The 243,793-nt window shown below is 37.9% G+C and overlaps 9 protein-coding genes and 1 long non-coding RNA gene across 14 annotated transcripts; 6 read left to right on the top strand and 4 right to left on the bottom strand.

Annotated features, from left to right (window-relative positions):
• Positions 1–235: 235 nt before the first annotated feature.
• Positions 236–54,261, top strand: stt3b (STT3 oligosaccharyltransferase complex catalytic subunit B). The gene is made up of 16 exons (XM_022673723.2): positions 236–729; positions 27,200–27,308; positions 32,225–32,512; positions 35,470–35,535; positions 37,058–37,157; positions 43,421–43,519; positions 44,459–44,605; positions 45,060–45,108; positions 47,118–47,272; positions 47,844–48,055; positions 49,253–49,440; positions 49,573–49,744; positions 50,771–50,944; positions 51,124–51,237; positions 51,328–51,534; positions 52,377–54,261. The coding sequence occupies exons 1-16, from the start codon at positions 467–469 to the stop codon at positions 52,455–52,457; spliced, it is 2,424 nt and encodes an 807-aa protein (XP_022529444.1). The 5' UTR covers positions 236–466; the 3' UTR covers positions 52,458–54,261.
• A 1,959-nt stretch (positions 54,262–56,220) lies between these two features.
• On the top strand, positions 56,221–65,574 carry LOC125802414 (uncharacterized). Its single transcript, XR_007439544.1, has 3 exons — positions 56,221–56,419; positions 57,328–57,472; positions 65,505–65,574. It is a non-coding gene; the product is annotated as an uncharacterized LOC125802414 (long non-coding RNA).
• On the bottom strand, positions 63,871–141,249 carry osbpl10b (oxysterol binding protein-like 10b). 2 transcript variants are annotated; one of them, XM_007251821.4, is made up of 12 exons: positions 140,848–141,249; positions 136,783–136,958; positions 134,603–134,682; positions 131,106–131,339; positions 112,744–112,963; positions 103,446–103,591; positions 80,638–80,784; positions 77,056–77,527; positions 71,570–71,756; positions 70,411–70,593; positions 66,812–66,965; positions 63,871–65,842 (listed from the first exon to the last, which is right to left on the bottom strand). In XM_007251821.4, the coding sequence occupies exons 1-12, from the start codon at positions 141,075–141,077 to the stop codon at positions 65,795–65,797; spliced, it is 2,277 nt and encodes a 758-aa protein (XP_007251883.3). In that variant the 5' UTR covers positions 141,078–141,249; the 3' UTR covers positions 63,871–65,794. The 2 variants fall into 2 exon arrangements, with proteins under 2 accessions (XP_007251883.3, XP_007251884.3); XM_007251822.4 differs by lacking the exon at positions 131,106–131,339 and having other exon boundaries at positions 140,848–141,248.
• A 3,914-nt stretch (positions 141,250–145,163) lies between these two features.
• Positions 145,164–153,467, top strand: gpd1l (glycerol-3-phosphate dehydrogenase 1 like). The gene is made up of 8 exons (XM_007251829.4): positions 145,164–145,342; positions 145,766–145,943; positions 146,157–146,297; positions 147,977–148,115; positions 149,185–149,297; positions 149,583–149,819; positions 149,920–150,026; positions 151,461–153,467. Exons 1-8 carry the CDS (start codon positions 145,299–145,301, stop codon positions 151,555–151,557), a joined length of 1,056 nt encoding a protein of 351 aa, XP_007251891.2. The 5' UTR covers positions 145,164–145,298; the 3' UTR covers positions 151,558–153,467.
• A 639-nt stretch (positions 153,468–154,106) lies between these two features.
• On the bottom strand, positions 154,107–157,186 carry kiaa1143 (KIAA1143 ortholog). The gene is made up of 3 exons (XM_015606460.3): positions 156,971–157,186; positions 155,328–155,469; positions 154,107–154,880 (listed from the first exon to the last, which is right to left on the bottom strand). Exons 1-3 carry the CDS (start codon positions 157,076–157,078, stop codon positions 154,678–154,680), a joined length of 453 nt encoding a protein of 150 aa, XP_015461946.2. The 5' UTR covers positions 157,079–157,186; the 3' UTR covers positions 154,107–154,677.
• An 878-nt stretch (positions 157,187–158,064) lies between these two features.
• On the top strand, positions 158,065–160,474 carry tmem42a (transmembrane protein 42a). The gene is made up of 3 exons (XM_007251827.4): positions 158,065–158,420; positions 159,504–159,650; positions 159,825–160,474. The coding sequence occupies exons 1-3, from the start codon at positions 158,238–158,240 to the stop codon at positions 159,963–159,965; spliced, it is 471 nt and encodes a 156-aa protein (XP_007251889.1). The 5' UTR covers positions 158,065–158,237; the 3' UTR covers positions 159,966–160,474.
• Positions 160,475–162,213: 1,739 nt separating this feature from the next.
• On the bottom strand, positions 162,214–177,856 carry zdhhc3a (zinc finger DHHC-type palmitoyltransferase 3a). 2 transcript variants are annotated; one of them, XM_007251824.4, is made up of 7 exons: positions 177,663–177,856; positions 174,429–174,748; positions 173,429–173,553; positions 172,127–172,223; positions 171,527–171,608; positions 170,013–170,143; positions 162,214–162,750 (listed from the first exon to the last, which is right to left on the bottom strand). In XM_007251824.4, the coding sequence occupies exons 2-7, from the start codon at positions 174,726–174,728 to the stop codon at positions 162,541–162,543; spliced, it is 945 nt and encodes a 314-aa protein (XP_007251886.2). In that variant the 5' UTR covers positions 174,729–174,748; positions 177,663–177,856; the 3' UTR covers positions 162,214–162,540. The 2 variants fall into 2 exon arrangements, with proteins under 2 accessions (XP_007251886.2, XP_007251887.2); XM_007251825.4 differs by lacking the exon at positions 162,214–162,750 and adding an exon at positions 165,023–166,051 and having other exon boundaries at positions 177,663–177,855.
• A 2,228-nt stretch (positions 177,857–180,084) lies between these two features.
• Positions 180,085–192,564, top strand: ebag9 (estrogen receptor binding site associated antigen 9). 2 transcript variants are annotated; one of them, XM_015606469.3, is made up of 7 exons: positions 180,085–180,375; positions 180,961–181,054; positions 183,804–183,882; positions 185,296–185,454; positions 185,560–185,667; positions 188,327–188,418; positions 190,234–192,564. In XM_015606469.3, the coding sequence occupies exons 2-7, from the start codon at positions 180,972–180,974 to the stop codon at positions 190,349–190,351; spliced, it is 639 nt and encodes a 212-aa protein (XP_015461955.1). In that variant the 5' UTR covers positions 180,085–180,375; positions 180,961–180,971; the 3' UTR covers positions 190,352–192,564. The 2 variants fall into 2 exon arrangements, with proteins under 2 accessions (XP_015461955.1, XP_022529446.1); XM_022673725.2 differs by having other exon boundaries at positions 180,085–180,471.
• Positions 192,565–211,295: 18,731 nt separating this feature from the next.
• Positions 211,296–224,462, bottom strand: sybu (syntabulin (syntaxin-interacting)). 2 transcript variants are annotated; one of them, XM_022673727.2, is made up of 8 exons: positions 224,238–224,462; positions 218,175–218,219; positions 217,839–218,019; positions 217,428–217,628; positions 215,879–215,981; positions 214,771–214,914; positions 213,587–213,742; positions 211,296–213,076 (listed from the first exon to the last, which is right to left on the bottom strand). In XM_022673727.2, the coding sequence occupies exons 2-8, from the start codon at positions 218,196–218,198 to the stop codon at positions 211,894–211,896; spliced, it is 1,992 nt and encodes a 663-aa protein (XP_022529448.1). In that variant the 5' UTR covers positions 218,199–218,219; positions 224,238–224,462; the 3' UTR covers positions 211,296–211,893. The 2 variants fall into 2 exon arrangements, with proteins under 2 accessions (XP_022529448.1, XP_022529449.1); XM_022673728.2 differs by lacking the exons at positions 217,428–217,628; positions 217,839–218,019; positions 218,175–218,219; positions 224,238–224,462 and adding an exon at positions 216,255–216,632.
• A 4,094-nt stretch (positions 224,463–228,556) lies between these two features.
• Positions 228,557–235,010, top strand: gdf6a (growth differentiation factor 6a). The gene is made up of 2 exons (XM_007251830.4): positions 228,557–229,171; positions 232,531–235,010. The coding sequence occupies exons 1-2, from the start codon at positions 228,823–228,825 to the stop codon at positions 233,400–233,402; spliced, it is 1,221 nt and encodes a 406-aa protein (XP_007251892.2). The 5' UTR covers positions 228,557–228,822; the 3' UTR covers positions 233,403–235,010.
• Positions 235,011–243,793: the final 8,783 nt, after the last annotated feature.

Raw genomic sequence — 243,793 nt, 5'->3', positions numbered from 1 at the left:
TATTTTTTTCTGAAATTCTGAGGGTGAGTCAGAAATATAAAAAATATAAAACTGCTAAAATGGATGAAAACACTTTTTTTTACTATGCTACAAAAAAAGACAACTTTATATGACCTGATATAGGTAACACTGAGCCTAAACTACGGCAAATTGACTTTAGAAGTCGTTGGACGTCGGTTGGGCTTCGATGAATCAGTCCGTCCGACTGGTTGAAAAGAACCGGTTCACAATTCATTCATCGCTAGCAGGAACTGGTGGATCTCGTGCGCGCCGAGTACTACAAGCCGGCTAGCATGCCGCTCAGAGCCGGACCCGATTTCCAATAATTCCCCGCAGAAAGCCGCGGTGTGTGCAGGAGCAGGGCCCAGCTGCAGAGAGGAAGACGCCGAAGCGAGCAGGGGAGTGCGCGAGCCGGAGCGGAGCGTGTGGCCGCGGGAGAGCCTTCCTGAGCGACCGACTCCAGAACATGGCGGAGCAGCACGCCACCTCCGAGTGCAGGCACAAAGCGAGCCCGGGCGCTGGGGGCTCCGTCTCGGGCAACGGGCGACCCAACACCGCGGCTGCGTGTGGCGGCGGGGGCGGAGGCCTGTCCGGCGGGTTGACGCAGCCGGCGGGCTGGCAGTCTCTCCTGTCCTTCACCATCCTGTTTCTGGCCTGGCTGGCGGGCTTCAGCTCCAGGCTCTTCGCTGTGATCCGATTCGAGAGCATCATCCACGAGTTTGACCCCTGGTGAGTAAAAGCGGCGCTAGCTGAGGCTAACACAGCTAGCTTAACCAGCTAACAGCGCTGCAGCCGGTCTCTGGAGGAGGAAAATAAAGGGGGATAGGGAGCTGTTGTAACTGGAGTAGAGGGAGACATAGCGGAGAAATGAAGCCTAGTTAATCATATAGCCTAGATAAACTAATAATTTAACTAGCAGTGGTGAAGAGCAGAGAAGCGTTTCTCTCTGAACTCTGGAAGGAAGGTGGAGGAGGATGATCTGGTCTTCCTTCATTCTTGCGAGGAGACTGACTGTGTTGTAGCATTAGAGGAATTATCTACAGGCGAAATTTATAAGTCATATTTCGGGTGAAGATCACCAGGAGAAAAAGTGGGGACATGATGTTTATAGGTAACCTAGCCTAACTAAGCTAAGGCAAGCTAGCTGGATCTGTGTGAGACCTTTGTGGCCTGTGTGCGTTGATGCATTATTGTCTCATAATTAACCTCCTCCCTGAAATACATTACCGTAATATACTAAGTTCAACCTAGCTAGCTGTATTTGTTTGTAATTTAATCGACTATGTAGTAGTCTATATTGCATACAATATTTAGGCTGACCCTCATTTTGTAATGTAGCCCAGTGTATTGAAAATTAAAATATAAATTAAGACAGAAAAACAACCGAGGAAAATAAAGGTAAAAAAATACATTAAACGTAGTTAGCTAAAATGACCAGATGAATAATGTAATAAGATAAAATAATAATAAAAAAAAATAGGTCAAAAGATGTAACAAACAAACAAGTAATAAAAAGCTGTGAATCTTAAACAAGTAAAAGTATGAGCAGTCATGATTATAAAAATGAAGCTATTGTTAATAATAATGAAAATAATAAACAATTAAAATTAAGTCAACAGTATTTACAGAAATAAGTAAAATAACAATACTTATAAAATTGCTAAACACACAAAAAAAAGATTATTAAATAAATGAGTTGGTTGATAAAGTAAATAAAATGTATTCTTGCATTATGGGATTGAGAAATAATAAAATTGTATTAATTCTATATGTTTTTGCTTTTACAATGTTTCCTATTACCATAACTCTATCATGTTTCTGTCAATGTTCAGTGTGTTTAGCTCTGTTGCTGTATATAGCTTAAGGTTGTGCTAGTTTTCTCTGCAGCTGCAGGACTGTTCAGTCCAGTTTACTCTTTGATTGAGTTTTAAATTAGCTAAATTGCATTGACAGAATGCGCTTAATCTATATATCCAGCAGTTCATTTCCTTGGTAAATTAGTAATGGGGGTTGCTTCACACCCAACCAGGAAGTGGTCTTAAAGAAGTGTGGTGATGTCATTGATGTCACTTCACCCTTATGGCTTTGCTCTGCTTTACATTGACTAGGGTAATGTTACATTAAAAAAAACACACACAGCTCATCTTTCAGTAGCTATTGTCCAGTTCTGGGTGTAATTGAGACTAATCGGTAATGGAGAGATTATGTATCCAGAACAAGAATACTGCATTACTGAGGATGATCCAGTATCATAAAAAAGATTCTGTAATGTTGTTATACATTCTTTCAATGAACAAAATTGAATGAAAAGTGAAACCTGAATATGTGTTAGACTTCTAATATTTGTCTATTTTCCTGGCTATCCAGACCATTCTAAGAGGATTTTAAAAAAATATATCTGAATTTGATGTGGGTTTGGGGCTGGATTCATCAAAGAGTTGTAAGAAATTTTGTTTGTTTTTCTTTAAACTTTAGTAAAATCATGATTCAAAATAGTTTTCATTTCACTACAACCAAACAGCAAACTGCTTTCTTTAATGCAAACTCACACACATTGTTTAATTCACACACCTCACACATAATTGAATTACCTGGATTAATGTGTAATTTTACTAGATTTGATTGGGAAATTGTTCTTAATGTACAGGTATTTTCTATGTAAGGATAATGGTGGCTTTTTATGCCAGCGTTATCTTTTTATCTTGTTATTCCAACCATAATTAGTTTCATATGTCTTGAAATTGTGTTAAATGTTTACCTTGATGTGTTTTTTTCTGCATTTCCCTATTTGAGCTGAGTAATGGACAAAAAAAAATCTAGAATGTTTATAATAAGCCTTGAAATGCTGCTGCATTAAAGGCTCTATTTCAAACAATGTAAACAATGCTACACAGAAGGTTGAGCTTTCAGGTGACAGATTATAAAGGACAAATTAATTAGCTGATAAAGAATGGGAAATATGACAAATAAACGTAACTGAATGTCATTACTAGACAGAACAAGCATAGCATAAGAGAGCACTGAGAGCACAAAATAAAACAGGAGATGGCTGTTTTAATATGATGGGGGGAGGGTGGGTAAAAGATGAGTTTTACTCCTGTGTAAGTTACCGTGGGGCAAGTGTCGGTGTCACTTTATTAGGCCACATCATGCTTTTGCATCTGAACCAGCCTCTGTTTCTGTCTGGTCACAGTGGGCCATACGGCCATGCCTAACTAAACGCCCACATGCAAATCGTGTGACTCTGTGTGTGTTTCTCTGTACAGGCAGTTTAGTGTTGTTATCACTCAGAGCAGAGCATCCTGCATCAAACTCATCACGTTATCTGTGATGAAAGCATTAGAATACCAGTGCTTAAATCAGGCTTAGTTGATTTGCCAGTGGATTTTTCAGTTTTGGACAGCAGAAAGAAATGCTCTGGAACTTTCATGCTCATTTAGCAGTCCTGGAATTTCAGCTTAAGTTTTCTAATCAAGTCAAATTGTGGCATTTTATTTGCGTCAGCTGTTATAATAAGGTCACAGAAATGCTTTGTAAGCAAATACCTTTTGTAGATTAAATTTTTTTTCTTAATTGACTCTTCTCGCAGTTGTAAATGTGTGACTTGTTTAAACAGAAAAGTCCATAGGTACTGTGCTTTAGATGTGCAGTAGTAAACAGACTCCTGTTGAGGTCTCAGTCCCTAAAACAAAACCTGATTTTCTGTGAGACAACCTCTGTTGACTTATTAATAAGAATTATAGCATTGTCCCAGTTTTTGCTAAATTCCCAGATTTGGGAGTTTGTAATCCGTTCTGCATGCCTCTGCAGGACAGCTGTTGGTTGCTTCATCCTCTTATCTGTGTGTGTTTTTTTTTTTTTTTTTTTTTTGGTCCTTTTTAAATGAAAGCTTTGCTGGCATGGTATGACCAATGAGGCATGATTTGGTTAATAGACCTGCCATGTATGTGATTGTATGCTAATTTTCTCATAAAATTAGTTAACTGGAATTTGCTGCAGGTTAGGTGTAAGGGGTGTTTTGAACTAACTAATATCAGCATCGGCCTGATCAGAAAGATACAAATATATAATCCAATGTGACCCATTATTATCATGTAATTACTTAACCCCTAGACCCCTAGCCTACATGCTAGTATTCTAGGCTTCATAATTTGCAGACATGATGCACTTTTCATGAGAAACAGAAGTTTTTTTTTCTTATATAGCTATAGCAATGCCATCAGCCTGTCAAATTACAATAAGTAATGTATCTACTTGTTTCTTTAGAGAAGTTGAAAATTAGCCTCACAGTGTGATAAGGACGAAAAGAAGCGGTGGCTGACTTCACATGTATCGGAGGAAGCATGTGTTAGTCTTCACCCTCCTGGTGTGTTGAGGTATCACTAGTGATAGGGGGAGTCCTAATGAATGGTTGGGTAATTGGCTGTGTAAATTGGGGAGAAAATGGGAAAAATTAGAAATAAAATTATAAAAAAAAAGCTGAGTAATTGTAAAAATGGTGTATTCAGTAAAAAAAAATTAAGTAAGTAATGTATACATACTAAGCTAGCGTGGAAGAGAGCAGTTAGGGAAAGCACATGTATGCCAGGATCAGGTTCATTTTTTTTTACTCTGCTCGCATACATTAAATGAAATAAAACATTAAAGCTCACCTTCCGTCGTTTTTTCTTTCATTTTAAAATGTCTAGTTGTGGTCTCTAGTATGAATGAATGACGTGAGCCGTTTTTGTAAAAAAAAAAGTGCTCAGGTGTCTCTGTATAGCTCTTTTTTAATGGACTGTTTTAGGGGTGTGTCCAAAATGACCGGATTCCAGCTTTGCTCATGAATATTCATACATGCAAACAGCATGCAAATATCTCTCCTCTGATTGGCTAGGAGCACTGCGACGCCCCTCCACCGCTCTGCCGCTCACTGCCTCCCACCTCCTAACTGATGAGCGGTGATGTTGCGTCGCTTCAGCTCCGCCTCTGGGAGTTTCTCGAGCCAAGGTGGGCTGGTCTGTGAGTTTCTGCCTACGTAGGCAGAAAGATAATTCAAAATTCACCCGTTTTTCGGAGGGGGGAGGGGGGATTTCTTTGCTTAGCTCCTGCAGACAATGGGGGCTGCAAAACAGTTTAATGTGCAGGTGTACACATTCAACTCGGAGAGACCTACTGTATTCCACAAAAAACAAGAAAAATCGGATTTTCGCGGAAGGTGACCTTTAAGCATCACTTATCATACTTGGAATCAGATTGCTACCTCTTCACAACTTAGCTGATTTTGATCTGAAGGATACAATAGTATCCAATAGTAATGAGGTAAAAATAGTAATGAGGTAAAAAAAACATTAGCATTTGTTTTTACAAAAATATTAACTGCCTTTCTCTCTGTGAAGTTCACTTGAGATCTGCTGTGGCTTTCTGTGGTCTATATATCACTTTAAATTATTGTAGACTTTATCAAAGGTGAGGCATGTTTATTAATACAGCACCTCTCATACACAACAGTCATTCAAAGTGCTTTCAAAATGCTGTGTGGAGTGCAATTGAGCACTGCCCGGGGAGTTTTCTAATTTTGCAAATTATATGTAGCAGAAACACTGTATTGTGCTGGTTTGTTAAATAGGGCTGCAACTAATGGTTATTATGATAGTAATCTCATCTGACAATTTTTTTTCCCCCCGATTGATCAATAATCATGCCCTCTGGGCACGGCTTCTATTCCAAAGCATATTTCGCCTTTCCTGCTGAACGTTGCACAGCTGTGAATGTCACCCTGTTGTCCAGTCTCTGCTCTAACATAGACGTTCTCATACATTATAAAAATGACTTATGAAACATGAGTGTAAAAATTAGCTTGACAGTTTAATCAAATGTATTTACAACAATCAGTGTATGTACTACAGTAAAAATAAAAAAATAAACAATTCAAATAACAGTGCACATAGTGATTTAAAAGAAGACAACCATAAGTCAATAATGACATTTCAATTCAACAAATTCTGATTATGTTGACTAATCACTGCAGTTCAAAAACAGTAATTGTAATTAAAAAAAAAAAAAAAAAAAATATATATATATATATATATATATATATATATATAATATATATATATATATATATATATATATATATATATATATATATATATATATATATATATATATATATATTCAATTAATGTAAACCTGTGAACATCTGTGGGGCCCTTTTCCTGTTATTTTATGCCTATAGACGTGATGTACATCAGTAATGGATGGCTCTTTATATTCTCATGTGTTTAATTCAGTTTGGTGTTCATAAGCTCTTTCATGTTCCTGTCAGTTTTACTTGCATTTTTCTTGCTAATCTGTCTAATCAGAAATAGTCTGAGGGAGAGAGACTGGTCTTTTCATACTCGTCTGTTTGAATATCACATCAACCTCTCAGATCAAATAGAAAGATCTTAGCAGTTAATGTAGTGAAATGGATTTAGCTCAAAACATCAGTCATATTTGATCTGTAAAGCCCTTTTTGGCAATAGTTTAACTTGATTAGGTGGGGTAATGCATTTTGACTACAGGATGTCTAAGATCTTTGACCGATTTGTATGGAATATAAAAACACTGCATAAATAACTGGAATGGGTGTGGCTACTCAATTTACACACTGCTATTACCTTAAGAAAAGTGAGGATAACTAAGCTTGTAATCCATTTGTATTAGTAATGAACTTTTAGTTTGGGGGGAAAAAGCAGCTACTTGTTCATAACATAGCAAAGTGCATATAGACTTTTTCTTTTTTTCTCTGGTTTTCATTTTGTAATATAGCAATATTTTTGAAAGCAGGTTGTTTCCTATTTGTTTTGCTATGTTTTGTATTTGCATTTAATACTTATTGTGCTGTTTATAGATAGATATTGTATATATTTGTTGTTAGATTACTGTTTGTGTATTATTGTTTAATTTTGTCACACTTATTTTATACAAATCTTGGTCAAGTAACAGTTACAGTTAATTATACTAAATAAAACTATATTCTGTTGCAGGTGTATATTTGAAATTCATTGTATTGTCATATTGCCAATTATTGCATCATATTATCGCAAAGAAAATCCCAACCCTAGAGCCGAGCTGTTTAATTTGCAGTGAAACTGAAGTGACTTTATACTAATGAAAAGCTACCTCTCCTGCAAGGTATGACTGGATATTTACCTGCATATTGAATCTCACGGGAATAATATAACCAGACGATTTTTTTACAGTTGGTTTGGCAGAAGGTAAAAAGGCTTCATAATCTTTGCTGATGTAGGAGCACACCATCCATAAAAATGACTGACGAGGCATTTTTGGGCAGGACTAAAATCACTGCAAAACTTGCTAATAATTATGTTATACCTTATTCCTGGGTTCTCCTAATCCTCTCCAAATAGAGCTTAAGACTTGTATGTTAATGTTCTGCAGAAAATAAAAGAACTGTTACAGGCAGCCTCACGGTAAATCGCAGGTTAACTGTGGTAGTCATTTTCTGAAAAATTTAGTTGACCCATTTTTTTTAATGGGTTAAGTGAGTAAAAGCCGCCTGAAGAAGTCTGCTGTCACTTATTCCGGCATTTTCCCTTGTCTCAGCGTATCTGTCGTCAGAGATGCTCATTACCGCAGGTCTGTGTAGTTGGTGAACAGGGTGAGGAGGTGAGTTAGAGCAGGGCCGCACCAGTTAATGAGTTGAAGAAGTGATTGTAAACAAGAGACAGCCCATAAATACTTTAAATGGCCTTCGGTACTTACTGTGACTTGGAGGTAATTCATGTTTAACGATCTTTCTTTATTAGAATTATTATTGTTATTGATTGGGCAACATTAATGTTATCTGATTTAAATTATTCAAAGTAAGCATAGTAACTGCGTACTGTCATAGCAACTGCAAAGCAAACACACGGTATCCTTTAATATATAGCAACCATTTAGCCACTTAATAACAAACACATTAACACATTAACCACTTGGAATAGCACCAACTAACCAGTATACAATAGGGGTGTATGATATGGAGTTACACAGTATCAATATTTAGTTTGGTTTACAGTAGTTAGGTTTTTCGGTACTTGGCTTGGCTGCACTAATTTTTTCCAGACTAAGAATTAGTTTGGTGTTTGTTAATTATGGATCTCTACCTCGCTCTACCTCCACAAAACACATTATCTAATGTATGTAGAGCAGTATTGCCAATAGAATTTAGAGACTCTGGAGCAGATAAAATAAACCTGTTCACACTATGCCTCATGACCAGTGTAGGCTAGAGCATTGGACTGTGGAGCAGTAGAACAGTGTTCAATTGGTTATCTTCCAATATTCTGGACTCAATAATGCTCTTAATCAAGTGCTCTTTATCAGGACTTAACAGTAATGGTGTAAAATCTATTAGAAATCATTTTCTGGATATTACAGACAGTCAGTCAGAAACAGGAAATGGATAAACTCTTGATTTCATAATACAGTGAATGAGCAAGTGTCCCAGTTCTGATGTCCATATTAAAAAGTTTCAGATTAAACCTTTATCAGTTAGAATCGCTCCATGTCTTATGAATACTATAGTAAGATGTTAGTGCACCAGTCACCAGCTCTGATTTTACAGCCATTTCCTTTTGGGTTAGCTGAGTTTTAAGTTCACAGAAGGCAGTGTGTTAACCGACCGTGTTATCTTGGTAAATATGATTATAGTTGATAAACTTCTTGTTATTTTCCTGTGCGATTTGATTTTTATGAATGTGTGTGAATACTGTAGAACTAGTGTGCTAGTATACAGCTTTTGAATGAATGCACTCATACAGTAAGCATTTTAAACCAATGTTTATGGCCGAAACACCGCATAAGTAATTTATTGAAATGTGTCTGTAAACTTCTTTACAGTTTCTTAAAATGCTGTTGAAAGGGTTCTGTAAATTATTTCTTTAGAAGTTTATTTTTCCATCTGTGTGAGTTATATAAATTTTTTATTTATATCGGCAAAGAATAATTTTTAAAAACTCATCCAGTAAGACCCGGTCATGTGTGGTCTGATCACGTGTTCGCTGGGGCAGCAGTGCTTGTAGTAATGACTGTGTTGTTCTTCAGGGTTGTGGATGTTTGTGTGTTTCAGCTGGAGGCTTCACTGATGTAAAAGCACATCGTGAGGGATGATCTGAGGGCTTGAGTGCTTTCAGAGCACCACTTTTTTTGGCTCTCAGGTTTCCTCCAGTACACTGCCTCGAGCCTCCTCTGTCCTTCCTCTCCTGCTTTCTGTGACTCTTCCTGTTGCTTTGCTTTTCTACTCATCATTCCTCTCGTTCTCTCTCACTTACACTCTCCCCCCTCACACTTTTACTCTCTCTCTCTCTCTCTCTCTCTCTGTCCCTCTTTCAGTCTCTATTTCTCTCTCTTTTCATCTATGCTTATATCCTTCTGTCTTTTTGTCCTTCTTCCTCTTTTTGTGTCTCTTCCCCTCTTTCTATCTTTGTTTCTTTTCTTCTTTTTCTAGCTCTTTCATTCTGTGTTGCATCTCTCTCTCTCTGTTTCTTACCCTTTCTGTTTCTTTGTCCCTATTTTAGTCTCTATTCCTGTCTTTTTTTGTGTCTTTTCCCTGCTTTCTGTCTCAGTCCATCTCTGTTACTCTATATGTCACTCTCTTTCTAGGTCTTCCCATCTGTCTTACCTCTCTCTCTCTGTCTCTCTCTCTCTCTCTCTCTCTCTCTGTCTCTCTCTTTCTCTAGTATCTCTCTGTCTTTCTTATTTTCTTTGTGCATCTCCCTTTTTCTCTCTGTGTCTGTCTCTGTTTCTCTCTGTCTCTCTCCACACACTCTTGCACGTTCTCTTGGTGTCTTGTTTTTTTTTTCACTTTTCCTCTTAATTTTTACATTTCTCTCTGCTTCTATGTCCCTATTTGTCCGTCTTTCTGTCTCTCTTCTTTTGTCTTCCTCTGAACTGTCTCTTGAGCTGTAACTCCTTTCTCAGAATGACTCCCTGCTTTTATGTGCAGATACTAAACTGCTGTTTGGACAGGATTAGTTTTGCATGGGGATATAGTTTAATGTCATTTTACAGCTGCCCGTCTGGAATGTTTATGACCTATTCGCTCAGAATAACTAATGTTGGTATAAATTACAGATGAGGGTAGGTCTCTGAGATGATGGGCAAGTAAAGGCCTCTGGATACTTTCTGGGAAACAAAGTTTGTGAGCCTTGTACAAAGCTGAGAGCATGTTTTTGAGATTCTGTGAGATTTTTGTTTGGTCTGTTGTGTACACTGCAGAGAAAGTTCACTGCAATTATGACTACTGGAAAATGACTCACAATTGTTGCTGTGGCAGCACGTGTGTTTTTTTTTTTTTGTTTTGTTTTTTTTGTTTGTTTTAAATGCAAACATTCTGCTCCACTTTTTATGAAGTGCTTCTCAGTGTTGTCCATGCTTAGGCCTGACATGATATTTTTATTTACTTCGTCTGACCTCAATACTGTTCTTTGTTTTTTTTTTAATAGGAAAAGCCTTTTAATGTGAACGACACAGTATGTAAACTGTTTAAATATCCCCCCAAAAACTAATCAATAAACTATTATTTTTATTATTTTTAAACATTTCATATCTTCTGATTCCAGAATGTTAAAATTATCTTTAAATGACTTATATAATTAATGTAATACTTTCTAGGACAGTATAAAAAACACATTTATTGTAACAGGACTGTCTTTGTTTTGTGGCTTGCCTCGTTCTAACCGACCAATCTCAGGCTTTACCCCAGGCCAGCCGTTAGAATCTTAAAAATATTTTTTATAAAAATGCTCACAAGTTGACAAAAAAAAATACTAAAATAGAATATTTAAATATTAATTCATCAATTTGAATTAGGACAATGTTATTTTGCTGACATTCATATGAGAAAAAATACAGAAACAGAAAACACTAAAATGTATCCTCTCTGTGATCAGTTGAGATCTGATTTTAATTTTCTGTGTAAAAAAAAATTAATATATACTTAATTTTCACCTGTACTTCCTGAAGGTGACTGTTTCCTATCAAGGTGGTGCAGCTTCAGTAGACTGTAAACAATTGCAGACAGTGTTATGTAGAGGTGCACAAGTACAATCCTATCATTTACTTACACAATTATACAATTTTAACATTTTATATACACATTAAATACTGGTCAGCACCAGGTTTAAGAATACACATCCTTTATCCATGTGCCTTTTGGTATTGACGCTAGGAATAAAATGCATAATCATATTCACTGACTGCTGGCTTGAAACAGTCAGTTAATGAGCTTTCTTGCCTAAGGCTTCATCCATCATGCATTGGCTTTGTTTATTGTGATTGTAGAGGATTCATCCTAGCACATCTGACACTGAGAAAATGTGTTAAATGGCATGGAAGAAGTAGAATGGGATAAGATTTTTGCCATAACGCTTTGCCCTACATTGTATTTGATACTGATTTAAGTCAGTGAAATCATTCCTCTGGAAAATGAGCTGTTGAATGCATGGGTTCCATTCCTTAAGGTAGCAGTCAAATGTTAAGTGATGCGAGGTGTTGAATCAGCTGTGAGGAAACTTCTGCTGAAAGATAGAATGTGAATGTTACCGGATATGGGGTCAGGGTTCAGACCAGTATCACTTCTGTTTGAAAGCCACTTGAGAGGACTATGGACTTATGGCACATAAGGGAACTGTGTGCATGCTAATAAGTCTGTGCCAATTACAGCAGTTCCTCACTGTTCATAACTGTGTATAAAATGAATATGGTAAATGTTTAAACCAGGGTTCAGGATAAGATGGAAACGCTTTTTTATTGTGTGCTGATGCGTGGTAGAGGTTAAGGTCAGGAATTACTTGATGGAAAAAAGTTTTCTTTCAGGGACTTGCTGAAATTTCTTAAGAGGTTGAGTGGTACCTTACCTCAAGGCAAGTCATTTCTGTGCCTTAATGTTCTTACCTTAAAAGTAAAATCCTCTGAAAATACATTTTATATTCATTTTCTGTAAACAAAAAAAAAAGGCCAATAGCAGTATCCCCACTCTCAATAGTGCAATAGTGTAATGGATTAGGTTTTAACATCATCATGCTTAACGTGTCAGAGAAATCCAAATGACCAAACCCTGAAATACTGTGCAATAATTTACCTGGACTTCAGGATGAGGTTCTGCTCTACAACAGTTCAAATCTCAAACATTAAATTGCTATAGACTAGGGATGCACCGATGTGGAATATCGACCAATATCTGTGCTGTTGTCTACTGTACTTTTAGACCTTACATAGAGACTAGACACCCAGTATACCTTTAGAACTGTAAAACTAAAGTATAAAGTTTTATTTAATGCATCATGGCCAGTGTTGGCCAGTTGTAGTTGTGCAGCCAGCTTGGTTTGGACTTCCAGCATTCAATATATATGTCAGCAAGTATCGGTTTGAAATAATGGCCATATCTGTGTATACCGATATAATTCTGATATCATCATGCATCCTTACTGCGTGTAATAGGTGTTGTTCATGTCCAGAGATTTGCTGCAAAGACCTATGTGTTGCTAGGGGTGGTTATTGTGAGTTATAGTAGAGCTGCAGTGATCTGTATTCCTCTCAAGCAACGGAAATTTGTATTTGCTGAATTATAGAGGGAGAGAGTCTAAACTCCCAGCGCTACTCAGGCGTAAATTACAATGCTCCTTGAGGTGAGGCAAGGAAATTGGCTAAATCTTGTGGTACTAATAGCATGCCTCTTTCTTTTTTTCAGTTAATCAAACAATGAATGGACTGCTGAATAATTGCTGGCACTAATTGCTAAATTTACTGGTAAAGGTGCTTTTACATCTTCCATTCTTTTAAAGTGGCAATCTAGTTATTGCTCTTTCAGTCTGCGTCAATCAGACTGTGGCCCTTCAAAAACGGACACATTTAAATGCTGAAAATGTCCTTTTAAACATTTTAAATTGACCTTTTCTTCAACCATCTTTCAGGATAGTCAAAAGGAACATAAAAACATTTCAGTTTGTTTTAGCTGTAAGTAGTAGTTTTTAAACACACAGGACTTTCTAACAGCATTCATATATAGCAACATCTTTATTTTTAAGAACAACCAGCGAAAATATGGTTTTCTGCTTTTATACTGATGTCTTTCTTTTTTACAACACTTCTCTGGAGCACATTACACTGATAATCATGTAATTAGACTCAACGTTACATAGTTCACCCACTCTTGATTGTTTAATAGATTGTACCTCTATTTTTTGTACTGTTTTGCTGTATGCTGTAAATGTAAAATGCCTCCATTTGGCCCTCATTTATTGATGTGTACTGTGTGCTTTACTTGCATCTTGAGTATGTGTGATTTCACTGGATTTTATGGGAATAAAAATAATGTATAAAACGTTTTTTGACAGACATACAAGAGCATAACTAGATTTTATTTTTTAAAGGTGACAACAGTTGACGACATCTATATGCAGTTTAAAAAAAAACTTGTCCCTCATGATTTTAACCCTTTAAAACCTGACCTCTACAAGACATCTAAAAATATAGAAGGTACATGGCAGAAACATGTTAGCAGCAGATTATGTCCAGAAAGTTGTGAAGTGAAGCCTCTATAGATTGTGTTCAATGGCCTTTTCAGTACCCCTGGCAGCTACTGTTGCTAAAGATAAGTTATTTTCATATATTGCAAATAAAGGTGTAAATTTTAAACTTAAAATTTAAAACTTTCCTGTTTGCCATAAACATGAGATTTAGTTAAGTTTAGCACAAGGTAAAATGCATTACTGGCTGTGTGTTTTAGCAAAGCACAGATTGTGGGTGTAGCTGTAATAATGCCCATTTCTAGTATAAAGGCTGGGCAGCTTTTTGTGTAGAAATTTCTTCTCGTTAGGAAAGGTCTGAAAATCATGGATCAATCATTAACCTAAACTGTTGTTTGCTGTTGGTCAGAGTAACATTCACCCGAAACCAGAATAAATGTAGGTTAACTTTTATCCACTGTTTTCTTGGTTCCACACATTACCCTACCCAGCCCGACTGGGGTGATGTGAAGCATATCTGTTTTGTTCTTCTCAATATTTGTTGAGTCTCAGTGTTTTCCTGATGGTGACAGCGAGCTTTTAAACTCTCCCTAAAGACCTGTTTCTTGAAGGATCTTGTAATCTGTCTGCAAACAGCGTTACTGAAGTTTAATGAATGCTAATGTTTTTCGCTCCAATTAAATAAGCTTTGTTTACTCTGTCTGGCACACAACAAGTGACTGATGTCTTTTTTGTGTACAGAAATGCTATATGGGTGTAATTATGAAGCATTCCTGTCGTCACTGCTCATCGTTCAAAGCACATCCCACCTCCTTCTGCCAATTATGAGGCTTCAAAGTTATTCCAAGAGCAGTGCTTTGATGTGCTCTTGCCAGGGGACAAGCTCCTTGTCCTCATCTGGATAATCTTCTAGATTGTTTCTCAAGGTTAATCACTTCTTTTATGTTGGATTAAATCTCTAGGAAATTAACGCCAAGGACATGAGCCGTTACACGCCTCATTACTGCACCCTTTTTTTATTTTCCATAAAGAGATCAAAGATGCTTTATTATTCTAAAAAACACTTGATCAGGTTTGGATCACTTTGATCAGTCTAGGCATATTTCATCTTATCAGTGTTAAGATCATTGAATAATGTATCACTAATTAAGACTAGAGTAAAAAAAAATGAAGACCAAAAACTTATCTGCAAAATAGTAAATGCATATCACTCATGCCATACTTAAGATCTAAATTTTTGACCTAGCTTAAAAAATCTGGTATTTGTTGTAAACAATTTTGACAAAACCACATGCACTTTTTGTGTTGCTGAAGCTGTTGAACATCAATAGCTTTACATTGCTATATAGAATGCCAGCAGGGAGATCCAATAAAAACAAAAGCTTCACTTATCACACTTGTATCAGTTTTCTATGGAAGCCCATTCCTGCCACCTAAAAAAATTAATAATTCAGCACATTTTTATTACTGTTTTGAAGTCATTATTTTGAGATACTATCTCATTGTTTTGAGATACTATCTCATTGTTTTGAGATACTATCTCATTGTTTTGAGATACTAGCTCATTGTTTTGAGATACTAGCTCATTGTTTTGAGATACTATCTCATTGTTTTGAGATAGCTTTTTGTGTTTGCTTTTGGGGGGAACTAAAAAAAAAACTAAACTTTTTTTCCTCCAGTGAAGCTACCATACTGTGGTGTCTAGATAACCACAAGGTTAGTGGGTGAAGAGATAAGAGTAGAGAGGGGCAAGGAAGAGAGCAGTGACTGTGGGGAGTGAACTGACTCTGCCTTCTTATTCTAGTGGTGACACATATATAACATACAACATAGTCAGAGCCACAGCCGCACTCTTTAACACACTAAAATAGAAGTCCAGTGTATTATTAAATAAATATCCTCTCTCCAAGGTCCGGAGGCTTATTTTGATATTGTGTGATTTCTCTAAAAGCATCAATATTTCATGATTTGTGAATCCACGTCTGAAGAAGTCCTCAATAATAGTATCCATTTTGCACTTTGTCTCACCTGCTTCTGCCTCTGTACAGTCTAATAGTGTCTCAAAATATTGAGATAATATCGTGAAATAATGACTTAATATCTCAACATTTTGAGAGAGTATCTCAAACAATTGAGATAGTATCTCAAAATAATGACTTACTGTCTCAAAATAATGACTAAGTATGTCAAAATATTGAGATAGCAGTTTACTTAATAATAATAAAGTGCTGGATTTTTTTGGGGGTGGCAGGAATGGGCTTCCATTGTTTTCTACTTTTTCAAAAATGTTTTTTTTTTGTTTGTTTTCTTTTGTTTTGTTTTTTTAAATAAAAGCCCCTCTGCATTGTTTTTAATTCCGATTTCTTTTATACAACTCTCTGCTTTTTGTGAAGAGCAACCATTCTTTTTCTCACTTCCCCAGAGAGTTCTTCAGTGGCCAGTATGAGAGAATTGTACCCAAAACACAAAATTGAACAGCCCTGCTCAACATACACACACACATGACACCAGAGAGGGACAACACAATTGGGCAGAATTTGGACACTGTTTATTGTGAGGTGTACTCACTTGTGTTTCAGGCTGTTTAGAAGTTTAAAAACTTCTTGTTGAGCTGTTTTTAGAAGACAGAAATATGTACCGCTATATAAGCTGTACAATGTGTGCGTTACATTGTCATATTGTGAGCATTGTGCTATGGGGGGAGGGAGGCAGATGAGGGCTGACTACATGTAGATGTTCACCACTATCACATTGTTGACTGGACAAGGTCACACCTGTCCAACAGGTGTCCAACTGGTGTCCACACCTGTCAAACATTGTGTCCTGGATGGTCCGATCATAGATGATTTCTAAAATGCATAGACATTCAGGCCTAATGTCTTTAATTGTGTCTCCTGTGACCCCTGAACTTCTTACAATTAGGGGTGATTTGGGTAAGAGTCTTAAAGTAAGAGTCCTCAACTCAAATAAAGATAAAGCCTCTAGGTTTTCTGGTGCACCAGCCAAGAGTATCACCATTTTCGATTAGCTTGTTATTGTAGCTTGTTGCTCAGCTAACCCATGTGGGTGATGGGTGGGTGTTATGGATGTTCCAGCAGGAGAATTAATGCAGTTAAGGTGGGTGGTGCTTTGCTGTCAATGAAACATCAAGACACTTTTAGAATTTTCACTACAGTAATAATCTGCTGAAATGTGTGTCTGACACCCTCAAAAAGTGGTTTAAGTAATCTGATTGTAATGTGTTGTAGTGATGAATTGTATCCCTTTTAATTCCTGTATGTTTGTGCGGTACACTTATGATGGGATCTTCCAAGTATTAACTTTAACAGAATTGCCAGTGTAGAGCCTCTCAATGAGTATTCAGGCCACCTTTCTCTAACCCATTCCAGTACTGGAAGCCTTGAGGTAATACCACAGAAAATCCTGCTGAAATTGGAAAACGTACCCGTGCTCATGTTTTGTGGTTGGAAACTTGTAAGCTGCCTTTGTTCTTTTTGCTGCATGAAGGGCAGCGAAGTTCACCTCAGTGTAAACCTTTGATATTGTATTTTTTTATTAGAAGTCCAGAGTTTCTTGCAGAAAATCAGTTAGTCAAAGTAAACTTTGTGACCAATGGGGAGGGCTTATGGGTGTTGGAGGGTCAATATAATGTTCTGACCGTTAGCTAAATTCTAAAATAGGAGACGTTATAAATAATCATTATTTTTTTCCATTCAGTATAGTGAAGAAGAAATGAGTGTTTATCCAAATTTCCAATTACCTAGTTTGTCATTATAGCCTTTCGCAAAAAGTTTAAGTATAATCTTCTCTCAATTTTCAGATTTGTCCATTTTTGTACATTGCAACACAACCCGTTGGTATAATCCAACCTGCAAAATGCAAAAATGTAAGAATCAGAAAATAAGAAAATATTATTTTTTTTTCATTTATCCTGAAATTCCAATTGTGAGAGGAGAAAAGAGGAACAAACTAAAATTGGAAAATGGATGAACACTTATTTTCTATTTTTAATCAGTTTTTGAATCCAAATTTCTATTTTAGCCTTTAATGGTCAAAACATTTAATTAATAAATGTTACACTGGAGGTGGTGTTTCTTGCCAGATAATTGATAATTGTGGTGCAGTTACATTTAAAGCAACATCTGCTGCTATTTGGCCTTTTCCTGATATGGGTAGGGTGGTGTAGTCAAGGCAGAGGGGGCATATGTTGTCAAGGTGGCCGCACTAACTATAAACCATAGAAGTCCCTGAACTCTGTCTTGTCCTGCGTTGGATTCCCCTCACAGTGGGAAAATGGAATTAGTGCTAACCATACGCCTTAAGAAGGATATACTAACCTGTTTTTCTGGACAAGCTGAAAAATTTGGCACCGGCAACAGGGTGCCTCCCCCCACATACAGACACCCACAAGTTAACGAGAGGCAAGGGAACTAAAAATCTAAACACATCTAGTAAATATTTTACTGTAGTAAATGTTTGTTTTTGTTTGACAAGCTGTTACATCATTAAAATAAACCCCCCAAAAAACAGATCAGAATTTCATAAATTTAGGTCAGGCTTAGTTACATCATCTTACAGTCTTGCACTTGCACTGACTTTGCTGTTGGTGTCCCAGTTTTGCCTGTATGCTGAATATGAGGGAATATTAAGATGCTCTTTAGCAAAGGCAGTCTTGCATCCACTGCCAAGCGGTGCAAAAGCGGAGCCATTCACCATTTATGACCTATCTACATGCAGAGGATTGAATATTCTTCAGTGCAGCTGCTACTGCCATTTGTTAAATATAAAAAAGTGTAGGCTCGTCATAATAGTGGAGCTTTGATTTTATTTTTGGTAGGTATAGTATCACAGTATGTTTTTACAGATGAATATATAAACTAGATTTTGGACAAAATATCTATCTATCTATATTGTAGTAGGTTTTGTTAGTCAAACATTATTGATGCGTTTCGTCAAGTATTTAAATTTTTCTTCAAACATGGGCACTAAACTCATAAAACTCGCCCACCAGTTTGACTTACTAAAGTAACTACTTTATTTCTCCGTTTGGTGACGCTAATCAAATTAATTGTGGAAACAGTGAAGCATATTTTCATTAGCACAGATGCTGTAAATATGGCACACCCCTAGTGACCATTCGCACTAGTGCAGTTCCCATTCAGCTTGCTGATCCTGGTAGGGCTGAACGATTTTGGAAAATAATCTAATTGCAATTTTTTATCTATAAATTGCGATTGCGATTTAAAATGCGATTTTTTTTTTGTCTTCTCAAGTATTTTTCAACAACAGAAGCAATAAATCAGATTTATTTAAAGCACAGATAACAATAAAGCAAAAAAATCTATGCTTTTCCTTTTCACCATTTGTTTTTTTTATAGAAAAATAAATACATAAATATCTTTTCCTTTTCACCATTTTTTTTTTTATTAGGAAAAACAATAGATTGTTAACTTTAACTTACTGCTCTCCAGCTAGTAACATCATGAAAAATTAAAGTGCAAAAAACATAAAGAGAATCTGCTTTAACCAACTCGTTATTTTCTGTATTTGAAGATGCAGCACTGGTCGTTGGCATTTTAGCCTTGCAAATACCACACGAGGCTTTGTGGTGTTTTTTTAAATGCTGAAAAGGTTTGTAGTGTTACCTCGCGTCGTAGCAACAGTAGCAAGGCACGTTTAGCACAGTACCTGACGTTGAGCAGCAGCATCTTTTTTAAAGCCAAAGTAATTCTACACAACTGATGTGTTCCTTCGAGCCTGAAGCCATTGTGCAACAAGGGCGTTTTCACACCTGTAGTTTGTTTCTAATGAGTTCGTTTACTTGGAGCGTTTTCTCGCTCTGTTCGGTCTGGTTTCCCACAGGCATAAATGTAAACGCACCAAAATGCGCATCAATAAACCACGCGAGCAGCCTGTGTCCTCTGATTGGTCAGAGCTGTCTGACACGGGAGTACATTAAATATAAATATACGAAAAAAGTAAATACAGCGAGAAGATTTTGTGTTCCAGCGCAAATATCTGTGCTTCAACACTGAACGCTGAAACACTGCACTTTCAAACACAGTGTGGCTCGCTCCCAAGTCACGTGACCAGTCAAATCGCAGCCAGTGCGGTTAGAGAGTCGCGAGATTATCGCAAATGCAATTAATCGTTCAGCCCTAGACCCTGGTATAGAACCCACAACCCTGTTATCAATAACTCAATGCTCAGACTTTTTAATAACACTGAATCACATTTATTGCAATATTAAACAATACTTTATATTAAAAAATATTAAAAAATTACTCCAGAAGTACGTGTTCCATCATGATGTGATATGTAGTCTACTATTAGTCTAATATTAGAGTAAAACAAATATTGAGCAGATATATTCTACCTTTGGTTGGAATGTCATGGAACATGAGTGAAATTTTTCAGTTTGCATCAAGCAATTTGTTACATGACCTGTAAAATTTCACATGCTCACATTTTCATTATTCTTATTAAAGCTTTCTCATTTTCAGTAATTTAATTAATTAATTTAATTGTTTTCTCTTTTTTTTCATCTCTCTCCTAAAAACAAAAAACAAAAAAAGACAAGCCAATTTTTATTTTATAGCCTTGGGGAACTCATTCATGTTTTAATTCCAATTAGGTAATCTTTGCTCTTGTAGCCAAATAATATACATGTATGAAAAATACCCTCCTGAATAGTGCTATAATAATATTTTTAAATATTTCTTGCTGTATAATATAAATGTTTCTTCTCTTTCATTTGCTCTTGTGCTCCCACTCTCTTATGTGCTTTTGCCAAAAATTTGGCATGTGAATCCTAGCTTGAGTAAAAGCTAACCCAGCTGCTTATTCCATCCGTTTGTCTTTTTGCATCCATTTGCTTGCCACCGCTTGTCATACCAGCAATCTGTGTGTACTCCCTAAGTGCACACTCAGCAATAATGTTTAAAGCTTATCCTTTTTTTCCCTTTCTTTTAAAAGTACCTTCAGTGTTAAAGAGCCTGTTCACTCATTTCTCTCTGCTTCACTTGTGCTCCTGTATCAACTTCAGTGTAATTGTCAGTCATACAGGCTCATTAGAGTACTGGAGCCATGCCCAGAGTATCAGAGAAGACTAATCAGCAGGTTTTAAGCAGTACTTTATTGTGATCGTCTTTTATATCGTAACTGCTCTTAGATCTGCAGTAATATCATACAAGTAAATGTGTGTAATATGTTATGCTATGTTCGAAAGAATTGAATTGCCATTCTACACCTAAATGTGGCTCTGTTTGCTTAAGTCTGAATCCGTTAACAGCTTTGTAAACTTAAAACTTTGTCCTCTTGATTTGGTTTGTTTTGTATTTTTCACACAGGGCAAAATCCAAGTTCACCAAAATGTGTCATGACAACCAGTAACAAGAAAGTAAATACAGGAATAATGTTCTGTGTGCTGGACTTGTTCATATTTCTGTGTAACCAAACATGCAACTGCAGCAGAGATGGCATTTCTTCATTGCTATAATACCTCTCGGGGTAATAATTCAGATTTCCACCTGGCAACAGGAGCTGTTTAGCACACGCTTGCTGAAAACACCTGGTAGTTGCAATGTATGAGCATCAATTTTCACGCAACTCTAGTAAAGCGTTTTGCCCAATTTATTGTATGAACCTTCTGATTTATAAAAATATTTTAAGCTTGTAGTTACTGCTAAACTGTAAAAAATATGTAAGCCTACCTTTTCTTATCTAAATTTTAACGGTTCTGCTTTTGTGCTGTTCATTTTGAGGAAGATAGCTTTCACATGAAAACATGGACAGTGCCAGTAGGCAAATAAAACGGTTGCATGCAAATCTGAATATGATGCAAATGAATCCATGGAAATGTGCCTGAATATTTCCTGTACAGATGATAGAGAAGAAAACCTAGAGAGCATCCTCTGATAGAACTGGGAATTTTTTTTCTCCCTCCTCTCAGATTTTTCTAAAAACTCTAAAGTAACTGTGAAGCCAAATTTTTTTTCAGTTTTTCTCTTCATAAATCACTGATCAGTCCAAATAAGTTTCATGTCTAAAACTTGCTTTTAGTTTGGCACTGGAGGTAAAATGCTTATTTTAGGGACATATCTATGCCCAGTAATTAGCACTTTCCAAACTTTAAAGCATCATATTTGCCTCAAATTGTGCCAAGTTGTCAGTCAATCTCAGATTCTCTTATTCTGACAGACATACTATTCTGTACAGAGAATTATCTTAAATGCCTCCAAAACATCAGTAATTGCTATCTTATTTTTTTTGTCAGTAGGTTGTAGGTTTTTGCATGAATGACTATATCATATTCCACAGTTTAAAGGGTTATTATAGATTATGAATAAAAATGAGAATTGGAGAAAATTTCTTCCAGGTATTTTAAACATTGTCAGAATTGTCTTGGCTTTACTCTGGGTGCTGTTGGCATTCTGTAATTTGATAATCTGTTTAACTGTGTCTTAAGCAGCTGAGTGTGCTGCCATAAGTACTTTGATAATGCTTGTACTGTACAGGGAGTAATCTTCATTCTTGGCTTTTGTAGTGGACTGATTATTTTCCAGTTTTATGATTTGTCTTCAGAACATAAATCAAACTGATTTAAGGAATTAAACAGCACTGTGGTAAAATCTGCTTAAGACCTGGCACTAAAAAAGTGTTACGGTAATGTTCCTTTTGTTGCTATTTTACTTTCTCAACAAATAACCCAGCTTAGAAAGCAGAGGTCAGTTTGGGGACACAAGAATTTGCAAGTTGTACAAGTCACGACGACAACGTCAGTTTTGCACAGCCGCTATTGCTCTATTGAACTAAATGGGTTGGCCTCTCCATAGACAAGCCACCTTTAGGATCATGGTTTCTTAACCGCCAGGATTAGGTAGTTCTTTCAGCAATTACTTCAAATTAGTATTAGAATCAATTGAATGAAATGTAATTTTTAAACTGACACAATGTGTTCCTGAGTTTCTCAGTTTACTCTGTGTTTTGAGTTCTCTTCAGTGTTGCTTCCATGTGACAGGCTGAACTAGATGAAGCTGGAAGGTCACGTTTCTTTGTACATGTGGAAGTGTAATTTTGTTGTGGTGGTCCTGCTGGTGGACCATTAGTTACACTCCTGAGTTTGGGGTGGAGGGTGAATAAGAGTCTCCGCTGTTTTTATGAAAGTGTTTTATTTTTTCATTGGTAGTTTTGATGCTCTCTCTAGTTCCAATAAAGTTTACCAGTGTGAGTATGACCAACCTTGTTACTCTGCTCCTCTGACTCTACAGTACCGTTGCATGTATAGTCACATGATTCTGCTTCATCCAGTCTGTGTACAGTAAAAAATATCTTGTATCAAAGAAGAAATCCTTGTCTGTTATTTATTAAAATAATCCTTGACTATTCATTATCAAGGCAAAATGTTTTATTAACCATGATAGAGATATGAGGTCCTGTCACCCTGCAGAACTCATTTTAATGTAGAAAATTTAAGCTGAATCTTATTGATCTTGTTTTTAATAAGCCAGCCCATCTCATTCCGCAGTCTTTCCACTCAGTATTCCCTGCTGCCTCACTCTGGATCTCATATATGTATAACTTATTGGTATATGATGAGACGTCATCCAATTTTAATAAACACCCTCAATTTTTGTAGAATTGTGCCATTAACAGCCTAGACTGTCGCCTGAAGTCTGAAGCCCCCCTCCTGCTCTTGCTCCAGCTGTGACCATTCCAGCTTTTATTATTGACCACAAACAGTATTTTGAGTATGTAACCCACACAGCCAGTATTACGTTTAGTGAGTCAACCTCAGATCCTGTTCACTAAAGGTTCAGAAACTAGCATGTTCCTATTTTCCATGGACACCCACGAGGTACAACTTCTCTAAAAGAAGCAGGCGTTCACTCCTGTGGTCCGGTCTTAATTTAAGCTCTGCAGTCTACCTGTGTCCACTCTGCACTCTGCCTTAATAAGTGCTTCTCTAGGTTGATACTGCTGGGTGGGACCTTTTATCAACTGCCTCTATGTATATTCACGCAGTGTGAAATAGGGTTTTATGAGAACCAGAACGGTGTTAAGAGCGGTGAGGAAGCAGTGATCGGAGACTCAGGCTGAGAGGTTAATCTGCTGAAGTGAGATTTCCAGCTCACCACTCCTACAAATTGTGGGATGGGTAGTCACAAGCAAAGGGTCTCGGAAGTAGCATATGGCAGCAGAAATCTGGGTGTGTATAAATGTGTGTGTGTGTGTGTGTGTGTGTGTGTGTGTGTGCTGAACGCCCGTGAATTCCAGTCCTCCTGTTACTCCCACTCACTGTGCTCTCAGAAGGCAGCGGGTTGCCAGATCACCACCTGAATGCTGCCATTTTCTCCTGGCTGTGAAAGGGTTGTGCTATTCGATTGGGTGGTCATTAATCTGATGGCCGGCTGCCTGCAAAAACTGGCCAGACATGGAGAATGCTCCTCACTTGTTCACTTGTTGTTACCATGACAACTACCAAGACATCTTTTCGTCATGGAGGATATCATGAAAAATGTATTCAGTATCTTATTTTTGTAATAATAATAATAAGTGTTGCAGTAGTATCTCATGATCTAGGCCTGTAGTTTTGTATTTATCTGGTCTTGGGTCTCTGCTGGGTTATGTTCAGCTCTTTCCATGTTATTCCTTTATTGGTGTCAATATCGATACTGTACCTACTTTAACCACATTTGGTTTACTCCTAATGTTTGGCCAAGTATATTTTGGAAATGTGCATTGTGCTTTTATGTGGACCGGTTTTTGAATTGGCTCCAATAGAAAACTGCCTTTTTGAATATCATTGCTGTCAGACAAAAACCTTGTATTTCCATTAGAGGTGGGCAATGTGGCCTTAAATATCACAATATTTCATGGTATTTTACAGTAATAATATACTTAACTATATGAATAAATACAAAATAAATTATGAACAATCCAATAGAAATGATCTATACTGACTTAACTTTAAATTGACTTACATTGAAAATGAAGCAGTTTTTCCATCTTCTGTCAATTTTTCTGAATTCAAATATGAGATTAAGATCACCAGTGATGGCTAAAACACAGATTAGTTTCAGTTCAGAAGATATCTATCAGAAGATATATATTGTTACATCACAGAGTACAGGTGAATGGAAAAAAACTTAGGTGTAGGTTCCCACTAGTATGTCAAGAGCACTATTTACAACATAGAGTAGGATAAGTAAAATAAAATTGAAAATGAGTGATTATCTTTAACAATATTCACAATAACTTACACTGATAACTTACATTATAGACATTGCAAAACTGGATCATGTCTGTGACCCACTGACATTACTACCCTTTTGCATTCTTCTTCTGTGATGCTTTTTCATTTCAGGCTGCAGTGGGTTTTGGATCATTATCTTACTGAATAATGAAGGATCTCCCAATCAGTTTGGTTTCATCTTTCTTTAAATTCACAGACAAGTATTTCTGTACTTCTGTACTTCTGTGTTCATTTTGCATTAATAAAGATTAATGAGCCCATCCCAGAATAAGCCATGCAAGCTTAAGCCATGACAGTACCTCCACTGTGTATCACAGATGAGCTGGTATAAGTGAGATCATGAGCAGATCCGTTCTTTCCCCAAACTGTAGCCTTGCCATCACATTAGTAAATGTTAATCTTGGTCTCATGAGTCCATAATCAGTTCATAGGCTTTGCTCTGTGCTTCTTGGAAAATTCGAGACTGTCTGTCCTATTCTTCTTTGCTGATTAGTGGTTTCATCTTCTGGTAAACCACAGTACTTTTGTTTATGACAAAACAATGTCATGAACATGGCAGGTTATCAGGCCCAAGTCGGTACTGTTTATATAAATTATCTTGCATGGGTTGATAGACTTATCAGAGTGAATAAATATAAAAATAACTTATCTGCTTTAATGTGGGGAGAAAAAATATTTACTTTTTAAATCTGCTGGTTAGCAGGAACTATCAGAGGCACGCTAAGAGTGTGGCAGCACTGAACTGTCCCTACCAATCAGATTCCACTCTAGCCTTTTTCCACAGAGAGGATGTAGAAGATTCCTACATCTGCAGAATTACAAGGTGGCTAGAGATCAGTTGACATGTGGAGGTGGTGTAGAGTCTGGAGGCCAAATAGGGAATCTGTGTGAATAAGTGGAGACAGCAGACTTTTCAAATCGCTTGCTGTATGGAAAGATTTGAGACTGCGATGGTCATGTCTGAGGAGAGTGGGCAGCTCAGGCTGTTTGATGGTTTAGCTGATCTATCAGAATAAGTGGTTGACCATCATGCCCGTCATGCTTGTCCACCTGTATGACCACCTTTAGAATACTACACTCCTAAAAATAAAGATGTTACAGGGTTATAGAGTGATGCTGTAGAAGATCTGTTTTTGTTCTTGTAATAAAGACTCTTATAAATATGCTATCTATGGAATCAAAGGGGTTATTTAATGGTTTTGCATAAAGAATGTCCTATTTCATGTTGGGGCTGCACAATATTGATTTTTTTTATGTTTTTGTTCTTTGATATATATATATATATTCCAACATTTAAAAATACAGTAATTTTTTCACCAACAGTCAGTCCGACTAATGGTACTCTCTGTTTACGAAAAAAAGAAGTTGCAGAAAAATAAATTATACTTAGCAAATATTTATTTTACCTCAGATATGTCATGGAAAATGAGAGCACTTTTGCATGTTGCATGCATATTCACGTGACTCCAATTTGAAGGTGTTAGCAACATGGCACAATCAAACAATGAGAGAACTGTGCTATGTCTGGCATTTATTAAAACCATCATTTATTCATTGCAATCAAGGTTAAATGATTAATTAAGTATGATAATAGTTTGAGGTCACATCATCTAGCACTGCACTAAAAGACCAGCTAATCCATTAACGTAAAGGAAATGATCCATTGCACTGCACAGTTAATTTTTTAATTATTTAATGGACACCTTTTCCACCACCTTTACCATTATAGGCCAGCTTAGGCCATCTGAAACCAGCTCTTAACAAATGCTGCTCTGAACAATTTTGGCCTAAGCTCTCATTGTAGGTTTTTTTGGTTATAAGGTGTTGAAAATGTATTCTTTTGAAAAATTGACTAAACACTCCAGCTCTTCATTGGATTTGCCATCAGTTATTACCTTAATCCTGTTTTTCCCTTATGCCTGGCAGAGAACCACAGCAGACATCAGGCTGATCAGCAGACGTAGGCTTAGGTAGCTGCCTGTCTTCATTTGTCAAACTTAGAAGCCAAATTCTGTGAAGGGGAGTGGTGAGGCTGGGTTCCAGCTCCTATCGAAACTGTGTAATGATTCATTGTTTTGCGTTTTCAAAGAATTTGTGATTTTTCAGTTCTTTGAAAGCCTCCTTTTGTGGCTCTGAATGGAAGTGGTCCAAGTCGACCAGATAAACACATGCGGAGAGGAGGAGAGCTTGGCAAAAGGGATTCCTGTCCTGATTATTGTGTCCCAATTACAGAAGATGCAAATGTCCCAACACTCAGCTAGAGACTGTCCCAGACTATTGTTTTCAGCTCTTGTGGAAACTGATTGCTCCTTGTTCTGAATGAATTGCAGATAAGTAAATGTCAATTAATTGTTATAACCTTAGTCAGAATGATCTGTCTAATGATGGCGTGTCTTCTTTTTTTTTTCTCCCTCCTTTCCCATCTCTCTCCTCTCTCTCAACTCAGGTTCAACTACAGATCAACTCACCACCTCAGTACTAATGGATTTTATGAATTCCTCAACTGGTTTGATGAGAGGGCATGGTACCCACTTGGCAGGATTGTGGGTGGCACGGTAAGAATGCAAACATGAAATTCAGATTCTCCTGATTTCATGCTGTGCTGAACTCTGTCTGCTGTTTTTTTTCCTCGCTCTTTCTCTGTAGCTGTCTCTTTGTTCATCTGTCTTTTTTTAGTCGTCATGTGTACGAGACCCTTCACACCTGGCTCTCCTGACTCTCAGGAAGTTGAAAGTCGTTACCATGCTGTGGCAGGGTGCTTTCGTATTTATGTCAACTAGAAGGATATGCTGAAAAGATGTTCAGGTCATAAAGAAATTATGAAGAGATGTTGGTGAAGAGGTGAAAAATTATTGAACTAGATCTTCATTGCTGTTGTGTTGCTGCTACAGTTTGGGCTTAAGGTCCGGTAGCAGGACTCTTGATAAAAGCCCTGAATTAGTTTGCATATTTAAAAAAAATAAACTAGTAAAACAACAAAAATGTGAGCATAGCTTGCAGTTCTCCCCTTGATTTTGCTTTCAGTAATTTATTGCATTCTTTTTTTTTTTAAGCCTGGTAAAAAAAAAAAATAATGAAATGTAATAAAATAACAGAACTTTGCGATGCTGTGCTGATAAAGACCTAAGCCTGGGTTACACTACACCATTTAGCCCCGATTCTTGCCCTGGTTTTCAGTCTGGCTGCTTGTGCTCTTTGGCTCTCAGATTTTTCATCAGTCAGTGTCAACAGTTGGAGAAATAATAATTAAGTAGTGTGTGAGGGTTTTGTCCTGCTGTTTGCGTTTCAGACCAGTCTGAGCAAATAAAATATTCGATTTTTTTTTTAACCTGACATGTAGTCTTGTATAGTGTGGGACCCATTCTGAATGGGTCATGTCAACATCCAATGAAACCTGAGAAGACTTCATTTTTTATTATAGAAATCTTTTCATTTTAAATTTTACAATCCATCTTAAATAAAGCAGCAGCTTCAGTCTGGTGCCAGTTCATGTTCCCATACTGCAGCTGCCTTGCAGTCTGTACTGACCCTCTTTTCACACCTATGACTTCACTCAAATTCTTTTCTCACTCTTTTTGTTTGTGATCAGCACAAATAGTGGTGTAACTTTTGATGGCAGCAAGCTGCTGCTGTTCCTTGTTTACTCAGCTTGTCTTGGGTAAAGTGAGGCATGAGTTTTAGGGGTTGTTCTTCCCTGTTCTTCAGATACCTCTAATTCAGTGAAACAAAGCAGGGCTAAATAGAAACATTTGAGCACTTTTTTCACAAAAAACAGCTCACATGGTATTCATTCATACTAGAGACCACAACTAGACATTTTAAAATGAATGAAAAACGATGGAATGAAACCTTTAAACAATAATAATAACTGCTTACCTAATGTATTAATAGAAACAAGTATTGTAGTCTGTTGTTGGATCCCACTGTTCTTACTGGATAAAAAGCTAACTTTTATATACTTAACTCTACTCTAATTCCATAAATATGGTTGTGTTTTTATATCAGATTTTCTAAAATTTGGTTGAAACAATTGCAGTGTGTATCGCCCTGTTTACAGTATCACAATATATTGTGATGTATTGCGATGTTCTTCTCAATACACAGCCCTACCATCCAAGGCTTTAGGTAGCTGCTACGTGTCTGCACGTGAGTTCCATAAACATTGCATTGATTTTTCCACCCAACTGCCTCTTGTGCCGCTGTTCGTGCCTGCATACACAACCCATTTAGCGGAATAAGCTTCTGTTTATGCCCGCCTGTGACCTGGCAGCCATCAAAGCTCAAGAATGGCTGCCTGCTTCAGCCCACTCTCTGCCCATCCAGCCAGAAACTTCACGGCTGCATTAGAGAGGATGAAGGATCAGCTGTAGTTTGCAGACACAACAGAGAAAATGCTGCCCTTAGAACTCTTTCAGAAGGCATATTTAGGGCTCCCTCTGTACGGCTAAGTCTTTGACTTGACACGCTCCCCTCCCCCTCCCTTTTGGGTTGCTGTGTTCACATCCAGAGCATGACGTTAGTGTAGCACGGCTAAGCTAACGAGCTGGCCCTCTCTGCTATGGCAGGCTTTGATAGCACTCCGCAGTGAGCTTTTTCACTGCTTGACAGCTCGTGTGGGAGCTGTAGGGGGCTGGAGCAGACAGAGCCAAGCATCTGCTGCTGTGGACAGTTAGAGCAGACGTTATTTGGCTATTCATTTGCAGCAGGGCCTGCAGGCTGCAAGACTGAGGATAAAGAAGAGGGCTGTAGGAGCAGATAAGGAATGCGTCGTCCTCGTGCTTTCTCTCAGTCTGTTGTTCTTGCTTTGTCTGTGCTACGACTCTGCAGTAAAGTCACTCTTGCAAAGGCTGTTTCATTTATTTTGTCAGTCATACCAAACCTTTATAACTTTCAATAAAATTCAGTGTAAAAAGATTTTATTCCGTCATATTACTATATTTGTTATATTATTATTATATTATTATTCTTGTTTAATGTAGCAGGGTGGTCTGTACTTCTTTTTTAAGGATATATGGGTTGGACACGTCTTTTACATTACTGCACACTGTATTTTGCTTAAATTATTTATTTCAAAGTCACTACTTAAACAAGCTCTTGAAATATGGTGGAAACTGAGCTTTAAATATATATATATATATATATATATATATATATATATATATATATATATATATATATATATATATATATATATATATATATAATATATATATTTTTTAAGCTTAATTTACCTATACCCCATTCTGACCAACAGTTAAGTCTTACAAATGTGTGATGTATAGAATTCCATACAATATGGATTTAGTGCAAAAAAATTGCATTTTCTTAGCATGCATCTGTAGTTCTGTGGTGCTTTCTCTGCTGAACATGTGCTGTATCATTAATGATCTGGAATCAATGATCCAGAAATCTGCAGACTTGAGGAATTGTAATTGGATTTTTTTCATATGAAAATCCACGTTGGAATGCATTCTAATGAATTAATCTTAATATATTAAGGCTTTATAGTTCTCTACTTGTGATTGCCTCGGCTTCCTTCAGTGACCAAAGCATATAATAATTTATAGTTTCCACAAACTATAGTGGGACCTAAGTGGACTAGAAAACTAGAAATTTACTGCAACTTTTTATTCAGTATGTATTTATTTATATTTGCTTGGCTAATTTTGATCATTTTACGGAGAATTTGTTACAACTTCTACTAGATGCTTTTACCTTGTATCTGCTGCATGTGAGCTCATGTTATGTAACGTGTTGTGTTATTAGATTATAGGTTTCTAAATGGAAACAGTTACTTAAAAGCACTTGAATACAGCTTAAACATCCTTGCAGCTGAAAATCAAGAGTTCTAATGCCAGGAAATTGTTGCTTTGAAAATGATTATGCTTATAAATTAACACTTTTGTACTTAACAAGATTAAAATGTATTTTTTTCCCCCCTTTCTCTCTCAAAAACACTGCTGCAGCTCAGCCAATCAGGTCCCCTTTCCTGTCCTGCCTTTAAACCCATACATCACCTAGTGACCCTCCCAAACTACTACTCCCATTTTTTAGCTTTTTTTTTTATTTGATCTGAGGGTGGATTCAGCCAAAATCAGGGGGGTTAGTGTCCTTTTAAAACAATAATCTGAACCGCCTAAAAACTGTTTTGGAAAGCAAATCAAATTTTGGACACTTGATTTGCTGTGTGGTTGTAGCTTTATGCTTATGTTGTTTCCTAGTGGTTAAAAATTTCTTATGGCTGGTCGAAGCAGAAAAGCGTTGGATTGCTTGCTTTCTACCCTGCCTGAGCCATAATAAAGCCCGTCTCTGCATGCTCGTCATCGACCCCTTAATATTTTTACTCTTCAAATGTACTGAGAGGGAGGGACACCCTCTGGTATTGAAAGTGGATTTACTCTTAGATAAGTGTCTTAAAGTAGGCAATCATCTTCAAACTCCACACAGCATGAAACACACAGCCATCAATATGACCTCACACAGTGTGTGTGTGTTTTTTTCTTTTTTTAGGCTGTTTTGTTAAAGGATTGAATCTGATTCATGCCCTGGTTTTCCCCTTTGATATCTGAGCCAGCATTTTCTGTGTATATTGGTCCAATAGTGAGACTCACCAGAGTTAATATGCCAAATGTAGCATACAGTCTTTTTGGCTATTCATTTAGTAACAGTAATCATTATAATACATGGACAAAACCTCAGAACTTTTTTGCTGACCTATATATTGCCCACTGTACTTAGTTAGCATAAGAAGACTGTTAACATGAATGAGTGAGTATGTTGACTTCCAAAAAAAGGACTGCAACTAATGTTTTTTTTTTTATTAATTGATTATTATTTGTTTAAAAAGAAAAACAGAAATATTTGATTTCCATCATTATATTTAATAAACCAAACTGTCCTTGTTCTAATGTTGTAATTGTATAAGGAACATGCAAGCTACCATTATTAAAATAAGTTACATTAGTAATTAACTTATCATTATTTAATAACACAACAACAGTGTATGAGAATCACAGCTAAGTGTATATTTACATTACAAACACTTCCAATCCAACATCAGAGTCAGAAAATAGCTTTCTTGTTTGCTGAATGTGAGAGATATAAATTTACTAAGAATTAGACATCTTGTTTAACTACTCTAGCAGGCATTAGAAACACTGAGTGAAAGAATAAATAGAGTTATCGTACTACAAATGTACTGTGAATCTCCTTCACTCATGGCTCCAACAGCTCATCCAGCTTAATGATGCTTTACTGACACAGCTTTGGTTGGCTTACTGCCCCACATTAGGGGGTAGCAGTTGTACTTATGTGTATAATAACGTTGCCTACAGTTTTAATAATCACATTTAATTGATTATATGTTGCAGCCCTTTTTTTTTTTTTTTTTTTTTTTTTTAAGTAATGCTCATATTGTACTACATGGTTTCTCATAATCGTCATAATCTTCTTTCATCTCTTTCCATCTCAGGTGTATCCTGGACTGATGGTGACAGCAGGTTTAATCCACTACCTGTTGAACCTGCTCCATGTGACCGTGCACATCCGCGATGTGTGTGTGTTCCTGGCTCCCATCTTCAGTGGCCTCACTGCCATCTCTACATTCCTGCTGACGCGGGAGTTGTGGAATCAGGGGGCTGGACTGCTTGCAGCGTGCTTCATCGCTATAGTGCCCGGTTACATCTCTCGCTCTGTCGCCGGCTCCTTTGACAATGAGGGCATCGCTATCTTTGCCCTGCAGTTCACCTACTACCTCTGGGTAAGCTGGAGTAAAAGCATTTCTGCACGCACACTTACTCTAGCTCCTCCTTTAGTCTGACTGGTATACCCTTCTCTCACTTTGATCGGTTCTTTACAGAGCCTTTAAGCTCTTAATAGATTGGATAATAACATGTTTTTGTTCAAAAGCATGTTTGACCTAAGTGTGTGTGATTAAGCTCTCGATTACCAGAGCAGTAAGGGGTCCCTCATCACCCCTGATGTTTTCTCAACGCTCCATCTCTGGGCCGTATTGCACGAAATGATGAATACAGTCTCACAATGGAGGTGTTTCTGTTCAGGCTTAGAAATGCTGAACGCTTTGCTAGCCTACATTTCAGTACTGTGCAGTATTGTCTGGATAAATGGAACTGTGGCTGTGCAATAAGCTTTTCTATAGAGGTGTCTGCTGCCATTTAGCTGCTGTTATATAAACGTTTGTAAGATGTAGAAAAATTGGACTGAATCCATCTGGATTAGCATTTCAGTGAAACACAATATGCTGTTTTGTAGCAGCTCACCAATGCAGCAAAATGAACAACATGCAGATAGATACTGGATGTTAGCACTGCTTTTCAGTATCACTCAAGCCTCTTTTTTTTATTTTAATTTAATGACAGGACTAAAATGACCTGAAAACCAGGGGGTTCAGCCAAAAACAATAGATAATTCAGCCTGTAATTTTCTCCGAGGACGTCTGAGAAAATTACGTACATGGTCGTTCCGGACGGGAATAAAATCAGAGAGGTCGCCCATTAAAGACAAAATTACCCCAGGACCCCCTAAGAAACTAATCCTGTCCGAATAGGGTGTTAGTATGTGTTGCGCTAGTATGAGTGGATCATACACAGTTATTAAACACCAACGTGTCACACCTATGCTGGTAATAACCAACACAAAGTGTTCAGAAACAGAGCTTCTGACTCTGACTTTATTCTGTCTACAAGGTGGCCTAGCTAGGTACGAGCGTCGAATGGAGTGGACAGTAAGTGAGTACAATGTTTTAAAAAACTCCAGCAGCACTGCTGTCTGATACACTTATACCAGCACAACACACACAAACACTCTACCACCATGGTAGTGTTCCTGCAGTGCTGAGAATGACCCAACACACAAGCCTACCAATACTTCTCTGTCCTGATTCTTGAAGACAGAGAGACAGACCACAGTCTGTGATTAAAGTACAACAAGGTACTCTTACATGACTAGTGAAGCTGATAAATGGACAGTAAATGTAGAAACTATAAAGTTTAGTGTTAATGTTATAGATGAATGTTGTATCTAAGGGACATTGTGCTGAGAGACAAAGAGAAGTCTAATCACAACAAGTAATCTCCTAATCCCACAGTAAAATGTTATTGTAACTAAATAGAACCGGCATCAGCTCCTGAGACTAATGCCTTGGTTACATGCATTATCTCGCCTCATTGACCCTGTGTACTCTGGATACAGTGGATGCTCTTTTAAAGCTAGGAAGAAAAGACAACTATTTTACTGGTGTTTGGGTTAATGAGCCATTCAGTTTCAGGCTTAAATAAGCTGTCGCCTTTGTCTCATAATTGCTGCTCTCTCAGGTCACGCTCTCACACAGCTTTTGATATGTGGTTTAATTTGACAAAAGTGACAAAAATAAATGGATTTGTGTTTGTGGTTTGATGTGGTTGTTTTTTGGTGATGGGGAATCAATGCGAGTGTGGACATTTAATCAAACATTAAAGATTTGTAAGCAAAAAAAGTTTTGTGGCACAAGTTTTCATCGAAGGCAGCATAAAAAACAGTTTATAGTTGGGTTGTGCAGATCTACAGTATGTGTGAGCTGACTGTTTTCCCTGCATTTAGTTTAAAATGGCTAAATTAATAGCTGCAAGCTATGAATGAGCTAAGTCCAGTTAAAGTTATTTTGGCACATTGCCATCTGTGGTCTCTTAATTATTAACCATAATAGCGCTTTTACAAATTTGCTTCAAATGTAAAGTGTATTATTATTATTATTATTATTATTATTATTATTATTATTATTATTATTATTATTATTATTATTATACTTTTTGCTATTTGGTTTGTCATGTTGACTCAATTAATATAAATTACTCAAAGTATTTATAAGGCCATTTATAAATATATGTTAGAATTGACTATTATTGACTATATATTGACCTTGTTTAAAAAAAAAAACATGCCAGCAGCATTTTACAAATATATTTGCATTAAAAAGGTTTCTGTATAAAGAAAAAGTTAAAAATAACCAATTCTATCTCCTTAAAACATAAGTTAATTAAATAAGCTTTAAAAGCATTCAATTGAATTACATTTAATTTGATTATATATTATGAGGTCCTGGAAATGCATATTACACATTTTTTTTCTACTTCTCTCTCAAATTAGAAAACCATTAGAGCCTGGTTGACAAATTTCCTTTTAAAATGCTTCCTTTTTTCTCTTCACTGGTAATTATATATTTTTTTTAAAGGATCTGCAAAATGTTTTACGTTTAAGAGGGTTTTGTTGTTTGACTTTAAAAAAAAAAGGATTAAATAATCTGTGTTGCTCATTAAAAAAATACATAATTTTACAGTGACTGATAATGCATAGTGGCGTCCCTCCTTATTTTTTTTCCTAATGATTAACTGTCTTACTATAATCAGTGTATTTGAAAACCTCTCTACAGTACTCCAGATACTCTGCCTTAGCACACAAAGTACTGCTTTTACACATCCACTTTATTTTAATACTGAGCTGTTAATTAGCTTTAATGTAACTAATAGAGGTTTGTTGGGAGCAGAGAAAATACTAAAAGTGCGAAACGTGTGAACCACGTGTGTTAAGTTGGTTAGGAAATCACTTGTGACTTGTGAGTCCTGTAAACAAAACACAGGCTTGTCTCTGACACAATTATCTAACATCCCAGCTGTGCTCATAATTGTTTTGTTGTAGTTAAGATGCTCCTCTCTCTTTCAGGTGAAGTCTGTTAAGACTGGCTCAGTCTTCTGGACCATTGGCTGCTGCCTGTCCTACTTCTATATGGTGAGTGTTAAGCTTCAATATTCTCACTGAGTTTTTTTACGTTCATTAATTTAGCATCCGACCGCTTTGTCGGTTGGCAGTGCATTTCATTACACTATCGGGAGAGAGGAAATAAGGAGAGAGAAGGGGAGATGGTTCCTGCTCCAGAAATGATGGTGTGTGCGCGTGTACTCCAGTCTGCACAAGTATGCGTTTGGGGATTTTGAGCATTGCATGATTGTGAGTTGGGTATTGTAGCTCATAATTGTCTCATTGCCCAGGTGGTGGCTGTGCGTGTGTTCTCCCTCTCTCATCTCATTAAGAAAATATGTAAAGTAAATAAATGAGCAAACAGCGCCATCCATCACGTAGGACTCAGGAGGGCCACACAGACCAGTGGCATTAATGAACATGAGCCTTTTGAGCCCTAAGAGCCTTCCCTTTGGAGACAGGCAGTGCTCATTAATAACAGTGTCCTGCTGTCCTAAAAGTGCTGCTTTTGTCTCCAACTTTTCATACACGTTCTGACAGAAAAACAATATGCACCTTCATGTCTTGAATGGGCTTTGACATTTATTCAGTCTGGAGAACCATCAGCCAGGCAGGAGTCCAGGAGCTGGTTTTGCTCTAGTCTGAATCAGCTAATAAGTTTGTAGACTTGTTGTGTTTTCTCTTTGGACAGCATTCTCTCTGCTTGGTCAGACCTAAATACAGAAAGAAGGTCCTGTGTTCAAACAAACAGCAAAGGTGCCGTTTGTTTGTAGCTGTAGTATTTATCTGGGCTTTGTGTTTTGTGTTTGATCCGTTGTCCTGTCACCAAATGTCACTATCTGTAAAACTGCTTTAACAACATCAGTTGTATGAAATGCTTTAAAAATAAATGTCATTGATTGGTTGACTGATGTACCAGGTTATTTCAAATTGGCTATGCTGTTTGATCTGTTCAAGCTGTTTAAGCACCTTATCTCAAACTTGTGGAGAGCACCTGATGGGTAAGACCAGACTGAAACCCCCTTTTCTTTTCTGTATCAGAGTGTGATTTACTGTATTCACACCCACCCCATTTTTATTTCTATTAAAATAAATACATAAATAAAAATAAATAGTTATTTAAACAACACCATAAAACAAACTTCTGGGGTGGCTTCGGGACGGTTTATGTGTGCTCGAGTGCTCTAGACAGATGTGGGTGTTTTTATACTTCTGCATTTGTGTGTCTGCTGTGTTATGCAGTTTAAACCGTGAAGGCAGGAATCACAGCTACTGTTGTCCACATCACATAGTTGCATTTTTTGGGGAATGTGCGCATCAGGTCACAGTGTAGGTTTGAGACAGAAGTATAAATTAAAGCCATTAGGAGGTTAAGACCATAACAGTTCTTGACGAAGGGTCATGTTCTCTCTGGGAGTATAGATGTGTACTCTATTCCTTAAAGTTGGAGCTTTAAGGAATAGAGAACCTAAGTGGTATTTAAATGCTATTTTGAACTGGCTGGTTAGATTGAGGTCTTTGTGCTGATGTTTATTGCTCGTGTGTTGTTTAGGTGTCTGCATGGGGAGGCTATGTCTTCATCATCAACCTGATCCCCCTACATGTGTTTGCGCTGCTCCTCATGCAGCGCTACAGCAGAAGGCTTTATATTGGTGAGTCAACGCCCTCCATCCACACAGGCACACACTACTACAGCCTACACACACCTCACAACAACACTTGTTTTAGTCTTCTGTTGTCTCTTCTTTTCTTTCTCTTAATGACAATACCTGCTTTGTTTCCCTCACACAAACACATTCACACAAGCCTACCTGTGAATACGGAGTGCTGGGCTTGGTGTTGTTCTCCGTGAGTTCTCTGCAGCGTTTTGTGTTTTACCAGGGGCTGCCCAGCAGGGACAGCCACATTTAGCAGAGATGGCACTCTTTAATGGCAAATTTATTCCTCCTACTCCTCTTTGCCTCTCACAACCAATCAGATAAACTCTGGCTGATCTGAGGCCTACTACAGCTTTCATGTGGAAAACAAAGCTCCGTAATCCACATCCTTACTGAGTCTTTACCCGCAAAATGCATACTAACTGCTTCAATTAGGGCTAGTTCTAGCGTGAATCACAATGCTGCATGGGCGTTAATGTTATCTTCTCAACAGGGGGGGTACATAAGCATTTCTGAAGCACAGACCTTCATTTTCAGTGCGTTTCTTTTTTTTTCTTTGATTTTTTGATGTATTGCATGGACTTGAGGTAAGTGAATAATTGAAGGTTGTGTGCATGCGTGTGGGCCCTGCAGCAGTTCTCTGATGGAGGAGCAGGACCCCAATGCTCCACACTGCTAATTCGGTTAAGACTTTTATTAGCCCTCTCCTCAGGGCTTCTTGGAGTAGTGGCCCAGCTGCTGCAGCAGGAAATGGGCCCTGTGATGGATGCTGGGCATTAGCTCTATCCAAAACTGCTCCAAAGCGCCAGGTCTTACAGCCCAGGTGCTGGTATGGTTCCCAGTGGAGCATCAGTCACGCATTCACACTGTTTGGCTTGCGGATTAATTGAACTGATTAGCATATCCGCTTAGATCACACAACTACTGATATGCTCTTTAATCTAAAGATGATAACTAACTGTAACTGATTTTGTCTAGAAACTTGAATGTTTTTTTGTTTTTTTAAAGAAGATTAACCCCTTTTACACAAGTTTACACCATTTACACCGGTTCCTGGGCTTTTAATGAAACGTCTGTGATAGAGATGGGACCAATCCGATACAATATCGGTATCGGGGCCGATATTGACGTAATCCGACGAATCGGATATCGGGCGGGCGCTGCCGATCCACTTACCGATCCATATTCCAGTCCAAAGCTTGAGCTGAACAATAAATCCGCCATAACGTTAACACAAAACGCATCCCTGATCAGGATTCCAGTTGAACAGTTTACCCTGAACCCACAGCAGCTTCAGTCTGCGGCTGACTGAGTAACTTTAGCTGTTTATCTACAAAAAAAGTCCATTATCTGGACTTTGGAAACGCTGTACAGCAGAACGGTACACGTAAGGTCAGCGTCTGAGAGGTAAACAGATTAACACCAGCAGTCTGTTAGCCTAGCTAGCATTGAACTGACAGCAGCTGCATTCCGGTGTTGTAAAGGTATGAACTACAGACTGGAGTAAACTACACTGCTCAAAAAAATAAAGGGAACACTCAAATAACACAATATAACTCCAAGTAAATCAAACTTCTGTGAAATTAAATTGTCCACTTAGGAAGCAACACTGATTGACAATCAATTTCACCTGCTGTTGTGCAAATGGAATAGACAACAGGTGGAAATTATTGGCAATTAGCAAGACACACTCAATAAAGGAGTGGTTCTGCAGGTGGGGACCACAGACCACTTCTCAGAACCTATGCTGTCTGGCTGATGTTTTGGTCAGTTTGGAATGTGGGTGGTGCTTTCACACTCGTGGTAGCATGAGACGGACTCTACAACCCACACAAGTGGCTCAGGTAGTGCAGCTCATCCAGGATGGCACATCAATGCGAGCTGTGGCAAGAAGGTTTGCTGTGTCTGTCAGAGTAGTGTCCAGAGGCTGGAGGCGCTACCAGGAGACAGGCCAGTACACCAGGAGACGTGGAGGAGGCCGTAGGAGGGCAACAACCCAGCAGCAGGACCGCTACCTCCGCCTTTGTGCAAGAAGGAACAGGAGGAGCACTGCCAGAGCCCTGCAAAATGACCTCCAGCAGGCCACAAATGTGCATGTGTCTGCACAAACGGTTAGAAACCGACTCCATGAGGATGGTATGAGGGCCCGACATCCACAGATGGGGGTTGTGCTCACAGCCCAACACCGTGCAGGACGCTTGGCATTTGCCAGAGAACACCAGGATTGGCAAATTCGCCACTGGCGCCTTGTGCTCTTCACAGATGAAAGCAGGTTCACACTGAGCACATGACAGACGTGACAGAGTCTGGAGACGCCGTGGAGAGCGGGCTGCTGCCTGCAACATCCTTCAGCATGACCGGTTTGGCAGTGGGTCAGTAATGGTGTGGGGTGGCATTTCTTTGGAGGGCCGCACAGCCCTCCATGTGCTCACCAGAGGTAGCCTGACTGCCATTAGGTACCGAGATGAGATCCTCAGACCCCTTGTGAGACCATATGCTGGTGCGGTTGGCCCTGGGTTCCTCCTAATGCAGGACAATGCTAGACCTCATGTGGCTGGAGTGTGTCAGCAGTTCCTGCAAGATGAAGGCATTGAGGCTATGGACTGGCCCGCCCGTTCCCCCAGACCTGAATCCGATTGAGCACATCTGGGACATCATGTCTCGCTCCATCCATCAACGTCACGTTGGATGCTTTAGTCCAGGCCTGGGAGGAGATCCCTCAGGAGACCATCCGCCACCTCATCAGGAGCATGCCCAGGCGTTGTAGGGAGGTCATACAGGCACGTGGAGGCCACACACAATACTGAGCCTCATTTTGACTTGTTTTAAGGACATTACATTAAAGTTGGATCAGCCTGTAGTGTGTTTTTTCACTTTAATTTTGTGTTTGGCTCCAAATCCAGGCCTCCATTGGTTAATAAATTTGATTTCCATTGATGATTTTTGTGTGATTTTGTTGTCAGCACATTCAACTTTGTACAGAACAAAGTATTCAATGAGAATATTTCATACATTCAGATCTAGGATGTATTATTTGAGTGTTCCCTTTATTTTTTTGAGCAGTGTATATTCATAATCCACATATCCTATAAAACCACAGCATCTACAAACACACCCATCTGTTATTAAAAAACAGTCATTAATTTAGTTTGGAAATACAGTTAGCATTGCCACTTAGCCGTTAGCCATCTCCATTAAGATCTGCAGTCTGTTAGCCTAGCTAGCAAAATCATTCCGGCATTGTGAATGTAATAAATAACTATCTTAAGTGAACTACAGCCATAATCCACATCTAATATCAAACCACAGATCCTACCAACCCTAACCAGCACTAAGAAATCAATCTGTTATTAAAAAACAGTTATTAATTTAGCTCGAAAATACAGTTAGCATCGCCAGTTAGCCGTTAGCTATTGCAGCTAATCCTCTACGCTACCTGTCAAAATAAAAGTCTCCTGCACAACCGTTGCAAAAAATGCCCTGAATTTAATATTTAACGTATTTAATATTTTACTTTTTTTTTTATATTTAATAAAAATTCAAACATTTTATTAGAAAGGAAACTATTGTGTAATTGCATATGAAGTGTGTCAAATAAATGACTTTTGAATGCATTTACTTTAAATGCACCTGTGGATACTCTTAAAAGGGCTGTGTGGTCTGTTTCAGCCTCATTATTTAACCTTAACCATAGTACTATTAATAAACTAAAAGTATCGGTATTTGTATCGGTATCGGCAATCTTATATCAGTTTTATATCGGTATCGGATCGGAGCTGAAAAAAGTGTATCGTCCCATCACTAGTCTGTGATGTGTTCGGGTCAAAATACCTCAAAAAGTTAGTCACTAAACACAATATAGCATTTGCTACATTGTGAACTAACTAGGGGATGACACATACTTTTTGCCATCTGTGTGTTTTTGTATTACCCTGCTGCATCTGACAGAAAACAGCAGCTTCATCTTTGTCTGTAATAACAAGGGATGCACAGAATATGTTGTAATTTAATTAATTATTTGGCTGAAATCTGGTGTTAATTGGTGTTAAGCCCAATAATTAAAAATACAACCATTTATACAGAACAAATATTACATTTTTTGTTTGTAATTGCTTTTCCTTGGAAAAGCAATACAAAACCATTTTTAGGCCATTAAATTTATGCAAAGTAGCAAAATTAGCTGCAATGGTCATTGCACAGCATGTGGTACGCATTGGAAATTCTGATGTACTTCATCTGTACACATTTTGAAATGCATTTGGGGCGTTCAATAGTAAAGGGAGTGAAATGCAATGTTGAGATTTTAATTACACTACAGAATGGCTGAAATACTATAATGTACTACTTCTGTAATGGGGAGTGGTTCCAAACCCAGCTTCTGTTTTTCCTTATCTTCCTCATTCTCTTCCAGCTGCAGTCTGCTATATCCTCTTTCCTCTCCTTACGTTTTAAACTACTCAAATCAGTATTGATTATATTCTCATTTTCTGCTGTCTGCTGTCTTAATTTTTAGCTGGCTGTGGTACAGAGTAGCCAAAAACAGGCTCCTGAAAAACGAACAGTTTCGACCCGCTACTGGTTTTTGGAACTCTTGTTTTTGAGGGTATAATTCTAATGAGTCAGCTTGTGACACAGGGAGCTGAGCCAAATCTGACTCAGACAGCCTGCAAAAAAACTGACTGTGATCTATATTATGATTTGTTTGTGGGTTCATGGCCACTGAAACTCACTAAAAGAGTTTTTTTTTATATAATTTGTCTACTTTAATTATAGTTACAGTGGCAGAAATTCCTAACAAAAAAGTAATAAACTATTTAGTCACAGAGTGTCGATGTTACTGTTGGAAATGGCCACAAATTACTTTGCCTATTGATTTTGAGCTGACTGTGTGAATGCAGTCATTTACAGTGTACAGAGATTGCCATGTTCTACAAAACACTGCTGTAAATGCCAGCATTTCAACCCAAGGGCATTCAGCAGCACCAGTTTTATATTTTATGAAGTTTATTGAATTCATGAATACTGAATCCTAACACTGCTTAATATTCTATACAAATTTGTATTAAATTGCTGGTTCGTATTCAGATTAAAGTCAAATTAATAAAAAAAAAACATGAATTAGTGTAAGCAAGGGCAAAAATGTCCTCTAAAGGCTAAACGCCACCACTAGACATCATCTGTCAATTAATTGTTTTGTTTTTTCATAAAATATATGCAATCAGTGCAAATGAACCTCTGTCTGGCACCAATTTTCTAAAGTTATAGTTTTTCTATAGGATGGCTTCACATCACTGCTAAAGGCATCCATGTGGGTGTCAGTCTGTGGATATGCTGAAACCGAAAAAGCAGGGAATTTTTCTCATCAGTGTAGCAGCTGCTGGGATGAAGGTGGTCTTGTTTAGCTTTAATGGATTCAAATCAAATGCTGACAGCTGGAGCAGCCGAAGCTCCACTCCATCACCCACTGCTCCCTGTCCAATCACCCACCCAGCTCAGCTTCATCATTGTCTACCCCTCTCTTGTACTCTCTGTGCACATGCATACACTTACTTTTGTAATTGGATGCCGATAGGAATCTAAGCGTTGTCTCCACCTTTCTCTAGTAGTAATCTGCCTTTGCTTTTAGACAAACTTACTAGTGTGATCATCTCAAGTCACATTTAAAACCACACTGTTATTTTGGCATGAAATATGATGGCATATTTTGATAATGATGGTTCTTTCACCAAGAGGGACACTATCGAGACGTAACTACCTGGGGGCCTTTTTATAGGGGAAAGCAAGAATCAATGTCTCATCTGGACTTATGTAATCATTATATATCTGCATAAAATATAATTTTTGCAACAGTCTGAGAGAGTTTATTTATTTTTGTTTGTGTCTCACCAAAGCTAATTTGTATCTAGCATGTTTCTTATTTTCCTTTTCTTCATACCTTTACTTTATAACAAAGCAGAATTATGCTTCATTATGCATTGGCCCTCTAAAGTGATCTGGACAAGTCTAAAAAATAACTTTTTCCCGTTCTTCTCCAAGCTTCTCGGCAAATTATTAATATATGCTTAATAATGCAACACCCTACTCATTCTAACAGTGGGATTTGAAAGGGAAGCTCCTTATAAGCTTCCATAAAAACAAAGTTTTAGATGCAGCATAAGACATATCAAAGCATATTTATCTGTAAACTAGGACTAGAGCATATGTGTATGTGTTTTGTAACCTCATACCCTTTTCCCTTTCTCTTTTGTATTTTACAGCGTACAGCACCTTTTATATAGTGGGCTTGGTGTTGTCCATGCAGATCCCATTTGTGGGCTTCCAGCCTATAAGGACAAGTGAACACATGGCTGCAGCAGGTAAGACCTTTTCTCTTAAAAGTTCCTGTTCGAAGGGTTGTGAATTGACAAGGATCTGCCGATAAGATATCACGATACAGGCCTTTTAAATCAGTATATTGCGATACTGTAAGCAAGACGATATATAGCAAAGCACACCGTACGTATAAAAGGTTTACTTTTATCTATCACAGCAGTGGAAATGTTGTTCTGAATGATCCAAAGTCTATCAGCAAATCAATGGATGTAAACCATTTGTTAAAAAAAAAAACAAAAAAAAAAAAACCCACTATTTTTGAGAATCCAGTTCTGTATTGTTCGTCCAAACCACCTAAACTGGTTGTAGCAAATGCAAATGATATGTCCTTCATTCATTAAAATGGTCATTCATTATTAGTTGTCAAAGTATGATATAGATATAGATCTAGATTGAATATAAAATAGTAAACGAAAGACAAAACAGATGTAAGGAATATAAACAAAGAGGGTATAAACCAAGAAGCATATAAAAATACATTAAACACATCTAAAACAAATAGTTATTTGAATGTTCTGTTTTACATATAATAAAGTAAGGATTTCAAATAGTTCCAAAAGTGAACAAGCAATACAATGCATCCTTAAAAAGGAAAGTTTTAAGTAGAAATTCAAAATAATTCAGACTGTTTTTTGTTAGAAACTTTAAAAATATAATTTAGTCCCAATAGTTATAGCTAAATATACTCAATACAAAATAGTGTGTAACTGCATTAATTGATATTATCCTATGGCAAGAAAAACAAAAAATACCATTATTTACCTAATTTATTTTTGGGGGTAGTGCCACAAAAGTTGCCATTTCACACACATTTGGTCAACTTTCAATCACTAAGATCTACAGTCTGCAGAACAGAACAAGCAATAGTTCCTGGTCACATCTGGAGCCGTTGTGCCCATGTGTTGTTGTGCTTCTCTCTGCAGGTGTGTTTGCGCTGCTGCAGGCCTATGCCTTCCTGCAGTACCTCAAGGACCGGCTGACCAAGCAGGAGTTTCAGACCCTCTTCTTCCTCGGAGTGTCTCTGGCTGCTGGGGTGGTTTTCCTCACGGTTATTTATCTGACCTACACAGGTGAGATTTTAGCACACAACCACACATGCGCTGTCTCTGATAAATCCCTCCTATCTTTACACATTCTCCTACACAAAACCCACTCAGTCCTCTCGGCTCGTGCCAGTCATTCTTAACCTACATACACAGAGACTGTTTGATCCTGTCCTCTCAGCATTGCTCTTCCTGCATTTGTATACGTAGTGCTTCTGTTCCTGAACCTCAGCCGCCGTTCATTAATCACGCCGTCCCTGCAACAAGCCTCTGAGATCTCATTAGGGCCGTCCTTTCTTTTCTCTCTGTTGCGTTTACACTGATCGCAGCCTTGTGGTAGAAATTAATTGAAAGAGCGCTGGATATAGGCGAGGTATTAGCCTGCTGGATGGAGGCCAGGCTGCTAAGCTTTGTGGATGCTGCCTAGGAGTTGGTGTGTTCTGTGTGTTGTTTATCTTGCTGTTGTGTTTTGTGTTTTCAGGCTACATTGCGCCTTGGAGTGGCCGGTTTTACTCGCTGTGGGACACAGGGTAAGTGCAGTCGGCAGGGTTCACTGATTCTTCCACGTGTGGCGGAGTGTGAGAGCATTTTTTGACTGCAATATATTTCTTATTTTTGTCAATACATCATAAGTCCAGAAAGAACTGCTAAGAACACTCATTACTGATTTAATGTAATGTGCCCTGTATTGAATATCAGTCCATGACGGATGCTATAGATCATAAACATTTTATATTGCAATAAGGCAACATGGTAATTTATTTTATTTTTTTACATGATTTGTTGCAGATGGCAGTGAGGTTTCTATGCCACTGTGTTGACATACTTGCCATACCATACACAGCAGTGACTAAAACTGGGGGGAAATGTGTTATAGTTGGAATAGCTGTTATTATTATCAAACATTCTGCAGTGTAGGAGAAAGATGGCATTAGAGAAGATGGTCTGTATAGCTGTTGAACCAGTTAAGGCAGAATGAGGGTGAAAATATTTTTGTGCTTGTCCAGCCATGAGAGATGATGAGAAAATGTAGATAGCTTTAATGATTTGGACCATCATCTGGAATGCAAACAATCCATGGTCCATGCTGGGCCAACTAAATTTACATTTCTGTAAAGTTTCATTTCTGGGAAGGCATACAACAGAATGTACATGCATAGATTACACTGATATGCATGCACTGCCTGTAGGCTAATCCGTAGATTCAATAAGAAGGAGAAATTGGCCTTTACACTTTTAATACATAGTAGTGTTGTCAAGACAACACTAAAATTTCATGAACCTGATCTTTGGAGAACCCAATGAATATTGCTTGACCTTTATGCCAGTGTTATTGAGATTCCATCACAGTGGGATAACATATACATACATAAACCTGGAAAAATATTTGCTTGCCTAAAGTCTTGTCCTTTTAGCCCTGGAAATGTTCCAGCTGTCATATATTCATGAATCTGTAACATCCTTATGCAGCAGTCTTTGCAGGGGTGAGGGAGAAATGGGCAGTGCTGTTGAATCCTCACAGTGCAGAATCAGCCTTCTGCACTGCAGTCAGGGGAGAGGGAGAGAAGGTCATGCCAGAAGATAATGTTCAGGATGGCGGTCGCCCGAAGTGAGAACGACATTAGTAGTTCCGCTGGTGTGCTAACCAATGGATGTGATTTGAGCCAGTGAGGGACAGCAGGACTTGTCAGCTGTGGACAGTGCTATAACCCCACCCCCTGCTTTTCTCTCTTAGATACACTGTTCATATTGTCCAAGAAACAGAAACACTGTTGTAATACTTGAGGAGTTTGCCTAGCTCTTTATGCACAGTTTCCTCTGCTCTCTCTAAGGATTTCAAAGTCTCTGCCAAGTGTTTGATACATTAAGGCTGTCTGACGTTGAAGTGCTCACCTCTGTGTAAAGAAAAGGCTTTGTTCTTCAAAGAGCCCTTTTTTATTATGGATTGCATGTATGATTTTGCTGCTTCAGGATTGTGACTGAAGCTTTTTGTGTGATAGTGCAGTGTGCTCTTGTCCTGTAATTAAGATTAAAGGGGGGCAATGATTTTTCAGAGTGTTGGTTAATTTTCCTTCATTTTAGTTCCTTTGAACTTTTATATTGAAAATAGTGAAAAAATAACCTTCTTATATTTCAGTTAAGGAAAAGTGCTGAATATAAAAATCTCTGCCACATAAGAGTTCTTTACAGGTTTAAGACAGAAGCGCAAGACTATCTACTGAAATTCTCTCTCGCAGCTTCTACATGTAAAAATTTTGAATCTCTAATATCCTATTTTGAATATCGCATTAAAACAGTAATTTGATTAATCTAATTATTTAGAATAACCTCCCAGTACAAGTGCAGAATATTTAGTGTATACATTTTAACCTCAAACCTCAAACAAGCAATTGTACAAAAAATACCCATGATCTATCACAGTAATTAGACAGGATACTGCTATTGTCACCGTGTTTAAAAGTGATATTACTGTGTACAGCACAATATGGCTCACACCTAATCCAATCCCATGTTTTCTTCCTGTCTTTGTATGCTTCAGGTACGCCAAGATCCACATTCCCATCATTGCCTCGGTTTCGGAACACCAGCCCACGACCTGGGTCTCTTTCTTCTTTGACCTGCACATCTTGGTGTGCACCTTTCCTGCAGGACTCTGGTTCTGCATCAAGAACATCAATGATGAACGGGTCTTTGGTGAGAGCTCAACGCATCTAGATTAAAAGTCCAGCAGCATGTATGGTGCTGAATCACCTGTGGTTCATTTATGCTGGAAAGATTCAGTGTTGTGACTATTTCAGAAGACAGAGGACACTCAGAAACACAGCAGGCTGTTTATATCGCCTGCAGGGCCCGTATTGATCCAACCTGTTTACCTGTTGAAATTCAGACCCTTCCCTTGCAGTCCATTGCATCAGCAGACAAAGCACAGGGCCGAACATAATAAAAGCACTTCAGCTCTGGCTGTTGTTTTGACCCTAGAGCCAAGTTTGTCCCGACAACAAATAAAAGTCTGTAGTGTGCACTGAGGGAGGCATTTGTCCCAAGTAAAACTATTTTAATTAGGTGTAAATGTGATTTTTAGAGTTTTATCTTGTAATAATTTTGTAGCATCACATTTTATTTTTTAGGAGTGCAATTAAGTGTAAATTCATTACTTTTTAGCTAGTGGGATCAGTGGTCATGCTCAGTGTTAAGCTTGTCACATCTTTTAGGTCTGTGATGTTCTAAACTTCTATTCACTGGTCTGTTGTTTGTTGCCCTCTAGTGGCCCTCTACGCTATCAGTGCGGTGTACTTTGCTGGAGTGATGGTGCGTCTCATGCTGACCTTGACCCCCGTGGTGTGCATGCTGTCTGCCATCGCTTTCTCCAGCGTTTTTGAGCACTATCTGGGCGATGACATGAAGCGGGAGAACCCGCCTGCTGAGGACAGCAGTGATGAGGATGACAAGAGAAACTCAGGAAATCTCTACGACAAGGTAACCTTACACTATCACATCTAGAGCCCAAAAAATCCAGCCCGACTCAATCCGCCCCATACACTGTCATTTGGAGCCTGAGTCCGATTTAAATCAGTCATTTTTTGAGAAATTAGAGCGTTAAAACTAAGCTTTTAAAAAACATTCCCAGGCTTTCTGAATGTGCGAAATCTGTTCAGAATGATGTTAATTAACACTGCAGCACTGAAGAAGACCTATTATTTAAGAAAAAATGTTTATTAAGAACAGATTTCCAAAGATTAAAACATGAACACTGTGTACAATGATCCACAAGTCTAAATGTCGATAAATTCGGCTTCAACAATGATGTCTGAATGATTTTCATTTAGTCTAATATAATTTAACATGGTTTAAGAATGGAAAATAAATTCTAAACAAGCTAATTTTTTTATTGAGCTTATAGTCTATGCCTACGTCACAGACTATTTTCTTGAGGTTTGGATTGGGTCAGGTTTGTGCAGAGAATCTAAGCTCTAGTCACATCTAGCTTCAGACAAATGGGTCTAGGAAAGTGTCAAGGTGGAATTTTCAGGATGATATTGTCATGATTAACAGCACATATTTGTTAATAAACTTTATTTTTATAAATCTAAATTAGGGATTTAAAACTCAAAAGAGGTTAAAACTGTTGTGGCTATCTTATTTTAATGGCCACACTTACATGTAAACATCATAGCACCATAGTACTGGTGCTATGAAAGCTGCAAGTGTTTTAACATTGATCTAAATAATAAGGTTACATAAACATATATGAAACAAGTAATTATATAGGCTAAAGACACCAAGGTACTGGGTGGAAACAGGTGTGGGGTGCTTTAGCTACCAAATCCAGATGCATCTTTAAAATGATTCCTGCATCTTTTTATTTGTTGACCTTTTTATGATGAACAGACTTAAAAATACATACATACAGAATTACCTGAAAAAAAATACGAATAAGGACAGAGCCTTGTGTTTGTACGTAGTTAGTTTTTTCTACTTGACAATAGCAGCTACACAGTCTCATTATTTCTTTTAGGCTGTAATAATTTACATTAGTATTATAATGTATTAGCCAGTATAAAAGTTGATTATATCCTGCACTCCTTTTTCCAAGCCTTCTCTTCTTCGTGAGCGTGTTTTAATTTGTGCTTGTGTGTGAATGTGTGCTTGTGTGTGAATGTGTGCTTGTTGCAGGCAGGGAAAGTGCGTAAGCATGTATCTGAGCAGGACAGACCAGAGGAAGGTCTTGGGCCCAACATTAAGAGTATAGTGACCATGTTGATGCTGATGTTACTGATGATGTTCGCTGTGCACTGCACCTGGGTCACCAGCAACGCTTACTCCAGCCCCAGCGTAGTGCTGGCATCGTATAACCATGACGGGTGAGACTCTCATATAGTCTTATATATCTGCATACACTCTAGAGTCTCAATAATACAAGTGTAAGTTGGAGGATACAGACATGTACACCTGCAACCTCTGCTAAAGAGTTTGTTTTGGTTTATGTTGAGCAGGTCGAGGAACATTCTGGATGATTTCCGGGAGGCGTATTACTGGCTGAGGCAGAACACTGACGAGCACGCACGGGTCATGTCTTGGTGGGATTATGGATATCAGATAGCAGGCATGGCTAACAGAACTACGCTAGTGGACAACAACACCTGGAACAACAGTCACATAGCGCTGGTTAGTAAAACCATGACTGCATTTAATATTTATTGATGCTTGATAGGCAATCATCTTTTAACTTGTAAAGAGGGGGTGAAATGAAAAAATGAATAGCTGAAGACACATGGGCTGTAGATGTGATTTGTATTTTTATTAAAGAGAAAGAAGCATTCAGTAGCCGGACTCTGTAGCAGCACACAGAGAAATACATTTACATTTACATGAGATTTAAATTTAAAAATAGCTTAGGGAAATTTACAGGTTTTTGTATTGGACAAATTTCCACAAACAGAGCTGATGAGACAACACAACAAAAGACCAGTACAGTGTTGAAAGCTGGTAAAGATGCTTGTCACATCTTACATAAGGTATTTTTCCTTAGTGGGAGATGTGCCAAAATGTCAGTTAGGTACAAGAGTTTCAGCTCCGCTGTCTCCCCAGTCATGTCCTCCAGAACCTCAAGTGCAAATTAATATGCAAGCTCAATCACAATTTTGTTAAACTGTCATATTTTATATATGTTTTTGTATTCACCTATGCAATTCTGCTATTGTTAAACATAACACACTAGTTTCCATATTTGTAGACTGAAACAGATGACTTAACACCTTTTATTAACACCGTAATCATAGCATAGTGTTACATCAGACTGTATGCTAAACAATTCTGAAACAAAACTTGCATAAACCCTGCATTTCCAAAATCCCAACATTACACAAAGTAGAAAAAATAGCCCTGAAATGAAGGTAGTTTTAAAGAGTTTTATTCCTCAAGGTTTTTCGCACTGGTACATAAAAGACTTTTGAACAATTAGGAAGATTTTGCTGTTTAATAAGTAACTAATAAATAATATTCCGTGGAGGAAGTTCAAAACAGGTAATTGTTAACCAGTTTAATAATTAGAAAGCTCTTAAATTAAGGAATTGCTGAGTTAGAACATTGCTTTAGCTGTAAACTTGAGCAGGCATGTTGATCTCAGGTATGCTTTAGTAGTGCCATCTTGTGGAGAGATAGGCTCATCACCACAATCTCTTTATGTTGCAGGTGGGCAAGGCCATGTCCTCCAATGAGAGTGCAGCGTATGAGATTATGAAATCCCTGGATGTGGATTATGTTCTCATCATTTTTGGTGGAGTGATTGGGTACTCAGGAGACGACATTAACAAGTTTCTGTGGATGGTGCGCATTGCAGAGGGGGAGCATCCTAAGGACATCCGGGTAGGTTTTTTTAGATTTGCATTGCAGCGTTTCAGCTGTGAGTGGGTTGGTTGTGATGTGATGTGATGAGATGTTCAGCATTATTTATTAATGCACAGAACTATACAGTATGTGCTGGTTTAAACTCTGAATTGACTGAGGTTCCCTGGAGTTTCATATTTGATGTTTGTTTTATCCAGGAGAGTGACTACTTTACCCCTCAGGGAGAGTTTAGAGTAGACAAGGCCGGATCTCCAACTCTACTCAACTGTCTCATGTACAAGATGTCTTATTACCGCTTTGGGGAGATGCAGGTGAGTGTAGCAATATGTACAGTTTTTTCGCTTTATCTAAAATTCTCAGTGGCCTCTTGGTATTAACTTGCTGTGTCTCTTTATTTGCAGCTGGATTTCCGCACTCCACCCGGGTTTGACCGGACGCGGAATGCAGAAATTGGCAACAAGGACATTCGTTTGAAGCACCTGGAGGAGGCATTCACCTCTGAGCACTGGCTGGTGCGCATCTACAGAGTGAAGAAGCAGGAGAACAGGCAAGCTCTGGACCACAAGCTCCGCAACGTTGCAGCCAAACAGAAGTACACCTCAAAAAAGGTGTGCATTCCTGGAATCTGCTCTTTCTTCTTAAAATAACTTAAAATAAGTGTGCCTTCACTCCTTCCATATTTGGTCTGGATTTTTAAAAACACGATCCAGACCACAGGATCAAAATTTGGTCTAACCAGAAGAGAGGGTCTCTGAGTGGATCCGGTTTCTTTGCAGTTTTCGGACCAGTTTTAAGAAGTTAAATGTCTTTGTCACTCATTAAGCAATAGAAGAAGGAAAATGTTTTATGATAGTAATTCCTCTAAAAGCTGTAACTGCTGATTAATTAGTTGTTTTGGGTACATTGCTGGAAAGGCAACTTGATGCACATTCTACAAACCAACAAGTGTTTTTTTTTTTTTTTTTTTAAATAGTTTACTAACTAAACTGCAGGGGTATGGGGGCTCTTGAGGGGTCCAGTGGACTATGGTGCTGCCCTTGTGGTCCGAGGACTGCAGGTTCAGATCCTGGGTCATGCTGCTTACCCTCAGCAGCCAGAGTCTGAGAGAGCACAGTTAACCTTGCGCTTTCTGGATGGGAAGTTGGTGCGCTCTCCCAACACCACTCCTAATGTAATGTTGGTCTGTTAGCTGATGTATCAGAGCTTTGGTTCTGTTCTTTCCCCCTGGTGCACTAGGTACCCAGTAAATTTGGGCAGTAGCTGACTTTACAAGTGTTTGGATCATTGCTAGTGATGGGGAGGCCTTCTAAATTAGAGAGAAAAATGGGTAGATTTAGAACTAAGAATATATATATACTGCAGTGTGAAACCAAAACTAACTGAACACAATTTATGCAAGTGTGATGTTTGTATTGTAACTATTTTTTCTGTGTTCCCTCCAAATCTGCAGACGGCCAAGAGGAAGCGTGGATACGTTAAAAACAAACTAGTGCTGAAAAAGGGCAAGAAACTGAATAAGAAGTCAGTTTAGGTGTCAAACGGAAAAGGTGAAATGGCTAATGAGGCAAAAAAAGACAATGACAACTGCAACCAGTAATCCACCAATCAAAAAGAAGAGTAAACCAGTCGTCTGGCGTCCGACCACCTGAAAGTATTTGATTGGAGGCTTTGATGCTGCGACTGCCACGACGACGCGGAGGCTGAGTGATCTGACTGAGGGTTGGAAGAGAGAGCCTGGACAGGGATCTCTGTTGGTTTTAATCTGAAGATTCTGGACTTTTTTTTGTCTTTTTGTTTTTGTTCTCTTTTTTTTGTTCTTTTTTTGTACTTGAATGTGTTGGTAAGGCAGCAGTTCAGCTGTCCTGTCCTTCGAGTTGGAAACCCTGTTTTTGTGGTACAGTCTAACCTAATTCACCACAACGGTAATATAAAATGAAGTGATGAAGCTGCGCAAACCTTGGAGCAGTAGCACCAAAGAGATCCCTTTTTTGTGTTTTTTTTTTTTTTGTTTTGTTTTGTTTTAATTTCTGTTTTTCAGAGCCTGTTCTAACTTGTTAGTTTTTGATAAAAGAAAATACAGAAAATAATAAAAGCTATGGAGTAAGAGGGCTGTGGAAAGTGGTCTGCAGTACTGAGGGCCAAAATCCCTCCTACCTGTTTCACAGACAGAATGCAGTGAGGTCTTTGTGACTTTGAATGTGTGAATATATCTCAACACAGCAGGCATTGCGAAGGTCTGAGTCATTAGTAATGTGTTTAATTATTATTACTGTGGTGATTTTTTTTTTGTAAAATATACATTTTTTCTGTTCATTTTTTTATTGGTTATAAGAAGCTTATGCAATAATTCTAAAAATGGAAGTTTTTTGTTAGTTTTTTTATTTTTTATAATTTTTCCCCGTCCCATCTCTTGTCCAGTGGTCCTGCTGCTTGGTTTCAGCAGTGCCCCAGGGAAAGTGAATGCTGTATAGATAGACAGATGTTGGATAAAGGATGTTCTTCCCCTCTTTGTCTGCTGTGTTGGGCCTTGTAGGAATCTGTTCTCTCCCTCCCCCTATTTTTTTTTCTAATGACTGTCTCTCTTTGCCTGTCAGGAGCAAGTGAGACTTGTGTTAGTTGTAGGGTTTTATAAAATGCTGCATTACTAGCCTGAATGCACTTTGGCTTAGTTCACCTTCAAGTGGATCCACTACTGAGTAGCATGCGGGTGAAGAGTGCGTATACTTAGTGACGAGTTTTCTGTTCTGTTTTCTTTTTTTTCTTCCTCCTGTTTAGAGTGACAAGTTTGCATCTCTTTCACATCAGGTTAATTTCTCTCTTTGCTTCAGGTGGACGGTCATAGTTTTTGTTTTCATTTATTTTGTTTTCCCTTTCCTCAGTGCACTGCTTTTGCTTCATCTCTTTTTGTGTGATTTGAGAGGGAGGTTCTAGTCATTTTTGAGAAAGATGCTGACTCATCCTAACAGCCATTTGCCTAACATCTATTTCATACTTAATGGACTCTAATGGTATTTATTTATAAGAACAAAAAGGAAGTAGAGAGATAGAGAGGGCAGCATCTTGTCAAGAAATGAAGAAAACATGTCTCTTGTTTAAAATTGGGGTTTCTTCCATGAATTGTAAAAAAAAAAGAAAGTAAGAAAGAAAGGATGCTAATGTCAGAATGAGCAATGCCTTTGTGATTAAAAGAGTAAATGAAAGGTTCTGCCTTATCTCTGCGGACCATGTTTGCACTTTTTTTTGTCATCTGTTTACCTTCTCTGCTTCAATCCAACTCTGGCCATTTAAAGATACACAGAAGTTTCATAATAAAAGGATAAATGTGTTTTAAGTTACACTCTCGTTCCCCATGGCTCTGTGATACAACCTTGACAAAAGGAAGAGTCAGCCGCACACACTGCAGTAAGACGACGAAAATTCTACATTTTGCCAGTTTTTTAATTTACAAGGTCCCCACATGTACTGAAAAACCTGGAAAATTACAGACATGTTTTCTAGACTTAAATGTTTAGCTAGGTAGACAATTTAAGCTGTTAAGCAACTGAAATTGTATATTTCATCTACAGCTGCTCTTGTTGACGGAAATGTGAAGCCGCAACATTGTTTGGACAGATGTATTTTAGTGTCCTCATATGGACGTTACATTTCTGTTTCTCTGCAACATACATATTTTATTTTTATTTTTAGATGTTGGCCCTATGGCCTCATATGGAGACACTGTCTGTTTACACACAATTGATTGAAAACAGGATAGTATGAATTCCAGTCAAACGTTTCTACAGCCAGTCCGGACAAATATGGGCCAGGTAAAAGTTTTATGTTCGAAATTAGTTTATGTACTCACTATTGAAAGCAAACATTTTGGACTAATTGGGTCCTTCTAATTACAAATGGCAAGGATAATATTTAATTGATAAAATAAATGACTGTCCCCATATGAGGACTTAATGCACAAAATCTAGTTTTTATACTTGTTAGGTCCTACTAATCCCAAAGAGCTAAGAGGAAGAAAAAATGAACATCAAACAAAAGTCCGGGTCTCAGGAGGTTAACATAAATTGCTACACAGGTTGTGGCTTATTATACAGGTTTGCTGTTAATGCAGTGGTGTTTTTTTTTTATTTATTTATTTATTTTATCTTTTTTCTGGAGGCACAGCACCCTACCCTGAACAGGGACTTGTTTGTTAGCTTATTATAACTGATCTTAAGGTAGCGCTAGAGATGTCAGACTTGAAACTCTGATTTAAACTGAATCGATTCGTACGAGAAACAAAATTGGGATACACTGATTCAAAGTCGTATCAAAAACGAAAAATCCACGTGACTGATCCAAATTTCCTTACAATCCACCATTTCAAACATTTTGGTGTGTTTTGGTCCACGCCCAATAAAGTGCCAGCTGCTGATCTGAGATCAGAGTAATTTGGCCCTGAAGGTTACTAAATGAGTTTAAAAAAAAAATCTTATCTTTGTTCTTAACACACAATGCATGACAACAATGTTTCACCCTCATACAAAACGTAGAAAAGTAACACAAACGTTTCATTGCTTTATTGTTAATTGCTCATAATTTATCAAACCATGAGCTAGCCTTTGTAGAATGGAAGGATCTGAATAAAGACCTATCTGCTGTTTGGGATCATTTTTAACTTGAAGACAAGAGGGTAAACTGTCTGCCCAACAGATCTGAGTGATGATTCAAACGTCTCACAAGATCAAATCTTTTCCAAATTAACTGGTTCATTTAAGTGGATCTCCCAAAAGACCAATCCTATTTTCACCCCTTGGCCCTTCCCTGTTTTGCGCGCATAGGGCGTCCCGATTGTTGTTAGGCTGGAGGTGCAGGGGATATGTGTATGTCGGATTATGCATGATTATGGCACAAGTGACTAAAAACACCAAAAAATGTAAGTATTTTCCTTGTGAAAAGTGACAATCACTGCATTACCATTGTTTAATGTGTAACGTTACATTGATGTGTAGTTTCCGTTCCACCTTAAATGATGCAACAGACGGGAATATAAACGAAAAAAAAAATAAAATAAAAGTTATTTCAGCTTCCCATCACCGAAAAATAAGAAAATGATTAAATGCTGCACCACCTGCCCCCTTTATAAGGAAACACAATGCTCTAAAGTTAACTAGTTAATCAACAGCTAGGTTACTGAACTTTAGCGCTCCGTTACAATGTTGTGTATCTGTATCAGGTGATGGAATGGTTGTCCCAAATCTTAGAGGGAAGATTTCACCTCTCGAAAACAAAGGGTAGGGGTACAAAAGAGAAACGGGACTGGGCCTGTGTCGCGGTAGGGAATCGTGTCCAAAACACGGCGGTCGCTACCCAGCATGCAGTGCAACGTTAGGAACCGCCCAGGCTCTGTTATCTATGAACAGGTGTGTTGGGTTGGGAACAGGTAAGTTAACTAGCTACGTGGTTGAGTTCAGGAGAGAAACAGGAGCGGGGTTAAGGAACGCTATGTTAAATAAACAGGTAAAAACACAAACACACACTCGTCTTTCACACGTATTAACAATGATAACTCCAGAAAGTAAAAAAAACACCCAGGAATTGCAGCAAGGTCTGTTAGAATAAAACGTAGTGATTGGGGTTTAAGTTACGTTCTGGATTTTTCAACGAGTGAATGCTAACCTAGCATGCTGGTTAGCTAATATAGCTAGCGCCCGTTATTAGCTAGCCTTAACTAGTGTTCACTGGCTAGCGTCAGCTAGCTAACCAAGATAGCCTAGCTGTGGGTTATTTTCTCAAAACTTAAGAACAATGTTTTAGACCATATAAAAGGGGATGCAAAACACTGTGTTTATCACAAATTAACGGGGACATATAACCTAACGGTTAACGTTATATCAAAACATTAGCTAGCTAGCTAACTAGTCGTGTGTAAACTTTCACTGTGTATATTAGCTAACACTAAGTTAACGTTACCTAACCTAAGTTTCTAAGCTGGGTTTCCTTTAGCCAGTTTAACCTACAAAAACAAGCCGTGTTTTTATTACATAAGTTACATTATGGCGTATTATTAAAAGTAAGCCATTTGTGTCCACTAAGTGGCAGCACAATATCAATTTGCCTTGTTTGATGAAGGTTAGTGGCTCAAGCTCTATTATCTGATTAGTTGAATCAGGTGTGTTGGGAGTAGGAAAACAGTAGGGTTCCAGGGTTTAGTTAAGGAGAGCCCCAGGAGCAGGGTTGAAGAACGCTGTGTTAAATGAGCATTTGAACACACTCACCTGCAAGGTATCCATCATTCCAGGAAGCAGTTAAAGTAAGCTTTTGTAAAGTGGAAAAGCCTGTTGAAGTATAAAACCCAGGGGTTGGTTTCTTTATTATGAAATGATGCAGCTAAATATAAAGAAGCTCACAGAACTTTTACTCTGCAGTAATGGAGACAACAACCGAAGCACTAAATCACAGAGCGAGACTGAGAACCTGGTGGAGATTGACCCTGATGAGTAACCACATGCTGTGCGTGGTGATGAAGAGGGACAAACAGTGAGGGGAATCTCATCTGAAGAAGGGCTACAGGTGAGTGAGACACACACACAAACGGCAGGTCACGTTTAGGCTACTCACTGACCCTCTCACAACCTCACAGCTTCTAAAAGCGACTGAGGAAAAGCATCCACACAGCCACTACAACTCTTTATATAGAAGGGAGCTAATGCTCTGCCCTTAACCAAAAGTATGAGGAGGGGGAATGTTTTCCATCTAAGCACTGTTTAAGTATTCATCTTCATCTTATCTTTCGTATTTGCATGGTGGAGTTTGTGGAATGTTTGAAGGTTGATTTTTTAAAAAGTTGGTTGGTATAATAAGTAATCACAGCAGTGTTGCATTGCGTAATTAGTTAATACACTAGTTTTAAGAGTGTGTGTCAGGGTTATTATCTAAGCTAACAAAATTGTAGCATGATTTTAAAACTATAAAATGTGTTAATCAGGTTATTTTTTACACAAAATAGACCTAACAGGGTGTTGCATGTGATGGGATCTAGAGAAAAAAACGCCACATTGTGAAATTTGACCATTTTGAGACCTTGATACCACCTGAAACCCTATTTCAAGCTTTTTTTTTTTCAATTCTGTTTCTATTCTTGTTTGTATCAAATGTAATTAAAAGTTTTCATTTTAACATCATTTGGGTTTTTAAATGTAGTATATTGATGTTTAAAACATAGAATCACAGTAATCAATGAATAATCAATCACTTTTTTTAACATGTTGATCATATTTTGGTTAAATATTTCAGATATGACAGACAAGATGTTACAAACCCAATTTTGGATGAAACCCAATGAAAACCCAAATATTGGCTATTGGTTTTCCTAGACCCCATTACATGTGAGTTGGTGGGCCTATTTGGGGAGGGGTCCAGTGCTGTTTTTGGTCCCAATCAGTCGCTAAATGTGGGTCATTTTCTCCTAATTAAATAAAAATGTTTGTTACACAATTTAAAAAGGTGATGTAAATCACTCGTTTATCACAACTGAACTGGGAAATATACTGGGAAATTGTGTAAGCTTTCACTGTATCTTAGCTACTAAAACTGGATTTCCTTTAGCTATTTTAACCTACAGAAACAAACCGCCTTTAAGCTAAGGAGACATTTTATAGTGTTCAGTGAACTGTCATACCCTCTTAATATTATTTCTCTACTAATTGTCAGTAATTTCGGCACTTAGAAAACACTCTCTCACACTCACAGATGCTGAAAAAAGAAAGTTGTACAGCTCAATAAACATAATTTGATTAAGTCTAATAAATTATAAAAAATTATGCACCCCAGACACAACTATCTATCTGTAAAACAGTGTACACGTTTCAAAGGATTATCAAAATGGATACATTATCTATAGTAATATTATTTATTAGGTGTGTTTTAATTAATAATACTGTAAACATTTGAATGCATGGGAGGGAAATGTAGACCAGAGTTTGAATTCCTTTAATATATGAAAGTTAACACCACTACATTGATAAAGATCTCATTGTTATGTATTCAAGGTATGTGTTTCCAATTATATTACTGTAGTGTTTTAGGGTAAAGGGATACTAAACAAAAAAAAAGGCCTATTTGGTTTTGCATATTCCAAATTGAACAATTTTGAACAGTTGAATTAAACAGACCATACTGTTAATAACATAAGTATCAGGTAATTTTACTGTAGCTTTTTGACGTAATGGGAGGTCAAACTTAGTGTCTATTTGGTTTAGCCTAAACCAGGTTTGAGTCTTATAATACCAGCAAATCAAACTGTTTTTAAATATCACAATTCAATTTGTGAAGAACACATTCCATTCTATTAATGATAAGTGCTATTACTGTAGCATTTTTAAATAATTGGATGCCAAACTTAGGAAAAGTGTCTATTCGGTTTAGCATAATACAGATTTTTGAGTCCTACAAAACAAAAATATTATGGGGTTATCAAAAATCTTAAACACTTGCTATAATATTAATTTTACAAGTTTTAAGTAATGGTTTTATATAGACCAGATCCTACAAAGCATGGAAATCAAAGGTTTATTAAATTATCAAAAAGTTTCATATTATATTTCTGTAGCATTTTGGAGCAACATGACAAACATCTATTTGGCTGTCTATAGACCAGAATTTAGAAGTCTACAAAACAAAAAATAAAAGGGTTATCAAATCATACTACTGTAATGTTTTAGAAAACGTTCTATATTATTCATGATGTAAGCTTCAAGTGATAATACTGCAGAAACATTGAGTAATGGGACAGCAAATCTAGAGTACGTTTAAAGAAGCAAGTTAAACTGGTTTCAGATCATATCACTGAAGTTATTGGATTGCAATTTTTTTGTGTGCAAATCGTACTTTCAATCTTAGGAAAAGTACAATATTAAAATAGTTTTGAAATATAATGGAATAAAATTAATTGTCTTTTTAAACCCAAAAGGACTTAAATTCTCTTTCATGACATTTTTTTTCCAGAAAATAGCTTTCTTGTTTGTAGTCATGTATTTAGTAGTATTCATAAGCTTATTAATCTGCAGCGTTTCACTGGATGATGCTGTTTATAGATTTAAAAAAAAATACAGAAAATGTACAGTTAAATTGGTTGTTCACTTTTTTAATAACATGAGTAATAAATAATCATAGGTGTTTTAGTGAAATATTTTTTTTTATGACTCTAACATGTAATCTTTGCAGAACCCCTTGAAAACAAACTCATAAGATGTCTAGAGAAACTGATGTTTAGGATGTTTGCGAGGTGATCTGATAAAATTGGTTTATCGAATTAAATTCTGCAGTATTATCACTTAACTTATATCATGAATACTATACATGACTAAAACATTACAGTAGTTTGTTTTGATAACCCTTTAATTATCTTGTTTTATAGACCTCTAAATTTTAGTATATAGACAACCAAATAAACATTTGTAATAGGTGCTTTCCTATTACTCCAAAATGCCACAGCAATATAATTGGAAACTTATAGCATTAATACTTAAAGAAATTTGAGAATATTATCAGAAATAGTATCATGCATGTTGTCATTTAATAATCCTTTGATTTACATGCTTTGTAGGACTCTGGTCTATATAAAATTAATTTGCCATCCCATTACACTAAATTCTTATTGTAACATAAACCTTGCATAATAAATACTATAGCAGGTGTTCTTAAATACTTTTTGTGGGATCGTTTGATAACCCATCAATAATCTTCTTTTTTTTAGGACTCTAAATTCTGATTTATGCAAAACCGAATGGACATTTTTCATATGCTTGGCTGCCTATTATTTCAAAATGAACCTGAACCTTATAGTATTAAGTAATAGTATTACTTTTGAAAGTATTCTACCTAGTATAAAACCCTTTAATTTTCTTGTTGTTAGAGGCCTCCAAATCCAGTCTATAAACGACTGAATAGAGATTTTTACTAAGTTTGTCATCCTGTTACTCCAAAACACACAGTATCAGTAAGATCACTTGATACTTCATGTCATTAATAGAATGGAAAGGATTTAATTGTTTCATTTGATAAGTTTTGATTTGCAGATTTTATAGGACTCCAAATTCTGGTTTATGCAAAACCAAATGGGCCTTTTACTAAATCTGGCATTCCATTTCTCCTAAATGCTACAGTAATATCACTTATAACACATACATTAAATATCTGAGAATAAGATCTTTACGAATTTCGTGGTGTGATACGATAACACTTTGATTTTCATGTTTATAGATCAGTTTGGAGTACTTTTATACAACCAACTACATTTTTCTCCCATGACTTCTAATTTTTACAGTATTATTACTTGAAGCATACCTAATACATACTATTACCATAGTGAATGTGTTCAAGACTACAAGTAAGAATCCTTAGATTTTTAATTTAATTTTATAGGAGTCAAAATGCTGGACTATATACTTTTTTTTGCTGTCCCAGTGCTCCAATATTCCTACAGTAATATAATTTAAAATTGAACTTGGTTAATAATATGGTAAGTGTTTTTCAAGACACCAGTGGTTTCATTTGATAATCCTTTGAATATCTACTTTATTAATGCTTAAATTTTGGTCTATAACAATCTTTAAACCAGTTTTATTTTTAATAAGACAAAGGTGTGCATTTCCAAAATTATACATTGTTCTACAGATAGGTAGTTGTCTTTATGGCGTATATTTGTGGATCCTTTGTTGCTTATGTTTATTAAGCTGTAAACCTTGTTTCTTTTTCGTTCAGTCTCTGCATGAGGATCTTCTCCCCCAGCTCCACTGTGCTGTAAAACACAGTTTAGACATGCACACAATTTAGGTGTAGATAGCGTGACCAAGTGTTCTCTAAGTGCAGATGCGCCAATGGCAGCAGTTTAAAATTGTACTGTCCATCTCTATTAATCCTTTAAATCCAACATTTATAAAACTAATAGCTAAATAAGCTTACTTGGATGCTTTTGAAACACTTCTATGTACAAAAGTAATGAACGTTTATTTCTAAACCGACTAGGAACCCCTGATTAAGGTGAATAGCATCTATATAAATAGTACAAAGTGTTTCTGACAGAAATTATAGTGTTGTTAAAGTGAGCTACTTGTGTCCACTAGGTGGCAGCACAGTATCCAGTTGGCTTATGAGACTGTGGCTCTGTCTGAAATGCAGACTTGATGTCTTGCTGCCCACACTAATCTCAGAATGCAGTGTAATAATGCGGTCTCTGTGTCTGAATTAAGGGAACTATACACCATGACACTGCCAGTCTATGAATAGTTCACTGTTAGACATGCTAGAGTGTTTAGCTGTGTCATTATTGGCTGTTGAAACTTTTGCCCAGTATCTTACTAAACTTTGGTTCAGACATGACTGTTTGCCCGCTTTCCTGCCTCAGAATCCTATCAAAATAGGCAACATTTCTTGCGTTTCAGACACAGCCATATTATTTTAGGTTTGTAAGTGAAGAATTGTCCAGCTAAAACTACACCCTCTTCATTTTTGTGAAAGCCACAGACACTGATTAGCCTGCTGGATAACCCATGGGAAAGGAAGTCATAGTTATTTAACCTTCAACCAGATATATGTGGCAGTACAGTAGAAAATGTCCAATATGTATTTTACACATTTATCTTTATTTGAAATTTAACATGTACTGTAGTGTGGGAGGATCTTCTCCCGGCTTGTTTACAGTGAAATTTACATGTTGCATAGTTTCTTAACTTGTGGACAAAGTGTTTGGTCTAAGCTCCTGATGCTGTACATCACTTCTCAGAATGCAGACCGTACAACATCCATATACCACCTCTAAACATTAATAGATCCAAAATACAGTAATCTATAGAATGTGCCCTAACTTTATACTCCTTATCCAAACATGCGTGCAAAAGTGCTTGGTCATTCACGCAAGGCCTGTCACACAACACAACACAATATATGAGCCGTATGGCTCCTCTGTCTGCTGGACCAACTCTAAAAAATCTTCACAATCTATACAGAGAATAACACAAACGGTGGTTGGTGGTAAAGTGTCAGGAATCCTAAGATTCAGTCCTCATCTAAGACACTACTTAAACATTCAGTCTCAGATCTATTAAGCAGGTTAGTAAGGTTCAGCTAGCGGTAGCAGTCAGTCCCTGGAGTTTAATGTCTCTTGAGATGTGGAGTTCCCAGACTAAAACTAAAGCTAACCAGGTGTGTTGAATCACTGATGTGTGCATTGTTCTTTAAAAACATTTGAGCTAGTTTAACCACAGTAGACACAGTTGGCAGAAACATGATTTATGATTCTTTTTTGTGACTTTAACTGGTCAGTTCACCCTTTTATAGTTATATACTGCAAATACCAAAATTCTGTTACATCAAATCTGTCCCTCTGTTGTAGATTCTATGTTCAGGACCCATCAAGAATGGGTAAATACAATTATTATATATATATATATATATATATATTTTTTTTTTTTTTTTTACAAAAAATATGTAAATAATGTGTTTGTACTAACAGCTAAACTGATATGATATTTGTCAAGAGACTAGTATTGTGTAGTATCCCATAACTTGCCATATCCCACAAGAAACACTGTACTAACCTGAACTCTATGAATTCATTCCCCTTGCCATAATCACACTGGTCAGTGTTCCAACCTGTACATATGTAGGTGTTCCCAAGCCATCCCATGAGCTAATACTTCATGATCAATTTACATACTGCTATCCCACAACATGTGGCATGTTGTGTAACACAGAAATACAGCTAGTTGTTGGTTTCAGGAAACCTGTTCAAATCAATTTCATTCCTTACTTTCTTTTGATTCGGAACTCATGTTAAAGAAACTATGTATCCTTGTAGCATAAGACTAAACAGCCATGTATTACTTGAGAGACTTGACTTATATACACAGTGGCAAGCTAAAGGCTCAGACTCCAAAAAGCTGAAGAAAAAAAAGTGTAATAAAAAGTGTAAAAAGGTTTGCACAGGTTTTCATATCCCAAGAGATTTGCGCTCTCACAAGTAAGTTTTACCATTGTCTTAGACCTTAATTAGCTTGTTATGGTACTTGTTCTATAGCACTTTTGCCTCATTGCTTCCTCTTAATCTGTCTGTGTGATTGCTTGTGTTGCATTATACGTTTCAGCCGAGTTTAACCTATTGCAAATAAGTATTGTCACAGTGTTTGGTCTAACCAATTAGAGTAGCCTGCAACATCACACACAGAGAACAAATGCCTTTCAAACAAGAAGGAGTATCTAGACACTGTAGAATCTGGATTTACAGAACTATAGATTACAGTTTTGATTAAAAAATCTTAAGAACTAAAACTTCGTACCATTAAAACTGTCGCTTGATTGCAAACATTGTTGGGACAGGCCAGTTAATGCAAATTTTAATGTCTTCTAAATACTCAGACCTCTTTAACCTGGTCCCAACATTTAGCAGTCATGGGCTTCTCTAAGCAGTTGCACTTACAATAATTGATGCTTACAAAGCAGGAGAACAATATAGGAGTTTTCAGGTAGCAGTTTGCTTAGTTTGTAATGTAATTAGGAATTGCACTCAACGTGAAAAGTTGAGGTCAGGTTAAGGTCTGCAAAACCAAAAAAAGGTTTAGAGAGAACCGCTAATAGGATTATTAGAAAATAGAAAGGCCATTCAAAACCCCACTTGAATGTAAAAGACCTTTAGGTTGATTTAGCACCTAAAGCAAATAATTTACAAGAAAAAAATATATGTGGACAGATGAAGTTAGAATAGAATGTTTTTGTTGGGGGGAAAAAGGTTCAGAATTTCATGATGTTTTAACATATCAAACTGTTAAGCACAAGGGTGTGTTGCATCCAGTGGAACAGGGAATATTCTACTGGCAGCGAAAATGCTGAAATAAAATAAAAGGTGGGGAAACAAGTAATAACTTTTTAAACAATAATCATCTTTTAACCTTATGCCTTTTAGATTTCAGGTCATCTTTTACTTCCTTAGCTAGCCCAGACTTTTGCATGCCACTGTATATAAAACAGTTACCAGTGTTGTAAATGTACAAACATTTGTTAAAAAAAAAAAAAAAAAAGAGGATTCATAATTCTTTTTCCATGGCTGAATGGAGAGAGTTTAGTAAGGAATGTGATCTTAAAGATTTAAATCACGAAATACCAAAATTGTATATTGAGGTACTTTAGGAGCTACACAATCACATTTCTCTCTCTCTCTCTCTCTCTCTCTCGTATCTCTTCATGTAACAATCTGTTTTACCTTTAATATACAGAAAAAAACTTGAAATACAGGAATTAAAATTAAAGATGTCCAGCTGTAAGCTTAGGTTAAAACTTTTAGTTGCTATCTTGGGTGCTAGCAGCTAATTTAGGTAGGTGTATGTAAGTAGTTTGCACCTGAAAGCCCAGAACAAACTGCTACTTGGTGTAGTAGCTGGTCTAATCTGTGTACTCTGCTGCCATTAGCCTTCCAGGGTATCCACTTTGCTACAGCTTTGGCAAACCAAACCCTAATCTACTAGGAAGCACACGTGTATAAGAAAACATAAAATCAGAAATAAAATAACCAAATAAAGAAGTTGTCCATTGTAATGTCTGGCATCCACAGTTGAATATCTCCAGCAGCGGGACGGAAGAACATCCTGGAGCACCATACAGGACGGCAGGTCTTTTGGTAGGGCTGGGTTGGGTAAGTCCACTCGGATTTCATGAATATTTTTTTTATTTTTTATTTTTTTTATTTTTGGCACCTTTAACTCTCTTCTAGAAATGGTCAGCCTTTGCCCCACTGCAGTCCGGCTCCATTTGTCCCATTGGCTGGCCAGTGCTCCTTCCTGTGGCTCCACCTCCTTGTGGGCTGGCCTCTGTGATGGACAGGTAGACTACAGTTCACATTGCTCAGCAGTTTGTCTTCCACAGAGGATTGTGGTACACCCAGCCTTCTCCCTGCAACAACCCACACACACACAGTTTTTGTAAAATGAATTATTCATATACTGTTTGCCAGAGAAAAGAGCAAATTCATTTAGTTGATTTATCCGAAATATTATGATCTCTGTCCTTAATAAGCATGAAATGTGGTAGCAGTGGAGGCCTGGGAATTTGTTCTGAGATGAGTACTGTTAAACTAATAGCCATACAAATGCTCCACTGAGAGGGAATAAATAATGAATGCACTCCTTATCTTTTAGGTAGGATCTTGTTATTGATTTTGTCCCAATAGAAATGTTGCTAATCATAAACAGCAACTGGAACTGTTGTCACATTGTCTTATGTTTGGGTATTATTAAAGGTTTATAATCTGATCATAAATGGGCACAGGAAACATTGCTAGTTGTAGATTGGGCTGGATGATATGGTAAAAATGTGCGTCACAATATAGTTTTCTAATTTGTCAATACAATATAGTTCTCATATTGTTATGAACTGTATAAAATATACAGAAAAAGAATGACAACAGCTATCTGTACCTACAAACACCGAAAACGTGAATCTGCCAATTAATGTATTTTAGTAAGTAACAAACTATGTATATAATGTATATGTATAGTGAGTTTCTGTCCAACGCTGAGTATTGGATTGTCTCATGGTTTGTATTAAATTGTAGGATTTTGTCATTCTCCTATATCTAAATGTGATTGAGAGAGTAGAGTATATAGAAAGGAATGGGATGGCCCCTGTATATAACCCCCTGTATTATATTACTTGCTCTGCTCCCTCCACCTTAATTCTCAGTAATATTACTGCTCTGTCTAACATGAAAAGTAGGTATGAGAGAAAAGAGCAAGAAATCTGATGGAACTGCCACTGTCTTGACAATCTTTTCACCCCCAGGCCTCCAGGCTATATTTTGAAGAGAAGATGAAGTGAGGGGATTTAGCAAGACAGATTTTGAACGGCACCATGATGTCTCACCTCTTTGATGAAGTACTTGGGTTTCCAGGGAGTACTCGTAGCTGCTCTTTGCTTCCCCTCGCTGCGCTGTCTTTCCTCCAGCTGATGCTTGTGCTCTGTAGCTGTGTCAATGTCTCCCGTCTTCAGCGCCGCAGTCACGTGCTGCCACAGCCGCCTGCCAGTCATAACCGCAAAAAAAAAAGATGTGGCATTTTTCACCTTAATCAACGTTTACTGTGTGGCTTGTGAGAACTTTAATGTTATTTTTTATAAAGCAAGATTCAACATATTGCATTTAAAAGATTATTTTAGATTGTTTAAGCTGCACTTTATCATTGTGGTTGAATAGCTCGTCATGCAGACAAAAACATATCATATACTATAGCTAGTTGAAGCATTTGATTTTGCTCATGAGCATGGTCTTGCTGCTCATGCTAGTTAATTCTGGTCCCTAGCTTGAATATGATGGCTAGTATCATCAAGCTGGTTGACCAAGCTGATCAACCAAGGCACGCTTGTGAAATTTACAGCAGTGTAGTTTTAGTAAACAAAAATTATGCTATTTTAATTATAAATTTACCTCAACATTACTACTATGTTGACCACTTAGTATTCCATTTAATTTATTTGAGTAGAAAAAAATCTTAATGTTCTGTAGGAATTATTCTGTGTACGTACTTATTTAGCAGCAAATTTTGCATCCCTATTACAAAGTAATATGATTAGCCTCCTTTACCTTCTGTAACTCTAATTTAGTCCCTATAGTTTGAAAATTCTGAATGTGTTATACAACTAAATATTTTACACGTTATAATCTAAAAATCTGTGTTGCTCATCCTTATAGTGTACTGCTTTATTAGAGTAGCACATTTTAGAAGGGTACTTAGGGCTAGATCAATACAGAGGGCCTGTGCATTAGGAGCAACTCCACTCGGCTCACGGCTCTTTGTTTTGCTATGGCAGGGATTGCATGTGTCAGAGGGAAATGGAAAAGCAGACCTTTCTGAACTGAGCTCTCTCTGCACAAACCAGCTTAGTGCCACAGTATCCTCTTTTGATTGCATTAGGCTGTGATGCTAATGCCAGTCTGATAGCGTTACACTGCTCTGATCTGCTGCTGCTCTACCTATTTGCCCAGCCGTGGGTCTGACTCTCTGTCTGCAAAAAGCAGCATTAGGGTTATTATGCGAGTGCTCCATAGAGACAGAGAGCAGTGGTGAGGGGTAGCCATGTTGCATAAGAGATCCATTGTGGACAGACAGGAGAAGTGTGTTATTTACAATAAAATAAAAGCTTTCCACCAGTGCACGCAGTCACTGTATGGACCACGAGGATAATCCCCATCTCTTCTTTTACCAGTTCCTACACCCCACGTCCTTTCGTTGAGAAGGACTCATCCAAAATTAAGATGAATCCATACATTGCGTTTCTATACTTGACAAACCACACACAATATATTATTGTGCAATATAGCTGAAAAAAGCTGGCCAAACATCCTTCAGGACATGATGGCACCAGAATCTTCCAACTGAATCTTCCAGTGGTCCTCAATAGTTGAGGCCATGAAAGTTTTTTTCAGATTAATCTACAACCCCTGGCAAAAAGTATGGAATCACCAGTCTTGGATGAGCACTCCTTCAGACATTTCATTCTGTAAAACAAACTCTGATCAAAAACATGATACAATAATAAGGTCATTCCAAAGTGCAACTTGTTGGCTTTCAGGAACACTCAAAGAAATGAAGAAAAAACATTGTGGAAGTCAGTGAATGTTTTTATTGACCAACCACAGGGACAAAAATATGGAATCACTCAATTCTGAGGAAAAAAGTATGGAATCACTTCACTTCCATCAGTAGAAAATAAGGACACACCCAGTCAATTTCCTTTCCCTAAATGGACACCTGCCTCAGATTAGATCTGCTCGTTAGTCTGCAGTTAAAAACACCTGCAGTCATGACACCTTGGAGGGCTGCTGGACGAATTAGAGTGGCAAGAACCATGGCTCCAACAAGAGAAATGTCTCTTGAAACAAAAGAGAGGATTGTGAAACTTCTTGAAGAAGGTAACTCTTCACGCATGGTTGCTAAAGATGTGGGCTGTTCACAGTCAGCTGTATCCAAGATATGGACCAAATACAAACAGCATGGAATGGTTGTTAAAGCCAAGCGTACTGGTAGACCGAGAAAGACATCAAAGCGTCAAGACAAGCAACTTAAGGCCATTTGTCTTGAAAACCGAAAAGTACAACTAAACAGATGAAGCATAAATGGGAAGAAGCTGGAGCCAATGTATGTGACCGAACCGTAAGAAATCGCCTAAAGGAAATGGGATTTCAATACAGGAAAGCTAAAAGAAAACCATCATTGACACCTAAACATAAAAGAACAAGACTGCAGTGGGCTAAGGAGAGGCAATCATGGACTGTGGATGACTGGATGAAAGTTATCTTCAGTGATGAGTCAAGAATCTGCATTGGACAAGGTGATGATGCTGGAACTTTTGTTTGGTGCCGTTCCAGTGAGATTTATGAAGAGGCCTGCCTGAAGAAAACAACCAAATTTCCACAGTGCTTGATGATATGGGGCTGCATGTCAGGCAAAGGCACTGGGGAGATGACGTGGAGATGATGTGGTTAATTCTTCTATCAATGCATAAGTTTACATTGACATTTTGGACAGTTTTCTCATCCCTTCAATTGAACAGATGTTTGGAGATAATGAAATAATTTTCCAAGATGACAATGCATCGTGCCATAGGGCAAAAACAGTGAAGGCATTCCTTGGAGAAAGACACATTCAGTCGATGTCATGGCCTGCAAATAGTCCAGATCTCAACCCAATTGAAAACCTGTGGTGGAAATTGAAAAAAATGGTCCACAAGAAGGCTCCGACCTGCAAAGCTGATCTGGCAACTGCTATCAAAGAGAGTTGGCACCAAATTGATGCAGAATACTGTTTGTCACTCATCAAGTCCATGCCTCAGAGACTGAAAGCCGTTATAAAAGCCAAAGGTGGTGCAACTAAATACTAGTGATGTATTTTGAATCATTTGTTTTTCATGATTCCATACTTTTATCCTCAGAATTGAGTGATTCCATATTTTTTTCCCTGTGGTTGGTCAATAAAAGTAACATTCACTGACTTCCACAATGTTTTTTCTTCATTTCTTTGAGTGTTCCTGAAAGCCAACAAGTTGCACTTTGGAATGACCTTATTATTGTATCATGTTTTTGATCAGAACTTGTTTTACAGAATGAAATGTCTGAAGGAGTGCTCATCCAAGACTGGTGATTCCATACTTTTTCCCAGGGGTTGTATTTTCAGATTTCAGTGTTTTAGAATGGCACTGTTTTATTGAATCTGAAATGATTGCTAAAATCTAACTAAATGTTTGTGCACTAGTAGAAAATGCATTATTGTGCAAAAAGTTACTCATAGCTTTGGTGTCTTTTAAAAATGAGTGCAATATGCCTGTGACAAACGAGCACAAAGATGCACCCACAAAACAAATTTACAAACCAACTGTCATGGCAAACAATACTATACCTTGTTAAATTTATATTTAAATATTGTTTAACAATCTAAAAGCATTATATATTGTAATCTATATTAGCTTACCGTGACTCGTACTGGCTCTGCTTTTCTAGCGGGCGGATCTTCTTCTTAATGACTGGCAGCTTTGATGTGTCAATCACTTTGGATTCTCCACTACTGTAGGTGAATTCCAGGGTACCATTCCACTCCCCCTGGGCCTTGCACACAATGGTGTTAGTGGGGTTGTGCTTAACCTCGGCTGTCACCCTGCCACAGACAAACACAGTGTAACAAAAAGTTAAGCGAGAGGCAAAAAACATACAAAAGGTTAAGTTTACTGAGATTTCTCTTTCTGAAATTGTGTTGCACTTACCTGCGCTTTTCAAAGGACATTAATTGGTTACTCAATATATTAATGGAAACTATATATATTTAAGAAATTTTTTATTTACCAGAAACAAACATTATGATTCATCACAATATTCTGTGAGTATTTAAATGCATTGAGGTACTAAGTTTAACTGAGAGCTTGAAACCCAGTGAGAGAGAGCGAGTAAGAACGGGCGAGAGAGTGAGTTGGTGAGAGTGTGGGTGAGACACAGCAGATGAGAGAGACAGAGTGAGAAAAAGTGAGTGACAGAAGTTAAGAAAAGCGTGGGTGAGTGAGAGAGACGAGAATATAAGTGGGTCAGAGAGAGACCGTGAGTGGGAAAGCAGGTGAGAGAGAGACAGGAGAGTGGGGTGAGAGTGAGAGCAGGTGAACAAGAGACAGAGTAAGAGTAAGGGGGGGTGAGAGAGAAACAACGAGTGGGAGCAAGTGTGAGAGACATGGAGAGAGGACAAGAGAGAGTGGGTGAAAGTGAAAGAGAGGGTGGGTGAGTGGGAATGAAACTTTGGACGACATGGTAAAAAACTTCATTAAACGATATGCATACTTCAGAACATTGACTATCATTTACTGAAATAGTTTCTGGGACAATATATATCTTCCTGGAAATTTTATCGTGAAAGGCCTAACTAGGAGGTCAGAATACGTATGTCTGCATTTTTTTTTAACACATTCTATGATTAGGGCATGTAGTTTGTCATATTGGCCAATAGAAGCCTCTACTACTTGGCAAAACTTCAGCAAATCTCACAGAAAACATGCCTTGGTTGATTGTCTATATTTAGGGTAAAAAATGCTATTTTAACAAAGCATTGCATTAAGGACATTGCAATCCATCAGCACAACAACACTCACCTGTGTACTTTTCCTCCATAGAAAGGTTTGGTGTGGAAGGTGACTGTAGCTGAGTAACCGCTCTTGGCACAGCAGATGGAGACTTTCCCCCCCAGCTCCACCCAAGGCACGGTAAGGATGGAGCGGGCATAGGCACAGGGCAGTGTGAACACATATTGCTCATCATGCTCCAACAAGTGCAGCACCCCTGGCAAACACAAATTTACATACATTTATTTATTTTATTTCTTATTGATTGATGTGTGATGCAGTAACTAATGGAAGAGACTGGTTTTAAAAAATAAATACATTTTCAATGTTGTGGGCATTCAGTTTTTTTTTTTTTACAGATATGGATTAAGTTGAAATAAAAACAAATTCAAATGCAACTCCATTTGAGAGCTTTCAGATTTACACAGCTGTGTCAAAATATTACCACCTTTTTGTGCCTAGACTTACACCTTTTTGGGTCTCCACTGAGCATTTAGGAGCACATCTTGTCTTTATAAATCACAGACTGTAGCCTGTTTGACATGCTGCTGCTGTATTAGTGTGTTGCGCTGGTTCTAGTAGATCAGACACAGCAGTGCTGCTGTAGTTTTTAAACATTCTGTAATTGATGGTCTGAAAATAAGCCAATAATCCACTGAAAATGTCCAGCCAACAGCATCTTGTGGGTAGCATTCTGTGTCCACTGATAATGGACTAGAGGATGATCAACACAAACTAGGCAGCAACAGAAGAGTTTCTGTCTCTGATTTTACATCTAAAAAGTGGACCAACTGGTATGAGTTATGTGGGCTGGTAAGAATATTTCAAACTAAAACTGTCAAATTGTATTAGCATACTGTTCCCCTTCGCAAATCCTGACAGTTTGCAAGTTTTTACTTTATAATTTTTGTAGTTTAGACTAAAGCTGCTCAATGCAAAAAGTTATATTGCTGTAAAAATACTGTTTTAGAATTGCAATACTAATGATGAATGCAGCAATATGATTTTTTAAAATTATGTTTTAAATATACAGCATTACCAATGAGTTTTCTGAAAAAAGAGGATCTTTAACATTTTTTTTTAACAACCTAAATAATACAGGCTTATTACGTAGTAATATTATGGCAGGGTTAACGTTCTGACCTAATTGTGCAGTCCTACTTAATCCTGCTTTGGTCAGTAGTCTGCAGCAGTTTACATCATGCAAAACTGCTTACTGATAATACAAAATTCTCTCTGATTATATGTATTTAAACCGGATATGACTGCTGCTCCTCTTTTTGGTGTAATACTGAGGTGAATGCAGATGTCAAGTGGACTGTGGGCAGCTGTGCATATCCAAGCTGGCCTGGCTCTCTCTCCAGCTTACATAACAGACAGCTGTCTTGTGGCAGTATCTGCTTTGGGCATTGGGCCAGGTCTGACAGCAGCACATCTGTTTCCCCAGGACAGGAGTGCTGGAGGGGGGAACTGCACGCTTCCCTGCCCCCACACCTCTGCTCCACAGGGCTCTAGTGTCCTGCAGCTAGCACAGGCACCCTGGCACAGCCGTAAGAGACTGCCTGCTGTGGTCAGCACTTCTCTACTGACACCAGCAAAGAGTATACAGACCAGACGAAGATGGCTGCTTGTGTGTGCCTTAGAAAAAATCAATTTTAAGCCAAAATGTCAGAAAATTATGAGAAACGAAATTTTTACTGACTTAATGATGCACAGTTTTGACATTTTTTTAATAGACCACAACGATTTGTAAAAGATACATTTAGAACAGTGATGCATCAATAACTGTATCGTTATCCAGCCAAAACCATGCAAATGTATTCATACTCGCCAACAAGGCCCCAGTAACAACATCTGATACCAAACAGACAACTTCATCGCTTAAGCCAGAATGATATAACCCTATATTCAGTCCTAGATCTATAACAGGAGAGATGGCAAGAACATGCAAGTAGAATAGAGAACACAACTGTGTAAACACCAGCAGCTCAGCAAACCCTAATTGAAGAACTACTCTGTGAGAAGCTGCGGAGCTCCGGTGGCGCATATCTACCCTATCTAAGATCGGCATCAGTTTAATGGTGTTTATGGAACCCTAGGGCTGAACCCAAAGAGTTCATACGTCCCACACAATGTCCACAGGAATAAAAATAAATAAATAAATAAAATAAATAAAAACACTGGTAAAGTAAGTGAAACCCGCGTCCTAAAAGTCTCATCCGATTAGCTGACGTGAGCCTGATGTCACATGATAATGCTAACTGGAAAAGGAAAAAAATATATAAAGATTAAAATTTGTAATATTTGGCCAGTGATCAGAACATACAGCATTGTTATGCTGTTATGTGATACAATGACATTGTGAAGTGACTAAAACTTATATATTTTAGTCAAAAGACTAAGACTAAATCCAAGTTACTTGTTAAAGTTAACAGTGATATAATGGGACTGTCAAAGCAACATTTAAAATAAAGTACTTTACACTAACAGCTACACCATTACATAATAAGTAGGTGTCGGCAAGTGTGCGATCTTTGGGATTACAACAGTCATAATAACCATGTGGCAAGTCTTCATCCATGGACACAATATGAAGCACAGTTTGGTTAGGCAGTAAGACAAGGAGCCAAAGTACACAAGCACATCTATAATGATTAATAAGTCATAGGGGCAGGGGAAATTTGATTCTTAAATGCTCAATTCAGACATGAAATTCTATTTTCTAAACATTAGTTATAACTAAAAACTCGATGATTATGGGACACAAAAAGGCAGAATGCAGAAGTGCAGCACCCCAGACAAACAACAGAAATACAAAATGAGCTCCGCAGACACAGACCACAACTTCCTCAGAAACTAAATCTCTGCTCTTTGGTCTCCATCTTAATTGTCACTTTTGTTTTTATCTTAACTGCTTGTAATAGCACTATTAGCTGCTTTTTCACTTTTTACTTCATTGTACATTTTTTAAAGTTTTAATAAATTATTAAAAAAGGTAGTAGCACTTACATATCAGGTAGGCTACTATGGGAACCCATAGTAAAGCATGAATCCTATTAAAATGTGTAAATTTGTTATTTACTGTACATTAATACGTTATCCATCTGCAAATGGTACCGCATCGTAAGGTGCCTAGAGATTCCCACTCTTAATAAATCACATTTTTCAGATCTATTACATTTTTGTCACACTACCTGTAAAAAAAAAAAAAACTGATGTGTCCCTCCCAGCATTCGGTTACCCACAGTTCTATGCACAATGTGAAGGGGAATAAAGAGCACCACAAAAATGGCGGAAACAACATCTCCAGAATATTTTTTATATTACAATTAATTCATGTTTTACTGATCAATTAATTAATTGATCAGTAAAACATGTCAATTGTTACATTTAATTATTTGCCAAATTGTTCCGAATTAAGAGAAAGTAAATGTCAGACTTGTGGGGGTAGACTGAGTGAGTGGAGAGGTTTAGACATGAGATCTCTCAAAAAAAGAGCATCACAGATGGAGCCCTGGAAGGACTGGAAGGCTGGGAGGTGAGGCCAGACCGGTATGAGAGGGTACTTTTGCATAAATCAGTTTGTGTATTTTCTGTAATTTCAGTGTTTTTTTTTTTTTTTTTTTTTTTAAAGTTCATACAGATTTGCGGTAAATGATTCTTAAATAATCAGAAGGTGAACTGAATCATTGTGTGGCCTGAAAAAGAGGAAATATATTTGGATGATATGTTAAAAACTGAAAAAACACACAAAATAACACTGTTTGGTTTGCCATTGTAACATTGTTGGTTGCCATAAACAAGTACATCAGCTAGTTCCTGCTGGCACTAGGCCTGTCCCATTAAGTATCTGGACTTGTATATATGGACATGTAGCAAGACTTTAATAATATTGGTTGACATTTTATAAATGTTATAAATGTACAGTTAATAGAGTTTATCACAAATATTTCTTAATGATTGTGACAGGCCTGGCACTGGTCAAAAGTGTCCCATTAAATAGTGAGGAAATATATCAAAGCTGAAGCTGAAATAGAAGAGCACAATCCACATTATGACTGCTTCTCTTATTGTACTGTGTGCAGAGTGGGTAAAATCATTATGAAGCATTTACCACTCAAATCCTCATAAATCCCCATCAACTCTCTCTCCTTCTCATTAGCATAGCGTGTGATACTCTAGGGGGATTAGCACGATCCGTCTTGTAAGTAATTAATGGTGTCCTAATTACAGCGAAGTTGTAATTGGCTGAGGTTGGCAAGCCGATACAACTATTCCCTGAAACATCATCCACTTCACTGAGCACCTGCAAGTCTGCCAGTGCTGGAACTATGACAGAAAGAGAGGAGAGGGACTTCTGTGCTGCTACACTGTGATTGTGTTTGTTTCTATGTGTTTAATTTAAATGCTTTATAATACATACAGAAAGTATACAGAACTAAAATGGGATTAGACAGAGAAACAGCCTAGTCTTGTTCTATACAGTATTTTAAATGGAGATTTTCTATTAAAAGTAAAATACAGTCTATAATAGGGGCGAGATTAAAACGTGACGATATATCTCGTCAAGCTTAAACCTGTCTTGCGTGAACCCAGTATTGTGTCTCGTCTCGTGATATTAGTGTCTCTTCACACCCCTAGTCTATAACTAGGCTTAATACCCATCTGAAAAACAGTCCCTCATAATGTAAAAGTGACTGATAGACATACAGCATGTGCAGCAGCCGTAATACGCCCTGGGGAGAGTCCATTCAGAGTCAACTGATGTAAAAGAATGTTCTTGGACGCACCATTAAAGGGAAAGAGAAAGAAGTGCTTAAGAGAACGAACCTCCAGGGTAAAGCTTAAGCTTTTACAGAGTACCCGTATTTACAATCCTTACACAGTGCTATATTCAGAATCACACAGACAAGCTGTTGTAACCTTGTTAACTGCAGTTCTTTGAAATCAATATCTTAAGTGCCTGATAACAAAATTAAAGGAAATACTGTTTAAAATTGATTTAAAGTGATGCTAGATGTACAGTTTAGTATGTGAAGTACAGGCGTGATGTAAAGCCAGTTTTGGGAGGGTTACCTTAAAAATATGTGTTATGTAATTGATTACCTGATTACATTACTTCACATTTGGATTTACATTTATAATAAAAATCTAATATTATGGTGACATCGAGCAATGATATGTCTACATTAAATACCAATACTTGGGAATACTTGTATACTGATTCTTATGCCAGTATATGAAATTTTGTTAATTTTAGTATATGCAAGTGTGTTTGCTAATATACAGAATTTTGAAAAAGAAAAAAAATATATACAAGTCTGTGCACAAAATATTGTAAATGCCAGTATATAAAATCTTGAAAACTTACAAGTATATATAGAATCTAAGGACCAGCAATATCGTCCTGTCTTGTGAATGCCAGTACATGAAATATTATGTACACCAATATAGAGAATCATGCTAATCGCAGTATATTAAACATTAAAAATATTAGTAAATAAAATAAAACTTACCCTCTCCAACCATCGACACTCCAACAGACATGCCCATGAACTTGCTCTTGGTCCAGACATGTGTGTTGACGCACATGCGGCGCTCCTTGCACTCACAGTAGAATCCTGATACTGGCGGGTGGTGTGAGACTTGCTCGGCCACAAACCACAGCCGGCAGCAGTCCCCGGGTTTGGCCGAGGCAGGGGGCACGGGGCAAGGTGAGCTGGTAGTCCTGAGGGGCCGCACCCTCTCCCGCGGTACGTCCCAGCTGCAGCGGAAGGTTTCCCCCAAGATGGGGTTGTAGGGCTTCTTGGCCACGGCACCTTTACGGCCTTCGTGGAAGGCTGTCAAATAATACTCCACAAATCGTACAATGCGCTCCTCTGCCGTAGTCCCAGATGTGATCGCCAGAAACATATCGGGATGGGCCATGAAGTTAGCATACATCTCCAGCAGAGATCGCTTCTCCAGGATAAAAGTAGGTAGCACCACCTGGGAGAGTGAAAAGAGACAGTTTCAAGTTTGATAAAAATTCTTGGACATTTGAGAAATTCAGTGATTTATAGATTTATAGTGAAAATAGATTAGCACTAAAGTCATCTTAACTATGCAGAATAAAAGTGTTTAACAAACCAGAAAATGTTTTATATTTTATATTTCACAAAGTAGCACCTCTTGCTTAGATAATTAGCCATATTTGAATAATGTTCTAATCCATATTATGAAAACTAATTAAAGAAAGAAAATACTTTAAAAAATGAAGGTCAGCCAAATCTGAAAAAAGTCAAGAACTTTAAAAAGTATCCTCAAGTGCAGTCACAAAGACCATCTGGCTCTCATCAGGACCACCCAAGGAAAGGAAGATCAAGAGTTTTCTCTGTTACACAGGATAAGTTCAAAGTTACCAGCCTCAGAACCTGTAAGTGAACAGCACGCCAAGTAATTGGTAATTTTGGTTTGTTTAACACTTAGTTACTTCAGTATTAATTTACAATGTGGGGAAAAAATGAATGAAAAAGTGTGTCCAAACATTTGACTGGTATTGTATATGCTTAAAAAGCTATTAAATGTTCACGTTAACTGGTAGAGAGATGTTAAGTGAGATGCTCAGTGACTATTTATAATTTATAATATTTGTGCTAAAATGCTTTAGAGAAATAAAGTCCTGCTTAGCAGCGAAGGGCCTAGATTTCAAAATAACAGGCTTCTCCAACAAACATACTCAAACAAAAGCAGGCTTTTTATTAAAGGATGAATAAATGTATGCACAAAGCAGTATTGAGCATTAGTGTAGTACTGATAATTGGAAGAACAACACGCTCATGAAAGTAAAGCAAAATGACCACTACGGAACTACAGAGAGACAGATGGCCATTATAAATAGTACCCAAGTCTTTCTCTCTGATCACAGATCAAATCATGCGAGTTCTTCCTTTTCTTTCTTCACTGATCAATAGTTCCATCCACTGCTGAAATGTATTAATAAGTGTGTGTGATTCTGTGTGTGACATCTGCTCTGGCCTGTACTGGATCAATGCCCCGTTTGTTCCCTAAAGGGCTTGACACTCTCTAACACACATCATTATCTGTTCTCATCCGAGCTCCCCCCAGAAACCTACATTGATCCCTGCTGAGTGTTTTTAACAAAAACCTCATTTCCTGCAGGAAATATCAGAGCAGAAAACAATCACCTCTTCTCTGGAGAAACTTCATAATCAATAGATTTTCATTAGCTCCATCAAAGCTGAAAAGACATGACCTTGATTCATGATGACCATGTTCTCAGTAAGTGTCTAGGAAATCACAGGAATTGTAAGGCAACCGAAGCCTAATTAGGATGATCATGATAGTTCATATTATACTCAAATCTGTGCCTGTGAGAATCTATACCCAAAAACAGGACAGGTCTTGTTAAATTAGACGTCACAGCTTTATATAAAATGCAATTGTGTAATCTCTCCTGCAGTTATGTCACAGACATTCCTCATGACCAAGATCATCTTAAATAATCTGACATGATCTCCTAATTCAATGAAATCGTGTTAATATCTAAGAGAGCATGTTTCCCACAGCTTAAACATATTAAGTATAAAATATTACAGAATTCTCTTCATAAACTGGGTCCATATATTTCAGCTGGAGTTTGTGTTTGCCCATTTCATTATTTAGCTTTAGATTAGGTAAAACTTTATAAATTACACGTGTGAAAAAAATAATTCTCAAACAATATCTTTAAAAAGTATGGACAGAGCAAAAATCAACTTTTTGCCTGCATGGTCATTGTCACATTTTGTGCTAGATATTTTGTATACATCACAATAATTAAAGAAATGAAGTGTAATTAAACAGTTATTACATAATAAAATTGAAGACCACATTCATATTTAAAGTCTTATCTGTTCCAAAAAATGTTTTTTGGCTTGACAATTTGCAGTTATTATCTGTCTGTAATATGAACGAATCTGTCTATTTTAATGGCACACATGAATACATTAATTCAATAATGCACATCGCCTTCACAGAGGCCAGTCACTGGTTAAACAAACTGTGTTTGTTAATGCTTAACATGGTGTCTGTTCATATGCCCTGCCTTTTAACAAACAAAAAAAAAATGATCAACTTGCTGGTCCTGCATGAAGGAACGTGATCATGTGTTAGTGGGGATATGGCCCAGCAGTGCTGTATGGCGCAGATAAATCTGCTTTATTTTTTTATTTGATCATCATAGCAATGACTATTACTGCACTTCATCTGTCAGACCTCTAAGTCTTCTCTTTACTGCTTCTTTAAAGAAAATACTTCTACTGTTAATAGAAAAAGTTATGTTTCTTTTTCCAGTTATTATATTAAGCCGCAGTTCATGTTTTCCCAGTTTAGCATTTCACATACTGTCCTGAATCAAGAATTGTGATCTGATGATACTACAGGTCAGACAAAGTGTGCTGGTAGATAATATTGTGCTGAACGTTTCACACTCAGATTTGCCTTAATGCTGCATTTACTTGGGGGCTAAACTGGTAGCCCTTCTTGACTTGGAGACAGGTTCGAACACTCAGCATTCTCTCCACCAGGTTTGTGGTAAAACACCAGGAATGCTTTTCTTCTTTATTAGCTAAAAGTTTCCCACAAAAACAGTCAGATCCCTAAACACTTAGTCAGGCATGTCCAAACCTGTACTGCTACTGTACTCCTCTGCCTCGTTTTGCTTTCAGAAAACGCAGAAGATGAATGTTTAATTGTTTCATTTTTGGAAACTAGATTACATTTTTAGTTATTCCACAAAATAAGCTAATCTATGTGCAGTATGTACATCTGAATGATACCATGTTTTATATTTTCAGATATTTTCTTTATCCAATATTTTCCAATGTTACTGAGTAGGACTGACATCACATAACCTATTTTGTTTTAAGTTCTGAGATATTTTTAGCTTAGATTTCCAATATCCAATCCAGTATGTGCTGTTGATACCGGTCTAGCACTGATACTGGAACAGGATACTGATTCTGGGTCATGTGTAATTGTATTGTACTGCGTGAGTGAATGAAAACGGCATGTGTTTGATGTGTGTTTGTATGTGAATTGAGAGTTTGTGTCTGTACCCTTGTGAGGTCCATGCCGAGTTTGAGTTGGGACAGCAGGTGGAGGATGATGCTCCTCTGGTCGTCCAGCACCCCCAGGTCTTCCTCCTCATTGTCCTCAGTGTCTGTGCTTTCCTCACTAGGGTCCACTGCATCTGGACTGGAATTCTGTTTAAACACAAAGCACACAAACTGGTATTTAATCTAATGTCATTTTCTGTAGTTTCTCAGACAAGGCTACCAGATCAGTCCTGTAAAAGTCCTGAACTAGAAATAACAAACAAACACACACTTAAAGTGGCAAACTACTAAGAGTAAACTGCATTACTTACAAGTTTTATTTAGCACTGCAACTATATTGTAAACTATATCAACAGTGAACATAGGTAGATTCCACTTTTTAAATATACACATCAAATATATTCTTAGTATACTAGTGTCATAATAATGTTTATATCACAAAAAATGTTTAATTTAAATTTACATATCATACTCATATTTCAGCCAAACTTGAAGTTTAGACTTAACTTTTGTTTGATTTCATTTATCTAGAACAAATATAATTAAACTTTTCATGGGAAAACACTGACTACTTCACATTGCATTAAAATGGAATACCTTCTGTGCACAGCTTGTATAAGAGAGTATATTTGCTGTGCCCTCAAAATAACTCAACACAGCCATTAATGTCTAAACCACTGGCAGGAAAAGTGAGTACACCCCTTAGTGCCCAATTAACCATTTCCCTCTCCAGTGTCATGTGACATGTATGTTTCAAGGTCTCAGGTGTGAATGAGGAGCAAGCCTGTTAAATTTGGTGTTATAGGTCACTAACTTTCTCATACTGGTCACTGAAAGTTCAACATGACACTTCACCATCATAGGTTATTTAAACTGAGCTGCAGCACAGTGGCCAAGACCATACATCGGTTTAAAAGGAGAGGTTCCACTCAGAACAGGCATGCCGTGGCTCAGCGTCATATCCAAAGGTTGGTTTTAAAGATTAGCTTTTAAAAAATAGACGTATCAAAACTGTCAGCATTGCTGCAGAGGTTAAAGGGTGGGGGATTAACCTGTCAATGCTCAGACCATACGCCACACACTGTTCAAAATTGGTCTGCATGGCTCTCATCCCAGATGGAAGCCTCTTCTGAAGCTTACACACAAAAAAGCCCACAAACAGTTTGCTGATGGTTACTGGAACCATGTCATGTGATCGGACAAGACCAAGATAAATTTACTTGGTTCAGATGATGGCAAGTGTCTGTGGTGGCAGCCAGGTGAGGAGTACAAAGACAAGTGGATGCTTTTCTACAGTCATGCATGGTGGTGAGAGTGTCATGGTTTGTTGCTGCATGATTGCTGCTGGCTGTGGGGAGCTATAGCTCCATAGATCATTGAGTGAACCATGAATGCCAACATATACTGTGACATACTAAAGCAGAGCATGATCCACTACCTTTTGAAATATATATAAAAAGGTTCGAAATTTTAGCCAAATAACTAAATTTATTTATTGGACTGACAACAGAAATTCAGGATTCTGGAATTCAGCCTAATTTTAAAGACAAGCACTTTTATGGATTTAGTTCTTTATAAAATAAAAACAGACTGCATTACATATTTCCTTTTAAGAGCACTGGTTTTAGCAGTAATCAATCGCTGCCATTTCATCCTGTTTATTACTTAAGCCTCAGTATTTCGCTAGCAGTCTGTTCAGTTTTGAGATTCTCTTAGCTGGCCTGGGCCGGCTAATGTGTTTGGTCTCTGCTGCAGTCACTCATGCGAAAGACCTACATTGTTCCTAATGCATAATGTAAAGCAGCCCACATGTGCCTGCCCCAAAGCATTGTGGGAAATGAATAAAAAGCCTTCACTGCTCCTAGGGTTGACCCTGCCCCCTCCCTAAACATTGATATTGTTGACAGATTAGTAAGAAATGTCACATCACTCTGTCTCAGAGGACTATCTTTTATTTTTTTCCTTTTCTGCGAGTGCATGAGCAACTCGGGACGACCAGATGGGAACTGTGTAAGAGCAGCAATAGAGCAGGATCCTGTGAATGAGCTTTAATCTAAAAGTAACCAAGTATATGATCATATCTTCATTAAATCTGTTTAATCTGCTCTCTCCATGTGATGCTGGTGTAACTGGGGCTCAGTAGGGGGGAGGGGTGGATGAGCTGGGACAGGATGGCCTGGCTCTGTGCTCTGAGCAGCAGCAGCAGCAGTGTTTCACCTGAATATTTCATAGAAGAGGAAAAGCACGTGCAAATGCTGCTCTTTTTTCTCTCTGCTCTTCTATCACGCTGCCACACTCTCAGCCTCAAACACACACAGAACTGTTTAAACAAAGCTCAATCACTTCACATTCAAGGTCAAACCACAGGGGTCACTCAAACATCCACAGCATTCCACCACATGGGGCGATCAATGTGGTCAAAAAAGAAAAAACAGTGATTTAACACAGAATAAATATATTGTTACTCTCATGCAAAACATATTCTTCATTTTTGTTAGTTTTCACTTTTTGACACAATCTGAATCTGGAAATGTTCTACAAACAATTAAAATGTTATGATAAATGTACCAATAAAATGCTCCAAAGTGACTTTAGTGAAATTAATTAAATAAAAAAAATATATATTTTACACTGGCTTCCATTCAAAGGTTAAGGTTTTTTTTTTTAAAAGTTGCTATTTTTAAGATATTTTTTTTTTCCAGTTCCACTTTTCCAAAGTATATACTGTATGTACATGATGCATGTGTATGTAAATACAATGCAGCCTTATTATAGCAAAAACTTTCATAATAACTTTTATTTAGTTTTATGCCAGTTTTATACACAAGGCTTTGTTCTAAATAGTAAAGTTTGTTCATAGCAAAGATAAATTTATCCAAAGTCTGGAAGCAAATACATAAACACAAGTAAGCCTGTCGCAATACTTACATTATCAACTTATCATTCAATATTTGGACCGGATCTTAATAGGTGCTAAATTGCCTATTAATTAATGTTTACAAGCCAGCCTGTACATTTTCAAAACAAAAATATATCAGTGCGGTTTTTTTGGTTTGATTGATGTAGAATATACTCCAATTAAAATGCCTGAATATTTGCATTTGTAACTTGTAAAAGGTAATTGCTTTTTAGAAAAGTGTACTTGCATTATTATGCTATCTATTATATTTTATCATTATTATATCAGTGGCATAAAATGCTGTTAAAATATTGTTGGTATATATAGTCAGTAAAACATAGTTACCTAAACACAAGTATTTTTTAGAGGTGCAAAAAATTATCTAATGTTTTGAACAATATTAATAGTTTTAATAGTATTAATCTTTAGGAAAAATAACACTTGGATCCATTGCACTCCTATCAAAGATTCCAACCTCCATAAGAAACAATGTGCCAGTGTCTCAGCGGAAACTCCTCCCAACCTAAAACAACAACTTCCAACAAACACAGCAATCACAGCTCCATGCAGACTCTGCTCCAACTTACATTCATGTCTGGACCAGTTCAGAAATGTGCTCCAGGAAAGTCATCTCAGACGTATTCCAAAAAAAACAAAAAACAGCTCTACTTCTCTAGCTCTCTCTTTCCTTCTCTCGTTCCCTCTTTTACTCTCTCTCTTGTTCTGTCTCTCTTTCCCTTTTTCTCTCTTTAATTCTGCCACTCTTATCTTTCTGCCCAGCTGTCCCTGAGCCAAGGAAGTGCTACCCCCTCCCACTCTGCCCACCCATACACTCGCGCGTGCGCGCTCGCTCGCTCTCTCTCTCTCTCACACACATGCTCACACTCACTCTGACGTTACTGCTGCTGCCCGGACTTGCCACAGGCTGCTTTGCTCCAAATCCAGCAGGACCTCCTAGTCTCTGTTCGGCTGCGTTCGCAAAGCCTGAGAGACATGTACACACACCGATTGAGTGACAGCAAGCGGAGAGAGAGAGAGAGAGAGATCACTGCTGCCTGTTACTTTTCTAAGAGATTAAATGTGATGCTCTCAATCCGTCTTAAAACCACTACCACTGCACGTGCACACATACATTATTTATAGATATATACATTAAACCATCACCAGTTGGGCACTTTTTGACAATCTGAATCAGTCAAAATGTCTTGATAAATGGATTATTAGAAATGTTACAAAAGATTGGTTGTACAGTCCTATACAAACGTTTTGGCACCCTTAACTCAGTGACTCGTGGAACTATATTACTGTAGTTTTGTAAAGTTACTATTTACAGAGAATGCTCATTTTAAGGGTGTTTTTACACCTACCTTTTTTGATCTAGACCTTTGGAACTTTGAGTAATTTTTCTGACATGGATTAAGCCTAGTTGTAGACTATATTTTTAATTAAATGCTGTGTAGTCTAAGACTAGGCTTAATTCCTGATCCTCAGTTTAGTTCAAACCAAAATAGCAGGCGCCATGACAACGGTCAAGACCAAAGAAGAAAAATGTAGTCTGATTATCACTAGTGGTGAAAGCAATATATTATTATATTTTTAGTATGACAGTTTATTGCAGTTCTATCTAATTCCAGCTTATGAAATCAGTTACACACACTGTCCCACCTCCATCTATGGGCATTAGGGGTATGAATAATCACTCATCTCATGACTCGAGACACGATATTGAGTTCACAAGAACAAGATTTTAACAATATATGTTTTTATATCAAAGTTGACACATATTATTGAAAATATTTGATGACTGAAACTCACAAAATGCAAAACTGCATGTGAATTTTTAACAAGTAATACAGAACAGTATGCAAAAACTGCAGCTGGTTTCACCTTAAACCCAACAACTTTCTGTATGATCTCACATGAGTCTATAAGAACTATTGTCAGAATGCCCTCCATGAGGGTTCTGTATTTAACTGGCAACCCCCTAGAGGGTTCTCTATACAGACCTGGTAACCTATGTCAGAAACTGAAGGCTTTGTATTTGCATTTGTCTGCAATTCAACATCAAACTGCAGTTTAAACCGTGAAAGAGAGACTGTCTGGATGAGAATATAAATACAAAAAGCCAGGTGTGTGCATGTGTGTGTGTGCACAGTGGCTTATTTGAGCAGGCTAACACTGCTGTTTGCCACCTAAAATGATTAAACATTGTTTTAGTTACCTGTGCTGACGAGAAATATTGTGCCGTTTCAATCTCACACTAAATTTGCTAGCAATGATAGCAATTATGATCCAAAACAAAAACATGGGACATATGTTGGTTAGATCTGCCATAAATGAGTGGTAATTATCTGTAAACCCCAAAAAGTATTTAGCTAACTTTTGTTTTATGCTAACTCGGGAGTGATGCCATTTCCAATTCTGACATCCAACTTCCAAGATAAATGGATTGCAGCATTTATTGCAGTGCATTGTTTTCTCCTCGTCATGCAAGGCACCACTGTGCGAGTTACATGCATATATACAGAATGCCTGCAGCTCTCTTTAGGAGCAACCACTGAGAAAAAAGTATTACAATGATAAAAGGGATGATGGCTACGTCATGATGACATCAGATTTGGTGATGTACACATGATATTTTTAGCATCTGCAAGCTTTAGTGGTGCACCAACACAGCTGCCCCGGCAGTCATTCTTGCTCACCAGCTGGTACTCAAATCAGCGCTAATGGTTGTGCATGTTTTGATACAATAAGTGTTTTGCTTCTACATTTATGTATATACAGTCAATGTTTCATGTTGTGTTATTTACTGTATCTGTAAATAAATGTAGTCAGGTCTATGCTTCATGGGCCCCTTGCCCAAAAGTTGAAAGACTTTAAAATAATAAGATCAATAAGACAAATGAAATAATGCACTGGCCTCTGAAAGCCGAAGCAGACAGTACAGTTTTAGAAAGCTAATGAAGTCACAGAACAATCCATTAGGAGGGTGGGTTTGGTGGAATATTGGTCATGATTAAAAACACACGTGTGTGTATAAGGGTCTAAAAGAGTGTGTGTGTGTGTGTGTGTGCATGTGTACATGACACATTGTGTCATGTGTTCGAGTTTGGTTACTGTGTGTAATCCCTGTGCTATCCTTCATCTCGTGACATGGTCTGATCCCTGGCCTGATCTGCTGTGGGGCGTCCAGCACATGACTCTCCTCTCTCCTTAGAAACTCCTCAACACTGTCTACATCACTCAGCATTGTGTGTGTGTGTGTGTGTGTGTGTGTGTGTGTGTGAGAGAGAGAAATATACTGTGTGTGTGTGTGTGTGTGTGAGAGAGAGAGAGAGAGAGAGAGAGAGAAAGAGACATGGGAGATGGGGATACAGAGAACATTCTGTACTGATGGAATTGATGGAAGTGTGTGTGTGGTTGCTGTTTGTTTAAATGTTTATGAATGCTCAGTTGACCTCAGCTACAAATTTAATTTGCCTAATTTCCTTAAGCGACAGTAAAGATGAAGTATAGAATGATGTTGATTAGATAGAGAGAGAGAGAGAGAGAGAGAGAGAGAGAGAGAGAGAGAAAGAGACCAAATTTTACAGAAAGAACAAACAGCTAATGAAAGACATTTACTCACATTACTTATTACTATATTACTGCTTTCTCTGCATGGGTCACATGCTCTTACACAATAGTGTACTCTATTTTAAACACTAAATACTGTAATACATGTTCTGTCCTACCTAATTTTTTTCAGGTGCAGGATAGTCTCTCAGGAGGGAATTTAGACCTTAGCCTACAGCTTAGATTTTCTTATTGGGGGAGGTTGCGTGTGTCATCTTTCTTATTCTGTCTCTTTGTTCTAGACCCTAAAGATCTTGTTTTAAGAATAGATATTTGACTTTTAATATAATTTTAGTATAATAGATAGTATTGACAGTATTCAATAAAGATAATTTTACCTATATCTACAAGTGTGTAGTAACATACTTGGGGTGCTTGTCAGGAATATTATATATGTTAAAGCTGGCTTGTACAGACAATATATAAAGGGAGAGCTACACATATGTAGAAATGGGTAAATAAGTTTCACTGAATCCTCCTATGAACTATGAGTAAGACTTCTTTATAGGGTTGTCACGATACCAAAATTTTGACTTCGATACTGATACCAACTGTAGTATCACGATTCTCGATACCAAAACGATACTTGGAAGTAAAAAAACAATAAAAATATCTGAACATAAAATGTTTATTTTTGACTGAACTGGATTGAAAACTGAACAATCGGTGCAAACGTTTTTATTCTATAATGAAACATTTGAACAAAAAACAAGTTTCGTTATTATAACCTTAACTATAACATAATTATCTAAACACTTCCTAAAAACTAAAACTAAAACCAGAGGTAATGGTAGCCTGACTATGTGAACCTGACGGGCGGGCAGAAGTTAAGTTCTGAATAAGGAAAATAAAGAGACAGAAGAACATTACAATGTTATGTTCATTTTAACACTCACTGCTCCGTTTTATTAATCAACCGTTTACCGTTTTTAATAAGCCCATCTTCAGTGTAACGATCAAGCAGGCTACGTGCCTGACCACAGATTTGCGATGGAAACGCGAAAACGTGAACATCTTAAGTTCATGTTTCACAGCCAATGGGATAATGGAGAAATAGAGAAAACCACGGGTCCAAAACAAAACTCCTGCACACTCCTCTCCGTGTTAACGTGATTTACTAGCAGTCGCTAGTAAATCTTAGTAAAGCTACAGACAGAGTGTATCTTGACTAACTCCACTAACCTGTCGACTTCACAGCTCTTTGTAGAGATCAGGGTGCTTGTCTGCTAAATGAATGAGCGAAATATGATCAGAATTATGTTAAATAACACTGTAACATAGAAGCATAGAACTATTATTTAATTAAAATGATTTTTAAGAACAGCTAAACACAGTGCTGCAGGTCAAACGCGGAGGCGTTCACGTGCGAGAGAGAGAGAGAGAGACAGAGAGAAAGAGACACAGAGAGAGAGAGAGTGAGAGAGATTTGCGTGTTCTGATGTGAGCTACTCACAGGTAAAGGTTCTCTTTTATCTCCTCGTGCTCATATTCTAGTCCCACACATAATTCTGCAGCTCCCTCAGTGTTTTCTGTCGTATTTTGCGGCTAGCGCGAGCGCTTACAACTAACACCGCGGACCGCGAGGTGCCGCCGCGCTTGTGCCGAATCCGCTACTGAATCCGACTCCCGCTTCGCGGACAGAATCGGCACAACACCCCCCGCTGTACAACTGCGGGAGTGAAAACAGCGCTAATAAATAAAGTAGTTTAGTTTCACTTTCAGTTTTTGTTATTTTCGTTATTTTATTTAAAAATAAAAATATAAATAAAAAACAGATGCCTACATCTCAGACTATTTTCCCACACTTCACTCCTCGCGCCCGTCCACAAGTCGCGGACGAGAGACATCTGTTATTTTAGCCGTCGCCATTCTACACTCGCTGCTGCTCTGCTGGCTTGCGCGTGAATCGATTCATTTGTTCAGAACACTAAGTTTGAATCCTGCCACACCGACTGCTGCGGTGTGAATCAGTTTTCTTATGAACTGAATCAAATCGCGCCTACTAATTTGACTCATTTGAAGCTAGTGACAGGGCTATATACAGTATCGAAAGCATCGAACGCTAAAGAACCGAATCGTTTGTGATGACGTAGTATCGAAAAAGAATCGAACCTTCGGTACACCGTGCAACTCTACTTCTTTAGGATGCATTATATGTTGTTTGGTGTACTGAAGTTACACTATGATAATTTTACTTCTTTTGAGCTTCTTTACACCAGTATAATTAATCCAGTTTCTTTAATTAATATCTACAGATCACCAGGGCCCTATTTAGAATTTTTAAAAGAATTTAGTGATTTTGTCACAGACTTAGCAGTAAGTAATGATAAAGTGATTATAGTTGGAGACTTCAACATTCATTTCGAAAAATTGGATGATCCATTAAAAAAGGCATTCACATCAATTTTAGACTCAGTGGGTATTATTCAAAATATAACAGGACCTACTCATTACTGTAATCATACTCTGGATTTAGTTTTGACCCTGGGTGTGAGCATAGATAACCCGAATATTCGTTCTCAAACCTCCGCAATTTCAGATCATTACCTTATTTCATTTAAATTACATCTCAGTCATAATATATGTACATCCCCTAGCTACTCTGTAAAACGTTCAATTACGCCTTTTACAGCCCAACAATGTACAGGTAAGCTTCCAGACTTATCAACTCTAATATATTCTCCTATAGACCCAGTAGAACTAGACAAACTAACCGAAGGTTTAGAAAATACCTTTCGCTCTACCTTAGATGTTGTAGCACCCCTTAAACATAAAATAGAGAGACAGAAAAAGCTCGCACCGTGGTACAATGATCAAACTCGTAACTTAAAGCAGTTAGTACGAAATTTAGAGCGTAAATATCGATCAACTAAACTGGAAGTGTTTCACTCTGCGTGAAAAGACAGTCTTGTTAAATATAGAAAAGAACTAAATAAAGCCCGCTCAGCGTATCTGGCCTCACAGATCGAGATAAATAAAAATAATCTTTACAGAGTTCTCTTTAGTGTTATTTCCAATTTAACTAAAAACCAGGCAGGTACTGAACCTCAGATCCCAGCCATTCACACCAGCAACGATTTTATAGACTTCTTCGATAGTAAAATTGAAAACATTCGGGATAAAATTAAACAGATAAATATTACATCCTCTCTGTCATCTGGTCTGGCTGATCTAGAACAAAACCCTGTTACTGAAGTTAGGTTAGGAAGTCTTTAACCCACTTCCACAGCTAGAACTAGAGAAAATTATCTCCTCTTCAAACAGCACAACCTGCACACTTGATGCTGTTCCCACAAAATTACTAAAACAGGTACTGCCAGATATAATTAAACCTCTGTTAATGATAGTAAACTCATCGCTCACCCTAGGCCATGTATCCAAAGCCTTTAAAACAGCTGTAATTAAACCTCTGATCAAGAAATCAAATCTTGATCCTGCTGTACTGTCTAACTATAGGCCTATTTCAAACTTACCGTTTATTTCTAAGATTTTAGAAAAAGCTGTAGCCCAACAACTTTGCTCTTACCTACAAAGAAACCAAATCTATGAAAAATTTCAATCTGGATTTAGGCCTTATCATAGCACTGAGACAGCTTTAGTTAGAATAACAAACGATCTACTTATAGCCGCCGACCAAGGCTGTGTTTCCCTACTCGTACTTCTCGATCTGAGCGCAGCCTTTGATACAATAGATCATACTATCCTTTTAGAAAGACTAGAGAACATGGTCGGTGTAACCGGAACTGCCTTAGCATGGTTTAAATCGTACTTAACCGATCGCTATCAGTTTGTGAGGTTAAATGATATGTCTTCCAGTTATACCAAGGTAAGATATGGAATTCCACAAGGCTCTATATTAGGACCGTTATTATTTACATTATATATGCTCCCACTGGGCAAAGTTATTAGAAAACATGATGTGAATTTTCATTGTTATGCGGATGACACTCAGCTCTTCATATCAGCCAAACCTGATGACAGAGTGAGATTAAAGAAAATCGAGGATTGTGTAGAAGATGTAAAATCATGGATGTCGCACAACTTCCTCCTATTAAATAGTGATAAAACAGAAGTTTTCCTATTAGGCCCCAAAGCTGCTAGAAATAAATTATCAGACTTAATGCTAAATCTGGCTGACTTCTCAGCCACACCTGGTTCAGCAGCTAAAAACCTTGGAGTTATTATAGATTCAGATCTAGCATTCGATAAACACATATCTAATGTTACTAGAACAGCTTTTCTACACCTCCGTAATATTGCCAAGCTAAGAAATGCCCTATCACTGCATGACACAGAAAAATTAGTCCATGCCTTTATTACCTCAAGGCTAGATTATTGTAATGCGCTACTGTCTGGATGTTCCGGCAGTAACTTAAATAAACTTCAGCTAGTTCAAAATGCTGCAGCCAGGGTCCTTACTAAAACTAGAAAATTTGAGCATATTAGTCCAGTACTATCAGCACTGCGTTGGCTTCCAGTCAAATTCCGCATAGACTATAAAATTCTCCTGTTAACGTATAAAGCCCTACACGGGCTCGCTCCTGAGTATTTACGAGACCTCATCTCCTATTATGAACCACCGCGATTACTTAGATCTCAGGGTGCTGGTTTATTAGTAGTTCCTAAAATTCAGAGGAGCTCTGCAGGAGGAAGAGCTTTCTCTTATAAAGCGCCTCAACTCTGGAATAATCTACCCGAATATGTTCGGGACTCAGACACAGTCTCAATCTTTAAGTCTAGACTGAAAACTTACTTGTTTAGTTTAGCTTTTGGTAATTAATGTTTTTCCCTTTAGATAAGGCTGCAGATTCAGGGTTTCATGGACAGAGGGAATTGTGGTAAACTGATATGCTGGTGCTGCTGTTCTCCCACTGCACACGGTCACTCAGGTTTGTGGACGGTGGAGTGGGTGGATGCCAGTGTTTCAGGGAGCTCACAGTGTTACCTTCTGGCTCTCTGCCTTTAGTTAGGCTGTTTTATTTAGATCTGCCGGAGTCATTTGCCACACTCTGATAATGTTTTATATTCTCTGTTTTACATAAATCCAGTCAAAACTAATTCCATCTCTCTGCCTTCCTCCGAGTTACTGACTGCCCACCTGTCTGACCCGATACCGATGAATGTTGGACCCTCAGGCTCTCATGTCCTCTGTCCGGCCAGACTGGAAGTTTCTGAAGTCAGCTCTCCTCCATCCACCACCACAGATCAGCTGCTCATCATCCATCTTACTCTATAAGCCATTAGTGGAGCTGCTATACACCTGAATATATAAAACCTATGTGGATGTATGAAAGACTTTTTAAATTAATTTAAAAGCCATTTGACCAGTGGTAGGATGGTCCCCCCTTTAATGTGAGTCTTGGTCCTCCCAAGGTTTCTTCCTCCTCCTGCAGCTCTGAGGGAGTTTTTCCTTGCCTCCGCACTCACTGGGGGTTCTGTATTATGTATTTTCTATGTTTAATCTTTTGCCTGACTCTTTGTCCTGTAATCATGTTTCTGTAAAGCTGCTTTGTGCCAACACCAGTTGTAAAAAGCGCTATAAAAATAAATTTGATTTGCTTTGATTTGATTTGACTAGGGCTTGGAAATGCGAAGAAAAAAATGTATGTTAAACATAAAGGAAATTGTGATTTACAAATACTATCATATAAAATACATAACTTGATATTAAAGTCATTATTATGTGATAATAGAAATATTTATGATATATTGCCCAGCTTTACCAGTTACTAGTCCTTACTACATAGATTACTAAGTGACACACATTCCTAAATATATTTAATATTTAAACTAGGGATACACTGGAAATTTGGCAACTGGATAAAAAAAGCAAATAATGACCATTATCACAGTCAAATGAAAAACATGTATCTTCAAAAAAAGCAACTTTACAGGAAAGAAAGAAGTCAGGGTAATTAGAGTTTTTTAGGTAATTTGGGAGAATTTCTATTGGTCCATTCATCAAGAAATCTTAACACAGTACAAGGAAATGTTTGTGTTCAAATTATGTAGTAAACTATATATAGACGAAAATGGAAATACTTGTTTTTTTACTGGACAGCAAAGATATTAAGCCATATTGTGCTTTACTTTAACATCTGATGTGTTAAATATTCAAATATTAAAATATTTGTTTAAGCAATGGTTTAGACTTCAGCTAAAATGTTCATTTTGGTGCACCTCCCAATTTAAAAAACATTACTTTGTACAAGACTGAACAGTGGGGATAGTTTACATTACATTACATTACATTACATTACATTTGGCAGACGCTTTTGTCCAAAGCGACTTACAATAGTCAAGTACAATGTAAAATAAGTTTAAAGGAAAAACATCTTTGGATAGGGATAAAAGGAGGACAAAGGGGAATAATAGGATAGAGGAGTGAAGGAGAGGAAGAAGGAAATGAGGTTAGAAGTAGTTAGTGTGTTAGAGGTGTTAAGAGAGTAAGTGCTCTTTGAAGAGCTCTGTCTTCAGGAGTCTCTTAAATAGTGAGAGATTCTCCTGATCTGGTAGTGGAAGGTAGTTTGTTCCACCATTGGGGAACTCCGTATGAGAACAGTCTGGATTGCTTTGTGTGAATGTTTGGCAAAGCGAGGCGACGTTCACTGGAGGAGCGCAGCGGCCGGGAGGTAGCGTAAGCCTTCAGGAGCGAGTGCAGGTAGGAAGGAGCCTGTTCTGTCATCACCTTGTAGGCGATTGTAAGAGTTTTGAATTTGATGCGAGCATCAACCGGTAGCCAATGGAGCTCAATGATTGATGTGATAGTTGATAGTTGATGTGGATTCTTCCAAAGAACTAAAATGAAAAAGCTATCTCTGGAGGAGCGGCATTTATAGTGCAGGCACAGTACACTCTCACAGTGTCAAACACTCACACGCACACACACGCTCTCTTCTCTCCAGTGCATTGAGAGTTCGTGACTGTGCTTAATGAAGGAAAAAAGGAAGCACACGTGTGACCCCAGCAAGCCGCCAGCAACAACTGCATTACTTCCTAACACACCTTCTGAGAAACCAGGCAAGCAGAAATGAGAAACAGAAGAATAAACAAGAGAAAAGATGAAGGAAACAGAGCAGCATGCAGCTCCAGAGGGGGAGGCAGCAGTGGAGTATAATGTCTCATGCTGTGCTGTAGGCTGTGAAGCATGCTGTTCAGTGCGTGTGTGTGTTTTCTTGTGTAAAGAGCAACAAGCGATTCTTTGCATATGACCGGTTGTCACATCTGTGTCCCTGAGCAGGAAGCAGGAGAGGAGGATCAGGAGGAAGAGGAGGGAAGAGAAAAAAAGAGAGAGCAGAGGAGGTGGAGCTGCATTTAAAAAAGCTCCACAGCTATGAATAAATAATCAGCAGCAGTCTCCAGAGAAGTGCTTAACAAGTGCACTTACGCAATGTGGGACCATCCATACACCCACAGCACAAGTGTGTCAATGACTTCTACTTCTAATCTCTCCTTCTGCTCACTTTGATCCACAGCTTTGGTGATACAGGCATTACACCACTGTTTTAGTATACCTTACTTCTTTAAATCAACATACCTGATTCATACAGCAGTCAAATGAGGCTCATCAAATTCACATCCAGCTAACACTGTCAGATCACTTACAGTAATTATATATTTTATATACATGTATAATGTATATTCTACATTTTTCTGGCCTTTCAAGAAATGCAATAAAAAAACGGAACCATTTTTGCTGGACAAAGAGGAAATTTGGGTCTTCTACCCATCTGTGCAGCGAACACACTCATACACACTAGTGTGTACACCCACACAGTGGCATACATTTGTGGCCGGAGTGGTGGAAAGTCTAAGTATCTGGTTAGCAGAGAAGGAAAGGGGCCTTACTCTCAAGGAGATCCAATGAGCCACCACTGCCCGTCCAGTGGTCAAGCTGGTTAAAGCCCAATCCGGACGGGATTAGTTTCTCGGGGGGTCCTGGGGTAATTTTCTTTTTTTTGGAGGGTCCTCTGTGATTTTATTCCCGTCCAGAACGACCATGTATGTGTTTTGCTCAGACATCTTCTGAGAAAATTACAGGCTGAATTACCTACTGTTTTTTGCTTGTTGTTTCGTCTCGCGTTAAAAAAAATAGATATTTGTCCTATATATTTATATAAATATATATAAAAGAAAAAAAGTCCAGTAATCAGGATATGTCCGTTATAATGTTAATATATAATACAATACATAATAAAAGGATAACGTAGCCAACCAAAGTCTTCTTAGAAGAAACTTTGGGCACAATTTGTTAAATCTATATTACTATACAAGCTGTACCTTGACCACTCTTATTTATATCCAAGTTTCATTTCTATAGTGTAAATGTTTCATTTTTGATATATTGGATGACTGAGGTTGGGGAAAATTGTATAAATATTTTTTTTTCTGTAAATTTCTGTTGTCCTGCTATTCCTGTAAGTAGGTACAGAATTCCTTGTATCTTCGCTGCTACAATCCACACAGACCAGCTGGATTCCACAGCTGAGTATCTAAATGAAATCCCCCTCCCTCCTGATGCGTGACCTTGTTACGGATCGGTTAATCCAATCACACTGGTGGCTGTGGCAATTTCCTTAAGCACGTTCAACAAACTCCTACAGTGTATTCCAGCTTTTTATATATAGGAAAAACACTATGATATCATATGCTTGACATTTTCTAGTACAAGACTGGAAATCCTGGATTAGTGTTTAAATTTCAGATACTAATGGAAAGGGAGCACAGAAGAAACAGCCTGAAAATCAATCTGCTTATTCTAATGCCTGAAATGTATAGGCTTATATTACATGTAGGACAATGTGCCAGAATCAAAATGTAACTGTGTAACTGTATTTATAGCATGGTTATCTCACACGGACTACTTTATTTGTGCTTTATTATGCATTCACAATGCAAGTAATGTACAATTATTTCATTGCACGATTTCTAATGGAATTGCAAAACAACACACAGCTATTGTCTGTTAATAGTTTAATCTAAATTTATAGTATTCATCATAGCCATTTTTCTGCTGGGTTTTTGACGCAAGACTCATTCTGCGATTTTCAGAACACCACCTGAAATAACATACCAACACCATAGAAACCCCTTGAAAACAGTCATTTAACAACACCATAGCAAACGCCTAGAAATATTTTACTGTTCGACTCATTCTGCTGTTTTCAAGATACCAACCCTAATCACATAGGATGTTATCGGAAAACCACAGAAACGATTTGGGATATGATAGCAACATCATAGCAACTAGGGGTGTGCCATAGCATATTATCCACAATATATCATGACACAATATCATCAAAAATACATATTGTAATAGGAATAATATTCTGCCTTGAAAGCAGTCTGTTATTGACTGTGAAGATTTAAGGGATTTTTTCAAAATAATTATGTTGGCAGTTTATATGCATACACAAAATATTCTGTACTTTAGTATTGTGGTAAAGTCCATAATTTTATGTTACATTATTTATTAGATTACATTATTATTATTATTATTAAGTTATGCAAAATCTTGGTAAAATGTTACTTAAAAAATAGACAAATGTTTTCAGATTTTTGTTTCTGCTAAATACAACTGTTATACTTACATGAAATACAACTTGTACGTTGTATAATTTATTTTATGGAAAAAAAATACCTTGAAATATTAAGCACTTATTTTAGGTCTATCCCACCCACCTCTAATAGCAACCATACATAATCCCATAGAAACTTTTTGCAATATCAAAAATCATCAGCAATCATCTTGTAGCAATTTAGCAAACACCTAGCCATATTATAGCAACCATCTAGAATACCATTGCAACCACTTAGCATTACTGTTTCAATAACTACCTGTGATACCACAGCACCACATGTAATGAAACTACAACCAGCTAGAAATATCATAAAAATTTATGATGAAGATGAAGCCCTCCTGCACCTCTAATCAGATAACACTATGTGGAGAAGCTGACACTGACAAAGACAGCTGTTTGCCTCTATACTGCACACACCAAATACATCGGGATGGGTCGGAGTCCTGACATGGACACACACCGCTGCCTTTTCTGCCAAGCAGGCGGGTTGTGTGGGGGTTTGACAGGCTATTTCCTATCGCTCCATTGGGCTAGTATCCTCGTATCTGCTGCTGCTTTGCTGTGTGTATTTTTCCCTGACAGATCTAAAGAAACAGTCCATCACAACCAGCAGGCCTAAAATAACAGAGCTGGGGTCCGAGGGGAGCACTGAGGGCCAGAGCTAGTCTGTATAGGGCAGTAAGGGGAAGAGCTTAGTACAGAACAGTGCCAGTAGGATCAAGACAATAAATATTAAGGCAGTTGTTCACTTAAACATTTAAGAGAGTTTTCTATTAAAAGGTAACTATTATAAAATGAAACACAACAAGTCTAGAAACCTATAAAAGATACTGTTCAACCCAAGTCTATAAAATACACTGGAACACATTCTGGGTTGTTGGTGTAATCAAAGTGTAATGATAATCAAGCAAGTAAATGGAAATAAAGTAAAAAAAGAAAAACAGTATAGGGGATATATAAACCGCACTTTCTGATCCACTGTATTATAAAGAATTGCCAAAAATAGTGGACCAAAAAATGCAAATCATATAACTGTTCTTTAATTTTAATGCAGTTAATTAGCCATGACATGAAATTTAGATAATTTTGCTCTGAAATTATTATGCTTCTATAATGAAGCCTAGTTCACTCAAATGATGTTAATATGAGTGCTTTGGATGAGATTTTGACTATACTTAACCTTTTTCGTAAAACTTTTCTTAACTGACATTACAATATTGTACATAGGCAATCTGACATATGTACACAACCCAAAAATGGTTAGTGCTAAATGATTTATGTGCTGCACTTAAATAACTTAAATACATGTGTTTCATTTAAATTGCAGTTTTATTGCATTTTCAAAACTGGTTAATCGAGATAATTGAATACACCTTAACAAATAAGATCTGCCAAAGGGCATCTCTGTATACAGGTTTGTGTTTGTCAAAAGAAATGTTAATACTTTATTTATGTGGAAGTGATCTGAATAGTTAAAGTGAAAAATTAGAGGTTATTTTTGCAACTTTTTAATATAAAGCTGGATAACGACCCAAAACATACTGTGAAAAAGCAACTCAGTGGTCGAGTCAATCACCACATCTAAACCCGATCGAGCAGCATTTCACTTGCTTAAGACAAAACTAAAGTCTGCAGTTCCTAAACATTTCATAGAACATATTTGTTCAGTCCCTTAAATTAATCCTAAAAAGTCTACAATTCAAGTGAATCTTAGTTGTTTAATATTAAATCCAGTGTGATGGCACGCAGAGCCTAAATCAGTAACATTTTGTCACTGTCCACATTTTTCTGTGCCTAATTGTATTAACTAAATAATACTGTACTAAATAAAACTGTACTTTTTTTGTTAATATATTAGAAGAACCCGTTCTTTTTTTTTACAGTATCACTGTAAGATAAATCATTTTTGGTGGTATGCAGAACCATTTACGTATTTAAAAGAAAAAAAAATACGAACAAGAGGTTTACCATAGAGAAGAGCCCTTTAACTAGACAAATAAGCATTTAAACATTTAATGTTAATGGTTCTAAAATATACCTATACTTAAGAACCCCTTTCCACTATACAATAGGACCAAGCCTAGGGTTACAGTATATGCTTGTGGTGAAATGAAACAGCTGTGAAACATAATACATTGTAGTGCATCTTGATCTGAAAAAAAAAAATCAAATTAAATCTGACTTAGAAATTTATACAAGGCAAAAACGATATGATATTTTAAGTAATGTATTTGAAGCTTACAGACTTCAAGTCTTAATATCAGAGAGACGAACATTTGAGAAAGTGCACAAATTAATTACATTTGCTTTCTCCTTAGACACTTAAATAATTATCCCTAAATATCACCTTAACACAACTCTTGATGACCCTACATCCCCCTCTGCTGGTCATAACTCACAACACACAGGCACATACTCTAAACAACAGAAAGAAAATATTAACTAATCATTGCTATTGGGTGTCATTGGCATTAAAACCTTCAGTCATCATACACTGTCTAGTACATACACACACATTCACAGTTGCTCACACAAACAACTTGCATCCCCTCTTCTCAATGTACCACTTTGGCATGGTGCCATCAGTGATAAAAGACAAGGTCTCCCCATCACAGTATAGATTTATGTTGCTTCTTAAGGCACTGCTGTTTTACACCATGCTTTACTAGTCTCGCATTCAAAAGAGAGAAATCACTGGGGCGGCTGATGCACAAAGCACCTGCCTAAACGTCTGTATTATCCTGCAAATTGCGTTAACACTGAATTTAACAGCAGTAATTCAGGATTTATACTACAAAAGTCTTTACATGAGTGTTTCAGTAGAAGCACAGTAAGAAGCTGTCCTGTGGCACCAGGACTGAACAGTATATTGTTTTTGTTAATTTATATTGCAATATTGGACCATGCAATATTAATATTGCTGATGGCAACAATATGCAAATGAGTCCTTTTAAGAACTGACAATTATTTTTACTGTGATGTGGGACTGCTTTGTCTTCGCTTCCATTCTTAAAAGATTTTTGTGGCCTTCTTGTGGCCTTGAGGGGCCTCTTTGTAATACACTGGTAAAAGAACCACACCAGCATTACATTAAAACCACCTGTCTCATGTAGTGTAGATACCCCTCAGGTCACCAAAGCAGATCTGAGGGTATGAGGTATGAACTTCACAAAACCTATAAAGACTTCTTGTGGTATCCGACACCAAGATTTTAGCAGCAGGTCCTTTAAATGCTGTAAGTTAAGAGGTGGAGCCTTGATGGATAACTGCAAAAAAATGTAGTTCATACAGTACCAGCCAAAAGTTGGACACCTTTTCTAAAGTCATTCAGACTATGATATAACATAGGAGGAATCATGTAATAAACTTAAGTTTTAGGCAAACAAAAATACTGTTAACTTGCAGTTTCTAAGGCTGGTAAATAAATTACCCTGTGCAATAGAGAAAACTATTGGTCTTCCTTTGCTGGTGGTCCTTATGAGAGCCAGTTTCATTATAACATTTTTGATGGCCCTTCAGTCTGAATTGACTGTCCTTAATTTCCTAAAGTACTGTTTTTCTTTGCTTAGTTAAGTAGTTGTTGCCATAATATGGATTAGAACATTAATTAAATATGTCTATTCACTGTATACCAACCCTACCTCTTCACAACATAACTGATGCTCTCAAACACATTAAAAGATCAAGAAAATCAAGTAATTAACTCTAGGCAAGTTTAGCACAGCTGGTAACTGAAAGACATTCCAGGTGATCACCTCATAAAACTGACTGCAATAATCTAAAATATAAAATACTCTACCAACTAATTTCATATGTTTTTTATAGTTTGGATGACATCAGTATTAATCTACAATACAATTTTTTTATAATAATGAAAATCCACTGAATTTTAGGGTTGTCCTAATTTTTTCCTGGTACTGTATATCTAATATTTATCATTTTAAGATTATTAAAGCATTACTTTAATAATATAATTTAATAAGAATTTAAACGGAATTTCTAATTTCCTAACATCCAGTTAACGATTACAGTACTGTTTGTAATGTTGATTCAGATCAGATCAGGCTTCTTCCACTGCTATATGGTCCCATTCTGATGCTCACATGCCCTTTGCATGCATTTCCATGGAGGGATAGAGGTCAGCATGGGTACTCTGACTGGTATATAGATACCTACATGACAAAACATAAATGTAAAACATGCACACTCCAATATATTAAGGGTTTAGCCCTACAGTCAGTGCTTAAAATACCGGAAAGCTGCAGTAACTTCCTGGGCCTCAACTCTAAACCAGCTGGAGGATTTTGGACTTTTTATTGCGGTGTCTCTGTTCTTAACAGTCCAATGAAAGTGCCGATTAGCTTTAGGCCTCCATGTGGCTGGAACCAGGCTGGACTCCATGCAGGACGGTCGGGATTGATGGGACTCATTTCAGTGGCTGTAAGTGCTGAGACCCATCAGCATATTTCACTGTCTGTGTAGGCAAAATGCCAGACACGGCCTCCTGCACCACCATAAGCCCTGTATTTCTCAGCAGGAGCGGCAACTCTCAGTCCCTCAGAGATATCTCTGGATCTCCTTTCACATACATCCTGCCTCGATCCAACCACAAATACAGCACTGTTATGCAAATGCTATAAAAGCTAAAATGCTATGAAGCTTTCAAATGCTACTGCAGTACAGTGACATCCCATAATTGGTGTGGTGGATCCCAGAATGCTCAGTGGCTGCTCTTTTCCTTTGTTGGAGTTGTTAAGGGGGTTGTGTGTGTTTTTGTGGTTGTTAAGTTTAGTTGTGGTGGATCCACTGGGGAAAGCTGTTTACCCTCCTGATGTTGGGGTGAAGGGTGGATAAGAGTCTCCACCAGTGGAGTCACCATTTTATAAAGAACCACTGCTTACTGATGGTGATTTCACACTCTATGAACACAGTGATGCTACATTTTAACCCTTTATATATTGGGGAAATGCTGCATTTCATTCAAATGTTTCAGGTGATAGATTACATATAATAGTTTTAATTGTGTATTCAGCCCTACCCAGCTGTGTTGATTTTTCCAGAAGGCGTTTATAATAATGCATCTAAAGCAGCACAACATCAATTACATGCCTTCAGACACACATATGCTACAACACACACGCACTCACCACGCAGCACCAGTAATTGTGGTAGAGCACCAGAGGCAAGAAGGCAGATGAAACATAGATGGGAAAAGAGATACTGCTTTCAGAAGCAACAGACTGACTCATGCCCCTCAGAGATGGTCGTGGGGGTTCCTTAGTCACCTGCCAGAGATGCTAAAACTAGAGCATGTCCAATTAGAGCTCGTCTCCCCGCCTGTGCCAACCAAGTTTGGCAGGAGCACACAGAAAGGGAATGCCAAGGCTTCAGGGAACACTTCAGAGAGCGGCATTACAGTCAGCTTTCCCTTTTTAGGTGCAGTCAGTGGAACCTGACAGATTTCAATGACCTCTTCACAATCCTGTGTGGATTTGTTTTTAGATTTTTTACGCACAAAAATGCCCTGACTCTTTAAGAATGCCAGACAAAAACAGAGTGTGTGCGTTTAAAGTGTCAAGTAGTGCCAATATAAATATATCGTTTTTTTGGAAGGCCCAGTTTAACACTTTAACAGAGAAGACAGTACCATGTAGACCAAGAAACTACTCAAACAAGTAAAGGACACATTTCTAGTATCAGTGGTTTGGTCATAGAAGTATGAAAATCCCAACAAATAACTACTCAAATTCAATTCCATTAAATTAAATTATTTAAAAAATGGAAAGAAGATTTAGAAGAACAGTTGCTCTGCCTAATTTTTCACTTAAAATTTAGTTTTTCACACATGCACAACAACTCTGTACCTTTTTTGACACTACACGAAGGTGCTGTATGTGTAAACATAAATGTTATTATTAGGTATACTGGACATTACCTGGATTTTATCCTGCCAGTCCCCAGAACAAAGTCCAAGTAATGTTTGAGTGAGTAAACATGTGCATAGAGCAGGTAATTTTTCAGAGAATTTACAGTGGGTCAGGTCTTGCCTTCTGCACATTTTGCACAGGTGCCACACCAAGTTCATAAACCATGCAAAACATTTTCTTGCAGTAAGTACACATCTGACACACTATACGCTACATGAGTGAAAGGGCAGCTTCAGATAATATCCAGACCAAGTCCAATGAGATTTTCAAAACACATAAGACAAATAAGATTCTCTGGTCTGATTAGACTAAATTCGAACTTTCTAATGCTTTGGCAATGCTCATCTTTTTGGAAGTTCCATAAAAATGCCAAAAGGAACTGTGGTGATTGTCGCATCATTTTGTGTGGATTGTTTTAATCAACAGGAAACTAAACAGTGCTGAGGAAAAAAAATACATGCAGGTATGGTCTCAATGCAATCTCAATGAGATTTATGACTGAAATGAATGTTCACCTTCAAGCAGAACAATAACACTAAGCTTGCGGCCCCTAGGAGGGTAAAATCTAAACTTAATGTTTGAGAAGCTGTGTGGTATTTTATTTGGCCTTAAAGCTTTATATTGTACATAGATTAGTCGAAAATTATTCTCACTACAGTACAGTATTTGCCATTTTATTTCTTTAATTGCACCTACTCCTATGCTATATATAAAATAAACAGTTATTTTTCTAGCTGTTTATTTGAACAATACCAAATGCATGTGGGTATGTGTGTGTGTTCATACCTCAGAGCCCTTGAGCAGTTCTTTACTCCTGTGTGCTGGGGATATGGGTGGTGTGTTGCTGGTTGAGGTGGACAGGCCTGTCACTCCTCCATTCTTTAGTGGCTCCTCTGAGGCAGGTTTGTGCCCTGACCAGCCAGTAACATTCTCTACATACAAACACAAATAAAACATTTAGGGCCATTTACAGATTAAGATCTATTATTAAAGAAAGTCATTTAAAGCAGTGTTAACTTAGACTGATCTCGTTAGGCTTGAGGGGTGGGGTGTTAGGGTCACATGACCCTTCGAACTGAGATTTTTTTTATAGGCACACTCAATACATAGGGCTATGAGAATCACTGGCAAGATGGTAGCACAAACAACCAAAGAAACCCACAAATGTAAGTATTTTTTCCTTGCTAAAAATGACGAGAATATTCATAACAAGCATAAAAAAATGCTAATAGTTCATCTTAACAGCTAGCTAGCTAGCTAAATAGCTCCATCTTAAATGGAGCAACGGATGACAGAGGCCGTAGCACTTTAGGTGGACCAAAAACAAAATAAAAGCAAATAAAAGCTTATTTCAGCCCCCCCATCACAGAGGAATTAAGGAAAGGACAATAATAAATTATTGCTGCACCACATGACCCCTTTCTGAAGACTTACAATGCTCTATAGTTAATTAAATAGCTACGTAGCATTCATCTGATGATGTACTGGGTAGAGCTTAGATTCTCTGGCCGAACCCGACCTGACCCGAGGCCCGACCCGAAGTCGGGTCGGGCCGAGATTTACCACCACATTCCTCGGGCCGGGTCGGGTCGGGCTCCAGAAAATAGTCTGAGATGTAGGCATCTGTTTTTTATTTATATTTTTATTTTTAAATAAAATAACGAAAATAACTGTAGTGGCAAATTGAATGTGTATTATATGATTCTAAAAAGAAAAATGTTTTTTTGCAAGTGTGTCACTCTTTCCTCGACTCTCTGCAGCTCATGCGGTTGAGCGAGGGCGGAAGTGTCTCGTTCCATATATATGTTATGTCACCCGTGACCTTACTATGACTTTTGTTTCTGCTTGCTGAAGTAAGTGTCTCGTTCCATATAGACGTTATGTCACCTGTGACCTTTTTATGACTTTGTTTCTGCTTGCTGAAATAATGGAATTTTCCAGACACCTGGCTCATAGGGTAAGAGGCGTTGTGAATTGTACTTAAGCGACCTCTTGGCCGTTCTTTTGTGAGAACACTGTCACTATCTGACAAGGTTCTCTTCTGCAGAATAAAGCTTTACCTTTTGATAATAGAGATTCTGAGTCTGGGTTTGATTCCTAGAATACAAAATTCCACCACAAATTTGGCGTCACGAACAGGATACCCTGTCTCCTCTTCCATGGGTGATCGGTGAGAGGGACTCCTGAGGACGCTCGTTACCCGAAAGGGGTGATCTGCTAGAGGCCTCGTAAGAGGAAGAGACACTCAGCGGAGGACTCCAACTCTCCTGTCACCTGGAGGGGAGCAGCGATATCACGAACTAACAGAGGTGGGTAGAAACTTAAACCTTACTTAGTGACCCTATGCCAATAAAAGGCGCAGCTGTAAAAGTCGATCCGCGTAGAGGGTTCAGTAACAGAACTGAATAGACTAACAGTAAGCGCATAGCAGGACTGAACTGACTAACAGTAAGTGCGTAGGCGTAACTGAAGAAGTCGATCCGCGTAGGCGGGATCAGTCAACCTCTAGAACAAAACTGAGCTGACTAGCAGTAAGCGCGTAGGCGCAGATGTAAAAGTCGATCCGCGTAGGCGAGTTCAGTCAAGGTCTAGAGGTAGACTAAGGAGGAATCCGGATCCTCAAACTTAGGTTGGCAGAAGGGACTAAAAAGGACTCAGAGGAAATTATCAAGTGGTAAGCATGCGGAATTGCAAAAGTTACAAGAAATATCAATATAAGGAGGGTCCGTGGACCTCTCAAGCATGCTTCCAAATGAAGGAAGAATATGGGGAAATGGCAGTGAAGCATCTGCGCTTCTGGGAAGCTAAGATAAGCTTCCCACCAGCGGGATGTTTTGGGGAGAAATTCTTAAAACGATTTCAGACAAAAATAGAAATGGAAAATCCAAAATGGAACAAATCAGATAAGAAATACTATAGAAAATATAAGGGAGAAATGTTAGAAGGAATTAAGTTATGGCAGGATGAGGCAGAGAAAAAAGCCTCACAAAGAAACTCAAACAAACCTAACCCTACTAACAAAGATTCCCAGTGTGTGTCTCTCTCTAAGGTCGACCCGGATCTCGACTCCGCTCCACCAAGACACCGACACCCCCACCAACCCGAAGAGATCCTTCCAACACCAGACCCCCCAGAAGAAAAGGAAGAAGATCTGATGAACTTTGAGGACCTTCCTCCTCCTCCTCCACCCCAGAACCCATACACTCCAGCAAGACGACAGATGGAATATCCTCCACCGTACGGAGGAAACGAGAGCTTCATCTCACCAAGACCACAAGCTCCAACATCCTGGCTTACGGGCCCGTGGACCAGAAGCAAGGGAACCCCACCTTCGGGACACTTTCAAGCTCCGATGGTAGAGGTCCCCGGTCACGCAGGACCCATCCTTGTACATCGATATTGGACTGAAAGAGACATCATGGAAGTAGCAGGAGACCTACCCCATCCAGCAACCGTAGGAGGTGTTCGCTTCGGAGAAGCACTGGAAGGCTTTGTCAAAGCATGCCGACCCACTGAAAATGAACTGAAGAGTGCTCCTGAGAAAACTAGGATCCAGTTACACGAAAATAGACCGTAACTGGCCGAACACCGACGTAAAGTTGACAAATCCTGTGTGGGAAGGCCCAGCGGTAGGAGCCGATCCGAACGGGCCCTACCGCAACATGATCCGGGATCTGAGAACAAGACTTGAAGCGGCTTTCCCCCTTCACGTCAACACTGGAAAAATTGCAGCTTGCAAGCAGGAAGATGGTGAGACAGTTCAAGATTATCTGGTACGCTTAACCCAAGTCCACACAGATTACAGTGGATTGGAGGTACCCGCAAACAGAGCACAAGGAGCTGATGCGGTGGGTCCCTGGGAAGCACATCTCAGGAACAGCTTCCTAATGGGACTCAGACCAGAGATCTGCAACGCAATCAAGAAAAGTTGTGTGGGATTCGAGCGCCAGACTCTGAGCACGATCGAAGACCACGCCCGACACCACGAGCGGCTGCAAAACGAAGACAAGAAAAGAAAAGACAAGAGACGCGCAGACACCCTCGACCAAGCAATGCTGACCCTGGTCCAGGTACATAACCAAGGGAACAGGGGAAGGAAAGACGAAAGGGGTAACAAAGACACAAAGAAAGAAAAAGATGGACCAGGCGGACCGGACCAAACAAAACGTAACTGCTGTTACAACTGCGGAAGAACTGGACACATTGCAAGACAGTGCAAGAAGCAACCCAAGGATCCAAGGTATCCTACTGCCTGGAAGGAAGGAGAAGAGGAGGATGCAGAATGACGGGCGGAGGAGAGTGAAGGAGAGACCAAAGAGGAGGACAGCCTACACAGCAAAAGGGAAGTAAAATTTTCTATGTATCAAGCTAAATTGTCTAATAATGCAATTGATTTGCCTATTGTAAATATGACAATCAATGGGAAAAAATTGAAATTTTTAGTAGATAGTGGGGCAGCTCACTCATTAGTTCGGGGGTCAGAAATAAATTTACCTATGACCAGAAAGACCATAACTACTATGGGAGTAGGAGGAAAGATAAATAGTGAACCTGTATCCGCCGAGGTACAGTGTGAGCTAGATGACTTCAAATTCAGACACAGTTTCATAATCTCCATGTGTTGCCCTGTGAACCTGTTAACGAGAAATTTAATGTGTAAGTTGGGAATGAATCTGACCAGTGGGCCTGAAGGCCTGTCAGTACAAACACAAACAGAAGTACCCATACAGGGGGTACAGAAGGGTATAGGAGAACCATTATATGTATATGAATGGGCGATCAGACCAACACATGGAAGATTAGCGGACGAAATGATAAAACAAGCACAGGAACAGTCCAAATGTTTTGGGTCAGAGCTAGAATGGATGCAGCCTGATCAACTGCATACCACCACTCATGTAAATGAAGGCAGAGATAGACTATTTGAAAAGGATTTTTTTTAAACAGTTCTTTAGAAACAATCCGCACAGAATACATCTATGTGGGGAAAAAATATGCAGCAGCCTCAGTGCAGCTAAACACAGAACAGAAACAGCTGTTCTCAGTATGTAACTCAGTTCCCCATATCTCGCTGGGGAAAGCACAATGCGAACAGTATGAGGAAATAGGGCTGTGGTTGCGGTTAACCCTTAGATTTTCAGATTGGGAGCCCACATTGGTTGATGAGTGGCAATACAGTAAAAGAGCGAACGTATATCGCCTCAGAGCACCAACCACATTCTTAGTGCAGCGAATATTGACTCTGGCTGAGGATCCGTCGATCACCATGCCAGCAATCTCTTCCCCTCTGCCCCCACCACTGCAGGGGATACCCGAGGCGCTGTGGGCAAAGGGAAAGAATGATGTAGGGCTGATAAAAAATTGTGCTCCCATCACTATAACACCTAAAGGGAATTATAGACCAAGACAGAAACAATACCCATTAAGAAAGGAAGCCTTAGAAGGCATACGACCAGTTATGGAAGCACTAAAGGAGGCAGGGGTTATAATCCCTTGTCCATCCTCCCCTGTAAGAACACCTATTTTTCCAGTTAAAAAGGCAGGAGGGGGGTGGAGATTTGTTCAGGATTTACAAGCAGTTAATTCAGTTGTGCATGCGAGAGCTCCTGCAGTGCCAAACCCACATACTATTTTGTCAGGTGTTCCACAAAACACCAAATACTATACAGTAGTGGACTTGGCAAATGCCTTTTTCAGTGTTCCAGTACATCCTGATAGCCAGTATTGGTTTGCATTTGAATTTGACGAACAACTGTTCACATTTACAAGATAGTGCCAAGGTTACTGTGAGTCGCCCACAATTTACAATCAAGCACTAAAACAAAGTCTTGAAAGCCTCACAATGCCAGAGGGCGTGACCTTACTCTCTTTCGTATACGATCTTCTTATAGCCGCGCCCACCAAAGAGGCGTGTACAGAAGCAACGATTAAACTCCTCAAACATTTAGCTCAAGAGGGACATAAAGCCTCTCTTGAAAAACTCCAATTCTGTAAAGAGGAAGTTACCTTTTTAGGGCACATCCTCAAGGGTGCAACGCACACACTCTCAACAGACAGAGCTGAGGCTATTGCAAAAATACCTAAGCCACAGACAAAGAAACAAATGTTGTCATTTTTAGGAACTGCATCTTACTGTAGAGCGTTTATTCCATCCTATGCAAACATTGAAGCACCATTAAGGGGTTTAATACCCACTAAGGGTCAGGAAAGAACCGAGGTGGCGAGGACCATTCCAGGTGCTGCTGACAACGTACACAGCAGTAAAGACGGAGGGAAGAGGAACCTGGGTACACCACACCCACTGTAAAAAGGCACCAACAGAAGGTGAGAGGGACTCAGTGGTAAAGGTTGACTAACTCTGTGCGGACTAGGGAGATAACCCTCGGGGCCCTTTCTGCACTCGGAGTTATCAAGAGCGACCATGCTGCTGATAACCCTCACCCTGTTAGGGGCGCTGACCAAAGGCACTGGCCAACAACCTGATCACCACTTCAGATCAAACACATGGTGGAAGTTGATGAACTACACATCTCACCAACAGAACCTGACTAATTGTTATACCTGTGCCCACATGCCCACCAGTGTTAGTGGAACCCACCTGTGGGCATATAACATTAGCGAATCACAATTCCGATGCCTGATGGGCCTGTCGATATTTCCGGGGATCCATGGTAAACCTATGACAGCAAACTTCTCCCTTCCCCTCAACTTAAGTAGATTAAGAAAGGAAAGTCCCATCGTAGGGGATGATTGTTCGATGCTTTCTGATCTCTTGACATGGCCGCAACAGCGACAGGTAGTAAAACTTAACCAGCCAGTACACCTGTCTCACCTAAAACCCCCAGTTTTCATATGTGTCCAAAATAACGGGACCACTAGATTAGGGAATTTACCCTATACTCTTTGCAAAAGAACCTACACCTACTGCCCGATGCTTGATGAAGATGCATGCAGAACCTGCAAGCAAAACAGGGCGTGTGCACTAAACATGACCTCACACGCCCAAGCATGTGCTACAAATATGTCTTACGTTCAACCCACCGCAGGACACCCTGGAGGGAAAAATAGCAACCAGACACGGTGTTCTGCAACTGCACCTGGCCCCAAGGGGACTAGAGTGTTAGCAGGTATTTCATATGTGGCTCAACCGCCTATGCATTCCTACCCCCTAAGTGGGGCGGGGTATGTACTATAGCATACCTAAGCGACCATGTATTTTACATAAAACAACTAGATCAACACCCACACCACCGAGCAAGGCGCAGTAGCACCCCAGTGGAAGGAGTTGTTCTCCACATCTGGGAAGGCCAAGTGTGGGTAACAGCATCAACGGGTGTCCCTAACCGATACAGAATCTGGGCCAGCGGAGCAAAAGTATGGCAGGGAATTTTCCCTTGGGTGGGCATAGGAGAAGTGCGAGATCACGTGGAAATTAATAGATATGCCCTCATGAGATTAATCAACACCACTAAAGACCTGGGAGAAGGAATCAAACAAGAATTGAACGCCATGAGAGACATGGTGCTTCAAAACAGACTCGTCCTCGACCAAATGGCTGCAGCATCCGGTGGAGTATGCAAGATGATAGGAACAACATGCTGCACCTTCATACCCCATGGAGGCGGAGATGCAGGCGCCATCACCGCAGCCCTGCATAATCTGACTGAACTGGCTGACTACGTGGAAAGCGTAACGAAAGGAAGCGACAGTGACTGGTATAGCTGGATCTCAGGGTTACTAGGACCCTGGGGACACTGGATCGTGACTGTAGTTCTGCCAGTATTCATTGTTTTCCTTATTGTCATAATGTGTCTTCCCTGTATTTTCAAGATGTGTTCCTCCTTCATTCTCAACCGTATCCTCAAGATACAAGCTGTTCAGTTTTACCAACAACTTTGTGCTCGAGACACAAACGAATATGATGATCTAAACCTGGACATGCTCTATGAAGAAGTTAATGTGTGATATATGATGATTTAGAATCAAAGGAGGGAGTGTAGTGGCAAATTGAGTGTGTATTATATGATTCTAAAAAGAAAAATGTTTTTTTGCAAGTGTGTCACTCTTTCCTCGACTCTCTGCAGCTCATGCGGTTGAGCGAGGGCGGAAGTGTCTCGTTCCATATAGATGTTATGTCACCCGTGACCTTACTATGACTTTTGTTTCTGCTTGCTGAAGTAAGTGTCTCGTTCCATATAGACGTTATGTCACCTGTGACCTTTTTATGACTTTGTTTCTGCTTGCTGAAATAATGGAATTTTCCAGACACCTGGCTCATAGGGTAAGAGGCGTTGTGAATTGTACTTAAGCGACCTCTTGGCCGTTCTTTTGTGAGAACACTGTCACTATCTGACAAGGTTCCCTTCTGCAGAATAAAGCTTTACCTTTTGATAATAGAGATTCTGAGTCTGGGTTTGATTCCTAGAATACAAAATTCCACCACATAACGAAAACTGAAATTGAAACTAAACTAATTTATTTATAAGCGCTGTTTTCACTCCCGCAGTTGTACAGCGGGGGGTGTTGTGCCGATTCTGTCCGCGAAGCGGGAGTCGGATTCAGTAGCGGATTCGGCACAAGCGCGGCGGCACCTCGCGGTCCGCGGTGTTAGTTGTAAGCGCTCGCGCTAGCCGCAAAATACGACAGAACACACTGAGGGAGCTGCAGAATTATGTATGGGACTAGAATATGAGCACGAGGATATAAAAGAGAACCTTTACCTGTGAGTTGCTCACACCAGAACATGCAAATCTCTCTCTCTCTCTCTCTCTCTCTCTGTGTCTCTTGCTCTCTCTCTCTCTCTCTCGCACGTGAACGCCTCCGCGTTTGACCTGCAGCACTGTGTTTAGCTGTTCTTAAAAATCATTTTAATTAAATAATAGTTCTATGCTTCTATGTTACAGTGTTATTTAACATAATTCTGATCATATTTCGCTCATTCAAACAGCCCGAAAACAGCCAGTTTATGGGGCGGGGCGGGCCAGGTCGGGCTCGGGCTCATAATGACAGTTTATGATTCGGGTCGGGTCGGGCTCGGGCAGAACGTGCACGGGCTCGGGCTGGGTCGGGTTGGATTTTTTGGGCCCGATCTAACCTCTAGTACTGGGTGCTTGAAGGGTTGTCCCAATTCTTAGAGGGAGGATTTTACCCCTTCCCTTTGATAATCTTTTCCAAGGGGACAGGTTAAACTAGAAAATAAGGGGTAGGGAACAAAAGAGAAATGGGATTGGGCCATAGTGCATAGTCACACAAAATAATTAACCACAGATTATACCACAGTTCCATTATTGCTGTTTATTAAAAATGTTGAGTTAAAGAGGACGTGAAAATCCGATCTATTTAGTTATAAAAACACTCAGCCAGTTAAAATAGTTCCATTGCTGCTCTCTGTGTAGCTGTGCTGTAAGCGCTGCATCATTGTTAGGTAACCTGTATGTGGCGAAGTAATGCATGGAGAGCTTGGTTACAGTGCATTACCGGCTGATAACGTCACTCATAAAACAACTCTTAGCCAATCACAATGCAGGGTCAGAACTAACTGTGGTATAATGTTGAATAATGTAAGCCGGAAAGTTCACTCACATTGTATTTAAATAATAAAAATAATAAATAAATAACCACTTCAACCACTTCACTGCAATGTGAGCTAATAGATTAAGTACAGGCACTGTTCTAGTTTGTTTCATGTGTTGATTTAGCCCAAACTATGTGAGCTTCAGGCTTAAAATAGCTAATAATTGTCATTCAAAAAATTTGCTTCGACTAGGTAAGCCTTTAGGTATTTGACACAGCAAGTGGACTTTAAACATTCTCTACTGTGCTTTCAACTTTAATGTTGAGGGTTGCATTCGTTTAAGAGTTACATAACAAATGAGTGACATTCAATTATCAAACAATTAAACAAAGTGCATGCTTGTCTGAATGAAGCACAACAGTGTCTATTAAGATGTCAGTGTGCACCCATCACAACATATCAACAGCAGCAAAACATATCTACACACAGATCACTTCTCCAGCTTCTGTCCAACTCAATTAACCCACAGCACATATTACAACAGTAACAACTGGCTAAGGTTTAGTTCACCTGTGTTTAGTCCCTGTGTGTGTGTGGTGATGTTGCGTGCCGCCTGGCTGACGTTGTGCTGGAGAATGCTCAGGCACTCTCCCAGGCAGCTGAGCGTGGCTGCAGACGTGGCCTTGAGCAGCAGAAGGTCCGGGTCTAGCGAGGAGAGAGGGCCTCGGCTGGGCAGAGATTCGATAGAGTTCAGTAGGTTCTTCTGCTGGCCCTCAGCCTGAGACATGACCTGTGGAGAGCAACAGAGCGAGACGAGGGCAAGAGTTTTAGAACCTGAGGGGTCTTGGAGACAGAGCTGTCTATAAAAGTTATTTAACTCTTGACCTTTCAAGGCTGTTTGCTTAAGGGTTTCTGTAACACTGCATCTTTTTTCCCAGTTAATTTCAGTTAAATGAAAATGCAACTAAACTGCACAAAATACTGCAAGAAGTGTATGACTAACATTAAGCATATTAATCTGGATCTATTTCTCACATACAATTGACTACTGATGTATATAATGATGCATGAGCTACGTTTTAATATATTGCATTATACTGACAGTACACAATGCAATTTGAGTTTTTTTTTTATTTTAGGAAAATTACAAAGAATTAAACCACAATCATATCCATAAAATCTAAGCAAAAGTTTTATGCAGTCAGATCAGAGGGGGGCAAAGACAGCACTGCTATCGAACGGTTTATACACAATACAAAACAAAGCACTGTCTAAGATGAATCTTTGCATTTTAATTAATTGAAAATTAATACATCTTTAAGAATCAGTACATTACTCTCCATATATCAATATTTCTTACACCCCTGGATAACATACCTATCCATAATGGTTTATGAATAAAAGATTTCTACATATCACGCCAACCAACATACAATATCTATTTGTTTCACAATTGACGTAATGAAAGGTTGGCTGAATTCATTTGAATAGTCAGTTTAAAATGAACCAAACAAAATCACCCAACCTAAGAAACATACTCTCAACATTATCTGTATTCTAATGCGGTTACAATACTGCAGGAGCTCAGTCCCTATATATATAAAATGTTATAAATTTAACAAAAAAAAAAAGAAAAAAAAAAAAGCTTGCTGAATGTTGATTTCTGTAGTTTGGTACAGACTATTTATCGTAAAAACATGTTTACACCAAGAGTTAACTAAACCCCAGTAGACTTGAAACATTTCCTGAATGGTTTGGTGGAAAATCGCAAAAAAAAAAAAAAGATTAATCACAAACAAACATAAAATTTTTGATATCTGACATGTACTTGATTAGTTTAGAACAGGAGGTGGTATGCTTTTGACTATATAAGGTTAAAATAATTAATTTTGATTAACTGATCACAGGAAAATATATGCCAAAAAAAATGAACGCTAATTAACTGCCTTCTAGAAATCCTTCCAGAAATGTGAAAAAAAAATGTAACACCATATGTCGTTGTTTTTTTCTATTACAATTTTTAGTGGTCGATTTCAAATATGACATTTTGCAATTTAAACTGCAGAACTATCATTTGTCTGTCTCAGATCAGATACACTGAAAAAATCGTATTATAGCTGCATGTTAAGAAAAGCCCATGCGTCTCCTCCTTTAGCAGAACAATTCACTAATTAAATCTCTGCCAATTCCTCTGTTAAGAGCAGTACACCTTGTGTACAGACACACAACCCCATTACAATCCAGAGCACAGGCTGGCTAAATGACCATTTCAAAGACTCAACTCATGTTCAGCAACTACAAGTGCATTATGATATTGTGCTCCTACGCAGCGGCTTTCGAGTGCTTGTGTAATTATGTAAATCCTACTTGAGCTCCGAGGACACTTAATATGAAGTGCCATAATGGTTTCCGCATATTACAAGGAAAGTACAGCACATTAATCCAATCTGGAGAGCTTTTATTACAAGGTTTGTCTCTGTAGGATGCTGTGGAACAGATGGAGACAGATCCCACTGGAGTGAAACTAATCTCTTGGATTAACTCAATTCCAGTATTCCCACAGTAAGAGGGGTTCAGGTCAACCTGTGGAGCACTCTTCAGTGCTTGAGTCAGACTCTTGGGCACTATGGCTGCAAATAGTATACTGAGGTATACTGAAATCTACAGTGTGTAATGTGCTGCATGTGTTTAATATGTGGTGCCTCTTTGCAGCAGCAGGGGGAGGGGGCACTAGGAGGAAAGCCAAAGAGGCGTGGGCGGTGTGAGTTTGGCAGGAGCTGGCTGGTGCAGTTGTCATCTATTTTACAGTCTGTCAGAGGCCGCGTAATGATCTCCGAGCATTTGATGTGCTGTGGATAGAGAACTGCTCTAATGAAAAAGGGATAGACAGCTGAGGAGGATTGGGAGGAAGTGACTCATTACTTTCGGCTAGCTCAAGAAGGGAAGAGCGTGTCGCACAAACGCACATACTTTCACACACTTTCCGTCGCTGTCTTTTGCTGTCACTTTCTCTTTCCCTCTCTGTTCCGTTATTGCAACACAGTTGCAGCACAATTGAACTTTTAACAAAGACGTAATTTAGGAGACTGGGAAAGACCAGACATACTGTACCTCCTCTAAATATCACTAAATATAAGTATAAAACAACTTAAATTCCAACAGGAGCACGGATAATCTCAGCGTGTGCTTTTAAGATCACACTACCTTGGCACACAGACTCCGTAATCAAATATTTATTTATTTAATACAAAAAAGACCAAGTAAGACTAATGGTGTGCCCAATTCATGCTTAGGTGTCGGAATTTCCTAGTTACAAGTAGAAACTTTTAACTGGAACGCTTCTACAAGTCTTCTTCTACAGGAATTTTTAATAGGAAAGCCAGAAGAGCCTTACCGAACCTGATTTCAGAATCCAATATGGCTGCACTGCACATCAACAGTCAGTGTGCTTTCCAAATCCATCGGGTCGCGTGAATACCAGAAATACACTATAGAAGGCATTACACCCTACAGTGGACAGCATGGTGGGCGTTAATGATTGTGATCAGGAGCGCCCGGCTAATACTCTATGTGAACTCTGCACAAATAAAATTCAATGCAGTAAACAATATGAATATGCTTTTTTTATGTAGCATAAATTACAGATTCATAATTCATGCAAATTAACAGGTAATACGGCTTGTCTGTTCTCTTGAAGAATTGCTGAGGTTCCCCAGTCACAGCTCGAAAAACTACACAGACAGATTATGCTGTGCTGGTGCCGCTTACATTCTCATAACTCAGCCCTCGTGAAAAATGTATGTTTTGTTCTCTCTTTTTTGTTTTTGTGATAGTCATTTTTTTATTTCTACGCCAGTATAAAAATTAAGACTAAAAAAGGTTTGAGGCTTAGATATATTGAAAGCTCACACTTCCTCATTTTAACAAAGAGCCACAATTAACATCACAGGCCCTAAAATTTAACCCTGTGGGACTCCACCAAACAGCTATTAAATTTTTGAATATTTAAAGTTTTTGAATAAAACCATTCTTAATTTGTACTTTCAGGACTCAAGCATGGTTGTTCTGCACCAAAGAACGCTTTTTGGAACCATTTATTTTTAAGAGCATAAGGGTGAATTGTTTACGGATTAAGGTAAGTGTGGGGCAAGCTTCCTCTGGGGGGGCGCAGAGGCATGACAGAGCAGGGGAAAAATAATTTAAGTAATTTTGAACTAATGTTTCAACGTTTGAATAGTTTTCACACTGGGACAGTAAACAAATCCCATATTCATATTAAGTGTTCATTCACACAGAAGGTCTAGGTCCAGAATTAAGAGATATTTTTCAGACAGGAGCCTGTTATTAATCGATAACTGGGTATGAGATGCGTGTATATTTTATACCTCAAAACTGTCAGCTGACATTGTGAAACCCAGCTAATTAAGTTAATTAAGCAGAAAAATAACACTAATTACAAGAATAAAAACTGTACATGACATACTGATGGAACAATTTAGTAAAAAATAAACAAGTACCTTAAATTGAGCTGCTTTTTAACTGCACACAAATTAATAAACGCAACTGAATTAAATTATTGTTTTTTTGTGGGGCTAGTGACATTTTAAAAATGTCCTTCCAACAAAGGAGTTGTGGCAGAGAAAGTTTGAGAACCACTGGATTAAGGGGGATGGGAAATGAACTGCTGAATGTTGCACACTACTTCTGGTATAACTGACTATAAGTTGTCTGTGCTTGCTGTACTGTCTGTACCTTTACTATGGTTCCAATGTCCCCCATGAGAGGACAAAGTGTGCATGGATTATGCAGTGATATACTGCATTTCACTGCAGTGCATTATCTTCTTTTTTCATTCCCATCTTTCCATCTAACCCCCTTTCTATCCTGGTTTTACCTTTTTGTTATTACCCTCACTGTGATTAGTAGAGTGCATGACAGTTTCTGTAAAAGGACATCTTTACCTTTTATGGAAGTAAAAAGGCCTTCCTGGCCTTTACCTTTAGAGGTTTAGGTACAGAGAGTTATTTCAAAACACATTTATATCTGCATTTATTTACATGCAATTCATAATATGATTACAGGAAAACATCAAAGTTTGTCAGTTATCTGATCAGGGTTTTTTACAAGAACTTGGGTAATCAAATAATGAAAAAACTCTGGTTTTACACGAGTCCAGAAATTATTGAATTTCTGCTTTGCAACCAGCCAATAAACTTATAGACTAAGGTGTAATGTAAACTTAATGTAAAACCCAAACTTAACACTGTTAGAAGATGATTATTTAAATTATTCACTTTCAGCATAGATCTGAAAGTGTTTTGTCACCATTTTATGGCTGTTGTGTTTAACAGTGATTGCTTCTTTCTGGTATAAGGTCTGTTTTCACGCATGCACAAATAGAGAAATCCAAACGTACGTAGATTAAGTGTATACAAGAACTGAGAAATATGATTACTAAGCTAAATTCAGCTCCACTTACTCCAATCTAAGAAACCGGAGTACAGTGTTGTTTACATGACTTTTTCAATCAGATTAATTATAATCTGATTATAAAAGGAATTCTGGGTAAACATAAACACACTCCTCAAGTATTCCTGCCCTAACCACTGCAACTACTGCTAAATCATTATATAGGTCGGATGGACCAATTTCAGCTCAGCAGTGACACGGACACATTGTTGTGCAGTAGCACTATCTGAGTTTTTATACACTGTGTATAGTAGATCACATTGTGCAGGATGTAAGTTTAAACAGAACTATACTACATATCACAGAATACAAATTGCTGGGTGCAAATAACTGGGGGTCTAGCCTCCAGTCCCTATTCATTATTGCTACTGATTTCGAGCAATGAGATTAAAGCAACTTGCAAACGGCTTGAAGTCTAAAGGGAAAGGAAGACAGATTAAGGCTATCTCCAGGAACCAGGAGACGAGCAGTCACACTCTTCTTTACACACGCAGACAAATTTTCACTTCAGCCAGCAGGATTAACTGACAGCTGACAGATCCTGCTCTGTGAGGTAGCTCAGGAAACCTCTTCACAGTCTATGTGAAGACTAAAGTGTGAATAAGGTGCACACCAGGCAAACCACTAGTAATAGTACAGTGAAGCCAAACCTGGAACAATGAAATGAAACAACAAAGAGCATGAAACATAAAGGCCCAGAAATTCAGTTTTCATTTAAATACACAGTATATTAGAGAAGATCCAGCGAGCAAATAATACCGTTTCATGGATCACATATTTACACATAACTGGAACATTGGCTGTTCCCGCATGGCCAGCTGTGTGCATTGTTCATTCATGCACAAGACAGCTGAGGAACAGTCTCATGTTAATTCTAGATGTGGAGTTTGATTGTTAATCTCTCAACATGAGAAGTAACAAAGTGCCTTAGCCAATTAGGACAGACATCATAAACAGACAAAAAAATGGACTCACATTTAAAAATATGAATATAGCTTAATATTTACAGTGGTTTCTACTAGCTATAGATACATACATACATATATCCTCACGCCCAAAGTGAGGATTTATTTTCCAAAACGTTTCGCTTGTGGTGAAAAAGTGATCTGGTCTCACTCTGACCCAGTTATCATATATAACACTTCTTTTCAATTGAGCTAAACTGCTAATAGGGCACAGTTTAATCTGATATATTAGCCAAATAATATGCTGTTTACCCATTGAAAACACTTTAAAAGTGCAGCTGCAAAGTTTCAGCCACTTGCTGTTTAAATACAGCTAAAATCTGAACAATTACATAATTATATTTAGTAGGTTATTCTCCCTCATCCTTTCTATAAATGTATGAATGAATGAACACAGACATGGCTGATCCAGATGGACACAAAATCAATGAGGATAGATTACTTCTGGACACTGTGTAAATGTAATCCTTACAGAATACAGCTTTAAGCAACCACAGAGCTTTTCAGGAATAAATACAAGAATGCTCCTCACTGGTCAAGTCAGTCACCAAACCTAAAAACTAGGGTTCCTTAAACTTTACGAGGCTGGATACCAAAAATATCAGTAAATGAGAGTGGCTGCATGACAAGTCTAGTAGAACAGGCACCATAAAGACATCCAGTGTCTATTGAAATTTGTAGACAGCAGTAGAGATGTGACTGATCCAATCCTATATAGGTGTTGAATAATTTTGACATCATTCACTTATCAGATATCGGAAGGAATTAAAGTTGATTGGAAAGGACCAACCCACTACTGATCCAGATTACAGTCTGCATGCTTATGCTGAACCATAAACCAAAACATAACGAGAAACATCACCAATCCAGATTCTATTCCACAACATACCAGTCTACTTTAGAGGAAAATGCCAGATTTTCCATCTTCTTGGCACGTTAAGAGTCCAGGTAAAACCATGATCTAGCATAAAATAAATTGATTTGTAATGCATTTGAATATGAGGTCTATTTCAGACTTACAATGTAACCTTAAACACAATACCAACAATAAAAGTAAAAATATTAAAATAGAAATGTAAAATAAGAAACAGCAATATTAACACAAACAAAGTCATCAGCAGTTGAGAATAGGAATAAAATCAGAACCAAAAATGAAGGGGGATTGGCCCATCACTAAACAGCTACACATAAAAAACGGGACCATGATTTGTATTATATCCCTCAAAATAAATGTCAATATGATTTAATTAAAGCTGAACTTCTGACTATAATGAGTCATTTTAAATCTAATATCCTGGAATACAAAGCCACACATCCACAGAATGATATCAGTGTATAATTACTTATAGACTGTGAACAATATATTGAAGCACTGGTTACAGCTTTAGAAAGTGCAACAGAGAGTGGAAGTAAATTAGCATACAAAGTATTTGCCCAGGGCAAATGCCACACAATGGGGGAAATGTTGTGGATGGCCAATTATGATCTATTTGGCTGAATGAATAACAGAATAACAGTCCTCTGAAAAGAGCTTATACTTATAATTTGACAATATCATACTCTATATAATAAAAGCCCCTGCTAGTATAAGCCAGTCTAATGAATTATTTAACTCAACACACAGAGGAGATGTTGGAAAAGGCTGCTGATTCATTTCCCCTGTGGTGCTTTGAGGCACACACACACACAAAAAAAAGATCTTTTTGCGGTTCAGCTGGTTTTAAATGGTTTTCTCTATGGATTCTGTGGCCCGTCAAGGAAGGTCAAAGTGTTGTCTAACTGTTGACAGGAATACGCATGAGGGGTCAAAAAGCCGCCGGCACATAGAAAGCTTTAATTAGAGCCTATTCATACTAAAACCTCATCATACCCAATTAACAAGTGCCATCAATCGTTTTGCTCAAACAATCTGGCTTTGTGTTCATCGCAACAAAGAACTCTGAGTTTAAGAAAATGGCTTTAAAGGCACGCACTGGCTTTTGACCAACTGCATCATGGTACAGTGTAAATTTGTAACAGTATACATATTTTTATCTTTGACATAATTTAAAAATCAGATCGATTTATATTCAACAGTTATATAACATGTATATAAAACACATATTGGACCAAGACAAAAAGATAAAAACATTTCACATGAAAAATATTTTATATAAGAAGAGTTAGAACTGAACTATAAGTAGCAACTAAAGAAGCCAGGTATTGATATTGAATTTAAGACTTTTTTACCAAAAGTGATTTTGGTAGACAGGGGTTTATCTGGGAACACAGATGATTTTTTTTTATATACATAAAAATAAAGGTAAGATCTTACGGTAGAGTATGATCGTTTAGTCTCAGTTTCACCTGTGGCTGTTTTATTTGATCTATTTAATACTATTTTACCATTCATCATTCTTTTTTTATTTATTATGACTGTACATTAGGGTTGCATAATATTGAAAAAACTGTCATTGCAATAGTTGTGTTGTCTGTGATATATATTGTGATGTCTAAAATGCTAGTGTAGGAACGCACTGGTTGTAGGAACGCAGCGTGCATTTTTTAACATAGTTTTGTTTTTAACCCGCTGTCACTGAAAAGGTTTTGTAGGCATGGCCTAAAAAAACGTCAGAAAACAATTAAACAAATATAGCCGCAAGCGGCAATCATCGGGTTCAAGCACCAACTTGCACAATGGTGCCTACTGGAGCATTGAATGGTGATGTGTAAGAAGGTCTAATATGATTGGAGATGCCCTGTCACATTTAGAAATTATCAAGTTTTTCACCCGTTATTAATGTTGAGCAGAGGCCTTTCAACCTGATCAGTGCTTAAATTCACATGTAAATCTAGTGAACTTTGTAGGATATTCATTAAGTGAGTTAGAACTAGTCAAAAGGTGTCTACATGTTATTGGTATTGATCAGGTGGCTTCAACCAGAATGTTCACAAAGTGGTATTCAGATTGACCTTTGAACCTTTGCAGAACAAGCTGAAATGTTTGACCAAACAAGTTTAAATTAACACAAAGGAGTGAATGTTCTGATATGACATGTAATTACGAAGTTATTATAAATCTAGTTCTGAATTAAATGGCGCTTCATCAAGCACAATGGTGCCTACTAGAGCAGTGGTTCCCAACCTTTTTCTTCAGGGACCCATATTTTTACCATTGTAAGCTTTGGTGACCCAACATAAACCCCCCCCCCCCCCCCCCCCCCCCCCCAAAATGTAAAAGATGTAAGTGTATAATTGGGTTGGGGGGGGGGGGGGGGGGGGGGGGGTTATAAATGACAAACAAAAACTGACATTTACTATAGATGAATAAAATAAACACATAAAAAAGGAAAAATTGATACATAAAACATAAGGAATTTTTATCTTATGAAGAAAAAAATAATTAGATCAATAAAATAATACAACTATTTAAAATGAATAAAACATAATTTATATAAAATAAAAACAAACAAAGAAAAAAAAAAAGAATAATATCAGTTTCAGTTTCAAATCAGTAAAACAGCTCACCAAAACCTCAACCTGTCCAAATATTGGACAATAATTGATTAACTTTACAGGCCCTCACTCATTTTCATTTATTTAACTAAACTGAGTTTTATATTCTTATATTATTATATTATTATATTCAGCCTCGCGCTGAATTCAGCTCCGCGCTGCCGGAGAGAGCGCCCGCGCGCGCGCCAGAGAGAGAGAGAGAGACAGAGAGAGCGCAGCGCAGCGCGGCGCGGCGAATTTTGCTTACCCTAGACTATATATAGTATTAAAATTAAACCCCTTAAAATCAAGAGGGCTTCGCGACCCATCGTGGATCTTTGGCGACCCATAGGTTGGGTCGCGACCCATAGGTTGGGAACCACTGTACTAGAGCATAGGATGGTGATGTGTAAGAAGGTCTAACACAATTGGAGACATTCTGTCACATTTAAAATGATCAAAAGTCTTTCACCTGTTATTAATGTTGAGAAGAGGCACAAAGGAGTGAATGTTCTGATATGACATGTAATGTCAAGTTATTCTTAATCTAGTTCTGTATTAAATGGCGCTTCATCAGAGTGATATTGTACAGAGGTCTTTAACATTGTGAGATTACAGCAAATACTGCAGAGTTACAGCAATTTAGGTTAGAAATTCCAAGGACGCACAGATTGCTTGATGCCTGGAGAGTATTGTATGTGAAATTTTCACAAATGTTTTTAATGAACATTTACCTAGAGACTCTACAGTGTGCAGCAAGACTGAAATGGAGGTGATAGGCCAAATATCCAGAGAGTAGTTTCAATATAGCTATTTTCAAACAATTAGCAATTATGAATGAACAAAGCACTTTTTAAACATAGTTGTATTGAGAAATTTGTCAGAGCCACTGTAGTAAATATGGCAAAAACAATTAGATGTCAAAATAGTACAGCATGATTGACATATATTCGTTTTTTTGGAACAGCGCCCCCCAGTGGGCGGATTGTTTCAGCACTTTGCAGGTCACTACAGTGTCTCCACCTGAACATAACTGCCAAATATCATCTAGATTGGGCAACATTCAGCCTGCCAAAATGTCTGCTGAATGCTGATTGGCTGATGGTGTTCAGCCATGTTGATTGATTAAGTTGCCCTTTGAACATCCTTTAGAGGCTGTATGATAGATTCTGCATGCAAAGTTTCAACTTGCTAGGTTGCACGGTTGCTGAGAAACAGTGCTCCAAATTTACCTCTTGAAGTGAATGGGGCATATATCCAGAAGGACTAATTTGCATATGGCGGCCATATTGTTAACATATTTCAACTTTTTCTTAATGAATATTGAAGCGCATGCTCTCACGAGTGTTTTGATACCAAACATGCCAGGATTGGTCAAAATTCCTAGGACTAGTTTGCAAAAGTAGGTTTTGCATATTATGCAAATTAGCACAAAATCTATATAGTGCATGGTCCAAATTGGAAAGTTGTTGGTATTGACCCAAGGAATCCATCAAAAAAAGAATTTTGAAGGTTTATACGTCGTAAAATGCTTGCTGGGCACATGCCAACACAATAATACTAAATGAAACTAAAACAGATTAATTCCAGAGACTGGATCACTCTTCAGGTACCAGGAACAGGAAAAATCAAGCTGGATTTTAATAAAGAAAACGCACACACTGTTGTCACATAAACATTTACATTTGTTTGTCTCCATTCAGCCTGTGACTATTTTATTCTGTTTGATGATTCTGTTTCATGCGACTCTGCTAGGTTTAAGTTGCCCGTTTTACAATTCATGTGTCATTCTTTTTTTATTCAATACGATTGCACATCCAGGCTGCACAATATTGAAAAAAAAAATATTAAGGTATTAACAATGCACGTTTCTAACCCTAAATAAAGGGCTCACACCTGTGAATGGAGAAGGAAGTACAGTACAGGAAGCTATATCCTTCCTAATTTGATTACAAATGTTATATTTACAGATTTGCAACATACATCTTTTCTTTTTTATTTGTAAAATTCAGATTGCAGGTCTTATTTTTTGGTGTAAAATCTTTTGGCACAAAATTAACCAAGGTAAGTGTTTGAACATGATGTGACTGGTGAAAAACTTTTATAAATTTTATCATTTTTGTGCACCCTTACTCTAGTTCCAGATCCCCCACTGCTGATAATGATAGGGGCAGTGTTGCCCATGCATAGAAAATCACTCATTTTTACATCACTGACAAGCTCAAAGTAGCTCCACACTTCATTGGTAGAATATTGAGAGGCCCTGACATTTAAAACAAGGCACTGAGAACATTGAAAGCAGAACTTTGTTTACAGTACACTGAGGTAGTTTTGTGGGAAAGGCAATATTGAAATTGCCTCTATTTAAATGTCAGGACCCTTTATTCTAACAATAAAGTGTTGAGCTAATTAGGGTTCAAGCACCGAAGGTGCGTAGAACCCTATTGTTTTTGCTAAGATTTTTCTTCTTCTTATTATTATTATTATTATTATTATTCTTTTTCTCCTGTAAAAACAGTTGTGCAGCCTAAACCGTAAGTCATAGAGAAATGAAACTTGGTAGGTAGATGTAGGATCAGTGCATCTCGGTGGACAACAAAAATGGCACCGATTGGTCAAGTGGTGGCGCTATAAACAAGGAAATTCATTTTTCACAATTTTCTCAATAACTCAAAAACCATAAGACCTACATTCAAAATTCTTTTTTTGATGGATTCCTTGGGTCAATACCAACAACTTTCCAATTTGGACCATGCACTTCCGTCTATATAGATTTTGTGCTAATTTGCATAATATGCAAAACCTACTTTTGCAAACTAGTCCTAGGAATTTTGACCAATCCTGGCATGTTTGGTATCAAAACACTCGTGAGAGCATGCGCTTCAATATTCATTCAGAAAAAGTTGAAATATGTAAACAATATGGCCGCCATATGCAAATTAGTCCTTCCGGATATATGCCCCATTCACTTCAAGAGGTAAATTTGGAGCACTGTTTCTCAGCAACCGTGCAACCTAGCAAGTTGAAACTTTGCATGCAGAATCTATCATACAGCCTCTAAAGGATGTTCAAAGGGCAACTTAATCAATCAACATGGCTGAACACCATCAGCCAATCAGCATTCAGCAGACATTTTGGCAGGCTGAATGTTGCCCAATCTGGATGATATTTGGCAGTTATGTTCAGGTGGAGACACTGTAGTGACCTGCAAAGTGCTGAAACAATCCGCCCACTGGGGGGCGCTGTTCCAAAAAAACGAGTATATGTCAATCATGCTGTACTATTTTGACATCTAATTGTTTTTGCCATATTTAGTACAGTGGCTCTGACAAATTTCTCAATACAACTATGTTTAAAAAGTGCTTTGTTCATTCATAATTGCTAATTGTTTGAAAATAGCTATATTGAAACTACTCTCTGGATATTTGGCCTATCACCTCCATTTCAGTCTTGCTGCACACTGTAGAGTCTCTAGGTAAATGTTCATTAAAAACATTTGTGAAAATTTCACATACAATACTCTCCAGGCATCAAGCAATCTGTGCGTCCTTGGAATTTCTAACCTAAATTGCTGTAACTCTGCAGTATTTGCTGTAATCTCACAATGTTAAAGACCTCTGTACAATATCACTCTGATGAAGCGCCATTTAATACAGAACTAGATTAAGAATAACTTGACATTACATGTCATATCAGAACATTCACTCCTTTGTGCCTCTTCTCAACATTAATAACAGGTGAAAGACTTTTGATCATTTTAAATGTGACAGAATGTCTCCAATTGTGTTAGACCTTCTTACACATCACCATCCTATGCTCTAGTAGGCACCATTGTGCTAGTTGGTGCTTGATGAAGCGCCATTTAATTCAGAACTAGATTTATAATAACTTCGTAATTACATGTCATATCAGAACATTCACTCCTTTGTGTTAAGTTAAACTTGTTTGGTCAAACATTTCAGCTTGTTCTGCAAAGGTTCAAAGGTCAATCTGAATACCACTTTGTGAACATTCTGGTTGAAGCCACCTGATCAATACCAATAACATGTAGACACCTTTTGACTAGTTCTAACTCACTTAATGAATATCCTACAAAGTTCACTAGATTTACATGTGAATTTAAGCACTGATCAGGTTGAAAGGCCTCTGCTCAACATTAATAACAGGTGAAAAACTTGATAATTTCTAAATGTGACAGGGCATCTCCAATCATATTAGACCTTCTTACACATCACCATTCAATGCTCCAGTAGGCACCATTGTGCAAGTTGGTGCTTGAACCCGATGATTGCCGCTTGCGGCTATATTTTGTGCTTGTTAATGCTGTAAAAATAGGGATCTCTACGCATGGGCCACACCATGTTCCTATTGCGCTTTTGGGAATTTGACAAAATTTATACTCATCATGTTTCGCTACAGCCTAAGTCTATTTCACACCTGATTTCCAGATTAAAACTGAGTTTTAAAACCAAATAAGCCTTAATATCACAGTGGATAATTTACATGTGAAATAATGGGTAATTTCACAACCATACATTTATGCTAAATATTTAAAACACCACAACACTAAAACAAATTCTCATTGATAAAATGGATGGTCCTCCACTTGTCCACAATATTCATTTTACTTTAATAAATGTTTATAATTGACCACTGAACTTGTTGCACTTTCATCACATCTCTCTGCTGTTGATAAGTTATGTTCCTGCTAGTAAATAAGATGCATTCATATCATATATTACGGAAACTGTGTACATATTCCAATGTTTATGTAAATTTAAAACCAGTTTAGTATTTTATAGTTTTATATCTAGTTACTATACTACTTCTTGCTTTATTGTATTTTTTTCTTTATTTCATTGTAATAATAAAAACTATTAATGAAAACTATTTAAAGCTGAACTTGCGACAGCTATCTGAGAAAAATACTGTTAGTAGTAAAGGTACTTTTTATATACGGCCTATAAAGCGACCGCTTGAGTTAGGGATTTAATTGGCCAAACCATGGGCCAAACTAATTAGTCGCTTTGCCTCGTGTTGTGGCGACAACAACTTAACACTGTCAACAAATTACCTGCTTTCGGTCAACACCATCCTTCCTGCAGCCGGAATGACTCCATATATCTGACACTAAGCTTTTTTTTTTTTGCAAACAAATCTTCACTTTCTGCCGTTTTCCTGCCGCCACTCTCCACTGTCTGTGCGGGGGAGCGGGGGGAGGGGCGGGGCTCCTCAGCTGATGATGATCAGGTGTGATTGGCTGGTTCACTGCGCACGCAGGCCCGGTGTTCTGTCGAGTTTTGCTACACTGTCAAAGCATGTTACCGTAGTCTACATTTATACCTTAAAAAAGCTAGAAAAAGCACCACATTCTCGTATGCTGTCGGTGGGATATTTGGAAAGCCTGAATCAATATATCAGGATACAGTTAAGGGGTAATTATATAATAATAATAATAATAATATATAATCACCCCTATAACTGTGTATATATATATATATATATATATATATATATATATATACACAGTTATAGGGGTGATTATATATTATTATTATTATTATATATATATATTATTATATATTATTATTATTATTATATATATATATATATATATATATATATATATATATATATATATATAGATATATAAATATAATGCTCACATTACTTTTATAATTATTAACATCATATTAATCATTTGCACATTTGTAACAATAATAACAGGGCCTCCGGTTGTTTAATGCACCCAGGTAGAACAAAATTATATTTAAAAAAAAAAATAAGAAAAGGCACGATTTCGATAACATAATTTGACACAACCCCGGCATGTCACACTACATATAAACAAAATCTGTGTAACTGTAATTAGAGTAAAATAAATTATACTGGGCACATGTACCCTAAGTCTGCCAGATATTACACACAACAGTGTTCATTCACTTTTTCTGTCAAGCAGTAAAAAAACTGTAGCAAGAACTGTATGGGTTTTTTTCGATCCCGCAATGCGCCTACTGCACATGTGCAAACAAACCACTTGGGATACCACAGCAACCACTAAGCAAAAGCTTAGCTTTCCCCTATAAGAATGAAACGCACCTTCAGTGCACTTTTGTAGTTTTATTTCGGCTGTGCCATATCATACTGAACACAATTATCATCATTATAAACTTTAAAATGATATATAAAAAAAATGATAAAAGCTTTGTCTTGAAAGCAGTGTATTTCATATTTTTGAAATGTACATGTATGCACAGAATACTATATTTTCGTTACATTTCTTTAAAAAAACAATAAATCGTAATAATGTTTTTGAAATAGTTTGGAAAACACTATATTTTGTATGTAACTTTTAAAGACTATTTTATGCATACATGCAATTTACATGTATGCACAAAATAGTCTTTAAAAGTTACTATTTACAAAAGAGACAAAAGTTAACAGATTTTGGTTTTACTAAATGTTTGAAAACTTTATATTTGGACTAAATAAAACTTTTATATTTATTCTGTTCTATTTTTTTTTTTATATATTTTTTTGGAGCCTATCCCAGCCGGCATCGGGCAGAAGGCAGTATACACCCTGGACAGTCCCACAATCCATCGTGTAATTATAATTTTATTCCTAATTTTTTTTCCATTTTCTCCTCAATTTACAAGGACAATTACTCAACCCACTCATTAGAACTCCCACTATCACTAGTGAAGCCCCAACACCAGGAGGGTGAAGACTAGCACATGCCTCCTCCGATACATGTCAAGTCAGCCATCGCCTCCTTTAGAACTGCTGCTAATGCAGCATTGCCGAATAGCATCATAGCGTGCTCGGAGGAAAGTGCAGCGACTTGGTTCCGATACATCAGCTCACAGATGCCCTGTTCTGCCTCGGATCCTCCTTTACACACATACTCTGTAAACAATGTTGAGACTAGGTTTTATAAAAGCTAAGATTCTCTCCAGCAGAGGTGGAGATCTAGAGGCTAGAGTCCAGCATAGTTTGATGACAGGCTCTTGGCTCTTACTCAACAACTATATTTTATAATTAACCTCTGAGTTTACCAAACTCTGCATAAATGCAGCCAACCAGGACTGAAGATTACTAATAACTGCTTTCAAGGTACTGTCTTAAGGAGCATATGAGCTAAACTGCATAAAGTAATGTGCTTATAAAACTGATAGTAAACTGACCTTAAAAACCATCAAGCAACTGGTGGGAAATGCAACACAATTGCTTATGTAAGATAATAGTTTAGCACAACTTCAGACAAAGCTTATGACCATACCTTCACTATGCCCTGGAGTCCCACACTCATAAAAAGGAAACACTAACAGTGAAATATTGCTGCAACAATGTCAAAACAATGTGATGACACAGACTTTCTGCTGAACAGCCGTTTTTAAACGCTGAGGCATCACTCCAGGCCAGCTGAGTCTGAAGAGCTCCATAGAGGACCCAGCTAATACTGCATTTTGCAAACCAGGCAAGTATGATTCTTAAAGAAGGACTTAGGGAACAACTCCACACCAAACGACACGTGACTCATCAAAACACGAGTCAGGTGTCAACAGCTGAGTGTGATCAGTGCTGTACTGCAGAGCCTGAGGGTCCTGTTTTAAAGGAACAGGGTCTGGCTGCAGATCTCATCTGTGAGGCTCACAGTAGCGTGTAATTTACCTCATCTGTGGGCACGGAAATGACGTGTGCATAAAGTATATATAGAAACAGACTTATCTGCTGCTTGCTGTGAGTGAAGTTTATGTTGACAGCATCAGCAGCATGTTTTTAAAGCAATATGCACGTACATTTTTTGGTTACTTAGGAAAGCCATAATTTCTATAAAATAGCAGGGAATTAATATTACAAATTCCGCTGCTTGTTATGCACTTACTTCTAGTAAATTAAGTTAAACAATGTTAACTTAATGGTCTAAAAATCAAATCTAATGCTAAGTGATGTCTTTACACAGAACAATAACAAAATAAAATGCTACTCACTTACCGTGCTTTAGCTTAATAAAACTATTAGTTAGCAAAATGTTTCTTCATTTAAAGTGCATCATTTATTTTTAAAACATATTAAAATAGGAAGCATGATTCTGCATTTTACACAAGCCCACGTCAGACTCTATTGTGGGTGTGTATTTTTCTGTGCAATTTAACACTTAGCAATGTCAGAAATAGCATTTAATACAGAGCTGTAGTAATTATCTGGGCAAAATACCAGATTAAACCCAAACTTGCAGAGTACACCTGAAAGTTGGGTCAGATCATCGTCAGATCATGATCTTGCCCTTAATGAAATTTAGCTTGCATCTTTAAATTTGAACAAGAGCTAATAGGCTAATATAGCTAACAAACGCTTGCTTTAATATTGCCTCAAATAGCGAGCGCATGCCTGTTTTACATGGTGTAAAGTCATACACAGACCAGAAGATCTTTCTATCCACTCTTTACTTCTCTTTCACCTTCTCCCAGACTTCGGGAAACTTAACGATTGTTAGACACAAAAGGACTGGTTGATGTGTTCACAAAGGACACGAGCTGAACTGACTGATTGACACACTCTATCCAAGTGTATTTTAACCTATTGGTTTACTATTGCTTAATGGTATAATTTAATTGGTGAAAGACTGCATTGAGTGTAGGAGATGAGATGCCCAGCCCTTTTAAGGCTTTTCCTTTCTTTTTTTCTCTCTCTTTTTGGATACTATGCGTTGATAATACACGCTGATGTGCTTTTACTCTTATCTAATGTTCTTCTTCATGTTTCTTTACATATATTTGTAATGCTGAAACATTTAAGTAAACTGTAATATCTTTAAATTCTAATCTTTGACTTGTGGTCATCTTTTCAAGTTCTAATATTTGAACAGTCATTCATTAGAACTGGAAGTTCTTACATCCAAGCTTTATATAAGTCATGCTCTGGTAAATTATCCAACAATACAAGTGAGACTCCCCCAAGCTATCACTTTAAAGGTATTTAAGACGAATTAGCCATCTTCGCCACTGAGCCTGTCCCTACCTCTTTGACCTGGTGCAGGGGTGCAGGGCTGTGGTTGGAGGCCCGCTGGCTGCTGGTGGGGGACTTGTGGTGGGTGATGGTGATGATGGAGCCGGGGTTCCCATGGCCATGCGGGGTGTTCTGTCTCTGGGTGTTGATGGAGGAGCAGGGCGGGGCGGGGTGTGGGAGTAAGGAGAAGCTGCGGGTCCGGCCAGCGAAGGAAGAGGAGAAGGTCGAGGAAGAGGTGCGGCAGCCCTGAAAGAGATGGCAGCAGCAGCAGGAGCTCGAATCAGAGCACCCACAATTCCTCTTGAGGACACAAACTGGCCCTCGACCGCCACCCCGTTGCCCTGTCACACATGAGGGCATCGTCTAATCGGCAGGACCAGAAAAAGCAGCCTCGGAATCAGTAAGGGAGGGAGGGAGCAGCATGGAGAGGGAGGAAGGGAGATGAGCCAGGAATATGAGAAGACAGAAAAGAATGTGCTGGAATGCATTACGCTCCCCAGGGAGCAGCGAGGAAGCAAAGGACGTCACCACAGCTCACAGAAATGCCTCCATCTCTCAAAATTTCTCCATCACACGTAGATTTGTGTGTACAAAATCCTGATCCCTAATCTAATGAGGTTTTTAAATATTTCCACATCTTTTCTGTGGAATCGTACCAAAATCAATATATCAGTCTCCTGTGTTGATGGAAATGCATCCGGACTGAGCCTGAAAAAATCTAGAGGCTGGCTGACACATAAAAGCTCACTCTAAAAGGCAGTTCTAAACTGGATAGTATACACTCAGCATCAAAAAAATGTTGCAAAAATGTTTGCACCCAGAAGGAAGTGTTGGTTTGGAATGGTATTTGGATGGATGGCTTAGCAGCTTGAATCTTGGTCATATTTACACATAAAATGTAGAGTGTAACTTTTTTTTTTGATGATGAGTGTATAAAGAATACACAAAATATACAAAGGTTAAGATGAGCTTAAACAAATATACACAGAAAAAATAAAATAAAAATAAAACCTCAAATTCGAGGAGACTGAAGGCGTCTCTGTGGCCGCTCTAATCAGTCTGACTGAGCTGCACGGCCCCAGTCTTATAAACAGTTCAATATAGGAGCCGCCTTGTCTCAGGCGAGAAAAAGCTTGCATAAGGCAGAGATTAGATAATCTAACACCTCACAGCAAACCTCAGCAAGGCTGTGCAGAGCTGCCAGTTTATAAATGTACCCTGTACCCACACTCACCAGCTTATCAGGTATACCTACCATATGGATGCTGTCATTAAAAAACATTGTATCTTCATAACTATTTTTTTACTCTCAGTTACATACTGTGAATTTAACAGGTGTTGATTACATTGTGTCAGAATATCATGATGAATGTGGTAATAGAAACAATTTCTCTTATCCTTATTGGAGATAAGAGGTTTTTGTGTTACAGTATCGATATAGATGCAACAGGGCCTACTATTAAGCAAACAATAACTGACTGTAGCCCATTTGTTACTGCATGCTAGTTATTAGTTCCTCTACACATTGTGCATTAATTAAGAGAGACCACAATAGATCCACTAACCAATAAGCAAAAAAGGCACTCTAAAATGGTTATTTAGAGTTGTTTAAGAATTGCCATAGTAGAACCATCTTTGTAAAGAAGATGAGTAAGTGTTAACAACACTTTTCAAACATTTAAAGATCCTTTTAACACACACACACACACATCTCACTTCCAAACATGGTTCTTTAAGGAAACAAAATAGTTTCTTCTATAAAATCCCTAAAAATAGCACCTTTGGTGTAAACGGTAAAATGGCCAATCAAAGGAGGAATAAGGCAATACCGGGTGAATGATACTACGAGTATTTGTACTGAACGGTCATGGTACGAGGGACATGGTTCAGCTCATCCAGTCACGCTATTAGAAAATTATATTTCACTAGCATGTGTGCCACCAAGAAAACTTCAGCCTTAAACCATTAATTTGTATGGTATTGTGGTAACTGTAGTGGTTTAGGAGTGCTCCTTCCCTCAAATCATGGTGAAATCATGATGGATTGGAAGAGGACGATGTGTCAGAATGTTTGTTGTGTTGTGTGTGTGGGAAAAAAAAACCACACTGAACAAAATAATATTTTACTATTTAACTATAAAGGGGGCACCTTTCGGCAGTAGATCATCTGGAACAAACTATAACTTTCATGACTGTGTTCACATTAACTACCCCTGGGTATGTAGTCTGAAGGCTGCAAATGGAGACAACCCTGCCCTGACACTCTTATTAATATCTGTGTTACACATTTATAATCATTTTCTAACTTATGTTTCAGAAGGAATTATAATTATGATATATGATATATGAATAGGCCCTCTCCTTTTTGCCATGGAGATTGTTACCGAAATAGAAACACAAGCTTGATTTTGTATTAACCCATATATGACAACTATGCCAGAAGCACTGTGCATCTAATTACTCAGTCAGCATCTTAATAGCTAAAAATACATGGTATTAATCAAAAACAGCATCACTAATCACTATGACAAAGGTTGTGTGCCATTCTGCTTTCTAATGAGTTCACTGTTGTGTCACAAGCAAAGCTTTATTAAAAGATCTAAGATACTGAATAATTTATCTCAGCTCCTCTTCAAGAAGACACTGTTGATCAACTAGACACATCCACTTCATGATTCATATGTCAACCAAATGTAAATAATGACTGTAAGGACACATTCAAGCCCTGCGAGCTAGTAAACAAACATTTGGTCTGACACGTTGCAGGCCTGCTTCAGTAAAAGGGACGTTTTATGTGTAACTTATTACTCTAGCACGATGAAAGTGAAAGTAAATGGTTAATGTTTAACTTGCAGAGGCCAACTCAAACTCAATGTTTTGAAGAACTATATTTAGGAATTTCTGGAACTAAACACTGAATGTAGGCCTTATTTACTAGGCATTAGAAATTGATTTTTTTTTTTTAATAATAATATAGATATAAAACGTGTTCATTCTCCTCAGTTATACTATTCTCATACTCTGTGGGATTTCTTTTAAATGCGGAAATTAAATATAAACCGAAAAATATTGGGACAAAAGCCATTAAATACACAAAACAACAATAAACCAAGCTACACATTCCTCAACTGTTCAGGCTGCAGTTTGAGAGAACACAAAACACTGAAAAAAGACTGCCAGCACAACAGCCAGACTCATGATCTGTCTTTCAAAGTATAGTTCAGAGAGATAACTGACAAGATCTCAACTGTTGTAAAGAAGTGCATCTTCAGCAAACTGTCCCTCATTCAGCACAGGAAGCGAGCTGGAATATCCTTGAAAGCAACCCTGAATCACAAGATTGCTAGGGCAGTTTGCCAAAGTGACAAAGAGGTCATAGGAAAACAGAAAAAAGAGCGAAAGAAACAGAGAGAGAGAGACAGCAAGAGACAGAGACAGACAAAGAGAAGGAGTGAAAGAGAGAGATATGAGAAGCTGAAGCACAGAGCCGACTGTAATAAACTGGTTTACCTTGGCACTGCTATCTGAATGGCGACGGGCACAGAGCTGGAGCTGGTTCATCCACAGCTGTCGCTCACACGCATCACATGCTGCACAGATAAACAGTACAAAAATATCAGCATCATCCCTATATCTGCCTATATACATATGTAGTGCATATATGATTAATATGTACATGTAACATGTACAATATGATATATGATAACTACAATATTACAACATAATTTATCACGATGACTGTAACACACTATGTCAGTAATGGCATAATGTACATTAACGTACTCTGAACATTAAAGTGGACATACTGATAATGCAACATTTTAATGTTAATGCCAATTACCTCATTTTTTCTTATTAAGCCCATTTTTCTCCACAATGTGGAAGGTCAATTACTCAATCCCTATTTATACGAACTCACCCTCTCTCACTAGTAATGCTCCCAACACTAAAGGGTGATGGCTATCTCATGTATTCCCCAATGCACGTGTTAAGTCAGCCACTCCTGATTTTAGAAATGCCACTGATGCAGCATCACAGTGTTTTCAGGAAAGTGCCTGGTCCACAGCTCCAATACATCAGCTAACAGAGTCCTGTGCAGATTGACCAATCACTTTACGAGTGATGTGGGGAGAGAGCCACATTTACCCACCAAAAAAGCATTTTTAATTGTGCACTCTCAGACCCCGGCTGCTGGATTACCACCTTTTTTTCAACATGACTGTATATATATGTATATATATTACTCAAGTATAGCAGTGTAAAAGACACAGTCACAGTGGTCTGAATGAAAACAGGTTATTCCAGAGAAACTTTCAGATTGTATAATCTCTAATCTCTATAATCTCTACAATGCAAGTACAAACAATTTGCTATTCAGTCAATGAATGTTATGAATGTAATTAGATTTTTTATACTATTGCAGGCATATATTATATTATATTATATTATATTATATTATTCTATTCATATTATAATATTATATGCATTAATGTAGTAAATGCAGAACTTATGTGCGTGGTTAGGGATAGAGGTTTGAAATGAAAGGACAGGTGCAAACACCCCAGAGTACTACCATGTGGGTAACCACGGGTCAACCAAGGGTCCTTCCATAGACGCCCTGCTCGTTCATCATACTTTTGACTTGGTGCCCACCTCTTTGTAGATTAACCACAGTCCCAAGTTGTATAAATATATATATATATATATAATTGAGTTACACAACGATTTTCAATAGATCTCCTGTAACGCTGATTTCATAGTAAAATCACAAATCAAAAAAATATTGCTATCCTAATACTGGCCCTGTGCCATACTAGTGGTGTTTATCTGTTGAATTCAGAGCACAGAGGAACAGAATGTTTCTGCCTCAGTTATTTATAGAGACGTTGTAGTAAATGTGAGCATTTCGCAGCGTTGAGATGACAGCAAGATATTAAATCTCGTGCGAAACACACAAACTCAATTTGAGGCTCCGCTCTAGCCTGGGGTCAGACCAGAAAAGTGTGAAATGAGAAAAGTAGCACTTGAAGATTGTTGCTGTCGAGCACAGCCACAGAGGGAGTAGAGTGCTGTTTGACCCCTGCAGCCCAGTACGTCACACGGAAAGTGTGCCTGTCCATGATCCTGCTCTTAACTAGTATTCAATCTAAAATGCATTTCTGATACGCACAGACATTTAGTTCATCATGTGCAGTTCAGCTTATCAGCTGACAGAATGGGTTTAATGCAGCGTAGTGAGAAATAGGAGGGAGACAGCCTTAATAAAAGGCAGCCTGTTTCAACTGGCAGAGGGAGAGAGAGAGAGAGGGAGAGAGAGGCAGGGAGGCAGAGACGACCGCAGCTGGCAGCAGAGAAGAAAGCAATGAGAGACACGGAGAGGGATATGTTCCAATGAAAAGAAAGAGGTGGTTTGCCCCAGGTAACAGTGCTGATAAAACGAAGCAGTGTTTAGAAGATGGCAGACAGAAAAAAAGTCTAAGGACACAAGCAGAGAAAAAAGGGAATGAATGACAGTGAATAAAGAAATCTGAGGTGGCAAAGGGACAGAAGGATCAGAGCAGTGGAAAGTAAATATGATGAGAACGAGGTGGAGGGAGTGTGCTGGAAAGAGTGAGTGTTGCAGGGAGCAGAAGTGAGAGATCAGAAAAAAAAGAGACGGAGGAGAAAAACATCAGGCGGTTTATTATTACCTCTAAGCTTGAAGAGCTCTCCGTTAGCAGCATAGACTGTGAACATGAAAGGAAACTCATCACTTGGGGCAACTGAAGAGCCAATCAGAGGCAAGGATCCTCGCGGCTTTTGGTTCTTACTCTGCTCGTTTAAGAAGTACTGCAGCTGTCCAAGCTCAGGGTCCAGCACGAAATATCTGCAGGGGGTAGGAGAGAGAAGAGAAAGAGAGGAAGGAGTGGTGATATTGTCACACATATACTTGAAGAACACATTTTCCTTACTTTTAAAGTTTCCTCATATATATATACACTCATTTTATGCAATATCTTATTTAAATCATTCCTTAACATTTATAAATGTTCTGTAGACTTGCCAGTTTGTACAGTCAATATATGGGTAACTGCAGCAAATTTACATATATCCACATATGCAGGCTACTGTAGTTACATGGAGTTGATGCAGCCAATCCTTTTTTTAAGCGCTTTATTAGGGACACCCGTACACCTACTCATTCATTTAATTACCTAATTAGCCAACTCTGCAGCTACAGTGCATTGTATTAAACTATGCAGCTTCAGGTAATGTTTACATCAACCATCAAAATGGGGTTAAATGTACTCTCAGTCATTTTGAGTGTGGCATATTTGTGGGTGCCATATGGGCTGGTTGTTGATCTCCTGACAATGTGCTTCATACAGAATTTAACTACAAGGAAAATACACTTTGTTGATGAAAGAGGTCAGTTAAGAATGTCTCAATGGATTAAGCTTCCAAAAACAGCAACAGTTGCTGAGATAACCACTCGGCTACAATTATAGTTAGATGATAACCATCCCAGAACTCTTTCAACCCATGATCAGAAGAGAGGCAACACAGAAGAAGACCTCACCAGGTTCCACCTCTCTCAGTCAAAAACAGAAAGCTGAGGCTGTAATGAGCACAGGATTACCAGACCTGGACAGTCAAAACTGTTAAAAAAATGTAGCCTGGTCTGATGGTGCATAATTTATGTATATACACATACACCATCTTCTGACAGCTACTTTAAGTATGACACAGCACCATGTCACAAAGCCATTTCAACCTGGTTTTATTAATGAAATAGATGATCTTTGAGATATGCCAGAAAAGCAGAACTGCAGCATGAATGTGGTCCTTAAAAATCTGCAGGAATAGCATGATGTAATCATATCAACATGAACAAGAATCTCAAAGGAATGTTGCAGTATCTTGAGAAGTGTCAAATACTTGCAAACCAAAAAGAGACTACAAGAAAAAACATGTGCAAAATGTAAACACAGCTACAGTGTCTACGTTACATTTAAAAAGAAAGACAAAATGTGTATACATTTGTTTAAAATTATTTATAAAAAAAAAATGTTCCCTACAATAAATATCCCCCAATACAGTGTAACACTAAGCCAGATGCATTCTATCTTACTACCCTTAAATGACCCAAGAGGAACCAATAAGCACAAGCACAGGCAGTTCCAAAGCAGAACAGCTTGTTTTCTTTGGGTTTTAAAATTCAACAAGCATCCGAAAGCCAAATGCTGAGATCAAGCCCAAATCCCCTTTTCAATAAACCAATCATAAATAATAAGACTGCAATCAAAATTATTACCCTAATCTGAGCAAAAATCACCTTTAAAGTGGCATTTGTTATCATTCTAAATGAAATGGAGAGCAATCTGAACTGAGACATCAATTCCAAATGTGTTCCGTCACTTGCCAAAGACAATCACATCAGTGGAGTGTTGGGTTCACAAGGCACACAGACACAGCAAAGCCAATGTACAACATAAAACATGAATGATGTGAGTGTGGAGATGCCCGTGTTTGAATTAATTAGAGCAAGGAATAATTACCAAATTAATCCCTAAGGACAGGACATTTTTCCTCTTTGATTTTTTGTCTGACTCTATAAAAAGCTCATTTTGTCTCCTCCAGTCCACATACACACAATGGTCGTTGGTGTGTCCAGTTCGTGTATGAGCAAATGTGTGGGGTATTTGGGAGACGGTGCAGCGAGCGCATAACTCGCTGATCTTTGGGCTCATTATATGGCTGGCTGCTTTCCCCATCGATTGCAAGGCAAGGCAGCAGCGAGAAGAGAACATTAAGGGGGTGAGGGATTTCCTATCACAGATGAGTCATAGTCTCTCCCAGATGAAAGGAGCGTAACTAGGGCTGCGCTGCATTCACTCATGCAGTATGCAGAGCCATGAAATTCCCACCCTCACACAAAACAACAAACCGCCCCTCTATGAATGAGAGGCTGGGGGCTTATGCATGTTACACGCTCACTAGTAGGCGTCTACCACCGTCAGCGTTGATTCACAGAACCTGAAAATTCAAAATACCTGATTCTTAGCCATTTTAACGTTTGCACTTGAATGTATTCACACATTTTGACCTAAAATCAATTAAAATAGTGGATATAAGTATAAGTAGTTATTGTGATAAATAATATTCAATACATCTTTCTACAGCTCATCATTAGTGTTGTCAATACATAAACAACACTGATCAGTGCTAATTACAAAGACAGCATAATCAGTGCTGTTCAATTAGATCTACAATGTTATACAAAATAAATATGAAATAAATAATTATTGTTTAGCTGCATATTGCCACATGTGGACAAAAATATTCAATGGTTTAAAAAAAGTTTATCTTGCTTTTGTTGGAGTAAAAGTTTCCTCTATCCAAAAAAAGTGTCTTTGTACTAGACTTTAAGGCATTGCTCTGAGGATTTGATTGCATTCAGTGACAAAAGTATTAATTCCGTCAGGACGTTCGATGCTGATCATTACATCACCTCATCCCAAAAAGTATTGGAAGAAGTACTCATCATTCATCATTCTAGAGAACACAGTCCTACCACTGCTCCACAGCTCAATGCTGGCAGACTTTGTACCCATCAATAGCGCACACCTGGCATTAGACATGATGCTAATAGATGTCTTTCTACTTTGATGAAAAGTAAAAAAAGACCACATTATATTACAAACTTTTTTGCATAGTTGAAATATCTGCTTGAAAGTGTAGATGTGTATTATTCAATAAATATTTTTCAATTGCAGTTTTCTATAATAGCTTTCTGTTTGAAAAGGACACCAAAATTACATTACATAATTTATGCAATGGTAAAAATTGCAAAATGCTTTGAAGCATCCTTAACCCCTTAACATGCCTTGCTCCGAATACAGGCTACAGGTGTAGGTGAAACAAAACCCTCTTTTTCTCTGCAGAAAAATAACTTATTTGAATTCTGAAAATGTAAGGGCTTTGAAATCTCCTACAGTTGGAGAAGCTGTCTGTTTTCCCTCTGCTTCACTTAACACGAGCTGTTTGATATGTATTCAGGAAAATACTGATTTTAAAAAGTTCAGGAAAGAGCCAATTTTATGATTTTAATAATTATATTTTGACATTAGCAGATTTAATGTATTTGTTTATATTATCTTTTACAATGACGATTTTCATTAATGTTCCTTATCAAACATGAAAGCTTTTAATGTAATGCTTGGAAATCTTGGAAATCCTCAAGATTTAGTGGTGTAATGTCATGCTTTTGTTTAAAGAAGTATTAACATGTATGTTTCCGTATTATTTACAGTAAAAGGCACATCCTGCTGCTATACTACAAAAATAATGCTGTATACAGCTGTGCATTAGACCACCTAAAACCACAACAATAACACATGCCTCTGTCAGAACTGAGTGCTGTGCACAAGTTGGACAGGACGGTGTTTCTGTAGAGAGAAATGGTGATTAAACTGTACAAAACATATTTACCCTTTAACTGACCCTCCTTAGTTAAACATGGGCTACATTAAAGACAATAACAGGTCGATTCCTCCCTGATGGTTGAGAAAATGAGATAAGATGAGAGGAGATGAGAAGAGAGGGTGTGAGGGATGGTGTATTGGATATGTGGGATGGTCCCTCATGATGAGGAATGGTGAAATAATGGCTCAATAGCTGTAAAAAGAAACGTCTAGAGCAAACACTCCTCCAAACATTGGGTCTAAAACTGTTTTTAAAGTAAAGTTCTGTCGGGCTCAGTGAGAAGGAGCTACCTGTTTTGCCAGCCTTGCAGTAAATTGGTGTATTTGTTGAGAACTCCCTCCAAGTGTCGCTTGTGGCTCTGGGACGGGTTCCCGCTTCCACGTCCGGGACTGGGCGAGCTGCTCCTGCCCGCCCTGGGTGAGCTGTTCCCCGGCCTCACTGTGGGCTTCCCCCGCTCTCCCGCCGCCGCCACAGTCCTGCTGCTCCCGCAACGCGACACTCCTCCGCACGCTCTCTCCATTGGTCCAAACTGACAGTTTTACACGACTAGCAGACTCACAGCTGGCATTCCTGCTGAAAAAAGAAAGCAGCAGCGGGAACGGGAGATAGAGGCGGCCGCTGGAGCGCGTCGTGCTGTAGAGTGAAGCGCTGCTGCTGCTGCTGTGTGATTGTTTTGAGCTGTGTGGGACTCCCTCAGCCCTCCAGCGGAATGGCTCGAGCTGAGAGGACGCACCGGCCCCGCCCCCTCCTCCTACTACACCAACAGCACGAGCTCACTCAGCTCAGAGCAGCACAAAGTTTACCTACAGCTCTGGAAAAAAATATTTAGAGACCACTTCAGTTTCTGAATCAGTTTATCTGATTTTGCTATTCATAGGTTTATGTTTGAGGAAAATGAACATTGTTGTTTTATCCCATAAACAACGGACAACATTTCTCCCAAATTCCCAATAAAAATATTGTCATTCAGAACATTTATTTGCAGAAATAACAAAACGATGCAGAGCTTTCAGACCTCAAATAATGCAAAGAAAACAAGTTCATTCATACAGTTTTAAAAGTTCAGAAATCAATATTTGGTGGGATAACCCTGGTTTTAATCACAGTTTTCATGCATTTTGGCATATTCTCCTCCTCCTAACTTTATGCCACTCCTGGTGCAGAAAATCCTGGTTTGATGGCTTGTGATCATCCATCTTACTCTTGATTACATTCCAGAGGTTTGGTAAACTCAAAGGAACAAGTGGCCTCATCTTCCAGAGCTGTACTCCCATTAAATGTTAATATCTATATTATACTACACAGGGGCTTTAGATGCATTTTTTTGTAATTGGGGTGGATTTTGGTCTGGGGAAATGTGCAATGAATTTTAATTCTGGTGTAATTTTATCAGGTTGTTAAACATCTGAACACCTAAACACCTAAAACTCTATTTTAGAGACATATTTAATAATTCATCAAGTCTTCAACTACTTTATATATTCATCAGCCTTATTTTAAAATCACTGCTATGCTAATGCTATGATAATGACATTAATGTGTCACAGTTTATTACCAACAATGACTTTATATGGGCATTTAACTTTTTATTTTGTCTGGTTCTGGCTTACATTTGAATTCTATTCACTTTACATTTGGACCACAGCTTTTAATTCTAACCCCTAAGGGTGGGCGATATGGCCCTAAAATAATATCACGATATTACATGATATTATCACGATAACGATACTCTTGACGATATGACAAAATACTCAATTTGAAAAATGATTTCAAGTATACACTACTGCATTAAAATAAATGTTAAATTTTCTTATTGCGTATGATATGATATGAAATGGCACACCCCTAACTGAGATATAAAAAAATACAATGATCCAGAATATCATGGCACTAATAATGCACTCCAAATATCTCCATATATCCAGTATTAAATAAAAAAATTAATGATACTGGACAGAATCTGATTTTAGTAGATATATAATGGTATTTGAGAACAGTGTGAATTTTTCTTTTGCTAAAAACAGTAAAAAAGTAGTACCCTGATGTGATAATTAGGGGTGGGTGATATGGCACGATATTTCAGGGTAAAATATCGTTCACGATATAAAACATTTTTGGCGATATTATCGTGTACGATATGATATGGCACACCCCTACTAACCACTTTACAATATATGGGCCATATCGATTAGTTATTCCCTTTTCTTTTGCGTATGGGTCAGTTCTTTGCCACATCTGTTCATTTTACTCACTTCGCTGTATATAGGCCAGACCTAGATCACCCCCTTTAATTCTAAAAGTCTGCTCTTTACTTTATAGTACGTGAACCAGATGTGCAGCATCTTAATTCAGGATGTGCTCCATTCTGGTTCTGGAGATCTACTGCCCTGTAGAGTTTGGTTTCAACCTTTCTATAGTGATATATAGAGGTACTCCATTAAAAATTACATTTTACATATCTGACTAATACATTTTAATATGCCAATAATGTGGTCAAGACTAAGGAGATAGGGTGGAGTTTGCGACGCCTCTCCAGACCTTGAAAAAGGGAAGTGAAGATTTAACTAGATATGCCCCTGTATAACAGGCTGGGTTAGATTACAAACACTGAGGCTGATTATAGAAAGGAACAGAACAGAATCTACTTTATGAATCTGATATTTGAATGTGTAGATCTGCACATTCATGCAACTATCTTATGAAGAGTAACTGTTTATTATACCTTGGGTGTATTGACAAATATCTTTCAGTTATGATTACTTAACTTAGTATCTATAATTACATAATCATTGTGTGAAACCTTGTATTTTATATGCATTAACCAATACTCACATTGTATTTGATCATTTTTATTACTCACAGTGTATTTTACACGCATTTATATAGAAGTTTGATCAGGCATGTGACTAACACAGACTTTATTATGACAAATTAACCCACATGATACATAAGGCATTTACTAACACATAGGATTTATTGTATGGCGGACTAACCACGCGTTACTAACACATTAACATATAACATATGAAATCTATTGTGTGACTTGCGTAGGTCAAGCTTGAAGCATTTCGTTCACTGCATGACCCTAACTAACGGCCATCAATCATCGGCTGGTACACTCTGTGTGATTTCGACTGGTACGCTCGGTACGGGGCTAAATTGCTACAGAAGAGGCTCTTAGATCAAAGCGGCCTTTTGGTGAGTGAGTGCCTCCCTAAAAACCGCTGCTTCAAAGCGGGGGGTGATGCACACACACAGATAGTGCCACGATGTTCCATTCTGGAAGAACACAGTCAAGGTCAGACACTAGTGGTCCGGTCAGACACGTGAAACTTGAGTACTAACACGTGAAATTATGCATATTAACATGAGCTAATCGTTAGCAACGCCTCATCAGCAGGTTTCACGTCATTTGGGGTATAAAACATGGAGTCAGATCAGAGGGGGTCAGAACTTATACTGGGACGGCTGTTAGACGGTCTTTCATGTGTGGGTTCTCCTGAATATTCAGTACTTTGTAATAAATACTTGGTTTGCTTTCAACTTCACTCCACCTGTCTGCGACTCTCTATCAAACGAACACGTAGGGGAGTTGTACCCCGGATGAGGGGTGGGTGTAAACCCACCTTTCATTTCTTTTCTACAACACTTATCAGCTAATCCTGTGTGCACTGCATAAACTCATGCTGATAAGGACCAGCAGCTACAGCTATTGTTTATAGCAACCTTCAGCACAGGAAATGTGATATTTTGCATGGCATGACTGCTGGTGGCAAATTTAAGTATTTACAACTGCTAATTTCGTGGGATTTTCAGCACAGCAGACTTTCAAATTTACTCAAAATGGTGGAATAAAGACCAGGGAGGTCAGCCGAGAATGGTGGTTTGAGGGTATAGTCACTCTTTGCAACTGTGATGAACAGCAAAAAAAGCATGTGAAACCTTCAGGTGAATGAGGAACCATGTCCAATCACATTAAACATCTTGAATCCTTGAACCCAGTTTAAGGATATATAGAAAATAATATTTTCATTTTTACTTTTCATTAATTTAATCGATTTTTTCAATATTAAGAGATTAGAGTAATACAACTAAACACATAAACAAAACATCAATATATACGTATTTGTAACATATTTAACAATATATATATTTATATATTTTTCTTTCTTTCTTTGACTGTAGATTGTACACAATTAAATATTGCTTCTCTGATTTTGATATTTATATATTTATATTTAAATAAAATGAACATTGTTGTTTTATTCTATAAACTAGGAACAACATTTCTCCCAAATTCCAAATAAAAATATTGTCATTTAGAAAATGTTAAAGATGTTGTTTTTAAAGTGGCAGAGCTTTCAGACCTCAAATAATGCAATTAAAAAAAGAGTCCAGAAATTAATATTTGATGGAATAACCCTGGGTTTTTTTTCACAGTTTTCATGCATCTTGGCATGTTCTCCTCCACCAGTCTTACACACTGCTTTTGGATAAATGTATGCCACTCCTGGTGCAAACATTGGTGCAGCTTGGTTTGATGGCATCCATTTTTGAGTAAAACTACAACTCCCGAAATCCTTTGCTCCAGGAGCTCGGGGATGACGCATGTAAAAGTGGCCGAACACGTTCAATCCCACCACTCTCCCGTGTTAAACCAGGAGCTGCGGAGCTGTTAGTGTTACTGTGTTACTCGATCATCCGCTTCACCCGCTGTTTTCTTTATTAGGAAACATTAATCATGGCTGCTCCGCTCAAAGTGTGTATTGTAGGCTCTGGAAACTGGTGAGTACTCAGCGTTTCTGCACACTCACTCAGTGCACTCTGTCACACACTGCTCATTGTGCATTAAAACACTGAGCCTAACTGATATTAACTTAACACAGCCTTTCACTGTGTGCTTAAGCAACGCTAATTTGAATCATTTGTTAGAGAACTAAAACTCCTCTGTCTGTAGCAGCTCTAGTTCTTTTCTTTAACATTAAATTCACATACCAAAATTCCTATCCTGTACTTGCATGCAGTTATAATCAGCACTCTGTGCAAGAGCTGCACTAATAATAATAATAACAACAACAACAACAACAACAATAATTCTCATATCTAAATAAATAAATGCAACAGTAAAGCTATTAACCTACAACAAATTTGCATGTAATCATAAATTATGACACTAATCTATACCTGCACTTTATATTCCTATCCTAGGGGCTCTGCCATTGCAAGGATCATTGGCAGCAATGCACAGAAACTGCAGCACTTTGCCACCACAGTGAAGATGTGGGTCTATGAGGAGAATATAAATGGGAGAAAGCTCACAGACATCATCAACACAGAGCATGAAAACGTCAAATACCTCCCAGGCTACAAACTGCCAGAAAATGTGGTAAGACTTTGTTGTCTAATTTTTCTTAAACTTAAACTGTCTCGTAATCTCATAACCTACTCCTTTGAGTTGTTCTCTGATTTCTCCAGTCAAATCGGGTGAACTGTAACTGAGCCCTTGCTTGAGTACTGCTGATCGATACAGGCTGTAATAGGATGCAGCTTATTGTATTAGTATTAAAGAGTAACCCTCTTAATGTCACTCTGTCTGCAGGTTGCAGTGCCTCAGCTGCGAGACGCTGCAGAGGGAGCAGACCTGCTGGTCTTTGTAGTGCCTCATCAGTTTATCCGGAAGCTGTGTGATGAGATGGTGGGCTGTGTTTCTCAGAAGGCCAGAGGAATTACTCTTATTAAGGTAAAGAGCATATCATTCTGAAAATTATATTATATTCAGCAAGTCCAGATTTCTACTGCTGGTGCCTGAATGTGATCTGTGAAGGCAGCTTTCACAAATTTGAGCTAATTATATACAGAAATGCGAAAAAAGAATGAGGAGTTTATTTTAAAAATCTTTATTTTTTCTTTGGTTCTTCACACTTAGGAAAATGGATTATGCTTTTTCATTACAGAGACCTGGCTGTAAACATGCTTTCAACTGACCTTTACCATATACACACCAGACTAGAAGATCAATGAATCCTCACAATGTCCAGATACACCACGCACCCTTTCCTTTGAAATTTTCCCAGAAAGCATCTGCTGCTTTATGTCACATTGACATTTCAAGGAAATTTCAACAAAATTAGAATGAAAAAAAAAAAGTCCACGTGTATTCAAATGACTCTAATAGGACACCCCATTTCTTTGAATATGTTTAAGTCTTCATTTGAATAGTACTGAGAGATTGGGGATAATGCGTCTAAACACAAACTAAGTAATTATTTTTAAGATTTTATTTTTTCTTGTGAGCAAATACTTGACTATAAATTAGATAAAATTAGGATCAGGTGCATCACATCAGCTCCAGATTATTAGAACATTGTTGTAAAAAACTTTGAAGGAGCCTGTCTTATTTATTCTGATTTAAATAATATTACAGTCTTATTTAAATCTCATGATTGTTCTCTTGATTTGTTTCTCTTTCTGAAAAATACATCTGCCAGCAAGGCCAGGTCAGGGCATTCTTTTTAGCAGTTACAAAATATTGTCAAAATAACAATCAAATGTTCATATGTTTAAATATTCAACATGAGGAAATGTATGTTTTCATTGAATTTTTATTTTTTTTTTTTTAAACATGACTGCAAAAAGTACTCAGTTTTTTCCCCAAAAAATGTAAATCCCTTCAGACTACACACAAAGGCATTTTTGGACGTTTTTATGAGCGCTATTGATTTTGAGATGAGGGCACCATATGGTTGTGTGTCTCTGTGTGCATAATAAAAACTAAGTTCTGATGCCGGCACCTTCTTCATAAGCATTTTTTTAAGTTTGTATTTTTATACTTTCCACTTCATGCTTTCTCCTCTGTGCTCCTAAACCATGACATCTGATCCGGAGTCTGAGCTGAGGAATGGAGTGGGAGGATTTGTCTCCGTGTCTGTTTGGGGCTCATAGGCAGTGCACCATATGTGAGCCCAGCTTATGAGTCAAGCAGGGGCTTCTGGCTGTCTGCAAGCCGCTCTATTTTCTATTTTTTCCCTGGTTTCACTTTCTTTGATATTACTGTTGATTCAGGCTTTTTAATCTGTTTTGTCCTCTGCTGTTGTGTATATATTTTTCAGTCACCCTGTGCTGTTGGAAGAAATATTACGCCTGTGTTGTACATATTTTGTTAAGATTTCTGCCATTGTGGGAGTTGGCTGGTCATAAGCATTTTCCTCCCATTTCTCATCTGCGTTTTCCTCTGTTATGCTTTATTATTTTCTTGCTCTGTTGGTCCTTCTTATTTCACGAGTCATTAGTCTGAGTGCTCCTTCAGGATGTTCTTCTAAACAGCTGCAGTTTCTGACTTAACCCTTCTGTGATACCCACAGCTTACATAAATTAAAAACTTTATTGTGATAAACTTTTTTTTTCTCTCATTCTCTTAAGGGCATTGATGAGGGGCCTGAGGGACTAAAACTCATCTCTGACATCATCAGGGAAAAGATGGGCATTGACGTCAGTGTTCTGATGGGGGCCAACATTGCCAATGAGGTGGCAGCTGAGAAGTTTTGTGAAACTACTATCGGTAAGAGAAGAAACTAAATGACAGTGGTGCAGTAGTGCTGTATTAACAGGTTCATAACACCTACACAGCACGGTCAATGAAGGAAGTGGCTGAATGCAGAGATGCACTTATTGCTGATAAAAAAAAGAGATAAATCATGTGAGTTAGAAAAGCAGCCAGTCCTTTAGTTAACAAACAAATGCAAAAGTCAACATAGGTCAGCTAATGCTTCTATTTTAGCTCTGTGCAGTTTATATCTTTCAGCTTGAAAAAGTTTGTAATTGAACAAAGTTTTGTAATTAAAGTTTTAAATCAAACAAACTGAGTAATTAAACTGATACCAAGCGTGATGAGTGATGCTGAATGAGTGTGTATGATTTTACTGATTTTGCTATTTATGGGTACATATTTGAGTAAAATGAACATTGGTGTTTTATTCTATATTAACTACAGACAACATTTCTCCCAAATTCCAAATAAAAATATGGTCATTTAGAGCATTTATTTTGCAGAAAATGAGAAATGGCTGAAATAACAAAAAAGATGCAGAGCTTTCAGACCTCAAATAAATAATCTGCAAAGAAAACATCATATTTGGAGAAATAACCCTGGTTTTTAATCACAGTTTTCATGCATCTTGACATGTTCTCCTCCACCTGTCTCACACACTGCTTTATGCCACTCCTCCTGGTGCAAAAATTCAAGCAGTTCAGCTTTGTTTGATGGCTTGTGATCATCCATCTTCTTCTTGATTATATTCCAGAGGTTTTCAATTTGGTAAAATCAAAGAAACTCATCATTTTTAAGTGGTCTCCCCCCCCCCCCCCCCCCTTCCCCCCAGAGGTGTATATTATGCATTGACTGATCTGTACAGTCTGAAGTATTGGGCATTGCCATTGACACTCATTCCCATATTCCTATAGCAGTGCAGCCTTAAAGAAACCTATATGGTACTTATAGAAAGCAGACTTAAACACATTGGATTTTTTCTTTTTACCAGTATGTAACAACTCTGATCAGCTAGTTAAAAGACAAATATAAAACAGACAAAATTAAATAAGGTGTGTGTGTGTGTGTGTCTTGTCTACAGGTAGCAAGATCTTGGAGAATGGGCAGCTTTTTAAAGAGCTTCTGCAGACACCCAACTTCCGAATTACTGTTGTGGATGATGCTGACACAGTGGAGCTGTGTGGAGCCCTGAAAGTAAACACCAGTCATGTCTCATTGGCTGTGTTTTAAGCCAGCAAGCCTCTCTTAAGGCAGAGCATCTTAGCAGATGCCCATATGTTGCTTATGCAGCTGAACAACTCATTAAAATGCAAAATGTACTTTTATGCTCATTAATATTTTGTTGATTACACTCTATGTAATAGATACAAAGAATTTAGAACTTTTTTGTTCATTAAACGGATTACATTTGGAGTTGTACTCATTTAATATTAATAAAAGTAATGCAACTGCACTGTAATGCCTTTCTCCCTCTTCCAGAACATTGTAGCAGTGGGTGCAGGCTTCTGTGATGGCCTGCAGTGTGGGGATAATACCAAAGCAGCGGTGATCAGGCTGGGACTGATGGAGATGATTGCGTTTGCCAAGCTCTTCAGTAAGGATGGGTCAGTGTCTTCTGCCACCTTCCTGGAAAGCTGTGGAGTAGCCGACCTCATCACTACTTGCTACGGTGGACGCAACCGGCGTGTGGCAGAGGCCTTCGCCAAGACTGGCAAGGTTAGACCCTTATGTAATATTTACTTAAGATAAATGTTGCGCTATGTCTGTTTGTCCTCCTCCTTAAATTAATGATATAATGAATTTGCTCTCCTCTTAGAGCATTGAGGAACTAGAGAACGAGATGCTGAATGGCCAGAAGCTTCAAGGGCCCCTGACCTCTGCTGAAGTTTACCACATTCTCAAACAGAAGGGCTTAGTTGAAAAGTGAGTGCTTCTGCTTTTACACTGTGCTTTTTACTGTGAACACAATTTGACCTTACCTGTGACTAGTATCTGTAATGTATCCTAATGAGATTTTAGCCACTTTTATTTACATTTTGCATTACTTGTTAATGTACTATAGTCAAATGCAATCAGATTAAAATCTGCATGGGACAGATTATGCAAATTCACTTATGCATTTTGAGTATCAGGATTTTTCCTGGATCAAGTAAACACACCAGAGACTCATTTAAAACAGATACAAATCTAAACACTTAAATGATTTGAGGAGTTGGTCTCTCTAAGAAATATTCAACAGTCAAAACTCCTCCCAGTACAACTGAAACGTCAGTAATTGCATCTTAACAAGAACATTTACATATTCCACCCCACACAGCATTCAGATTTTAGTCTGACAAACCAGATAAGCATTTGTCTACAAAGTGTAAATGCATGTGGCTAAATTCTGATAAGGATACAGCAACAGTACTAGTCACATGACGTGAGCCTCTGCTGAAGTAGTTTGTATTAAATAAGTCTTGGGTGTGTTTAAACTTGCATTTTACCTGGCTTGGCTTTATCCAGATAGAAGACTTATCCATGCCTTCAAGTTGAGTTTTCATAAACATGTTTGATTTTTAAAACCACAGTGCAGACATGGACAAAAAGCAAAAAATTAACTAAAGCTATAATCAAACTTGATTACAGTAGACCTAAAAGTAATTTAATAATGAATAAAATAATAAAATAATGTTTCAGATCCTGAGAGCTCCATCGTGTATGGCTAAATTACTGAACAAACTCTGAGCTGATGTATTTGTTAGCTCAAAATAGCTTTTCTCTGTCAATAGATTAAAAAATACAGAGATTTGTAGATTGCAAATTTCCATGACTTTTCCCAAAACTTTCTGGGCATTTTTATTTTTCCAAAACTTATCCAGGCCTGGATATTGCTATTTTAAAATTCCATGACTTTTTCAGGTTTTTCATAACCATACAAACCCTGTTTAAATTCTGTTTTCTTGGCTTTAACCAGATGGTTTTTATGTCCTGTCTGAGTCCATTTTGATTATTTAGCTGCTTAAATGCACAAACTAAACCCACTAATTAACACTACTTGACTCTACTTTGTTGCCAAACCGTGTTGGACACCTGCTCTCCAGGCTGTGAATTGGAGAACTTTGTATTGTCAACACAACCTGTTTATTAGGTACACCACCTTGAATCTACACACCCACTGACTGCTGTGCCTTATGCACTGATTCAGCAACATTTTATACTATAGTCAGTAATTGCATATCTATCTAGTGTTCTGGAAAAAATGGTCCGTGAGTTTAGACACAAGATTGGTAAATCTAAAATAATGATAAATCCATGCATATAACAAGTAGACCTTAAAATCTTTATCTTATCTTTCTGTCTGACCCTGTTGTCTAGGTTCCCCTTGTTTGTGGCCGTGTATCAGATTTGCTTTGAGGGAAAACCTGTTCAGGACATGATCTCCTGCCTGCAGAGTCATCCAGAACATCTTTAAGAACCTCACAGCAATCTACACTCACGATGGCTCACCACCAGGACCACCAGCGGCTCTGCCTTCCCTCCTATGGGTAGCCTTGTCTCTCTCACCTCAGTTTTTAAACACTTCACTCCAGCCTTTAGTTTTTATTTAGCCCGAGATTTCTCCTGGACTTCCATGGTTAGGTTGGGGTTGTTCTCAGGGTTACTCTTCAAACAGGTCAGGCAGTCGTAGAACGTTAAGTCAGCTCACTAAGTTCAAGTAGGTGTATATGAAGAATTTGAAGATATCTTTTGAATGGGGTTTGTTGCCAGACATGACCTCTTAATCTTGTATTGTTACAGTGTGCTCTTATCTTTGTATCAGCTGCCCTCTTGTGGAGGGTCTATAATAGCTACTGTATGAAAGATGGGAAGTGGTCTATCTTAAATACCTCTCTTTTAACTAACCACTACTACCAAATCTGATGTCCTATTGTTTTTAATCTTCCTAACTTTGCTCATGAAAGTTGCGTAATGGTGTTTTCATCCAGCAGATAGTGCTAATGAGCAGCTGTAGGTCAGAATTAGTCACTGTTCTGCAGCAGGCAGGGCAGGTGAGGGCATTTTATACAGAAGTATACATACAACTTTTGGGACCATTTTTTGCTCAGTACACACACATCCTGCTGGGCAAAGAAGACATTAGGAAGGTTTAATACAGACACTCTTATCATTCTACTGTAGTTTGAGATTCATGTGGAACTAACTGTACAATATGTACCCCTATAATAATTTTAACATTTTTAATACTTTGTACACTTTTTGAAGATCCTCCATTACTTTTACACATTATCATTATTATTGTAGAATGATGGGCAATTATATTTTACTTTTAAATCATATTTTACTACTTTTATTAGTGTGTGAGATTTCAGTGTTTTGAGAAATAAAGACACTGCCGCTTACACTACACTAACACCTTTTTTCACTTACTCTAATAAAGAATGAGGGAGACGGATAAGGTAAATATAGGCCTAGTAACATTAGTGCAAGATTACTTTTTGTGTTATATACGTTACCATGCCTTTTAAGCTCTGGTAGTTCAGGAGCATATCAAGTATTTGAGACTGGCCTACTTGAAGAAAATACGTCATAGCTTTGCTGATTGCGCTTAGTCTGATTTTTTTTTTTATTTTTTATAATACGTCAGTGTGTGGTGTCCTCTGTTCCACAAAGGAGCGGATTTCAGTCATTTTGCCTTCTGCACATTTATTTTAGGAACTAAGGGAATTTAGCTGTGGTTTAGCTAGGTCCACAAGATCTTAATTGAGCTGAAGTCTTTTCTTTTTTATTTTAATCCTAGTGTGCGCACAAGCATTCTTCATTGACTGATGTTACAGCTACAGTTACATATCTTTAACTGCACTCCATTTTAATTTGTGTTATTTTTTTGGTTTAGTCATAATCCTACTTATTATTATACATATCCAGTTTTGTCTACCGTCCAGAGTGTGTTTCTGTTATTTAGACAATCATGGCTTTAACAACTTTTTTTTTTTAATACATGTGTTGTCAGAGTCAATGCTGTTCCAGGAGCTCTGACTTCATATTTTACACCTCTAGTAGTAATGTCTTCACCTAGTTATTCAAAAAGTAATACTCTAATAAAGAGAGAGGAAAAAAATCCATGTAGCTAAAGTGCTTACTTGTGTGTATATATCATGTACTGGTTGCTTTTTGTTGCCTTTTATGTTGCTTTCTGATTGTTTTCTGAGCCACTCCATATTCTGTTACCTCTGTCAAAGTCAGGTCTTGTCCCAGTAATGAAGTGTTTTGTTTGTTTGTGAAATGAAAAGTGAAACGAGTATTGTGTGCAAAAATAAACATTAACATTTATCAAGATGTTGTCTGATTTGTTTTATAATAAAAGTCGCACAGAGAACTTCATATTGGTTTATGACTTGTTTGTTACAGTAAAATATAAGAAAGTTATTCAAGCTTAACAATCGACTACTCAAACATAGCTTTTGTTGAATAATACTACATTTAGATGTGTGTGTGTGTGTGTGTGTGTGTTTTTGTATGGAAACAACCAACCATAGTACAAGTACAGTAGTGATATTGGTTGAAAGGTTGGGTAAAGGTAATAAACCAATGTGGGGTTGTCAGTCTTATCAAACTAAAAACTGCTGGTCAAACTACTGGTTCATACTGAATGACCCTTTTGTATGGTTGCTCTGCTGACAAAACCAGCTGGCCAAGCTGGTTGTCCAGCTTAGATTTTGAACAGCTTAAAGTGTTTTGTTTTTTTTCTCTCATTTGATGTGATGGTTTATTTAACACTTTTTTCCCAACTTACTTTAATAAAGGTTGAGGAAGGCATTTGAGATAAATATAAGCAAATTGACTTGAAAATGACAAAACTTAAAATTAGTGCAGCATGACCAAACTAACAATGGTCTTTTTAGTAGACCCTAGATTACTCAGGTCTTGGTCTCAGATTATTTAGATTTGTATTATGACCATATACTGATTCAAAATACTTTGCATTTTTTGCTAGTTACTGGCAATAAAACAACACACATCTTTCCCTTTTTTCTCTCCCCATTTTTATTCTATTTTTGTAAAAAAACAACAAAAAGGAAACAACCAACCATTGTACAACAGTCTCTAAGATTTCGAGACCAAAATAAAGCATACATTAAAAATGTAAATACAGCTCCTTTATAGAAGCTATACATGTAAGTAGTACATCTGCTTTTGGCAGAATAATTGTCTACAACTTCTCTAATGCAGTTCACAATCCTCTCCTTACTACATTGATCTCACTAAACATCCTTTTTATTCTCCAGCCAAACTGATTCACAATTTACATTAGTCTCTTCAGTGTTAAATGGTGATAAAATGTACACAATTATGAATATGCTAAAAAAAAAGGGAAAATCTCACAGGCAGCTTTCAAGTGGTTTTCAGAATCCTCCATGATGAAGTTTTGATTTTAAAAATCCTCAAAAAAAAAAAGGTTCCTAAAAGCACCACAAGCTAACAAATTTAATTGAAAATATCTGTAAATACTTTGTCATATGATGTTTTAATATTGGAACACTGAAGAAACTGTCCAAACCCGGGTCAGTTACAGGATGTAAGACAGAAAAGGTCAGTCTTCTTCTTCATCGTCACCAAAGGACAGCAGGCTGCTGTTCTTTACTTTCACCCCAGATTTGCTCTCTTTCTCCTTTTCCCCATCTTCACTCTTCTTCTTCTTTTTGCTAGAGCTGGCAGTAATGCCTTCAAACTTGTCAGATGAGCGTTTTTCAGGTTTCTTAAATATAATCTTCCCATCAGGAGGAGGTTGATCATCTGGTGGAGCAATAAACCATTAATAAGCCATTAGTTTGCTGAAGAGGAATGCACTTTAGACATATCTTTAAACTCCTGGTTGCTGGTTAAAATGCTTACTAATGCTCATGTGGATGACTGCAGTATAATTTTTAGTGCAATGTTCAGAACACCTTTTTTAAGCATGGGCGTAGTTGACCCTTTTAAGGGGGTCATATTGTCTTTTTTAGAAGGAAGTTTGTCTCTGAGAAGTTAAAAATTATTAAAATCTTAGAAGTACATCATAAAACAACATTTTTAAATGATAAAACAGCAGTCTGGACAAATAGTATAATCTAGACAATAATATGAATCTGTTTTTTCTGAAACTCACCACCCCTTTTTTAAATGTAGGGCGGTGTGGCTGGGTCTACACCTCTGATCCTAGAATCAGCTCTGCTTTTAGGTATGCACAATGTAAACAGTTACCTTTCTTAGAGTCTTTGTCTTTTTTGATTTGCAGGACCTCGTCTGCACTTAGGTCACCCTTCTTCAAGACCACGACTTGGGGCATTTCATCCTCCTTGTCACTATCACCGCTGTCATCATCAAATGTTGGCATCTGTTGTTTCTAAAATGCAAAACAGACAGATTCTTTTACTATCATTGCACAGAGTACAACAAAATTAAGTAGAAATCCAAATCCCCTAACACATAAGAAAGCAATAAAAACAACAAACCAAATGAGGTAAAAGTACTTAAATATAAAATATAGAACACATATATCAACTAGATTAAATAAAAATACAAATTATAAAGCTGATAAATAGTATTCACAAATTGCACATTCTGGAGGCAACAGTTGTACAAATAAATAGCTAATAAATACAAATATTTAATTTTATATACACAGCAGAGCTGTAGTGTGTTTTTTTTTATGGGCAATACAAACCCAGTTAAAAAAACAATGTTAAACAATACTTTATAAAATATGAAGACCTTTTTTCTGTAATGTAGATTTTTTTTGTTTCACATTGCTGCCAATTACAATCAAATTATTGACCATGAACTTTTATTTTTCTTCACAAATATTTTAACTTTCACAGACCTTTTTTAAAGACATTAACACACATTCAGAATATTCCTATTGTTCTATAACCTTTAACTATGATGGTGTAAAAGTATGTGTGGTTGAAGGGTAAATACATGGATACAATGACCTCACTGAATACACTTTAGTTTCATTCTCCAGCCAGTCTGATTAGAAATTTACATAAGTCTCTTCTAGGTGTGTGCCATATCGTATTGTACACAGTAATAGTGCCAACATTTTTTAACATCGCAAACAATATTATACCCTGAAATATCGTGCCATATCACTCAACCCTAATATTCACATCAGGGTATTACTTTTTTGCTGTTTTTTTATTTTTTGCAAGAGAAAAAGTTACACTGTTCACATGCCCCATTATATATCTACTAAAGACAGATTATATATATGGAGAGACATTTGGAGTGCATTATTAGTATCATAATGTTCTGGATTATTGACATCTGTTACAAATCTGATAAAATTCTCTCAGTTAGCAGTGTGCCATATCATACTGTATGCAATAATAAAATTGAATATTCATTTTGTTGCTGTAGTATGTTATTGAAATATATATATTTTTCATTTTAGTGTTTTATCGTCATATCGCCAAGAGTATCGTTATCGCTAAAATACTATGAAACATTGTGATACTATTTTAGGGCTATATCGCCCACCCCTAGTCTCTTGAGTGTTAAATGATGATAAAAAGCACAAGTATACATAGTTATGAAAATGCTTAAAGAGGGAAAATATCACTTACACACCTTCTGAGTCAAACTCTCAATAACTAAACCTCACAGGTAACATTTAGGTGGTTTTTCAACTCATACTTTTAGCCCTATTTTCACCACACTCTTTCAGAACATAGTTCCTTCTAAACTGAAGAGAACAGAAGCACTTTAGTACGAGGCGCTAGTGTGTGTTTGTGTGAATTCAGTCCCTGATAAAAAAAATAGGGGAACTTGAGCAGCAATGAAGCGACTTTCCTTACAGCAGCCATGCTAATGCTAATGCTAAATAAATAACCAACCTAGGTTACCTTCGTTTCTACGGTCGGACCCTCTTTATAACCAACGTCATTCTTGAATTTCCGCAGAAACGACGGCTCATTCGGCTTCACCCACGACACGTTACCTTTTTTACTCATTATTTAAACTAAACAAACTAAATAGACAGCAGATGGTAACGTTAGCTCCAGGTTCAGAGCCTCTAGCTAGCTTTAAAACACGGACAGCCGCGTGAGGTCATCAACACTCGCCAGCCTCTGTTTACATCAGTCCGGATCTTTTTAGAGAGCCGGTTCTTTTGACTCGGTTCACTAAAAAGAGCCGACTCTACCTACTAATAAAGGCTAAAGGCTATACATATTGCATAGTAGCTTAGTCTTATTATTGAGTTTTATTGATTTTATTTAGTTAGCTAGCTATAAATACTGTACAATGTGATGTGTGGGTGTTATGTTAACTGTTTTTAACTTTTTTTTTTCTAAATTTCGAATTAGGATTGTTTCTAGTTTTATTTCTACTCTATGATATGTCATTGCTAAATTTTAAGCAGCCATTAACAACTGTCATATGTTTTTTGTCTGTTCTGAAAAAATATATATATTTTAGGGGATTATTGGTGTCAATATTATTTGTGTTTTGTATGTTTTTTTTTTTGTATTTTGCACAATTTGTAGTTTCCCCTGCAGCCTGTCCGTGTGTCATTAAGCTGTGTGTGTGTGTTTGTAACTCCTCCCCTCTCGCTTAGTGAACATCTTGACCAATCACGGCTCACGTTCAGGAGTCGGCTCCGGTGGTTCACTTCAGAAAGTCGGTTCTTCGAGCCGGTGTTACGTCGAGTTATGCTACCCATCGATACGTGCTTTCTAAAGGCACTGCGCATGCGCTGACCGACGCTTTTTAATTTTTTTTTATAAATGACGCTTTTTTATAAATCTGTTTGCTTTTTTGTGCATTAAACATCCTAGACTCATGGTCATTGCACAAAAGTGTAAATGGAAATTAATAAAAATAAATACAATAATTATTCTACTGGGAACATGGTGCTTTTGTATTTTTATAGTTAAATATACTCTAGGGTAGCACGGATTGACAAGGTAGCACAATTCGACAGAACACCGGATCTTTCCCATCACTAATTCTCATAGAGAAGCAGGAAGTGATAGGTTTGGTTTATCCAGTTGTTCTGGTCCCGGTCCAGGTGCTGGTTGTGTCAGACAGTGTCTAAACCCCTCTGGTTCAGAATGCTCGCCGGTGGTTTTCAGTAGAGTATATTATAGAGGTAGTACCGGTTAATTGGTGATGCTGGGTGGGAGCGTGTACGCGCTGCTGGCGGGGTTTCTGGGGGCTGCGGCGTCCTGCAGCGCTAAACTGTCTCTAGGAGCGAGTTACCTGACAGAGCTGTGTGAGCGCGGAGTGAGGAGCTGGGCTGTGGAAGACAGCAGGATTCTCAGCCTTAATGTCGACCCAGCAGCCTGTGAATGGGTGAATCCTTCATCCCTCACTAATCACGCTGTATAAAATTTAAGATTAGGAGATCAATACATGTGAATTATGTCTATAGGACATATATTTTATTTATCAAAAAGTTTTTTTTTCTCAGTGTAAAGGAAGGTATGGTTTTTAATATTCAAGGTGGCTGAAATGCTGATCATTCATTCAGATAAAAAAAAAAACAGTGTCCTGATAAACCAGCTGTTTAACCATATTAGCTCTTGACCGGATAAAGGACTGTCACAGTAAAATATATGTTGTCCCAGAAATTGCAATAATCAATATTATATGGCATAATTATATAAAAAAAATAGCATAACAAACCAGTTATACCTTTCTAAAGACAACAAAATCAATCATGGATTAATCACAGATTGGAAAATATATACTTTATTCTTCACCTCCTGCAGTCCACACTTTGTGTATATAAAGTCACAGTTATAAAGCATTGGCCATTGCATGACTGGGTTAAATACTGGTCAGTGTTATATATGTAAACAAACATACAAATAAACACAATGGACAATATCACGATTATTAAATATTATTGATGTCATGTACATTTATTGTACGAGAAGTCGTGACAGGCCTAAGCATGTTAATTTGTGTTTATTCAGGTTAATGGACTATAGCTAGTCTATAAGCATGACCAGCAAGCATGACTAAACTAGCCACCAATCTGATGACTTGGGTAAAGGTAATTAAATAGTTGACTGATTTGTGATAGTCGTGCTGGTCAACCAGCTTTTTAATTTTGGTCTGTGGGAGGAAACCAGAGTCCCTTGAGGAATCCCACGCTGACACGGGGAGAACATGAAAACGCCCCCTAGATAGGGACTTGAACCCAAGACCACAAGCCACGGTGCCTCCAAGATACCAAAAATATTAATATAGAAATGTCACCAACAGTTGCAGTCTGTGCTAAATTTATGCAAATAACAAATAAAGTTACTGTTTTAGAATTTATTTATTTTTCTTAACACTAAACAAAAAACTCAAACAATTTTCTTACATGTGTACAGTGTCTGAGGAACTGACTGTGTTCTTGTTTTTGATTTCTGATGTTCTCCACAGCTCCACATTCCTTTGAGATTGCTGTGTGGACTGCTGCTCTTTATCTGTAATGCTGTGATGTGGACATTCTTTGCCAAAGCTCTCAGGCATTCATCGTCCTCTGCCCAGGCGACTGTAACCACAACTGCTTCTAATTTTATCTCTTCTGTGAGTCTTCAGTCAGCACAGTTAAAGTTTCACAAAAGAACTTATCTTGTACCTAATACCTCTTCTTATAGCATCTTAAGGTTCAGAAACATAGCTCGTAACCTTAACACGTGTATACCAGTCCTAACTCTATCTATGCAAGTCTTGATGAATATGTAACCTGTCACTTTTTAGGCATTCCTTGGATATGTGATATTTGGAGAAAGCCATGCACTGTTGTGGTGGGTCGGCATCTTCATAACCTTGTTGGGGCTGTTCATATTGCATGGCTCATCTTCCCAGGATCAACAGTTGGATGTGAAGAAAGAAGAATAAGACAACAGCAGTGACATCCACGGGAAAAGATGCAAGCAAGACCAATATAAAAATGGAACCGATGTTTACATTGAACTGGTGATAGTCATTTACTCTTAATCTTATGTTTACCACCAGCAAAGGGCTGATCTATTGATGTTTAAAATATACAGGTTTTATGCAGTTATTTTTATTTATTTTGGTGAGTTTATATTACCGTATTTTCTACATTGTATTCTGTGATATGCACAGATGATTCAAAACATTAAGACCACTCACATAGATGAACCGCATATAATTAATTTTCTCATACAAAATGTACATATCATCTATCGTAAATTTCATAAATGTAATAAAATGACACGGTTGCAGCTGTATTTTGCACATGCACAAATACATACACTGAAAATGTAATTAATAAAATTCATAAAACATTGTTCAAGGACTCCTATTTCAGGCTAGTGAATCTTTCGAGTAAAGTGAAGTATGAAATGAAACTCCACAGAGCAAATATATTTGGAATAAAACATCTCTTTTTATTAAAGCATGCTACATCTCTCTTATTCACATTAATAGGTTATTTGTATAAAAAAAAATCACAATAAACATTTTGAAATAAATCAGTCTCAAGCCTTTGGAACAGATACATCTTCTAGACCCCCAGAGTCATACTGTATATATGTTAAAACAAAGAAGAACCATCCCACAAAAAATGTGAGATGGTGCCAAGATGAATGCAGTTTTAGGTCACTTCATGTGCTGCTTAAAATAAGACAGTTATTATTATTAAGCAATACTGTCCTTTAGGTGTGTATCTAAAAATCTGAAAAAGGTGAAAATCTGAAAATATAGAAAGTACCAGAAGGGAGCTTTTATTGTTCCACAAATAGCTTTAAATATACTTTACTAAAGGTAATGTAATTAATATTCCTTCAGTACTATGACCAAATGTTATACAGTATTTAGGTGTGAATACAGTAAGCACACTTAAATGCAGATCAAATAAACCACGGCAAGATCCTTGGAAGAAGGAAGAGAACTCGGCTAGTTTGTGCCAAGATTGTTGCAGCTCCAAGTTTACGAATACATTAACTCATTTGGACCAGAGCAAATGCACTATAGATGTGACAACTCACTATATTTTACTATGGTACTAATTTTACATCCCGAAGGTCCAAACCGTAGAGAAATCCAGCAGCTATTTACTGTTTTATTGAAATATTTTAGACTTATAAAGGGGGCATACATGAGGAAGACTGGGATTTTTGGTTGTGATGGTATTGTAAGGCACTTTGGAGGGAAATAGAAAAAAATATGCTACAGTTTATTATCATTAAAGTAGTAAATTTCCATGAGCACTGCATTATCACTGATAACTACATTTGGAACTTCTGTGTATCTTAAGAAGACATGCAGATGTATTATTTTTTTTGCATACTCTTATAGCCCAAACCTTAATACTTTAAGGTTTACAAAAAGTTGAAGCTCTTTGTTGGTATAAAGAGAAAGAGAAATGGAAGCTCATTTTATTAGAAGGTTTTAACACTGACCAGTAGATCAAATAACCATCATTCTTTCCAGACCACCCAGCAGGGCATTTCGCTTACTGACTTACTGAGTGACTGACATATTTTTCCACAAAGCTTCAGAGACTGGAGGTAACCTTCCATTAGCTCTGTTGTTTTATTTGTGTTTGTGTCTTTGAAATAGTATTATAAAAGGTAAGCAGATATAAGGCAAAGATATAACTGCTACAGTATTATAAAAGTGTTTGTTAAAACTCAAGTGTTTGAAAAAGCAGTTCCACATTAAATGATCCTTCAACATTGCCACTGCGACATTAGCAGCTGCCCGCTGTCCTTGTCTAGCATGGTCGTTAGCTGTGCTAGCCCACTGGCCTCGCTCAGTATCGCTACTGTAGTATAAGCATCTGTATTGTAGCGTTAACCTCATACAGCATCATTACCACAGAACTAGCATCACAACTGCACCAGCTGCTGGTCTCGCTTAGCTTCACTACTGTGGTGTTAGCATTGCTATCGCAACATTAACACCCCAGTGTTAGTCCCAGGTTAATCGTGGCCATTTACACGAAAAACATGTAAATGGTAAATATAAGGCTCTGAGAGCAAGGCTTGCATTCTTTACCAGGCAGGTTCACATTAAACGGTACAAGAAATAAAAATAGATGTGATATTTTATGCCGCAGCACCTTTTTAAAAAAAATGCCATTTATAATTCTATGCAGCCAGTTGTGGTCTGACAAAACTAAGCTTTTAATTATTGTTTTTTATTATTTCTTCACGATTTGGGCAACCACTGAATTAGAATAGCATATTCTGTTACTTTTACAAGTAAAATACTTTTAAAAGCAGTCTTGACTAAAGGCTAACAAGCCTTTAATCAAGGAAATTGGCAAACATAATGGCTCCTTTTCTCTGTTATATGAGATTTAAAAAAATCTAAATACAATACTTCATATAAAAACAGGCACTCTGTATGGAGGAGTCCATTAAAATGTTCATACCATACCATTCTCCAATCGTCCTGTAGATACAGTGCCTAGCTGACTTTGGCCAGTGTGGCTTTAGTGGCTTTAGCGTAAAGGGATCTCGATGACATCCTCCTCTATGATTTCACCCTGTGGTGCTTCAGGAATGCTGGCTGAGTCATTTGTCCTGCACGAAAGGTCTGAAAAGGGGCTGAACCAGGACAGAGAGAGTGGACCACCAAATGCTAACTTCATGGCCTCCCAGCATGGAATTTTCTCCCATGTTGGAACTTCTCCCTTTAGCCGTTCTATACCCTGAAAGAAAACCAGAAAAAAATAACATGTTGAGATCCAGTACAATCAAGAAATTGCTGGACTACAAAAAACAAAGCCACATTGCTAACTAAAATTCCTTTGAAAGCACTGGAAAACAAATGAAGCACAGTGAAGAAAAAGGGTAAAGTGAAGAAATGGGTATACATGGGTATAAATGAGAAACTTTGCACATGCACCCGAATGCTGCGGCAATGCAGTCGCCCCTGAAAAGAGTGATGGGCCTATCCCAACTAAAGAACATGGCTTGATTGTCACCAAACAGATGAACAAGAAGCACATTGCACATGCAGCATGCTGTTTTAACGCTCAATCTGCAACAAAAGGGGAAAAAAAAGCCTAGATTTTTCCAATGTCAGCGTCAGCATGCAGTCAGGCATCAAATCTAACAGCTGTTGTGGATCTGCCTTTTTAGTTAGGAGCGATCAAGCCTTACCTCCATCTCACACCAATCAGAGTGACACCAAGCCTTAATAAAATTTATATCAGCTTATATCTAAAAACTATTTGTGACTTCTGAGATATTAGGCACAGATTTAAGCAGGAGAATAGAAAAGAAATGGTTACTAAGACATTAGAAGAAAGATAAAGCAAGTAAGTGATGCAATGCATTTGCGTATACATCTTACAGCAAAGGGACAGAGAGATTTTTTTATAAATAAATTACATATAAATACGGACCACCAAAACCTTAATTTAACCCAAGGTCCCCAGCTTTCAGTTACAGAAGTTGTAGAAATTAGATTAGTAATTTTAAAGGTAGCCATAGAACATCATAGGGCCATCAGTTCTGATGCTGGAGGGTCTGCATCGTTCAGTGTAGTTTTACATTTCACATTTTTTTACATAAAGCTCTGGAAAGAAAATAAGTGAACACTTAAAAATTATGAGTTTCTTTGTTTCTACCAAATTGAAAACCTCTGGAATATAATCAAGAGGAAGATGGATGATCACAAACCATCAAACCAAGCTGAACTGCTGAGCTGAATATTTGCACCATGGCATAAAGTTATCCAAAAGCAGTGTGTAAGACTGTTGGAGAAGAACATGCAATGGAAACTGTGATAAAAAAGGGTCATTTCACCAAATATATATAAAACATATACCCATAAATAGCAACATCAGAGAAACTGCTTCAGAAACTGAAGTGGTCTCTTTTTTTTTCAGAGCTGTATATGTGATTAACTCATTAGGTTTACACAGGTTTACTGCAGTCCTGCAGACCCTTTACCCTGCATTCTAGGGGTGCACAATATTGCCAAATAACGTGATTCGTCATAAATCTGTTAAATGTCCAGATATCGGTGTGAAACATGATCGTTTAAGATCCTTAATTATCTTAAGCTCCTTAAAGATTTTTAAGCACTTGGCTGTGCTCATTTTTGTGTGTGTTCACTGTAAAACTCTACCTCGCTCTGATTCCAGCCAAGTTACATAATATGAGTACAGTTTGCAGCATGAAGAGCTCCCTCTGTTGCTGTTAGCAGTTAACACAGCTTGAGTTTGTTGTTCTCAAGGGATTTATTTGTTTTTATATGATTTATTGTACAGCTCTACTGTATTCCTTACTTTAGTACAGCTTATCCAGTGTTTTAGGGCACGTATTAGTAAAAACACACAGCAGTGCATCCCCAGTAATTAACAAAATGTTCATTTTGTGCTACGTACATTAATACCCTAGATAAAATTGAGTTTAAAGTCACAGTTTAGTATCAATTATTTAACTAAACCAAATCTAAGGGAAGGAAAACATCAGTGCTGTTCACGGCTGGGTTGTTACAAAAGCATCACAGCACAAACACTCATATTTCTCAATATATGGAGCAAGCATTACACTGACCTGCGGACCTTAGGGTCCCATGATTTTTGCCATATCCCCTGGAAGCTACCTGCATGATATGCATATGTAATATAGAGTTGCTACAATTTTTGCCAGACACCACCAGTTATAATCATTACCACACACTGCACTGTCCACCAAGGGTGGATCAAGGAACGTTAAATGCTTGCAAAGTTTTGGAAATGGAATGTCCGATCCATGTCCTGTCATGTCTATATAGTGTATATCCTGGTTCAAATGCATTTAAATCATTGTAGACATAAATGTACTGTTTGACACCAGAAACTGACTCCTAGGTTTATTATGAAGTGCAACTGAGTGCTATTAGCAGCAAATTCCAATAATCTCTCATACCTGTCCTCATGCGTTACCAAATACACAAATTGTAAATTAATAAATGAGAAGAACACTAGGTGTTGTAAATGGCTAAAAACAATATATACTTTATTTACATGTTTACATCAACTGAGGAGTAATTTGGAGAAAATAAGTTAAATGGCTTTTTAAATTAAAATGAGCAAAATTAATTTATTTTCCTGTAATTATGCCAATATTTCATATTATCAGTCTTACTTTATTTGATTTAACATATGATCCCATATATTTTGTTTCCATATGTTCAAGTTCTAAGACAGCTTATATCTGTGATGCATTATCTTCTCAATATAAGGCTCTCCACTTCTTACTCACAAACTACAATACTGAGCATTACATTACATGTCCCCAACTGGACAACTTGGATTTGACTGACATTGAGTTAAAATAGAAACATAAAAATACAAAAAAAGAAAGAAAGAAATACACAAAGTTTCAAAGTTAAGACTCCATGAGCAAGGCATAACATAAATAACATCGCTAGAATTTACAGAACTGTAGTGTGTTTTGGCACAGAATTAAATCAATACCCTTGTTCTCAACCTCAAAATAATGTGTATAGACATGTGGGTTAAAGAAGACATGTAGAGAAAGCTAGTAAATGACAAATTAAAAGTTCCATCCCAACGTTAATCTTGAAAGAAAATGAATATAGAGATGTACAGATGATTATATGTTTTTCTTCTTCTTCTTCTTCTTCTTCTTTTATTTTTACATATTTGTCTCCCCACAAGATGCAAACACTGCTGAATGAGCCTCACTGGTAATATGTAATGCAAGACGCACTGCTCAAGTCAGGATTACAATCACGCTCAAGGATGCCGGTGGGTGTTTGGAAGTTAAACGAGTCCAGTGAATTCCAGTCTCTACCTTAAAGCTGGACAATGGAAGGGACTATTCTTCCTGAACTCAGACCACATACTGGTAGGGGTCAGCTTTCCCATGGTCAGGTGTAGAAAACGGGCTAAACCATGCTATTGAGAAGGGGTGTCCAAATACCGCCTTCATGTTCATCCATTTAGTTTTTTTAGCCCATCTTCTCTCTTCCTTTTTCAACTGCTCTATGCCCTAAAAACAAGAGACAACCAAGACTTCAGACTGTGTGTGAATAACATTCTCCATCTCTAATAATTAACTTTGATCGAGAGAGCCAATGCCCTCCATTCCAGGCACAATTTTCACTGCAGCTTTCAGTGCCAAAATGAAAATCTGAAATATGAAATTACAACTAAAAGCAAGATTTATGGGTTATGTTTATGAGTTAAGTTATGATTGTGAGGATTATGTACAATGTCATACATGTATTATGGATAATGTTTTTATGTTCTGTGTTGTGAAATCGTGTACCTTTAAATAAGCCTGTCAAGATAATCACATATTACATTATTAACTTTCTGTACTATATACGAGCATGACCTCGATCATTTTTGATGATACCATGATATCGTACATTGTGTTTATTTACATGTTTGTTCACTAAAACATTAACTTTACCAATTACCATTAACTAAAATTATGTACTTGTATTATAATATTATTATATTACCTTTTAATCAGTGGCATTAAATAATAGTAAATTTGTTTAATAATAAATATATTTGTTTATCTCAATAATTTATGGGACAATAGATTATCGCAATATATTAAAAATACTTATCGTGACAGGCCTATCTATACACTAAAAGCTTACGTCCCACTAGGGCTGAAAGATTAGTCACTACATACATTGGAATAGCAAATTTATAAAACTACTAATTTAAATGATTTCATACTTTGTCAACAATGTTAAGTTTTTAGGTGCACATTTTTGTGCTATTTTACCACAAACCTAAGACTCAACACTTCACCTAGACTAAAGTTCCTCCTGCAATTTCAAAAGTGAACTGAACTGGGTGTATTCAGCAAAATAAATACTCTAATAAAAATGAATTGGTAAATGGTTGATTTAGTGTGTTTATTAGAGTATCAGAGAGTACAAACCCAGCTCAGTTGCTTATTACCACATGAAGCAATATTTTTTTATATAAGTATTAAGAGAGAGACCACTTTTACAGTGTTTATTCAGATGTGTTAGACCAGGCAAAAAAAACACAAAAATGTACAGAACATGAGGTTTCCAGGACTGTCTTTGGAAACGGAGAGGCAAAAAAAAAGAACCCAAGAACCTTAATCCTGTAAAACCTTGTAAATGATTTTTTTTTTTAATCAGACATTTGTTAAAATTTGCTAAATTGTGCTAAAATCTTTCAGCCCTAGTCAGCGTAATATCAGAAAAAGAAAATAGTGTAGAAAAAAAGACTATAAAGAAGAGACTTTCCAAAATAAATGTATGTTCAAAATTTAACACAGATTAACATGCTTATTATATAATGAAGACCTTTATCACATATTTTAAAAAGTTACCCACTATGAAAGTGCACCATTTGAGGACCATTTTTGAGATTCCACAGACTTAATAAATCACTGCAGTCAAGTAAAAACCTTGTATTTTCAAAATAACAAATTATCAGGGGAAGGGAAAAAAAAACTTTCAAAGGAAGTGCAGAAATTCTATTGGTTTATTAATCATTCATTATAATATTTTGTCAGAATGTAAAGAACTGTCAAATTCAGTATATGCCAAAAAAGTGAGAAAGTAATAGTTTATGCATGACAGTGACAAAATGTTATTGTTCGTTGACAAGAAAAGTCTGACAGCACTGAAACTAATCTCAGTACAATTAAAATACTGAGTGAAAGTATTGGGTGGGTGTGAAGTACTTCATATTGTTGTTTTTTTATATTACAGCCATAGTATGAAGGCCTCTTGTGGTGGCAGAGCTGAAGTGTGTTTTACTAATTCTCTGAGGGAACTGGAGGGCACTGTCAAAGAACATCTATCTCAGGGCAAGAAATGACCCAAATGTACTTTATCTCTGCTAGAAGGGATTGGTGCTCTGTGTAGCCTGCCTTACACTCTTGCCCTTAAATTTTGAAACAGACATAAGATTTCCCATGTAAAAATGGAACAATTTCATACAGTGCATTAAAATTGCATTTGCCCCTTTTAATCTATCTATATGTAACAGTACATGGTTTCAGGTCATACAGAAGGAACAGAAATTCACAAACCAGTTCCTAAATGATTTTGGCCACGTTCACACAGAAGGCAAAAATTTCCCAACTCTGATCTTTTTCTCCATATCTGATACAAATGTGTCATTTGTGACATTTTCACGGACTGATGTCTCTGTTACAATAATGATAAAAGGCTTGTGTCACAACCTCTCAACCTCTCTTTTATAATTAAATTGCCAAACGTGGCAAAGGTCAACAAATATCACATCAAGTCGCATGAAAAAAGATGGTGTGAACAGCCTAAAATAAACATCAGATTTGGTAAGAAAATCCGATTTTAGTCACTGAAACCTGCTGTGTGAATGTGGTCTTTGCTTCACTGAAATGTTGTTTTTTTAACACCTACATCATCTTTATGCATCTACTGTGGAGGTTACAGTCAGGACTTTGACTAAATGACTAAGTGACATATGTACTTTCGATAACCAGGTTTCATACAATTTTTAACCAATACAATTCCATTATTTTTTTCATGACTTTTTCATGCCTTCAAGGCAAATAATTAATGAACACATGATTTTAAAACATCAGTGCAGACATGGACAATAAAACCACAAATCAACTAAACTGATAATCGAAACTGATTAAAGTAGGCCTAAAATGAATTGTGTAGGGCTTGTGTTGTCCATTGTGTAGGGCTAAATTACTGAATTAACTCTGATCCGACATATTTATTAGCTCAAAATAGATTTTCTCCATCGATAAACGGAAACACAAAGATTTGTTGAGCAAATTTTCATGACTTTTCCAAAACTTTTTGGGTATTTTTATTTTATTTTTCCCAAACTTATCCAGGCTCGGACATTGCTATTTTCAAATTTCAAATGACTTTTCAAGGTTTTTCATGACCGTATAAACCCTGTATAACTGTCATGCTGTATCACCTAATTGAGCTTGTGCTCCAGATGCCAGATTGATACTAGTAATTCTCCTTCAGGATTTTCTAATAGAGAGAATTCATGGTTTCCTTAATTATGGCAAGTGGCCCAAGCCTTGAAGTGATAAAACATTCCCAAACCAACACACTACCACCATTTCTGACTGCTAGTAAATTGTTCATATTGTAGAACCTATTGCTAGTTTTATGCCTGATGTTACAAGAACCATTTCAATATCCACTTTCATTATCAATCCACATAAACTTCTTTCAGCTGGTTTGGGGTTATCAGGATGTTTTTGTTGAATGTGGGATGAGCCTTAAATTTCTATCTATTAAAATAAATGTTGCATGGATAACATTTGGTCTAGTGTCTTTCTAATTAAGTAATAATACACAAGAGGGTGTGCTATAATAATCAGATTTACTGAAAGATTAATAGAGTTAAAGAGGATGAAAAAATATGATCTGTTTGTTTATAAACACTCAGTGTGTTAAATTAGTTCCATTGCTGCTCTTTTTGTAGTTGCGCTCTTTGGTTTGTAAGCGCTGCATCGTTGCTAGGTTACCTGTATGTGGCGGAGTAATACATAGAGAGCTTCGGTTACAGTGCATTACCGGCTGATAATGGCACTCATAAAATGCCTTTTAGCCAATCACAATTCAGGGTAGGAACTAACTGTGGTATAATAGTGAATATATATATATATATATATATATATATATAGTGTTCAGTATGTTGTGACCTATGAGTGTGCTTCATGTTGACAGAAACGTTCTATTTAAAGTCAGGTTTATATTTAGGAAGTTTAGATTAAAAGCGAGCAAATACGTTTTTACAGCACAGTATGTATAAAGCGCATAAAGCTGCGGATATGTTCCACTAGGCACCAAAGCGAATCCATTATCATTTTTAAATATTAAAAAATTTACAGAACATACATTGGTATTTCTATCTGATATGAGCAACGTCTACAAAGATCTTCTAATGCAGGAATGGGCAGTGGGGCAGAGGGAAGGGTTCAGGTCTCTTACCGTCTCATCTGTACAGATGGAATGGACTTGGGTGCCGAACATCACAGAGGTGAAGATGAGGAAGAGGAGGCCCTCAAAGCACAGGAGGATGAGGAGGATGACTGTTGCTGGAGGTGAGAAGGAACTGCATTCTGGGGTGGGAGGGGAAAGGGTAAGCACTTAACACATTTTGTTAAGGGAAAAAAGAGGATACTCTACTACAGGAGTGTCCAATCTTATCCATTAAAGGTTGGTTTGGCTCCAGGTTTTCATTCTGAACAACCAGCAGCACACCTGCTCTGCTATATGCTGCTTGACCCTGTGGGTCCAGGTCTGGGAAATTGACCCATTGTGTGAGTAATTACAGATTACAGATACTTATATATAAGTATGCTATTAAACATGGATGGAATATAAGTAGAACGTTATATCACAATGTATTATGTATATATATTTAATCAGATATAAGGGATACAGACTGCCATAATGGTTTATGGTACCATTAAATGTCTTGCATTGTAGACTGTGGTCCATTAAACATGAGCAATAATGTAATAAGAACTTTAATGCTGCATGAATAATATTCTATTAGTTATACTTTATATCTTCAATAAACCTGTGTAAAGGAATATTGTAACAGTAGATCGAAACCTTTCTCTTTGAGTATATCAGTATATATAACAAAAACTGTTTATACGCAAGGGCTATGCAAATAAATAATAATTATTATTTAATATCAAGTACCGATGACTATCTGTTCCTCAAAATGTGTGGATCTCAAACCTAAATGGCATCGGTGTGTATTAAAACGATTTTTTTTTCTAATTATTTTCCCCATTTTCTACCCAATTTTACACGGCCAATTACCCAACCCACTCATTAAGAGTCTCCCAGTCACTAGTGATTGGCCAATGTGATGCCCCAACACCAGGAGGGTGAAGACTAGCACATGCCTCCTCTGATACATATAAACTGCTGCTTATGCATCGTTGCCAAGCAGCATTACAGTGCGCTCGGAGGAAAGCGCAGCGACTCGGTTCCGATACATCAGCTCACATGTGCTTTGTGCCTCGGACATCACCCTTTGGAGTGATGTGGGGAGAGAGAGCACCATCTACCCACCCAGAGAGAGCAAGGCCAATTGTGCTCTCTCAGGGCTCCGGTAGCTGATGGCAAGCTGCATGAACAGGATTCGGATCAACCATCTCCTGATCATAGTCGCAGTGCTTAGCCCCCAGGACCACTTGGAGCCCTGTTCTATTACTTTCAGAGAAGATTACAGATTGGTTATCCTTTTAAAAATACCAGTTCATTTTACTGTCTGATGACAATATTCTTTAAGCAAACCAATTAAAATTTGTACCAATATTAATATGATTGCTATTCCTTCCTATTTTTTTTTTTTACATCCAAAGTGACATTACAGGGATCACATTTGTGGTGTACATCTATCATCATCTATATCATATGTGCTTTTAATCATCAGTACAATGATGAATACTAATGACAAAGGTACCATAAGAGCTTTCACTTACTTGTCCAGTCATCTTCAAAGCAATACAAAAAATGGAAGACCACCATGACCAAGGAATGCAGAGAAATGAGTGCAATATACATCTGGAATAGAGAGAGGTACTTGGGGTTAGGCTACAACCACAGATGTGCTTTTCGAAAGCAATCAACAGCTCATGATGATTTGCACACAATTCACCTCTCATCAACTACAACGTTAAAGTAATGAAGAGAACACAAAGGGGCATTTGAAAAATGCACATTTAATTATCTATACAGATATAGAACCTCCTCATGTTTGACAGAAGATTAAAACAATTTAAAAGAGAGGAATATTATAAAGCAAACATGGATTAAGATAAAATAACCTGCAACTTTGTTATCACCTTTAATGACATTAGCTGTAGTCAACCTTCCTACAGTATGATGCCAACTGTTTGTCTATTAAATTTCCAGTATTGTCTGTTGAGACAAAATAATGCTTATTGTACTCCATTCTATTTCAGCCATTATTTATTACCAGTGCCAGATTATCACCAACAAAATATTCCAGTTGTGCAGTTTACTCACTTAAAAAAAAAAAATCAACATCAGACTCATTCATGCGTTTGTGTATTACATACCGTAAAGAGCACAAAGTACTTCTGGTTATTTTCACCAACACAGTTGTTGACCCAAGGGCAGTGATGGTCCATCTTTCGAATGCACCTCTTGCAGACACTGGTAAGGTATAAAAATAAAAAATCTATATTATAATAGATCTATTACTATTTGTGATATATTGTTGAATTACTATATGTTTTAAAACGTCTCTATGTTACCAGGTAAACTCACCTACACTGAGTAAACTTCAGGCGTTAAATCTGCCGATCTACTGCCTAGAAGGGTTTAATTCCAGAACTCCCTTAGCTATTAGCTCTGGTATTTTAGTTTGATTTATATTTTAATAAACAGAATAGTGTGTGCTGGATCTGAGAAGAATCTACTCTTTCTGTGACAAAACATCTTCAGTATTGCATTTGGAGACCCCGGGTGTAACCATTTTATGCTACGCTTTTACATTCATTAATGTTAAATGTATTAACCTTTTACCTGTAAAGTAAATTAAATATTTTAAATGATTAAAGTATGAATAAATAACAACACATCAACCCTTTCTTTTGGGAAAAATAGTTATTTTATTTACTAATGCAAGTTATTTTATTTTATGCCTTCATAAATAAAAATGTGTAAGCCTAAAAAGAGCACATTATATGTTTGGTAAAATAAAAAATCATAAAGAATGATATTAAACATAAAGTAACACTTTTTTTTAAACATGTCAAAAATACCCTTAGTGTTAAATCACGCAAATGTAAACAGTTGACATTAGGGGTGAAACAATAGCCCACAATCAGCTTGAAAATGAAGAAATACTGTTGTTGTGTCCATGCTGTTGCATCATCTCCTAATGAGACTATAGATGGGAGGAGTGTGAGGAAGAAGGAGCATGGCATATGGCTGGGAGTGTTGGCTGGTGCTGGCTTTTGGTGTTTAAACAATGCAGCTGTATTAGATGTTTTTTTGCATGCAGTTATAATGTGTATGTAATACATTCTACAATGCAAGGTCACATATCCATGAAACCCAGTGTCACACTGTGAAGTGCAGTAACACACTGTTCTGATGCACTGTTACACCCCATATAATAATCACCCTGTGCACGCTAGCTTTTTTGTTCCACTTTGAAGATCGATGTTCAATTTACCAAATAAAAAATTTAAGTATATTTCTTGTGGAGTTTAAAGCACTTATGCTGATTCAGCTGGAACAAAAGCTGCCAGCAATCCTTCAGTTACATATCATTCCAGTAAAGATGGCCAGCCTAGATTTATGTAGTTTCTTGGCAAAGGACTGAAGCTCAGCCTGGAGCTCATCTTTCTTACCTGCAGTGGTGGGCTCTGTCAGGTTTGATGCTGCAGCATTTGGGACATTTGTAGACCACCTGACCTGGCTTCAACTGTAGGCTCTCTATGTACTCTTTTGTGGCATTTCCTTTCGGTACAGCCCCCTATAAACATTAGGAGAATGAGTTTTACTGATACTGGTACAGAAGCTATACATATATAGAAGTTTGTGCATAGTGTCAATGTATTTCTGACATTTCTTTTTCTTTTAGTAAAGATTTTGTTTCATTTAGGATTTAGTCCGCCTTTATGTCAAGTAAACATTTCATTATGAATGGAACAATATTTTGTGAAATCTGTTTTAACTCAAGTTAATATATTTATTGCCAAATAACACACTAAAACCACAGACAGCTGCAAAACATGGCACAAAGTTAGGTCTTGGGCAGATAGATAAATTATTACATGTGTGGTCTTGCTAGTTTTGTGTAGTGTACCTCTTGGTGAGAGTTTGTTAACTGCATAGAGACATGCCTCTATGAAGCACTTAACATTTTGAGAGGGGACACATTGTTGAACTGACAGAACTGAGAGAAGTCAGTGGTGTTGTAAACAAGAAACCTGGACTGCTATAGACTGAAGCCGTATCCTTTAGTAACAAATCCAGGTTCTGTCAGGTCCTGCTTCTAGTAGGACTTCCAACTGGCATTTTTCAGCCCACACATACAGTAAGGGATTACCAGGTATAAAAACACCCAGATTGCAACAAGTTATATGCCTGCCTGGTTGCCAGATTTATCAAGCATTTATGATCTCCTTACAGTCTCCCTTTGACTGTAGTTCTATCCAATAAACATATCCCTTAACTCTAATATTGCAATTACTAATGATCATAAAATTTACAGATATAAAGTTTCTGTAAATGCATTTTTGTCAATGAGTGCAACTTTGATTTACTTCCCTTCTAAAGATATCGTTTTGGAAGATATAATTTTTAGTACAGGAATGATGATATGTTTGACTGAATGACTGAACTTACCGGGTCTGTGCACATCGCTCTGAAATGGGACGCCAAGGCAAGAAAGGCCAGACTGTTGAAGATGGTGCCATTCACCAGGCTATAGGTGAGGTTCTTGGATGGAAGCAGCATAACAAACAACACCACAAACTCCGCAAAGAAAACAAGCATCCATGTGATGACCCCACAGACGATGCCACAGGCATCTCGGACGAACCACATGGTGTTCGGCCGGTCATGACAGGGAGGGACACACTGCGTGGGCTGCAGGCTGCCAGCCTGCCTCTCAACGTCCCTGAACCGAGGCACTGGACTTTTCATCCTATCACAAGGGCTCCATGCTGAGGAGAAACACATTAAGGAAATCACTCAGCAGGAAGTTAATGAAAACGCACTTTTAGTTGGACAGAGTTTCCCCCCCTCGGTGTACGATTTCAAAGGCGGATCATTGACAAACAAAGAGCTTCTGTAAGATGAGAAACAGAGGTGGCATGCTCTGGAGAAGAGCCTGCAAACCTACTGACTGCTCATATGCAAAATGTGTGAATAATGGCAGATGGCATGTCAGAAGGTCGTACTTATTGACCATGGCAGAAAAGATGCTGCAGTCAGCCCATAGGCTGCTGACCTCAGGGACCAGGGCAGTGCCAACAATGACAAAAGTGGATGAAGTTCGGATCATATTCAGGCATCTGCAAGGGATATTGTTTGCATCTATGGTAAGCCTACATTCTCATTCATTATTAAAAGGCAATAGATATGCCAGTTTTTACTACTGAAATACATTAAAAAAACATTTGGAGCTTTTTTTAAATCATATATTGATACAGTTATGTGCACTATAAAATGTTTATGGAGTCTGTTAATGTAATACACTTAAACTGCGTAACATTTAAACAAAAATAAGTAATTAACTGCATTTGGGTAATTTTGGGTAAAGCCCACAGTTACCTAATTTTACCTAATTGAGTTACATTGCACATTGGAATATGCCCTTCTCCCTCAGTTTCTGTCAGTGTGTAGTCATTCTCTCCATGCTACCTTCCTTATGCTGTGTTTGAGTGTTCATCAAAAGGTTGTGGTTACCAGATGCCCCCTTCCCATACCCTTACTAAAGCACAGAGATCTGTAGAAAAACATTGAGTTGTTTAAAAACACTAAAACATTAATATTACCAATGATTTTAGATTAGTGAGCTAAGTGTTGCAGTTTAATTATTTGTAATGACCTAAAATATAACAAAGAGACTTGTAAATATGACTTCACTTGCTGTTGGAGTGCAATTTACAAACACAGTAACTACCAGTTTCTGACACCACTCAAAAACAGAATTAGGTATTGAGTTCCCAGCTGGCAAACAACCGATCTTCAACGTTGAATTGTGTTTGAAGACTAAAGTCATGTATGTTGTTGAATCAACATTTAATGTTCAATGGTTGTGCTAACGTTGACATTTTAATGTTGAATCAACATAATGTCCTCAACCTTCTGCCTTTTGAATCAGCATTTTACATTTCATCACCATATAATTTCTAAAAACGGTTGGATGGAGGAATGAATAAGTGTTTTACTTCTATTTGCAGTAACTGCTGTTTAATTTAACATCATGTTCATGTTCTAATAGTTTTACGGTTTTCGTGTTTTTGAGATCAGCTGTTGAATCAGATTGGTAGTGGTGGGTAACTTTCTTTATACTCAGCTTTACTACAATGATGTAAGTTTAATGTTAACACTTTGTTAACCATATGATTTTCTAATTTTAGTGAGCTATGGTTGAACATATGACGTTGAAACAAGGTTGCTATATCAAGGTTGATTCCCTTTTCAAAATCAACAGTTGATTCAACTTTGATTCAACCATAACATCTATGCTGATCAACGTTGATTCAACATTTATTCAACATTGATATGACAGCTGGGTTGTAGATTGTATAGTGGTTCACTGCCTGGCCATAGTGTTAAGAGCAAGTTAGCCACTGTTTCTTTTGCAGCTAAGTGTGATGGCTAAGTACACATTACACTAGCCTAGCCTATGATAACAATGTGTGCATGGTTAATTTGGCCACAAAATTTAGATATCTGGTAGAGGAAAAGCAGGGCTAATGTGTCCTGCATTAATGAACAAAAATTAATATGACACATTTGAGGAAGAATTGGTAGCTGACACCCATGTTAATGTTACTCATTTGAATAATGTTTAATGTTGTGAGAAATGTTAACCTGGGTAGGTTTCATCTCATTTATTTTTGTTTGAGGGGAGCCATTAAGCCATTACTTTTTACTTTTTAGATTATGTCGACTAATTCCTGCAGCCCCACTATCTATATATTGTGTACTTCAGATGACTGATAATTTTTCACTTTCATTTTTTGGTTTGTTTTGATAGTTTTTTACACTTTGTAACATTATATATATATATATATATATATATATATATATATATATATATATATATATATATATATATATATATATATATATATATATATATTATTAAGATAAAAAAGGCTATTCCCTTTGGTTTGTATTGACTGTTTAAATGCAAGCTATAGGATGTGTTTTTTTCTTCCTTTTCTTTATTATTGTTATTATTATTTACCCTTTTATGTGTATATGGTTTGCAAAACCAAAATTAACTAAAACAATTAGCTACTGAGTATAATCTATACGATGTTTTTATGTAGCTAAACTATAGTGTGTAGGAATGTGAGGACAACACCTAGCTAGCTAGGTAACCTAGGCCTCGTTTTAAATAGTTTACTAGTAAATACAGATCACTTAAATGCCCTGAAATCTCTTAATGTGCCTTTAAGCAAACGTAAGCAGGAGACACCATCCTGCATGTCCTTGTGTTTTACAGAAAGCGTTAGCTAGCTAGTGGGTATATCCTCAGGAGCAGCGCTGCTGCTGCTGCTGGCGGTTTAGGAGCTGAGCTGATCCAGTAGCAGAGCAGACTGCAGCTCGCCCGGGTTTCCTGGCTTTACCAACTAAAAGAAGAGCAGACCAGCCATCATATAGCGCAGTGTGGAGGACATGCAGCTCAGACAGACTAAGCGGGCAGAGATAACACCTCCAGCGGCCAAATTCAGCCGATTCAAAGTTCACAATAAACCAGATAAACGGTGATGTGTTGATCTCAGTGTGGATTTAACCAGAAATAATCAATGACCGCACGACAAGGAAGCTAATACATACAGAGAGAAAGAGAGAGGCTGCGCTAGCGTTACCTGGCCCAGCCGATCAATAGCTACTTACTTTAGTGTCGAAAATGCTCCTCAACATCTGCTCCTCCACAAACGACATGAAAAGCCGGAGATCGGAGCCGCCGATACCGGGATCACCGCGGTTCAGTCGGTTAAAGAGAGGAAAATCCTGTTTATCTGGAGAGCCGGAGGAGGAGGCTGTTGTGAAAGCTGCATTTTTGTGCGTCTACTCCTCCCTCCTCTGAGTGACAGTGGAGAAAGTGCAGGCCACACCTCCGCACGAACACACACACACTCTCTTTTTCATCCATGCTGCACTCTGATAATAATATCCTGGATCTACCTAAAAAAGCTGATACATCTAGCATGTATATTTTTTTAGATAATCCAAACTAGAATGTTGTTATCAAAACTACAAACCTTTAACTGCTAGACTAACATAACTGTGTAGATTTCTGTGTTAACCCCTTATCATGCCAGCATTCTTGTCAAATTCTGCCTGATATTACACATCTATATGTAGAAGATTTCCCTTTGTTATATTCCAATATAACAAAAATATAAAAATTCATTTTTTTGCCTGTAATGCACAAAAACAGAACAATCTAATACTCTAAGATAAAGTCCAATTAACTAAAATATTAGTTTTTTTTTATGTCCATTGTATTGGAAGCCTGTGTTTTACCTTTTTATCCTATATTTTTAATATTGACCTTTATATGTCAAAAGCCATCCATACACAGTAAAATAAACACGATTAAAGTGTCAAAATCACATAAAATGAGCAAAAATGAGCTCTCAGAAATGAACCCTTGTTGGCTTTAGAATGCTGCCCCACTAATGCCTCAGCTGCCGTTTTTTTTTCTAGTGAGCAGGGCTACGCTACTGTTTTATTGACTTGTAAACGTATTTATTGGCTGGTTTATGCTCTATTCTGATGGACAACAGTTAGTCTCAATTAGTCTCATGTGCAACACAGCATTAAGAAATGAAATACATGATGTCCATTGTAATGGACACAGGGTTTGAAAGGGTTAAGCATAACATATTAATGTATATTCATGTTTGAAAATTGGCACTTTCCTGAACTTTTAACATTTTAAAGCAATATTTTCCTAAATACAAATTAATTATTTCATGTCCTCCAAACTTTTCATTTTGTTACGACTGTCTAGTTTTTATCTCTACTTTCAAGCATGCAGAATTTGGGGTTGATTCCTGGGAATCGTCTAAAATTACAGAGTGAACATGCAGCTTCTCCAACTGTTCTGTAGGATAATCTCTCCAAAGCTCTCAAAGTTTCAGAATTTAAATAACTTATTTTACTGCAGAGATTAAGGGTTTTGTATCACACACACTCGCTTCCAGAACATGGAGGGACAGCATTCTGGGGACACTTGCTAATCAGGAATGGGGAAACTGCTTCAGACAGGACTATAACAGAGCAGAACACAAGTCTATGTCACTATGGGCCCAACTAATGAGGGGCAGGGGTGCCCACAGCAGTGGTAGTTATGTTTTATTTTTTGCTTATGTTACTCTAAGGTAGGCTATACCTGTGTCACCTCGACTGCGGTAACCTAGATGAGAGGAGTGAGATGACAAATTGTTAATTAAATTAAACAGTATTTGTTTACAAATCCTAACTGTCTTATGACTTGAGAGAAAGTCAAGTTTTTCAAACAGTTAAACCACACAAATAATTAAGCAATATTACAATATAGCACTATGATTGTAGATCAGAACTGCAGTGTTGTATAGTACGAACCTTGAATGTATTACTGTGATTATACCACAGTTAGATTATCACTGTTATAAGTTATACAGTTATAAACACTCTGTGAGTTAAAATAGTTCCATTGCTGGTCTGTTTGTAGCTGTGCTGTTTGGCTTGTAAGCGCCTCATCGTTGCTAGATTACCTGTATGTGGCAGAGTAATACATAGAGAGCTTTGGTTACAATGCATTACCGGCTGATAACAGCACTCATAACATCTGTCAGCCAATTAAATTGCAGGGTCGGACCTAATGGGGTATAAAAGAATTCTTCTTTATTTATTCTTTATTTGTAAAGCCTGAGTCAACATATTAGGATACAGTTTAGAGTTAATAGGGGTGATTATATTTATATATCTATTTTTCATTGCTCACTTATTGTGACTTTTATTATTATCACCTGTCATTTACAAATTTGTAACATTCAGACAAATAATGACAGCGGTTTGATTAATGCACCCAAGAAGAACAAAATTGCCGAAACATTTAAAAAAAATGCATGCGCACTGGTATTAAGAAGCACATTTTGATGGGTAGCACAACTCGACAGATCACCGGCAGGAAGCGTTTCCTTATTCATAACGGCGGCTCCGCCCAAAAGTCGCCTTACTATAGACCAACAGATCTTCAAGTCATGTCCACCGGAAGATGAGCTGTTTTAGGCGGGTTGTGTTTTCGGTGGAGATGAGCAGGAGATCAGCGGGCGTGTGGAGCGCTGAGGGGACGCTGTGAGGAAGGGACGATGGCTGGTTCAGTGCTCAGTGAGAGACGGACGGATCTGCCCGCTGAATGCTGTGCCACGTCTGACAGCTCCTATCGAAAATGAGTCTCATTAGTCGTTTAATTTCGTTGCCAAAGGAGAGTTATACAGCCAGCATTACCTGTCTCTGACTGAGCAGCCGGAGGGACGCTGTGTGGCTCGTTTTTTAGCATCTGGCTAGCTCGCCGTGCTATGATCTCAGAGAGAGCAGCTGGGATTGCCTCAGCCTGGTCAGTTCTGTCGGCTAACGGGAGCTAGGCTAACTGGATAACAGTGATACACAGGCCTGCACTGTGCAGCACTGTAATTTAATATAGTGGTACAGGGTATGTGTTTTAAACTAAACAGTTTCAGAGATCCACACATTCTTAAAGCCCTGTTAGCTAAGCTAAAAAGCTTATAGAGAAGCTCAGCACTGTTGTTTAGCTAGCCTGCTAATTTTGACCTAGCAGCCTGTTTCTGCAGTTAGCTAACCTGCTAACTACAGCATTAGCTTAGCTAGTGAGCTGCGTATTGTTACTGTTATTATTATGATTATTAGCAACCTGTCATAGATAACGCTAGCAAACGTTAACCTAACGTTATTATTTCTCAAATGAGTGCTGTCCTTTTTTAATAAACATTAGTGATTATGACTACTGCATTAGCATTTAGCTAACCTACCTTATTTATATAAACCTTATTTCCTCCCTCTCACAAGGTCGATTAAGGTTTACTTCTCTGTTTTTAAGACAGCTTACGCATTTTTTTACTGGATTCTGTACATATGCATGTATGCAACCTAACGTTTTATACCTCTTTCTTATTTTTTTCAGACGTTCTCAACATGGCCATCACCCAGTTTCGCCTGTTCAAGATCTGTACTTGCTTAGCAACCATCCTTTCTTTCTTTAAAAGGTTGATATGCAGGTAAGTCTCTGTTTTTTAATGCGTCCACTAATTAGTAGTGTCATCCAGTGTCTGTTATTGTTGTACAAATTACTTCTTGCTTCAGTTACTCATTTAGCTACTTGTTTCACTTTTGGCTGAAGCATTTTGAATGATTTGATATAAGGACATGCTTTAGTATTTTAAAATTGGAAGTCATTTAAAGCCCACATGGTGTATATTTGTGGCAGTGATTGATCTTCATCCTTGGCTGACAACATTCTACAGCTCTGAAAAAAAAGACTGAATCAGTTTCTCTGATTTTGCTATTTATAGGTATATGTTTGAGTAAAATGAACATTGTTGTTTTATTCTATAAACTATAGACAACATTTCTCACAAATTCCAAATAAAGATTTTGTTATTTAGAGCATTTATTTGCAGAAAATAAGAAATGTCTGAAATAACAAAGATGCAGAGCTTTCAGACCACAAATAATGCAAAGAAAGCACGTTTATGTTAATAAAGTTTTAAGAGTTTAGAAATCAATGTTTGGTGGAACACCCCTGGTTTTAATCACAATTTTCATGCATCTTGGCATGTTGGCATGTTCTCCATATTTAACTTTATAACTTTTATATTTAATTTTATATCCAGTGTTAAGACTGCAGAGCCAAATTTGTCATTGTTCAGTTATTACAGGCCATTTTGTATGTAGTTAAACTACCAAATGTGTTTTTGCTATCTCTGTTCTATTTGTTCTACTGTGTATTTAACTTGCTTATCCACTTTCTGTAATCTAAATCTAAAAGGCCTTTTATCTAAAAAGCAAACCACAAAAACTGCAAAACTAATTGTTGGCAATTTGTTTTTAAAAGTAGTGTTAACATAAAAAATATCACGCTGGGCAATGCTTATTCACACAGAATTGGATATAGTCAGTGTCCTCCAGGTGTGTTTTCACTTCCTTATAAAGTTTGGCAAAAAATGTGGTCTGACTTTCTGATGGGTCTCAGAAAAAGAATGGGATTTCCTTTCCATAACTACGTTGTTTTGTGCTTTATGATGTGAAGTGTAAAAACTTTCAGTGGCTAACTCTAAGGGGCATGGAAAAATGATTAATTATGTAAAATAAAAAGTCTGATCTGTTAAAGCTATTCTAATGTCATTTAAAAAAAGAGTATAGTGTATTTGCAAGGTACAGAAAGACTCTACACATTTCTAAAAATGCTCCTTCAAAGTGCTCCAAAAGCTATGTTCACATAGCAGCTAAATAAGATCCAAATGTTTTTTGTTAAATGTCACACAGGTGTGTTTTCTGTGTCAGTGAACAAAATGTCATTTGGGAGACTTTATGTATTATTGAAATTTGATATGTGGCAATGTGACAAAGCTGGAACAGCCAGATTGGAACTGATGAGACTTTTACGTCCAGGAGAAGGGTATTCTGCCCAGCTAACAAAATTGTTAATAGAATTTTCAGCTAACGTTGTACTTTGGGTTGTCATCAGGAAAAGGGAAGTCAGCAGTGGTGTGTGAGGTTTTCAGTGGTGGGATAGCGAGGTAACAGACCTAGAAAAATGTCAGTGTGTTTAAAATTAAACAAAGACACTAACCAAAAAGTTGGCCTTGTGCGCTTCCGAGTGTGTATTTTAACGAGCGGGGGTGTGGCACACCTATAGGAATGGACTCTGGCGATTGACTGTTGTACACATTAATTTCCATCAGTGGCACACCTGTGTTTTCCGGCGCCAAAAAAACAAAGCCAGAAATGTACTTGAACACACCTCACTTCCAGACCACCACCCCATAAGTGTAGATTTATAACTAAACAAGGCAGGAAAATAGACTGTTGATGGGGTGTAAGATGGCAAAGGGCCTTGTGACTCACCTTGCACAGGGTGTACGATAGGGCCCTAGGGGTGTTAACTGTTCAGACTAATGACTGTATCAGACAAATGTAGGATTTCCATATTTTGAAGACTGTGAGTGCTCAGATTTGGTGGGAAATTCAGATTTGGGCACTTATCCCTGAGGTGAAAGCATAGCCATGGTAGGGATGCACAATACTGGAAAAACTGACATTGCTGTATTTGTTTCTATAGATACTGCAATATAAAAAAACGCATGAGTCAATAATTTAACATGACATTATCAATGCACTCTGTACTTAATTGAAGACTAATGTAACATAAATGATATTGGACAGATATATTCTGCCTCTGGTCATGGAAAATAAAAGCAGTGTATGTTTTCCAGTTATTTGATTCAATTCAATACTGTATGTCTTGTGATGTGACTATTGCACATGCACACACTATGTTGAAGATGCTGAATGGCTTGCCATTTAAGAGTTTGAATATTCTTTTAAAGGTCAAAGGAAGTATAATTTTATGTATTAATTTTATGTAATTTATATTAAACCAGCCTGAAGGTTCTTTACATCTCTATGGCAGACATGATCCTTTATGGAACCAAAAGTGGTTGTTTTATAGCATCACTCAAAAAAAAAAAACATTCTAGTAGCTTTCCTATTAAGAGTATGTTAATAGTTTGAATTAATGTAATTGTTTGCAGCTCACAATTGCTATGTATTTGCGCAGGGTTTGTAACCTGAGCAGTTTAACTAAGTCTGAAACAACAGAATAAAGCTGAAAAAATAGTATGCAAAATTTGTGTCTAAAGTGTGCAAATTTTTGTTGAAAAACATGCATTGATAGTCATCCTGTAAGAATTGCTTGCTCTGTTTTTTCCGCTTTTTAATTACTTTTTATCTTTTTCTTTTTAACAGGACCGGTAGGTCACGAAAACTAAGTGGGGATCAGATCACTCTTCCTACAACTGTTGATTATTCATCTGTACCTAAACAGGTGACTTTCAGTGTAATTTTGCTTGCTTGTAGTGTATTTTATTGCTGTATGTATTTTCGAAATGCGACTCATTCTATGTAAGCTCACACAGCTCACTATTTTTAAGCTTCTAGATAGAATGAGATCAGAGAGGGCTTATAATGCTAATCTCAGGTATGCCTATAAATAAGTTTGCCTTTTCCATTGAAGCAGAGTTTAGTAATGAATGAGAACTGAAAGTATGGAGCTGAGGAACTTTAGTAGGCCACTCTAGAGGGTAGGGGTGTGCCATATCATATCGTACGCAATAATATCGCCAATATTTTTAAATATCGTGAACGATATTATACCCTAAAAATATCGTGCCATATCATCCACCCCCACTTATTACATCAGGGTACTACTTTTTTCACACCGTTTTCATTTTCCATTATGTATCTACTAGAGACAGATTATGTCTGCCCAGTATCATTTATTTTACTTTAATCCTGGTTACATGGAGATATTTAGAGTGCATTATAAGTCATCATGACATTCTGGATCATTGACTTCTGTTACAAATCTGATCAAATTCTTGTATTTTTTTTTTGCAATAATAAAATGTAATTTTCATTTTGTTGCCGTAGTGTATTCTTGAAAAAAAAGTATCGTTATCGCGATAATACTGTGAAATATCGTGATATTATTTGTTGTGCCATATCGCCCACCCCTACTAGAGGGTTAGTCTCAGGCATTATTAAGCTGTTTTTTCTTTATTCTTTTGACAATTGACATAGGAGCACAGTATTCCATGCTGTTGACAAAAATGTTATTCCCAAAATTGAAACAAAAATGCTTCCAAATGATGTGCTTAAACTAATTATTAAAACTGTGAGCGACTACCAACTCAGTGTTTTGTCTTCAAATCCAAGAAGGTAGCTAAGAATAACCGGAGTAGCATGCAAATGTCAGGTCAGGAAATGTTGGCCATTAACTACATGTATATTTTACATTTTGCCACCTTTTAACATTACATTAACTTAAATTAAATCAGTTATTTATAGTCCTGATTAAATTAAGGATTTCTTTTTTGTTTTTCTGAATTTTTTTGTTAGAAAGTAGACCAATTAAACTATACAATAGTTGCTGAGCAGCTATTCCAAAGCTCCCCATCAATACAGGCTGTATTTCCATAATATCCAATGAAATGTGAAAAAATACACACTTAAACAGTGTATACAATACTGTGCTCATATGTTGTTAAGGTAGAGCGTGTTTCTATAAATTGAATGTATCTTGAGTAAATAGTACAATCCCTTATAACCAGAAAAACCTGTCCCTAGGTTAAGTTTGCTTTAGAGACTGTACTAAAACTGAATAAGTGGATGCAGATTATTAGAGCGTAAGTTTGTTTCAGTGTTTCACGTGTGCAACTTTCTTGGATTTTTACTGTAGCCAGAGATTGAAGAGTGGAGTTCATGGGATGAAGAGGCCCCCACTAGTATAAAGATTGAGGGTGGTAATGGAGCTGTTCCACCCCAACCAAACCAAGAGGATGAGGAAGAGCCAGACTATTTTAAGGACATGGCTCCTACCATCAGGAAAACACAAAAAGTTGGTTAAAACTTGAGTCAAAAATCTGTTTTATGCTTTATCCACAAAATAGGTGTTAACTTCTGTCTTTAATGTTGTTTTATTTTATTTTTTACCTTTTATCAGATTGTCTTGAAGAAAAGGGAGCAGATGAATTTCTCTGCCCCTGATATTACTACAGGCTTCTCCAGCAGACTGGCTGCTGCTCAGGACATGTCCTTCATCCAACCTTCAGTAAGTGCTGTTCTATTGATGCACACACACACACACACACACACACACACACACACAGGTGATAGGAAAACTGGAGTAAAAATATTGATTGTATTTATTTACAGTGGTATCTGTCAAGGGGTGGGTGAATTAGACAGTTCTTAAAACTGACATCAACTGACAATCAAAGCATTTCCAGCATCTTAAGCAGGACTTGTGGGGTTTTCTGGTATGCAGTGGTCATTACCTACCAATAGTGGTCCAAAAATGAACCACTAATGAACCATTGACTTGGGTCATGGGCATCCAAGTTTCAAAGATGCAGTCCATTGAGGCCTCACCTCACAACCTATAGCGCTTAAAAGATCTCTGCTAACACCTTGGTGTAGGGCTGGGCGATATGGAAAAAAATCTTATTACGATATAGTTTTTCATATCAGCCGATATCGATATGTATCACGATATAAATCAAATCACTTTCTGTTACACTTAAAGGTTTCTATTTTTACTCAGAAGTGACAGAATAAGGGAGTTATGGACAAAATCACTAGCAGGCTCAGAGCCTTGTGGACAGACACTAGGATGTTAACATCTTGCCAGGTGGGTACAGCTTTTAAATTAATTTTAAAAAGGGGACAAATATATAAACTAAAAAATATGTAAGACCCTTTACATTATATGTCTGTTTAATTTAAATTGCAATAACACTTTATTTATTTTTATAAAATTATATTTAATCAAAAGATCATTCCCCTCCCTGAATGCAGGCAACTACATAAAGCAAAATACAAGAGTATATCACAGTGTTCATTTTGACAGGTGATTTTGATACAGTCTTAGTCTTTTCACTAAAATGTATAATAGTTTTAGTTACATTTTAGTCTATCGGATATTATTAGTTTTAGTCAGATTTCAGTCTAGTTTAATTTTGGTCATATAAAAAGTATGTATTACATATGTTTTACTGTTTTTCTATTTTCTATTTGTTGTAATTTTAGATAATTTACTGCTTATGTTTTTTTTTAAATAAGAGCCTTTAGTTTTTTTTTCATTTAAATTAAGCTAACATTTAAATATTTAAAAAAAAAAGTGGCCTATAATGGAGGTGGGAGGAATAAAGTCAAGTTTCTGAAATGATCCACTTCTACTGCAGTACAGATTTATACTAACATTACTGGCTTTCAGTAGACTAGACTTACATTACTTAAGTGTATTTAAAACTCCAGTTCAGTAACAGCAATGTTTAGCTCAGTTCAAATACAGCTAGACAGATTATATAATCTTCTGTATTTAGTAAAATATCCAGCATAACAGACTCTCTATCTGTTAAAAACTATAAAACACAAAGACAGAGGAGAATGCTGCCCTCAGGGTTTTCTAACAGAAACAGTGAGAGTTAGGAAAAAAGATGGAAAATGCTTCCTTTCTGTGTGTTTATATACTAACCCCTCACTCGTGCTGAAGTTAACCTTAATTTACACGAAACGTGGATTAACACGGCTAACGTGCGTTACCCATTAGTTTATTAGAATGTAAAAAGCAGTGAAAGCATCTTAGCTAATGATGACAGATTGCACAGATCCCTTTTACACCTAAACATCGCTAACTTTAAACTGGAGACAAGCTAATCTAACTAGCAGCAAACAGAGCAGCGTTTACCTGCCTTCAGAAATCTGAACAAGCTCACCTCTCTAAATATCTTGGAGACGCATGCCTCATATTTAAAAGGTGAGTTTTCCAGTGTAGCGCCGCTGAATAGTATAAATGAAGTTTATCCAGTAAATGGGAGAGAAGGAGCCGCTATGTGAGGAGTTCAGAGTGGAGGGGCTCGGGGGGTGGGGCGGAGGGGGATGGTGGAGAGGGGAGGGGAGGGGTTGTACTGGGCTGAGCAGCAGTTCAGCGTGCTGCCTGATCTCGTGCTGCGCCTTTTCACAACGCTACTTAAACGGGAAATAGAAAATTTAGTTTATCGAATTTCTCGCCCCGACTTATCGCGATATATAGTTTCCTCGATAACTATCGATATCGTTTTATCGCCCAGCACTACCTTGGTGGTAGATACTAAAATACACATTCATAGCCTTTTTATTTTACCAGCATGCACTACTAGTTTTAAACTATTCTTTGCATTAAAGAATATTTGTTTTGGAACCCTAAAGTTAGTTCTCAGCTGGAACCTTCATCATGAACTGAGAGCTATTGTGCAGCTCCCTCTGTTGACGGATTCTGTGACGTAGCCCAGGTTCCACTAAAACTGGTGCAAACGCAGGCCTGGTTACTGAAATGCACCAAGGTTATTTTAAGCCTGAACATAACCAGTTCCAGAAGCAGAGTTTTTGTAGAGTCCATATCTTAAATAGTCAGATCTGTTGGGATGAGACATAGTGAACATACTCAGAATTAGGCAGGTGGTGCTAATGTTGTGGCCGATCATTGTCTATGCTTCTAGAATCTACACTGAAATGAAAGTGAAAATGCACTATTGTATGTTGTATCTCAGTTTTTGCCATTTGTCACTTTTTGATATAAACTGAATGCAGTTGTTATCGAATCGAATCAAAATGGTGACAATTTAATTTGTAATTATTTTATCATTTATACAATTATATTTTCATGTACAATGCATTTATACATGAAAGTAATTTTCTTGGGAATCTGTGTGTTTGTGTGTGGCTTGCAGGCAGAGCTGGGGGACCTGGATAACTGGCAGGAGGATAATAATGCCTGGGAGGACGAGTCTGAAGCTGCGTGGGAGGCAGAAGAAGTGTTAAGGTTTGTCCAACATTACTCTTATTTATTATGTAGCACATGCAATATTTAACATATGTAATATATGTTTTTAAGTTATTTTAGTTTTTGTCGTCTTCTTTGCCAATTTTAAGATATTATTGTTTATTTATTTGTTTATTTATTTATTTATTTATTAAGTATGCCAGGCTTGTTTTAGGTTTGTTCACAACTTATAATGTTTAGGTCAGGGAACCGTGAGGTTCATTTTTAAAGTAGTTACTTCTGAAATACATCTGGCTTCTGTAACATGCTTCAAAATATTGGTTTGTACCTTCCTCTTTTGGCATGAGGATTGTGATTTGTACAAGGAATTCTGTAAAGTGGAATTGTGCATGCCCTTCTGACTCATTAAAATCTTCATGCAGGATCTTAATGCTTGTTTATTCCAGCATTTATTGACTTATTCCAGTCTTCCCTGCCTTATGGATGCAGGTTATTTGTATTTGGTATCTTAATTTACTATCTGACAGACAGATAAAGGCACCCATGTTAGTAATAGCCCATGAGTATTAACACAAGGTTTGGTGCATCAAAACATGTTATTGGAAATTTGATTCAGCCTATAGTTGATCAAAAATAGCAAATCAGGCTTCTGGCATGTCATCAATTTTAATTATGTTATAAAAGGAAGGGTTTCCAAAGGTTTGCTTAAAACTGCACAGTTGTACAAACAAGCGTTACTCAACCTTGGTCCTGGAGGTCCTGAATTTCCCTGTTGTAAAACACCCATGTTAACAAAAAAATAAGATGATTAGTTGGAGCAGGGAAAAATGAAAGTAAAAAAACACCAGATCATTATTCCTCCTCCTCCAAACTTTACTGTTGCCCACTATGCAATTTGGAAAATGGCATTGCCTGACATCCAAACCCATATTTCTTCATCAGACTGCAAGGTACTGAAGTGTAATTCATCACTATGGAGAACAGTATTTCCAGTACTCCAGAGTACAGTACAGGCGTGGTTTATGTCACTTCTGCAGACACTTGGCAGTGCACATAGTGATTTTAGGCTGTGTAGCTGTGCAGCTGCTCTGCCATGAAAATAGGGTTTGGAACTCTATAATTAGTCATGCAACAAAGAAAAGACATTTTTTATGTTGGAGTTTGCATGGTCTACTGGTTCTTGGCTGAGTAGCTGTTGCTCTTAAATGCTTCTGTTTTACAGTGACAGCAGGGAAGATCCAGCAGGGCATACATGTCACAAACGGACTTGTGTTCCCTGTTATAATGTGATTAAAACTAAGCTGATCAATAGAAGCACAATCAACTGCTGGTATTTGTTATGTGTAATTAGAAGATATGTACAGATCTATATGACCACATGATCTCAAAATTGCATGTGCAGGTGGAATATTGGGCAGATTAGATATTTCACTCCCTTTTTCCACTAGATGGCAGCATTTAAATAGACAGTACAATGCCGTAAAATAAAGCACACTTGATTCAACTCTTGTTAATCATCAAGGAAAGCTGGTCTGTTGGAGCAGGGGGAATACAAAAAAAGAGCTGGCCTTTGGGCACTCCTGAAATTACTACTTTCAGAAATTCCCTAATTACCTGCAGTAGAGGAGCCACATTTGTTTCCAAAAAGCAGCCATATTTGTTACAGAGGTGTGAGTAAGAAGAACCTTTTAAAGGTCTTAAGTGTCTTTACTTGTTGAAAATGTTACATACCCAATTTACAAGTGTAAATTTTTGTATTAAATCTTAAGTAATAACACTGTACAGTAAAACAGAACTATTTGAAATGTTATTTTGCTTTATTTGCTAATTATCACTATGGATGTCTGATTATAGACAGCAGAAGATGGCGGAGAGGGAAAAGCGTGCCATGGAACAACAGAGGAAAAAAATGGAAAAGGAAGCTCAAAGAATGATGAAGAAGGAGCAGAAGATTGCCGTCAAGCTTTCATAACATTTATAATGAGCGCTGGACACTCAAAAACCCAAATCATGCTCTGCCAGTACCTTTCGTCCTTTTTGTCCACACTGCAACACACTGTTTTTCTGTCTTTTTTTGCCATCAATTTTGCAGGCCCATTGACTTCAGATGAGAAATCATCTGAATCTTTTTCCCCCCTTCTCTGAATCTTTTCATCATTCAGGAGCATTGGGAATATGAGAGACTTGCAAAGTGACTTGGCAGTTTATAGTGTGGTTGTATTTATAAGACTTTAAGGAGAATGTCATGATTCTTTTATTTTTTTCTCTTGCCTTCATGAACGTTCTTTTGCATCTTTGTATGATACTGCGCTTCAAAACCCTCAAACACTGGAATTCTTTAAGGGGAAAATGTTTGTTTTCAATTGGGAGAGATGTAACGGTCCAAATAATTCATGACTTTATGCAACCCCTTCTTCCGCTTGCAAAATAAATGAATGGGGATTAGCCTGTTAGCACGTCCCTCTGTTTGTAATGCTGTAAATATAACTGTAATTAGGAGTCACTGCAGAAAGAGGCCTTATTTATGGCATGGACGTTCATAAAGGAATGGAGTTTGCCTTTCCCAACACCAAGGTCACCTGACAGATAAACTTAAAAGAAGCTGGAAGCCTGAGACTAAAAATGAGAGAGGCCTGCTTTGTGTGGTGTTTGCGATGAAACAGTGAGTGAATGTGAGTTTCGTGTGATTTGAGTGGCCACTCTCAAAGCCAGTGTTTAATTAGATGGAGGACTTAAACTGTTGGTCGTCATGGAAACATTTCCATGTTTTTTTTTTTAAAGACTGTCTGGAATGGCAACCAAAGCGACCTGTTTCCATTCACTGTAGTAATAGAAAGCAGCTGGTAATGAATTCATCACCTAGTCTGTATGTATGTAGCATCTTTTAAATTCATATAAGCCCCTAATAAAGCTTGACTAGATTCCGTTTTAATTTTTACTGGACTTTACTTGGATTTAGGAACAGCTTTGTTCAGACTTCCAGCCCAAATTCATTTTTTTTTTTTTTTTTGGACGCAGATTTATTTTTAACAGTCTGGATGGCCGGACACAACCTAAGATCTGCAAACTAGATCCAAATCACAGTTAGGGGTGGGTTGAAATGCGATAACAATCTGATTTGTTCAACTGTGTCTCAGTATGGACTAGGGCTGCAGCTTATGATTATTTTGGGAGTCAACTAATCTGTTGACTTTTTTTGATTAGTTGATTATTCAATGAATAATTCTGACAATGCTTTATCGCTTTAAAATTAAATAAACAGCTGAACGTGAGATTTAAATAGCCTTTAAATGCCCAGAATATGTTTCAATGTGGACAGTACTGATCTTTGTAAGTCTGTGTAAGTGTGAGTGAACCCTTTACCTCATTTCCATCAAGTTTCTGTCCCCAGCACTTTGTGTAGGGCGCTGGTGTTGTAAGTTAACAAATAGTTGCCACTGAAATTTGGAGGCAACATTTTTTAAAAATTAGCATCTACGATTATATTGACAAATCGGTGTGTATGGGCACTCTAATCGTATTTCAATGCCCCTTGAGCATAACAACATAAACAACAACCATATCAAATCCAGAATGATGGAAGTGTGGAGGTCATTAGCGCGCTAAAGGTTGGTAACACTGATCTCGTTACCACACCAGTCCATGCAGATACGATTGTGATGTCAAGACAGGCAGACAAAGTAACAAAATACATGGTATGCTTGTTCTGACACAACCATCCCTGCAACGTATATTATTTCTAAAACAGAGTGGTCTGGTAGGTTTGGCAGATTTATTTGCTTTCTACATTTTAACAGTATTTTATAACAGTGAACATAATATACCACAAACACAGAATTTACAGTACATCAACCTGCATTAAAAGTACTTTTTTTCCCCCACATGCTCTGTGCTATTACACATTCTCACCAGAGAGGTCTCTCAATCCCCAGAATTAACAGACTGTTGCTTTAAGTTGTTCCTCTAGTCAGGGTAGAATTTGTTCAAAGCTTTACTGCATAATGACCATTACTCTAAGAATGTGTTTAAGATGAAGTTTTTGAATGGATTGGGGAAGGCAGTAAAGTGCAATGGTCTGCATGTCCTTTTTTTCTCAAACATTGCTTCTGTTTTTTTTTTTTTTTGTTTTGCACACTGTCCTCCTTTACCTGTAATAAATGTTTGGAAAGCCATTCCTCAATTTAATCTTGGCCTGAAATGCCTGATTCTTTCAGGGTTTGAGTTTTTCCTATTTCCACTGTTCCTTTTTTAGCATGCCTGTCTTGACTTCAGTGCCTGCTTGCTAACTAGCTGACTAGTGCAATAAGATGTACTTAGTGCTGGTGTGGATCTGAAGGATGCTGCCTTAGTGAATTGTTGCAGAGGGAATTAAAAGCAGAATTCATTTTCATTTAATTTGCTTTGGTGATGAGTTTCTTGGAAATGATGACCAACTTATATCTATATTTTATATACAGATCAAGCATGACATTGTGACCACATATCATCCGTTATTTCAGCTTTACTGAGCATACAGGAGCACTGTCATTCTAAAATGACAGTAGCCTGTAGCCTTTCTGTTACTCTGCATTCTTTATTATCCTTATTTTACCCTGTTCCTCAATGGTCAGGACCCCACAGGACCAACACAGGGCAGGGATTATTTGGAGGGTGGGTCATTACCAGATGAGCTTCTGTCTCTGACTTTACATGTACAGGAGCTAGGTAAGAGTGAGTAATAAGAGTAGACTGAGTGTACACAGTGTTTAAAAACTCCAGCAGCACTGCTGTGCATGATCCACTCATACTGGAACAATACAAACTAATACACCCCCATGTCGGTATCATTGCAGTGCTGAGAATGACCCACTGCTCTGTGGTGGTCTTGACAATTAAAGCACAGGGTAAAAGAAGGATAATATAGAAGTAAATATAGAAATTTAATTAAAAAAAACTGAATAATGGGTGTAGAAACAAGAAGATGGTCATAATATTATGGTTGATACATCCATCCTTACACTTTACAAATGTCATACCTGTTTACAGGATGAGAGATATCCTGCTGAATAATTAAATGCCTGCATTTTCAACATTTTGAAACTGCTTATTCAAGGTCAGACAGTGTTGTTCTAACTGATGGAATATTCTAGTCCCGAGAATGACGTCGTAATCCCCCATCTGTCTCAGCAACGCCCCCGGTTCTCTAAAGCCTGCACAGGCTGACCCACTTTGGTATGAAAGCAGCTTCCTTGATTCAAGAGGAGAGGATAACCAGGATAACCTTTTATAATATGATTTGGCTGCATTTTCTAAGCATTCTACCCTAGATTTGAACTAAAGGAAAAACCTGTGACATTGCAGGACAAGGACTGATGTTACATCAGCATCATATTACCCTCTCAGAAGATGGAGGATACAGTCTGCACATGTAAGACTGCAGCAGTGCAGCACAAACATCTGCAACCCTCTGGCGATCCACATCATTGTCTAAGTCTTTGTAGTTCTTTTTGTAGCTAGATCTATGAAATTCAGCAGAACATTCTCAGCCCATGAAAGGCTACAGTCAGTATACTGCGTGCAGACTCATGTTAGTGTGTTGTGTATTAGGATTAGAATAGGATTCTGTAACAGGCTATTTGATTTACACACTTAATTAATAATTTCAGAGCAGTTAAGTCACATTCTTCTTCACATTCTCAATTCTCCCAACATAAACATTTGTTAAACAATATATTACGTTGAGCTGACTCAAAAACATTAGTTAATGAGCTGCAGCTCAAAGATATTTTAGACAGATTTAAACTTATAATCTCCTCAGACTTAATAAACATGATGTTGTGTGACTGTTGAGGACTAGATGACATCACATTTCCTAAAAAAAAAAACATACTTTCTGGCACACAGAAATTGTATATTGCTTCAGAGCTCTGGAGTGGCCCAACAGTCTAACTGCCTGCTTGTTAACCCTTAGCTGCACAAAAGACTGGACTCTACACGCTTCCACAGTGGGTCAAAAATGACTGTTTTTTCATTCCAGCGTCTCACTATTCAAATAAAAAACCTATTTAGATAAATCTCTACATCGCGATTAGGTAAACTTTATTGTGGTTGGATGAGAAGCATAAACATATACCATTCCGAGTTCCCAAAATGTCCCAACTAAGCTTTTAAATATATTTGCATTGTACTTAAATGCATTTATTTTTAGTGGGCACATATGCAGCTAAAACAGGTATCAGAATACATCCCAAATCTTCCATTACCTATATTACTTTTCTTTTATACAATAAGTATGTTTGAAACCAGTACTTTTAAACTTGTACTTGAGTAAAAAAACGACTTAATATTTAAACTTATACAGAAGTATTTTTAAACCCTAGTATCTATACTTCTACCTGAGTAATGAATTTGAAAACTTTTGACACCTTTTGATTATCTTTTTGCCCCTTTTGTCATTTTGGTTAAGAATAATTATTTGTATTATATTTTGGTCCACAATGTAATGTTAAGACTGAATGCAGCAGAAACAGCATTTCAGCTAGCTGCAGTCAGGTCGTATTTATCAGTGCTGTTAACAGATGATAAATAATCTAAAGTAAAATCACTGGTCTTTGTTTAGCTGTTCTGGAGGTGCTATTTCCTCACTTTACTTTAGTTTCTCCAGTTTTATTGCTTTAACTCCTCCCAAGAATATAAAAGAAAATTTGTTTCTACTACTTTTACTGTTCAGCGCTCACTAACACTACCTTAAACATGACACAATGGTGACCTTATACTTAGTATACACCGACTGTCAACCAGAGTATGACCCTGACACACCTAGCTTAGTTAGCTCTCCTTAAACCCAATCCCATTTTTGAGTGTAACCCTATTCTTTGGGACAGAGTTACAAGGGAAAAGGGTGAAATCCTTTACCTAAGAATTGGGATAAAACTTCTACTTAGTTAGCTAGCTTATAGCAGTGGAGCGCTACAGTTTAGCAACTTAGCTGCTGGTTAATTTAAGAGCATTTTGTGTCCTCAGAAAGGGGGCAGGTGGTGTAGCAATTAATTACTGTTGTCCATTTCTTAAAAGTCTTGAATTCCTAGCTTATATTTTATTATATTTTTCATTCCATCTCAAATGCTGAGCCTCTGACATCTGTTGCACCTTTTAAGGTGGAACGGGAAAGTTAGCTAGTTAGCATACTGAGACAAACTAGTAGTAATGTTTTTATGCTTGTTATGAAGAAAATGGCCATAAATCACTGAAACTACACATTAAACTATGGTAATACAATGGTTACTATAATTTTTAACAAGGAAAATACCTACATTTGTGGGTTTCTTTGGTCACGTGTGCTGCAGTCTTCTCACAGTGAGCTCTCTTCTCACAACCCTCTGTTTTGAGTGTGCCTTTAATCTCTATTCTCTGAGGGTCATGTGGAAGGGCTAAGGGGTAAAATGGAATTGGGCCTTAATTTGTTGATTCATGAAATAATGAGTTGATATATTTGTTGATATTAGATATAAGCTGTGTTTGGAATGAATATTTACTATATAGTAAACTGAATTGACCAAACAACAAACTATCTTTGTTTGTGCTGCTCTGAGGACAAAACACCACTGCATTACATTATGGTATACATAGGAAGTTCTAGTGTGCATCATCTGTACACTACATTTATGGGTGTTTGATAGTGAACTTTAAAGGGGCACCACAATTGCACTATTTCTGTGCAATAGGGAGCAATTCCGAACACCGTAACAATCTCTCACACAGTAGTCATAAATGAAACCCACATACATATTTCTGTGGTAAAAAATAAAGATAATTCTTATATGTGGTCTGTGTTAAATAATAACCTAATTGGTGACACTTATTATATATATGTACTTGTGAATATATTATGAAAGGTTAGGAGAAGAGATAATAAATATGAATCCACACAACAGCCCTTCATGTATGTTCACATACAGCTCTGAAAACAGTAAGAGAGCACTTCAGTTTCTGAATCTGTTTCTCTGATTTTGCTATTTATAGGTATATGTTTGAGTAAAATGAACATTGTTGTTTTATTCTATAAACTACAGACAACATTTCTCCTAAATTCCAAATAAAAATATTGTCATTTAGAGCATTTATTTGCAGAAAATGAGAAATGGAGAAATGGATGCGGAGCTTTCAGATCTCAAATAATGCAAATAAAACGAGTTCATATTCATATTCATAAAACTGAGTTCAGAAAATCAATATTTGGTGGAATAATGCTGGTTCTTAATCACAGTTTTCATGCATCTTGGTATGTGCTTCTCCACCAGTCTTACACAACGCTTTTGAATAACTTTATGCCACTTCTGGTGCAAAAATTCAAGTAGTTCAGCTTGGTTTGATGGCTTGTGGTCATCTATCTTCCTTTTGAGCTGTATATAACAGTGAACAGTATTTTAGCCATAGTCATTTTTCAATATTTGTGACTCCATACACAAAGTGGAGAAATAAGCATATAATTCCCAAACTAATTTTAATAAATTATTAATTTAAAATGTGTTGTCTTTAAAAAAAAGTGTATAATTGCTTTTTTCTGCTATTCTATGCTATTCCGTTATTATCTCAGTGGCATTAAATAGTTTAAAATGCCAGAAATATCGCGTATTGCAATAATTTCTGGGACGATATATCTTCCACAAAAAATTCTTATCGTGACAGGCCTTAGTAAAAGTCCATTACATATTCCTTAAATGACACAGTTTAAATGTAACATTTATTATTTTCTTTTTTTATCATTGTACATGTAAATATGCACAAACAAGTGGAAGTTCATGTATGTGGTACGTATAATCGGAGAGTAAGCTTTCTGCCCCAGTGCTCAGAAAGGGCTTGTATTTACTGGAAACTGAGATGACGTCATTCTCAGACTCAGTCTGTTAGTCTGATTGGACTGACAGCTGATGCAGATCAGAGCTGCAGTAATTATTCCTCAGGCTTGCTTTTTAAAAAAGAGGATCCAGGTTACACAACATTTGAGCCCCATCTGGCAGAATGCAAACTTTGTGCCCAAAGCAGTCCTAATGCTGTCAGAATGTGTGATATAGCATGAATCTATTCAACTGCAACAGAGAGGATGGTTAATGGAGCTATACCTCAGTGTTCACTGCTTTCCTTCTTACTCTTTGTTATGTAAAATGTTGGTTCAATCTTTGTCTGTGTCTGAAAGTTAATGGGGGAACCATAAAAAGACACTAATGCACCTCCGCTGTCAGCTCTGCCCATGGGAACTTACCCTCCACTTTAAAAGCCTTTAAATTTTAAAGGCGTGTGTATGAGGCACGATGCCTTTTTTTCTTTTTTTTTTCTTGAGGAAAATAGAAATATTTTTTTCTCTACTTTTTACAAGTTTTATCCTTTTCATCGGTTTATTCTATTGTACTGTCTGACAGAGTGTCTTTAAATGTCTAAAAAGTACATTCTTTTAGATAAAAAAGGCCTAATTGTCTCTTAAAATGTATTAAATCCATCTCCTAAAAATTCCATTGACAGTAAGTCCAATTCTGTTTTTTTGCTTGTGCAATAGTTTTGCAAATTTCAAATCCCATGTAAAAGTTAGCCTAATGATTTAACAACACTTTATGATGCTGCCTTCATGTCCACATCAGAAGCTCAAACTTGATAATTTTGGATCTCGTGAGTAGAATGTGATTTCTGTTAAAATGGCTTTGTTCGAAAACATAAATTTTTCGTTTACTGTTTGTCTGTTGCCAAAAAAGATCTACAATTACTGCAAACAAAAAACTAACAAAAAGTGACTGTTCAGTTTTACCGTTCAGTATAAAACCTTCTGAAGAGCGAGAGACAACAACAGACGACACCATACACCAGCTTCACTTTAGAACTCTGAACTCCCGTTTATTAGGTCCCCCCAGTTCAACCCTTGACTGAACAATGGTTCCTGCCTATGCAATTAACCTAATACTACATCCCCCTTTCTGAGATAAAAGTGTTCCATTCCTCCTTCTAGAATAACTTTACTAAACAGACTGTTCCACACCATGTGAAGATCTTGTCTTTTACTTTACTACTAACAGTTAGCAATTCTGTTCTGAACTCAACAATTAAACAGAAAAAACAGGTCATTCTTTTTTTCTTTGTTTTTTTTTCTTTTACATGCCATAATATTCACATTCACATTTTGAGTCTTTTCCTTGTTTTTTTTTTTTGGAAGGGTTGGGGTAGACTACCCAGCCCCTCTGCTGAGTGTGGGGATTATTCTGCCCCAGGCTCACTCAGCCTTTGATCTATCTTCCACAAAGTGCAAACAAAGTCCTTCAAGTAACCAGGGACCTTTTTCTCTCTGATTGGATACCGGCGCACTGGTGTTTGGATCAGCGGCTGCTGTCCATCTCTGCTATTTTGTGAGTTAAGCGGCCGTGCAGTCTCTGATGTGGTGTGTTCATCAGATGATGTGTCAGGCAGGCTGGTTGAGTGTTCAGGTGCCACTAGTGTTGGAGAGAGATGGAACCTGTTTCTCCGTAGGATGCCCTCTGGTGTCTCCACTAGGTAAGATCTGGGTGTGGCAGCAGTAGACACCACTGTGCCCCGCTCTGCAGTGTCCTTTGTCCACACGTGTCTGCCTGGGTTGAGGTGTTTCAAACAGTCGTAATTGCGTTTTTGCTTTTGTCTGTATATCTTTTCTGTTATCTTCAGCTTTTCCATGTCCACACACCCTGGCTTGAGTTGAGATGGAATGACAGGAACAGGTGTTCTTATCTTCCTGCCCATGAGAAGCTCAGTGGGACTGTATCCATTGGCCAGTGGGGCAGCACGATAAGCCATGAGTGCAAGATATGGATCTGCTGACTTTTTCAGAAGATTTTTGATGGTTCTTACCGCTCTCTCCGCCTCCCCGTTGCTCTGTGGAAAGCGAGGACTAGATGTTACATGATTAAAGCCCCAGTCCTTCACAAAGTGTCGGAAGCACTCAGATGAAAACTGTGGCCAATTGTCCGAGCGCACCACCTCTGGGATTCCGTGACGTGCAAAGATTGATTTGAAGTGCTGGATTGTTGCTTCTGAAGTTGTTGTTGACATCTTGGCGACTTAAAAAAATCTAGAAAAATAGTCCACAACAATTAAGTAGTGCTGGTTGTTATAATGGAACATATCTGCTCCTACTGTGGACCATGGTCTCGTTGGAAACAATGTAGGCAGCATTGGTTCTTTCAAGTTTGTTCTCTCGCGAGCACATGTGTCACAGTTCTCTATCAGCTGTTGCAATTCTTTACTAAGGCCAGGCCACAACACTGATTGTTTGGCTCTCTCTCTGCATTTTGTTAGGCCTAAATGTCCCTCATGCAGCTTGTTAAGTATATCTACACGGAGTGATACTGGAATGACAATTCTTTCTCCTCTGAGCAGCACTCCATTTTGCACTGTGAATTCACCCGAGAAGGGCAGATAGGGTTGAATCTCCCTTTTGACAAAAAATCTGTCAGGCCACCCATCTACACAGTGTTTCTTAAGTTGACATAGTGTAGGATCACTGTCTTGATGTGTCCTGATTTCTTGCAGCCTGTGCTCTGTAGCTGGAAGACTTGCCATGACCGTGTCAACATACAGGTCTATTTCCTGCTGTAGCTCATCTTCAGAGTAGCTCACAGGGGCCCTAGAGAGTACATCTGCAGTGGCAATATTCTTGCCAGCCACGTGTGATATTGTGTAGGAGAACCTCAACAGTCTCATTCGGAGACGTTGTATTCTTGGTGGTAGAGCATCTAGTGTCTTTGAGCCTAACAGTGGGACCAATGGTTTGTGGTCTGTCTCTATGTGGAAGGTTTTCCCTATGAGAAACTCCGCAAACCTCTCACATGCCCATGTGGACGCCAACGCCTCCTTCTCTATCTGGGCATACCTTTGCTCAGTAGTGGTCAGAGCCCGTGATGCATACGCTACTGGTTTCCATGCTGTGTCTGGTTGTTTTTGTAGGAGAACAGCACCTAGCCCATATGATGAAGCATCTGCAGAGACGAGTGTTTCAGCATTAGTATCATATAATGCCAGTCCAGGTGGCGTTGTTAGCTCTACTTTGATGCTATTAAAGGCCTCCTGCTGTTGGGACCCCCATGCCCACATATTTGACTTCTTCAACAGGTCTCTAAGTGGACCGGTCTTCTCGGCCAGATGTGGTAGAAATTTCCCCAGATGATTTATCATCCCCAGTAGTTCTCTCACCTCACTGATGTTTTCAGGTTCTCTCATGGCTTTCACTGCCTTCACTTTTTCCGGGTCTGCACTCTGTGGGGGAAAATCAACATTTATTCCATGTATTCCTGATTTACTTCATGTATTCATAATCAATTATACTGATTATTACTGTTAATCATTCAATATTCATCCTGTTAATCATTCAATCAGTATGTTATCATTGATTTTATGTGAACTGTGTATTCTCTGCTCCTGGGACATACAGGCTCAGATTTGAGGCCTAAAGAGATGAAAATTGAGTTCTGCCTGGAGACTAGCGGGTCATAGCAAATGGTGTTTTCTGATTCATGAATTATTCTCTCCTAAAAAGCTTATCTTCTGGTACGTGCAGTTTCTGTTCCTCTTTTTATATTTGGTAGTGATCTGTTCCAAACAGATCACGAGTTTGGCATTGCCTCATGTATGCAGGGGGGGACTGTATAAAAATGCCCAGTCGACACAGAAACGGGGCTTTTTCCGATCTTTGACTACTCTCATTCTTCATCCATTGCTTTTGCTTTATTTTTCCTTTTTGCAACTTCAAAATAAAAACCTTCTCTTTTTGGCATCCCGGCTCGTTGACTGTCTTTGTCGATTTCCACGACAAATTGGCGTCCCTGGGTGGGCTGCTCGTGCACCGGGACCTCTAGACCCTGCAAGAAAAGCGGAGGACGCTCTTGGGTTAAAAAAAAGAAACCCAACCTTAGAACCTCAACTGTTTTTTAGAGGAAAAGGCGTTTTCTCTGGGGGTCGAGGGGTGTCCGGGGCCGCTGCAGCCGCACCACGTGTGAGTATATTTTTATATCTTTCTTCGTCTGGTTTGAGCCCCCTGGCACACAGTCTGAGTTGATGTGAAGAGGTTAGAGGCAAAAGGAGGAACCTGTAATTTTTTTTTGGTGCTGTGTGTTTGCCTCAATCCAAGATTTGGGGCATAGCCCAGAAAAAACTGGTTCCTGGGGCCGGATAACCCGCCTTTGTATGACGATATTTAAAGGTTAAAGATTTTTTCCCCTGGTTTTTTGGTGAGAAAACGGAGGGCACAGTCTGACGGGGCTGTGAGCACATAGGCACAGCGATAGAGTCGCGAACCTGCTGGTAAAGAAAAATGGATCGATCCCTCATCTGTGTGTTGAGAGCGGGGGGTTTCGGGCCAGAGGGGAAACTTTGTTAAAGTACATTTTTCTAAGGGGAAATGAACGGGGATGCCGAAAGACAAGTGTCTTATAAATTTTTTTGCTATCTAAATTTTTTTTTGGCTTTGCTCCGCACCGCTTCCGTTCTTTTCTCACTTCTAAATTTTTCTGTCTGGGTTTTATCCTCTCATCTTTTCCTGTTTAGAGTGAGTGAAACAGAAGTGTGTGCGACAGTGCGACTGACAGAGAGGAAAAGAAAAGGGTGTACGAGTGTCTGTTAAAGGGATTAAAAGTGTACCTGTGAGTGTGAAAGTGTGCGGGTCCAGTTTTCCTGAGAGAGAAACAGAAAATGTGTATCTTGTGTTGGCGGAGAGAAAGAATGTGTGTGTGGCAGTGAGTGAGAAAGTGTATGGCAGCGAATTAAAGAGTGTGTGTACGAAGTCGTGAGTGACAACGAAATAGGAAATGGATGAGTCCCACTGCAGGGGAGGAGTCCAAGGTGGAATAGGTGGAGTTGGTCCAGCCTATTGGGTTTTAGACTGAGAGGTTGATTTTTAATTGTGAATTAACGCTTGTGAGATATCATAGAAAATAGAACATAAGTTCAGTAGGGAAATAGAATAATACACAGAGGCGAACAGAAAAGGAAAAGGCTTTTGTGTGGGTAGATGTGTATGTATATATATATATATATATATATATATATAAGAAAATATAAGGATATAAAAAACCTAAATATACAAGGTAAAGATCTATCTGTAAACGGAGCAGTGCAGTAGATGTTACTAATGGTCATAAATAATTAAATAATTAACAGAGTAAAGTGCAATGACATCTATTATGACAGTGACTAATGTGAAATAGAAATATAATATAATATACATATGCATACGCTATAAGACAGTTCTAAAATAAAAATGTGAAAATGTGGATACCCAATCATGAGTACAGTGTACTTTAATGTAAGCAAGGTTGGGAAAAATGTTAATATAAATAATTAAGTTGTTGAATAATGTCGGAGAGGTATGTGACTGGATAGAATTTATAGAATTTAATAAAGGGATTATGGGGTTGGTTAGCAAAACAAATTAAAAATAAAAGTAACTGGAAATTCCAAAATATACTATGCCATGCAGTACTGCTGTGTAAGATGTCCTCAGAGCAGGACAAATAAACATGGTTTCTTGTTTGATTGTTAAATAAATAAGTTTAATAAATAGAAAATGCTACATAGTGAATAGTGAATGAATTAATGAGTGAGCCATTCCAAACACAGCTTTTTATCAGGTGATTTAGTCAATTATCTTACTATTCGTTTCTCATTCAGACTGATCTCAGTTCAGTCCTAGCTGAATGAGACTTATATAAGACGGATGTAATATCTAATTTCTCTATGTTACATTTTGATCCTCATAAGAGGGATAGTTGATTTCAGAAACCAATGAGAAAAGACCTTATTTATTTGAAAATGAAGGTCTTTCTCATTTTAAATAAGGGGAAATACAATGAGTTTGAAAATGCAGCTCTCTGTTTTGCTTTACAGTATTAAATTAGACTAGAAAGAGATCTGGAAAACGGCATAGATTTAGTTTTCATGCTTATACAATGCCACCTATAAAACAAATGCATAATTTTCTGGCTGTAGCATGAACAAAATCAGCTAAGCAATATAAAATTGTTTCATCTGCATAATGGTAAAGTTTGCAATCTGAAGAAGCAGAGCCAGTAATATAATTTATATATATATATTAAATAAAACTGGACCAAACTTTAACCTTGTGGTACATCTGTGAGATACAGATGCCAAATCTGAATAATTATTCATTGACATGCACTCTTTTGGGTCTATTCCAGAGCAGTGTTATCAAAGCAAATAATTTAAGCTAAATTCAGTGGGAGAGAAGGGGTGATACTGATGGTAATAAGGAAAATCTGTATACAATAATAACAAATAATAAACCATGGGTACTCGGTGCCTTGCACAGGCTTTCACGGCGAACACCAGAGTGTGAGTTTGTGACAGTGTGACATACCTGGGTTTGTGCTCCCTGCAGAAACACTACAGCACTGAATGTTGATGAAACAGTGCTGCTACGCTGTGTGTGGTTCAGTGGGCTAGGCTGGTTAGCCAAAGACGGGTAAGATCCCAACATATTACACAGGGACAACCTAAGACAGGCACAGTCTCGATCTGACCACCACATGCATTTCAACAGAAAACGGAGAAAACATCGTGGAAGGGAAGCGCAGCCCAGGGGGGAGTGAGTGGATGAATGACGTGATGGGGTGTGTGTTCAGTGGAGGCCTGGGCAGGGCAGACCAGCCCAATGGACAGTAAAGAGGGTGAAGCAATTTTGCGTTAAGTTTTCTGAAACAGAAATTCTGTTTCAGAAAAAGGGGGAGAGGTAAATAGATGATCATTATTGCCACCATTATTTGCCCAATAATTATTTTATAGATATAGAGCATTTTTTTTTAAACTTTTAGCTTGTTTTATCTTTTAAAGTTTGGTTTTAAAACAACCTCTATGCAGATGAGCAATTACTCTCAGCAATATTGTAACAGTCTTAACTTTAAGACACACCCAATCCTAATTTAAAAAGAAGAAATAAGAAACTTAGAAATCACAAAATTGAACTTTCACTATTCAACATGTGAGACACTTTTGGAGCAAGGGAAACAGTAAGTGGGATTTGATAAATTGTTTAAGGAAATATATGTATTGTTGATAATTGTGAAAAGCAATCTGCTTGGCATTGTATATGCATAAATACATATTGAAAATATTGAAAAGTAAATGTAAAGCATTGCTCGGATTTACTTGCTATAATAACGTGGACAAAGCAAAGCATAACATCTGTGTTTATTAATATTGATAATATTATTGTTTGTAATGGAACGATTGATACAGAGAAAAATAATCACGTTCCACTTATACCAATTCTTAAAGCACTAAATAAAATCAACTAAATCTAGAAATCAAGGCTTTATAAAAATCTTGGGAACTGAATAAAGTCAGAATCATAATTTCTTAATAAATAGCACACCGCAGAAAATTAAAGTGGCAGGTAAAATAATATAGCCACAAGCGGTGATGCAAAAGTTAAAGCAAAAGTAACCCAAGAAAGCCCAGTACATCAACATGGAACCATTCCTGAGACAAAAGCCACATTATGTGTAGTTTGTGCAGAGTTTAAAACTTTGGGCCCTGATATTATATCAATCAGTGTGGAGATGAATGGGAGAATAGAGCAGCTGATCATCAAAAGTTTGCATGGAGCAATGATAATAAACATGATTCAGATATATTTCCATATGTTTGTTCCTTATTTATTATCTATGTAGTATTATCAATACAATATAAGAAGATATGCAGGAAGCATTCAGTGGTAGGTTTAACAGCAGGTGCGTTTAAAGCAGCAGCTTTGGGCTGTGAAGCAGTAAAATATGGTCTGTACAATGATGGTGCAGAATTGAGGTGTGTGATCTTTAGCTTGGTTAGTGTTTGTGAGAGTGGAAGTAGAAGTGTTTGAGTTTGTTTATGTGTACTTGTGTGTGCGTTTGTGTGTGTGCATGAGACATAGTGTGTGTCTAGTGGTAAACTAGGTGTTTGTAAAAGCTAATTTGGCTATAAGAGATTAGTTATAGCCATGGGGAAGCAGTTACACTAAAAGGGAAAGGGATGTGAACAAAAGTAAGGAAAAAAAACAGTAATTAATGGTGTTGATAATTAAATGTTGCAATTTAAAATTGAAAATGACTAAATGTTAGGGATTTAAAGCACTTTTGACAGTAAAGATCATGATTGAGTATAACTGAAAATCAGGACAACTGAGGAAGGTAAGAAAACAAAAATTGGGCTGAAATCTGTGCACAGACAAAATTTAAATATGAAATAATTAACTTCCAAGGGGAAATTAGAGCTCAAGTTAAGTGTGATAAATGTATTTTAACCATGTATTTTAACTTGCAGGAAGGAGACACGGAGGACCCCTTAACAGACTTCCAAAATGAATAGAGAACCTTAAACATGATTATAACGAATCGAAAGTCTTGTTTCAGATCTGTTTACACAGGGGGAGAAGGAGAACGTGGTGCAAAGGTGGACCAGTCCAGACACAGAGTGAGGGCTACTCCGCCATTGCGCACGAAAGGGGAACGAGCATGGCTGGATTGAGCCTTTCCAGGTGACTGAGAGAACAACGCACGCAGATCAACTGAAAGGCGAGGGTTCTACAGCTGTGCAGCAACAGAGATCGCTCACAGAGCAAGCGGGAGGAGACGAGACAGCAGCAGCTGAATCGTCTGACTCAGACGAAGGCCGCAGCAGGAAGGAGGGGCAGCTGAAATTGCCCACAGCAGCAGACAGCACACAGCAGGGGCGTCAGTGCCTGGCTGTGACGAGGAGAGGAATTGAGGAAGTAACTCATTCAGCAACGTTTCGTTTGCGTCAAAGTACACTACATACAAAGACTCTTAACACATCTCATTAAAAACACACATAGTCTTATCACACACCAACTCATACTTTTCATTCACTGATATTGCAGACATCAAAAGCCAGAATAAAGCTCTTCGTACGTGGGGCTGAGGTAGTCTACGAGAAAAAGGAAGCCAAACCACTATAGACGATGATTTTCATGTATTTTTTCCTTGTTGCTCTGGGAGCAGGACAACAGCAGGACATTGTGCATTTGACCATCACAGATATCATTGTAATCAGCATTTATGTGTTGAAAATTATTATTATTATTATTATTTTTTTCTTATTGTTTAATCAAAATGAAAATTTTTGATTAAAAGGGGGGAAATGTGGGGGAAAATCAACATTTATTCCATGTATTCCTGATTTACTTCATGTATTCATAATCAATTATACTGATTATTACTGTTAATCATTCAATATTCATCCTGTTAATCATTCAATCAGTATGTTATCATTGATTTTATGTGAACTGTGTATTCTCTGCTCCTGGGACATACAGGCTCAGATTTGAGGCCTAAAGAGATGAAAATTGAGTTCTGCCTGGAGACTAGCGGGTCATAGCAAATGGTGTTTTCTGATTCATGAATTATTCTCTCCTAAAAAGCTTATCTTCTGGTACGTGCAGTTTCTGTTCCTCTTTTTATATTTGGTAGTGATCTGTTCCAAACAGATCACGAGTTTGGCATTGCCTCATGTATGCAGGGGGGGACTGTATAAAAATGCCCAGTCGACACAGAAACGGGGCTTTTTCCGATCTTTGACTACTCTCATTCTTCATCCATTGCTTTTGCTTTATTTTTCCTTTTTGCAACTTCAAAATAAAAACCTTCTCTTTTTGGCATCCCGGCTCGTTGACTGTCTTTGTCGATTTCCACGACAACTCACCCCAGAAGCCTCAATAATTTGCCCCAGGAACTTGATTCGGTTCTTGGAGAACTCACACTTTTCATTAAGTGTGACCCCAGCCTCCTGAAGTCGTGACAGTGTTGCACGTAGCCTTTCATCATGCTGCTGTTGTGTGGCTCCCCAGATGAGCACATCATCCATCTGACACAGAACCCCCTCCAACCCCTCAAGGAGTTGTGTCATACGCTTCTGAAAGTGCTCAGGAGCAGAGGAAATTCCGAAGCACAAGCGGTTATAGCAATACTGTCCAAATGGGGTTATGAACGTGGTAAGTAGGGAGGACTCTTTGGAAAGTGGGATCTGCCAGAACCCTGAATTCGCGTCCAGCTTTGAAAACACTCTGGCTCCTGCCAGCTGTCCTAGTGTATGTTCTACTGAGGGAAGTGGGTGTCTCTCCCTCAAGACAGATTTGTTCAGTTCTGTGAGATCTGTGCAAATTCTCACCTTGCCTGTTTGCTTAGGTACAACCACCATAGGTGCACACCATTCAGTAGGCTGTTCCACTTTGGAGATGACTCCTTGTTGCTCCATGCGATTGAGTTCTTCTTTAACTCTAGGTATAAGGGGGAGTGAAATGCGTCTAGGGGTGGAGAGAGAGAAGGGTTTAGCAGTTTTGCTTCAGCGGGACTCAGGTGCAGAGAGGTCAGAATATCCTCCGCTTCTTCGTCCGCTTGCGTTTCCAGGCCTGAAGCTATCCGAAACCTCTCGAAGCGTTTTATCCACTTGGGCCGGTCCTCAGCCTTAAACGTGAATTTATCCGGTGGTGGGACTTGGAACAGGCTCATGCTGCCGCGCTGTAATGCTGAACCGCTTGGATATGCCCCCAAACTCGCGGGCATCAAATGGCGATTATAGGGATCCAAGCACCCACCGTGCGGTAACCCAGTTTTTGTCCGTTTTGTTTTATTTACTTCACCAGTGGTATTGAAACAGAAAACGTCGGAGAACTTACTCCAATCCCACTTCTGACACCATGTTCAGTTTTACCGTTCAGTATAAAACCTTCTGAAGAGCGAGAGACAACAACAGACGACACCACACACCAGCTTCACTTTAGAACTCTGAACTCCCGTTTATTAGGTCCCCCCAGTTCAACCCTTGACTGAACAATGGTTCCTGCCTATGCAATAACCTAATACTACAGTGACATTTATCTGTAAGTATCTAGAAGAGTGTATGTATTTTTTGTCAGTAGTGGATAAGACTAAACCCCTATAAATAGACCTTGGTTGATGTTAAATCAGCATTTTTATTGACCCGTCCAACTTTTAAAGTCAGGTCTTGTCAATACAAGTCAGCTGGTTAATACAAGTTTGCAGTGGCATTCATGTGCATTTTTAAATTCGTGCTTGGATTGAGGGCAGCATAAGCAGATCAAACATCATTATTTACAATTAAATTGAACAAAAACAGTGAAAAAACACAACTTTGCACAGGAGCCTTCTGTTTTTGGGCAAAGCTGTTTATTTATGTTTGTTTGAAATGTTGGTTTATTAAAAAAATGCAGGAAACAAAAGCTTACTGTAAAGTCTGTTAAATAAACATTGGTATTGTGTTCTTTTTGTTATTTTGTTACTGGGAAAAGTCATTTTAATTTTGTCTCTAGGTGGCATTAAAATGTCTTAAAATGTTTAAATGTCATACCTGCAGATACACTGTTCAAAAGTTCCCTCTAAATCCCAGTTTTTCATGTTCCAGTTAGTTTTATGTTCATGTCCTCCTGCCATACAAGCTTACATGTTGAGCTGTTCAGTCTAGAGATAAAACCTCTTTGCTCACTTTTTTAATGAATTGCAGAAACCCAAACCCAGCAGAGGACAGATTTGCAGTGAGGCAGCTAAATACTTGTAATCTAGGATTATTGATAAAACTTTTCTGGATTTCCATTCCTTCAGTTATGTCACCCAGTCTGTATATAGCTGCCCCAATCTTCTATGAACTAATATTTTGGCTGCTTTTAGACAGCTCCCCTGACATAGTGCCATATTAGCTCTGTAAACCAAAAGTCCCAATAAGATTTCCACTGTGGTAAATACTTGTAATTAATGCTAAATCAAAGATTGTTTTTTAAAGTTTGTAGTTATTCTTCTTGGTATATTTGATTTGCTGATTCACTTGAATTTCTGTTTCTTGTGACAATGACGGTATATAACGCATCATTATGTATTGCTTATATACAACAAATTGTTCAATAATGAATAAATCCAGTCAGGTCTTCACTCTTTTATATGTTTTATGTGTTTTAATCCCTTTTAATCCCAAATCCTAAAGTTTTTTTGCCCAGTCCCAAACTCTAAATCATTCCTACACTGACCCACACTCTGTCCCAGATTAGCCACATTCCATATTTTCATCCAGGTAGTTTTTAGGAAAACTGTAACCAGTGCATAAGAACATAGCTGCAGTTTGTTTTACTTATGAGGTTCTGCAATTTACTTGGTGGATACCTTGGGTCTTAATTTCCAGGTGAAATCACTTGAACAAGCACAGCTGTGGCAATATAATCCGCCAAGGAGTGTGCAGAAAATTAACAGAGAAAGAAAGGTTTAAACACAAGCCCATTCTTTCTGCAGGAAAATTAAAGAGCCACCTGCACATGATGATTCACAGTCCTCCTGTATGATATACAGTACGTGTAAACCAATCAGACTGCTCAATCTGATCTTCACAGTGAAACTGAACAGAGTTCTTTGAACTCATCTGTCAACTGACAGCTGGGTCTCTTCAAAGCTTTGAACTGCACACTGGAGTATTTTCCTTATGCTGGGACTGTTCTTCTCAGTGTAGCCAATAATTCTTAAGTAGATTTCAGTAGTGAATTTGCAGTTTGCAAACATACTGCAACATATAGTGCTCCAATAATGTATTATACAGTTCTGGAAAAAATTAAGAGACCACTTCAGTTTCTGAATCAGTTTTCCTGATTTTCCTCAGATTCCTGAGTAAAATTAATATTGTTGTTTTATTCTATAAACTACCAACATTTCCCTAAATTCCATTTAGATATTGCCATTTAGAGCATTTATTTGCAGAACATTAGAAATGGCTGAAATAAAAAAAGATGCAGAGCTTTCAGACTTCAAAACATGCAAAGAAACCAAGTTCATACTCAAAGTTTTAAGAGTTCAGAAATCAATATTTTGTGGAATAACCCTGGTTTTTAATTACAGTTTTCATGCATCTTGGCATGTTCTCCTCCACCAGTCTTACACACTGCTTTTGGATAATTTTTTGCCACTCCTGGTGTAAAAATTAAAGCATTTTAGCTTTCATTTCAAGCATTCATTTTCCTCTTGATTATATTCCAGAGGTTTTCAATTTGGTAAGTGTTTTTTTTTCAGAGCTGTATATAGGGGTCATTATTAAACTACTGTGCCTTAACTATTCACCATATTTATTAGACTTCAGACTGCACAAAAAGTGTATTTCTCAGCTTAATCACTTTTTATTTTCGGTCATGCATGGAACAGTCATTGCAATCTACATGATGGACAAGGTGGACAATTTTAGTGAAAATTGGTATTTGATGAAAATGTGTTTTTTAATGATTTTAAATATTTTAATTGTTCGTACAGACCTTGCACTTGTTCAAAGATTTGAAACATCTTAATTTTATAAACATATCTGGATTACCTTGATATTTTACCATGACCAGCTTAAGCTTTATCTCCGCCAAAAACCAAGACAATATAAGAAATATTAAGTGAAATCACTATTATAATTGCTGAACATGCATGTTTTCAGTCCCTTCACATTAAAAATGTGACAGTTGAGATGTCACTTATGTCAATGGTTAATTTTTAAAGGGGTGATTTTCCTAAAATGACAGATTGGACAAGAAATTCTTGGACACATTTAAACCTAATCTTGATATATTTGCAGCATCTTTAATTTTTTTTTAAAAAACATGTTATATTGTGTTGTTATTTAACCTCTTTAAAAAAATCAATGTTGCCACGTCTGCAGTGCTGCATGATTAAATACACAACCCCATATCATAAAAGGTATAAAAAACCTGTATAAAACTGTAAAAAGTATTTTAAAAATGTAGATTAACATGCCTCTGTGTTTGCAATCATGTGTTCACTCAGATCAATGTCTTAAAAATGTTTCAGTTTTTAATAACTGTAATATTAATATTGACCCATAGAAAAGCCGTGATTGATGGTAAAGAAAATAGGACCAAAGATAAATGGGGTTACCATGCTTTAATAATAAATATATTGACACATCTGATACAAACAGATATTGCACATAGCTCAGGCACATCAATCAATTCAACTGTACTGTAGCATTGGTCGTCTTTAGGGAAGAAGCAAGTGCACAAACAAACATGGAAAACGCTGTAACTTAAATGAACACAAACAGTAAGTTAGCTTTGGCTGAGGGGTTTTAGGCCTTTAGGAATGAACAAAACTACAAAAAAAAAAAAAAAAATTCAAAAGACTTAAACAGTCTCTAAACTTAATTTCCACTCAATTACGCTACAAAAAGCAACAAACTGACGATCTGGCAAAGAACAGCACAATAGTGACAAGACCACCTGCCCAGATGATCATGTCATGGCAAAAAGCAGTACAAACGTGAGGAAAACAAACAAAAATATCCCTTCAAGTTCACCATTTTTGCCCAAAATCATGGCAACTATACACAGTGCAAAGTATGTGTGCGAGCTGGAAGTCAAATAAAAAGTACAAATGTACACAAATATACAAAAACAAAAAAAATACTTTAAGTTTGATATCTAAGTGCTTTTGTTAGCTGTGCAGATCATTAGCGGTGAAAGACCTTTTACATGTGCGGCCCATGTGTGACGTGGCGGAGAGAGTGCAATCCCATGATGCAACACCCACGAATCAAAGCTGCAATGTTGTACACTGGTGCCCCACCGACTACACCGTGCTGAGAGTATAACCAGGCCACTGTGGGGAGAACCGGTGCAGCTACAGCCACCAGATCAACCAGGAAGCTGCTGCTCCAGTGGTTTTTCCCCACTACAGCCATACTTGCATTACTGCAGGTATCCTTCTCGCCAAAATCCAACTCCTCCATAAAGCCTGGATCCTTTTCCAGATCTGAGCAGCTCTGGCTTGAACCACTAGAATCTTGGGAAATCACAGCAGAATCGTTGGGAATGTGGTTGGACCTCTCTACAAAGCAGCCATCTTGAGCCTCTTGAGCTTGAGGTGGCACCTCTTGTTTGATCGGCTCCTCGGCTTGGAATATTTTGTGTTCCTGTGCTTTGGTAAACTTCTGGGGAATGTTGGAAGAGGGACTCATCAGGCCTGAAAAGCCAGTGTTTTGGATCTTTAGTAGCTGCAGGATAAGGGCTTGGAGATCAGGGGTGTACAGGACTTCCTCAGTTTGGACTGACTTTTCCTCACTAACAGACTCATCAGCAGACACCTTACTGGCGATCTGATCTCTTGTGCTCTTCTCTGTATCTTCCGAGATGCTCTGTACCAAAGTAGACAGTCCTGGAGGCTGGTTCATGAGCTTACCACTGCAGTCCTGGCTGGAACCCACAGCTGTAGATGTTAGAACCTTCTCCAGGATGTCCATCTGGTTGGCCATCTCATCGTTGACCAGCAGCCCGCTGTCTGCCATCTCCTCCACAGCCTGATCTTCCACGTGCAGATTCTCCTTCCCAGGCAAGGACTTCTCTGGAGAGTCACAGATGAAGTCCAGGGTGGGCTCATCGTGCAAGTTGGCACCACTTTGGGCGAGCTCCATGCTGTGCAGCAGGGACTCTAGCTTTCTGTTCTGGATGTTGATATCAATGAAATACTTCTGAATTCCTTTGTCCTTCTCCATCAGACTGTTCTTCATGGTCTCCACAACTTGTCGGAGCTGTTTGATCTCTTTCCGCGCCTCCTTAAGGGCCAGTTGAGCTTCCACGCGGTGACATTCCTCTTCAATCCAGTCTTCACGCATGCGGTCCAACTGGGACTTCAGTTCATGAACCTCAGAATTCCTGGTGGATTGAGAGAAGAAAAAAAAAAAAAAAAAAAAAAAAAAAAAAAAAATCACCTTTACTCTGGATACTTGAATTATTAAGATCAGAAAGCACACATACATAGTGTTAAAGGGATACGTTCCTTGAGGAACTGTGGAAGAACCTCTAAAAGGTCCTTAAATCCCTTTACCTTCCACTCAACCTATGGGTGAAACACTATACATTAAACATATTAAACTCATACTGATTGTGCCTTCTCTACCAGTTGGCAGAGGTGTGTTAGGTTAAAGAAATGCACTGTAGGTCACGATATGTGTCAGTAGTGCTATAGTTTCAGATGTTTTGATCAATTGAATTATGTATTTCTGATTTTATTTTTCTTCTAAAAAGCTTTTCTTCAAGATTCATCAAAAGCTCCACATAAGGGGTTCTTCCACATTTTTAAACTGAAGAACCCATAAATGTTCAAGAAACATTTTAATTTAACATTTAGAAGCAATATGCAAAAGTAGCATAAACAGGACTTACCGGTCATTAACTGTTTGCTCAGAATCTCTGAGCTTTGTCCTCAGGTGCCTAATTGTCACCTCTTTCTGTTGCAGAGGGGTCAGATATTGCTCTGGGTTGGGAGGCTTGATGCCATGATTGTCGCCGCATGAGTGATAACGTCCAGAAGAGGTCTTCCTGTTAAAACAAATAAAAAAAAGAAAATAAATTGCAGACATTTATTTATTACCTTATTGGTGCCAGAGATATCCAAGAAATGAAAATATCTAACAAACACTGAGCAAAGCAATGATAAAAAAAACAATAATAGAGATAAAAAGAAAGAAAGAAAAAAAAAATTATATATATATATATATATATAAATAAATAAATGTGCAGCATTGTACAGAATAATTACACTGAGGAAAAATGTACCATCATGTACGACATTTGTCCAGCCATTAATATCTGCAGTTAACCAAAGTATCAAATGTAAGTCACTATCAGCACATTTGTGTTAAAAAACAGAAGAAAGAAAATAAAGAGAGGATACATTGGCTTAAATATGTAGATCACTGGTTTGGGAAGCAGGCAGTGGAGCAGGGATTAGAACAAAATATACCAGTGACCTGCTAATTTTGCTTTAAAACCATTTTTTTCAGCTCTGCCAGAAACAGACATGCAACCCAGTCAAGCATTACTAATCAACACAAGAGAAATGGAGTCAAAGCTATAAAAAAATGAAAATAATAATACAGAAATACAAAATTATAATGGTTTAGAAACAGTAACCATTTCATTATTGGTTGTGCAAAATTCTATTACATCTATCTATGCTTCATTTTTGAGTGCAAAATCTTTTTTGCAGCTTTGGCAAAAAGAAAAATTCAAATTCTACAGCAAAACGCAACAAAAATGCATTGAAACATGAGAGCCAGCAGATCTTCCACACATACTGACTAGGTGCATGAAATATTCATATTCCTTCAAAAAACGGGTCCAAATAAACCTCCAAAACCTCATAGCAACATTCAGCAGCCACTGGCACAAAGTGAGAGAAGAGCATCTTCTAAATCTCTTCAGGAGCTTAGCAGAGCACAGCCAGGACTGATCTAATTCAGTCCTTTACATAGATGTGGTAGAAAGTATAATGCCTGATACACACACACACACTGAATACATAAAATATCTGCAGGCTCTGAGACTCTATATACTGTATTTGTTACCTGGGGCTAGAGTTGCTGCTGATAGTCGAGGAAAAGGGGGTTTTGGGAGGTGTCCTGTATGGGGCATATAATTCTGAATCGCGATGGGCAGTGGGGCTTCCAGGGGGCTTAAACACAGGCTGACTCCTGATGTGGGGCAAATGACTAGAAAGGGAAAAAACATAAGGAAACAGGCCATGAGTAAATTCCACCTAATTATTATCAAATAATTTCTGTTTAGATGGCTGTCCACACTGTTCCCTGCAAAAAAAATGATTGGATATACATGTCCTGTTTCTAGGGGTTGCAGAAATGATGTTGACTAGAGTAACTTATTAACCACTGACACTTCTTGTAGATCGCAGCAAATCGATCGCTATGAATATGATGTGGTTTTCATCACATTGTGAGTGATGCAAAATATACTTTAAAATCCAATTGAATGTTCAGACTGAGATGGATCTGTACAAATCTAATTGTAATTGCATTTTAAAGCACCTCCATATATGATTTGTTAACTCATTTAAGTTGATCGTTTGTCCAGATACTCTCAAATCCATTTTTACAATTAATACAACAGTTAGTTTATAAATAAAACTATTGCCATTCTGCACACTTCAAAAAATTCCACCTAAACAAAAGGTTTGAATTACTATTTTTGTTGACAAAAAAAACAAATATCTGAGCAACAATACGTTTGAAGATTAACCAGCAAGAAAACAATTAGAGAAATGAAGAAAAATAAAATTAAAGTGCACACATTACTGTCACCAATCTCCAGGATTGCAATTTTACAGATGGAGGAAAAAAAAAAAAAAAAAAAAAAAAACCTTTCAATACAAGTCAATGTAAATGTTTCAATTTTAAGTAATTTCAGAACATTCACAGTGAGATAGTCATTGCAGTAAATTAGACAAGAATAAAGAACATTTTGGATTCTTAAATGAAGGTACAATTTCAGATAGAAGTTTTTTTTTTATTATCAAAATCATTTATTTTAATGCATTCATTTCATTTTACATTAATCTGATGTTGAACCACTTCAAAATTAAGAACTCTTGGAAACCCTAAAACTCAAAACAGACTATGCCAAGTAATAGCCAGCTGATGGTATTATAAGGTGTCTTACCTGCGTGTGGAGCAGCTCTTCTTGCCTGTGGAGTTGGTGGCTGGAGTCTCACGGGTCTTGAAGCTTCCAGTGCTACTGGAGGAGCTGAAATCTGCCTCACTGCCTGTAGCACAGGAAATAAAGCAGTTGTAAATGGCTTGACAAATGATACAGGCAAGTCTATGTACTCCTACATGCCCTCTAGCCTTCAGCCTTCTAGGCCTGTCTGAGGATAGCAGTATTTCTCTCTCACTCTTTATACCTAATATTACATCAGATAGCCCACAGCCCAAACCTTTCCTTGTTAACACTCCCACTTTCACTGCTGAAAACCATATAACTTTAAAATTTATACAATTATGTAGTTCTGGTCCTGTTTAAGAGCTCATATGCATACCGGAGAAGCATCTCTTTCCTTTAGACAAAATCATAATAATGTGTAAACTCTTAACTCGTGACAAACAAACAAAAACATACAACTGCTAAACCTAGCAATTCCTAAGTGTTGTGACAAAGTTTGACTGTTGGTCTACTTGGTCAGCCAATGAGAGAAGTTAACCACTTCTGATTGCACTGATTGGCTAGCTGCAGCCAACCTACCAATCACCCACCAATCACCAGCTGCCCAATCAGGCAGGCAACACCTGTTTCTCCATGCCTTGGTGCACCTGACAATGGTAACGTTGTGAAGCAGAGAACTTAAATCTTAAGGTGGAGAGTTTGGATGTTTGGTGCAAATGAACTCACAAAGAACATGTACTGCAATGTTTGGGTGGTATTTTAGATGGTCTACTTCAGTTTCTCTAGGATATATGGTTGGAAATTTGTTTCTAGATGGAGACACATCTGTACAAATCTGATAGTAATTACATTTCAAAAAATTATAAATAAAAATAAAATAACATTTTATTTATATAGCAAAAGTTGTCACAGAGCAGCTTTAAAGAGAAAAAAAACAGGTCCAAGCCTCTTATGAGTGAGAACCACAGTGATGCCAATTATTGTGGTGACAACAGTGGCAAAGAAAATCTCCCTTACATTAAGAGAGAGAAACCTTAGGAGGAACCAAAGGAAGCAATCCTCCTTGGGTCGACTCGGAAACCAAATCCTAATGTGGTTTGGATACAGTTTCCAAAAGTTGGATTTCATATGCTTTCTGGCTGTCCAGACTATCAAAATCTGGAAACAAAATCGGGTTAGCAGTCTAAACATAGACATTGGAATCTAATTTGAGCAGCAAAAGCACCCAGGCTGAGATGCATCTATATTAATCTGATTGTAATCATCTTTCAAACCATTTCCAGTTGTGGTTTGGATCCAATTTGTAGAATCAAAAATCAATCTGGATATAATCTAGAGATTCCAGAAGAGATAGGAGATCTGGCTGGCAGTCATTAACATAGCTTAAGAATGCACTGTCATACTTTACAATTTCAACATGTAGACAAGGTAAGTGGCCACAAAAATCCTGGTCAACAAAATTCCCAACCATTGCTTGTTACCTTAATTATCGAAAAATATCTTCTCCAAGTCGACATCAGTTTTATAATATCAGCTATTACTCTCTCACCTCTGTGCAGGGTAGAGGAGCGTTGCTGCTCCCTCTTGTGCTTCTGTGCTGGGACTCTCCATTCAGCCACCACATTGACATGGACCCTCTTCACCTTGGTCTTGCGCTCCCCTAATGGTGGCGACCCGAGTGGGCTGTTATCTGAACCAGATGGGGTCTTGGCTGGAGAGGCACACTGACTGCTTGGGCATCCTGTGTCATCTGGGAAGACCGGTAAACAGACCTCTAATGTGTTTGCTGGCACATGCCCATCCTCCAGTATAGCAATGGTTTTCAAGAAGATATTATCAATTCCTTTACAAAGGATGTACAAAATATGCTTTGTCTAAGTAGTCTTGGGTAGGACAGAAAACCTAGAAAGTGTAGTTTGGTTGCACTGCTATGTTTTATGGATGTATCTAATCAACCTACCTGATGAGAAGCTGTTGGGGCTGATGGTTCTCTTTGAGTGTACTGTGCTGGTGTCGCAGTCTTTGCTCTCCTCTTCAGAAAATGGCAGCTCAGAAATGGGCGATCCTTTAGGACGGAAGGGTTGAAGGACTAGGCGGGGAATGCGACTGCGAACACTTTTCTTCCCTGATGGTTTCTTCATCTGTAATGGATACAAAAATCAATTACTGAGTCCTGATACAGCTATTTTTATTACCACTTAGGCTTATGTTGTGGTTCTTCACTATACTGACATTGCCTGAGGAGATACTGAGGTTCACAATTAGAAAAGATCATTGTGTATAAATTGGTAAGCACCTCGTATTCCTGGAATGGGATCATGTTGCTTCTGCTTTGATAGATCTGTCAGAAAGAAAAGAAACAGTTAGATGGTTGGATGTGCGGAAACATAAAAAATACAACTCACAGGGTTTTTGGCTTGGCTGTAGCTGTAGTAAGACATATTTTGGTAATTGTGCATACACTATGGGCCTCTAGACCCATTCTACCTTGTTTTAACTCACTCTGCCTCACTCTTATCCAGATAACAACAAAAATAGTATTGTTCTCTCAAACTACAATTATGCTACATCATTGGATTACACTGTGCAGTTTACAACCAAAACAAATATGAGAAAAAAGTATAATACAGGCTATAAAGAAATGTGTTGTCAATCAGATTTTGTTGAAACTTTTGCTCAATCAACTTGATCACAAATATCAAAAGTCTGACTGAAACTTTCATATGTTTTGCATTTTTTCCAGTGAAGTAATTTATGTCACTTTGTAATAGTTTCTGCATTCAGAGCTTTATTTTTGAAAATAAGACATTAAGTTCTTCCGTTCTGTTTGAGTAGTGAATACTGTATGTTTTCTTGTACAGCATATTTTTCAAATGTTTTTCAAAACTCTTTCTAATCAATACATTCTGCTACTTTAGGTGGTGTAGCTTGTCTAGTCCCTGTATAGAAGTATCGCCAATAGAATATAAATAAACATGAACCTACATGAAGTCCCCAGGAGAGACAATTACTCAAACAAAATATCTTGACTTCAGAAGAAACAATGAAAGAGCAGAAGTCCTAAAACCATAGAATAATTGTACTGTTCTCCTATTGTGTTCAGTACTACCTTTTTGTTAGATGTTACTGAATATCGTTTACCATGTTTACTTTATTTTGATAGTCTGGATGATCTACTTTATCAAATATTTGTTATTCTTTCATGTCCTAGCAGAAATGGAGGGTGATTCCCCATTACAGGATGACAACTGTTGGCTGCATAGGTTTAATCTTGTTTGTGGCTGGTGCAACAGATATAATGGAATACCAATGGCAACCAAAGGACAAAAGGTTTTCCAGCAGGGGTGTAATGGTATGGTATGGGATACCTTAGCAACCACTAGGTTAGCAGTAATCAAGATATCAGATAACTAGTTGAAACAGTATGAACAGTAATCTCAGATACAAGTTAACCTTTAAGCATTTACCTAACATTTAACTAGCTTTGATTCTTTGATTGCATTGTCAAATATATTGGAGTTTATTTGCAAGTAAAAATTTATCAAATGTCATTTAAAAACACTTCTACTAAAATCACTGATTTTCCTAGACTTTCCTAGGCTTCTTGATGATCTCACACTCTCACACATTCTGCTGTCAAGCTGCTGTGTCATGTCTGAGCCCCTCTGGCTTAACACTTAAAACAGCAGCATGACCTCATTCTGTTACTCACTGGTGAATTGAAAGACTAAAGACTCCCCAACCAGTAAAGATATGCAGTAAAGGCTGTTCCTCAGCTTCGACTGCACCGTGCACAGTGCATACTTTTGGCTTATTTATAAATCATAGTTCAATAATTCAGTATTTGTAGATTTGTAGAGCAGTTGATGGGGTCTGATGATGATGTAACTTAGTTGCCTATTCTCACAGGATTGTGGTCATCTTGTAAAAGCAGTGGTTATATAAAAGGCAGAAATGCTTCATTGCGTATGATGTAACCAATCCCGTCATGTCATGAGTTTATCGCATCACTGACTCTTACTTCATCTCCCTTTAGATGCATATGTTCGTATATGTACATAGCAAATAGGAAGCATATCAGACATCTATAAATATGGATTACTTTCATCTTCATACTGTATCTCTCTCACATATTAACACATCAGTCTGTTTTTTATGTATGCAGAATTTTAACAATCAGAGCACATACATACACTCTTTAGAAAATGAGTTCTATAGACAGATATTATAGCAGTCAAAAAAACTTTTATCATCTCAACCTATTTTAAAAGTTCCATACTGGGGGCTCTGAGTGGTCCAGCGGGCTAAGTGCTACCACTATGATTAGGAGATTGCCTGTTCGAATCCTGTTTATGTAGCTTGTCATCAGCTACCAGAGTCCTGAGAGAGCACAGTTGTCCTTGCTCTATCTGGGTGGGTAGATGGCGCTGTTCCCTGCATTACTCCAAAGGGTGATGTCCCCAGCACAAAGTGTCTGTGAGCTGATGTATCAGAACCGAGTGGTCACTGCACTTTCCTCCAAGTGCGCTGTGATGCTACTTGGTACAATGCTGCATCAGTAATGCGTCGGAGGAGGCATGTGCTAGTCTTCATCCTCCTGGTGTTGGGGCATTACTAGTGATAGTGGAAATCCTAATGAGTGGGTTGGGTAATTGGCTGTGTAAATTGGGGAGAAATTGGGGAAAAAAATAGAAATAAAATTATTTTAAAAAACGTTCCATACTGATTAATGTATTTTTAAGTTAAGTGTATAGTGTCAGTTTTATGATTGAAAAACATGGAAATATATATGCATTAAAGCATCAGATCTTAAGATGTTTTTTAAAGGTATTCTTAAATGAGAAGTGGGTGAAATATTCTAATAAATGACTTTTGCTATCATTCATATATATATTCATTTTTAAAACAGAGCTGTCTGGTTGTTCCCAGGAGTTTTTCTGACAGCGTTTTACTGCTGGTTGCTGGAGCAACTGTGGCACTGCTGTCGGCGCTGATACAAGAGCTACTGTGAACAGAGAGATATCAAAATGGTTAACTCAGTCATTCTCTGCTCATTCACTATTAAAGTACAAAAAACACAAAATTAGAACTAAATAGTGCTGGCAAACTAAGAGAGAGAACAACAGACTCACTAAAGTTGTTAAATTAATCTGCTTTAAAAGGAGAGGACATCACAGTGTATGTTTACTGCATGCTCAGTGCAACTCTGTACTGTCACTTTAAAAAAGGTATGTGGTATGTTGACAGTGGTATGTTGATACAGTGCATATAAAGTATTTTGAATTAACATTATTACGCACACTTGGGTCCTATCTGCACCTGGACCTGTAAATGGTAATTATTAAGAACTATTTGATTTTGTCAAAGTGTCTATTTTGATGTGCAACTTTTCTCACCTGGTACATGTTTATTTTAAAATTACATTTTAATATATACCCATATTATGTTTTTTGTTTCTCTACTCACAATGTATTTTATGTTATTTGCTCTTTCTGAGGTTTTATTTAATTGTGCAAAACAATGGAATGAGCAATGAGTGCTGTACTCTCATTAATAGTTGATATTTAATATTCATTGCCTGTTTTTCACAGTTTTTCACAGTGAACTACAGTTGATTCTATAACCAGAACTAAACAAGTACAGGTTACATTTTCTATGACTCATGTCTTCTTATGTAACACACTTGAGCAAGTAGAGCACATTTATTTATTAATAATTCATTTTAAATTTCAAATCAACTTTACATAATTTGCAGATTAGCTGATGAATAGCAAGATACAGAGAATATCATGCTGATATGGAAACATTTTACCCATCCCATTTGTTTTTTAGACAGTCATGAATGCATTGCATACAGTATCCAGATGATAAAAATTGTTTTACTTGCTAATTTCTGAATTTAATGAAGTGGTGAATTTGTCTTATGCTTTTCACATTTTATAGTCTTACTAGTGGGAACAACAAAACACATAAACAATCCTTTTAACTCTTTATCTACTGATGCCTTTTTTGCTTGTTTTACCAATCATTTTCTGTGCTTTTTTTTCCCAAAGTACTTGTTTTTTTACAGTTTCAGCTTTCATTTTCTTCATTTCTTTGTCTGCATTAGTAAAAAAAAAAGGAGGATTAACATTTGACATTTATTTGTTCGCTACATACAACATTAATGTAGCTATTAGACTACTTCAGTATGCTTCAGCATATGGCACAGAATCATGATGCAAGTTAGAGATTATTAGGTTCTGGACCTTGGCGTGAGACCTTTTTGGATTTTAATCAAATAACCCTCTCCTGTTGCATCGACCAAGAACCCATTACATTTACATTTAAGCATTTGGCTGATCCTCCTATCTGGAGCAGGTAGGCAAATGTTGCATTCAGAGGCTTGCCCAATGACTTTTATTGGTGTTAAGTGGTGTGAACTTTCCTGAATGGGAAATCAAACCTTAATTATAAAGAAGACAGTGTTGTTATCCACTACACTACGCAACCCACAGTGGACCTATCCTGTTTTGTCATCTGTTTGCTTGTTTTTTTTCCATTTTCTCCCCAATTTACACAGCCAATAACCCAACCCACTCATTAGGACCCCAACATCAGGAAAGTGAAGACTAACGCATGCCTTCTCCGATACATCTGAAGTCAGCCACCGCTTCTTTTCGAACTGCTGCTGATGCAGCATTGCTGAGTAGCATCTCAGCACGCTCGGAGGAAAGTGCAGCATCTCGGTTCAGATATATCAGCTCACAGATGCCCTGTGCTGATCTACATCACCCATAGGAGTGATGAGGGGAAAGAATGCCTTTTATCGTCCCTGAAAGAGTAAGGCCAATTGTGCTCTCTCAGGGCTCCAGCAGCTAATAGCAAGCTACATAAACAGGATTCGAACAATCTCCCGACCGGCAATCTCCCAATCATAGTGGCAGCGCTCAGCCCGCTGAACCACTGGACCACTTGAAGCCACCTCTTTGCTTTTATTGAGTATTGATGCAACAATGTATGTCGACTATTCAACACCAACTGCAACAGTCAACAGTCTATAGATGATTAACAATCCATCAGTTCTAGTTTTTCTAGTTCTTGGCTCATGTCTAGAACTTGGTCATGTGTTCTGGATTAAGTACTTGGCAGAGCACCACAGACAAACTGACGAATGAATGTTAGTCATGCTATAATGATGTACTCTCATTTATATTTCATATTTATTGCTTGAGAGTTCTTGAGAGTCTTCTGTATTTTTTATAATCACAGTAGACTGCAGATCTTTTGATGATTCTATGATTTTATGATTGTCTTCTTATGTAATGCACTTTAAATTAAACTCAACAACATTTTAACCCATCCCCGTTGTAGCCAAAAGGTATATTCGATATTCTGCATCACTGAACTAATAAGCAGTACATTTTTTTATTATATATTTTCATTTAAAAGACAGACAGTTTTGGAACATCGCGTTCTTGACACATATTCAGTTTATTTTTATAATCTTTACTGGTGCAAAAAACATTGGTGCAAAAAATGATTTTCACTGCAAGATACTCTTTTGTACCTCTATATTAGGGTACAGCCCCAGCGACAAACTTTGTACTCTTTTAAGTAGAAATCTGTTCATATTTCTTTAGTATATACTGAATTTATTTTTGTTTGTTTTATTAAACATTTTCTAGCTCTGCTAATGAATCATGAACGAGCAAAATATGGTTATTTGTTGATACAGCCATTTATTTTGACAGGTGCAACTTTGTTTGTCTTAATCTTCTTTGTTCAGATTAAACAACAGGAGGATCGTCACATCCCAATAGTCAAAAAACGTGCACCCGTATTATTATTATCATTATTATTACTATTATTATTTTATTTTTTTATGTTGTCTTCTATTGTTGACACTTGCAGAACTAACTGACACCATTCCAGCGCATCAGCTTATAATACAACAATGGTATCTGTCTACCATCTGTGATAAACAACCAACGTGTCTTGGTCTCACGTGGTCTGGAACACTGTGTACACTTCGAGTGCTGTCCAGGACCCCTGGTGCTGAAGCTGTGGTAACTGCGTGGCAACCTGCCCCACCTAATACTGTGTTTTTACCAGCTCAAATCATACCCATGATCGTAACCATGAACATTTCGGAATTTCGGAATTGCGCAAATGACGATGTCGGATAAGCATGATTATTCTGTCTTATTTTTCTTTCATGCGTCATACTCTTCTGTAACATCGCTTTCTGTTATTTCCTCAATCTCAGAGTTCTAAAGCTTTTAAGTTTCAATACAAAAATGCTCAGACATCCCATACACACCATGACAAGTGTCCAAACAGCAGTAAATGTTATGACGCAGTAAGGAAAAGCACTTGCCTGAGCTGTAGTTGTAGGATGAGGATGGGTCGGTGTGGTGAAGATGCGCAGCTTCCCTCAGTCTGATTCCCTCAGTCAATCTCCAGCTTTGTTGTTTGATGGATTATGTATCGTCCTGCCCCTCTTACATATGAGATGGTCTACGAGATGATCTCTCCTGCTCTGGTTGGTCAGACCAGGAGATCGCACTTTCTCTGGGAGCTGCGCTGCTTCAGGGCTGAATATGACTGAGGTGCCAAGTGTGTTATGTAACACAACAAGGCTTAACTCTTACTGTACCAGCAGCATCAGCAGGAGCAGCAGGCTCAGGTTCAGAGGCTTGGTGCTAAAGATGGAGCAGCTTAGCTCAAAAGCTTGGCTGTGTCTCAGCTCTCCATGGTGCTGAAGTTCTATACAGTAAGTAGCTAATTACTGTATATGGCTCAGATTTAAATAGTGCTTATAGTTTTATGGATGTGAGAAAAAATAGACTATACGTCCTTGTTCACCACACAAATACACACTGTGCAAATGCACCCTCAAAAAGCTACACCATGATCCATCAGGTCCAACCTTGTCCCTTAAAGCGTGGAGAAAAACAACTGCAGGAAAGGAAATTAATATTAGTATAAATATTCCCCTTATCTAAAAAAAGACTGGGGTGGTTTGCCGCCATCTCAGGGGCAACAATGGTAACACCCCATTATCCTAATTTTGCACCGTTTATTCTGAAACTGTAGACAACAATTGCTAAGCTGTTGTTTTGTTTCTTTTGTCTTTGTTTATGATTTTTTTGTTTATTATTATTCACCCAAACAAGACGTCCTATCATCACGACAGCAATCATCACCAACAAGTAGCATTGACTATTGTATGCTGACAAACTGTAGCAAGCTGTAATCTAAAATCATTTGATAAGACTATAAAATACGAACCTACGTTGCGAACTGAGAGACTGTTTCTCCAGTAAAAAAAAAAAAGGAGACAACGCCATCTGGTGGTAAATTCCAAAAATGAAGTGAAAATGAACAGACTCCTGAAAGATGAATAGACGGATATACACGTGACAATCTTCTGCCAGCCAAATGATGGGTTCTGTTCTTGCACGTGTACGCCACACACCCATAAGTGTGCAGACTCCCTTTTGACGCTATTTAGTCAATTCAGGCATGCTTTGAGGTACCTCGGAGCCTAGTAGCAAACTACACAGTCAATTTGCCAGTGTTAAATCAACACATTTTGCCAGTTGGATTTCAAGCGAGAGGAGTAAGAGGGTACTCTTTAAAAATACCCTCTAATTACAGTACATGCTGTAGGTGGCATTGAGGCATTTAAGTGTTGGAAGACCAGGTGGAAATGTTACTTAATATTTGTCATACCTTAACCTGTGTATTGTGTTTTTTTTTCTTTTTTGGTTCTATGTGCTCCAGTCCTCTCTTTTCCTGTCTTGTATTGCCAGCCATGTGCTTTTTTAAGGACATGGCCTTGTTTTGTTATTGTCCTGTCTCTGCCTAGCTACTTTCTATCTATCAGTGTTGTCACCTTATGTCTTGTTTGTAATCCCGCCCACTCGTTTACCAATCCCAGATGTTCCTCACCCTCCTTGTGTATTTGAGCCCCTCTGTCTCAGTGTTTGGTGCATAGGCCTATGTGTTACTAAAATGCTGTGTCTCGGTCTATGTGCGACTGATTTTGTTTCTTATTTTCTTAGTTAACCTTATTTAAATTACATTTAATTTGTTAATTCTTCTTAGTTTTGTTTTGTTTAGTTTTGAAAATATTAAGGCCTTGGGTACACTGGCAGACACAATGAGAGGGCAAAAGAGATAATGCTGCTTGGTGCCCCATGGTTACAAAAAAGCTCCCTATTGGGTGCTGTTCTTGTGTAAAAAAAAAAAAAAAAGATTGCATGCCTGGAGCCTATCCCAGCCGGCACTGGGCAGAGGGCAATATACACCCTGGACAGGCCACCAATCCATTGCAGTAGATGCTGTTCCTGCATCAACAAACTCCTTTTTAATGGTTGTTAGGAGTTATCTTGTGAGTGAAGTTGAACACTGGCCAGATCCTCATGAAAAGCTGACGTAATTGTAAAAGTTTAGGTGAGGCCTGATAGTGTGTGCCAAATGGATGGGACATTTGTGAAAGCATTTAACTTTACTTGGTCCACCATATCATGGGTGTACCAAAATCTGAAATAGAAAATTGACTTTTTCTATATTGACTCTATCAAGAATTTATGAATAGTCTGACCAGAAAATAATTGTTCCCCCCTTTGGATCCTCTTAAAGCCACTATCTGTAACTAGGGGTTCTATGACCTTTATTTAATATTTGGTCTAATTCTCAATGGTGCTACCATATTTTTGCAATGCTGATTTGAAGTGCTACAAAAATACATTTGAATTAATTTAAGAAGAGACAATTGTGGTTTCAAAAATAACCATGATTGTAGAAAAGAACCTTTAACTTTGTAAAAAAAAAAGCCTTTACATCAAGAAAAAAAGTAATTCTTTATTTTTTTTAGATTGTAGTGTAGTGAGAGTACAGAAAGCAATGCTAAAGCTTTCTTTCTCTCATCGAACAACATAATCAAGTTAAGATTTAATTTAACAAAAATAAATAGCAATCAGTTAACTATCAAAGTTCATACAAAGACTGATAGTTGGTGCCAGATGGATTGGACATTCTATTTCTGAAAATGTATGGGCATTTAACATTCCTCGATTTCTCCATACTTGTGTATCAGGAATACGTCATAGAAGGTATTACCACTCACAATTGACAGCGCAGCGGCTGATAATCATCATAACCGTCAGCATCTGTCTTGTCTAAAAGTGCCCCTTCTAACTGACAAGCGTTAAATCACATCCACATTCAATACAGAAGACCCCAAACATAATCTACAGATCAGTGCAGAGTTCTTTTTTGCTTCTATGCGACATTAAGTGTATAAAGAGCTTTCAATTTCTTTTTTTCAGAGAATTGTTAAGATTGTTGACCCTAGGCATCAACAACACACCCTATTAATTTCCAGGTTTAAAAATTATTGTCCCAAAGTTCCACAGCCTATTTAAAATAAATTATTACTTTTCCATGTTAGACATACAATTCAGAGAAAACGCCTTTTACTAAATATTTCCTTAAGTTAAGGCAAAATTACAGCCTGGTAAAGTTATTTTCCTAACGAACTTAAAGAATCTAGATACGTTATTTAAGAAACATAAGACGTGTTAACAAAGTGTATCCGATAGGGGGCAGCAAAATTACAGAAAACAGAACAGTGCTCATCCACTTTTAAGGCCTTTGCGCAGATAGATGCCCAACACTGCCAACAAAAGGTTTAAAAAAAAAAAAACCTTGGGAAATAATTATCTTGTAACTCATAAATGTTATCGTCTGCCGGTTTGTATGGTCGATACACACTCGCGCCCAGTCTCTTATAGACCTAATTTATTTAAAAAACAAATAGTTAGACTTAAGCATATTTCAAATACTAGAAGAATACCAACTGTTTTCTAACTTTTTATATAAAAATTCACACAGAAACTTTTGCTGTACAATAAATAACAGGTACTCTGTTACTCTTTCTTTTTATATTATTAGGCATCTTGTTGTTTAGCTGATATTTTATATAGGCTATTATATCTACTATTTATTATTTTTTTTATGTGATCCGACCCGATTTGCCGTAAATTACTGTGATACGTATGTGGCATAGTTTGAAGTTGGAACTTTTTACTTTTACTGTAACTTTTTTAAATAACATGACATATTGAATGAATATATAAATATATATTTTTAGTACACCCTTTAATTTTATTCTATAGATATGCCCCCGCTGTAACTTAAGTCTGTACAGGTGTAACTGTAAAAAGCTCACTGTATTTTTTTCTGTAACTTTTTTTTAAAAGTTCAGTCCACAGTGCAGCAGACTCCACTCAGACATGCACAGTAAAACTGGACATATGGACATTATGCACAGTCAGTTGTGCAGGTCTGTGTGTGAGGATGTGAGGATGTGTGAGCTGCAGCCGGTGCAGCAGATCAGTGAGTGACTGTTAACCCCTGTCAGCACTTTAGTCTTGGCCTAAAATCATGCTCCAGCCTCCCCTCCCTCACCGGCCCGGACGTCCGGGGTGTCTGATTCTCCCAGTGGACGCATTCGCAAGTGTGGAGAGAGAAAATGAGAGAGAGAGAGAGAGAGAGAGAGAGAGAGAGAGAGAGCAGAGTTCTCCGGGATGTGCGTATCTGTGTAGTCTGGGTGTGTGGTGGTGGTGGTGTTGGTGATGGTGGGTGGGGGGTGGTGTTGCGTCTCAGTCCCAGTCCAGGCAGCTCTTTCCTATACAACACAGAAGGGGGGCGTGTCCCAGTGCCCCTGCTCCCTCTCTCTCTCTTTCTCTCTCTATCATTCTCTCTCTCCTATAGAGGCAACGCGAGCGCACCGTACTGCTGATACGCAGCAGTTCTCGCACGCGGCCCGTATGCGTGTATGTGTGTGTAGTGTGTGTGTATAGTGCCTGTGTTTGTGTGTGTGAGTGTGTGTGCGTTTGCGCTTTGGAGTCACCGTGGAGAACTCTGGGGTGCAGCGCTGGCACCACATCGCCATGGACGCCGTGCGAGCAGCGGCTCTCTGTGCGCTCTTCTTCTTCCTCTGGAGTTTACCGTGCTGCCAACCGGCCGCCATCATCTCTTCCCCGGTGCTGCCGCGCAGGAGCAGGACCAGCAGGAGCGCTCAGGACACACACAGGACCCCCAAAACTCTCAAAGAGCCCGCCGCGTCCTCAGCAGCCGCGGCGCTCAGGGCCGAACTGAAGAGCGCCGTGGAGCCGCACGACTACATGCTCTCCATTTACAGGACTTACTCCGCCGCGGAGAAACTGGGGCTCAACGCCAGCTTTTTCCCCTCTTCAAAATCGGCCAACACTATCACCAGCTTTGTGGACAGAGGGAAAGGTCTGTCCTGTTTTTGCACTGTAAAATTTTCATTAGTTTTTGCGTTTTGCGTTTACATTTCATTATACAGTTTTTTTCTGCATTTTCTAAATTTCTTATCATACATTTTTACACTTTATCTTTGTGATTTGATTTATTGTTGAACGCAGACAAGCAAAACTGATTTTTTACACGTATTTACACTTGTGTATGCGGCCTGTTTACGGGGTTACAGCTTTAAAACAGGACTGATATTTTGTGCATTAAAACATTTACTCAAAAGCAACGAATGAAGAAAGTAAGAACAAAATTAACCAAAAAAGTACTGTTAAAATACATTTTTTATTTATTTTAAAAATATTTTAGAAACACCGAATTGAAGCGTATCGAGCTCTCACTGTTTGGGATCGGTTTGGGCCTAATTGTAAGACCGCCTTAGCCGAGTTTGGACAGTATGATTTTCTGTGGGTTTTACATTGACCCCCAACTACCAGGCCAATAAAACTCTAATTGGGAAGTTTTGTAAATGAAGGCAATACATTTTAAACATCAAAACGTGAAACATGGGAGCACTATTGCTCTAGGAGAAGGCTTTTTATTGATGTAAACTTTATTCTTTTTTGCGTGGACTCGGGTTTTAGAAGAACAGAGAGAACTTGCCTGTAGATTTATTTACACCGTTCAGTGTGCTTTTCCCCCCTGTTTTATGTATAGTGTTTGCATAAAAACATGATAAGTCAAACCTGATTATTCTGGTGTTATCTGGCATTAACAGTTCAAATTGACTCACATTAGTCTTTTTTTATTATTTCATAAAAAGAAGCATATTTGGTCAAAATGTGTTTGGATAATTTAAGAACGCCGCACAAAGCAGCTGTTTTGCTGACAGTGGTTTATTCGGAGTAGAAACCAGTAAAAGGAGCTGGTAGAACTGGTAAACAGGGGGAATAGAAGGGCGGCGAGGCTCGCTCTGTGTGCTGAGTCTGATGGGATGTGTCAGTGGCTGTGACCCTGTCCTGGAGCCTGCGCTCTTCGGACTATTTGAACTCACTGATCTCATTGAGTGTTCATGTCATAACATATCAAACACTGTCTGTTCTCCCGTAATGAACGGGTTCAGCCCGTGGCCCATCACCACAGAGGGGGACATGGCCGGACAGCAGGGCTCGGCCTGTCCTTAGGACTTCTTCGCTGCGCTAATTCGGAGAAAAAAATCGCTAGTTTAGAATTTTTTTTAGTGCTTTAATTTCTGCCAGTGATTTTTTATAGTTTAATAACTATTTGTGTTAGCTCGCTGGATGTCTTTTACGTTAAAGAAATATATATATATACGTTTTAAAAACAGTTAACCGTTTATACAACCTGTTGCCAGTAAGATGTTCTGTAAAATACAATAAATTTGCCAAAAAAATAATTTGACATATTTTTTAAATAAAACAATTATAGGCTGAAAAAGTAAATATTTAACAGCAGAACAATAGCTCATAATAACTAGTAATACATTGCGTGGGCGAACTCTATTACTTGTTAAGCGTTTTTGGCTCTTTAACCGACGCTTCGTCCAGCGCTGGATGCTATCAAAAATCATTTCCACGTTAAATTACGATAAGAGTCTAATCTTTACGTAGAGCTGGAAGGCATTTCCTCCGAGCTGATAAAGACATTTCCCCAAAAGTTGAACATCGTTATGGTCGCTGGATCAGACAAGAACAAACGGAATGTATGAAAATTACTTTTGGCACTTGAAGGAACTCATTAAAAACGCAGATGGTGAATGCTGGCCCCAGTAGCCACCCCACGAAAACTCTCTCTCTCTCTCTCTCTCTCCCTCTCCCTCTCCCCTTTCTCTCTCTCTGTGTCTTTCTCATTCGTTCTCCTTTCCTCTCTCTCTTCAAAATTCAGAGTAATTTTGAAATAGGTTAAATGGGCATTACAAATTGTTAAACTTTGAGTTTAAGACCAAGACACCAATTGCTTTAAAACACTTTTATACATGTATTCCTCTTCCTCAGCTCTTTCTTTTAGAAAACTCAGATTAAATAATTTTATAGTGAATAACTTAGAATCAACTACAACATTTTTTAACATTCATGTTAATAGAAAGGGCAAAATCAAACTTCAAAATGCAAACTTATTCGTTGCTTGTTGAGCTTATATTCGATCAATATTAAGTCTTTAAATGTTCAAATGTGAAATATATTTTATTATGTTTATGTGAACACAATCTATTCATTTAGGTTATTTTAGTAAAAAGACAATCATTTATATTTGTTTAAACCGTATCGTTGCTACGTGATGAAGTATTGAATTAAGCACAATCGAAAATAATATTTTCACTGATTTCAGTTTAAACTGAAGAAGGTATTGAAAAGTTTTTAAAAAGCTAAACACACAGCACGTACAGACGTTTTACCAAAGCGTGTGTGTTTAATGGTTATTGAAATGTGTTTGTGATGGTTTAGTGTTTAGTTGGTTGTAAAATGTTTTGGGACTACTGTCTGTACTGATGTAGACTAGGCCTCTGAATTCCTGGCGGGGAAAGAATGCATTAATTGTGCATTGTGCAGCAGTGTGTGGACAGCAGGCTATTTCTCTTATTGTCCGCAGGTCTCTCACCCTCTCCCTCTCTCTCTCTCTCAGACCCCATTCTGTCTGCGCCATCACAGAGAAAAATTCAGTCACATTTCAGTTGTATTTGTTAGTAGTGGAGTTATATAAGTATAAAATAGGTCCTGTTGAAGGGTTCTTATTTTGATGTGGGTGAAGAACAGGTACCACAATCTGATTTGCGTTCATGGCTCTCAACAGCAACCTAAAATAATCTGTAGGACTCGCAAAAAATTGGAAGAACAGTCGCTTAAATAATTTTAAACGGTGAAAAAACTGTATAAAGTGTAAAAAGGGATAGTTGTTTGTTTAAAATCATTATGTTTTTGGGACAGTTAGAGTGTAAAACAAGAGTTAGTAAAAGCAAACAAACAAATGAATTAAAGAATACATAAAGAAAATTAAGAAATTCGCAACAATAATAAAACTGAATTGTAAAAAAGAAAAATTGTAAAAAGGATTAAAATTCCCAATGGCATCGCCCAAACATAATAGCAATGTTTGCTAAAAGAGATTGTTTTTTTAAAGAATAGTAATACTTCTACTAATAATTATAATGTTATTAATATTAATGTTATTATTTTAGTGTAATTAAATTATATGATAAATAAATAATAGACTTATTACGCTACGTTTGCTTCGTATATCGTGTCTCTTTAGCTTTATTTTATTTAGCACTTAACGAAAAACAGTTATGGTCCATTAGTGTTGCCTCATCAAACACCCTAAAACTATGTCTGACCTCTCTCTCTCTTTCTTTTTTTCTCTCTTAGATGATCTCGTGCTCTCTCCTTTGCGAAGGCAGAAGTATCTGTTCGACGTTTCCACTCTTTCGTCCAAAGAGGATCTGCTGGGCGCGGAGCTTCGGCTGTTCCGCCAACTCCCCACGGACTCTGCCCCCCCTGACTCGGGCCTCTACACCCTCCACCTGTCCTCATGCGGCTCATCCAGCCCGCTGCACTCCAGCTCCCTACATTTGCCTGGCTCCCGCAAGGCGTCCTGGGAGGTGGTGGACGCATCGGGCGCGTTCAAAGGTAAAGGGAGTCCCACCGGTGGCCAGGTGTGCGTGGAGCTCTCCGTGACGCACGGCAAGTCGGAAGCTGAGCTCGACCTGAGGCAACTGGGCTTCGGCAGGCGCGCGCGGCCTCGGCGCCACCGGGCCATCCTGGTGGTGTACACGCGCTCGCGTAAGCGAGAGAGCCTCTTCAACGAGCTGAGGGAGAAGACCAAGGCAAGGGGCGACCCCCCGCCCGGGCTCAAGGCTAGGCGCAGGCGCAGGACGGCGCTGGGCTCCAGTCGCCACGGCAAGCGGCACGGCAAGAAGGCCAAGTCGCGATGCAGCAAGAAGGCGCTGCACGTCAACTTCAAGGAGCTCGGCTGGGACGACTGGATCATCGCGCCACTAGACTACGAGGCGTACCACTGCGAGGGCGTGTGCGATTTCCCCCTCCGGTCGCACCTGGAGCCCACCAACCACGCCATCATCCAGACGCTCATGAACTCTATGGACCCGGGGAGCACGCCGCCCAGTTGCTGCGTGCCCACTAAGCTCAGTCCCATCAGCATCCTCTACATCGACTCGGGCAACAACGTCGTCTACAAGCAGTATGAAGACATGGTAGTAGAACAGTGCGGCTGCAGGTAGCGTCAAACCCCCCCCACGCCAAAACGCCCCCGCAAATCCTAGTCCCCTCCACGGGAGGGGAGCTTTGTTACTTTTTAGGGCTGAGACGGACTCGCCTTGAAGAGAAAAACACCCGAAACTGACACACACACCCGCACACAGGTCAGTCGAAGCTGCTGAAACAAGACGTGTGGAAGTCCGAAATGCAAAAGGGAGTCCCCTAGCCGCTTCTTAGCATGGTTAGATGGTTTCTAGTCAGTTTAGGCTTATCTTTGGTAGAGAGGCCTTAAATAGCAGCACCAACCATTTATTTACACAACTACTACTAGCCCGTTCCACAATTGTTTACTGTAGCTATAGCTCGGTTTATTTCTCTACACGTTCACGTTACACAGCACACGCTGCAGAACGCGTAGAAAGACCTTCAAGTGGCTAGAATGGTATAGCGAAAGGCATGTGTGTAAAAATCTAGACGTGGGGATTTTGGATCTCCAGTACGTCTGTGGACTCACCGGAGGATGGAGTGATGGAATGACGGGGTGAAATAGGTGTTGGGGAGTGAAGGGGTGACGGACGGAGAGGTGATGAGGCACCTGTCCAACGCCCAGCCGTTGAGGGGATGAATACTCTTCTTACCTGTTGCTCTTGTCTGCTGTGGTGTCAGTGGTCAATGGTCAGTTCAAATGCTTCATCATCACGGCGAGACGATCATTCACTACCAAACCTTCTGAAAAAAAAAAAGCCAGAATTCCTGCTGCGTCTCTACAAACCCAATACTTGTAGAGAACTTCTTATTGTCTCAAATGATTGAAGAGACTGGGAACTCGATCACACCTTGTAGACTCTACAATGCGATCATGGACAAACACACTCGGGTAAAATGTTTTGTATTATGTTTGTTTTCGAAGTGCCTGGACTTTTGACTGTAAGGATCGCAGTGCCTGCTAAAACCTTCTCCTTGCCGGACTCTGAAGAGTCGTGGACAAAAACCGAAATCCTTCACTAAGCGGAAAGGAGTTAAAAACCCGTGCGCGCTCCCGTGTCTTCACTAAATGCACTTCACAGAGACTGACTGGCCAAGCCGTGTGGTCAGGAGCCTTCCCCCCACCCCCCACCTGACCATAGCGAGGAGGAAGACTCCTAAGCGAGATTATATTTAAATGCACATTAGCTTCGAATGCACTGTTGTTCATTATTTGAGCTGTAAATATTTGTATAGTTAAAAGGCTCTAAAAAGTGCGAGGAATGGAGAAATGCCCAGCCACATTTCTTTGTAAAATGTACATTTTTTTTAAATGCACTCAAATCGTTATAATTTCTATTCTATAATTATTTTATTATTTGTGATGTACAGAGTTTCATGATAATCGTGTATTTCTTACATTGATAAAAGAAAATTAATTTAAAAAATGTATTCAGTACTTGCTGAGGTTGAAAATACCAATATCAATGTCTACCTCATTATTGCATAGATTCTAAGTTTTGAGGTGCATTCAGTTAGAGTGTAAAGGTTTCTTTTTCAATTCTATATACAATATATCAATGGATAATAATCCACACTATTGCTGTACTAATAAAATGGAAAATGAATGATCTGTGTGTCGCTAATGACTCACAAAAACATGAAAATTTGTGAACGTGTTTGGTCAGTGCAGTCTCCTGTTTAATGCTCAGAATTTCTTTAGACAGAATAAATGAATGAGCCCTCAAACCTTGAGTTGACAATACATTTTACCATGATAATATCTGGGGCTATTTTAAATAACATAGAGTTCCGAGCATACTGTGCACCACCTTAGAAAAGGGGACCGTTTTATCACTTAAATTAAAATCTATGTAAATATTCATCAGCAGTGGTTATTTAGATCTATAAGTTTGTGGCTTACACTGACATGTCAAACATCAGTAGACATTGGATTAGAATTGTCCCATGAAAGCAGACGCATGCTGCACTGACCTGGGGGATATGTGTGTGAGGTTTCCAACATTGAATACAGATTTATGCCAGAGTTGCTTGAATTATTTGCATGAAAAGATTAGCCAGAAGCCGACAGTCAACAGTCATTTCCACCCACTGTGCTGTCCACTGTGAGTTGTAGTGCCATCCTCAAATAAATGAAAATGAATGAAAAATTGATAATAATATATTTAATTGATTGGATTTCCTTAATGTCCTTAATGTTTATCTAGCACCCACTTTCAGGTTTAAACTCCAATAATTCAATAATCCAATAATAAATAATAATCATCTTGCCAAAAGCATGTTCAGCCTTAGTCAAACGATAACACTTCATAATTTATACAGGTGTAAGCATTCACAAACTGTCCCCTGAGGACACTCTACATGATCAATTTACAAACTGCTGTCTAATGACATTTGGCCTGCCAGTGTAAAAGAGTATTTAATTTTATGGTACAATAATGTACATGAACTAAATGTAATTAAGGCATACCTTTAAATGTACTAATCCAGGGACAAGGTTATTTGAGCAATACCAAAACAATTAGAATAACAACCTTTATTTCAAGAATAAACCTTTTTAATATAGATATGTAATGCAGATTGTGAAAAAACTTTAATTGTTAAATACATTTTCTTTAAAGAAATTTAGTCACACAGGTTATTTACTCTCAATTACATAAATGTTTAACTACAGCTTTGTTAAAATAACCTTTTGTAGCACAGTTTTTTAACAGTAAAGGTACAATTTTTATAGAATTCTAAATGTGATATCATAGCTATATATTGTTGCTGTGCAAATAAAAAACATATCTCTAAAATTAAAGCAAAATATGATTAACTTTGAATGGATGTTTCATTTTAGAGCATTTACTGCACATTGGTCTATTCTTCCAGAATTATTAACACGGTCTACAGAGCTGTTACAGGGTTTTAAAACAATGGAGAAAAACAAACAAAAAAAATACATTTTTTTTATTGGAGCATAACATTGCAATTATTATTCCTGTGTTTATGCTTTAACAATCAGCTCATTGTGGTAGTTTCAACAGATCTAAGATTTGTAAGTATTTGGCGTGTACATGTACCTTGTGTGTTGATCCCTCCCACCCCACATTTAAACACACATGGCCATGTGAGAGAAATCTGTGGGACTGTCCACACTATGAGCCAACATGTATGATCAACAGACTCCCAGTTTCCCAATGAATTAACCATCCATAGGTCAAGTTTGCTTAACATTTTAATGTTTCCCAATCTTCAGATGAAAAGCTTTAAAAGCAGGGATTGCTTCCATATAGGCGATTGGCCTTGGCCTGGAAGCAATTAGGAAACTGCTTTGAAATGGTATATGCTGTCCAGACTTCAGTACAGTATCATGTCACTCTGCACATGTTTGCGCCGAGATGGGAAAAAAGATGCTAACATGGCTTTTAGTGTCCACGCAAATAACAGTTGCAGTAGTAATTTCCCTCTGAGGATGAATGTGGTGGTGGCATCAAGAGTGTCAGGATGCCACCACTCACCACCAATTAGAAATCCATTCATTTCGGAAACAGATTGGAAAGACAGCTATAGTATTTAGTCTCACATATGCTGTGTAACCTCATAGTCAGGGCTTGCAGGAGCAAATGAAGAATATGTGCACAGGAATGTGGTGGCGGTAGATTTTTTATTTATCTTGAAACCCAATACAATATGTTTTAAAGACCACTATCTTTTTATGGAAACTTGTTCTGGATTTATAGCATTTCTATATATATATATATATATATATATATATATATATATATATATATATATATATATATATATATATATATATATATATATATATATAGATAGATATCAATCTTAATCCACTTAGCTTGTCACAATAAAATACCACACTTTGTATTACTGTAGGATGTCTATCCTCTCAAAAAATGTATGTGTTTACATTTTGTTTCAAACGAAAAAAGGTTGCAACAGCCCTGACATTTCTCTGTCTGTATCACTGATTTGATTAAGATACAGTGAATAGCGTCTGGTTTCTCTGAAGAGTGGATAGAGACAGGAATGCAGGAGATCCTCAGTGTGTTTAGGAAAATGGGCTGCAGAGTTTACCATTCTCGGTTCTTTGGTGCATTCCACGGTCCCGTGCATTTATGACTAGATGGCTCTTCCCTGGCCGTTGGAGAGCTATCTTCCTCTGGCTGGGAATGCATCTTGAGACATCGCTGTTTATTTAAATGTTGTGTCTTGAAAAGTTACAACCAGATGCCTGGCAGAGGGACGGATCATTTTCAGAGCACATTCGGGAAACGGTTTTCCTAAATGACTTTGACAAGTCCCATCTGTGTACTGGGCTGTTAAGTTGGATTGCTCTGGGGAGCCGATGCTTCAGTCCTATCAGATGCTGTTAACACTCGCAGTCAGAATGGATGGTGTCTGAATAGCCCTCGCGAGATTTCATCAAACCCATAAACACATTTATTTTATACCAACGTTCTGGTTTACTATTGACAGTGAGGTCATCGTCTGAATAGGAGTCGGTTAGCCTTCTGTTAACCCTGTGTTCACACTGCCATGGGACAAAGTGACAAGAAACCAGTCTTTTCCTGTGGGAGTACATGATTATAGTAGCGCTTCGTCAACAAGCAACGTTGACATGTTGCTTAACATGTTGCGTAATAAGCAACAAAGCGAGATGAGATGTTCTCAGTTTATTCAAATAAACTATGAAAGTGAAACAATATTCTTCAGACCAATGATAGACAAAGCAGTGCAAGGTCTCTTTGGTATTGAACATTTGGTTCCTACCACATTGTTTTTTTACTATTCTCAACAAAGTGTTTTTGAACATTGTTTCAAATCACTTTTTCTTAATTTTCATTTTTGTATGCAAATTTGCACATATACAGAAAAAATGTACAGACAAATCGCCATGTAGAAATGAATGGATTGATGATAGAAAGCGTGGATGCTAACTAGCCACACTAATACACTTCCACAATAGACTCAAGTGGCCTCATACACACCCACCATAGACATATTTTTGGCAATTAGACCGACTTGTCAAATGAAATTGGTGTACAACATTGAAACAAAAAGTGCTAGCATGGGTTCATTAAATTATGTAATTGATAGAATTAGTTTTTATGAATAACAATTTTTGTAAAAGTATTTATGAAGAACCCTTGAAGTGTTTTTTTTCTAATTTAAAGATGACTGTTCCTTGATTAAAAAGTGCTTTACCAAATTTAATGATCTTCACACTACATGCATTACATGTCTATATAAAATTAGAGATTTGAATTTGCATTAATATTCATTGTAGATGAAAACTGAACACATCAAAACTATGTAGGAACACATATGCAATTATCCGTTATACACCTTTTGCTTTGATGCCAACTTTTGACTCTCTTCTGGCATTATTCTCTTAGCTGTCCTCATGATGTAGAACCTAGAATGATTCTCCAACTGTTTTGAAGGAAGTATGCTGAGCTCTTGTTAACTGCTTTTCCTTTGACTCTGTGCTCCGACTCATCCCAAACCACCCGGATTGGGTTTTAATGTCAGGTGTTTGCAAAGGCCGAAGACTTTTTTTTGTCTACTACCTAATAGCATAAGTGTCCTTTCATAGTTTTAAGTCTTTAATATTCATCTACATTGTAGTAAATAATGCAAATAAAGGACAGATATTTATTTTACCGGTACTGCAAAGGTTCTTCTCATTTTTTTACATGTTCCTTCATGAAACAAAAAATAATTATTCTATGGCATTGCTCAAAGAACCCTTTGTTGCAGCTTAATTTGTTTTTGTGAGTATTGGGTAAAAAAAACACATATCCCATTGCACACTAGGCTTCGATCACAATTCTACGGTATGTCCTTTTGCAAGACTCTAGCTGAACATTGCGTTCAGCTGCTGGTGTAATTGGACTCACATTTACAGTAGTATATTGGTCTGTATAAGACCTTTAGCCAAATTGTGTAGATTTAAATTCTTGAAAAAATAAAAAGCATAGCAATATGATGGTCAATAGCATAGAAATTTAAATTTTATAGAAACACTGTGTAACAATACATTTTTCAAGATTCGGCCTGAATGAACACATAATTAAAAATACAATTTTGAACATTATGTTTTTTTTTTTTTTTAACCATATCTGCAGTCCTGCCTGGTTAAGTTTAATGCTTCTTTAGTGGTTAAATATAATAATTATTTTAATTCATTTATTTTATAATGAGCTATTATCTTAAAATGACCATTAAAACTTGATATGGTTTCATTTTTTTTAAGGGACTAAAGACAAATGCTAAATGTTCAGCAGAGAAATCGAGGCAGAGATACATAGTGCATAGTGGTGTGTTGGAATATATGTGTGTGTGTGTGTGTGTGTGTGTGTATACACATGTGTGTAGAGACAGAAGGATGGCAGTACACACAGATGGGAGCACGAGTGTGTGAGGAGGGGCGGCAGATGCCTGGACTGACCTTCCGGTGCAACTGTGTATTGAGCCGCTGGAGAGCCCACAAAGCAAGAGGCGGACCCAGACTTTACACACATACACACACACACACACACACACACACACTCAACACGCTCGAGTCTTAAAGCCAGAGGTCAAAGTGTTTTCATCTTGTCATGTTTTCATGAAGAGAAACAGCCATAAGACGTGTTCCTCACCCTCCTCTCAGATGAATTTCAGGTTGTGTGGACTTTGTACAGGCCAGTATTGCACTTGGCAGCTGCTTGTTAGAGAAAAACACAGGACAGGAGCTGTGCAGAGACAACAAAAGACTGGGGATGTTCCACTAATGGGGCATCTGCTGGTCTTCTCTTGTCTCAACAGAGGCAGTCAGGAAACTCCTGAACCCTGCCCCTTCCCCAGCCCAGCCCAGCCCAGGCTGACTTAACAGAAGTAAGACAAGGCTCTGAGAGAGGAATCTACCAGGATTTAGCTTACCTGCTAATCATATTACCCCACGCTCTCCGAGGTCTGTCTGAAAACAGAGGCAGTTCTTTTACCTCGTTATCACCATCACCACCATCGACACTGCTGATCTAATTGACCTATCCACACACAGGTTATTTCATACTGTTTCAGGGTTGGACAAGAGTGCTTTGCACACTGCTGGCAAAAAAACAAACAAAAAAACCTTCACATTTCATCTGAAGAGAACTGACAGCTGAATTTAAAGCAACAGTCCCTAATATTTCCTTTACGTTAAAAGCGAAAGTGGCATTCCTGAGTTATTAGAGGACAAATATTCAAACTAATGACTAATGGTATCTGTGACCTGGCACACCCATCACTGAAACATCTAAAATATTAATCTTAAAAACAGAGAGTGGTCTGGTAGGTTTATTGAATATAATTATGTTCTACATGTTGACAGTATTTTAAAAAATGTATTAAAAAAACACAAGATTTCATTAACATGCATTAAAGGTATTCTTCTGCATATTTAAAGCAATTACACATTCTCACCAGAGAGCTCACTAAATCCCTAAATCTTAAAACTTCTAATATGTTGCTTTACGTTGAGATACTGCCTTTAAAATACAGAAATGCAAGACCAGGTGTGACTTTCATACTTAAAAATAAACTAGATTTTTGTTTTGACATTGTGTGTTTCTCTGTCTGGGAACGTTGCATGAGAATTATTCTAATGATGTTGTGATACAAACCAATATTATGTCTCACATTTTCAAAATGATACTAGAACGTTTCTAGAACATTTATTTCTTTCTGTAACTTTTTCCCCATTAGAGAACTTTTTTTAAATTAGTAAATGTTAACATTCTCTGTTAACTGTGAGGATGTACACATTTGGATTTGTAATCAAGCTAAAGCTTTTGAACAGGAAATTCCAATCTGTTAAATTGAATTAGCTACACAAGAACAACACAAGAAAAAATACATTGGGGATTGTGTTGCCAAACACTAAATACCTGTGTGAGTAGGGAATGCCATACCTCACACTCTGACTAGATACTTTGTTTATCTTGACGTCCTCTTAAGGAACTGTCAAATTTATTCACTGCTCTCCAGGGTTCAGGTCTGTGTCTAAATCAATGGTCTGATGTTAATTACGGTTGTTAGATGTGTGTGTGTGTCTTGTCCGAGGGGCGAGTTAGGGTGTGTACTGAGAGCAGGGTAAATTTGCACAGTGGCGTGGACAATAGCTCTGTTTAGTGACAGGGCAGGGACGTGACCTTTCTGCCACTCTCCATCTGGTCCAACAACTGAACGTGTGCTTCCAGCGCAACTTCGCCATCCTTCAGGGTTGCCTTCCACCCTGGGAAGAAGAAGGAGGAGGAGGAGGAGGAGAAGGAGGAGGAGGACTTTTACAGGGTGAGATGGGCACCTCCAAGCCCACTTGATTTCAAAAACAAGCTTGTGCCAAAGGGAACAATGGTGCATTTGGAGTTGTCTGGTAAAACGATCCACTGAGAAAAACAAACACCAGGCTTGAGTTGGGAGCTGGTGAGAACAGACCCTCTGCGAGGGCGAGAGTGGGGCGGGCTTGGGGCCTGATCGCAGGTGTTGATTGGTGGCTCGCCTTGACAGACACCTACAGGGCTCTGCAAAGGCCCAGCTTTCACTTAAAAATGGTGCCTGGGGTGTCTCAAAAGGTCACAGCCCTGTTGGCTCGCACCATCCATTAGACATGAAGCACTGCAGCTTACCTATCTTGCGTTTCAGCCGAGCGCAATACAGTTAACCTCAATTACGCTTGATTAGGAGGTGTGGAGAACTCACCGACAGGGCTGAAGCCCACCGAAAAGGAGCGTGCATCAATTATGCACCCTCAGATTGGATGAGTCGGGGCCGTCGTCGGGTTAGGCACAGCACAGGGGGGCAGAGGGCTTGTGTTTGTGCTCGGGTCACGCCGGGTTTAGGAAGAGTTGCATCAGGGTTTCAGATGTGGGAGTGTGTGGCTTCTGTCTGAGTTTGCAGCTTTACTGCTCTCCAGTCATGTGGCGGTGGGTAGCAGTGGTACACATACCGGGCGACGTACAAAAGAGGGGCATGTGGGCTTTGGCGCAGGCCCAGCCCTCCTCACCGTAATTACCCCATTACGCCTTAGTGGCGGATGGAGCTGTTACAGATGTTTTATGACGGGGGGCTCAGGGGGCTTTTCATTTTGTCTCCCTGATGAGGGACAGATTTATGGTGTAACTCAATGATTCCATTCAAGAGTGCATTTCCACACACATACACAACCCCCCCACCCCATCCCGCCCCATACACACACTGTGAAACACACACACACACACACACATATACACACACACTCACGCACACACATACACAAACAACAAACAGATGAGTTTTACCGGATGTGTTTTTGTAGGCTTCTGTCTGGGAGCCAGTCATCTTGCATGCATTTGTGTGAGTGGTACTGAGTACTACGCTAGGCTTTGTCTTTACAAAAGCTTTAATCAAGATTTCGGTAAACAAAAAATCTAGGAACTGACTTCTTGAGCATATATTTGTCTGTATAAAAAAAATTATAGACTGTGATACTGTATTTTGCTAGTGTGTTCTATAAAAAAAGTAAAATATAACAAAAGTGCATTGAGATATATTTACTGCTTTTCTAAAAGTGTGAACCTTGGTATTCTCTCCATCTTTCATCAATTAAAAAAACAAACTCTTCTATATTGCTCTAGGGACCATTAAAGAGTACTCTATTGCCTATACTTATCTCATTTGTTATTTTTAAACGTTCACTTTAAGGTTCAAGTCTAAGAGAAAGAAAGAGTGATGAGCATTTTCAAACAGTATGTGGCTTCAAAAGTCCTCGTTTCTCTGTGGTTTCTGCTGAATAGCTCTCTTAATTGAATAGGGTATGCGGTTCCCTCGGCACAGATAGAGAAAGTTCTTTATTACCATAAAAGACTTTAGTCAGGAAGTTGTGGAGGAACGGAAAGCTTGATCTGAATTTTGGATCGACTCCATATTGGAGAGCTTTACACAATTAAAAAATGAGATTTGCTCACTGTTTCTTTTTTAGTAAAAGGCTACACTGTAAAGTTACCAATCTAAAAGCAACACTGTTAGTGTTAAATTAACACTGTGAATGTTAAAATGTAACCCTATTAAAGCCTTATTGGTGCGGATTTAACACTGGCAAATTGACTGTGTACTGTGTAGTAAGATAAATTTAAAGCGATAGTCTGTACATTTTTGGGATACAGGGAGTTAGAGTGCTCTCTTTGGTGAGAATGTGTAATTGCACCAAGCGTGTGGAAGAGTACTTTTAAAACGTGCATTGTGTTGTAGTATCCTTTACAGCAGATTAATCTGATCATTATAAGTCAGTCACATTCAGTATTCAGGGAGAGCTCAGTCAAAACCTGGTAAAGGAAACTTGTATTTACAATTTATCAATGAAATACTGTCAAAATGTAGAGAGTGATTACATGTAACAAAGAGAGAAAGCAGAAAAAAA

The sequence above is a fragment of the Astyanax mexicanus genome, chromosome 6, assembly GCF_023375975.1.
Source record: "Astyanax mexicanus isolate ESR-SI-001 chromosome 6, AstMex3_surface, whole genome shotgun sequence".
Taxonomy (NCBI): domain Eukaryota; kingdom Metazoa; phylum Chordata; class Actinopteri; order Characiformes; family Acestrorhamphidae; genus Astyanax; species Astyanax mexicanus.
This window is presented reverse-complemented; position numbering and strand designations above follow the sequence as displayed.

Coding starts and splice junctions, on each gene's coding strand:
- osbpl10b (XM_007251821.4), bottom strand. CDS start 141,077: ATGGAGAGAGCGTGCGGAGGAGTGTCGCGTTGCGGGAGCAGCAGGACT. Junction 134,683..136,782: donor AGAGCTCTTCAAGCTTAGAG/GTAATAATAAAC, acceptor TTATCTGTGCAG/CATGTGATGCGTGTGAGCGA. Junction 103,592..112,743: donor CACACAGGGACTAAACACAG/GTGAACTAAACC, acceptor GTTTGTATGTAG/AGAATGTTACTGGCTGGTCA.
- tmem42a (XM_007251827.4), top strand. CDS start 158,238: ATGCTGGGTGGGAGCGTGTACGCGCTGCTGGCGGGGTTTCTGGGGGCT. Junction 158,421..159,503: donor ACCCAGCAGCCTGTGAATGG/GTGAATCCTTCA, acceptor TGTTCTCCACAG/CTCCACATTCCTTTGAGATT. Junction 159,651..159,824: donor CTTCTAATTTTATCTCTTCT/GTGAGTCTTCAG, acceptor GTCACTTTTTAG/GCATTCCTTGGATATGTGAT.
- gdf6a (XM_007251830.4), top strand. CDS start 228,823: ATGGACGCCGTGCGAGCAGCGGCTCTCTGTGCGCTCTTCTTCTTCCTC. Junction 229,172..232,530: donor CTTTGTGGACAGAGGGAAAG/GTCTGTCCTGTT, acceptor TTTCTCTCTTAG/ATGATCTCGTGCTCTCTCCT.
- ebag9 (XM_015606469.3), top strand. CDS start 180,972: ATGGCCATCACCCAGTTTCGCCTGTTCAAGATCTGTACTTGCTTAGCA. Junction 185,668..188,326: donor TGTCCTTCATCCAACCTTCA/GTAAGTGCTGTT, acceptor TGTGGCTTGCAG/GCAGAGCTGGGGGACCTGGA. Junction 188,419..190,233: donor GAGGCAGAAGAAGTGTTAAG/GTTTGTCCAACA, acceptor GTCTGATTATAG/ACAGCAGAAGATGGCGGAGA.
- stt3b (XM_022673723.2), top strand. CDS start 467: ATGGCGGAGCAGCACGCCACCTCCGAGTGCAGGCACAAAGCGAGCCCG. Junction 27,309..32,224: donor GCAGGATTGTGGGTGGCACG/GTAAGAATGCAA, acceptor TTTCCATCTCAG/GTGTATCCTGGACTGATGGT. Junction 49,441..49,572: donor GCATCGTATAACCATGACGG/GTGAGACTCTCA, acceptor TATGTTGAGCAG/GTCGAGGAACATTCTGGATG.
- zdhhc3a (XM_007251824.4), bottom strand. CDS start 174,728: ATGAAAAGTCCAGTGCCTCGGTTCAGGGACGTTGAGAGGCAGGCTGGC. Junction 171,609..172,126: donor AGTACTTTGTGCTCTTTACG/GTATGTAATACA, acceptor TCTCTATTCCAG/ATGTATATTGCACTCATTTC. Junction 170,144..171,526: donor CTTTGAAGATGACTGGACAA/GTAAGTGAAAGC, acceptor CTCCCACCCCAG/AATGCAGTTCCTTCTCACCT.
- kiaa1143 (XM_015606460.3), bottom strand. CDS start 157,078: ATGAGTAAAAAAGGTAACGTGTCGTGGGTGAAGCCGAATGAGCCGTCG. Junction 155,470..156,970: donor GTCCGACCGTAGAAACGAAG/GTAACCTAGGTT, acceptor TTTGCATTTTAG/AAACAACAGATGCCAACATT. Junction 154,881..155,327: donor AGACAAAGACTCTAAGAAAG/GTAACTGTTTAC, acceptor TTGCTCCACCAG/ATGATCAACCTCCTCCTGAT.
- sybu (XM_022673727.2), bottom strand. CDS start 218,198: ATGATCCCATTCCAGGAATACGAG. Junction 217,629..217,838: donor CCCCAACAGCTTCTCATCAG/GTAGGTTGATTA, acceptor CGGTCTTCCCAG/ATGACACAGGATGCCCAAGC. Junction 214,915..215,878: donor AAGAGCTGCTCCACACGCAG/GTAAGACACCTT, acceptor TTCCCTTTCTAG/TCATTTGCCCCACATCAGGA.
- gpd1l (XM_007251829.4), top strand. CDS start 145,299: ATGGCTGCTCCGCTCAAAGTGTGTATTGTAGGCTCTGGAAACTG. Junction 145,343..145,765: donor ATTGTAGGCTCTGGAAACTG/GTGAGTACTCAG, acceptor TTCCTATCCTAG/GGGCTCTGCCATTGCAAGGA. Junction 145,944..146,156: donor ACAAACTGCCAGAAAATGTG/GTAAGACTTTGT, acceptor CTCTGTCTGCAG/GTTGCAGTGCCTCAGCTGCG.